Source organism: Cynocephalus volans, chromosome 11 (genome assembly GCF_027409185.1).
Source record: "Cynocephalus volans isolate mCynVol1 chromosome 11, mCynVol1.pri, whole genome shotgun sequence".
In the NCBI taxonomy this organism is placed as follows: domain Eukaryota; kingdom Metazoa; phylum Chordata; class Mammalia; order Dermoptera; family Cynocephalidae; genus Cynocephalus; species Cynocephalus volans.
In genome coordinates, this window is record NC_084470.1 from 115,807,891 (window position 1) to 116,096,248 (window position 288,358).

The 288,358-nt window shown below is 40.2% G+C and overlaps 2 protein-coding genes and 1 pseudogene across 4 annotated transcripts; 1 reads left to right on the forward strand and 2 right to left on the reverse strand.

Moving 5' to 3' along the window:
• Window positions 1-19,216: 19,216 nt before the first annotated feature.
• Window positions 19,217-32,294, reverse strand: LOC134390225 (actin-like; annotated as a pseudogene).
• Window positions 32,295-65,012: 32,718 nt separating this feature from the next.
• On the reverse strand, window positions 65,013-161,813 carry INTS7 (integrator complex subunit 7). Of its 2 annotated transcripts, none has more exons than XM_063113681.1 (20): window positions 161,627-161,813; window positions 148,383-148,512; window positions 147,421-147,567; window positions 141,812-141,949; window positions 138,937-138,983; window positions 135,081-135,280; window positions 134,510-134,632; window positions 110,912-111,029; window positions 101,866-102,000; window positions 100,196-100,293; window positions 96,881-97,120; window positions 95,212-95,349; window positions 93,944-94,150; window positions 87,295-87,489; window positions 86,643-86,746; window positions 85,368-85,436; window positions 78,729-78,861; window positions 71,562-71,660; window positions 69,904-70,089; window positions 65,013-66,678 (listed from the first exon to the last, which is right to left on the reverse strand). In XM_063113681.1, the coding sequence occupies exons 1-20, from the start codon at window positions 161,718-161,720 to the stop codon at window positions 66,391-66,393; spliced, it is 2,889 nt and encodes a 962-aa protein (XP_062969751.1). In that variant the 5' UTR covers window positions 161,721-161,813; the 3' UTR covers window positions 65,013-66,390. The 2 variants fall into 2 exon arrangements, with proteins under 2 accessions (XP_062969751.1, XP_062969752.1); XM_063113682.1 differs by lacking the exon at window positions 161,627-161,813 and adding an exon at window positions 151,531-151,608.
• A 363-nt stretch (window positions 161,814-162,176) lies between these two features.
• DTL (denticleless E3 ubiquitin protein ligase homolog) lies at window positions 162,177-209,886 on the forward strand. 2 transcript variants are annotated; one of them, XM_063115177.1, is made up of 15 exons: window positions 162,177-162,228; window positions 165,956-166,081; window positions 166,698-166,796; window positions 167,811-167,872; window positions 167,957-168,077; window positions 173,283-173,348; window positions 174,578-174,690; window positions 175,938-176,011; window positions 179,680-179,783; window positions 180,075-180,179; window positions 183,118-183,230; window positions 188,885-188,974; window positions 191,274-191,409; window positions 206,787-207,619; window positions 209,656-209,886. In XM_063115177.1, exons 1-15 carry the CDS (start codon window positions 162,177-162,179, stop codon window positions 209,752-209,754), a joined length of 2,193 nt encoding a protein of 730 aa, XP_062971247.1. In that variant the 3' UTR covers window positions 209,755-209,886. The 2 variants fall into 2 exon arrangements, with proteins under 2 accessions (XP_062971247.1, XP_062971248.1); XM_063115178.1 differs by lacking the exon at window positions 165,956-166,081.
• The last annotated feature ends 78,472 nt before the right edge of the window (window positions 209,887-288,358 follow it).

Consider the following 288,358-nt stretch of genomic DNA (forward strand, 5'->3'; position numbering starts at 1 on the left):
AGTGAATTACATTGATTAATTTTCCAATGCTAAACCAACCTCGCATTCCTGGGATAAACTATTGGTCACGACGAGTTATTCTTTTATACGGTTGTCACTGAACCAAATGGAGTTCATTTGCCTGCACTCAATGGAAGCCCCTTGCTGAAGCACCAGTCTTTACACTAGAGAAAAAAAAAAAGGTTTATTCACAAGGCAGCCATGTGAGAAGATAGGACATTTTGTATCCCAGATCCATCTCGCCCATAGTGGGAAGGATGGTATGTTTATGGGGAATTGGTCAGGGGTGGGGTGAGGATCAGCGCAGGTGTAAGCCATGTGCTTGCCTCCGCAGGTTCAGAAAATGGCAGCATCTGGAGACAGAGATTTTGGACATTCGCACAGGCTCAGAGAGGTCAGCCGGCTCGACCAGCCTAGCCAAGCTGACTCCAAGATCCTGAAAAACTCCTTTAGGCACACAACTCGTGACATCTGCACCAGAGGCCTTGTCTTAAAAGGCAGATAGGAAGAAACAGAATGAGACGTTAGTTATGAAATTTTACTGAAAGAATGAACAATTTTAAAAAGGGAATAAATTTTAACTGAAAGCCACCATTACGTTCTTGGATTTGATTTGCTAAAATTTTGGTCAGAATTGTTTAAATATGTTCATGAGGGACATGGCCTAAAGTGAAAGTGAGAAGAAATTTGAAGGAGAAAGAAATGAAAGCATGATAAGGAAGGAAGTCATCACAGGTGAGAGAACAACTAAGCAGAGGAGGGAAAATGTCAGAATATGTTGGAAACCCACCTATAGTTTAATTTTGTTGAATAACCAGATATAGCAAGTCCAGTGGTAGGAATGAGGCTGGAAAACTAGGGAGTACAATGCATCCTTAATTTGCGAGACAAATTAAAAAGCCACTGAGTGTTGCTGAGAGGCATAACCAGATGAGCAAGCCTGCAGCAGTGTGTGGTTTAAAGTGCCCCAAGCAGAACCTGGAAGGCGGTGGGGAGGCCCTTGCAGGTGTCTGCTTAGAGGTCACTAGAGCCTGAACCTTGGCATGGTGAGGGTGAGGTGAGGTGAGGAAGCAAAAGAAGGAGGAGGAGATCTAGCCCTTAGCCCTCGTGTTGCTCAGCTTAGATGTTAGATTAATCCTGAGGGAGAGGGAGCCATCTGATAGAGGCTGGGTAGCTGGAAAACAGCAGGGGCCTTAACACAAATAAGAAGGTTGATTGGAAGGGCAGAGCTGGGGAGAGGAGCACACTCTGGGCACCTGAAGAACATCAGCAGGGCTTTCCTCATCATCTGAGTTTGGAAACAACTACTGAAGTTAAATCTGAAAACGACTAATCCGCCACCAGTTCAGCTCTCTGTGTTCCTGCTGGATCCAGGCCTGGCTGAGTAGGCCCCAGAGAGTATGCAGTTACTAATGGTGGTCCAGAGCAGCAACCTCCAAAACCCAACCCAGGACTCCAAGAAACTAGTTTGTCTGCTGTCCGCTCTGGGAAGGGAGGAGGCTCAGCTCAATAGATGAAACATGGGAGAGGGGCCGGGGGGCTGGGGGAGCAGAACTGTGTTCACTCAGTAGGGGCTTGAGGCATCTCTCCTGGGTTTGTGGTCCCAGTGCAGGATCAGAGCAGAGGCTGATCAAAGGAATTCCCTGGAAGGAGCCATCACCAGGCTGGTGCTTATCCCATCACAGAGGTCAGAAGAGCAGAGCAGTCCTGGAGAAATGCACAGGTTGGACATTAATTCTTGACCCTTTGCTGCAGGCAAAGGAGAGGAGCTATGTTGTGAGCACACTGGGTGGCCACCCCACGAAGTCCTCCAGGGAGCTGCCTTCTAAATGTATTATCTCTGCAAGAGGATAACTTTCATTTCACCAGCAGAGGCAAGTATGTGGCTATTCCTTGGGGGCACAGAGAGCCTAGGGAGGGGTGAAAAAAAGGGCCGGGATGGACTGATGAGGATAGGTGAGAACACATCTGAGAAGCTGACCCGAAGAAGTGGGGATGGAGGTGTGCATGGGTTGACAGTAGCCACAAGAAGAGACTGCAGTACATAGATGTGTTCAGGACTCACTCTATGGCTCCATGTAACACCCTCTCACATTCCTTTCAGTGGTAGTCCACTAATTCTTCAATCTGCCTCCCCTTGATTATGAGCTGGACTGAGTGACTCTCTCCTATGGACAGGATATGACAGAAGTAAGAGTGTGTCACTTCCGAGACTAAGCCATGAGAGACATTATGGCTTCCATCTTGGTCACTCATTCGTAGATTGCTTGCTCTGGGGGAAGCCAGCTGCCCTGTCATGAGGAAAGGTACGTGTGACATGGAAATGAGGTGTTCTGCCAACAGCTGTGTGAGTTGAGCAATCATGGAAGTGGATCCTAAGCCCCAGCCAAGCTCTTAAATGACTGCAACCTCTGACAACATCCTGTCTGCACCTTCACAAGAGACCTTGAGCAGAGCCACGCAATTAAGCTGCTCTCATTCTTGACCTAAAAAAACTATGAGATAATACACTTTTATTGTTTTAAATCTCTAAGTTTTGGAGTAATCTGCTATGCAGCAATAGATGACTATTATACCTTCCAGTGGGTCTCAGTTCAGCTGTTTCAGGTCAATATAATTCAGTGACTCAGCATGGAAGGGCCCAGCAATTAAAGATTATTAAGACCAATCTTTGATTTTACATGTAGGACAAGGAGGCCTTCTCTGAATTGGGCTAGAGTGCTTTGCTTTGTTTAATTTTGTCTGCTTGAAGCAATGCTTTTGAACTTTGGCATAGAAGGTTGCATATTGGAGTATGAAAATTTATGTAAAGCACTGGAAAGGGAAAACATTATTCAGGTTTTAAACAGCAGTTTTTGCCTTGCCTACAATGGAGAATTTCAAGAGGTATAACTGAGCAAAAATGTAAAATGGGAAAAGGGACATATTGCTCTCTGGGGGTAAATCCATGGCGTATCTGTTTCTTTTAGCCTGGAGGCATCTCAGACAGAAGGATAGTTCTCAAAATTGACAGAAATACGCTTGGCTTTGCCAGGGAGTGGAGTTATCACCCACTTTCTTGCATCTTGAGCTTCTGTCCATTCTGATCCCAGAAAGGTGGCTCTGGCTTCACTAGTCTTGACATCCACTCTTGAAAAATGGTGAACAACCTGGCTTGATAGGAACAAATAAATTTGAAAGTAGGAGGCACTGCCTTAGAGAAGTGCCATCTGGACTCTAGATTCTGGGGTGACCATGGGTAAGTTGTCCCTGGACCAAACAGGGATTGCTGAATTAGATAAACCAGTCAGTCGGGCAGTCAGTGAACATATCTCAAAGGTTCTTGTGGGCACCTCTCTATCGGTACTATCAGGGGGTCCCTGACCCTGAGGAGACCTTTATTTATTCATTTATTTTATTTTTATTTAAAAAAAAAATGACCGGTGAGGGGATCTTAACCCTTGACTTGGTGTTGTCAGCACCACACTCTCCCAAGTGAGCCACGGGCCGGCCCTACTTATTTATTTATTTCTGTGGGCAGGTCAGTACGGGGATCCTTGATCTTGGTGTTAAGAGGCTGCACTCTAACCAACTGGGTTAACCGGCCAGGCCTCTGAGGAGACCTTTAAATGTTGCAATCAGAAGTGATTACCAACTGGGGCCGTGACTCTGGAAGTGCTGGGGAAGGACATAATTGCAGATATCTCATTTCCTCCCATCTGCTCCATTCCCCTTCCCCATCAGCTGACAATGCACAATACCATCACTTTGGCTCTTCTCCTGGGCTGGGGGTGGAGGGCTTATCCAGGACCTCACCTTCCACAGGAAGCTTTCCTTGCCCCCATCAGGTGTGATACCTCCACTTTCTGAATGCTCATTTTACTATATCTGTACCTTCATTATAGCACAGTAATGTCACATCACACTTTGTATTATCATGCTTTACTCCCTTGTAGTGCATACTGTGGTGCACCGCCCAGATCCCCACCCAGGCCCAAGGCACTCATTCCCCCAACTTCTAGGGGTGTTGCTTGCTGAAAGCTCAAGGCTGAGTCTTTTCCCAGGAATTTCCCTCCACAGAAGCGAGCTGTCTTGCCTAAGGCTGCTCTTGCAACCAGGAACAAGCCCACACCCAGTGACATTCCTTTAGGAACACAAATTCTACAGAGTGATCTCAGCCTCAGATTGCCCTGTGGGCTGAAGCTTTTGTTACGTTACAATTCAATTTTCCCCTCTGCCCAGTCCTGTTCCCCTCATTCCCACACAGGTGTTGTTATTGAGAACATTCCTTAATAAACCTCTTGCTCTCAATTCTCTATCTCAGACCCAGGGAACCCAACCTACAACACCCCCATTAGGCTGGGAGATCATAAAGGACCACCTGTCACGTCATATCCTTAGTTATGTACCTTCTCCTTTCACCCTACTTATCACCCTGGTACCCAGCATGGTGCTGAGGAAAGTAGACCTCAGACGAATTTCTAATAAGTGGAAAACAGGTGATGACCTGGACAGATTGCACAGACTTTCTATTCTCCTTTTCAAGGATGTACTCCCTTTACATCCAAAGTAAACACTGAATATCTTCTTATCCCTAATATGCAAAGTATTTACAGAGTACAGAGAGAGTACGAAATGCATACAGTCTAGGGAATAACTTTGTATAAAGCATTTCCTGCAGAAAATCACTTTTTAAAACCCAGAGAATGTTATTTGTTTTTTAACCTAGGAAGTGTGGCCCAGGCTCACTTTAATCTTCCTGTTTCAGGTAAGCATGCCTCTGGGGAGTCAGGAGAAGCAAAATATAAATCTGCGTTGCCTCAGCCACCTGGCAAAACTTTCACTGTTGATGGAGAACGTCAACAACCCATTCCAGTGACTCTGCGGGCATCCTCAAAAGATCTGTTTAACTAAAATCTTCCCTTGTTTAGCTCAGTGCTAATTTTAGCTAAGTGATTATTAGTGCCAGTGTCTTTAGCCTAATTGAGGCTGTATTTCTGCTCTAATGGGTCTCAGTTGACATTCCCAGCAAGAGGTTGTGAAGCTTTGGTTCCAGATTCCCCCAGTGGATTGGCATTTTGCCGCTCTCACAGGCCTTGTGCTCTGCTTGATTAGTCTTGCTGTTCTGGTGTTGTAGTTCCCCTTCCTAACCAACCCCCACTCCACCCCACCCCCGCCCCAACACCACCACTGGGGGATGCCAGAGGACACTTGTTCAAACTGGATTGTAGATTACACAAATCTAGGATGTTAGGTTCTTAGACTGGCTGTTAACTTTTATTTTTGTATCCCCAGGATTTAGCACAGTGTCTGGCTCAAAAGTGGTTGAATGAATGAATGAACAGACAAAAGGATTACAATCGCCCCTCAGGATCATAAAACCCCAAAGGCTGATCAGTCTGTCAAGCAAGTGATGCTTTTCTCATTCTTTGTGGACAAGAAGCATCAGCTAGCGATCCTTAATTCTTCCCTCAAAGCACAGAGACCTTCACAAATTTGTCTTTCTTTTCCTTTTTCCTTTTTAAATGCAAACACCACCACCTCCTTCATCGGACTGAATCACTCTGTTGGATTTGAGCCGCATCTCCACACTACTTGCTGATCACACTGAAGTCCTTTTCCCAGATGGGCCCTACCCCCACCTCTGGGATTTAGTTCCCATCCGAGACTTCCCAGGCAGGTCTGACATCTTCATCTCTAATCTGGGCACACTCTACCCAGGGGCTCAGCTGACGAAGGCCCCTCAGTGCTCTCTTTCCTAACCAAAGCTTCTTTTTTTTTGTCTTTTTCGTGACCGGCACTCAGCCAGTGAGTGCACCGGCCATTCCTGTAAGAACCCAAATGCCCCAAGGAATCACACCGAGGAATATAAGAACCCAAATGCCCCAAGGGATCACACCTTGATCACATAAGTCCTTCTCAGCCACACCCCATCATGGCGCTGGTTGCCCTTCTACTCTCCTTCCCTCCGGCGCGAATCGCACACCAATCAGCTCACCCCAAGCCCCATGCGGTATGCTAAGTAGGGAATTGTATTTTAAGCCAATCAGCCTTCCCTAGAAGCCCTATATATGTGTGTGTGTGCTGCCTAATAAACGAGCTCTCTCCGGTGGATCGTCAACTGGTGTCGACTCCTCCTTTCATTTGGTGCCGAAACCCGGGACGGAGCTTCTCTCGAGCAGCGAGAGCCACACTTTTCCGATCGCAGCGGCAACACCTTCCTAGTCGCCCCTCAGGGCTCCCTCGAGCTGTAACACTTTTCGAATAGCAGCGGCAGCACTTTCCAAGTCGCCCCTCAGGAACTCCATCCCGCCAGGACCGGCCTCCCTTCCACCGCTCACCATTGACAGTCCACCCTTGTCCATTCTTTCGGCGCTGGCTCCTTCCACTCACCACCGGCTCATCATTAGGTAAGCCCCCTTTCCTAAAGGGCACGAGCCCTTTTTCAGGATACCGCAGGGAGTCTAGCCGTGATCGTCCGGTAGCCCCTAACGCCCATACCCCACCCCACCACGGTCTTCACGACCACCATAAATTCCCAAACTATAACAGGTTCCAAAGCCCCGGTAAACTTTTACTTTCATTTTTGGAGGTTAAAAGCCCCATTCTGTTCTCTCCTTCACCCTCCTGTCCACCACTCTCTTCTCTCCACTTCCTGGGTCCGGGATCCGACCAGAAAATCCTGGCACTAGTTTCCTTCAGGAACCGGGCTTTTGCCCTAGAGAAGTGGAGGTCTGAGTGACGACCCACACCTCCCTTCTCTCCTCCTGGTTCGTACCTGAACCTGCCGGGACTGACGTGACCTACTGGGGACGCCCTCTAGGATCCCGCCTTTCCCAACTGGCTGAAGGATCTGTCCTATCACTAAATCTCTGTCCGATTTCTGTCTAAATTCCCATTAAGAGACCAGAATGGGCGTTTCCTCCTCCTCCCTAGGGGCTGAAAAACCTCACCAACCTTTCCCAAACTCCTTACCAAATTCTGCACACAAGCCTTATTATCCTTTAGATAATCTAAACACGTGGCCCCCTGAGGGCACACTAGATCCTAACATTCTACGAGACCTCTTTAACTACTGCCAGCGCCTAAAAAAATGGAAGGAGATCCCCTACATCGAGGCTTTTTGCCTCTTGGCTCAGAACCCCACCCTCTGCTCCTCCTGTGCTCCCTCTCAAGTCCTTTTAGCTTGTAAACCCTCTTCACAGTCACCCCTCGATTCTTCCACCTTCGACCCTGCTGATGAACCCCCACCCTACCGACCTCCCCCTCCCCCAGTGCCTCCGGCGTCCGCTCCTCCTCCCCCGTCATCCGCGTCACCTTCTGCACCTCCAGCGCCATCCACTCCCCCGTCTTTACTCTCACCTACTCCTGACCCACTAAACCCCCCTTTCACTCGTTCCCGAGGACCTCCCCCTGCCCCTTTAACAATCGCCCCATTACGTGAGGTAGCTGGGGCCGAAGGAGTAGTTAGGGTCCATGTTCCCTTTTCCCTAGCTGACCTTACAGAATTAGAAAAAAGACTGGGCTCTTTCTCTACCGACCCTACCACCTACATTAAAGAATTCCAATGGATCCTGCAGGCCTACAGCCTCACACATCATGACATCTTCATGCTCCTGGCCAATACCCTCCTCCCCGAGGAACGCCGCAGGGTCTGGGATACAGCCCAAACCCATGCCACTGACACCCATCGTACCAATCCGGATCACCCATCAGGCCCCCAAGCAGTCCCAGAACAGGAACCTAATTGGGATTATAACACAGCCCAGGGAATCCAGGCTCAAGACCGGTTTGCCTCTTGCTTAATAATTGGCCTCAAAAAATCAGCTCGCAAGGTCGTGAATTTCCAAAAAATTCAAGAAATTGTCCAAAAAAGGGGGGAAACTCCCTCCGAGTTCCTCAATAGATTAACTCAGGCCTTTCAACAATACACTAACTTAGACCTCAACTCAGAAGATGGCCGGCATGTCCTTATGACCTATTTCCTGGCCCAATCCTACCCCGACATTAAAACTAAACTTAAAACATTAGAGCAGGGTCCTGCAACCCCTCAGACCAAAATCCTGTCAGTGGCCTTCAAGGTTTTTCATAATCGGGAGGAGGAAAAAGAACGTCCAAAACAAAAGGCCGACCACGCCAACTTCCAGATGTTGGCCCAGCTTATCAAACCCCCCGGGTGCCCTCCCACAGCCTCCACCTCTAAGCCTCCACCTGGAGCCTGCTTTAAATGTGGAAAGGAAGGGCATTGGGCAAAGGCTTGCCCCACCCCCAGGCCACCCACCACTCCTTGTCCAAAATGCAAAAAGAAGGGACATTGGGGATCTGATTGCCCCCTTGCCCGAAGGGGTGAGGGACCAACTGCCCCATAGCCCCCCGAACCGCGGACACCACCTATGGTGGGCCTCGCTGAGGAGGACCGACGGAGCCTTGGGCCCTTCCGGACCATCTCTATAACAAAGCAAGAGCCCAGGGTATCCATGGTTGTGGACGGCCACCCAATACCTTCCCTCTGGACACTGGAGCCACCTTTTCAGTCTTAAGGGAATATAAAGGCCCCATCACCTCCAGCAGCTCTCCTATAGTCGGGGTAGGAGGTAAACAAATCTTTCCCCAAAAAACCCCTCTTTTAACCTGCTGCCTTCAAGGCACTCAATCCGTTTTCTCCCATTCCTTTCTAGTCATGCCACAATGCCCCGTCCCCTTGTTGGGTCGGGACATTCTATCATGGCTTCAAGTCTCCATTACTTTGCCCCTGTCCTCTTCCTCTTCCCCCATTTCCTTCCTCCTAGCGCTAGTTCAAGCCCAAGATCCTATTAATTCCACCCCTCCAAAAAAGTCCTTACCCATGCTAACACACCCTGTTAACCCCACAGTTTGGGACACTGCCAGCCCCGCTCTGGCCCAGTGTTCCCCTGTACACATAAAACTAAAAGACCCCTCCAAATATATTTGTCAGGCTCAGTATCCATTAACCACAACAGCCCTCCTCAGGTTAAGCCCCATCATTCAGGCAATACTCCCATACTCGCTGTAAAAAAACCTAATGGCGCCTTTCGTCTCGTCCAAGATCTCCGCCTTGTACCTATCAAAACAGTTGGACCCCACTGTACGAGGCTGGGCACCCTGTCTAAGAGCCCTAGCAGCGGGGCAGTTACTGCATAAGGAGGCATCCAAATTAACATTTGGGGCACCTCTCACCATTCTCTCACCACATCACCTCAAAGACCTCCTTACCTATAAGGCTCTCCAATCCCTTCCACCTTCCAGAATCCTAACCCTCCTATCCTCGTTTCTGGAAAATCCTGCCCTATCCTTCACTACCTGCCCACCCCTAAATCCGGCCACCCTACTGCCTATACCAGATTCCCCCAACACCCCTTTGCACAGCTGCGTAGAAAGCCTTCAGAATTTCATACCTTACCGCTCTTCCATCACTGAGGGACCCCTGTCTCACGCTGATCTCACATGGTTCATGGATGGGTCCTCATTCAGGGAAGGAAACACTCATTACGCAGGGTATGCCATAGTCTCCCTTGATTCGGTTATAGAGGCCCAACCTTTACCCAAGGGTACTACCAACCAGCAGGCTGAACTTATCGCTGCCATGCGAGCCTGCGTTCTAGCTTAAAGAAGAACTCTTAACTTATACACCGACTCCAAATATGTCTTTCATATACTTCTCTCTCATGCCACCATATAAAGAACGCAGTCTGCTTAACGCCAAGGGTATCACAATCACCAACTCAGCTTTAATCTCCACATTAATTGAGGCATCCCATTTACCTTGTGAATTAGGAGGCATTCATTGCAGAGCCCACCAGAGGGACGATTCCCCAACCACTCACGGGAATTGTAAGGCTGACCTCGCCACACGCACTGTGGCAGTGCACCCACAGACACAAAACCAACTTCCCATTCTTCCATATGGCTCCCAAGGTTCACAGACACCCTCTCAGCCTCAACCGCCTAATGATGATAAGTCCTCTCTCTTTCGCTTGCTCCATGAACTGTTTCACTCTAGCCCCCAAGCTTTATCCCAGTTTTTACAAGCCTTCTTCTCAATCACCCCATCTGACAAAGCCCTCTTGCAAATTTCCTCCTCATGCACAATCTGCCAGCGTACCAATCCTAACACCCCTCTCAAACCTGGGCCATACCCCTCCCACCAGGCCAGAGGTCTCACACCCGCGGCCGACTGGCAAGTCGATTTTACGCACATGCCTTCCGTCCGGCGCCTCAAATACCTCTTGGTGTTTGTTGATACCTTTTCAGGATGGGTAGAGGCATTCCCAACATCCAATAAAAAGGCCTCCACCATAGCCCAGACTCTCCTTTCCCAAATCATCCCACGATTTGGGATGTCCACTTCCATTCAATCTGACAATGGACCTGAATTTACCGCCCAGATAATACAAAAACTCTCCCAGTCACTCTCTCTCCCCTGGCACCTACATTGCCCTTACTGACCTCAGGCATCTGGAAAGGTAGAGAGAACCATACTAACTAAATTGTCTCTGGAATTACACCTTGATTGGGTCCATCTTCTACCTCTCGCTCTACTCAAGACCAGAGCTCTCCCAAAAAAGCCCTCCAATCTTTCCCCTTTTGAAGTCATGTATGGTAGGCCCCTCCTACCCCCGGGGATCACAGCAACTGAAGGACCTATACCACCCACCATGGCCTTACCCTTGCTCTCCCACCTTCGCACCAAATTATGGAGGTACCAGGACTGGCTACTTCCAGATCCGTCACTTTCCAAAAATAACCTTTACACTTCCCCGGAACCCAAAACCCCCCTAACCTCTAAGTGGGAAGGCCCATGTCCTGTCATCCTTTGCACTCCAACTGCTGCTAAACTTGCCCTGCCAGGTAATCATGTTAACCACACCGTCGCCCCACCAGGCTCTTTCTTCTGGTGCAATGGAACCCTCTCTACCTCCATCCTGCCTAATCTTACTGCCCCATGCCTTCTTGTCAACTCACTCTGTACACCAGTTCAGAACTGTTCCATCTTCTTCATCCCCCCTCAAGGCAAAAAAGGGCCGCCTTCCTCCCGATCATGGTTGGTATTTCCCTAACAACATCAGCGGAGCCGGCCTGTCGGGAGGAGCCTTAGGACACAGTTTATGGGCAGTCGAAGACATAAATGCTAAACTTGAAGGGGCTCTGACCTCCACTGCCGAATCTCTTTCCTCTCTACAGAGACAGATCACCTCTTTAGCTCAGGTCACCCTCCAAAACCGTAGAGCACTAGACCTCCTCACTGCAGAAAAAGGAGGTACTTGCATCTTCCTTAGGGAAGAATGCTGTTGTTATATCAATGAATCCGGTCTAGTAGAAACAAACATCATCAAACTCACCGACTTAGCTTCCAGCCTACGAACCACATCCAGTTCTAACCCCTTTTCTTCTTTTATCTTAAACCCTATCCTAACTTGGATTTGGCCCATTTTGGGACCTCTTCAAACCCAAGTGGGAAAAATCTCTAAGCAGGCCTTTAACCAGCTTTTGCTTAGAAACTACCAGCTTCTAGGTACCGATGACCCCCCCGCCTCATCTTGTGAGCGCCTCAGCCGATGCTGAAGAGACCCCACCTTACAGAGGAAACGCATTCCTAAACGTCCTTGCCACCGACGCCTGGCTGCTCCCTCCAGTCTCCAACTACAAACAATGGAACCAGTGCATATTCGACTTGTGGCTTCAAGGAACGTTTATGGACTTTTCCCCTTTTGAAATTACTTGTTTCTCCACCCTCCTTTGGGGTTTCATAATGGGTATTTATGCACCTTCCTCCCTTTGCCCCCCCCACAACGCCCCAGTTCAGCAGGAAGTAGCTCGATGACTTCAACGTCCCCTTTCCTAAAACAAGAAAAAGGGAGGAATGTAAGAACCCAAATACCCCAAGGGATCACACCCCGATCACATAAGCCCTTCTCGGCCACACCCCATCATGGCGCTGGTTGCCCTTCTCTTCCCTATTCTCCTTCCCGCCGGTGCGAATTACACACCAATCAGCTCCCCCCAAACCCCATGCGGTATGCTAAGTAGGGATTGTATTTTAAGCCAATCAGCTTTCCCCTTAAAGCCCTATATATGTGTGTGTGTGCTGCCTAATAAACGAGCTCTCTCCGGTGGATCGTCAACTGGTGTCGACTCTTCCTTTCACTTTCCTCCCTGGTATGAGGCAGAACCACTTCTGAATTTTTTCATGGCCAGCTCCAAAACAGAAAGGCAGGGCAAGATTAGAACAAGGACTACAGGAGTTATGAGCCAGGAACTATGGATGAAAATCAATATGTACATATTATAACATCACAGCAGGGGTCACAATTCAACCCACAACACTCCTCAGGTTTCTGAACTTTAGGTTTCGCAGCTTGTGCTGGCTGGAGACCAGAGGTAACCTCGCTACACATGGGTGACTTCCAATTCAAACCTGCTTATCTTCGATAATTTAGTCAGGAATGAGGGGGCTTTATAGGAAGGTCCTACTTGACTAATTGAAAAGCCAAATATTTTTATCTTTTTAAAAGGACCCAACAAATCTATGTTGAATTAGACTTTGATTCCAGAATCAGCCACCTCTTGAACTCTGAGTAACCCTGTAAAGCCCTGTGGACTCATTTCAAGATGAGCAGGCCTGAGCAAGCTACAAGGGTGCTTCAAAAAGTTCATGAAAAAATAGAATTAAAAGATAAGACGAATCTTTCCACTAACTTTTTGAAGTACCCTTGTATTAAGCAGGAGCTGAGAAACTGAACAGAAAGAACAAGAGAAAGGAAAAAATCAGGAGGGATTATGAACCCAAAGAGAAGGAGATGGTTGGGAAAAGAGGAAGAAAAAGAGGTCAGGGAGCAGTAAACCGTCTCAGGTTACCTCAGAAATTACACCTCCTCCCTAGAGACTGCAGTAACACATGCAAATGTGTTTTGAGAGGTTAAAAGTGTTACACTATTGTAAAGTGTTAATTTTTAAGGAAGAAACACCCAGGCATTGCACCCTTTGGAGACCGGGCACTGCTTGGCAGACTGCTACCTAGTCTTTCTTTCATCTAATTTTTAAGCCACAAATAAAATGTAACTCTTCCGTGAGTTGCCAACATCCATCTTCATTGCTTTAAGGAGGTTGCGCTTTTTAAAATTAGCAGGCGTAAAAAACTTCCAAGTCACATTAACCTCTGTGCTAACCTAACTGAGGGTGTCAGATTGGACTGCCTAGCATTCACCTGAGGTCCTGGCATAACTCTTATGGTGGAAAGCAAGAGGGTTGGAGCAAATGTCTCTGGTTCTCAGATCTCATTTCATGTGGTCTAAGACCCCTGCCAATTAACAATTAGCTGTGTTCCACTGCCTTCCAACCGGCGATTCTTAAATGCTATCCCCCCACCTAATGGGCTTCAAACTGACCCAAGAAAGCAAGTCTTCCCTTTAGTCCTTTGAGATGAACTATTTAAAAATCATTTTATTTATTTGTTTGTTTGTTTTATTTTCTCCCCAACACTCCTTCCCCCACTTTCATTTTAATGTACATCTAAGATCTACTTACTAATACCTTGCTCAGTGAATTATTACAGGTTAATCCAATTTGGAATTTATAAACAAAAATCAATGAACTATCAAATTTTTTCGAGGATTCTAATTTAGTATTCCACCAAGAAGTTTGTTCTGAGGCAAGTGTGGCCCTGCACAAAGAACCAGTGGAGCCTTGCCCACCCTGACATTGTCTAGAAAGGCGCTCTGTCACCAGTTTACCATCAGTATTATCGTGTGGGGTCGTGATCTCCAATTGCTGCCATTCTTGCTTTCAATTATGATTTATTGTTAATTTAGCTTCATCATTATCAAGTTAGTTGGGATTTATTTGAACCTTAGAGTGACTAGTAATACATATTTGCTTCAACTTTATTTTTAGCCTTTATTTTTTCAGTAATTATGACTAAAGATAATTATATATTACAATATGAAAATGAATCATTTATGCCTTGATTGCTAAAGAACATGTACACCTAATCCCCCAAATATTCTTTATATTGGCCCCTCAATCCTATCTTTGAGTTATTTTTCTACTTGTTAGAAAGGATGGGTGCTGTAGATTGGTTGCCCCCAACCTCATTGAGGCTTAATCCCCACTGCTAACTGCTGAGGGTGGGAAATTCTGTTATGGACATTGAAAGGTGTGGCTTTAAAGAGGCGATTAGATTGCAGGACCATGCCATAGTGAATGGATTAATAATGGTGGTCAGGGGTGTGGTTCTGAGGGCTTTAAAAGGAGAGGAAAGTCTCTTGCTTTCTCTGTCTCACCATTTTTGCAGTGTGACACTCTGCCATCACTGTCATCACCATCAAGGCTCTCAACAGGTATTCTCCCTGGACTTTGGACTTCCCAGCTTCAGAAACTGTAAGCAATAAATTTCATTTTCTTTATAAATTACCCAATCCCATGTATTTTATTATAAGCAACAGGAACTGACATAAAATGGGGTAGATTGATTGTGGGTTATTTTGCCTGGCTTAAAGTGGTCTGGAATAGAAAAAACAAGGTTGAAACCACTTTTTTTTAGACTCTATGAATAAACAACTGAATGTACAGCACACTTTGCAAATAGCTTGCAAGTGGAAATGCAAATTCATTTCCCTTGGTAGATGGCTGGGAAATAAATATCCATACTCACCTTTTCCCAAGCCCTACTCAGTTGCAGGCTCGCTGTGGTTGCAGTGGGAAGTGGCAGAGCAGTGATCAGGAATGGCGGAGAGGTGGGACTCTTTGGAGCAAAGGTTTCAGGGCAACTGCAAATATGAGCGTCAGAGTCACAGACAACACCGTGTTCTGCAAACAGTGGCCACAGCTCACGGCGATATGGTTCTCTTCAGGGCTGTGAGAACTGCAAGTCACACATCTACAAACGGCCTCATGCTCACAAAAGTCCAAAATGGCTTTGGAAGATTCCTTGCTTTGGGGTTTCATGGGGCATCCGAGTATTCAGAAGTCCCCCCAACCTGGGCCTGGGCTGACTTGAAGCACAATTTGGTCTCAAATGCTCTCTCCTCTGTAGACCCCAATGAATTTTGTTTGTATGTTTGTTATAGCATTATGTAGACTTTGTTTCTTTGGGGCAGGCCAAGGTTTAACCCATCTTTAGGAGGGAACTTGGCAGAGCACCAGCTGCAGAGTTGGGGGATCAGGGAGACTTGGTGTGAATCTTGGCTCCCCAATGCTGCCTACGTGACTTTTGGACAAGATACCCTCTGAGCCTCGAATACTTCATAGGATTGCTATGAGCATTGAAGGACTCTTTTAGGGCTCTCTCTGTTTTTCTAAGTATTGAAAACCCAACTCAAACAAGTTTATACACACACACACAAAATGGTTCCAGACATATTGCTAGTTTATATTATGACTTAATCCAGAGACTAAAATAAAATTGTCAGGTCCAGACAGATAGATAGAGAGATAGATATCTCACTCTCTCTCACTTCACACACACACAAAAATCAACTCTGCTTCTTTCTGTGAGTTGCTCTCATTTTCTCCTACTCCAAATGACCTTCCTCCATACAAGGGGTGGCAGTGGTTGCAAATAGTTTCAGCTTTATTTAATTTCTGCTTAGCAACCTGAGAAGGAAGGAGGGCTTCTCTTTCCTAGTATCCATATATACAAGCCCAGGGAAGGCTCTGATTGGCCAGACCTGGGTTGCATGCCGAGAAGGGTTTCGTGACTGGCAGTCCCATCAGAATCATTTATAGTGGGGAGAGGAGATTCCCCAGAGGAAAGGGTATGCATAAATGCTGTTACCAAAAATAAAAATTTGGGGGCAGGGGTGGACTTGGGCAGACAAAATAGTGACTATCTATTTAAATTGATGGGATGCCATATGTAAGGCCTAAATAGACAATAAACTGGGCCACCCGTATCTTCCTTCTTTTGGCAACTCCCCATCCTTCTGTTCTTAGAGCCTGCTGCCTCCTTCCTTAAATATCTTTGTCCCAGCCACACCCAAAGTCACTGCTGAGACTGCTGGGAAATTCCAGCCAAAGGGGCTGAAAGGACCCTGCCCCTCTGGACTCCCTGCAGGAGCAGGAGAGAAAGTGTGCCTTTGTTCTGGAACAGGAGGAAGATTCACAGGGAAATCAGAAAGCTGTAGTAGAAAAGAAAGGAAAGCAACCAATGGGAAGCCGTTATGAGGCCTGTTCTCTTACTGCTTGAGGAATTGTGAGCTGGGCACAGTAAGCAAGAGAGGTGTCAGTAGAATGACAGGCAGGATTTCTTTTCTTTCTCCTCCCCTTCCCCCACCTCTCTTCCTCCTCCCAACACTCTCCCTCCTACCCCTTCTCCCCGCAGCTGTTTTCACAGTATCAGATCCTTCCAGGCAATGTTCTTTCCCAGGAGAGAGGACAGAGGCTCAGCACCAGGAGGCCACCATCCAGAGCTAAGGTGTTTGAGCAGAAAGCAGTCATTTAACCCAGGCCCAGATAAGGCCCAGCTGGGGGCACACCAGGTTTCACTTCAGTAAGCTGCTCCATGGGGCTTTTCTTGCAGTCAGTGGCAGAGAGGACACCTTCAAGGGAGGGAGCTGTTGATAGACTAGGGCTCTTCTAAGCCCTCCTCAGCATGCCAAAAGTGTGGCCCTGGCAATGGATTCAGTGCCAGGAGGAACCTTATCCCTCAGGATCGGGAGATGTCAATACCCGGGCAAGGATGGTGCTGAGTCTTTGTTTTTGAGTTTTTCATTGAAAGCATATTCCAACAAGACTGGAGGTGCAGAGAAGAAAGCAATACAGTGTATATAGTTCTCTAAGTTCTTGACCACAGCTGGGAGCTAACTGGGGCAGGAGATTGGCCACAGGACAAAGTCAGCAAAGGACCCCCCCTTCTGTGTAGTTGTGACACAGAGGAAATAGGACAGGCTGTGGAATGAGGAAATCCAAATTTAAAGCCCGACGCAACTACTCACTCGCTGTGTGATCTTGGACAAGTTGCGTAGCCCCTCTGTGCCTCAGTTTTCTCATCTGAAAAAAATGAAGGCAATAATGCTTCACAGAGTTGTTGTCAGGAAGAAAGGAACGAATGTCTGTTAATGTGCCACTCCATTTCTCTGGATGTGCGTCCTTCCCCAGGAAGCTGAGAGCTCAGACTCTGGAATTTGAGAGTTGGGTTCAAACCTCCCTTCTGAAGTGCAAACAGAGATATTTAAGTATGAAGTGATAAGACATCAGGGATTTGCTTTGAAACGATACAGGAAGGGGAGAGCAGGTGGGGGGTGCTGCAGAAACAAGACTGGCCAACAGTGGTGGAAGCTAGGCGTTGTACTTGGGGGTTACTATACTAATCTGCCTACTTTGTATACACTACGGGCAGTGCTCGATTTGCATGGTCCAATGTGCATGGATTTCAGTTACTATGGTTTAGTTAAATAACACCCACCACCCCACAACAACAGTTCAAATTTCAGTTACCACAGCATATTAACTGGGTAATTGCACAAGGTACAGACTTTGCTGCAAGCCCTTCTGTCCACACATCACTGCATAAGTAACAGATGCACATTGTGACCAGTGGTCAGTTACATCGCTTCTTTCAAAGTCTGTCGGTTGGGGACTGGTCACTACCCATCTGTAGTTCAGTTCACACGCAAACAGGAAGCATGTATCGTGTTGCCTCCTTGTCTCCTTGTGATAAACCCACAGGACATTTTACAAAAATGGGTCATCAAAAGAAGGAATTGGCCAAAAAAAATGAAAATGCGCCAAAGAAATGAAAAGTGAACACTGGAAGTGAAACTGGAGCCAAATGTAAATGGAATTACAGAAGAAATCTCTAAGCCATGGCAACGTCGACACTGCCACCATTCAGGACTCTGTGTATTCAGCAAGAGGAACTCAGTGAAGGCAGCATGTAAATGAGGAAAGTGGTTTTGATGAGAACGATGAAGAGGTCCCAGCGGAAGTGACACTGGGAAAAACTCCACATTAGAGGCACTCTTGGAGATGTCTCACAACACTGAAAGTGTCAAGCATCAAATGTTGGAAGCTGACCCAAACTTAGGAGTATGGCATTTCACCAACGCATGGAAAAGATGCTTGCTCCACGTTACACATCCAGCAAGAAGGACTGTGCAAGCTACACCAGATAAGTTTTTTTTTTTTTTTTTTTTTTAAGGTGTGCATTTTTATGGAACTGGTTTCAAATCAGTGTGCAGGTCAGCCCTGGCTGCCTCCACACCTCGACCCAGTCCCAGGGAGACCAAGAGCTTTCACACATCTCAAATTGAGAGACAAAAAGGGGGGCCACAATGGCTCATCATTCAAAATAAAACAAAATTAAAAAGCATTAAGGCAAAGATTTAAAAAATTTGCATTATGTAATTTACACAAAAGCAATGCTGTCGCCTCCCCTGTGTGGACACAGGTGAGGACTGGGCCAATCTCCCTAGGGAGAAGTGGGGTGGCTTTGGGGAGGGCAAGGGACTTCCTGTAACAATGCATCTCACAATATTTGGAATGACTATTTAAAAAAAGAACAATGAGGGCCGGCCGGTAGCTCACTTGGGAGAGTACGGTGCTGATAACACCAAGGCCACGGGTTCGGATCCCTATATAGGGGTGGCTGGTCAGCTCACTTGGGAGAGTGTGGTGCTGATAACACCAAGGCCATGGGTTCGGATCCCTATATAGGGATGGCCGGTCAGCTCACTTGGGAGAGTGTGGTGCTGACAACACTAAGTCAAGGGTCGTCTTTTAAAAAAGAAAGAAAAGAAGAAAGAAAAGAAAGAAAGAAAGAAAGAAAGAAAGAAAGGAAGAAAGGAAGGAAGGAAGGAAGGAAGGAAGGAAGGAAGGAAGGAAGGAAGGAAGGAAGGAAGGAAGGAAGGAAGGAAGGAAAGGAAGGAAGGAAGGAAGGAAGGAAGGAAGGAAGGAAGGAAGGAAAGAAAGAAAGAAAGAAAGAAAGAAAGAAAGAAAGAAAGAAAGAAAGAAAGAAAGAAAGAAAGAAAGAAAGAAAGAAAGAAAGAAAGAAAGAAAGAAAGAAAGAAACAATGTACAAAGTCCTTGGCCACATTGTAAAACTTTGGGGATGCCCGCTCCAACCGACTGCTGTCACCTTCACCATGCCAGTTTCTAAATCCTGAGTCAAGCCAAAAAAAAAAAAACCCAATGAAACAAAACAAAAAGACAAATAAAGCCATGCCAATCTTACCTCGTTTTCCGTGCAAGTTAGGTTTTGTCAAGAAAGGGTGTAACTCAACTAAGTAACAGTCCCGCTAGAAGCATTTACAGTAGATGATGGAGCAGTGGACTCGTGGGACTCCTGCTTGCTGATCCGCATCTGCTGGAGGGTGGACAGTGAGGCCAGGATGGAGCAGACGATCCATGCAGAGTACTTGCACTCAGGGGGAACAATGATCTTGATCTTCATGGTGCTGGGTGCCAGGGCAGTGATCTCTTTCTGCATCCTGTCTGCGATGCCTGGGTACATGTGGTGCCACCAGACAACACCATGTTGGCCTACAGGTCCTTGCAGATGTCCACATCACACTTCATGATGGAGTTGAAGGTAGTTTCATGGATGCCACAGGATTCCATGCCCACAGGAAGGGAGGCTGGAAGAGAGCTTCAGGGCTTTGGCTTATTGCCGATGGTGATCCCCTGACCATCAGGCAGCTTGTAGCTTTTCTCCAGGGAGGAGCTGGAGGCTGCTGTGGCCATTTCCTACTTGAAGTCCAGGGCGACATAGCACAGCTTCTCCTTGACATCATGCACAATTTCCCATTTTGTGGCAGTGGTGGCAAAGCTGTAGCCATGTTCAGTGAGGATCTTCATGAAGTAGTTTGTCAGGTCCCAGACAGCTAGGACAAGACACAAGATGGCGTGGGGGAGGATGTACCCCTCGTAGATGGGCACAGTGTATGGCCAGAGGCATACAGGGACAGCACAGCCTGATGGCCACGTACATGGCTGGGGTACTGAAGGTCTCAAATATGATCTGGGTCATCTTCTCATGGGTAGTGTTGGGGTTCAGCAGGGCCTCAGTCAGCAGCATGGGGTGCTCCTCAGGGGCCACACGCAGCTCCTTATAGAAGGTATGGTGCCAGATCTTCTCCATGATGTCCCAGTTGGTGACAACAAGGTGCTCAATGGGGTACTTCAGGGTCAGGATCCCTCTCTTGCTCTGGGCCTCATCACTCATGTAGGAGTCCTTCCAGCCCATATCCACCATCAGGCCTTGGTGCTGCAGGCATCCACAATGGAAGGGAAGATGGCTCAGGGGCATTGCCTTGCACATGCTGGAGCCATTGTCGAGGACAAGCACAGCAATATCATCGTCCGTGGTGAGCTGGGTGGCAGGTGTGAACTGGCAGCGTTGGAGCAGAGAGGGTGAGGGGCCTGTGCTCACAGGGTAGATGTGGTCTCAGCTGTCTGGATCAATTTTTACAAATGATGGAGTTTGGATGTACTGTCCTCCCAGAACCCGTGGAAATTTGATCCCCAATGTGGCAGTGCTGGGAGCTGTTTGAGTCATGGGGGCAGATCCCTCATGAATGGATTAATGCTCTCCCTAGGTGGGGGGATTAATGAGTGAGTTGTCGCTCTATTAGTTCCCACGAGAGCTGGTTGTTTAAAAGACCCTGGCACCTTCTCTCTCTCTCTCTTGCTTCCTCTTGCCATGTGATCTTCTTGTACCTGCTGGCTGCCTGCTGCTTTCTGCCATGAGTAGAAGCAGCCTGAGGCCCATGCCAAATGCAGCTGTCCCAGAATTGTGAGCAAAATAAACCTCTCTTCTTTATAAATTACCCAGTCTCAGGTGTTCTGTTATAGCAACACAAAAACAGAGTAATATACGAAACATAAAACACTTTTATTTTCAATGTTTCTAATTACAGTGTACTGAATAAATATTGGCTTTACTATTTTTTTCGTTTTTCCATACCTTTACAACTGGCAGTAAGAGAATTTTTAACGTTTCAGCAACAAACTTTAAAGGCCGCAAAACAATAGTAATTTTCCCCACTTATCATTAAGACGGCTTTGACTGGTTTCAGGTTGTGTGGCCAGTTTACAGTCTTGCACTACTGTAGAAAGTGACGACGGCCAGTATTTGAAATTTTCAATACGAAATAGTTTTTCCCCCCAATCCCATACAACCACTTTCTTGTGAGAATTATGCCTCAGTTTCCTCATCTGTCAAGAGGAGATAATGATTGCACCATCTTTTACTTGGTGGTTGTAAAGATTTAACAGGTAGGTACCTGCCAAGTCTTCAGCAGTGAAGGACATAGATAAAACGCGTGATGAATGTTGGCTGCTATTATATTTAAAGATCTGAAACAGAAGGAGATAAAATACACTAAGTGGTCAGAAAGTATCAGTGTGTTGTCATAATAATCACCACAGCTAGTATCAGATGGCTCTCAGCTGTTCCTATTTGCATATGTCTTTAAAATGCTGCTTTGAGTATGACGCAGTGCCCGCTCCAGCACAGATCATTTTCTCTAGGAGCCTCCACTGTTGGATAAGTACATGTTGATGTCAATCAGTGTTTTGCAACCTTCTTTTTTCATTATCACCCTCTCCAAGGAGGCTTTTTAGACATTTTTCGCTAATCACTCTTCCTATGAAATTTTAATACCATAGCTATATCATATATCAGTTCATGTACTCTATGCATATTTGTGTTTTACACATAAAAGGAGTAAAATTCTCACCCAATCAACTTTTTCCCTCTTGGAAGGGTATGGCTGCCATTGAGAACCATAATGTAGATGAAAATTTAGCAGACATGCAGATTGTCTACCCAATGTCCTTACCGCTAAACTGTCATCTCCTCACCTCCTTCCCTACCCCACCTCACCCCCACCCCCAGACTGCTGCTTTCTCCTTTCTAAGAAGACTCTGATTTGTTTTTGTTGTTGTTCATCCACTGTCTTCCACATGGTCATGCACTTTGCTAAACCAATTAGGCAATCCCATTCCCTTTGCTAGTAATTTTGCAAGTGATTGATTAGGAATAGGTGTGTAACACAATTTTGGGAGATTCAGATCTGCCAGGTGGCTTTGGGGAAATGTTTTTTCATGAATAAAAAAAAAAAAAGACACACTGCAAGGAATGGCCTTTTTCCTACAGATGTTGTCAGGTCTTGATGTGTTGACAAACTCTAGTAGCTATCTTTTGCCCATCAGAAGAGTTAGCTTGAGAGCTGACGTGCTAAAGGGCAGAATGGATGGAAATAACCAGGGTTCTTGATGACACTGAGTTGCTGAATTAACCAACCCTGGAGCTGCCCACCTTGGGACTTCTTGTTACATGAAGTGATACTGTTTCCTCATTGTTTTTTTTTTTTTTTGGCTTACTGATAAAAGGATCACAAGTGGCATAAGAAACAAACAAACAAAAGAGCTATGAACGACAAAAGAATTTTGAACACATATATTAACAAAAAGCCAAAGCATTCACATAAACTGAGGACTGGTGTGTTTTAGAGGTAAAGACTGGAAACATGTTTTCTCCCGTTTCTGAATAACCTCACTCATGTTCATAGCTCCTGCATCCAGTCTCTGGACCACCTGGGTTTGAATCCTACTCACCTATAGACCAGCTAGATAGCCTTGGTAAGTTACTTTTTTTTCTGAGTGTCAGTTTCTTTTTTAGAAAAATTGAGACAGGAGTGTCTGTACTGGATTGTGAGAATTAAAAGAAATAATAGGAATAAAATGCTTAGAACAAATTTGACATGTGCATGGTGTTTAATAAATAGTAGTTTTATTTCTCTTCTGCTGAGGCTTCCAACACTGCCTCTTCAGTCCTGTCTGGTCCCAAATTTTCTTCGGATATTTTCACTTGGATGTTTCAATATTACTGCAAATCTAACTAATACCCTACCTCCCCTAAACTATCACTTCCCCTCCTGTGCTCTGGATCCCGATGAATGTTTGTGTTGTTCCCTTAGCCTAGAATGTACTTCTCTTTCTGTATCTTTCAAAGGTGCATCTGTCGTGGCTCAGTTCCTTGATCCCTCAGATGCTATAAATGACCTCCTCCTCTAATCTCCCATAGCACTTTGTATCTCTCATTTCACTTTTTAATTATGAGTAGATTACAACCCTGTCTTCCTCTCTAAAATGTAAGCTTCTTGCAGACTGAGACTGTAATGGACACTTACTGGAAGATGGCACAGCATCCAGTACTATCTACCAATGGTACTATCTACCATTCCCTGATAGTACCTCAGTTTTCCTTTTTTTTTTGTCTTTTTTGTGACCGGCACTCAGCTAGTGAGTGCACCGGCCATTCCTATATAGGATCCGAACCCGCAGCGGGAGTGTCGCTGCGCTCCCAGCGCCACACTCTCCCGAGTGCGCCATGGGCTCGGCCCATACCTCAGTTTTCACTCAGGTGTTTCCTCTCTGGTCTACTAGCTTTAGGAGAAACTGTCCCCATACCCCCAGCACCAGAGGCAAGTTTTTATTGTCTAGAGGTAACCCCATGCTGCTTGCCAGGGCAATAGGCTTATGCCTGGATTTCTGAACCAATCAATGAATGACATTTCTCTGGATACAGGGATTGGTTTCAGAGGGATCGTGTGACCCAATGTGGATCAGTGAAAAACAAAGTAATCTTTTCTAGGTGTTTCTGGGAAAGAAATGTCTTCTTTTGAAAACGAACCTTCTAAGAACTTTCCTCTATTTTGTAAATCCTCATATACAGAAGAACTGTTTTGGCACAATAAGGAAAGTCATCTTTTTTTTTTTTTTTTTTTTTAAAGATGACCGATAAGGGGATCTTAACCCTTGACTTGGTGTTATCAGCACCACGCTCACCCAGTGAGCAAACCGGCCATCCGTATATGGGATCCGAACCCGTGGCCTTGGTGTTATCAGAGCCGCACTCTCCCGAGTGAGCCACAGGCCGGCCCCAGGAAAGTCATCTTGAAGGTAAGACCAGTACACAGAGGAGATGCTCCAGCATACACTGAATCAATCCATCCCTGAAACCTGCACGACCTTTGAACTTCCATTTACAGGAGCCATAAGAATCACTTATTAAGTCGGAACCAAGTTTTCTCTAACTTGTAACGTGAAGAGTCCTAACGGACACACTCATAGTTGATCCTGTCTTCAACTTTGTATCCACCACACTATCTGACACATTGCAGGCATCTAACAAATGCTTCATGGGTTGGATGAACCCATAATGCCAGTCCTGTTCCTTTCTGGCTCTCTGGATCTTCCCTGAAGAGTCTCTCTGCTAGGTGTCTTCCCCACACAAATTGCCATCAGCTACTTTCCTTATTTGAGCTTGACGCTTCTGGTAGGCGCAGGTTCTCATTTTCAAAAACTGAAACAGAATTTCCTGAAGTGACAGAAATATTCATGTCCATCCAGTCCAGCTCTGTCTTGGAAATTCCTCAGCGAATACTGGCAAATCTTAACTCACCGACTCTCCTTTCTCTAGACTTTGGATTGCCAATGTTTTAGATTGCAATTGTAGTTATCGTTTCATGAAGTTTTAAACTTATTACTTCCTGGTGATAACTTTGGAACCATCCTAATCTAATCAAGAAACTGTCTACAAATCACATTTTAGGGTGGGATGTTGTTGTTAAGTATTCAGTCACCAAATATTTGAGTTGTAAAGTCCCATGCTATGGAATGATGTAATTTCTAAGAAGTTTCCTGTTATTTTCTTCATCTCTGGATATGGATTATTAAGATCTTTGTTGTCAATGAGTAATATTTATTTTTCTTTTTTCATTTTTTGTACAATTTTCAAGTATACAATATATTGTTATTAGGTGTAGTCTCTTGATGCACAATAGATCTCTTAAGCTTATTCTTCCTAACTGAAATTTATGTCCTTTGACCAACATCTCACTAACCTCTCTATCCCCAGCCTCTGATAGCCACCATTTTACTCTGTTTCTATGAGTTCAACTTTTTTACACTCTCTATATAAGTGAGATCATGGGGCATTTGTCTTTCTGTGCCTGTCTTATTTAATTTAACATAATGTCCTACAGGTCATCCATGTCATTGCAAATGGCAGGATTTCCTTATTTTAAAGGCTGAATAGTATTCTATTGTGTATATATATCATATTTTCTTTATCCAAGAGTAATATTTCTTGACTTGGATATCTTATCCTTTGTCTGATTTCCTCCTGCCCCCACCATTTATTGTTTTAAATGGCTATCCTTATCTTAGGCACAGCTAATGGGGCTGGAGATTGGCACTGACTCTAAGGCAGCCATCTGCAGGTGACTCAGGACCTAGGAAATGGCCTCTCATGAGAGTGTCACCCAAACACATTGCCCTGTATTGTGCTTGGCCAACCAATTAGATCAACTTTCAGAGATTCTGAATGTGAACGATAGATAGGGATACAGACTAAGGGATAAAAATATTAAGTTCAACCATATTAAATTTAAGTGTTCTGTTTATCAAAAGAACAGATAGAGAGTGAAAAGACAAGCCACAAAGTGAGAGAAATATTTTCAGCATTGTGTAAATGATCAATTGTTATGTAATATGATTCCTACAAATTAATATGAAAAAGACAACCCAATAGCTTTATCCAAAAGTTTTGAATATGCACAAAAGAGAAAATCCAAATGGCCAATAAACAATATGAAAAAATATTCAGCCTTACTAGCAATTGGAAAATGTAAATTAAGCCCCAAATATACACCAGTAGACATCCACAAGGTTGGCAAAATTAAAATACTTGAAGATAAAAAATACAGATGAGGCTATGAAACAAAGGAATACACATACGTGTCTGAAGAATAACTACTTTGAGTTTGGCATTTTGAGTAAAGTACTCTATGACTTATCAGTTGTACTCCTAAGAATATGCATCAGAGAAATCTATGCACATGTACACTAAGAAGTATGCACAAGATGGGCCGAGCCCGTGGCGCACTTGATAGAGTGCTGCACTGGGAGCGCGGCGACGCTCCCACCGCGGGTTCGGATCCTATATAGGACTGACCGGTGCACTCACTGGCTGAGTGCCGGTCACGAAAAAACGACAAAAAAAAAAAAAAAAAAAAGTATGCACAAGATTATTAATAGCATAATAGCAAAAAAATCAGAAACAACCCAAATATCTATCAGTGATAGAAGAGATAAATAAAGCATGGTATATTCTTAAAAGGTAATACTATTGAGCAATGAAAATGAATGACCAGTAGCTACATGCAACAATATGGTTAATCCAAGAGGGCAGGAAATGGTAAAAGTGTAAGGAAGAATTATGTCCATTGCTCTTCAAGGTTGATGGCTTTGCCTTCTGGGAGATTTTTCATGTATTATCCTCTCTTGCAACATTTGAAGTGAGATTTAGACTAAGCCTTCTTCAGAGCTGTGCAGATTTCACAGCCTGCTTCCTGCTCATGCTGGAGGAGGGGTCTGGGGAGGACCGATAGCCCACCTTAACTCACCCTGTCCTCTCACCAGGTTCTTGACAGGAAGGAATTCAAGGGCAGAGTCACGGTAGAAAGTAAGCACAGATTTAATAAAACAAATAAGAGACACCGATTTCACAGCAGTGAAAGTGCAGCCCAGCTCCAGAGATTAAGCAGGGCTCCCACCAAGTTTAATACAAAAGTAAGAAACACACACTTAAAATTTAGTACAGCGTGAAGGCTGGCTCAAGAGAGTGAGCAGCCACTTGCTGAAAGTTAAGTTAGATACAAAAGGAAGCAAACACACCTTAGCCAGCAATGTGCGGGTTGGCCCCAGGAAAATGAGCTACAACCACAGCAAGTTTAATACAAAAGGAAGAAAAACACATTTACAGACAAAGAGTCAGCTGGCTGCGGGGTGAAGGGCAGCCTGCTAAAGGCAAGGTTGATACAAAAAGAAAGAAATACACACCTCAGGCAGAGTGTGGGCTGACTTCAGAAGAGTGAGCAGCAGCCCTGCCTTCTCCCAGGATTCCACTTGTATAGTTTCACTACCTAATACATATTCATGGTATCTAATGAATACTAAATTAAAGGGGGGGATGTTACTCAGTTACGTAACACGGTCTTGCAGATGCAGTCTCCTTTTCGGGCATGCTCATTAGTCAAATCTTATTATACCCTACCAGACACATTCAAGAATATTCTGTGCTCTTTAGCTCCTCTAGTGAAAGGTCATGCAAAGGATAAGCTCCATTTTACTGAGCATGCTCAGCTATTAGGGTTATATAACCCCTCTCTACTGAGCATGTGCAGCACTAGATTTGCATAAGTCAGCCCCCTGAGGTCTCAATTTCCCAGAGCTGGTGCCAATAATAGATCCAATAGGCAACAGTTACTCTTCTCTAGGGGCTGGCCCAGAGGAGGGGCTTGAGATATTGGGGAGTGGCTTGAACCTCAGAGGAGTGTCCTGAAACCCAAACCCAGGGAAACTGAGCACCTCCTATCTCACTACTCATGCAGATGTGGAGCCCAACAGCTGCTTTAAGGCTTAAATACATATAGAGTTTTATTAAATTATAGAGGCTTATAATTTCTTTTATTTTAAATTATTTATTAATATTATTATTTTTTTACATCCTAAGATGTTGTTGCAGAGCAGTTGTGGTGGGGAGAAGAGAGGGGAAGGGGAAGTAAATAGGGTGGGAGGAGGATGAAGGAAGGGGGCATGGTAGAGGCCCGTGGCACCCCCTCATTTTGGCAGGGGAGAACAGGGGCCTTCCAGTGGTGGCTTGATTGTTGATGGGCTGGATGCAGATGTCAGGGGGTGTGGCTGAGGCCCTCGGCCCCCACTGCTTGCGGTCAAGGCCTGAGGCATTTCCTGCAGAGGCCTGGTGATTGTTGCTGGGCTGGTTGTGGATGTTGAGGGAGCATGGCTGAGGCCCTTGGCCCCCCGACTGCCCCAGCTCGGGAGCCCAGGGCACTTCCAGTGGCACCTTGGTGGTTGTCGCTGGGCTGGGTGTGGTCATCAGGGGATGTGGCTTGGGAGCCCAGAGGGTTTCTGGTCCTTCTAGGTTTTATAGGTGATGTTTGGTGTGTTTGACCTTTACTTGTTAATATCAAACTTTGTCTCTGCTGTGGGTATTTTGTTTTTTCTTTCAGTTCTGTGTTGGATTATTCACTGTTCTGACCACTTGAACTTTACACTGGAACTGATTTGTTGTCCTTTGCTTACTTCTAAAATGGAAGAACTTCCTGTGGGGACCAGCACTTGAGCTCTGTGGATGAGCTAAATTGCTTCATTGCTACTGATTCTCTGGGTAAGGCTTTTTGTGCAGTTCAGGTTTTAATTGTTGACCTTGTAAGCTGTTCTGGCTCTCATCAGGTCTGGTACACCTGGGTTGTGTGGAAACTCTGGTCTGGGTCTGAGTCTTTTCAGCAAACTGCACCCCTTGCAGTTCTATATTCCTGATCAGTCTACACTGAGTGGGCCTGTGCTGATAGGAGGAGAGATCAGCTGTCCATGCTGTGCCTCAGTGTTCCCCTAGTGGGCCCATCTCCCCCATTGACTGCACTCCAAATACTTCCCATGGGATGGACAATGTGCTAGTCCCTTGCTATGACTCTCCAGCCTCTGAGTGGCTCCTTTTTTCCATTGTCTGTGGCCCCTCACTCCTATGTGGGTCCACAGGAACCCTGGTAGTGGTTCTGCTGGCCTGGGGGCCACCAAGGCCCTCTTCTCCCCTGCCACCTCCAAGCAACTTCATACGAAGGGCATAGCAGTGGCTTTTGCCAGCTCTTGCTCCATGTGCTGACCAGGGCCAGCCTTGAAGTGGCCAGGGCTTGAAATGGTGGGAGTGATCCTTTCTTTCTCTCATCATGGCTTCTCCTGCCTTCATGAACTCCATAGGTCTCTATTTCTCTTCTCCTAAGCTATAGCAACCCCAGCTTGGCTGTCCTTGCTTTTTAATAGTTGTAAATTGGTTGATTTGTGGGAAAAGGTGATGCTGGGGACTGTCTATTCTGCCATCTTGAATGGATGCCGAGGCTTATCATTTCTTTGGGAATATAATTCCCTCAAAAACTGAGAAGGCTTCAGTCATTTCTGTGAACCCATCACCACTCCCAAAGTTCTTTCCTGGATATATGTAGAGTACACTAACATTTATAAAGCAAATGTATTTCACAGGGCCTAGTTTCCAAAGCCCTGTAGTTTCAGGTATAACCTAACTTTTTAAAATTACATATAGAAATGTTAAGCTTGCAAAAGACAGGAAACTTTCCCCAGGCTAAAGTCTCTGTTGTGGATACAAAATTGCAATACAGCAAAGTTGCTGGCTCTCAAGGACAGAGGTCCTTGGAGCAGGTTAACCTACTGATTGATATGTTAAGAAAGTTGCCTTATTGTTATGTAAAAATACTGAGGAAACTGCTGTAGGAAAACACAGTATTTGCTAAGAACAAGCTTTTGTTGGTGGATTGACTTAACCTTTTGCAAATTGCATTATGGACTGTCACTTTGTTATTTCACTGATGTTACCAGCTTCTATTGTTAAACTATACTTAACCATAACTCCACCTATGTTCTTTTTCTATAACTTTCTGACCTGGAGAATAAATACTAAGACAGAACCGCAGTTCAGTGTTAATTTCCCCAAAGAAGAATGCCTCTCTCTTGAGGGTTCCAGGAAATTAACCCCTTTGGGGTGTCTCACTGCTCAGAAGAAATGGGCTTTGAGTAATCCTTTTTACATCTCCGTTACCCACCGGAAGTGAGGTAACAAATCTGTGTGAGACAAAGCAACAGATATAGTTATTAAAACTGCTTTTTTCCTTTGTTTCCTTGATCAACATCTCTCTCATTTTAGTGGTGGCTACCTTGAGTCCATCTGAAATAACAGGTTTCAGTGCAAATCCTTGGGCTCTTAGTCTCATCTTTGCCACAAGCCTGGCTCTTAGTTTGGCTGAGAAGTTTCAATGTTCCTTTGAAAAATGCTTTGAACAACTGTAGTTGATTTCTTCTTGTTTTGGGTACAGAAACAATTGACTTTTCTAACTCTGTAAGTAAAGATCTATATTACCACATTTCTGGACACTCTCTGCAATCTGACCAATTTTTGTCTGCTCTCTTTCTTGTCATACCTTGCTAAAAAAAGCAGGAAAGAGCAGCTACCACAAATTACCAATGTGGTTTTATGCAACTGCTTACTCTAGTGGTCTGTCCTTCAAATTATTGCAGTTGATTGTCTTGACAAATGTTTTTTGCCTCAGCATAAAAAAGACACAGGCTTTCCAGTGCATAATATTTTCTTCCAACTGCTGAGACAATGCCACATATTTTAGGGTTTCTTTTAACACCAAAACAATACTTACAGTACCAATTCCTATATTAGTTAGGGTAAAGTTAGGTTGCTCTAACAAAGTGACTCATCAATATTCCATATCTTAAAGAAAACAGTAGTTTTGTTTTTTCTTATGTGACAGTCCAGTGGGAGCATTCCAGGAAATGGGTGGCTCTGTTCCACCTGATCATTCAGGGATTCAAGTTTCTTCCCTCTTTTTGCTCCTCCACCCTTTAGGCCTTGACGTTGTCTGCACGGTCAAGGTTGAGTCATTGCTGTGTCTGGGTCCCAGTATGTGGGCAGAGGCAAGAGACTGCAGAGGAGAGACACATCCAGCTCTTAAGATGTAGGCTTGGAGGTGGCACACAGCACTCGTTCCTTTGGAGGAAAATAAGCTGCTTGGCCATATTTAACTTCAAGGAAAGCTAGGATATGTGACTGGGATAAAAGGGAGAACAGATTTTGGTGGGCAATTAGAGCTATAGTCCCCCCAAATTTTCAATCTCAAGCCTTCAAGTTACTTTGCAGCTCTGAAAATGGAATTATGCTCAAGATAATTGACCATAAAGTCAGAGCTACATAGAAGACCAGAAATACAAGAGAAAGCTCTCCTGTTACATATATATATATATATTATATTTTAAAAAGCCGACCAATTTTGCAACATCTTTTTTTGATGATTAAGGCAATATATTTATCTGTTTTTTTAAAATTTCAGTGTTTGTTAATGTGTTCATTATCACATTGATTCAATGTGAAAAGGGGGACTGACTTAAAATTTTTTTCAGCATTATTAAGGTATAATTGACTAATAGATATTGTATATATTCAAGGTATACAATGTGATATTTTGATATACATATACATTGATATATTTCCACAACTAGGCTAATTAACATACCCATCACCTCATATAGGTACCTTGGTTTGTGTGTGTGGTAAGAATACTTAAGATCTATTCTCTTTACAAATTTCAAGTATACAATACACTATTAACTATAGCCACCAGGCTGTATATTAGATCTCCTGAACTTATTCATCTTATAGCCACAAGTTTCCACCCTTTGACTCACATCTCTCCATTTCTCCCATGTCTCAACCCTTGGTTACTACCCTTCCAGTCTCTGTTTCTATGAGTTGGAGGTTTTTTAGATTCCACATATAAGTGAGATCATGCAGCATTTGTCTTCCTGTGTCTGGCTAATTTCATTTGGTATCATTTCCTCCAGGTTCATCCACATTGTTGCAAATAGCAGGATTTCATCCTTTTAAAAGGCTGAATAATATTCCATCACTTTCACAACATCTTGCTGAACTAGTGGGGAACTGAGATATTAAACAATTTCTAGCAAGCCAGACATGGGAAAGGGAAATTAATTGTGCAGCGACTATTACTACTACTTTCAGGTATATACAATTTCATAGTTATGCTCTTTAATAAAAAAAAAGAGAGAGAGAGAGATAAAAACATAGCAAAGTGCCTGGTTTAAAGCAGGCACTTAAATGTCAGTTCCCCTCTGCTGTGATTTCCTTTCAGCGTATTTATTCCTCTCCAGGGGCTGTTCTGGCTCACCTAAAAGAAGGTGATGTGATCCAGGGTGGCGGAGGTTGCTGCTGCTGTCTGGAGAGCCCAGAAACTCCAGAGCAAAGGGAAGCGGCCACATAACATCCAAGGTTGCCTGCTAACGTGCAGGGCACCGCACCTGGGGAGTGGTACCCTGGACACCGTGAGGCGGTCACCACCTATACAACCCCCGCAGAGTTCTCACTCACAGGCCTCTCCTGGATGGCTCTCCTATTTTCACCTTTCTGTCCTCTGTGGCCTCATCCTATTGCCTCATGGCCACTCTCTCTGCCTCGTAGTGGAAAGAAATGCAGCCTGTGAGGGGAGCAAAGGCAGGTGTGCACAGCCTCCCAGGGAGCTCACCCAACGCACTGCACGTACCTGCTGCCTGACCGGCGGGGACACTGGTGATCCCGGCAGCCACTTCAGTTCTTGTTTCTTCTGTTCACAAGTCAGAAAGTGCAGGAATGTGATGTGATAGACTTTCCTAAGTTCAATTGAAACAATTAAATACATGTCTCTATTTCTGGCTGTTTGAGTAAATTCCTGTGTGGGTTGTCTAAGCCAAAGGTCACTCATGTTAATCTAAAGCCCTGTGTTGAACTATGTCCACTGTCAAGAGGTGGCCAGCCACAAGGAGAGGAGGGAAAAGGACAGGACAGGAAAGAAATTGCCATCTGAGAAATTCCCTGTGTTAGAATGAGTGCTAGGATTATTATTATTTTGAGCTCTGTAAAGCAAAAACAAACACAAACACAAAACACATGCACATACACCTATGAATTGACACCAATTGTATGTAAAGCCTTGTGCTAGGTATGAAAAGGAGAGTGGAGGAAGGCATTTGTTTTACAGACCTTCAGGTAGATAAGGAAAAAACGGAGAAGACGAATTTATCTAAAAGAAACATTAGTGAGGTAAAACATAGCATATTAAATAGGTCAGAGTGAAGGGACAGTGAATGAAATGAATCTGTGAAGTATATGAGTTTAACTACTCACTTATTCATTTAATCATTCATTCCACAGACATTTATTAAGTACTAAGTATGTGCCATCCACTGCAATAGCGACCAGAGACACAAAACCAAGCAGCGCACAGACTCTGCCCACTGGAATCTCCCAGCCAGAAGTGGGAGACAGGCACAAGTAAAAGCAGGAACATGTCGTTGGGGCCACTGTAGACATAGTTACAAGGTACAGAGTGAGGCCAACCAGGTGGGGAGTCGGTCTGTGGGCAGAGACCAAGAGGAGGCTACAAAAAGGGCTGGTGAGGGTGACAGTTCCGACCATCGGGTGTGTGGAGCACAGGTGCAGGGCTTCAGGTGGTAGAAGGCAGTGCTGGGGCAGCTGCCAAAGCCTTAAAAACCCAGATCCTAAAGGAACTGCTTCGGCATGTCATTAAAACCTGGAAAGCAACAATGTTATAGGAAAGGTGCCCACGGTTCTAGGGAGAATGTGATGATGGGGAACTACTGAATTCTCTAAACTGGTTTAATTGCTGCTGGCCAGCCTCTGCCCTCATCAAAGCTGGGGACACCTAACTGGCACAGGAACCACCTTGATGAAGCTAAGAGCATACTGTCCCACGAGACCTCCTTTTGGGAAATGTTACCCTGAAACTGCCACTCAGGTGCAGACAGAGAGGAGTTGGGAGGTCCTTGTAGGTGGGCTCTGTAGGTAGACAAACTTGAGTTGGAAGACTGGCTCCTTATTCAGTAGATGGACAAAACACTACTAATAGTAGGAAGTTATTGATTGCAAGTCATAGACACTGGAGCTAGCATAAGCAAAAAGAGTCAATATAAGATAAAGACATAATGTTGTGAGGTTGCTCGCACAGAGGAATCCAAGACCAACATTGGTATTACAGCTCTTTTTTAGTTAACAGCTCTTTTTGATGTTACAGCACTTTATTGCTTGCAAGCAAGGAAAGCTTGAGCATCAGGCTAGTGTCTCCCTGAATGAAGGAAAGGGGAGCCTTCTATAGCCAAAAACTTCCCACCCAAGTTCTCATTTAGGTCCTCTTATGCAAATGAGGGATGCAATTCGGATTGGTTGGCTATGAGACATAGCTCATTGGTCAGTTCTGGAGCCAAATTTGCATTTGGCCCTTAGGGCCGCGCAAAACTGCTGTTACCGTTCGTTAGCGCACGGGTGCAGGAAGCAAACTAGGTTATGGAAGCTAAAGTTAGCGATTAAGACAGCCAAGCATAAAATTTCTAAAACAGTTTCTCCAGCAGAAGAGGGCAGGTTTAACAATCAGAAAATGCTCAGGTTTCCCTGCTTCAATAGGACTGTCTCCTAATACTGAAGGGCAGGAAGGCGTCAGATCCCAGGAAGGACCAGAACCAGGGAAGTGGGTAGCTGCCCACTAGGAGCCAAGTGGTGCCACTCCCTGTCTCTCCTTCTCTCTGGGCATCTGCTTCCTCTCTCTCCCTCTCTCTCTCTGTCTCAGCAGAGCAGAATATGGCCACCCACAGTGCCCTTGTTTCCACATTACAGCTCTCACCCCATGGAAAGCCTGGATCTCTCTTTAAAAACAATTCTGGATGTGTCTCTTCTGGGGGAGGAACTCTGACTCAGCTAAAGACAAGAGAGAGGGTCCAAGTGGAACAGATGGCTGCCGGGAGCTGCCACTGTAGGCAAGGGACAGTCAGGAGGGCTCTCTTGACTTAGGCAGGCACCCCAAAAGATGTCAGCCATATTCTTCGTATCTTTGGACGCTGGACCTTGGAGGTAATAGTCACTGCTTTATCTGGTTATTGAACTGATTTCATGAGTTAATATGTGTAAACTACCAGATAGTAGGCCCTCAATAAATACAGATGATTATAATGATTACGCTAGTCAGTAAAGATACAATGCGATCTATTTTTAAGAAAGCCCAACTCGGGAAACTGGCATTCAGCCTTCTTTCCTTCCCCGAAGCTGTTCACATTTACACGGTGTGGGGCAAGGCCTCGCTTCCTCTGCCTTAGCCCCCATCCCTCTTATCTCTCCTCTTGTAGTTACCGACTCCCACCCCCACATCCCCCCACACTTTCTTTGCTATTACAAATCAATCATTTACTCTTTGGGCCCTTGCCACCCACACAGGTATTCATTTGTAAGGACTATATTCAGGGATGTTAAGTTTATATGGTGGTTATATGTCTGTCCTCTCAAACGCAAGCCTGTGGGCTGAGAGACTTTTGAGCACCCAGGACATTGCAATGCAATAGTTGTTGATGCACCATATTTTTAGAGGAAGGGCAATATTCATCAATTCATAAAAGGAATCTTAAGAGGCATTTTATTCTGGGTCACTGACTTTAGCCATGATATAATGTTTAAGCTTCCCAAATAAATGACCATGTATTTTATTTCTACTCCCACATAAGCCTACAGTCATACAACCTGCGATTTGGAAGGGCCTTGGTAGTTCTTCTAAGTGCAGGATCCCTCTCACCACGATCCCTGAGACATGGGTGTCTGGTCTCCGGTAGAACAGGGAGCTTGTGGCCTTCCTGGGAAAGTCATTCCAGTTTTATTCTCTCACCATTTAGAGAGTTCTCTATATGAAGAATCTCAGATCCGCCTCTATGTCACGGCCATTCAGTGCTTCACATTTTGTAGGATCAGAATTAATGCCCTTCACAATGGAGTGAGGGCCACGTTCATTATATCATGTCACCTCTAAGTCTTCTTCTCTTCAACACTAGTGTCCTTAAGTCCTTCTCTACAAGAAACAGTTTACAGACCCTTTGTCTCCCCCTTTGCACCGCGATGTGTTATGTTTCCCTTTGTGAACCTTTGAGTTCAGAATCCAGCACCGCACCTGACGCTCCAGCGTGGTCTGATTGGTGAGGGGCGTGAGAGCAGGACCTTCTTTATTCTTGATCTAGCTACTGTGATTTTACTAATGCTGTGTAAATTTGAACTAGTTTTTTCTTTTCTTTTCTTTTTGGTAGAACTATCACAGTTTCAGCTCATATAAAGGTTTTAAAATCTTCATATATTTTTCAAAATATGGAAATTAATTTTTCTTATTATACATGTAAAGGACACTTATTACGGAAAATTCAAGGGGGGGAAGCAAACAAGTAAAGATAAAGAAAAGAATAGTAACCATATTGCAACCTTACCTCTTAAAGATAAATATTGTTACATTTTGGTATATAGTCTTTCAGGCATTTTTTATGCATAACCACACACACTTTTACAAAAGTGGGATTAAATATCTGTGGGAGATTAAAGATGGCTACTAATTCTTTGCCACTCCTCTCCCTGAAGAGTTGGTTCTGTTTCCACCCCCTTGTATCTGGGCTAGGCCTGAGACTTGTTTTAACCAATAGAATGTAGTAGAAGCAACACTGGGTAACTTCCAACGCTAGGCCTTAAGAGATCTCAGTTTCTGCCTTTGTCTTTTGGAAGAGTCTTCTTGGAACCCAGCTGTTGGAGTGAGCAGGGCTAAAGCCACATTGGGACCTAAAACCACATCATCGGCTGTAGGCAAATTTTAAAAAGACACGTTTTTTTCTTGGCATGCATTTCTCTGAGTTCCCTCTTTTCTCATGTTTTTTTGATATTTTTGAACCTTGGTTACGGGTTAAGGTGACATTATTCACATAAATGTAAAGTTGTTTTCCAGCCAGTCTGAAGCTGCCAACTTGCAGACTTGCATGTACTATCCAGACCCTGAGAAACCAAAGAAGGCAGTAGTAAAGCTATGCCAATTCCACCCTCCAGCAAGACCCTGAGATAACAGCAAGGACGGGAGCAGAAACCAGTTGGAGCTTTGGTGAGACCTTGCTCCTGGCTCCTTGCATGGAGCCCCCAGGGCTCGCATTTCCCTTCTTCCTGCTTTTCATTTCTCATGTTCCATCCCCTGAACCCCCTCTTTAAAAACCCCTCAGTAAATCTAAGTCTTGGATATGGCTTTAGTCTGGCCTTTCTCCTTCAGGTTTACTAGAGAGATGGGTTAGCCTGACATCTCTCCTAAGGTCACCAGTATTCCTGAATAAAGCTGACTTCCATTTTCACCATTTGAATTTTTTTTTTTTTTAAAGATGACCAGTAAGGGGATCTTAACCCTTGACTTGGTGTTGTCAGCACCACACTCTCCCAAGTGAGCCAACCAGCCATCCCTATATAGGGATCCGAACCCATGGCCTTGGTGTTATCAGCACCACACTATCCCAAGTGAGCTGCGGGCTGGCCCTAACATTTGACTTTTGAATGGTTGCTTTAGAAGGGGGGCAGGCAGCAGGACCTGGGCCTGGTAATAAATTTTGGCTAGCCAAGCCCAGAGCTGAGTGGCCCGGTATCACAACCACCGTGTGAAGAAGCCTCAGCAGCCATGTAGAGAGGTGCACACAGAGGAGAGCCGAAGTCTGCGACTGAGAACACCAGCAGAGCTCCCAGATGGTGGCCACCACCAAACACCAACCATGTGAGTAATGTCCGTTAGGACCTTCCAGCTGTCCCAGAGCCCCAGTCAGTACCAAGTGATGCAGAACAATCCACAGAATCATGAGAAGTAATAAATTGTCATTTTAAGCCACTAAATTTTGGGGAGGTTTTTTACAACAATTGATAACCGAAACAACTATCCATAATAGCAGTGTATGTTTATACGGTGTTTAGTATGTGCTAGGCACAGTTGTAAGTTCTTTATTCATATTAATTCATATAACCCTTACAATAACCCTATGAGATAAGTACTATGATTATATGTTACTATCCCCATTTTACAGATGAGGAACCTGAGACACAGTGAAGTGGATAACTTGCCCAGGGTCACGTAGCAAGTTACGGGGCTGGGATTTGAACCTGGAAAAGTCAATTAGGATCCAATCTCTGCTCTAAACCACTACACCTTCTGCCTCTCCACTGCTTTCTCTCTTAAGATATCATGAGCAACTTTCAATTTCAATAGATATCAATCTACGACATCATACTTCAGAGTACATGTTGAAACCTGTGGAAATCTTGATTTGAGCATCCAAAGAATTAGCAATCCCTTGTAGTTTGGGGACTATCCTCATTGCTTATGTATCCTATTAACGTCTTCGAGATGTCGGTAAAATTTTTGAATAGCACAGAGCTCAGGAAGGAGCCCCCTTGGACCCACCTGAGGTCTCCTTCCAGAACAACATAATTTAGCAATACTCTTCAAGTATAGATTGTTTAAAAATCTGGGATGTTCTATTATCTTACCTGCTGTTTCCCAAATGCCAGCTGGGAGACAGGCCACAATCACTTGGGTTCTTAGAAAATAATACAGACCCTCTAGTAATAGAACCTCGAAAAGCAGGGCCCAGGAATCGTATTCTAAAAGCTCTGCATGTGATTCCGATGACAGCTAGGTTTGGGAATCATTGATCTAATCTCCATTTCTCCTTCTCCTTCATACTGAGGGCTCTGTCTAATTCTGTACCAAATTCCAAGTACACAAAGACTATGGGAATACTCTGATAATCGTTTGAGAAATGGCCTGGCTCTACTCTCAACCAGCTACGTGATTTCAACTCTGGACTTTTTTCATCTGTAAAAGGAGGCAGTTGGATCAGTGAGTGTGGTGGCTGCTGTGGTACTGTGATGTGCCCACACAACCCTTCTTCGAGAGCAAGCCACTCCTTCCCTAGCCTGTTGGAAATGATGGCTGCTGACAATTCACAGGTGGTCCAAGTTCATGTCTCCTCCAGGTCTGTAGCCTGTATCCACTGACTGGTTGATGCAGAAGTATAGACACCCAGCCCCTTGTCTCAAGTTGGACCAGCTCTGAAGAGCCATCCTGTGGGTTGATCAGAGACCTTTGCTGCACCTGCATCACAGTTCAATTCATCCCTCTGCCCATTTCTACTTTCTTCACTCCCCCATAGGTGGGGTCCCAAGGGCACTTGGTAACAAGGTCCTCAACAAACTTCCTGCACATGATCTCCATCTCAGTCTGTTTCCTGGGGAACCAACCATCACAGTGACTTTTTGCTCCTGACTTGGATGGGACTGGCAGCAAAGGCTCTCCTCTTAGGACCTTTACAAACATTGTGGGCTCTCTGTTGAGCTTGAAGAGCGTTCTCCTCTTCACCCTCCTCCCATCCATTCTCACTTGTTGAACAAACTTCTGCTGTATTCGTACTATGTGCCAGGCTCTGAGTTCTGCCTGGGTATTCAGAGACTTGCCTTTGTCTCCAATAGTGGAAAGAAAGCAAGCACGTAGGGGCTGAATGGCTCCTCTGTCTCTTTGTCATTTGTTAACACTCTGCTATTTCCCAAGCTGTGGGACTAGCCCATTTCTTGCTCTGAACATGACCCAATGGGCCTTTTTATTGCCCTGTCTATTGTTTGCAAGGCCCCTCTCTGTAGGGGGTTTAACCTTCCTGACACCATTCTTATGGGTTTGTGTCTGTCTTTGTATTCCCTTCTTAGCTTCCAGGTTCCTCCTTCCAGCTCTTGTAGCCAGGCTGCACAAAGGACAACATAAATGTTTCATTCATTTATGACACTAGTGTCTAATTCATGCTTACTGGGCTCCCTGTAGCAGAAAATTTAGGGAAAAGGGGGCTGGCCGGTTACCCAGTTGGTTAGAGTGTGGTGTTGTAACATCAAGACCAAGGGTTTGAATCTCCATACTGGCTGGCCACCAAAAAAAAAAAAAAAAAAAGGAAAAGAAAAGAAAATTTAGGGAAAAGGATCTTAAGGCCTTCCAGAAGAGCTGTGGCGGAAGTAAGGGATCAGAGTCAAGTTTTCAACCAATAACCCATCTAGGGCCTACTGACCTCAGGAAAAGCTGAAATAATTCAGCCATATTTGCTGCTGCCACCCTCTCTGTTGTCAACCCCAGTCCCTGGGGGCATTCTTTAATTCATTAATTCCATGGGGATATTCTGTGAGAGTCCTAGTTTGTCCTAGTCCTTTTTAATAATTGAGTGGCCTTGAGCAAGTTGCTCAGTCTCTCTAGGTCTCTAGAGCAGTTATCACCACTGATCGTCACCCTTTACAAAGTGTTTCCTCCTCGGTGGCAACTTTCTTTGGACTAGCAGTTGAGTGTTATAAGAAACTTGCTGTAGTGGCTATAACATTAAAGAAAATTGGTGAGAATGAGAAGAATGAATTTAAGGAACATTCCATTCAGTCCATGGGACACCAAGGTGGACAGCTGTTACTTTATCTGCCCAGCACCTCTTTCCCCTCTTCTGGGGCCAGAACTTCCTTTCTTGGGGGAACTGCCCCTTCCTTCCTCCATATGGTTCTGGGGATGCTGCTGATCAAAGTACCCCACCAAGTCCTTTCCTCTCAGGCCACAGAGGTGGGCATTTGACCCTGGATTAACCACATAATGTCCTACTCACCTGGCCACAGTGATTGGTCTGGGAATTCACTCAAGGACAAGTTTCTAAATAAAGACAGTAGGGAAAACTATCTTTTCTTTCTTGTCAAGGAGCTATATAAATGTGACCCCAGAGCTGCCACATGAGAAATCTGGGAGGATGAGGCCACCAGCCAGAGGGAACAAGAAATGAAACAGTGAGAGACAGAGATGCAAACAAGGAGAGAATATGTGTTTGTGGTGTCAAGTTTCCAGGTCTGACTATCTTGGCATTATCTGGCAACTATTCTTTTGATTCTTTTAGCTACCCCAGGATTTTTTACATAAGTCTCTCTCTCTCTCTCTTTTTAACCTAAGCCTGTTTGTTTTAGAATTTCTGTCACTTGCAACCAGAGTCTTGATGAACAGAAATGCTCTGACAGCTTTTCTCTCTACCATACACTTAAAAAAAAATTGTCCAAAATTTGAGGCTCTGTGTTTCTTTCTTTTTTTTTTTTTTGTCTTTTTCGTGAGGCTCTGTGTTTCTAAGAACTGAGTCTGTTCCTTGCTCAGGGTGTTGGATTGTTTTCTTGTCACCATGGTTACACTGGGAATTACCTTTCCTACAACCCCTTTCCCTGCACGGATTGCGGTTAGAGGTGTCTGAAAGTGAAGGGGCAGGAGATGCGGGGGCGGCGGTGAAGCAGCCACAATCGCCTCTGAAGGCCATTGTAGGTTAGAGGTGGTGAGAGACAGACAGAGAGATGCAGGCAGCTCCAGCCTGTCCTCACCTTTCCTGCTCTGTGACTGCCAGCCCTGCTGACCAACAGTGACCCCCACACCCACCACTGGGCGCTTTGTGTGAACTCCCCAAGGCAGAAGCCACAAAGAGTCCACATCCTTCCAAAGAAGGTCCCATGACGGCAGTCAGACCTGCCTTGCTTTCTGCAAACTCCACCTTGTTCACCCACGCCAGGGCCGGCCAGTGACTTTTGTGTGATCCTTCAACTCCCTTTCCTGCTCTTTACTTCCCCAGCCCCTCCCCTACTTGTGTAGTAACTAAGTTTTATAAGCGATTCTTTGTTCCACAATCCTCACAGTGGTTCTGCTTCCATGGTTCCAATGTGACTAATGCAGATGGTATGGGGTGGGCCCTGACAAAGCAGCTTCCGGCTTCCATGCTTTGCTTCCTGTGCCCACACCCACTCCTGTCTCCATTGGCCACCCCCATCACCGGCCACTATATCTCCTTCATCTTTTCTCATCTCCTTAGTGTGCCAGTGGGACGGTCTGACACTGTCCCCCTCACCTTAACCACCGTGCTATTTGCAGTCTCCAGCTACTCTTCTCTGTGACGTCTGCCCAGTTCACTTTCACACTATGTCCTGCTCTCCGCTCCCAGTCACAGGTCTGTGTCTGGCAGGCAGCCTGCCGATTTAACACAGGCTGGCACTTGGCTGAGGCAAATGCTGGACGTCCTGCCCAGAGCTTGCCACTCATGATTTCCAATTAGGAAATGCACTAGGGAAGGAAACAAATACTCTCAAAGAGAGCTCGATGGGCACGGTGTGTTGCCTGGAGTAGATGCCAAATAAATATTTTAATAAATAAATTAACATAATAAAAACTCTTTGAGTTGAAAATTATCAAGGAATGTTTAAAAAATCAACCTAGTGTTTTGTTAGCCCATTGAATGCTATATACATGAGTTTGAAATTTCTACTGGGAGCCGGCTCTGTTCTTGATGGGCTCAAAGTCCCTTTCAGCTCAGTGATGATGGCTCAAAAGCCACAGCTACTAATTCCAGCCCAGCCACTGCTCGATATGAGTCAGTTGGCCCCTCTGGGCTTTGGCTCGTCTATCTGGATCAATGAAGTAAACAGAGAAAGATTTTGAGATCATGGTCTTTTAGGCTTGGAAGCAAGCTTATGGGTTATCTCTCGTTGGGAAAGCTGACCCTTGTTTGTCTTCATCTGACCCCTCTGACTTCATTTGACCTGTCACTTAGTTGGGGCCCCATGGCCATATATCACTGTCCTATCTCTGCAGATAGATGCTGGGGATGGTGACTCAGGCCTCTGAGAGTTAGGGCAAGTGTATAACAGCAGAACTTTCTTCATGTAGATTTAGGCACTCTAAATTTTAAAAAGGACATTGTTGCCCAGGTTGACATGGAACACGAATAGGAGAGTACAGCAAGGTGAGGACTGGGAGAACTTGGGACATGCAAGAGGAAGAAGAATTTATTACAAAAGATGAAGCAGGCCGGCCCGTGGCTCACTCGGTAGAGTGCGGTGCTGATAACACCAAGGCCATGGGTTCGGATCCTATATAGGGATGGCCGGTTTGCTCACTGGCTGAGCGTGGTGCTGACAACACCAAGCCAAGGGTTGAGATCCCCTTACCGGTCATCTTTTAAAAAAAAAAAAAAAAAAAAGATGAAGCAGATAGTTACTGTTATCAGGCATCTAGTATGTGCTACACATGTCACATCTGTGTTAACATTTAATTCTCAAACTATAATGTTATCTCCAATTTACAAATGAGAGAAATTGAGGTTCAGTGTTCTCAAGTTATGTGCCTCAAATCGCACAATTGGTAAATGACAGATTTGGGATGCCACTTTGGAGTGACCCCAGTCTCTGTTCTCTTTCTATGCACAGTCTTGTACCCCTACACCCATCTCTCAGTCATGCTTGATTAAAGTCTTTTCCAGTTTCCTGATAAAGGAATTGAAACCCAATACATCAGATCATATATCATATTATATGAGTATATCATATCACATATCATACCATGTATATCATATCAGTGGCTGATGGGGTAAATTTATGATTAAACAATGCAATTCTTTTTCAGTCATGCAGATTTGGTTATTCTTACCTCCTCCTTTTGTTGTCTGTATATACTCCCCAGTTGCATAACCCTTCTGGATATTTGGGCTGGGTGGATTCTGCCAGGCCATGGAAATCAAGGCCATGCGTCTTGACCAAGTGAGCAGCAGTCTTTACTTGAGGTTGGTTTGACAAGGTTTATTTGGTTCTGCTACACATCACACCTGTCTCATATCTGTCCTCAGAAACTCCTGGAATGCAGGAGCAGGCCAGCAGAGCCCGAATTGCAGCCCAGAGAGGAAAAGGACTTGCTGTCGTCCGTTAGTGGCAAAGCTGGTACCTGAGACCAAGTTATCTGACTCCCATTTGCATGTTTCTTTCATATATGCATGATGTATTTTTACCTATGGCCAGTGCTGATTTCAAGAGCAGGGTTGGGGGCTTTAGGCAACCCCTCTTAATCTCCATCAGCACCCTATTCCCACATACATGCACTTCCTTCCTTGTCAAAAACAGCTGGTGTTTTCCCAGTTCAAGTAAAGTCCTATGCAAACAGAGCAATCTGGGTTCCCAAACCCATCCCTTCCCAACTAAATGAGCCCCCCATGTCCTTCCTATGTGGAAATTCTGGCACCACCAAACATGTGCCTATCTCTTCCATGAGACTGTCAGTTCCTTCCTGAGGGCAGGGAATAGCCCCACCGACACCTTCCTCTCTGATGCTCCCAGCAAGCGTATTGAGGGCTCTGCAGACTTGCAGTGAATATTTGTGGCTGTGCCTGTTGCTGTAGTGGCTGGCTATGCTCAGTCCAAATCAAGGACACTTGTCTGTTTGTAAATAGGTATGCCTTGCGTATCATTTCTAAAACAGGCATTTAGTTAAAAGATAAGATGGATTTGCATTTTTTATTGCTCATTCTCTTTGCTGCTGTACATCATGGACTCCCACCCTAGACTGGGTTCCTCATGCAGTTGCTACCCTAGAAGTGTTTGCTGAGTGAACCACAGAGTGCCTGAACACTGCTCCTTGTAGAACCTAATGAAAGGGGAACATGCCTTACCTGAAAAGGCGACTCGGCAGTCAGACTGTGCTATCACTTCACAGCGAGTGATCACATGATGCTTTTACTGCAGAACCGCACAGCATAAAACACAAAGGTCATCACTGGTCACCTCCATGCCTTCTGCTTGTCACATTTTAGTGACTTAGACTTCAGAACTGCAATGGACATCCACCGGATTATCTGTGCAGCTGCTCTTCTCTGGGGACAGTTCGATCTCCCTGTTCCTTCGACGCACATGTGTCACTAACACACCTTAGATGGTTCCAGGCAGCGATGGTTATGCTGTGACCTACCCAGAGTGGACTGATCAGCTTTCCTCTCTCAGGAATTTGGAAGTTTGGACAGAGTGACACAAAGAAAGGGGGTTGTCTGGGGAGGCAGGCCCGTTATGGTAGCCCCTGGAGGGGAATTTCACCACTCTCTGCTGCTGCAGACCCTAGGATAGGCCCTAGTAATTGCCCTTCCTGGGGCCACTACAACACAGAAAAACAGAGCCTGAAAATAACTAGACTCTATCAAAACACACACGACCTGATGGGATCTGAGAGCTTGCGAGTTCCCAGGAATAATATATAGAATTGGGAAGTGAATGACTCTGTTTCTCTGTTGCTCTCTGCTCTTCTGTGGTATCATCACAACTTGCATTTTTTATTTCATATTTCAGACATTTCTAGAAGCCCAAGAGTGGGCCTGTGGGGGCAAGAAGGTGCTTACTTGTCCCGACCCACGGGATATTCAACGCAGACCCTGGAGCGGGGAGTGGGAATTGGATGGGACAAGAGACGCGAGAAATGGAGACAAGACAGTATTCTGATCAAGTCTCGTTTATTAGCCAGAAGGTCACAGCTTATATAGCCAGCAGGAGGGAATCAGCAGATAAGGAAGTATGCAGATGTTTTCCGGGAAAAACCACAGGGCAAGTGGTTCCGGGGAAATGGAACATCTCTCAGCTATTTAAAGCAAAGCAGCAATAAAAGACCACGCATAGCCAAAGCAATGCTGAGCAAAAAAAATAAAGCTGGAGGCATAACACTACCTGACTTTAAGCTATACTACAAAGCTATAATAACCAAAACAGTATGGTACTGGCATTAAAACAGACACACTGACCAATGGAATAGAATAGAGAATCCAGAAATCAACCCACACACTTACTGCCATCTGATCTTTGACAAAGGCACCAAGCCTATTCACTGGGGAAGGGACTGCCTCTTCAGCAAGTGGTGCTGGGATAACTGGATATCCATATGCAGGAGAATGAAACTAGATCCATACCTCTCACCGTATACTAAAATCAACTCAAAATGGATTAAGGATTTAAATATACACCCTGAAACAATAAAACTTCTTAAAGAAAACATAGGAGAAACACTTCAGAAAATAGGACTGGGCACAGACTTCATGAATACGACCCCAAAAGCACGGGCAACCAAAGGAAAAATAAACAAATGGGATTATATCAAATTAAAAAGCTTCTGCACAGCAAAAGAAACAATTAACAGAGTTAAAAGACAACCAACAGAGTGGGAGAAAATATTTGCAAAATATACATCTGACAAAGGATTAATATCCAGAATATATAAGGAACTCAAACAACTTTACAAGAAGAAAACAAGCAACCCAATTAAAAAATGGGCAAAAGAGCTAAGTAGGCATTTCTCTAAGGAAGATATACAAATGGCCAACAGACATATGAAAAAATGCTCAACATCACTCAGCATCCGGGAAATGCAAATCAAAACCACACTGAGATACCATCTAACCCCAGTTAGGATGGCTAAAATCCAAAAGACCCTGAATGATAAATGCTGGCGAGGTTGCGGAGAAAAAGGAACTCTCATCCATTGTTGGTGGGACTGCAAAATGGTGCAGCCTCTATGGAAAATGGTATGGAGGTTCCTCAAACAATTGCAGATAGATCTACCATATGACCCAGCTATCCCACTGTTGGGAATATACCCAGAGGAATGGAAATCATCAAGTCGAAGGTATACCTGTTCCCCAATGTTCATCGCAGCACTCTTTACAATAGCCAAGAGTTGGAACCAGCCCAAATGTCCATCATCAGATGAGTGGATACGGAAAATGTGGTACATCTACACAATGGAATACTACTCAGCTATAAAAACGAATGAAATACTGCCATTTGCAACAACATGGATGGACCTTGAGAGAATTATATTAAGTGAAACAAGTCAGGCACAGAAAGAGAAATACCACATGTTCTCACTTATTGGTGGGAGCTAAAAATTAATATATAAATTCACACACACACACACACACACACACACAAAAACCGGGGGGGGGGGAGAAGATATAACAACCACAATTACTTGAAGATGATACGACAAGCAAACAGAAAGGACACTGTTGGGGGGGGGGAGGGAGAAGGGAGGGAGGTTTTGGTGATGGGGAGCAATAATCAGCCACAATGTATATCGACAAAATAAAATTAAAAAAATAAATAAATAAAATAATAATAATAAAAAAAAAAGAAAGAAAAGAAAAAAGAGGAGGGTAACTTGGTGTGGGGGTGTTGGGAGATTGGTTTTATACCCAGGGATTGATCAAATAAATAAATATATTAAGAAAAAATAAAAATAGAAATAAAGCAAAGCAGCGTGATCTACGCCTAGGGCTGTGCAAGCAGTAAGAAGGAGAAAAGGGCGGAAAGGTCACAGCATTTATATCTTTAGTGTCAGAGGGCTATTGGCAGGGCTTCATGACCCTGGGCAGGCTATGACCGGGCTCTTTGGCCCCAGACACTTACTCACCTCTGTATTTCTCTCAGGCTTCACCAATCCCTGAGCTCCATGGGCACTCAAGGAACTGATGTAGTTGAATTAAGTTTGGTTGACTAGACTGACAAAGTAGTGAATTTGCATGTTTCTGGGGTAAACAATATTAAAACTGTACTCAAATTTAATCACTTATCTTTCCTTGTATCTAGATAGCATGTTATGGTTTAGGCAACAGGTAGCCATCAGGTAAGGACTTGTGCTTTTAAAAAGGGGGAAAGAAGACGACAGGGAAATTCCCGTGATCATTTTCCATTTCCTCCTCATCTTGACCCCTTTCCCATCCCCCTCTTTAGTGCCCTTTCTCTGCCCTCAGCCTTCTTCACTACCTCATGTCCCCAACTCTGGGGCTGTGCCCTTTCTGGGACCCCACAGCAGACACTGAGCTGCGTCTCCACATGCAGTTGGGGAGGCTGCAGAGGGCAGCTAGGGGCTGCTTCTGGACACACCACGAGCAGACTCTCGCCAGGGGCCCGGCCGCCGTTCTGAGCTTTAGAACCAAACAAGGACATGCAGAGTTGAGAGTCTTCAGGAAGAGCCAAGAGCCAGCTGGGGTGAGAAACGCAGACCTAAGGTGGTAAACTTGGGGGACAACAGCACAACCCTAAGGAGACCTTTCCTAGAGTCTTTTAGTGGCTCTTTTGGGTTGAGTAGCCACCTTGTTGGAAGGGCTTTGCACAGTGATCTACTCATCACCACATTTGCCACTTGAAAACATTCATAAAGGCCTGCATGATGACTGATATGTTAAGAAAGTTGCTTTATTGTTATGTAAAAATACCGAGGAAACTGCTGTAGGAAAAGACAGTATTTGCTAAGAACAAGCTTTTGTTGGTGGATAGACTTAATCTTTTGCAAATTGCATTATGGAATATCACTTTGTTATTTCACTGATGTTACCAGCCTCTATTGTTAAACTATTCTTAGCCATAACTCCACCTATGTTCCTTTTCTGTAACTTTCCGGCCTGGAGAATAAATACTAAGACAGAAAAAAAAAAAAAAAGGCCTGGATGATGGTTTTGGTGAGATGGGGAAAGGGTCAGAGTCAAGACTGGGAGTCTCATGCTCAGAGTGGTCAGGGCTGTGCACTCCATAGTCAGATGCCCCCGGCCAGTGCCCGCTGTCCTGCCCTCTTGACTGCCTCGCCCCACTAAACAGCTGCAGAATGTTGTCAGAGATGTGGCAGCAGATGCCACTGAAGATGGTGAACACTCAAGTACCTTGGCTTCCCTGCTGGCATAATCTCAGAAAGCAGTTGGACAAAGGAGAGGGGGATGGCACCAAATTAAAAATTTTTTGTAAACCTGTATTTGCCTGTGTGCCATACTGAGCACTGTATACAGTGTAAAGGGGCCTTGCATTTTGGCAGCTTCCACTCATGTTTCAGGATTTTAGTGATAAGAAAATGCATTCTTACATTCTTTTCCCATGCTTGTAACACCTTGGAAAGTAAGCAGCTGAGGTGAATTTTTTTTCCTACTGTAGGCCTATTAAAAAATATTAAAACAAATCTTTTTATTATTTTCTTTACCTAAGTAATACATGTACTATTTAGAAAGAGCCACCTTAGTAATATTTTGATAGACCTCCCAGACTCTTACGTATGATCCTATACATGAAAATATACAGTTTTAAAAATATGAGATTATACTATAATCATACTGTTTTGTAACCTTTTTTTTTTAATGAAAAATATATCATGAACATATTTCTATGGCAGTCAACAGACGTACATCATCATCATTAATCTTAATCGCTGCATAATATTCTATTTAAGGAGTCAGTATGATTTGTTTGATCAATTTCTATTGTTAAAACTTTGGATTGTTTCCAATTTTTGCCTTAATAAACCACATTTGAGAAATGTCTTTTTATAATATCTCTGCTTTCCTCTCTGATAATTATTTCAGGAAATCTTCTCGGAAGTGTAATTTTTATATGATTTTCCACACATAGCCACTCTTCCATCTAGAAAAATTGTACCAATTTATATCCTGACCCCTGAGGGGTGGTACAAAAGTCTTTTAAAAATAATTTAAAGTTTGTTTTTATTAAATATCAAATACATAAAAGTAAAATTTCTAACACGTGATGGGCACACAGAATAATAAAACACCTGTGAACCCACCCCCTAGTTTGAGCTAGAACATCATACGCCCCCTCCAACCCCAGCCCTGACTTCCCCTTCCTCACAAGAATGCCCTTCCTGCCTGAATTGCATCTCCACCAGTCCCTCGCTTTTCTTTAATTTTACCACATATGCTTGTATCCCCTAACAATATATGACTTAGTTCTGTTTTTCCTTTATGTAAACAAAATTGTACTTATGTATTCTTTTATGACTTGTTTTTAAATAACATTTGTTAATGAAGTATACCACACATACAGAGAAGTGCATATAGTGTAAGTGTTCAGCTTGATGAATTTTCTGAGTGAACATACACCTAGATCAAGACCCAGAACATTACTAGCACCCCAAAAACTCCCCTCAGCCCATCCAAGTTACTATCTTCCTCTGAAAGGAACCGCTATTCTGACTTCCAACACCACAGATGAAATCAGAATGACTCACTTCATACGCTCAGCTTTATGATCATGCAGCAACTGCAATTCACTCACTTTTACCTCTGTATAGTGTTCTGTCATAGGAATGTATCATAGTTTATATATCTATGTTAAGGGACGCCCCAACCCCTACTGACCTTAACATATTCATTCTGCTTCTGTACAAGCCGCTTGCTAAAATAAATGGGGGAATAAACAGAGTAGCATGGCCATTGCCATTTTAGGCGGCTCTGCCATTTTAGCCTGAAAAGTCCCTGTGGGGAATCCAGGGTGGGGAGGGGCTACAGGGCTACCCACAAAATTAGCTTATGTATGGCTGGCTTGCTTGCATTGGCTAGATTGTGTCAGGTGCGAAAAATTCCCGCCTAGCTAAAAATAAAGGCTGCGAGAGGTTTCAACTCGGGGCTGCGCTCCTCGATTGGCCTGTGTAGCCCTGGCTGCCAGAAATAAACTCTTTTCCTTTTCCTATCACCCGGTTCACGTGGACAAATTTCTTTTACCCGTCGGACGTTGGCCATAACATCTATTCATCTATTGATGGATACTTGGGTCCTGTCCCTTCCTGTGTTTGCTATTACAAACAGGGATGTTCTCATATGTGTCTTCTTATGCCCAGATGCAAAGGTTTCTTTAGGAGAAACAAGGATTAAAATTGCAGGGTCATAGAATATATTGTTTGCTTTATAAGTAATGTCAAATATGAACTCACCGCTTACCACTAAAAAAAACCTTTACCAATTTGATAGGTAAAAATGAAATTTATTACTTAAGTTTGCATTTTTATTACATTATTTCATTATTATATATATATATATTTAGCTGTTTATTGGCCATTTGTATTTTTTCTTTTGTGGATTCTCTGTGTCCTTAGCCCATCTCTTCTGTTGAATTATTTATCTTTTTCCTAATGATTTTAAAAGACCTTTATACATTAAGGATATTGCTCTTTTATCTGCTATTAATGTTGCAAATACATTCTCTGGAATTTGTTCTTTTTATCTTACAGTTTGACTTATGGTGTTTTTGCCATTAAATTTTTTAAATTAAAATTTTTGTGCAATTAGAGCCACCATTATTTTTATTTACAGGTTCTGCTCTTTTTGCTATTGGAGCGATGCTTACACATACTTTTCCACTCCAATGATGATGTATTTGTGAAGGTGATTTTTTATTTTCCATAGACACAGAGCATCTTGGTGGTTTTCCCAAGCTGGTGACCAGAGGTAGCAACGGCTGGGTCAAGGTGTGACCAAGATGACATTTTTGCTCTGTAGATTTTAGAAACAAAAGTGGTGATGGATTGTCTCCATTATCCGGAGACCAGTTTTCATCACACGGAGAATGAAAAGTGAACTGAGCAGGTGCTAAGGCCAATTCTTTACTTCTTATGCAAAGGATGCAAAAGTAATGATGTTCCTTTCTAGAACCCAGCAGGTAGGCTGGGCTCATTACAAAAGGGAAATTTCACCAAAGTGAGAACACCTGAGGGACAAAGCTGGCCCTCCAAGAACCAAATGAACTCTCTAGCAATTGCCTGGCATGGGATCCCCTCCCACAGGGCTTGCTGATTGCTCAAGCTTTTACAATTCTCAAGCCCTGTTCCAAGGAGCTTTTGTGGTTTAAATCAATGTGCTTCTGGGAATAAGTGCCCTTTTTATTTCCTCGTTCACATTATTTGCTGTGCTCTCATACCACCACGACATAATATGCTTTGCACTGCAGTACAATAATGGTCCTTTCAGGAATCTCTAAGAGCTTTCTAATTAGGACCCACAACCTCATGACAGATGGAGAAACTGAAGCTCAGAGACAGGGATGAAAAAGCTTCACCTTGGTCACAAAGAAGTCAAGCCCAGATCTGGCTACCTCGGAGGCTGCAAGACACAGGCTGCACTGCTTATCTAGCAGTGACTGCAGAATTATTGGGATGCTCGAGTACATGGCAGGGAATGCTGGGCCCCTGGTAATACTGCTTAGGGTCACTGCTATGGAGCTGATGGCTGAGAACTAGCAATGTCCAGGAATTGGTTGGGCAACAGCTCCTGTGTTTATAATCAGTTCTCAGTGACCGGGTTTGTAGGACCAGAAACTTCATGAAGGCTAGGTCATCTGAAACTGAATTCTACATCAAATACTTAAACTTTATTGACTGCATACTATGTGCTGAACACCGGGCTGGACACCAGGAAGGCAAAGATGAACTCCCAATCCCTCCCTGGGGATGTTTACAGTCTAGAAGAGGAGAGAGATTTGTAGGCAGAAAGATATAAGAAGCCAAGTGCTTTAATAGAGAGCAGACAACAGCCAATATCAAACTGAATGGACAAAAATTGGAAGCTTTTCCTCTAAGATCTGGAACAAGACAAGAGTGCCCACTTTCCCCACTCTTATTCAACATAGTACTAGAAGTTCTAGCTAGTGCAATAGGCCAGAGAAAGCAATAAAGGGCATTCAAATCAGAAAGGAAGAAGTTACACTATCCCTATTTGCAGATGACATGATCCTATACATAGAAAACCCTGAAGACTCCACAAAAAAATTCCTAGAATAAATGAATTCAGTAAAGTTGCAGGATACAAAATCAACGCACAAGAATCAATAGAGTGCCTATGTGCCAATAACAAAATATCTGAAGACAAAATCAAGAAAGTGATCCTATTCACAGTGGCTACCAAAAACCTGAAATACCTAAGAGTTAATTTAACTAAGGAGGTGAAAGACCACTATAATGAAAACTATAAAACATTAGTGAAAGAACTGAAGAAGACACAAATAAATGGAAAGATATCCCATGTTCATGGTTGGAAGAATTAACATCATCAAAATGTCCATGTTCCCAAAGCAATCTACACATTCAATGCAATTCCTATCAAAATACTAATGACATTCTTCACAGAAAAAAAAACTCCAAATTTGTATGGAACCGCAAAGGACCCTGTATAGATAGCTAAAGCAATCTTGAACAAAAAGAACAAAGTTGGAAGCACATACTCCCTGACTTCAAAATATACTATTAAGCTATAGTAACCAAAACAGCATGGCACTAGCATAAAAACAGACAAATTGACCAATGGAATAGAATAGAGAGCCCCAAAATAAACCCACACATTTACAGACAACTGATTTTCAACAAAAGTGCCAAAAATATTCAGTGAGGAAAGGACAGCCTCTTCAACAAATGGTGCTGGGAAAACTAGATATCCACATGCAGAAGATTGAAACGAGACTCGTATCTCTCATCATGCACAAAAACCAACTCAAAATGGATTAAAGACCTAAATTTAAGACCTAAAACTTTGAAACTACTAGAAGAAAATATAGAGGAAACACTACATGAGATGGGAGTGGGTGGTGCTCTTTTGAGTGAGACTACAAAGTCACAGGCAGCTAAAGCAAAAATACACAAATGGGACTATATCAAACTAAAATGCTTCTTCTACACAGCAAGGGAGACTATCAACAAAGTGAAGAAAAATCTACAGACTGGGAGAAAGTGCAAACTACACATCAGGCAAGGAGCTAACATCCAGAATATAAGGAATTTAAACAACTCAACAGCAAAACCCACAAATAACCCAATTAAAAAATGGGCAAAGGACCTGAACAGACATTTCTCAAAAGAAAGCATACAAATGGCCAAGAGGAACATAAAAAAGTGCTCAACATCACTAATCATCAGGGAAATGCAAATTGAAAGCACACTGAGATATCATCTCACTCCAGTCAGCATGGCTATTATCAACAAGATAAAAATTAACAAATCTGGCGAGGACGAGGACACGGAGAAAAAGGCACTCTCCTACATTGGTGGGGGTGTAAATTGGTACAGCCACTGTGGGAAACAGTATGGAGGTTCTTCAGAAAACTAAAAATAGATCTGCCTTATGACTCAGCTATCCCACTACTGGGTTTAAATTCAAAGGAAATGAGGTCATTATACGAAAAAGACACCTGCACTCCCATGCTCATCACAGCACAATAGCCAAGAGATGGAATCATGTAAAAGTCCATCAACGGGTGAATGGATATAAAAAAACCTGTGGTATATATACACAATGGAACTCTACCCAGCTACAAAAAACAAACAAAAATTGATATCCTATCACCGACAGCAACATGGATGGAACTGGAAACCATCATGTGTCCGGGGCCAAAGAGCCCGGTCATAGCCTGCCCAGGGTCATGAAGCCCTGCCAATAGCCCTCTGACACTAAAGATATAAATGCTGTGACCTTTCCGCCCTTTTCTCCTTACTGCTTGCACAGCCCTAGGCGTAGATCACCGCTGCTTTGCTTTAGATAGCTGAGAAATGTTCCATTTCCTGGAAAGATTTGCCCTGTGATTTCTCCCAGAAAATATCTGCATACTTCCTTATCTGCTGATTCCCTCCTGCTGTCTATATAAGCTGTGACCTTCTGGCTAATAAACGAGACTTGATCAGAATACTGTCTTGTCTCCATTTCTTGCGTCTCTTGTCCCATCCAATTCCCACTCCCCCCTCCAGGGTCTGCGTTGAATATCCCGCGGGTCGGGACAATCATGTTAAGTGAAGTAAGTCAGGCAGAAAAAGACAAATACCACATGATCTCACTCATATGTGGAATCTAAAAAGAAAAAGTAGTTCTCATAGAAGTAGAAGGTAGAATAAAGGTTACTAGAGGCCTGGGTGAGGCAGGTTAGGGGAGTGGAAGGCAGGGCGTGGAGGAGGCAAAGTGGTGAACGAGTGGCTACAAAACTGTGCTGTCTACCCTAAGTGAGTCATTGTGCAGAATATGCAGGTATTGAAACAACATACTGTGGGCCAGCCCGTGGCTCACTCAGGAGAGTGTGGTGCTGACAACACCAAGCCAAGGGATAAGATCCCCTTATGGGTCATCTTTAAAAAAAAAAAAAAAGAAAAAAGAAACAACATACTGTACCCCACAAATATGTACAAGTAGACATTAAAATATTTTGAATTTAAAAAGAGAGAGAGAGTAGAATAGAAGGCTAGCATAGCGCCCTGCTCTGTGGGGCTTCCAGGGAATGCTTCCTGCAGGGGAGGATGTCCGACCTGGGTAGACACTAAGTGATGGGCTGGAGTGTGCTGCACGGAGCTGGGGGGAGAGGAACATCACGTGCTGCGAGCCAAGCCCGTACCAAGGCTCAGAGGTAGCGGGTTCAGGCAACAACGAGAAAGTCAGCATGTCCAGGTGGTCACGGTTATCCCACTCTTTGTCTATTTTTATAGCCAAAATATATCCCTTTCTATTATTCATATCTTATTTTTGGATGTTAAAGAGACGGATTTTGTATTTTTCTGTCTTTGTCTTATTGCTTTAATGCTCCACTTCTCCTCAGGGTTTTGTGGATTTCTCTGACTAGGGAACGATCAGGTAGTGGGAAATGCCCAAAAGAAAAGTACAAGGAGGGATATTTCACTGCATCGTAAGGACACAAGGGCAGCTCAGGGAACCTAGGGCAGGAACTCAGCTGGGCCTGTTTTTACCATCTATATAGCCGAAAACATGACCTTCGATGGCTCCCGAGGGTACCTGCACAGGTCCAGCCACCCAGATGCAGGTCCGGCAGTCCAAAGTTTGTTGCAGAAGCTCTCCATGAAATCACATGCGACTAGTGATGCGAGGGGAAGACGTGAGCCGGCAAGCAACTTCATGGGTGGCCAATATAGGAGCGAAAGCATCAGATTTGAGCTTTAGGAATCTGATTTGCAGCTGGCTCTGGAGTCAGGCTGGGTTTGAGTGGTGAGAAACCGAAGGCCACCCCCAGCTTCCTCTCCTTGTCTGTCTCTTCCCTGGTGCCGATTCCACCTTCCCCAGGGTTTTCCGGGCAGCGCTTTATATAGCTCCTGGGTCAATGAGAATACTAATGCGTGTCCTTCTCAAGTTTCCCCTCAGTGCGACTTGGCCACCTCAGCTCGACCTTGGCATCCACTGGACATTCACTTATCACCTTGACATATGGGACAACGTCTGAAGCTTCCTGAGAGCAGGGACTCTGTGTCTGCTGCATACACGCTTGGGTGCCTTCCACTTAATAGGCACTCAGTCCTTCCATGAGAAAGAAAAGCAGGGAGAGAGGAAGGGAAGGAGGGAGGAAGGACAAACACGGGAGAACCTGGCCAGCAAGTGCAACCCCCCCTAAGGAAAGAGACAGATATGCATTGTTTTCTTTCTTTTTTTTTTCAGTCACTGGTCCACCCCTCCTGCCTCACACCTCAGATCGGAGCCTCAGCTGCACTCTAGGGCCATGCTGCACATATGTGGCACCAGTGGGCCCTGCTCCTGCCTCCACACTGCCTGGAGCTCAGAGCTCCTGGAGGCCTGCATCTACACCTGTCTCCCAGGTGAACGTTGGTGTGCTCAGCAGGCAGATCAGTCACGGCTGCTCCAAGCAGGGATGAGAATCAGGGCCAGAGGCCAGAGAACAGCCCAGCAGATGGGGCCATGGGACAGTGGAGGGAGCTGTCTGCTCTCATCAACAGCACATGGTCACATCAGCCACCATTTGTCCACATTGACGCTAGCCCTGAGGGCCAGGCAGTCTGACTGCTTTACACGAGACTGAATGTGACTCAGACAATGGAGGAACACTGAGTTTTGGGCCTGGCTGAAGAATTAGAGTGTGAAGGGATGGACAGGTTTTCCAGAGGTGGAAGCGTCTTCAGGTGGAGGGAAAATATGAACGAAACCATGAAGGTGCAAACTGAGCTCATGGAACATCCAGGAAGCTTGTTTCACCACAGTCTGGGAAATTGAAGACGGTGTCGAGAGGTGAGGCTAGGCTGCTAGGCTGGTGTTTAGTTGTGGCGGGTCTTCAACGACAGACTGACGAATTTGGGCTCTACCGGGAACCCAGTGGGAACAGAAGTTTTTACCAGAAGTGTGAATTGGGCAGCGGTGGCAAGTAACGTTTACTCGAGGAGCCTGAGACCAGCAGCGAGGAAAACTGGCTGTGAAAGCAGTTTTCCAGCGAGACAGTGCGGCTGCGAACTGGGGTGGTGATAGTGGGAGCTCTGAAGGACAGCCCCCTTCCCCAAAAGTAGGACAGCTTCTCTCCCTGCCTGGACAGATCTTATATCAACATGCAGACACGCACACTCAGGAGGTGACAGAAGACAGCCTCTTCACCATCACTCTCTTAGCTGTCACCCCGGCCCCCACCCCGCTCCACTTCTCTGTGCACCCTTCTCCTGTTCCTCCATGTCATCATGGGTAGTACTCAGAGGCATTTGTTTGCTCTAAGCACAGTCACGTGGAGTTATTTATATCTATCTGCAGCTGCACTGCTCGAGTCCTCAGTCAGAGGGCACGTGTTTGGTGGGGAGCAGGGCCACACCCCATCTCCCAGGCAAAGCCCTCAGCTGGGGAGTCGGTAGCTGCAGCCTCCGTGAGATCTTGCTGATGGAACGGGGCTGGCAGGTCATAGAATTTAACCCTCTCCCTCCAGGGAGGCTCTTGGCAAATGCATCCCTGCAGTTGGACAGACCTCCTGTCCTATGGCCCTTCAGAAGTGCTCCCACATCCTGAATGCCTCCTTCCCTTAGTATATAATTATTTTCACAGTTCACTAAGTTCTTCCTGATACCTAGCCTAAACTTCTTACTGCATTTTTAAGTCTCCTTGCTTCATGTTCTGTGTTTGTGGGGGATGGCAAACTCTCCAAAACTTTGTCAGAAGGGAAAGAAGTATAAAGCATCCATGGACTCCTGGGGATTATGTCTAATAGATTTGATGGCACCAACTAACTTTGGACATAAGCCCATTTGTTTTGCAGTTGTCTATACAAGTTGCAGAAAGAGTGACAGAGGATTCTGGGTTGGCTCAGTGCACTGGCGACACTTTCATTTCTTCCTGTCACCCCCCCAACCCCCCAGCGCTCAAGGCTTTTGCTGACAAAGAAGGCAGAAGGATGGAAATACCCTCCTCCCAAGAGAAAAGAATAAGTTCCACTAGGCCATGATGGCCACTCTAGCACAGAGGAGCAAGGCAACCAACACTTGGTGGGCACCTGCCAAGTACCAGCCTTTGAGCATGTTATCACATTTAATCTTTGCAACTCTTCAACAGGGTAGTTATTAGCCCTGTTTCAAAGATGAAGAAGCCAAGGCTCAGAGAGACATTATGAGAAGAGACAAGACTCAGAAAATGGCCAGGCGGGGCCGATGTGGGGCATGGGACACCTGAGGGAGCTGTGTGTTCCCATTAGCAGGACGTGGTGACATTAGCCACCATTTGTCCACATTTCAGCTGACCCCGAGGGTCAGGCAGCTGACTGCACACAATACTGAATATGAGACCGGTCACAGAGGGATACAAAGCATCATGTTTGGTCGGAGGAATCCGGGTGAGGGTTTCTGCAGCATCTAGAGGGGCAGATGGATTGGCAGATGGGTTTCTCAATGTGAAATACTTGGGGTCCGAGAAGACTGCATTCTGACTGGAATTATTTCTCTTTGACCAAGGTTTTGCAGAAGTTTTTCCTCTCTCCTAAACACAGAGAATTGAAGCAGATTTAAGATCACAGTGAGTGGTTTAGGTTGGATATTTTTAAAACTTTAATGAACTGTTAGGATGGTTAAATACCAAAGGAGAGACACAGCTGCGTGAACTTTTCTGAAGGGACACGCAGGGAACTGCAGTGACTCTGACCTGGATAGTCCTGTCCAAACCCTTTTACTGGAGACTGTGATCAATACCACCTGAGGGAGGTCGGCCTCACCCAGCACCATCAAGGCCAGAGTGTTTCTCATCTTCCTCTCTCCCATGGTCCAGGTGAAGAAGAGGGAGTGGCATGGCCGTGAACCCAAGGAGCTTGTCCTCCATTGTATTCCCAGGGCCTGCTACACTGTGTGTTCAATAAACATTTGGTGAATGAATCAGTTACCTGTTCTCAAAATTGTTTGTGCCTGTTAAAAGAAAAACTTTAGAGCTGGCCAGTTAGCTCACTTGGTTAGAGTGCAGTGCTGAAAACACCAAGCACCAAGGTCAGAGGTTCGGATCCCCATACCAGCCGGCTGCCAACAAAAAAACCCAACCAACAAACAAAACTTTAGACAAAATTCATTTAACAGAGTTTAATTGAGCAAAGAATGATCCATGAATTGGGCAGCCCCCAGAACCACAGTAGGTTCAGAGAGACTCCACATGGTTAGATAATATTTATGGACAGAAAAAGGAAAGTGAAACACAGAAAATAGAAATGATATACAGTAACACTTGGATTGGCTACAGCTGGGCATTTGCCTTTTTCGTTTTGTTTTAAATGAATTATACATTTTATTAGAGGATGATAAATACGCAAAATATATAAAGCAGGAAGAAAGGATACAGAATGTTTGTTGATGGTGGTGGAGGCTTTAATTTTAAACAGGATGATCAGTGAAGGCTGGGTAAAAATTTGAATAAAGACCAGAACAAAGTAAAAAAGGAATGCTGCAATTCACTGGGGAAAGTTTTTTAGAGAGAATGGCTTGTGCAAAAGCCCTGAAGCAGGAGCATACCCATTATATTCAGAAATAGCATCCAGACCAGTGTAGATGAAGCAGAATGAATATGGGGAAGAGGGGTAGGTAATGAAGTTAAAAAGTGACCTTTGAGGCCAGCTCATGGCTCACTCGGTAGAGTGTGGTGCTGATAACACCAAGGCCACCGGTTCGGATCCTATATAGGGATGGCCGGTTTGCTCACTGGCTGAGCGTGGTGCTGACAACACCAAGCCAAGGGTTGAGATCCCCTTACTGGTCATCTTTTAAAAAAAAAAAAAAAAAGTGACCTTTGTAAGAACTTTAGCTTTTACTTCAAGCAAAACAAAGAACCAGAGGAACAGATTACGCACACAGAATTACATAATCTGATTTACATTTGAGCAGAATTTTTGTTTGCTGTATGAAAAACAGACTGTAGGGGAAACAAAGACTAGGACAAAAAGACCAGGAAATAGATGACTGTGGCTGAGAATAGGTTGGTAGTGAAATAAGTGGTGAGAAATGGTTCAATTCTGGATATATTCTGAAGCTAAAGAAGATAGGATTTGCTAAGAGATTCAATGTGGGGTGTGAAAAAAAGGAGACAATTATAGTCTGAGAAGCTAGAAGAATGGAGTAGAATGGCCCCTCCCCCTGCACTGGCTGCTGACTCCTGCGGCCCCTCCCCCTGCACTAGCTACTGATCCCCTGCGGTCCCTCCCCCTGCACCGGCTGCTGACCCCTGCGGCCCCTCCCCCTGCACCGGCTACTGACCCCTGCGGCCCCTCCCCCTGCACTGGCTACTGACCCCTGCGGCCCCTCCCCCTGCACTAGCTACTGACCCCTGCGGTCCCTCCCCCTGCACTGGCTGCTGACCCTTGCGGCCCCTCCCCCTGCACTGGCTACTGACCCCTGCGGCCCCTCCCCCTGCACTAGCCACTGATCCCCTGCGGCCCCTCCCCCTGCACTGGCTACTGACCCCTGTGGTCCCTCCCCCTGCACTGGCTACTGATCCTCTGCGGCCCCTCCCCCTGCACTGGCTGCTGACCCCTGTGGCCCCTCCTCCTGCACTAGCTGCTGATCCCCTATCCCCCAGCATCTCACTAAGTTGGAGAAGATAGGGAGAAGTAAGTTTTGATGTGAATGTCAGGAGTTTGGTTTGGAACATACTAGATTTAGGATTACTATCACACATCTCAGTAGGCAGTGGCACCTGTGAGTCTGGAGTATAGGGAATTGGCCTGTTTGCCTCATTTGAACCTCGCTGTAACAGCTGCCTGCCTGTGGTTGACTGAAACTTGGCTACTGTTACAAGAGTAGGTTACAGTCTGTTTACAGTTCACTATGTATAGAGAAACATTTAGGCCAAACTTAATTTGACATGTCCTTGCTGGCTGTGCCTTTGGCATAGAACCGGGAAATCTGAGTTCACAAACTCATGCTCTGACAAATGTTGCTGACTGAGCTGCAGTGCCCTGTGACATCAGCTGAGTTACCTGCAGTACTTAAGATGAAAGAAAGGTGCTTTCCTTTCATCAACCACAACTGGCCAGCCACTTGGGCATGGGGGGCAGGGAGAATTAATGCTTAGGACATACTCACAGGCCCTCTCCTGTATCAAGGGCCCCGCCCTCAAGGAGAGATTCCAGCTGTGCTCACTCCTTCAGAGTACAATTCTAGCCAGGGCTAATGTGCTTTTGAGTATCCCAGGGGTAACCACTGAGTAAGATAAATCTGACGTTGCTTAAGTGATTCCATGATTCCAATTATTTCTCTCCAGTGCCCTGGTACCTTGAAATGTGACACTGAGGGGTTAGGCTCATCCAGCAGCCATGCCAGAAGCAAGCAGTAGTTTTTGCAACATGAGATGATATTTCTTTTTGAGTGTAAGCTCCTGCTTCCTCGAGGTTAAATATTTACTTTATGCTTTAGGGACATACCTTTTTTCCAAATGCTCTTTTGTCCCTTTTGGGGTTGTCTCTAATTATGTCAAGAAGAGACTGAGAAGGAATGGACACGTGCATTCCAAGTGCTGCAAAAGGAGAAAATGCCAAATGATGGCCAGTTTTCCAATTACCTAAGATCCTCTCCTGACTGTTACATATGAGGGGATACTTGTAAGAATTTCAGAAATGGCACTACTTGTGTTTTGTCAAGTGCTTTTATAAAGCCCTCTCCACAGTCTCTAAAAATTGTTTTTCTTTTTCTGTCAAATGAGACTACAAGTTGTTTGAGGGCTCTCCCTCCCACCTTCGTTTCAAATCTCCCACCCCCAGCTGAGGCCTGGCAACCAGGAGAGTCCCTTCGCCACTCACATATCCATGGTAGTCCTCTCATCTACTTCTCCTGAACCCCCCTTATCTCAGGATGTCAGCTTTTGGTGTGGGGGGGTGTGGGGTGGGAAAGCAGGGTGGGGCACAAGCGTTGACTCAGCCGCTTTGCTGATCTCGCCGTCTGGGTGAGATGAGGTGGACAAAAGCATCATTAGCTCTGCTGCTTCAAGGGGGTGAAGGGAAATTTGAGGCAGCACCAGTTTTCACCTTCCATGGTCTTGGGAAACAACTAGACACTGGGATCTTCTCATAACTCCTTAGTCTAATTTAGCTGTTTTATTTGTCCTAATCCTTTATTTTAAACATTTCAACTTACCAGCATAAATAAGTTTCATCAAAACCCATAAATGAAATCTCCAGGAAAACCAAAGTTGAGTTAGAGACTATTTCTTCTCTGCATACTACCTGATTTTCTTTGAAACATCCTGACTTTTGTGGGTGTTTGAGATGTTCATTTTCCTGATTACTCTAAATCACTGGCATTACCTCACCTTTAAAATTTTAATTAAAAAAATTATCTGTAAACAATAATAAAAAATATTTTTAGTCTTAGTTTGCCAGCTAAGTAACACTATACTAAGGCTTGACCTGTAGACATGATCTGTGAGGAAGACATTCTCCAAATTTAGTTCACCAAGTCTCAATGTTTAATGACACTTAAATAATAAACAAAAGAGGACAATTACTTCATGCATAACAAACTTGCTGGGCAGGAGAGAATTGCTCTGGGAGAGATCAGAAACTAAATGGAAGGATAAAGGAAAGATACAGACTGAAAAGTGTTTTGTAACTGTAGTAGATTTGAAAAAAGCAAATTTACATTTAGCATTTTTCATTAGAATGTGGAAACCAAAGGCTCCAGGTCTTGGTATTGTTAAGAAGGAGAAAATCATGACTTTCACTGTTTAAATTCCAATTCAAAATCACATGGCTCACAGTACTTTAGACTGGGAGACACCACAGGATAATGAACTGGCTCTAGCAGAGTCAATAAAATACACAGCCTGTGGTGTTAAAGGTCTTGTGTTCTTGGGCAAGAAATGGAAAGGAAAACCATAACCTCCTGTTGGAGTGTGGTCGGTAGGAAACCAGACTTTTGGACTTCTCACTATACCCCATTGTACTTCTACTGTTTGTGTGACTGATAAAGGCTAACTCCAAGACAGCACTGCAAAAGAATAGGGTCTGGTTGAGCAACATAGTATTGTACTACCAAAAGCAAAGCAGACACACAAACGATAACAACCCTATTGTCATCTATATACCCTTCAGTGTGGAACCTTTAGTGCATCGAAGAATTCCAACACAGACTCCCTCATCTGGAAGCCTACTTAAGGGTTATCTAGGTCTTAAGCTAACAGTGAATCCTTGTTTCCCCATTTCTCACTCCCTGCACTAATTCTATCTACAGGCAGTAGCTACATAAGGCTATTTGAATTTAACTGAATTATAAAAGTAAATAAAAGATTCAGTTCCCCAGTTATACTAGCCATTGTTTAAGTACTCAATAGCTACATGTGTGGCCAGTGGCTGTACAGGATAGTGCAGGTTTAAAGCATTTTCATCATCACAGAAAGTTCCATCGGCCAGTGCTGCATATATTCCAACCAAGTGGTGGGTCATCTTATTCTCAATATTCTGCTGGCATATATTGCTGTGCAAAGATCAAGTGACCTCTCTAATGATCTACAAGTGAGTCTTAGTAGAATTTAAACTGACATCTATGGGACCCTAGTCTAAGGATCTCGTTTGGTTTGTTTGTTCTTCTCTAAACCATATCATAATGTGAAAACTGACTTACAGCCTCCAGTTGCAAATTACCTTGGTTGGTTTGAGCCAGAAAGGTCATGTCAGAAGATCTTAGTTTAAGCTGGAATACAACAGTACTTTAATTTCTAGAGTCAATATCCTATTGCTATCACTACTGAAGGCAATCAGCAGAAAGTATTTGACATAATTTACTTTGTACATTTGTCTTTAAATATTTGAATTAAATATCTATAAAACTATAGTAAATAGAAATTCCAATTTGTTATTTTATTACTCAATGTACCCAAATTGAATGAGAAAAGATAACTTAAATATGTGTTTAGTAGCTGAGAAAAAGTAAATTTTTATTTTGAAGAAATAAAATGCTAAGATTAAGCACTTATCTAATACTGAAAAATAATACTAGGGAAGATAATAATAATAATGATACTAGGGGCTGCTGGCCTGTTGCTCACTTGGGAGAGTGTGGTGCTGACAACACCATGTCAAGGGTTAAGATCCCCTTACCGGTCATCTTCTGGGAAAAAAAAAAAAAATGATAGTAATAACAAGAGCAGCAAACACTTACATATCTGCTTACTATGTGCCAGGCATGTTTTAAGTGCTTTACAGATATTAATTCTATATTAACTCACTTAGTCCTCACATCTACCCCTCATTTGTATTTCAGAAATGAGAAAATTGAAGCATAGAGAGATTAAGCAGCTTGTCCAAGGTCACAAAGTTAGGTGGAGCTAAGATTTGAACCTGCTTAGTGTCTCCAAAGGCTGTGCTCTCAGCCACCAGGCTATTAAGCACTGAAAAAAATTAGTCCTGTCTTCCTAGATTCCATCTGTCTTTATTATCCATACTTCTAAATTCAAAGAACACACTCACTTCATAATTAGTAATGCACATTTTTCTTTTCTGCATCTTTCCTTGAGTATTTTTCTTTTTATTCATTAGTGCAGTGTTGAAATTATGTGCAGTTTCCCCTTATACCAAATAAGAGTTTAACAGTTAATGCCAAAAATGTAGTAGGTATTATACCAAACATAAAATCAGACAGAATTTCAATCCTGGATGTAATGAACACACTGAAGTAAAATAGTCCTTTATACTTCATACAGTTATTTTTACATTACATTTTTTAATTAAAAAAATTTTTTAAAGAATGTAATTATATTTTTACACTATATTACTATTTAGATTTGTTTTTATTGTATAATTCCTTTCCAAGTTTGTGCCAGGAGCTCTGTAGTACACCATGTCAAAGAGTTCATAATTACAACTATCAAAAGCCTATATTTTAAGAACATAAAACTTGCGAAGGTCTCAGAGGGAATTGGTGGTTTACAAGACTTTGGAGAATTCAACCTTGAAACAGTACCCAAAACCTGAAATTCATATTGTAAAATTTCATCCTGAAAAAAAGCCACTTAATTAAAATATTAAAAAGGGTTAAAGGGGCATGAAAAATCAACTACAATGTATTTTGAGAAGTAAAATTAAAAAATAAATAAATAAAATATTAAAAAGATTTTTCTCAATTTAAGAAACTTTCTTTTTTGGCTTTATAGTCTTTTAGTAAATTGATAATAAAACTTGAGAATGGAGTCAAGAAATCTAGTTTAATTCCGTCATTTTATAGACAAAAAAACTAAGGTCTAGAGAGAGAAAGTGATGTGCCCCAGGTCGCAGAGCTAATTCAAAGTGGAACCTAGGCCGATTCAGCTCTTCCCACACAGGGTAAAAGGACAAGAGGTTCTGCACATGTCCTCCACACTGCTCTGGCAATTCTTCCTAAGGCATATCTTCCCAGATGCTGACACGACTGTGCAGATTATATACCGTGTACAACTGGGCTGCATTTAAAGGGATGCCATTCACAGTGGACACTGTAGATTTGTATGTTTTACAACAATGTTGTGGCTATTGGTGGTAGAAAGAACAGCCAATATGGTCGTGCTGGGGCAACAGCGCATGCAACCAAGTGATCTTGCAGCGACCCGAGTTGCCAATTGCTTCATACCCAGAGCCCACATGACAAGAAAAAAAAACCCCTCATTTTTTAAACTCCATCCCTTCTTTGAATCAATGTTGACTCTGAAGAGAAAAAGGCAAAACACAATTAAAGAATTTAAGAGATTTATTTAAAAAGGAAAAATCCAGGTAAGGTGCCCTGCTTCATCTCAGGAGCTGTATCCAGCCTAATTGCCTATATCATCAATATCTGCAATCCAATAATCCGCAATGTTTAGAAATCATTATCCTGAAGCACTAAATGATCCCAAATCAAGAAACAGTTAAACCATATCTAGTACACTATATTAAGACAAGAAAGTACATTATTATATTTTATAATGATTCTCTACCAGTATTGAAATAGAAAAAAAGAGGTTTTCTGGCTAACCAGAAAACTCTACTCCCTGAGCATCCCAACTAATTGAGGTTGTGTTAAAAAGAGACTGCTCTTTTTAGACAATCAAGGCTAACATTACATAACTTGTCAATTAGAAACCAAACCAAAGGAAAAGATCTCCCCCCTCTAATTTAAAATAGGAAGATATTAAATATGAGTGATTTTTGCACTTTTGGAAATAACCTAAAAAAAGGGCCAGCCTGTGGCTCGCTTGGGAGATCACGGTGCTGATAACACCAAGGCCATGGGTTCGGATCCCTATATAGGGATGGCCGGTTAGCTCACTTCGGTGAGCGTGGTGCTGACAACACCAAGTCAAGGGTTAAGATCCCCTTACCAGTCATCTTAAAAAAAAAAAAGAAAGAAAAAAAAAGAAATAACATAAAAAAATCCACATATTAGGAGAAAAACAACTTATTACTCTCCAATTTGTCTATGTAATTGCTAGCTGCTCTTTGGGTCAATTAAATACTAAAACAATAAATTAAGATTATTTTACCACAGGAAGAGATAGATAAGTGGCTGAAATAATAGAGCAGGATGTTTCAAACCTGCTAGACTACAGACTCTCATAATCTGGAAGGCTAGACACTGCAGGGGACACTTTCAATTCCATTTATGGAAGGACTCAGTTTCTACTACTGTGGATAAACTTTGCACCGACTGGTCAAAATTTCCCATTGCCTACCTCAGAATTCCAAGTCTCTGTCAGGCAGCAAATGATGTATTTTAGAAGAGAAGCAGTCGAATTTACTAATTCAATGATCTCAATATGTGGCTACTCTTAAAAGAAAAAGCTCAGCAACAGAAAACAATAATAACAAAACAATGGAAATGTTAAATATGAGATAAAGAACTTGGTTTAAGAACAAACAAGAAAAAAAATTTCTTTTGGCTAGGAACCCAATAATTTTTAAAACTAAATTTTTAAGGAAAAAAAAGCCCATTTTCCAGAATATTACATTAATCAATGAATAAACAGATTCCACATTCTAATTTTCATACTTAATCCATATGAAAAAGCAAACTATTTGTACCAACCAACTGGATCAATCCCTTCAAAGTCTGCAGCGCATTCCTCACATGGTTAGAACCGTGTGTAGGCATTTCGTTGTTGCTGCTGTTGTAATGGTTGCTGGGCTTGCTGCTGTTGCAGGCGAATTTGCTGGGAATAAGGGTCTTCCAGGGATTTTACAAATATGGTAGTTCGGGGACCAGTCTTCCATACGATCCCATTGGCATCTTTCACTGAAGATTCCACTGTAATGTTGTGTGTTCCAAGGATAGCAAAGTTCAACAGAAATTGAGTACTGAAGTAATCATTATGAGGCTCAACCCTCTGCTCCATCTCATTGGTCATATTGTCAATGGGTATCTGGAATGAAAGAATTATTAAACAAAAACAATAGCTAACATTTACTCCATGCTTACTATGTTCTAGGCCCTGCTCTAAAAGTTATTTAGTCTTTGTAAACAACAAAGAGGCAGGTACTACTCTCACCCTTGTTTTGCAGATGAGGAGGCTGAGGGAGAGAGGTTATGTAATTTCTCCATGGTCACAAGACTAACAAGTGGTGGGGCTGGAATCTGAACTCAGGCAGACTAACTCCAGAACCAACATTCTTAACTGTGAAGAGGTGCTGCCTCCTCGCTATCCTTGAGTAGAACGAGCTCCCAGAGCCTTCTTCAAGCCCTTAGCATGCTGGCCTTTCTTCCTTGTGTACTCCACCGGGTCTTCAAACCCCCACCTTTCTTTAGCCTGTGAAGAGAGATTCTGAAGAAACAGGATGAAACCACCTGTTTCAGGGAGTTTAAAATCTAAGAGACTAAAAAAGAACATAATACTAAGTAAATTTACGTTAGAGTTTTCTCCTACTCTGATTTTATTTTATTTAAAAGATGATGGGTAAGGATTTGAACCCTTGGCTTGGTGTTGTCAGCACCACGCTCTCCCAAGTGAGTGAACCGGCCATCCCTATATAGGGATCTGAACCCTTGGCCTTGGTGTTATCAACACCACACTCCTGCAAGTGAGCCACGGGCCGGCCCTTAGTCTGATTTTATATTACTCAAGTAATGTAGTGATTCCTTACTCCTTTAACAAATTAACTAACTTTAGAACTTGCTCATTGTTCACTTAATATTCAGAGTCTTCTTCAGATTGGTTGCATATGTTATAAAACACACATTTATGGACTCATTCATTTATTTAGCCAGACACTCATGCCTTTGTCCTTCAAAGAATAGAATCTTCTGGTGTACCCTTACCTATACCCAAGATGGAGCATGTCAAGAGAGAGACTCTGAGAATGCATATAAAGGCATACTTAACAGATATTTAACCAGACTGCTCTAGGCTTACATGTGTATTTCTGTGGTATAATTAATTAGAGGAGGATACTTCAAAAAAAATTCATGGAAAGATCCATATTATCTTTTAATTTTATTTTTCCATGAACTTTCTGAAGTGCCCTCATATAAATGTGCCCTGCAGCTTTGTGTCTCAATGTGCAGTTATCATGGGGTCAGTTTCCCAGAGACATTTACATCAATTAACAGACTGTTACATTAATGAACTGAAGGCACCAACCAATTTAAGATCTTAGAATTATTTACAGTATAGGTACTTTTTTTCACATTCCGCTTTTGTAGGGTTTTCACTTGTCTCAACAATTTGCCTACCAAAGAACTTCCTTTAAAAGATAAGAAACAGGCCTAGGTAACCTGATCAACCTGAACTGATGACTGCACTTTAAGTTGCAAATTCACTGAGTAACACTACAAAGCAATCATGTACTGCATGGCTTATGATATCAGCTTCCTGACTTTTTTTTTGGCGGTTTGGATCAGAACTTTTGACCTTGGTGTTACAACACTGTGCGCTAACCAAATGAGTAACTGGCCAGCCCAGCTTCCTGACTTTAATCAATGCCTCTTGAGAGGTAAGTTGACAAGCGGAAGACCAGTGCTCATAGGTTTGAATGTTTTTTTCTTAACAGTAGAAATTATTGGCCGGCCCGTGGCTCACTCGGGAGAGCGTGGTGCTGACAACACCAAGTCAAGGGTTAAGATCCCCTTACCGGTCATCTTAAAAAAAAAAAAAAACAGTAGAAATTATTATATATGAGGAACAAAGAGAATCACAGTTAACTGTTGTTGCAAATTCAAAGAGCAGAAGAGAGCTGCAGACAGGGACAAATTACATAAATTCTCATTAGAACCTTCTCTGATAGAACCTTCTGTGGTAGCAGAGGTTACCCAGTCACAACAGTTGTACTCTAACTGGTACTCTAAATACAGTAAATGATTTTCTTTATCATCATTCACCAGATACTGAGCGGCTACGTAAGACACCATGCCTTGTGTCATGGAAGTCAAAAGAGAGGAAGAGACAAGAACAAAATCTGAACCTTATCAGTGAGTGGACAGAGGGCCAAAGTAAGACATTACCAAAGTAAAGAAAGTAATGACAAAACAACAGAAATCGAAAAAAAAAAAAAAAAAAAAGAAAAAGAAAAAGAAAAAAGAAAGTAATGATATCTTAAATCAGAAGAACTTCCCTTGGCTTTTTAGCCTAAAACTAATGAAAAGAATGAAATGCTCTCTTTTTATATCTTTACTGATACCCCTTCCTTGCTATGGAACCTCAGTTCAAACATGCCACTACAAACCTGGACACAACCAATGTGGGGCACCTGAACAACTCTGCTCATACAGCTTTGGACTTGTTCCCTTGTTCCACTTACTGTGGCTGAAACACCAAGGAACTGGAAAGAGATGCCTGAAGAAAGAGACATTCCATATTTGGAACACTAATATTTCATGGGCACTGATTCTGGCTAACAAAATAAGCTTGATTTTAATTAATACGCACTCATGACTTCTCAAAGCAGCAAATCCCTAGGGTTACACCCTTAAGGAAAGATTTTATTTTATCTGACCACTGTATGTCAATTCTAAATACTTAAAAAAAAATACTAAAATAGAAAAAAAAAATAGATGTGCGCTTTTGGCGGTGGGGGTGGGGTGGGGTGTTAGGGAGATACTTATGCTCCACTCCTACGAGTCCCTCCATGTGGGGGGCCATTCATTAGATTAACAGCACTAGCCTACAGGAGAGGAGGTGAGTCTTACTGACTGGTACGTTTCAGGGCAAGAACCAGGCATGAGGGGTTAAGCACCTCCTCTTCCCCTCCTTTGGGAATCAGTTTGGACTCCTCCCTGCCATAAATTTTACAGGGGCAGGCTCTCATATGTACTGGCTGAGACTAGCTGGGAAAATTCAATTCAGAGGCACAAGGTTAGGAAGTCCTTGCTGCCAGGCACCTGGGTTAGGTTTTCCCACAGCTCTAACAGTAATAAAACTCACATTTTGATCTCTGTCTGCCTAGATGCTTTGTCTCTCTACTAACTGGTTCAGGCAAGAAAAAGAGAAGTGTTGTTTATCATCCTCCTCAAGCCCCAATATGTGCTTTTAATTTATGTGCATCTTGTTCTTTTGGAGGTGTAACTGCAGTCTGCTTAACCACGAAAAACACCGGAAAATTTCCATCAATGTGTTAAAATCTGCATCACAATTTTGCCTCTTTTTCTAAATTACCTTGTAATCTTGTCCGGATTTACTCTGTAACGTGGAAGAAACATTCAGACAGACAGACTGAATTTTGCGGAAGAGTCCTGGTTTAGATCCGTGCTGAACCACTCCCTCTACCTTTAGCGCCAGCTGCTGGTTATTCTGGACAGCGATAGGCTCTGCAGGGTTCCGGGGGGATGGTGACAGAGCAAGCTGGAATACCAACATTAAAATAAATGCCAACAACCAAGAGCAAGCATCCTTCCAACAAATATGTCTGTGCTTACCACTGATTTCACATGTGTATGCACCCCTCCACCTTCATGACCTGATAGATGGACCTTTCCATTCAAGCTTCCTTATCCCTAATTCCTCCTTTTAAATACCACTATGCTTTTCACCTGAAATCTCAGTTCTGTTTGATGATAACAGAGGATTAGAGAATAGTGAAGGCACTGTTCTCCCAGTTTTTGTGGAGGGGCATTTTTTGGACAATGAACCACTTCCAGTAGAAAAATGCACTTTGTAAATTTTCAGGTCCACCTGCTGTCTCTTTGGTCTAGGTAATTTTTTTTTTTTTTTTTTTAAAAAGATGACCGGTAAGGGGATCTTAACCCTTGACTTGGTGTTGTCAGCACCACACTCTCCCAAGTGAGCTCACCGGCCATCCCTACATAGGGATCCGAACCCGTGGCCTTGGTGTTATCAGCACCACACTCTCCCAAGTGAGCCACAGGCCGGCCCCCTGGTCTAGGTAATTTTAAACAGACTAAATTCAAATGCAAATGAACTTAAAATTCTAGGATTACTTATATAATGAAGTTCCCATGGTATAAAAAAGTCAACTTCCACAAATAAACCAAATGCCATTTTTAACCTCTCATTAGAATAGTTTTTCTTTAAAAATGTTATTAAAATCCCAAATATATTTCAATTACACAAAGCTCAAGTCTTGCTAAATGAATAGTTGGAAGAAACTTGGGTCTTTCTGATAATGTTGTTCAGCCATGAACTAATCAACCCTGGAGACATCCGGTCATGTCAGGTCGTTTTGAAATGGAATGCTGTTATCGAGCAATCAAAAGTATTTGAATGGATGCAAAAATTCAGTGAAGACATTAACTGATAAGGATTATCCAAGAAATCTCTCAGAAGTGGCAATTTCCCCTCCTCCCCAATAATTCCATTCTTTGAATCAAAAATATCTTTTGAATTTTGAGTGGCTTAAATATTTTAAAATACTAACTCTACCCACTGGCCACCTCCTCAGAACTTATTATTCAAAGGCAAAAGTGCTTTGGAGGTAGGACTGGTGATGTTTTACGGGACCTGATTCATTCTAGGTGGGTCTGAATAGGCTGATCAACATAGAATCAGCTCAAGATCCTTGTGGACTACAATGATAAAAACCACTAACTTATCCCTGGAGGTAGGAGACAAGGAACAGAGCTCCAGATATCCAAATGCATTTGACAATGACAGTTAAAATGGGAGAGGGGGTTTACTCCCAAAGCCTATTCCCTTTACCAAAGCATTTGATAAAGGGAGAAAAGGCTTACAACTAAAGGCGGTAAATTTTATCACAACCAAAGGTAAGATACTGAAGTGTAGCTATGTCCCACTTACTCTTCAGAAGATAGCTGGTTTTTTAACCTACATTAACCTTAGTATTCTTCCTATATTACCTTAATGCTAGTAGACTGCAGTTTCTGGAAAAAATATCTCTGAAATGAAAGAGGAACTTTCAGCAAATCAATGATGGCATTGCAGAGGCATGCTGTATGCTGGGGGGGAAGAAAGAAACTAAATCAAATAAAAATAAATTTTCAATTTTCATCAAATACATTCAGGAAAAAGTTTAAAACTACAAATGCTTATTACGAAAGTATACACCAAATCAGGAAACAGGTACAACATCCAGGAACTGTATATATCTACCAAATCATTCAAGTCAAAGGGTATAATTATACATTTTTACTTTATTTTGAAGTATATTCAATAAAAAAATAATAACAGAAAGGAGAAAATCCACATTCCTTAAGGCCAAGCAATAGGCAAATTTCACATTTCTACAGAGCTTACAGCTACCAGACAACATATTATTATATAATTATTTTAGCTACTAAAATATGCTTATACAGTAACTATGATATGGCAGGGTATGTTAGAGTATGGTAAAAAAGCCAGAGTAGTGCACAGGTATCCAAGGCCTGACACCAGATCCCATTCAGAACTCAGCTTTGAGCTGGCTCACTCTTTCATCCCATCTCCACTATGTGGCTTTTCTATCCCTATGGCCATGGGTCCCCAGAGAGTGAGCAATGGCGGAAACTTAACTAGAATCCAGATTAAAGATGACTATATAATCTACCTCTATGGAATTATTAAACCTTAACAAAATACCTTATTTCTAAAATCTATTTCGTAAAATTAACTGAGTTTTGAAAATCCCACAATAACTGCAGAGGAATAGAAACATTACTGTGAATCTTTGGAGTCTTAGTGAAAGGGGTCACAGAATCAGAATTTAAGAGTTCAAAGATACTTTAAAGATTATCCAGTCCAATCCTCAATTTTGCTGAGGACACAGGTCACACAGAAAGGTAATCAAACAGGCTGGGACTAGAACCTAGGTTGCCTAACTCTTCAGTGATTTTTTTCTATTTCACCAATGATTTCCAAACTTAATAGGAAAAAATTAAAGCATCATCAGAAGACTCATAACTTTGGGTGACCCAGAACTATTCCTGCTTGGTCTGCTATCCCCTCCTCAGTCTACTGCTGTCTCACCCTCCTCCCACCCCCACACAAGACACCACAGGGTGAAAACCACTGCACTGTACAGTTTGCTGCCTGCCCTTCTAAGCTCCTGCTTCCAAGCACGGTGCCACCTAGTTGACCATGCTATACAAAACATGGCTTCAAAAAGCTGGGCATTACAGCTAAAAACCAGGAAAATCCATTCCTTAATGGTTTCAGGCAGTTGAACATTTTGTGTCCAATAGACTCAGAGTACAATGCCAGGTCTATTACTGGAGAATAACCACAACACAGATTTAAAGACAATGGTTCTATTTCTTCAAGCTTAACTGCTAAAGCAGCACTATTCATCTTCCTGCAACAAGAAATCTGGGAAGCGTCTGCAGGAACATCCTACCTGCAGTGGAACCTTTGACGCCACAAGAGTGTATATGGAGAGAAACATCTTTAAACGGTGGACTTAGAGGACCACATGTGACTTCAGACTGTTTCTGGGCAGAAAGCCACCATGTTGCCTTTTAAAAGAATGGATGCATATTTTGTAATCCCCCATTGGGAAAGCCTGGACTGCCTCTGAGGTTACTAGCTCCACGGCACATCCGCACTGGTATGTTGGTAGCAGATTATTTTCAAAGTAACAGTCTGGAGATGTGAAATTACATATCGTGATTAGTAGTAAACCAGCAGGAGGACTAACTCTCTCTTATTTGCCAAATCCAACAGATACTTTTCAGTCTTTGTATTTTCCGACACTTCTGTGGTAACTGATAATGCTCTTCTTCCATAAAATTCCATTTAATGGTGCCTACACTCTACTTTTTGATTCTTCCTTTCTCGATCTTCTTTCCTAAGATCTTCTTTTCTTTGTTCCTTAAATGGTGATGTTATTCTCAGTCATCTTCTCTTCTCAATCTTTAACGTTCTTCATGGGCAATTCTCTGCTTCCATGACTATAAGAACCTCTATGCTCATGATGACCTTTCATGCATCCCAAGCCATCTCCTTCTTCCAACCCCAGACTTATTTATTTTCCAACTGCCCATAAGACAGCCACATGTCTGAAAAATGAAAAGTGAAACCTTCATAATCTTCTACCACCCCTGTTACACTGTCTGTCTCAGTAAAGGATCTTTCATATGTATCTGTTCTTCTCATTCCTACTGCCATTTTATTAATTTGGCCCTTACTTTGGATTACTACAAAAGTCTCATAACCACTCTTCTTTCCTCTAATTTCATGCCTTCCAAACCATTACTTGTTCTGCTTCTATAAAACAATAATATACAATCTTATATCTTAAGCACTTCTCTTCCCCACCCATTTAAAATTCCTAAAAAGCTCCCCAGTGCCTACAGGAGAAAGTCCAACTTCTTAAAACTGTGCTCAAAGCCTTTTGTCATCTGGCCTCTGTTTACCTCTCTAGTCTCATCTTTCTCTCACCTGTATGTCACACTGAAGCAAAACCAAACTTTTTCCAGAAGGCACCACGCTATTTCATGCCTCTGCTTTTGAACATGTTGTTCTCTGCCTGAGATTCCCGACCCTGCCTTATCTGTCTGGAAAACTCATATGCCAAGACATCTCTCTGAATTGCACCCACACCCTATCTTCCCTATCCTTTGACACAAATTGCTCATTTTCTTTTTTGTACTACATCTCAACCTAGTGTAGAACTCTATTACTGCATATATACCATATTGTGTTTATTTGTTTACAAATTCTTTCTTTAAGACTATGGAAAACCTGAGGGAAGACCTTGTGTCTTTGTCATTGTTCTGTTTCTAGAATCCAATAAATACTTGTTGAACTGAATTTGGGGGCTCAGGAAGTATCAAATCCATGAAATACAATTTGGAAAGGAAGAAAAAGGGAACTAACATTTACTAACCACTCACACGCCAGGCACTGTGCTAGGCAATATGCATTATTTTAAACTTCACAGTAATCCTATGAGGTATTATTTTCCATTTCATATTGTATAAGTCCATTTCAGCTGCTTATAACAAAATACACGGAACTGTATTTATAAAATACATGGAACTGTATTTATAAAGAAAACAAAATTTATTGCTTATGGTTTCTGAGGCTAAGTCCAAAGTCCAGGGAACACAGCTGGTTAAGGTCTTGGTGGTGGTGAAAGTGACAGCAGGGATCACACTGAGAAAACAGAGGAGTGGAGAGACAAACTCCTCTCTTCTTTTAAAGATCTGAGAACCACGCCCCTGACCACCATTTTTAATCCATTCACTACTACACAGTCCTACAATCTAATCACCTCTTCAGAGCTCCACCTTTCAATTACCATAATAGGATTTCCCACCCTCTTAACAGTCACAGTGGGGGCCATGTTTCTAATACATGAAACTTGGGGGACACAACTCAAGCCTTCAGTGAGTTTTGGGGGGATATAATTCAATCCACTACATTCCATCCCTCACCCCCGCAAACTCATGTCCTTTTCACATGCAAATACATTCATCTCATCCCCAAAGTATTAACTTGTTTTAACTCAAAAGTCCAAAGTTCAAAGTCCCATCTGTTAAATCAAAACAAGTACCTACTTCTAAGACACAATGGTGGGACAAGCATAGGGTAAATATTCCCATTCAGAAAGGGAGAAATAGGCCAATAGAAAGGGGTAACAGGTCCTAAACAAGTGTGACACCAAGCAGGGCCGGCATCAAACCTCAGAGCTGGCCAATCAGGTACTCTGAGTCCATGTTCCACATCCTCTGCACACTGGTGTGGGGTTGGGTCCCCAAGTCCTCAGGCAGTTCAACTTCTCTGGCTTTCTTGGTCCCAGGTGATGCTTTAGCTCTTGCAGGCCGGTGTTGCTCACTGGTAGATCCACAGGTTTGGGTCTTCATGGCAGTCCCATTCTCATGGCTCCAACAGGCATGGGACCAATGGGGTTTCTCTGCTGAAACTCTGACCCCATGTTTCTGCTCAGCATTGCCCTAGTGAAGACTCTATGTGGTGAATTCACACCGTGACAGATCTCTTCCTGGGTCCCCAGACTTTTCCATACATCCTTTGAAATCAGGGTGGATGCTCCCAAGCCTTCCCAGCTCATGCATTCTGTGAGGCCTGCAGACCTAACACTACATGGATGCCACCAAGGCTTCTGGCTTGTATTTTCCAAAGCTGCAGGCCCAGCAACACTATGGGCCAATTTAGCCACATCTGGAGCAGCCAAAGCAGCTGGGGTGCTGGTGCTGGAAGCAGCATCCTGCGGTGGTCCTGAGAAGTGAGCCCATGAAGGGCACCTGAGGTCTGTTCCTCAAGACCATTCTGCCTCTCTAGTCCTTTGGGCCTGAAATGGAAGGGCTGGCCCCAGAGGCTTCTGTGATGCCTTTAGGGCCTTTTCCCCCTTCTCTTGATAATCCCTTTCTTTTGTACTAATTTCTTAGCACAACTGTACTTTTCTTCTGAAAATACTCTCTGCTTCTCTACCACATGGCCACGCTGCAAATTTTCTAAATCTTTATGCTTTGCTTTCTTTTTAAATTCTGGCTTTACATCTTACCTTTTCTGTCATAACTCAGCATAAGCTGTTACAAGTAGTCATGCAGCGTCCTGAATGCTTTGCTGCTCAGAAATTTCTTCCACCAAATACTCTGGTTCACAACTCTTAATTTCTAACTTTCACAAAGTCCTAAGGCATGGACATAGTGCAGCCAAGTTCCTTGCCAGTTCACAGCAAGGCTGATCTTCATACCAGTTTCCGAAAAAATCCTTATTTCTGAGACCACCTTAGAATGGTCTTTACAGTCCATATTTCCATAAGCATTCCGATCACTACCACTTAACCAATCTCTAAAATATTCCAAACTTTCCCTGGTTTTCTTGTCTACTAAACTTTCACCAGCATCTAGGCTTTTTCTAGTCTGTTCCTCCAAATCCCTCCCGTCCCTTCTCAACACCCTGTTCCAAAGCTGTTTCCACATTTTCAAGTATTTGTTATAAGAAACATCCCACTTCTCGGGTACCAATTTTCTGTATTAGTCCATTTCTGTTGCTTATAAAAAAATACATGGAACTGGGTATTTTATAAAGAAAACAAAATTTACTGCTTACAGTTTCTGAGGCTGGGAAGTCCAAAGTCCAGAGAACACAGCTAGTAAAAGTCTTGGGGGTAGCAACAGTAATGGCAGGGATCACATTGCAAAAATGGAGGAAAAGAGAGAGAGCAGACAGACTCTCCTCTCTCTTCTAAAAGCCCTCAGAATGACGCCCCTGACCACCATTTTTAATCAATTTGCTATGGCATGGTCCTACAATCTAATACCCTCTTCAAGGCTCTACCTTTCAGTCACCATTAGGATTTCACACCCTCTTAACAGTCACAGTGGGGGCCAAGTTTCTATCACATAAAACTTGGGGGACACAATTCAAGCTTCAGTGAGTTTTAGGAGGACTCAATTCAATCCACTACAGACATAATAGGATGTTAAGTAATTTGTCAAAAGTCACAGAGCTACTAGTGGCAGAGCCAGATTTTGAACTTAGTTCTGAATGAACCTAGGTCTCTTTTCTCAGTATTGTCTCTCCTCCTGGGCAGAAACTTCCCACCCATTCTCTCCATTATATTCAGTGGATTCAACTTCATCAAAATGAACGTAAGGTTTGGATCCCCATTCCAGCTAGCTACCAAAAAAAAAAAAGAACTTACTGTTTGGGATCTATTTAATTTCTTAGGGTGGTGATTAGAGTAATATGAAAATAATCAGCCTTACACAGATGTGTGTATGATAGTATTCATAATATCCCTTAGCAATCAATCTCAGTGTCAAACAGCTGTGTCAATTCAATTCGGAAAACACTATTGACAATTTTATATGGAAAGCAGTATATCAAGGAGAGTACTCATCCTCAAATCTAATCTAACTCTTAAATAACACATCCTGCCAATTTCTTCTAAAACACTTGATAAAGGGTGAGAGTACGCAATGAGAAGAGCAGGAGCTAAGAGAGAGCTACAGAGAATTCCAGCATCTCATGTGTGGGCAAGAGAAGGGAAACTGTCCAAGGTGTAAAGTTCAAAGGCCGGGAATTATGGACTGAATGTGTGTTCTCCAAAAATTTATATGTTGAAGCCCTAACCCCAATGTGATGATGCTTGGAGGTGGGGTCCCCATGATGGGATTAGTATACTTAAGGAAGAAGGGATACCAGAGTGCTCTTTCTCTCCCTACCACGTAAGGACCCAGCTAGAAGGTGGCCATCAGAAAGCCAGGAAGAGAGGCTTCAGGATAAACCAAACCTGTAGACACCTTGATCTTGAACTTCAAGCTTCAAAAACCAGGAGAAATAAATGTCTGTTGGTTAAGCCACCCAGTCCTTGGTATTCTGTTATAACAGTCTGAGCAGAGACACTGGGGAATAGGCAGACAGGGAGAAGAAAATCTGGGTGAGAGTGTGTCAGTCTGTTCTGTGACTGGGAAGTCAGGAAAGAAGATTTAATAAAGAGTGAGTACTGAACAATGCAAAAGGTGGCAGAGACTCAGAAGGCTGAAGGTTGAAAAGTATACTAAAATATATTAATGTTATCACTTGGAAGGAATTGATTTTTACCAGTCAGACAAGCCCAGTTCTGTTTCAATTGGCCAGTGATTCTCAACCCTGGCAGCATGACAGAATCACCTAGGAGCTTTTAAAAATACTAATGCCTTGGCCTCAATTCCCGAGATTCACAGTTAATTGGTCTGTGGTGGGGTCTGGATATTGATGTATTTTATAAAAACCTCCCAAAGTGATTCTAATGTGTAACCAGGGTTGAGAACTACTGCCACTTCAGTTAAATTGTTAAAAAAAAAATAAAAAGAAAAGAAATTTTTATCTGCATCCTATAGAGCAGATTTTACATGTTAATGTGGCTATGTAGCAGCTAGAGATGTGCTAATTGCTTTCATGGATTATTTCACTTAATCCTCACCATGATGCTATGAGGTAGGTACTATATTAACACTGTCTTATAGATGAAAAAAACAGGTACAGAGAGGCTAACTTGTTGAGCTTACAGAATTAAGTGCCAGAAATGAATAAAAAAAACCACTTGCAAATAAAAACTCAATAAAGCAAATGCCACTTGCCATATAAGAAACAGGGGTATATTTCCGATTAAGTGATTCCACTTCGTCTAAGACATGATTATATACAGACATCATTCTTCTCTCATATTCACTATCAGCGTGGGCTCCTCCAGTAGATCCATATTCCTGGAAACTGAAGTAAAAATCAGTATCAATTAATCAACCAAAACAGTAACTATTTTAATGCCTAGATGTGCCAGGCCCTTTCCACACATTCTCATTTAATTTTTAAAATAATAAAGTTATTTCCATTTACAGATTGGGAAACTGAGGCTTGGAGAGGTGTAGTGGATTGAATTATGTCCCCCCAAAACACCCTGAAGCTTGAATTGTGTCCCACAAGTTTTATGTATTAGAAACTTAGCTCCCACTGTGACTGTTAAGAGAGTGGGAAATCCTATTATGGTAATTGGAAGGTAGAGCCTTAAAGAGGTGATTGGATTGTAGGATGATGCAGTAGTGAATGGATTAAAAATGGTGGTCAGGGGCGTGGTTCTGAGGGCTTTAAAAGAAGAGAGTCTGTCTCTCTCTTTCTGCTCTCTCTGCTTTCACCATCTTGTGACGTGAGACCACTGGGTCACTGTTGCCACCACCAGATGGACTTCGGACTTAGCCTCAGAAACTGTAAGTAGTAAATTTCATTTTCTTTACTAATTTTTACCCAGTTCCAAGTATTTTGTTATAAGCAACATAAATAGACTAATACAAGAGGTTAAGTAATTTACCTGCAGTCATATAACTATTAAGTAGTAAGCTGGAATTGAAACCCAGATCTGACTTCAAATTATGTAATCCTTAATCACTTTGGTTGTTAGGTAGTATGTAAGTGTTTAAACCTTGTCGCTGCCATGAGGCAAGGGACAGAAGACATCTGAAAGGTAACTATCAATAAAACCAGCAGATAAGTACCAAATTATCAATAAGGGTCTCTAAGTAATAGACCAGAATATGGAGGGAGCTGAGGAATGTCAGTTCAGAAGAATGAGGAATATCAGAAGACAATGGTCTCCAACAAATCACTAGGTAAGTAGGATGAATAAGATCTGGAGAGGTGGAAAGTACAGAGGCATTCACAGCTGGGGAGATGGCATGAATCTAAAGAGTGGAGATGCAATGTGCAGCAATGTGCAGGGGAGAGCCAGTATCCAGAGCATGCTGGGAAAAGTTTAACTTAGATTTCTTCCTTTTTCCACTATGCTTCAAACCCCCCAAAATTTCTGAAAATAATTCTAAGCAAGAAAAGAAAGCAAAGCTCTTGCATTCTAACTAAACTTCCAAAAATGCAATGTGGGTATTTAAATATGCTGGGCATAACACTGTTATTATTATTCCTATTATCCTTTTAATGCCTACTATGTGCAAGGCACTTCAGCTAATTACTTTATATAGGTTATTTCATTTAATTTTCTAATGGGAAATAGGCATCATTATCTACCCATAGTTTATGCACATGTGGCTCAGTGAGATGAAATATATTCATATAGCTAGGACTGAGCGATAAGGGATTCATGTTCACAATCACCTGGCTTCAAAGATCTCTGCTATATCTTAAGTTCCATTAAGACAAGAACTGAACTTCATTTATATAATGGACTTTAAAACAAACTAAACTACACAAATAATGCATAAAGAAATTTAAAGTCTTTTACAAAGTGACTTACTAATAAAACAATTCCATTTCTGGCTTTAGGCAACCACAGATTTGCTTTTTATCTCTATAAATGAAATTTATGTTTCCTAATATTTCATTTAGAGCCATACAATATACACTGTCTTGTGTATGGTGTGACACCATATACTTTCCATATACATTTTTTGTTTTTCCTATATATTTAGTTGTTTCAGCACAATCTGTTGAAAAGAATATCCTTTCCCATTGAATTACCTTGTGTCGAAAGTCAATTGGCCACATATGAGCATCTATTTCTGGACTCTTCATTCTGCCCATAAGCCAATATCATACTGTCTTAACTACTGTAAGTACTGTATTGTAAGTACTCTTAACTACCGTAAGTACTGTAAGTCTTGAAATCAGTAGTTAAGTCCTCTCTCTTTAGTTTTTCTCATCTATTCTAAAATATGGTGAATAACATGCACTGATTTTCAACTTAGCATTCCTGGTATAGACCCTACTAATACCTGAAGTATTATCCTTTTATATATTGTTGGTTTCAATTTGTTCATGTTTTATTTATTTATTTATTTATTTTAAAAGATGACCGGTAAGGGGATCTTAACCCTTGACTTGGTGTTGTCAGCACCACGCTTAGCCAGTGAGCGAACCGGCCATCTGTATATGGGATCCGAACCCGGGGCCTTGGTGTTATCAGCACCGCACTCTCCCGAGTGAGCCACGGGCCGGCCCTTGTTCATGTTTTATTAAAGATTTTTATGTCTATGTTCATAAAGAATATTTGAATTTATCCTGTTCACCTAAATTAGCAAATTTATTGGCACACGTTGCTATTATGCTTTTAATGTCTATAGGATTTGTATTGATACTCTTACTTCTTTTTTTTTTTTTTTTTTTTTGCCGTTTTCGTGACCGGCACTCAGCCAGTGAGTGCACCGACCATTCCTATATAGGATCCGAACCCGCGGCAGGAGCGTCGCCGCGCTCCCAGCGCCACACTCTACTGAGTGCACCACGGGCTCGGCCCTCTTACTTCTAATATTGGTAACCTGCATGGTTTATTCTCCTTGCTCACACAAGCTAGTTTCATCAATTTTATTGACCTTTTCAAAGAACCAGATTTTGGTTTCACGAACTTTCTCTGTTGGCTTCTTTCACAGCATTATGTTTTTGAGAGGCATCCATGGTTTCTGCATGTATTAATATGTTATTCACCTTTTTTGCTGAGTAGTATTCCACTGTATGGATAATACTACAATTTGTTTCTCCATTAGCCTGTTGAGAGACATTTGAATTTTTCCACTTTTTGTTAATACAAATAAAGCTGCTGTGAACATCTGCATAAGTCTGTGTGGAAGTCATTTCTCTTGGGTAAATAAGTAGGAGTAGAATTGCTGATCATATGGAAACTGCATGTCTAATTTTGTAAGACACTGCCAAACAGTTTTTCAAACTGGCTGAATCATTCTGCATTCCCAAGAATGTATAAATTCAAGCTTCTCCATATCCTTACCAACATTCGGTATTTTCAATTCTTTTTTTTTTTTTTTTGTGTGACTGGTAAGGGGATCGTAACCCTGGGCTTGGTGTCGCCCACACCACGCTCAGCCAGTGAGTGCACCGGCCATTCCTACATAGGATTCACACCCACGGCTGTGGCGCTCCCAGCGCCGCACTCTCCCGAGTGAGCCACAGGGTTGGCCCCAGTATTTTCAATTTTAATTTTTAATTTTTTTTTTTTTTTTGTCTTTTTTCGTGACCGGCACTCAGCCAGTGAGTGCACCGACCATTCCTATATAGGATCCGAACCCGCGGCGGGAGCGTGGCCGCGCTCCCAGCGCTGCACTCTCCCGAGTGCGCCACGGGCTCGGCCCTTAATTTTTAATTTTAGCTGTTCTAGTGGGTGTTAGTGAATATCTCATTGTGATTTTAATTAGCATTTCTTGGATGAACAATGATGTCAAGCATCTTTTCACGTTCCCTGTTGGACATCAGCATGTTGAGGTGTTTGTTCAAGTCTCTTGTCAATTTTTAAAAATTGGGTTGTCTTGAGTATACAGTGTTCTTAATATTCTGGATACAAATCTTTTGAAAGAATATGTTTGAGAATATTTCCTTCCTGTCTGTAACCTGTCTTTTCATTTTCTTAATGGCATCTTACAAAGAGAAAATGTGCCATAATCTGTCATTTGAGTCTGTTTTCTAACTGACTGAGTTTTCTCTTGGCTATTTGTCACATTTTCTGCTCCTACTTATGTCTACTAACTTTTGACCGATGCTACAATTGTGGATCTTACACTGCTTTTTTAAAAATTTTGTTGTCTTTAAAGAATGTTAAATTTTGTCTTGGTAGACATTGAGGTTACTTGTGCATAATTCTGATTCTTTCAAGCTTTACTTTAAGTTTTGTTAGGACAGGTCTAAAGTAATCTTTACTTTAGGGCCAGTTCAGCCCTACTACTAAAGTGGTGTGGCACTTCTGGTCTCTCTCCTGAATGTTCTGTGTGTTCAATAAGGTCACTTCAATTTGGGTGGTTGAAATTCAAACATTTCTCAGCCTGCATGAACTCAGTTAATTGTTCGGCTTCTGGCTTCCTGGTAATTATTCTTTTTCTAGTACTTGTTTCTTGCCCAGTCTTGTGCAGTTTCACTGTACATATGTGCAGCTTAGTATTCAGCCAAAAGATTCACAGCCAATGTAGATTTCTGGAGCTCTTTCTCAGGACAGCTTCCTTCCCTCCTGCCTTGTAAATTCCAACTTCTTCATGTTCTCTAAACCCTCATCTCTACCTCTTCAACTAAGTACCACTGTGTTCTGCTTTGGTTCCTCCTCCCTGACAGGCAGTTTAAAAAGGGCCTTCAGGTAGAGGGAAGCAGACTATTATAGAGCTTACTTCATCTGTGTCTCTTTTCTCAGGGATTATATTCCTGAGCTGCCTTTTGTCCAATGTCTAAAAACAGTTGATTCAAAAGTTTTATCCAGGTTTCTACTTGTTTACAGTACAATGGAAGTCCAATGCTAGTTAGTCTGTCATGGCCAGAAGCCACTTCCTTATTTTTCCAGGCAACAGAAATAAAGGTTAAATTTAAAGGAATCATGATAGAGCAAGTAAGAAGCTAGACTAGGTGAACATAATAGAAACCACCTCAAAATACATCTTGATAATTCCCAAAAGTTGGTATGAGGTAGATAATAACATTCATAGCTATAAACATCTACCTTTTCCTACTCTGAATTTATTGAACATACTGGTTCAGGCACTATGTTAGCTGCTGGAGACACAAAGTTGAATAAGACAAGGTCCCTTCTCCCAAAAAACCTTCTAGGTTATGAAAGAGATAGACAGATTTTTGTAAAAACATAGTGAAATAATCAATGTAGCTACACCTCCAGAGAATAATTCTGGGCATGCCTCACTCTCTTGAGGCTCTTTTTAGCAGCAGGTCCTTCTTTATTTGGAAGGTTCAGAAGTACACAATATCAAGAACAGAAGCTTCAGAAGAAATCCACTGCTGCAGCTGTACACTGAGAATGTGACCCAAAGCACTACCATTCAAGGTACAAGCTTTCCTTTCCAATTTTTCATCTCTATAAAGGGGAAAAGCTAGGGAAATGGGTTCGGGAGATTGATGGGGATGGAGAAGAGTGGAAAAAGATGGTAAGGAGGGAAGAGGTTGAGAGAGAGTAAGGGATCATGTTTGAACTGACTAGATAACGCCCTTCACCCCATGTGCCTAACTCTGTGTTAGAAAATCAATCAAGGAAAATCCTGATGTCTACTGTGTCAATCAACAGTACAATAATATTTGTAAAATGAGTAAATAAGAGGTAAAATGAGTATGCTATGATCAGAAATGGTGTGAACCTGAAAGTATCAGTTAACTGAAAAAGATTGTGAAAGACATGGAGGCTTAACAACACTTTTAAATTTAAAAGGGAGAAGCTTGTTTTTTTTTTTTTTTTTTAAAGGAATACTGCATGTCTAAGAGGAAGATGAACATAAATGAGAGTAGGAAAAACCCAGCTAAGTGGCCTCGTCTGAGAGTGACTAGCAGTTTAAAACAGATTGTGAAGACCTTGGTATTGCCCTGAAATAAAATGGTAAGTCAATGCTTTAGAGCAAAGAAATTTAAAATGCTTTGTTGATTACATTCTCTTTAGTAAGCCGATCTCAGGCCTTACTAGATTGAATTGGAGACAGTGAAAATGTATATTCCAAAACAGAGTATTATAATGGGGGGAAATCACTAATAAAAACAATTATTTTAAATAATTAATTAGTTACTGGGGGAGAGAAGAATTTTAATAAAGTAAAATCAGAAGTTTATATTGGTTTGGGAAACTAAAGAATAAAACTTTCAAGTTCAAGCTTAACTGTATTATTAAGTCAATTTTTCATAACAAAGTTTAGCTATACAAGAAATTGTTCACGTTCAAAGAATTCCTTCCCAGTTATTTTTCCAAGTCAATGTTTTGAAAACAGGAGGCAGGAGGTAAGCAAAGAATCATAAAATCTATGTTTTGTGAGCCGCACTCGGGAGAGTGCGGCGCTGGGAGCGCAACGATGCTCCCGCCGCGGTTTGGATCCTATATAGGAATGGCTGGCGCACTCACTGGCTGAGTGCCGGTCACGAAAAAAAAAAAAGCAAAAAAAAAAAAAAAAAAATCTATGTTTTGTCACCAGTTATGTGACACTGGGCAAATACTGAAAGAGTTCTTCCACTTGTTTTTTTTCTTCTATAACACCTCTTCTAAAACACTGTTGTGATGATTAGGTAAGGTAACATATTTGAAAGTATTTTGTAATGTAAACTATTATTAGAATTACCTAGGGTCGGCCCATGGCTCACTTGGGAGAGTATGGTGCTGATAACATCAAGGCCCTGGGTTCAGTTCCCTATATAGGGATGGCTGGTTAGTTCACTTGGGAGAGCGTGGTGCTGACAACACCAAGTCAAGGGTTAAGATTCCCTTACCGGTCATCTTAAAAAAGAAAAAGAATTACCTTGCTGATTCTGGATCCAAAATCAGTGCTTCTATTGCGTGAGATATTAGTAAACAGCTCTGCTGCTGTCTGAATTAATGTCAAGGTTATACATGAAATGAGAAATCTACTACAGATTTTATATTATCTGAATACGGAATGAGTCAAGATGAGGATGGTATTTTTAGTGAAGGCCATCATGTTATCAACTCAGTGGTTCATGGGGCACAAAGCTGACCATCAGCACCTGTGCCCAAGATGTGGTGATCACATCAATACCACTGACATGCCCACAGAGCCATTGTTACTGTTTTCTGGGACAGCACTGGTGGCTTTCTCTGCACCCCAGTTCAGCACACACAGGCAGGGTAGGGCTCTACTTTCTCCTTTTAAGGGCTATATACTGTCTATCATAATAGTGATTCTCAAAGTCTGTTCCAGGAAGGGTACTTCAGAGGCTGTCTATATGGAAAGGGGGAACCAAGCAACAGGCTCTATGATTTAATCACAGCAACTCTGTTTCTATGTCTTAGGTATGGGGGTTCTTCATAAGAGTTTGAAACAAACAAGCAAAAAAAAAAAAAAAAAAAAAAAGGTTTTCCTGATAAAAGTTAAGGGAAAAAACCACCAAAAATCCAATGATCTGTAGAGCCTTCACCCTACAGGTTCCTAAGTTGGGGCTCAAGGGGTCTGTCAACCCTTCTGAAATTGTGTGCAAATTTTGGGTGTGTGCACATATGCATTTTGCAGGGCAGAGGGTCCACAGCATTTATCAGGTTCAGGTTTCCATCAGCAAACCAAAATGCCAAGAACTGCTGATTGGTAAGTCCTACAACTTAAATATGGAGAACTCAGAGAGTGTTTAGGGAACAAAAGTGATGACTAAATTATTAAATAGATCATTAATAAAGGTACTGAGAACTAGGATTGCTGGCCACAAAGAAAAAAAGGTAAAGCGAAACAGAAAATATTTTCTGGTGGAAAAACGTCTTGTGTTGTCCGTTGTACCTAAAGTAGGCACAAGGTATGCCAACACTGGTGGAACGCAGACTCTGGATGCTCTTCCTGGAGACGGAGGAAGCCCACCATTGAGTTACCACCTTTTTTTTTAAAGCCTAGTTGAAGTTAGAACGTAAAATCACTCTGCTCATACTAGATTTCAAAGAGGAAGTTATTTTAGTAAGTTTGTAGGCTTATCTAACATATATTTTGTAGTTAAGCATAACTGAGGTATTTAGTCTATATTTAATAGAATCCTTTCAAAGAACAAGAAATTCTGGGGCAAGCTTAGGATACAGTTCTACATTCCTCAAAGTTGCTGAGTCAGCATCAAAAGATGCCTGATAAAGATCCCCATATCGGGAAGCAAGGCTTCGGAATTCTTCCATGGATTGTTTCATCTATAAAGAAGGAAGAATATTAATCACAACAAACAAACATGCTATCATTACTGTATAAACACCACAAAAATCAAAACATAAAAAAACTCATTCCAAAATAATAAAAATTCAAAGAATACTGAACTCTTTTCATTATTACTTTCATTGGCATAACTTTTGTTAAGAAAAACCAACAAATACAGCAAATGAAACTATAAATGTTTACAAGATTATAATAATTTATATATGGCATCTATAAACAAAAAACATTTGCACTTTAGCTTCAAGTTCCACTAAAATAATTAAGAGCTATAAACATTCCCAAGTTTCTTTAAAATGTATGTCCTTTCTCTTCATATAAACATGTAGTACCAGTTGAGATATCAATCACTGTTGTTCTAATAACACATCAGCTTATTTTTGGCAAGAGAGATGAATTAGTAAGCATTTGACTCTTAATGTCTAAATCACCACTGATTTTAAATTTCAGAACTTTTCATCTCACAACTAACTTCAAAAAATTCTAAAGTGTAATTAAAAACTGCACTGGAAATAAAGTTAAGACATGCCTGATTGGAGATGCGACCACACCTCTGAAGGTCATTTCCTAAAGTCATGGCAATTGTTGTGGCAATAGCAGGTGGGGGGCTTGTCTTTAGGCTATTGCAAGTACAGATAAGTTGAGAGAAGGCTTGTAGAAGGTCAATCCTGAGTTTTACAAATTCACATTGAAAACTTAAAGGATTCAGTGGTGTACTGGCAGCCTGGGGGAAAAAAAGAGATATTTAAGACAAAGTAAGTATAACAGCAAGATGGGGCAGTACCAAGTATTTGTCACAGTTTGTGCACAAGTGCAACAGGTTCTAACACTGAAATTATAAGGAGAATTATGTAATATTAGAAAGAAAAAGTTACTGTCATTAGCATCAGCTCTGAAAAACTGCATGTTCCATCAGTATTCCAAAGGTTCCTTACTTCCTACCTTCACAAAGACCTCACAACATGTGGGTTGGCTAGAACACCTTCAATAAGATACCATATAAGGGATGCTTCAGGACACTGCTATTCCTCCCAATCCCCTTATCACCTTCCTACTTTTCTAATCTGAAATTCCCATGACTGGAATCATTAACAGTATCTTTAAAAGTTGGGGGCAGGGAGGAAGAAAAGAAAGATAAGGACAGCAGAAATATGTTTCTAGACAGTCACTATTTTAAAAAGCACATTGCCTCAAAGCTGCCTTTTTCCATGGATAGCCCAGATTAATTTTATAAAGAACTTCTGAGTAGACACTTTAGAAAGCAGAGAAACCACAAAGAAAGAATAGGTTATAACACACAAATAAGTTTCAATGAGAATGGAAGGGTGTCAGGAGTAGGTATTGGGTAGCAAAGAGTACCATTAGCTAGTTAGAGAATGCAAATAATGGTAGGTCAAGCCAGCGTGGGCAGAGAACTAAGGCGACCTTCATCTTATTTGGCAAATGCCCTAGTGGAGAATGCAGCACTGTGTTTTCAACAAAAGGCACATACTAAAATATATGCTAATTTAACAATAAATAGAGGCATAGTGAAATTAGTTTTCCTCTTTGACATGACATGCTCAACGCATAGTGATGCTGTTTCTTAGATATTATCTCATACTTTTTTTTTTTTTTCCCCTTTGGTAGGAAAACCAGGCGTGTAATTTTCTGGTTCTAGAAGTCAGTTACATATTATCCATCCCGCCAAGTACCATGTGCTGACCTTAGTATAGTTCTCTCTACTATTAAGTATCAAATTATTGATAAGTTTATTACTTGGTAGCATTTACATCTTACTCTGCAAAACAGTAAACCATTCCCTATATCCTTTATAAGAACATATACTTGCTCTAGTATCCCACTAAACTGCAAAGGGCCTTGATGAAACATTTTATATAAGGCAGAGGTACTAACTGTACTCAGAATATTTAATCCTGTGGTTTTCAACCTTTGGGATGTTTTGTTCTAATCGTGCAACAGCACAGATTACGATATTAAAGAGATTATTTTTATTGTTTCTGATTTCTTAGATAAGATTTGATTTGCTCTTATGGGAAGATAAATTCCCCTGCTTCCTCTGCTCCTTAAGCTGCTATTTGCTATTTTTAATTTACTGCTCATCAGCAACTTTAGAAGGGACAGGGGTACAAGTAGGTGTATGCGATACTATTATATAAATACAGTACAGACCATCTTACCAGACAAAAAACATTGGCAATACTGTTCTAACAGGCATTATACAACTGAAAGAAAAGGAAGCTGTAGTTGGAATGAAAGAAATTTTCTGCTACTCGGATTTATTTCTCACTTAAAAGAAATACCTGATTGATGATATAAGATGATAACCTTGACAGTGATTATGCCACCATGTACTGTTGTTATACTGAAGGAGGCAATGTTAAACATAGCCCACATGTTCAAAAAGAACACACGAGAGATAGATTTGTCATAAAGGTCAAAGACTTTAAAAGGTAAAATCCATAAAAGATGAGAGATATATAATGAAATAAAATTTAGACTACAGATGTACGAATAATGCCAAATGAGAAATAAAGGCTATCATTTTTTTTACATTGGGGCTAAAGCTTAAACAGAGGTTTGGTCCTAGGGTCAGCAGGTAAAGCAAATATTGCATATAATAATCAAAATCACCCCTGAAAATTCCTCAGGAATCATTCCAGTTAGTTCAACACAGCCAGATAAAGGAACACCAAACTCGGGCTCTTTTAATGCTCACTCTAGGGCATGAACTAACTGAGAAGAACAGCTGGCAGAACTGCCCCTATTATTTTACTAAATTGCTATTTTTCTTCCTCGTTATTTGTTTTTCTTCTTCATGTGCTTTTTCTTTTTTCTTTTTTTGCTGAACAGAGTTAAATTTGTGTTAAGCATGGATATGATGCTACTTCCCTGAATTTCTGATGTGTAGTACATATCTCATTTTCTAAATGAAGCCAGCTAAAGAAACCAATATGGCTGAAAAGAAAGCTACTTGAGAAGCTCATTTAAAAAAGAAAAAAATATATATGTAGTAAAAAGCACATAAAATTTACTATCTCAACCATTTTTAAGTATACTTTTAGTAGTATTAAGTATATACACATTGTTGTACAAGAGATCTCCAGAACTTTTTCATTGCTGAACTGAAGCTGTATACTCCTCAAACTCCCCTTTTCCTTTTCCCCCAAGCCCCTGGCAACCACCATTCCACTTTCTGTTTCTACAAATGTGACTACTGTACATATCTCATATAAGTAGAATCATACAGTATTTGTCTTCTGTGACTGGCTTATTTCACTTAGCATAAGCTCAGTTTTTAAAAGATAAGCCTAAAGGAATGGTGAACTAGATTAAACCAGGCCTCCTGCTAAGAACTAGGAAAATAGAACAAAACATTAAAAACATCCGTTTGAAAGCACTGAAAAGGCAATAAAGACTTGTGGAGCCAAAACCATGGAAAGAAGGAAAACCCCAAAAGGTAAAACTGACATTCGGTGACATTTTCCCTCTTAAGACATATTCTAACTTGAAAATTGCTGCTAAGAGTCTGAGAAGCTGCTCAGACCTTTTGGTAGTTTCATAAGATTAGAGGTGGGGCTGTGGAAAAAAAAAAAAACACTTCAGGTTTTCTGCTGTAATTCTGAAGGGCTTTACCCTAGGAGCTAGAAGAACCCCCCAAATACACTGGCTCTTACAAGGACTGAAGCCTAGCTTTGAATCAGTTCAATCCTTGGCTGGATTAAGGTTATCTGCCCTTAGCCTGAATGCCTACCAAATGCAAAGAAAGATAATTTAAGGCTCTGGGTTATGTAATCACAATCATTTTTTTCACACAGAGTTTAAAACTCAATAAAAAATAACCAAGAGTACAAAAAAGACAAAATCCCCCAAACCAAAAGAAAAATAAAGGTCAAAGATACAAACCGCTACATATCCAGATAACAGAGATATCAGACATGAATTTTAAAATAACTATGAGTAATATGTTAAAGAAATTACATGACAAAATAGAGAACCCTGGCTGAGAACTGGAAAATATAAAATAATCAAATGGAAATTCTAAAACTGAAAAAACATAATAAATAAAATTAAGAACTCAATGAATGGGGGGTTTTATTGCAGATTAGACACAAAGGAAGAGAGCATTACTAAATTGGAAGATAGGTCAGAAGAAAACATTAAGAGGGAAGCATGAAGAGATAAAAAGATGGAAAATGCAGAAGAAAGTGTGAGATAAATGACATTTACCATATGTAAAAAGAACTTATGTAGTTACACTTGGAATCCCAAATAAGAGAGAAATGAAAAGAAGCAATATCTGAAGAGATAATGACCAAATGTTCCAAGACTGTTTAATCTAGCCATAGATTCAAGAAGCACTATGAACCCAAAAAGGCATTTCCACACACTACTGGTAGTAGTTTAAATTGGAAACCACCATGGGCAACTAATTGGCAATATCTACTAAAGCTAGACCTAAGCATGTCCTATGACAAAGCAGAAGGAAAAAAAGAATATTAAAATAATTTAAAAACAAAAGGGCAAGGAAATGGAAAACACAAGATTCAGAATAGGTGTAACCTTTGTGGGACAGGAAACCATACATAAAAATGGAGGAGCACACAAGAATTTTAAAGGCATTGATAATGTCTCATTTCCTAAACTGGGTGTTAGGTATTTGTTGTATTTTTTTTAATACTCTACATAATATATATGTAGGTATTATACCTATTCAATGTTTAACAACAACAACAACCCCCCCCCAAAAAAAACCCACCCCCACTGTAGACACAATGCCAAGCAGATTCTTCTGCTTCATGACCATGGTATCAACATCTTGTATAAACTCCTTTTGAAGGTGGGCAGAACCTGTAACTTGCTTCTAACTAATGGAAAAAGCAAAGGTGATGGGATTTTAATGATATAGTAGGTCCCTAATGAGTTGACTTTACACTAATCAAAACAGGAATTATTCTGGGTGACTTTGACCTAATCAGGTGAGCCCATTAAAAGAGGGTCTAGAGGGTGAGATTCTCTTACTGGGAAGCAAACTCCCACAAGTTCTAAAAGTGCAAGGAAATGAATTCTGTCAACAAGTACCTGAGCTTAGAAGAGGACCCTGAGTCTCTTTGAGACTCATATGAGACTGGCCCTGAGGTTTTGTGACACCATGAGCAGAGGACCCAGCTAAGCCATGCCTGGACTTCTGACCCATAGAAACTGTGAAATAATCAATGGGTGTTGTTTTAAGCCACTAGATTTGAGGTAACTTTTTATAAAGCACTAAACTTGTAGTAATTTTGTATAAAGTACAAAAAGCAAATACAAACACTTTTTTACAATTTTTATTCCTAAGAAGCAATACAACTCTATCATTAACCACTGTACTGGGAAATTAAACATCTAACATTGCTACAGAATCCCCATAAGCACAGAACTTTGAACTGTTTAGTTTGGCTGAAGCAGGTAAAAAGCTTGATCCACAGATCATGTACAATCTCAGGTATGGATCTTTCATGCCAGGAAGTAAAAGGGCAGTCCATGTACATATCCACTCAGTTAAAAAGACAAAAAGCTACTGTCAAATCCACACTTGCCAAACAGATCAAAAAACAAAAACACAAACAACAAAAAAACCCTTTTAAGTATAATACAATCAGAAATGGGGGAAGTTTCCAGTGACTAAGAATCATAGTCTTTTCCTCTAGACTACTCTCAAGCGGAAAATCATTTTCTGTTCTTTTTTTCTCAAAGTGTCTGGCACATAGTAAGTGCTTACAATCTGTGGAATAAGAATGCCATTTCAAAAGGAGAAAATTAGGGGCCCAATGACCTATCTAAGGTCAAACTATTATGTTAATGACAGAGCTGCAAAGTGCTTTCTTCCTATGTCAGAATTAAGTCCTTAATTACTTCCAAGACTCATTAAATACACATACCACACAAATCATTAAAAGAATATTAAATATTCAACAGAATTTTCATAAAATTAATTCCATCTGCCTCATTGTTTTGTGACCCTGTTTCACAGTTCTTAGCATTTACTGTACTGAATGATTAATAATTTTCTGCTCCACATAAACTAGAAAATGAAATAATTATATTGATCTGAGCCAATAATTGTACCTTTAAATTTTCTGAGGCATTCATTAGCCTCATATAGGCAACAACAATCTTTTCCCAGAATAATCAAGAGGAAAGAATCATGGTTGTCAATATTACCCTTTAAAATAGAAAGGAACCTGTATTCCTCTTTTAAAAAGCCATCAATCAATCCCAGCAAAAAACAAAAAAAAAATCATACTTTAAAAAATGTGTCCCACAATAGACTGAATATTGTCTCTTTTTTGATATCTGTTTATTCTTTGTTCTACTTTGAAGGATTTCTTTCAGGATGGCCTAGCACTAAAATTATTTTAGATGTTATATGTAAACAGGTACCAAAAGTTTCATGGCCTGATTGCAATATATACAATTTTTAAAGTTGTGTGACAATACTTAAAAAAACGTTTAATGTTGATTACATAACCTCTTTACTTCTGAGGGGAAAAAACCCTTGCATTAATATAGAAAATGCTCACTGTAGGGGATAGTTTCTTACTTAGAAATACAACTAATACAAGGAAAGATAAGGAATGTTAAGCTCTGCACTCTCTGCAAACCTTTTACATTCTTGGCAGAAAAGATGCAAACTGTAGCTGGCTGATTATGAATTTGGAGTAGGAGGATATTACAGAGGGGTAAAAAGTGAGACACTAGAATCCTTGATAATTTTTTCTTTATCTACAAAGCAAGAAACTCTACTTACTAAGTGAGTAGCTGCCAGGTATGAGATGAGGTGAGGGTTTTACAACTGACGGTGCTACTGATCCAGGTTGGGATTTTACTAATAGGAGTCTGGAGAGGGAGGATCCTCCCTCTATACCACTTATCTTTTCTGCATGGATTCAGCAATCCTCTTCACATGTGGTACCCAATACTTTACAAAAACAAAATAATACACTTTTGTCAATCTATGAAGGTTAAAAAGGGGGAAGGGTTAAGGTTTATTTCCATGACCTATTTATTACTTTGATATTGCCAAATATACACATTAGCAGGTTTCCCAAGGTAGTTAAAATAAGATAACTCAAAAAGAGAAGGGAAAGAATTCTCAAAGAAGTCATCACCACCAAGTGACAATTAAGAGGACTTACTGTTAAGGAAGCAATCCCTTTGTGGTAGAATTTTAAAGACTCAGCAATGCAAGAAAGTGCTGAACTATAATTCTCCTCTTGCAATCCAGTGAGACACTGTTCTGCATGTGAGAACTCCTTCAAACTATTCAGCCAGAAGTAGAAGTGTTCTGAGGCAACCTGAGTCAGCAAACTCTGATAAAGCTCTCTAGCCATGTCATGATTACCCTTAAAAAAAAAAAAAAAGAAAGAAAGAAAGAAAAGGAATAGAGGGACATATGATGAGACTCCTATATTTGAAAGAGTTGATGCAGCTACTAAAACACAAACCCCAACCTTGGATAAACATGAACAATCATTCTTCCTATTACATAATTCTTTGAAACACAGTCTAAATATTTCCTCAGAGAAATATGCTGAGCTACTTTTATGTAATGTAATGCCTCAAGTTTTACTTAAAGAGTTCCAAATACAAAAAGAAAAGGAATTAATATAACCCAAGTCTAGAATTTTAGTCCAAAATATAGAAAGTATAGATACTTATTCTATGTCACTCTGGATGAGGTATTCAGTGGGGTGAGGGAAACCCTGAGGGGGGCGGGTAACTGTTGGGGAGAGTGTGAATGCCACTTAATGCCTGGGGACCAGGGACGCTCAGTGTCCTACAATAGTTGGACACTTGGGATGGTTCGGTATAATGAAGAATTGTTTCTCCAGTCGTGCTCTTTCCCCACTTGAGATACAAAGTGAAACTGAGAACATGTGCTTCAGTCATCTAGATTAATGTTTCTCAAACTTTGTTCTCTAAGCTTATCCCCAAAGGACTGCTGTACTAACTATGGTCTATATTTTCTCTCAAACAAAATTAATAAAAACTGTTAGGCTTTCCATATGGCTGAGAAAAGTACAGCATACTAAAACTTTCCCCCGTTTCTAAAGAATGATAAGGTTGGGGAGAGAAAAGGAAAAAAGATGTGGTATGCTGACAAAGGAAGATAGAAATAAGAGGTGGGAGGTGGCCTTGGTTATGACAATATAGGGCAAAATTCAAGTGGCACCAAAAATGTACAGCCATAAACAGCTCAGATTTTAACTTCCTCATAACAATGATACATACCAACAACATATATACCAAAATTAGGTCCTTTTCTTCATCATCTTTCGAACCCATGACTAAAAAGTACTTGCATCTTCATTTTCAATTTTGACTGTGACTAATAATCACACAACCAAAGGTGCGTGACCTGACTTTTCCATCAACCCAGCTCAGTCACAAGGGTAATACATACCATTCTGGAAGCCTGTCTGGCAATACGGTATACAGTCCATCCATTGGAGACGCTTTCAAGCTGCTGCTTAATTACTGCCTTTACTTCAGCAGATAATGCTTTCTGACTGGCTACAAAAATCACAGTAGCCAAACTCACCTAACATTGAGCAAGAAGTAAGAAAATCAAGAAAATCATGTAATTTAATCCAATGTCATAGATAACCTACTAAAAGGGAGAAAAACTAATTAGAATCCATTGAAAAAGAACAAAATTTGTTTTCCACTCACATTTATTTTTTCATTTTGAAGTCATTAAATGATTTATTCCACTGACTCAGAGCATTGTTTATAATAGAAAATTATTAGAAACAATGCCCATAAATATGAATAAATTATATAATATATATTTATAATAACACAATGAGATACTATACATCAGTGAAATCGATATATTAGAGATACACTTATCAATACAGATTATTTTAAAAATAGACAAAAATAAGCAAAATGCAAAAGATTACATGTAGTAGTGTAACAACATTGACATAAAGTTGAAAATATGCAAAATGATACTGCATATTACTAGTTAGGGATATATATTTAGGCAGTTAAAAGTATAACATGCATGGGAATGATAAATATCAAATCCAGGATAGTGGTTACCTCTAGGAGAGGGGAGGAGATGCTATTAGGGAGGTACATGGGGACTTCAATTGTATTAATAATACTTTTTTCTTAAGCTATGTAATGGATGCAAGAGTTTTGACTGTATTGTTCCTTAGATTTTTAAAAAATATTATATTTCATAATTAAAAATTACCTTAAAAAGGGATAAAGAACATTAGTTCAAAATGCCACTTCAATTAAAAAATTAACTTGGCTAATCGCCTCTTAATATTCCAAAGCTGATACACATACACACAAAGATCCTTACATATTGTGGTAACTATATGATGTCATTCCCCTGACCACAGCCATTTGGTCATCAGGGTAACCTTTTCTGACAGCAAATGATGAGATGGGGTTAATCTTTTACACAGTGCCCTCTGGAGGATTAAACATAAAACAGGCTTGAATAAGTCATTTCATTACTCTTTCCCAAGGCCTACATTCAGATGAACGGAAACAATACGGAGCGGCCCCCTTACAGCTTTCATTTAATTTATGGTTTCTTTCTAAGCATCCACCTTTCCTAGCTCCAGGAGTCTACACAAACTTAAACTGGATCCTTAACAGCTAAGAAGGTCCTAGAATGGAAAATAGGAATTTGGGCTATAGTCATTATTACCATTAGAGTTTGAACTTACATTTTCTGAAGTACAAAACAATATTAGTTCATTATTTATTTGCTTTGTATAAGAAAGAAAAAAAATTCATTTTCATTTTGTCTGTAAATTAGGTCAAAGGCTTTGGCTACACTAGGCTGACATGACAGGGCTTAGTAAGAAAGCAGTTTTAGATCTAAACTACACATGGCTTTCTAAATCAAAAGTGAAAATAGTGAAAAGCTGATGGTGCCAATTCTATCTTGACTGCAGCATGCTCTCGGTCTTAGATAACTACTTTAACCTGCTGATTGCTTGTTTTGCTTTCAAGGTGAAGTCAAACAGTAGTGTTGACTTCTTAAAGTTATTCCCACTAGACCAGATCCCAGTCATCTGCAGCAGGTTCAAAAAGTAGCTCTTTACCAGAAGTTCTTGTTGTTTGTCTGTGGCTGACCGTCCGATCACCTTGTAGAGCTCCATGAGGTCACCAAGCATTCCATCACCCAGGACTGGCAGCTGCATGGCAATGGCTGCCAGGCAGTGGCACATCAGGACCCGGGCAGTGTCCTGAGCACTGTGCATCTGAGTCAGCAAGGCCTCAACCACTGACTGGCTGAGATGGGGTCTGCCTCTGGCCAACGTCACCATACAGTTTAGAGCAATCTGCACACCAGAGAGAAAATGCACTAGTTACATTCTGAAGGTAGTAAGTGAAGCTTTAAAGAACTTTGTAGAAGTTACTGGGAAAAATCAAGGGCCAGGTTTTCTGCAGGCATAACATTTTTCATAAAAAACACCTGATGGACTGAATCCTACATTACAATTTACAGTGTATGCCATGTTCAAAATAACAAGTCAGGACTATTAAAAAGAAAGGATAAAAATCATGAGGAATAATGCTAGGAGCCAAAAATATGCCAAACTAAATGTCACCATTATTGCACTTTCATTACTTTTCAAGAACTGCTTCTGAAGTATGGTTTGTAAACTACCTATGCCAAAATTTCCTGTAATGATAATAAAAATATAGATTCCTGGGTCCCATCCATCCCAAACTTAACGAATTAACTTTTTTTTTTTGGTGTTCGTGTTACTGAGTTTGCAGTTTTAAAAAGATGCCCCAGGTGATCTAAGCACACCGAAGTAGGAGGAGGCTTCTAATTTTCTATTTGATTTTTCAATTGAAATCTAAAAACCAATTGGCTTTAAAGCTTCTCCTACTCAGACCTAGTTAATGGCACCACTAACAACCCAGCCAACAAAATCAGAACCCAGAAATTCTCTCACTTTTACATAACAGATTCTTTTGTCAAATCTCTTAATATCCACCTTTAGCTCCTTTCCATTCTCACTACAACATAAATCTCTCCCTAATTCCAATCTCTTGAAAAGATGGGCCCATCAATCCTTCCGTTTACATTACAACCATATAGCTATCAGCTTGGTGTTAGGAACACATCATAAACTTTAGCGTCTGATAGACACAGAATTCAAGTTCAGCTTGCCCCTTATTAGACAGGTGGCTTTGAATAAGTTACTTTATCTCTCTGAGCTTTAACTTTATGATGAGCATAAGAGGGGACAAATTTCATTACAGGGTTATTGAAAGATTGAAAGAAATGTATATACAAGCCTTCAACAAAGTTTGGCATGTAACAGACACTCCCATAAATAACAATAATAATTACAAGAAAGGTTAGAGCATTTCTTTTTATTTATTTATTTATTTATTTATTTTTTAAAAAGATGACCGGTAAGGGGATCTTAACCCTTGACTTGGTGTTGTCAGCACCACACTCTCCCAGGTGAGCTAACCAGCCATCCCTATATAGGGATCTGAACTCTTGGTCTTGGTGTTATGAGCACCGCACGCTCCCAAGTGAGCCACAGGCCGGCCCTTAGAGCATTTCTAATACTTTAAAATTCTGGGCTGGCTGGTTAGCTCAGTTGGTTAGGGTGTGGCCTTAGGCCAAGGTCTGGGGTTGGATTCCCTGTACCAGCCAGCTGCAAAAAAAAAATTAATAAGTAAATTAAATAAAATTCTAATATCTCCTCACTACCTACAGAATCAAGTCCATGTTCCTACCATGAATTTTGATATGCTCTATGATCAAGCTGCAAACTATTTTTCCAATCTCATGTTATGTCATCTAGCCACAGTGAGCTACTCACCATTCTTTCAACATAACAGGTACATACATTTCTGCTTTCAAGTCTTTTATAACAGCGGTACAATCTTTCCCAAATCACTGAAATTCTATCCCATCTTTCAAGAATCAACTCATATGATATCTACTTGTTGAAGTCTTCCTTAATATTCTTAGCTGAAATTATTCCCAACTACGTCCTCTCATTAGAACTGTACTTTTTTTTGTATTACCAGGGAATTTATTAAGTTCTGCTTGGTATTTAGTCCCTTATATACATGGCAGTAACTTACTCTAGTTTGTAACCTCCTCTAACACAGGGACCTTTCCTGATCACCTATGTATGACCCACTGTGCTGAGTCCTATGTTTTATCAACACCTACAATCAACAGGAAAAAAAACTGGCTTTTGCTTCTTTTAAAAAATCTTTTAGGGCCGAGCCCGTGGCGCACTCGGTAGAGTGCTGCGCTGGGAGCGCGGCGACGCTCCCGCCGCGGGTTCGGATCCTATATGGGAATGACCGGTGCACTCACTGGCTGAGTGCCGGTCGCGAAAAAACGACAAAAAAAAAAAAAAAAAAAAAAAAAAATCTTTTAAAGGTAAATGCATTGTGGTTCCAAGGGGATTCTAGAGATCTCCCCTGAATGTGCTGCTAGACACATGTTGCCTCTTTCCTTTCTCAACCTCTTGATTTCCAGCTTTTATTTAATGGTATTACTACCTTTATTGTTCATCACTGTAAGCACATCACAGTTTTTCTTAACATGCTAAAATGAGTTATGATTTCCTTCAAACCACACCTTAGACATGCCAAAGTTCTTACATTTTCCAGTGTTTACCTAACAGCTTTTTACTTCTATTAACTATGTTTTTCTTTATTATTAATTTTGCACCATCATAAATTATATTTCATGTTTAACTCCAGTAAGAGTGATATCATTTCACATTCTGAAAATCTTAAACATCTCCAACTGAGGGTGAAAATTCTTTACAATAATTCTCCCCCTGGCTTATAAACTAGGCTTCTATACTTGGGAAACTTATACATCATGAGTTTGGCTGCAGTCATTTCATCAGCTTTTCTGTGGTCTTATCAGTGTTACCTCTGATTAAAACTTCTAAGAGTACAGGAGTTCTGCCTATTTAACTTTGCTTTATATTGTCTAGGCCCATCATATGTATTTATTACAAATTAATAAATAGTCAGCTGATGGCAAATGGGCCAAAGCTCAGATTTCATCTCTGTCTACGTTTTGGGACACTGTCAGTAAAAACGCTGTTTTCAAGTGATGATCAAGGTGATATGTTTGTTTAAGCCAGGGATTGACAAACTATTGCCCATAGGCCAAACCTAGCCCCTACCTGGTTTTTGTAAATAAATTTTTACTGGAACACAGATACCCTCTCCCCCCTCAAAATATTGTCCACAGCTGCTTTTGCCCAACAATGGCAGAACTGAGTAGCTGTGACAGAGAGTATATGGCCTGCAAAACTTAAGATATTTACCATCTGACCATTTACAGAAAGATTGCCAATCCCTAATTTAGGCAATGAAGATAGGCATTATATTAAAATAAGTGACGTTTTTACCTTTAATGTGGCTTGAGCACCTGGACTATCATCTTGACTACAAAGTACCAGAAGGGATTCCAGGCCAAAGACAGCATCTTGTTCTAGTGCCAAAAGATCTAAAAGAAAAACACTAAGTTTTAGGGTGGTCAAGTAGAGGAGATTACACACACACACACACACACACACACACACACACACACACACACACACACACACACACACACACACACACACACACACACACACACACACACACACACACACACACACACACACACACACACACACACACACACACACACTCGCGCGCGCGCGCACGTGCACACACACACACGAGTCTAAGATACAGGAAACACTTAAATGCATAAAGCTAACCTTCCTTGAAAAAACTACATGTGGCATTATTTCTGAAATTTAAAGGCTATCTTCAGACTTCATTATTTCTACCACTTTATTGAAAATTATAAAAATATAGAGATAAAATCAAGAGCTTAAGCTGCAAAGCTGTAAATGGAGCAAAACTGAAAGAGTGTCACCAGCTTAGCTAAGGAAAATACAAAGAACAGCAAACTATGCAATATGTGTTCATCTTCCTAATCACCCAGGACATACTAGTTTTCAGCTTCTAATGAAAGCTTAACTACGTTTAGGAAGTAATGAAGACCAAATATAATCTTACTAAGGTTTTAAGTCTGACCATAATGAATGAACCCACAGACAGCTCATGTAATAGCAGTACTACAGCATCTTTTCACTCCCATAGAACTGAAATCTCTCTGGAGGTTCTGTAAGTTCTGAATGCATTAGTTAACTGTATTTAGGTTAATATATGTCAGCTTTGAAAACATACAGCAGTATTTTATGTTACATGGTGGAAAATACTCTTTGCTAAGCCAAAAATAAAACAGGTTTAATTAGTCAAATCAGAATCAACGTACAACTTAAAGAAATGTTTCATGAGTTAGTGTGGAAGCTTGGCAAACAGTGTAAAGTCTAGTGGGATAAGAGGGACCGCTGAGTTTTTAATCCTTAATAAAGATCAAAATAAGCACTGAAAGAGATGTAATGTCCAAAATGCATTTCTTGTTCTTAAACACAGGCATGAAGTTTTTCAAGTCTTTAGGTCAAAATATGGTAGGAACACAATAAAATGTGTGAATTATTTTCTCTGCATGTCCTCTTTGATTAATGCAAATCAGTTTCATGCTGCATATACCTAGAGATAAATCCTGTGAAAATGTAATTCACATTGTTCTGTTAATTCACTTGCCTCTAGGTGCAACTATTTGTTATTTAAACCCCTTGATAAGTAAATTTTCTAGGTTTTTGCGCAAGTTTCATATAAATTGTATTTTCTAGGGTTTTTTATACTGAAGGGGTAGAGTCCTAGGCAATCACTATCCACAGCATCACACGTATACAGGTAAGGAGTGGGAAGAAATGGGTAATGCTCTATAAAACCTTTCAATTTCACAATTCTAATCCCAGGGTCCTCATATTTTTATTATTTTTCACAAGGACTAAGTAGCCTTTAAAGAAAGCTTGCTCTAAGAACACTTTGGAAGGAGGCAACTTGTAGACCAATGTACACAGGCTAAAAATAATAAGGGATTAAAACACCAAACACAGAATTTTGTCCAAGCTCCAATCCAAAGCTTATACATAATATCAGTTCTGATCAAACTTACCTTTTTCTTGACAAGAGACAGTTATATTAGTTAGGACTCTCACTCCATGAGCTGCAATGCCCCTGTTATTATGGTAACAGCACTCTTGGGCTAATTTGACTAAATCAGAGGATCTGGGGGAAGAACCCACATTTCCTAAACAAGCAGAGAAAAACAGTACAGACTGTAATTCATTCAAACAGTTCAAAAGCAGTTTAACTTATAGGTTTAATTTTCTTAGTTTTATGAGAAAATCTCTAATAATAAACTTTACCAAATTTTTCTACCTTGACCTCATCATCAATGCATGAGGGGTCTTCAAAAAGTTCACAAAAACATTTGTATTATCTTTTAATATCACTTTTTCATGAACTTTTTGAAGTACCATCTTATATTACGATTTCTCTTTCCCTTGCCAAGGTACTTAAAATAGGTGTGTGCCAACAGTTTTGTAATAACTAAGATATAAAATCAATACAGGACTTTCCTATAAAAATATTAATAAAAATTGATAAAGAAACCATACAAAAGCCAAAACAACTATAGACTGTATCTTGGGAGTTCAAATGGACTCCGATTAAAAATGGATGTCATTATAGGCTTCTAGTCAGATAAAACTATACCTTCAAGAGAAGAGAGGAAAGAAAAACAAAAATTTTAAGTCTGCTTTTATATACCTCAAACTGCTGGCACGTATATTTTTTTATTGAAAAATAATTGATTATACATATTTGTGGGGTAGGTTGAATAACACCACCTGTATACAATGTGTGATGATCAAATCAGGACAATCAGCATGTTTATTATTACAAACGTAATCATTCCTCTCCATTAACCAATTTCTCGCTAACCCCCCTGGCTCCCCGGCATACATTTATATCTCAAAATGTTTACAAAAGAATGATGATTTTAGAGCTGGAAAGGATTCAAGCATCATCTGATTCAACATCCTATTTTTACAGAAGAACTCAAAGTCCAAAGATTTTAAGTATCTTGTCAATAAGGTTATAAAACTTACCAGTTATGTCTTACTCTTGTGCTTTATACCCTAAGTTCTACGCTGTAGACTGCAGCAACTTTTTAAATTCACATTTGAAATTCTGTAATGTGAGACTTATGTTGTGAATATTTTAATCTATGATAGAGAAGCTCTCAGTTATAACTGAGTGAGCTTCAAGAATCAGGAAATTAAAGCTTGTTCAACTTCTTAGAAGAGTCTCTCATTCCTGTTTTTTTTTCCTCTTCTTACACTTTCAAGATTCCTGTCAACTTCAACACTGTCTCTCATACCAAGGGTGACCACATCTTTTGAGGTTGAGGAGGATACTATTAATAATTACAGCAGGCATAAACGAAGACTATATCAAGCAGTGGGAAACATATGGTCACCTTTGATCTCTGGTTTAATGTCGGGAGCCATATCTAACAGTAGCCGCCATTTTTAACAAATAACAGCCATTTTATGTAAGGCTTTCTCCTCCTCCTCAGAAAAGCCCGCGCTCGCCAAGCCAATACTCCTCCCACCTCCTCTTCTCATACCACGCCACTATCACCCCCCTGCCTTTCCGCCTGTCATAAGTTGCCACACTCTGTGACAGCCCGCCCCTTCTTCACTATGTATATAAGCAATCGCCTAACAATAAAATTTTGAGGCTTGATCAGAATTTTGTCTTGCCTCCATTCTGCGTGTCTCCTGTCCCTCCCTCTTTTCACCAGCTACAGGTAGTCCTCCTCGAGCCCGCGTTCTTATCTGTCCCGCAGGCCGGGACATTCTGGCGCCCAAACGTGGGGCCCGAGGCACGGAACAACGTTGCTGGCACCTACTCGGAAGACGCCTGGCCAGGCATACCCTGAGCTCCTGAGCTCGTTTCGAGCCCGTGGGTGATCAATCCTCGGGACAAGACTCGATTTTGATCGTCGCTGGGCTAGCCGCCCCAGCGGACATCGGACCGGTGAGTAGGTGATTATCATGGGACAGGAATTGAGCTCTCACGAGCTCTTCCTTAAGGGGCTTAAGGATTCCCTCAAGATGCGCAGAATTAAGGCTAAAAAGAAAGATCTCCGAAGTTTTTTCAATTTCTTAACTGATGTATGCCCCTGGTTTCCTCAAGAGGGCACCATTGATCATAAATACTGGAAACGGGTTGGTGACTGTCTCAATGATTACTATCGTACCTTTGGCCCCACCAAGGTCCCCGTGTCTACCTTTTCCTACTGGAATTTAATTAATGACATTTTACAAACCCATTCTCAGGACCCGGATATCAAAAACATAATACAAGTGGGGGAGACAGCCCTTGAGGACGGTTCTCGCCCCCCCCCTCAACTTGCCCCCCTGTCGTAATAGGCATGCCGGAGGGACTTAACAGCCATGATGCTGATCCCCCTGAAAAAACCCTTCAGACAATCTGCCCTGAAACTAACCCCTCTAAAAAGACTCGTAAAACAGCTCCAAAATTATACCCCTCCCTTACTTCCTTCGCCCCTCATAACGATCAACTCCCCCCCCAGGACCAAGAGACCTTAGATGAACAGGCAGCTCATTATCATGATAACGAGGATTCCTGGCAGCTTACTGCGCCAGTTCTTCATCCGCCGCCCTCCGCTCCCCACCAACCCCCCCCCTCATCCCCTCCCTCAACCACTTCCTCCCTTTGTGGGCCCCCTATGCCCTGTGCCTGAGAAACTCCTCCAAGACAACCCCCTACAACAAATAAATTCTTCCCTAACCCAACAAATTTCCTCCCTCAAATCCACGCTTCAACAAAAACGACAACACCTCCAATTAGTCAAAGAAATAAAAGCCCTTGGGCCGAGCCCGTGGCGCAATTGGTAGAGTGCTGTGCTGGGAGCGCGGCGACTCTCCCGCCGCGGGTTCGGATCCCATATAGGAACGGCCAGTTCGCTCACTGGCTGAATGCTGGTCACGAAAAAAGACAAAAAAAAAAAAAAAAGAAATAAAAGCCCTTGACCATGAACTTAGTTTGCTCCTTCTAAAAGATGCCACACCCAAAAAACGAAAGACACCCAGTCCACCAGTCTTAACTTTTCCCGTCACACGCAGCCACGCCCTCATAAATTCCAGTCAAGATAAGGGCGAAACCGAAGATCAAAATAATCCTGACACCCAAGACCCCCTCTCCACCGAGGAGGCCTCCGATACGGAGGAACCTGAGGTTGAAACCCTGAGTAACTTCCCCCAAGGACAAAAATATCGCAGACTCAATCTTAAACATCTTAAAGATTTAAAAGCTGCAGTTGGTTTATACGGACCCACTGCACCCTACACCCTAGCACTTCTCGAGGGCCTCAGTGATCGGTGGCTAACACCAAATGATTGGTTTTCCCTAGCTAGGGCCACCCTCTCCGGGGGCGACTTTGTTCTCTGGCGCACAGACTTTGTTGAAAACTGCCGGGAAACGGCACAGCGTAATACAGAGAATAAAACTTCTAAAACTTGGACTAGGGACAAGATGTTAGGGAGACCTCCTTATCAAACTAATGAAACTCAGGCTGCTTTTCCCCCAGGATTGTTGTCCCAAATTCAGGTCGCCGGCCTAAAAGCCTGGCGCCGACTCCCACCCAAAGGGTCCGCCACCACTTCCTTGGCTAAAGTTCGTCAAAAACCAGACGAACCATATTGTGATTTTATTAGCAGACTAACTGATGCAGCAGAACGATTGGTTGGGGAAGGTGAAAACGAAAGTGCCTTCATTAAACATCTAGCTTACGAAAATGCCAACCCCACCTGTCAGGAAGCTATCCGCCCACACCGCGGCGGTTCTCTTGCTGATTATATTAAGCTTTGCTCTGGGGTTGGGGCCTCCCACACCCTCAGCCTTGCTATTGGAGCTGCCCTAAAACCCCTTGTTGCCGCAACAACCAACAAGGGACAACAATCCAAGACTTGTTTTACATGCAAACAGCCCTCGGGTTTCAATTTCTCTGATTGCCTCCAGGGACCTTCACAAAATAATTACGTTGATGTCGGATTTGTCACCTTTTCCCATTGTCATACCATAACTAACATTTCCACCCCCATCTGCCCTTCTCCAGGACAGGTATTCATTTGTGGAGGCAACCTTGCCTACACCCTTCTCCCTACTAATTGGACAGGCCTCTGTGTTTCAGCGAGCCTTCTCCCTGACATTTCTATCATCCCCGGAGATGAGCCCGTCCCTCTTCCTAGCCTTGATTTTATAACAGGACGCCACCGGCGTGCTCTCCAAGTCAATCCCTTGCTTATAGGCTTGGGGATTACAACCGCTGTGGCCTCCGGCGGGGCGGGGATAGGGGTCGCTGTTGACACCTATAATAAGTTATCTCGTCAGTTAATTGATGATGTTCAAACCCTCTCTGGAACTGTTAATGATTTACAAGATCAAATTGATTCTTTAGCTGAGGTAGTTTTACAAAATCGCAGAGGGTTAGACCTATTAACTGCAGAACAGGGAGGGATCTGTTTAGCTTTACAGGAACGGTGCTGTTTCTATGCCAACAAGTCTGGCATTGTCCGAGACAAAATCAAGAAATTACAAGAAGACCTCATCAAGCGAAGAAAAGAATTGTTCGAAAACCCGCTCTGGACTGGACTTAATGGACTCCTCCCTTACCTCCTCCCTGTCTTGGGCCCCCTTCTTTGCCTCCTTTTACTTATAACCTTCGGTCCCTGGGCATTTCGCCATCTCACCAACCTAATTAAAAAACAGGTTGATGCTGTCCTTTCTAAACCTATCCAAATTCATTATCAACGGCTGGCATCAAAGGACGCGGGAGAAGACTACTAGGGCTCCTTCCCTACGGGGACGACATGATAACCAGAGGCATGTCTACCCTCTCCCTTTAGGGAGAACAGGGTATGAGCACCGGGGTGAGTGCAAAGCAAAGTATTGCAAGGGAAGGTCACAGAACTACGACCTCCTCTGGGTTTCCCTGTGAGCACGCCTGGCTTGCATAGGGGTTGGTATCTAATCTATCAAAAATCAATTTCGGCTCTGCCCCTCCCCCCAAAAGATACCAAGAGCCAATGATGGTGGATTCAAAAATCCACGGGGGAGCCAGGCCCCTACTCCCTCGCCCGGTTAATGCTCGCCTTCCCTTCTGTCTTTGAACAGAAAGGGAGGAGATGTCGGGAGCCATATCTAACAGTAGCCGCCATTTTTAACAAATAACAGCCATTTTATGTAAGGCTTTCTCCTCCTCCTCAGAAAAGCCCGCGCTCGCCAAGCCAATACTCCTCCCACCTCCTCTTCTCATACCACGCCACTATCACCCCCCTGCCTTTCCGCCTGTCATAAGTTGCCACACTCTGTGACAGCCTGCCCCTTCTTCACTATGTATATAAGCAATCGCCTAACAATAAAATTTTGAGGCTTGATCAGAATTTTGTCTTGCCTCCATTCTGCGTGTCTCCTGTCCCTCCCTCTTTTCACCAGCTACAGGTAGTCCTCCTCGAGCCCGCGTTCTTATCTGTCCCACAGGCCGGGACAGTTTAACATAAAAATACTAGCTTAAGTGAAAGCCTCAGTGTTTTTAAGATAGGCAAAACACTAGAACGAAACTATGGAAACTGTATTTCCTCTATTCTTTTCCTTACCCATGTGATATGGATAATGCAGACTTATCTACAGATTTACAAACATGTTCTATAACTTTGCAAGTTTTCTTTTTCTCCCCCGCCCCATCAAGATTCACCATAGAAAACTTGGAAAAAACGAAAATCCAAAGAAGAAGACAAAAATCATCCCAAAACCCACAAACCAGAATGACCTTGATGTTAACCTTCTGGAATATTTCTTTTGAAACTTTTTTTCCCCTTACACACACCAGTACAATTTAAAAATTCATATGTAATCAGGATATGTAGATACTGGCCAATGTCCTGCTTTTAAAATAAAACATTTTTGAGCATTTTTCTAGGATAACTTTTTTAGAGATAAAATTATTAGTTTTAACTTAATTTTTGTTTAATTAGAAGTAATTTTCTAAAATAAATTCACACGGTTCAAAAGATGCATACAACAAATAGTAGAAAAAGGTAAAAGGTTAGTGAGAAAAGTCTCCCTCATCCACCCAATGTTATGTTTCTTATATATTATTCCACAGTCTATAAATTTGCAAGCATATTTATTCCTTTCTTTTTCCTTTTTTACACATTGTTCTGCTCCTTGCTTTACTTCCCTTTAAATATTACATTATGGAGATTGTTCCATGACATATATTCTTTTTATGAATTGTACTGGTTTTTTTAGAAAATGTATTCTTTAAAAAATTGTAACCATAGTTAATTGTACATATCTGTGGGGTACAGAGTTGAATATCATTACTTGTTTGCACTGATTTCTATTGCAGTGGTGTAGCAAAATTTCTTTAATGAGTTCCCTATTGATAGACCTTTTTATGCTACTACATCCTCTACTGTTGGACAATATTTTGTTATTACACAGAATGATTCTATGAATAATCTTGGATATACATATTTTTCAATGTGTGAATATATATGTAGAATAAATTCCTAGAAGTGAGATTTCTGGGTCATCTGTAATTTAATGAATATTTCCAAATCACCTATGCATATGTTTAATGATTTACATCTGCACCAGCAATGAATTGAGAGTGTGGCTCTTTACCCACGCCCTTGTCAACACGGCATGTTATCAAACTTCTGAATCTTTACCAATCTGATACATCAAAATTATTTCAGTGTTGTTTTAATTTGCATTTCTCTTAGATATGTGTGATTCTAAACATCTTATATGCTTAAGAGCCTTTCATTAGTGATAATTTTCTGGTTTATTAAAAAAAATCAATAAAATATAAACGTTTATTATTAACTATGGAAATAATCTAACTTTGGAAAAATCCTTGGCTTTTAATTTTTATGAACATTACCTACTGTGGTTATTTAAGCCTTTTGCTTAATTCCATATAAAAACTACAATTTAACAAACTTCAATGAAAAGAAAAACAAATATCTAGCTTGAGAAGTACTTGAATACTGAACCTAACAATGCTTATAAAAAAGGAAAAGAAAGCCATCGTGCATCTAGGTCAGTTTGGTATTAAAAAAAGAATGCCGAGTCAGAACCCTTGGATTCAGGCCTGGGCTCAGGCACTTCATAAGAATGACTTTGGACATATCACTGAACTTTTGTGAGCCTTGGTTTCAATACTTAAAATTCCCTTGCATGTGCTCCACTTGAAAGGCTACTTATAATGGTAAGGCTCTTGTAAATTGTAAAATATGATTAAGACTTCAACGACCGCAGTTCTTTCAAAGTGTGATGTCAGTCAAGGATGTTAAAGACAAACTAAGAAACTGAAACTGGCTGATTTATGCAGAAAAAGAATTCACTGAAAGCATACTGGATATATGATAAATTATTTATAAAGAAAGCTGTAATAATCTCTCCCATCTCTTGTAGGCATGCCCCTTTGCCATGTGATTTTCTAATTCTCTGCATCAAGAAGTGTTTATTTCTCTACCTATCTGGGCTTGGCCACATGACCTGTTCTGGCCAAGAAGGTATTAGAAAACATGGTGCAAACTAACAGTTGAAAAGTGCTGTGTTCTGGTGGCTTGCTTTCTTTTTGCTGCAGCTAGCATCCTGAGAACATGATGTAAACAAGCCCAAGCTAGCCCACTGAGAGCCACATGGAAAACTAGGGTGCTGTAGCTGAAAGCCTTTCAACTTCTAGCCTGTGAATGAGGCCATCTTAGATCATCTAGTCCCGGTCAAGGTTCCGGACAATTGGGTGAGACCAGTCAAAATTGCTGATTCACAGAATTAGAGCAAAGAAAACAGTCATGGATTTAAGCCACTAAGTTTTGGGGAGATTTGTTATGTAGCAATAGATAACTGATACAGAGTATCTCACAGAATTACTGGAAAAGGCTGGAAAACTAAGGTCAGAAAACAGACAGGAAAAAGGTGAGGCCAGGAGGTAACCAAGATTACAGCCCCCCAAAAAACCACGTATGGAATTATTCCAGTGAAGACACTGCAGCCATTGTTACAATAACTGACATCATAGCTTACACTGCTATCACAGGTACCAGACAGGGCAAACATACACTGCTACAGTGTATTCGAGAAACTGGACGTTGCTATGGTCACTGCTACATCACCAGAATGGATGCTCCCCACTTCTTGTTACTAGCTCACAATTCAGTCTTGGCATGGAAATGATTAGCTGAGTCTAGGCCACGTGAGTGTACCTTAGCTAGAAGGGAGGCGTGGCAATAGAATAGCAGGTCTTTTCAGCTTCCTATCCAGACTTATATGGCAGGGAATTCCCTTTACCCAGTAAATTCATATGCTAGGCAGCCATAAAAAACATAAATAATGTACATTATAGTTCTTTAATTCAATTCATCCTAACTGACTAGAAAAAGAAGCAATAGAGATTCCACAGAACTTGCATTAAAACAAAACAACAAAAAACTTTAGCCTCAGTCTGTTAGGTAAGCAAGTACCTCAATAGGCATTAATGAAGGCATTTTGGAGTTAAATATCGAAATAGGCAACTAGGAAAGCATTATGGACCTGGGGCAAAGTTTTATTTTAATCATTTTCCAGAGAGATAATAAACACCTAAAAGGAAGCATATGACATTTGCTTTTAAAATTCACTACCACTTGGCCTTTGAAATGTACTTAACTTCAAAGGGCACTCTGAGTCAGAGATATATACAAAAGTAAACCAGCTATTTTAAGCATCCTCAAAAATATTGTTTCACTCATACATATGGGATACTTCAAAAAGTTTGTGGAAAGATTCCTATTACCTTTCAATTCTATTTTTCCATGAACTTTTTGAAGTATCCTTGTACTGTAATCCAATAAAGGGCAAATCTAGAAAAATAATATTCTTAAGATCAAGGGTGCAAAATTTTATTATCATAGGCATTAGTTAAAAAATCATTTCCAAATAAATCACTAGCATATAAGGAATATGAGACTGAAACCTTCCCTGATTTTAAAGCTTTATAGAGAAAACAATTTGAAACAAACATGGATAAAGGAAATAGCATATAATCCATATAGCATCTCCTTTCTCTTCTTTACCTGGAGCTATGTTGAAGTAATGTTTGATGGCGATGGTCCCTGACAGTGTGGAAAGGACAGACAACATCCCTAGTTTTAAGCTGTCATAAGGAGTCTGAAGGGCACATTCACAGAGCTCCTGAAATGCACAAAAGAAATGATCAAAGAAGTTAAAACATCAATATACTTCTAAACTGTTGACTTTATTTACATTTTCTAGTTTTTAGAAAAATTATATGTTTAGGTGTTTTTTCCATATTAAAAAACTTAAACTGCCAAACGTCTTAGGAGCCCAAGGAGACATGATAACTAAGTGTAATGTGGTTTCCTGGAATAGAAAATGGACACTTATTAAAAACAAAAGCAATCTGAATAAAGTATAAAATTGGGCTAATAATAATAATGTATCAATACTGGTTCACTTATAACAAATGTACCATACTAACATAAAAATGGCAATAATAGGGGAAATTGGGTATAAGGCATGTGGGAACTCTCTATACTATCTTCTCAATTTTTCTGTAAATGTAAACCTGTCCTAAAACCTCCACCATACTTTGCTTACCTAAAAGATATAAATATTATTTCATATACGTGTATTCAAAAAAAAAAGAGTGTGTGGCATTCTATCTAGTTTATAAGTGAGTAGAACTACCCTCCTCCCATTTCTGGTCATTTGCTCTTAACTAAAGTATTGTGAAGTATTATCAAAAACAAGATGCCAGTTTTTCTTTCAATGCAGTTAACTATGAATATACACCCATAGTACTGTGACTCTTGCCTCATCCTGTATCACATGACTGCAAGTAACAGAAATAGTCAAATAAATGTCTTTTTTTTTCTTTTGGCAGCTGGCCAGCACAGGGATTGAACCTGGGATGCTGGTGTTATTAGCATGAGGCTCTAATCAACTGAGCTAACCTGCCAACATGGTCTTGTTAAATTAAACAAATACCCATTCTCTCGCAAAGTTTCAGAAAATAAGCAAAACTTAAAGTCTAGGGGAAAAATTAAAAATAAAATTTCAGGAAAGATTAAATTAAACAATAAATTTAATATGACCCCAATAAAAATATCAACAAAAATTTGAGGGGGATTTAGATAATCTGATTCTAAACATCACATGGAAAAATAAAAATCAGAAAATATTTGGAAAAATTCTGACAAGGAATACATTCAAATACATATTAGAATTTTATATATGATATTGGCATTTCAAATCAGGAGAACCATTCAATAAGCACTGCAAGAGCAACTGGTCAAGAGCCGGCCTGTGGCTCACTTGGGAGAGTGTGGTGCTGATAACACCAAGGCCAAGGGTTTGGATCCCTATATAGGGATGGCTGGTTAGCTCACTGGGAGAGCATGGTGCTGACAACACCAAGTCAAGGGTTAAGATCCCCTTACTGGTCATCTTTAAAAAAAAAAAGAAAAAGAAAAACTGGTCAGTCATCTGAGTAAAATAAAACTAGATTCCTGTTTCTTTTTTTATAGCAAATAAAAACCGAAACTGTAAAAAGTGATGTTAACATGGAAAAACAAAAAATAAAAAGATAAATGACAGAACTGGAAAAAAAATTCACATCATGTAATATTAAGGGCCAGTAATCCTAACATATAAAAATTTTTTACTAATAGATATGGAAAAACCCAATAAAAAAATGGTAGTTTACAGAAATAATTTATACAGAAGCCTTTTAAACAGGATACTCCCAAGTTTTGTGTTAGAAACTTAGCCCCCACTGTGACTGTTAAAAGGGTTGGAAATTCTATTACAGTAATTGAAAGGTGGAGCCTTGAAGAGGTGATTGGATTGTAGGACCGTGCAGTAGTGAATGGATCAAAAATGGTGGTCATGGATGTGGTTCTGAGGCCTTTAAAAGAAGAGGAGAGTTTGTTTCTCTCTCTCTCTGCCCTCTCTCTGCTCTCTCTGTTTCCACTATCTTACAATGTGAGAACCCTGGTTTATTGTTGCCACCACCAGAGGGACTTTGGACTTCCACCCTCAGAAACTGTAAGCAATAAATGTCATTTTTATTTATAAATCACCCAGTTCCAAGTATTTTGTTATAAGCAACACAAAATGGACTAATACAGAAAATTGGTACCAGAAGTGGGGTTAGTCCATTTTTCCATTGCTTGTAACAAAGTACCTGAAACTGGTACTGCAGAAGACCTGTGGGAAGAGATGGAAGACTTACATTTCACTCAATGTATACCTTTGAACTCTAGGAATTTTTTATTCTGTGCATATATAATTTTTCAATTGTAACAAAAACCTAGTTAATAACAAAAATAGCAGCAGCAAAATTATCATAGAAGGAATGGAAACAGAATGGAAACCTACTGAAAGATGTAGTAGGTTGCTGGTAAGGAAAGGGAAGACAGTTTAGGTAATACAAACAAGAACTCTGGCAATTAAGCCAGAATATAAAGTGTATATTTGTGGTCAAAGAGGATACATGTTTAAAAGGCATGGAGGTTAAGAGAGATATAGAGGATTAGGTCAGATTATAGATGGCCTTGAGAGTTACGCAGAGTAATTTAAACTTGATGGAAAATAAAGGAAGCCATAGAAAGGAATAATGACATCTGAATTGTTAGGGAAGATTGTTCTGGCAATTACAAATTAACAAAGAGAGTTGAGAGTTAAGGAGGCCAACCTATAGCCTATGGCAGTAATGCAGACAGGTGGTGACAATGGCCTAACTAAAGCATAGTAGTAGCAATGAAGAGTAGAGGATGAGTATGAGAGATGTTTTGAAAGAGATTATATGTGAGGGAATGAACAGGAAGGATTCAATGATTATTACGAACTTTCAAACCTGGTGACCAGATAACATTGATTCCATTTACGAAGACTGAGAATTTATGGGAACAAGCTAATTTTAGAGGAAGGACAGAAAATAAAAGGAGACATGAAGTCCGTTAAGAATTATCCACTAATGATTTCAGCACAGTAGCAGGATACAAAATCAACACACAAAAATCAGTAGCATTTCTTTTCTCCAATAGTGAACATGCAGAAGGAGAAATCAAGAAAGCCTGCCCATTTACAATAGCCACCAAAAAAATAAAATACTTAGGAATTGAGTTAACCAAGGAGGTGAAAAATCTCTATAATGAGAACTACAAACCACTGCTGAGAGAAATTAGAGAGGATACAAGAAGATGGAAAGATATTCCATGCTCTTGGATTGGAAGAATCAACATAGTGAAAATGTCCATACTACCCAAAGTGATATACAAATTCAATGCAATCCCCATCAAAATTCCAAAGACATTTTTCTCAGAAATGGAAAAAACTATTCAGACATTTATATGGAACAATAAAAGACCACGAATAGCCAAAGCAATGCTCAGCAAAAAAAATAAAGCTGGAGGCATAACACTACCTGACTTTAAGCTATACTACAAAGCTATAATAACCAAAACAGTATGGTACTGGCATAAAAACAGACACACTGACCAATGGAATAGAATAGAGAATCCGGAAATCAACCCACACACTTACTGCCACCTGATCTTTGACAAAGGCACCAAGCCTATTCACTGGGGAAGGGACTGCCTCTTCAGCAAGTGGTGCTGGGATAACTGGATATCGATATGCAGGAGAATGAAACTAGATCCATACCTCTCACCGTATACTAAAATCAACTCAAAATGGATTAAGGATTTAAATATACACCCTGAGACAATAAAACTTCTTAAAGAAAACATAGGGGAAACACTTCAGGAAATAGGACTGGGCACAGACTTCATGAATACGACCCCAAAAGCACGGGCAACCAAAGGAAAAATAAACAAATGGGATTATATCAAACTAAAAAGCTTCTGCACAGCAAAAGAAACAATTAAAAGAGTTAAAAGACAACCAACAGAGTGGGAGAAAATATTTGCAAAATATACATCTGACAAAGGATTAATATCCAGAATATATAAGGAACTCAAACAACTTTACAAGAAGAAAACAAGCAACCCAATTAAAAAATGGGCAAAAGAGCTAAGTAGGCATTTCTCTAAGGAAGATATCCAAATGGCCAACAGACATATGAAAAAATGCTCAACATCACTCAGCATCCGGGAAATGCAAATCAAAACCACATTGAGATACCATCTAACCCCAGTTAGGATGGCTAAAATCCAAAAGACTATGAACGATAAATGCTGGCGAGGCTGCGGAGAAAAAGGAACTCTCATACATTGTTGGTGGGACTGCAAAATGGTGCAGCCTCTATGGAAAATGGTATGGAGGTTCCTTAAACAATTGCAGATAGATCTACCATACGACCCAGCTATCCCACTCTTGGGAATATACCCAGAGGAATGGAAATCATCAAGTCGAAGGTATACCTGCTCCCCAATGTTCATCGCAGCACTCTTTACAATAGCCAAGAGTTGGAACCAGCCCAAATGCCCATCATCAGATGAGTGGATACGGAAAATGTGGTACATCTACACAATGGAATACTACTCAGCTATAAAAACGAATGAAATACTGCCATTTGCAACAACATGGATGGACCTTGAGAGAATTATATTAAGTGAAACAAGTCAGGCACAGAAAGAGAAATACCACATGTTCTCACTTATTGGTGGGAGCTAAAAATTAATATATAAATTCACACACACACATACACACATACACACACAAACCGGGGGGGGGGAAGAAGATATAACAACCACAATTATTTGAAGTTGATACAACAAACAAACAGAAAGGACATGGTTGGGGGGGAGGGGGGGAGGGAGAAGGGAGGGAGGTTTTGGTGATGGGGAGCATTAATCAGCTACAATGTATATCGACAAAATAAAATTAAAAAAAATAAATAAATAAAATAAAATAAAATAAAATAAAAAAAAAAAAAAAAAAAGAATTATCCACTAGATATTTGGAATCTAATATGTAGTAGAGTTTTAATTGGAAGACTCACATCAGAATTCTGGCTCTGCCACTTATAATCTTTGTGACCTGAGCCCAATTACTAAAATCTTCTAAGTCTCAACTTCTTTGTCTATAAAATAGGGGTAACTATTTATAAAGTACTGTTGGTTTTCACATAAAACGTCTCTGGAAAAATATATAAAAAATTAGACATCAGTTACCACTGGGCAAAGGAGCTATGTAGATGGCCTAACAGTAGGTAGGAGATATTTCCCTATACCTGCATATCCTTTTGTAACTTTGGAATTTTGGCCACATGAATGTACTGGCATTAAAAAACCTAAAAGTTAAAAATAAAATATGAGTGGGGGGGCCGGCCCGTGGCTCACTCGGTAGAGTGCGGTGCTGATAACACCAAGGCTGCGGGTTCGGATCCTATATAGGGATGGCTGGTTTGCTCACTGGCTGAGCGTGGTGCTGACAACACCAAGCCAAGGGTTGAGATCCCCTTACAGGTCATCCTTTAAAAAAAAATAAATAAATAAATATGAGTGGGGTGACATCTACTGTCTGTAAGATTAAATAGCTACTGAAATTCAAAGCACTTTGCAACCCATTCGAGCTACTATGCTAGAGAGCAATGCAGAAGCTCAGGTAAAAGAACTAGATTGTTTGAGGCTCTATACTGGCATTAAGGGAGGCCATCAGAATGACAGAGAATAAATGGAAGAAAGCAGAGGGCCAAGCATTCACCTCTGAGGAAAACAGTTTAGGGAATGGAAAGAATGAGGACAATTAAGTACCAAAGAAGCCAAGAGAAGGGATAGGTTGACAGTGCCAAACGTAGTAAAAAGCAAAGATGATAAAGGCAGACAAAGCCCCTAGATTTAGCATTGAGAACATTGGTAAGTCAGTGCAAAATGATAGAGAAACAGACCTAAATGCAAGTGTATAAAAGAAAGAGTAGGGGATGAAGAAATAAAAACAGATATAGACGTTTCTGAAGTTCAAATGAAAGCGTTTTTGAAAAAGTGATTATTAGTTAATACTATAGTTTTTGTCTGTTTATTCAAAACTTAGGCCATTTAGATTTACTCACTTTTTATTGTCTAAATTGTCCTGACTTGTACTGTTAATTAACTTGTGCTTAAGACTAATATTCTCAATTAATAGCCTCAGAAGTTAGGGACTATGTTCTGTATTTATATGCACTCCAAACATTTACAATGTTATCTTCTACTCTTTGTTTCTCTTCAAAACGTATAAATCTTTCGCCTTTTACAATGTTATCTTCTGATTTCTGTCATGTAGCACATTTTTGGGTACCTAAAACGGTCTCGGTAAATATATACCAATTTAAAGGTTCATTGATTTACATCAGTAAGCTTAACAGAACAAATTACAAAATTCCCCAGCAATGGCACATCATATTTCAATGATAAAATCTGGTCAACGTTTCTGTTTCAAGGACATTACCTATTACAGAATTATTCTTACCAGGACCATAGACCATTTCTTTGAATGAGAGCTATGTAGAGCTATGGCTGGGTTCTGGAGCTCACAGACCCCTTGAGCCCATTCACAAACCCTTCACATGCAGGTCTATGAGCTAGGTAACCAGCAAAAAGGTCCTTGGAGACTTGGCTGAAGTAGGAATAGTCTTTATTCAGCACACACACGTTTAAGAATTAAACAGTACAAAAGAGAACCTCAGAAATTCAACTGCTACTGGTAAAGTCCAAAGAAAAACTTTGCAGATGCCAGTAGAGTAAACATGCTCTATTTTTAGATATGAGCTCTGTGCCAGCTTCTGCTTCACAAACTCAAGAACACACAATAGTAACAAAACTAAAGAGATACACTGGTGTACATGTGCACTAACTCTACCCACATACAACTTGTTTACAAGAAATGTGCGGCTTGACCCCCAACCAGACCCGAGCTGAGGGAGCCTGACTAAATTATCCTATTTTCCCTACAGTGTCCCTGTTCTCACTCACCACCACTGCCTTCCTTGCTGACTAACTGGTCTGAATTTCCTTGTCTATGCTGGTTTAATTCACTGCTCAACCAGAGGTCTTGGCCTGAATTACTATTTTCTGGGTCAGTCCCCAAATAGGGGCTTCTCCTCTACCACAGAATGGAACTGCCCACCAGGGATGTGCTCCAGAAGAGCATGGTAAAAAGTTTATAATCTTTAATGTTAAAAAAAAGGGACATACACCTCTAAATTATCTATGTCTCCTATGTACTAACTATAAAGAAAAAGATTATTAAAGAATTAATTCTCAGGCTTATTATCGGTAAGGCACAAGTCAGAATCCCTCAGGAGAGATTATGCCAAAATTAAAAAATGATGTCTTTGAGAGTATCCAGGACAAATAATCTTTTGTACTGTAACAGACAGGTTGCATAAACCAAATATCCTCTTGAGATAAGACCATATCAGAACATTGTAAATTATTAATATATATAAATAGCACCCAAGATGGATATTTATGTTAACAAGGCAACAAAAAGTCCAAAGGAAATATAAATGCATTAAAAAATATTTCTATTCCTATGAAATTATTCTGGTTTTGATTACCTTAATAATAATACACTATATTTGGGCCTTGATTTAGGCCTTTCCTTCCTTCAGAGTTTTAGAACACTCAGGGTGAAAGCTTTTCATTTAAACCAGGGATATTTTGATTCCACATGGAAATTATAATACCGACCAAGAAACCATTTGGAATGGATCTTGAAATACGAAAACTCAAAATCAGTCAGCAATGAAAAGACTGGCTGAGAGGAAGGAAGGAAGGAAGAAAGGAAGGAAGGGAGGAAAGAAGGAAGGAGCAAAGGAGGAAAAGAAGGAAGCCCTAGAAAAATGATTACTCTTGGTAATGAGAGTAAAATTAAAATTCAAAATCAACACATACATAAAGTTTAAGTCATTAGAACTGTTTTCCCCTGGTGTAGCTGTATTTCATATTTCTAAAAATATATCTAGGCTTTAAAAAATGATTAAATATTTGACTATATCCATTTAATTAAAATTAATGTTCTCAGGTTTCAGCCACAATGCAGAACACTTCTTTCTGGGAGAAACAAACATTAAAAAATACATTTGTTCAATAAAAAATAACCAAAGATAAAATCCACAAGACAAATCAGAACAAAAAAACTCAAGAATGTGGAATAACTGTAAGCTGTGAGATCAACAAAATAATTACACTTAGGTAACCATTAATGTGGTTGTGAAGCTCAATGCAAATATTATGAAAACATTTATTACAAAAAAGAAACTTCATAGTGTAAAAAAGGATGATTGGAAATTAAATTCCAGATTATTTTAATAAGATATGGGGGTGGGGGTGAGGATGAAGGGGAGTAAAAAAGTGGAGAATTTAAGTCTGATAAAATTTGCAACATTTCAACCACCATACATTCTTAATATTAATAGAGATACACAGGTTCCTGTATTTATGTATGAGGGCACTTCATAAAGTTCGTGAAAAAATAGAATTGAAAGAAAATACGAATCTTGCCATGAACTTTTTGAAGTATTCATGAATACTGAATATAGAGGTAAGTAAAGCAAAAATAATATGTTTAATTACCATTTTAAAATCTTTTAATTCACTAGGGGAAAAAAGGAACAAAGGAAACCACTAAAATAGCAAAGGAAAGCAATGAAACAAAGGAAACAAAAAGAAAGTATTATAAATAGCATAAAATAAGACATAATAAGTAAAAAAATCTATTATACCAATAAATGTAAATAAATTATATTACATATTAAAAAGATTGGGATGAAGTCAAATGAGGTAAATCTAACTATAACTCTTTGTAAGAATCATACCAAAATGACAGAGGAAGGTTAAGGATAATAAAATTAGCAAAGAGTTGATAGATACATGCAAAGAATAATAAACAAGTGGCAATATTAACAACACATAAAGAATTTGAGGCCAAAGCTTTAAATAGGACAGAGGATTCTTTTATATTAATGAAAATTCTACCTATAAAATAAGATAGCACTAAGATTTTTAAATCAAAACAGCTAATGTTATGATATGAATGTCTGTGTCCCCCCAAATTCATATGTTGTAATCCTAACACCCAAGGTGATGGCATTTAGGAGGTGAGGTCTTTGAGAAATGACTAAATCATGAATGGGATTAGTGCCCTTATAAAAGAAGCCTCAGGGAGAGCAGCTGGTTCTTTTATCATGTGGAGACACAGCACTTAAGCCAGAACATGGGCCCTCTCATGACAATGAATCCACTGGTGCCATGATTTTGGACTTCCCAGCCTCCAGAAATGTGAATAGATTTCTGTTGTTTTCAAGCTACCTAGTTTATGGCATTTTGTTATAGCAGCCCAAATAAACTAAGACAGACATAAATTGAAGTGAGTAGAGACTATATCAAAATTTCACAAATCCAGAAGAGAAAAAAAATAAGTTTTTAGTTTTTAGAATACCTCAGTAATATCAATTAAGTAGAATCAATATAGCTTATAGACAACATACATTCTTTACAAATCACATGAGCTATTGATAAAAAGTGATCCTACACAACACCACAAAGAAACTTTAAAATTAGAAATTGAGGGCTTGGGAGATCCAATCAAGATGGCAGAATAGATGGTCCTCAGCGTCACTCTCTCCCACAAATCAACCAAATTTACAACTATAAAAATGTAACATCAGCCAAGCCGGGGCCACTGGAGCTCAGGGGAAGAGGAGGAGAGACCTACGGAGTTCATGAAGGTGGGAGAAACTACGATGAAAGAAAGAAAAAGCAGCTGCGGCAGCTTTAAGGCTTGAGCTGATAAGGCATGGAGCAGGAACCGGCAGAAGCCACAGCTATGCCCTTCAGATGGAGATGCTTGGAGGCAGCAGGAGAGAAGAGGGCCTTGGTGGCCCCCAGGACAGCAAGACCACTAATAGGGTTCCCATGGACCCACATAGGAGTGAGGATCCAGAACAACTGAAAAAAGGGAGCCATTCAGAGGCCGGTGAGTTATCGCAAGGGATCGGCACAGGGCCCATCCCATGGGAAGTGTTTGCAGCACGGGTGGTGGGGGAGATGTGTCCACCAGGGGAACACTGGGACACAGCAAGGACAGCCGACCTGCCCCCCAATCAGCATAGGACCACTCAGAGGAGACTGGTCAGGAATGCAGAATTGCATGGGGTGCAGTTTGATGAAAGACTCAGGCCCAGATCAGAGATTCTACAGAACACAGATCCACCGAGTCACTGGAGAGCCGGAAGTTCCTATAAGGTCAACCATTAAACCCTGAGCTGCACAAAAAGCCTTCCCTAGGGAAACAGCAGCAAAGTAGCAATTTAAACAACCACACAGCTCAAGTACTCGTTTCCACAGGAAGTTCCCCTGTGTTAGAAGTAAAGGACAAAAAACTAGTTCCGGCCCAGGCACACCACCAGCACCTTGGGGCCTGCTTGGGAACTGCAGGCTTGGATCTGGGGACTGGACCCCACTCCCACTTCCAGACAAACTGCACCAATGCCTCAGGGCCAGCCAGGGGACCTGAAGCATGGAGAAGGGAACTGGAGCCACCTCCCACAACCAGGCACACCACGCCAGCACCTTGGGGCCTGCCCAGGGACCCAAGGCAAGGAGAGGGGACCGGACCTCTCTCCCACAACCAGGCAAAACATGCCAGCACCTTGGAGCCCACCCAGGGACCCAGAGCATGGAGAAGGGAACTGGACCTCTGTTCCACAACCAGGCACAACATGCCAGCACCTCGGAGCCCATTCAAGGACCCGGGACAAGGAGAAACGGAATGGTCCTCTCTCCCACAACCAGGCATACTGAGCGCCTTGGGGCCAACCCAGGGACCTGGGGTATGGAGTCAGGGACTGGTCCTCTCTCCCACAACCAGGCATACTGAGCGCCTTGGGCCCCACCCAGGGACCTGGGGTATGGAGTCGGGGACCGGACCACCCTCCCACAACCAGGTACAACATGCCAGCACCTCGGGGACCTGGGACATGGAGAAGGGGACCGGACCCCTCTCCCACAACCAGGCACATGGCGTCAGCGCCTTGGGGCCTGCCCATGGACCAGAGGCATAGAGAAGGAGACCAAACACACCCCACAACCAGGCATACTGCCAGTGCCAAGGAACATGCCAAAAAAAACACCGCCATGTGGGTGGCCCACCACAGCCACCACAATAACCACGGCTGCTGCAAAAGCAGCTAGATGCCACAGCCACCACGCAGATGGTCCACCAACCACTGGAGTGCATTCAGAGTCACCAGCAGAGACAAAGAAAAGAAGAGGATGTCTCTTTCCACAAAACCCATTTCAGAGTGACAGAAGAAGCATCTGCTCTATGATAATATTGGGGGACCTGATCACATCAGTCAGCATTGGACAGATCATCTAGGCAATAAGTTAACAGAGAAATCATTATTCTTTCAGAAGGAGAGAAGAAATCTAGGGTTATCAGTGGTCGGAGGGGGGAGGGAGAGGGGGATGGGGAGAGGTTGGACAAGGGGCATAAAGAATAATTATGATGTGTAACAATATATATACTAGTAATAATGATTTAATCAACATATCTCAATGTTCAACCCCCAAAATATGTATAATCGATTTTGATTCGATAAATAAAATAAATTAAAAAAAAAAAAAAAAAGAAATTGAGGGTTTGGAGAGTAATGTCACCAAGATGGTGGAAGAGACAATCCCAGGGTCACTCCCTCCCCAAAAGAGATCAATTTAAAAATATTAAAATACAAAAACTGACATCTTGTAATCACTGGAACTTGGGGGAAGAGGCAGAGAGACCTGCTGAGTCTGTGAAAGTGTGGAAAGCCATGGTGATTGAGAGGAAGGAATCCTCCATCAGACCAAGCCCTAGCTGTTTCCAGGCCAGCATGGCATAGTGCATGAAGCAACTACCTGGCAATGACAAATTGTAGTCAAATTATCCAAACCGAAGACAAGAAAGAATACTGAAAGCAGCGAGAAAAGAAACACTTAACATTCAATGGAGGCCCAACAAGGCTCTCAACAGATTTCTCAGTAAAAACACTACAGGCCAGGACAGAGTGGGATGATATATTCAAAGTGCTGAAGGAAAAAGACTGTCAACCAAGAATTCTGTATCCAGAAAAACTAACCTTCAAATTTATAGGAGAAATAAGTTTCCCAGACAAATAAAAGCTAAGGGAATTCATCGACACAGGGCCTGCCTTACAAGAAATGCTAAAAGGAGTTCTTCAAGATGAAAGAACATAATGATAAAGTTTAACAAGAAACATTTGGAGGTGCAAAGCTCACTAGTACAGTAAGTACAGAGATAATCTCAGAATATGCCAATGTTGTAAGTGTAGTAAATAAATCACTTATATTCTTACTACGAAGACTAAAGGACAAACCCAAAAAGATAATAACAAAAAGTTGAAATCATACCATCTATCCCCTCTGACCACAACAGAATACAACTAGAAATCAGTAATAGAAGGGACACTGAAAACTGTACAAATATGTGAAAATTAAAACAACATGCTCTTAAATAATGAATGGGTCAAAGAAGAAATTTAAAAGGAAATTAAAAAATTCCTAGAGATAAATGAAAATGAAAACATAAGATAATCTATGGGATAAAGCAAAAGCAGTTCTAAGAGGAGAGTTTATAGAAATGAATGCCTATATCAAAAAAGACTTCAAATAAACAACCTAACTTTACATCTCAAGGAACTACAAAATCAAGAACAAATCAAACCTAAATCAGAAGAAGGAGAAATAACAAAGCTCAGAGAAGAAATAAATGAATCAGAGATTAAAAAAAAAAAATACAAAAGATCGATGAAACAGAGTTGTTTTTTGAAAAGATAAACAAAATTGCTAAACCTTTAGCAGTACTAAGAAAAGAAGACTCAAATAAATAAAATCAGAAATGAAATGGACATTTTATCGCTGCTACCAGAGAAATACAAAGGATCACAAGAGACTATTACAAACAACTAGATGCTAACAAACTGGAAAACCTAGAAGAAATGGATAAATTCCTGGACACATACAATTTACCAAGGTGGAATCATGAAGAATTAAAATACCTAAACAGACCAAGAATGAGTAATGAGATTAAAGAATAAAAAGTAACCCAACAAAAAAAACCCCACCAGGACCAGACAGCTTCACTGCTGAAATCTTCCAAACATTTACAGAAATAATTCCAATTCTCCTCAAATTCTTCCAAAAAACTGAAGAGGAAGGAATACTTCCAAATCCATTCTATAAGGCCAGCATTACCCTCATACCAAAAGTGGAAAAGACACAACAAAAAAAGAAAACTACAGACCAATATCCCCAATAAACAGAGATGCAAAAATCTTCAACAATGCTAGCAAATGAAATCCAACAACACACTAAAAAGATCATTCACCATGATCAAGTGGGATTCATCCCACAGATGTAAGGGTAGTTCAACATATGCAGATCAGTGAATATGATACGTACATCAACATAATGAAGAAAAAAAATATCATTTCAATAGATGCAGAAAAAGCATTTGATAAAATTCAATACTGCTTCATGATAAAAAAACACTCAACAAATTAGATACAGAAGGAATGTACCTCAACACAATAATGGCCATATACAATGTAACTATAGCTAATATCACACAGAGTGAACAAAAAAATCAAAGGCATTTTCTCTAAGATCTGGAACAAGACAAGAATGCTCACTTTTTCCACTCTTATTCAACGTAGTACTGGAAGTTGTGGCCTGCACAATGAGGCAAGAAAAAGTAGTAAAGGGGATTTAAATCAGAAAGAGAAAGTTGAACTATCCCTGTTTGCAGATGACATAATAACATACATAAAGAATCCTAAAGACTCCACCAAAAAATTACTAGAATTAATAAATGAATTCAATAAAGTTGCAGGATACAAAATCAACACACAAGAATCAATAGAGTTCTTATACACCAATAATGAAATATCTGAAAACAAAATCAAGAAAGTGATCCCATTCACAGTAGCTAACAAAAAAATGAAATACCTAGAAGTAAATTTAATCAAGGAGGTGAAAGACCACTATGATGAAAACTATAAAACATTGGTGAAAGAAATTGAAGCCACAAATAAATGGAAAGTTATCCTATGTTCATGGTAGGAAGAATTAACATCATCAAAATGTCCATATTACCCAAAGCACTCTATACATTCAATGTAATCTCTATCAAAATACCAATGACATTCTTCACAGAAATAAAAAAAAATCTTAAAATTTGCATGGGGGCCGACCCCATGGCGCACTCAGGAGAGTGCGGCGCTGGGAGCGCAGCGACGCTCCCGCCGCGGGTTCGGATCCTATATAGGAATGGCTGGTGCACTCACTGGCTGAGTACCAGTCACGAAAAAGACAAAAAAAAAAAAAAAAAAAAAAAGCATGGAATCACAAAAGACTCTGGATAGCCAAAGAAATCTTAAACAAAAAGAACAAAGTTGGAAACATCACACTATGTGACTTCAAAATATATTATAAAGCTATAGTAACCAAAACAGCATGACACTGGCATAAAAACAGACAAATTGACCAACAAAACAGAAAAGAGAGCCTAGAAATAAACCCATACATTTACAGCCAACTGATTTTCAACAAAGTTACCAAAAATATTAACATGGAAAGGATATCTCTTCAATAAATGGTGCTAGGGAAATTAGATATCCACATACAGAAGACTGAAATTAACCCCCTGTCTCTCACCATACACAAAACTCAACTCAAAATGGATCAAAGATCCAAAACTATTTGAAGAAAAGATAGGGGAGACACTACCCTAAATGGGGCATGGGCAGCACTTTTTTCAGCAAGACTACAAAGGCACAGGCAACTACAGCAAAATTACAAGAATGGGACTACATCAAACTAAACAGCTTCTGTACAGCATGGGACACTGTCAACAAAGTCAAGTGACAACCTACAGAATGGAAGTGTTTGCTGACTACACATCAGACAGGGGATAATACCCACAATATATAAAAACAAGTCAACAGCAAAATAACAGACCCATACCTCTCACCATTACCAAAATAAACTCAAAAGGGATTAAAGACTTAATATGCATCCTGAAACTATAAAATTCCTAAAAGAAAACATAGGGGAAACCGTTTAGGAAGTAGGACTGGGCAAAGACTTTATGAATACGACCCCAAAATCATAGGCAACAGAAGGAAAAATAAGCAAATGGGATCATATCAAACTAAAAACATTCTGCACAGCAAAAGAAACAATCAACAGAGTGAAAAGACAACCTACAGAGTTGGAGAAAATATTTGCAAACCATGCATCTAATAAAAGATTAATAACCAGAATATACTAGGAACTCAAACAACTTAACAGTAAAAAAACAAACAACCTGGGCCGGCCCCGTGGCGCACTCGGGAGAGTGCAGCGCTTGGGAGCACAGCGGTGCTCCCGCCGCGGGTTCAGATCCTATATAGAAATGGCCGGTGCGCTCACTGGCTGAGCGTGGTGCGGGCAACACCAAGCCAAGGGTTGCAATCCCCTTACCGGTCACAAACAGACAAAAAAACCAACCAACAAAAAAAAAAACAAACAACCTGATTAAAAAATGGGCAAAGGAGCTGAATAGGCATTTCTCAAAGGAAGATACATGAACAGCCAACAGAAACATGAAAAAATGTTCAACATCACTAAGCATCAGGGAAATGCAAATCAAAACCACTTTGAGATATCATCTCACCCCAGTTAGACTGGCTACTGTCAAAAAGAGAATAACAAATGCTGGCGAGGATGTGGAGAAAGGGGAACCCTCCTGCACTTTACAGTCCCATTGGTGGGACTGTAAATTGGTGCAGCCATTACAGAAACCGTATGGAGGCTCCTCAAACAACTATAGACAGAACTACCATGTGATCCAGCAATCTAACTGCTGGTTATATACCTAAAGGAATGGAAATCATCATGTTGAAGGGATACCTGTACTCCCATGTTTATTTCAGTTCTATTTACAATAGCCAAGGGTTGGAACCAACCTAAATGTCCATCGTCAGATGACTGGCTAAGGAAAATATGGTATATTTTCACAATGAAATACTATTCTGCCATAAAAAAGAATGAAATACTGTCATTCACAGCAACACGGATGAACTGAGAAAATTATGTGAAGTGAAATAAGCCAGGCAGAGAAAGAGAAATACCACATGTCCTCACTTATAAGTGGGAGCTAAAACAAACAAAAACAAATATAAAAAAAGAAAGATACAATAATCACAATAATATGTTGAACTTTCAGGGGCCGGCCCGTGGCTCACTCGGTAGAGTGCGGTGCTGATAATATGTTGAACTTTCAAAAGAAGAGAACAGAACTGAGGTTATCAGAGGTTGGAAAGGGGGAGGAAAATTGGGGTAAGGGAGGAATTGATAAAGGGCCACGAAAATTAATTACATTATATAATATTGAATATACTAATTATACTGGTTTGAATATCACATATTGCACACAGGTATTGATATTCAATGCCGTACACCACAGATACGTACAATCAATTATGTTCCAATAAAAAATAAAAATTTAAAAAAACCCCCAAACCAAAAAATAACCCAATTAAAAATGGACAAAGGTCCTGAACAGACATTTCTCAAAAGATGAAACACAAATGGCCCACAGGCACATGAAAAAATACTCAATATCACTAAACATCATGGAAATGCAAATTAAAACCACAATGAGATATCATCTTACTTCAGTTAGAATGGCTATTATCAACAAGACAGAATATAGCAAATGATGGCAAGGATATGGAGAAAGGGAACTCTCCTGCATTGTTGGTGGGAATGTAAACTGGTACAGCCATTGTGGAAAACAGTACGGAGGTTCCTCAGAGAATTAAAAATAGATTTACCTTATGACCCAGAAATCCCACTACTGCACATACACCCAAAGGAAATGAAATCAGTATTTCGAAGAGATACTTGCACTCCCATGTTCACTGCAACACTATTAACAACAGCCAAGAGATAGAATCAACTTAAATACCCATAAATAGATAAATGGATTAAAATAAAACTGTGGTATATATATATATATAATGGGATACTATTCAGCTATTTATTAAAAGAAAATACTGTCATTTGCAGCATCATGAATGGAACTGGAGATCATTATGTTAAGTAAGTCAGGCACAGAAAGATAAGTATCATGTGATATCACTCATATGTCGGATCTAAAGAAAACAAAAGTGGTTCTCATAGAAGTAGAGAGTAGAACAATGGTTACCAGAGGCCAAGAGGGGAGAACAGGGGGAGGGGAAGTGGTAGATTAATGAGTACAAAGCTATGCCATCTAAGTGAATCAATGTACAGTATATGCTTATATTGAAACAACATACTATACCCCACAAATATGTACAAATAAATATTTAAAAAATGTTTTAAAGAAAGAAAAATAATAAAATTAGGAATTGATAACAAAAGGTCAGCAACAACAAAAATTTCATCAACAAATATAAAAAGCTAATCACTTCAAAAATAAAAAACATTTAAACTAATTCCATGGTCAAAGAGGAAATTAAAATTCCCCTAATGGAAATTTAAAAAACAAAATTATTTACAATAACATTAAAAACCATCAAATACTTAGGAATAAATCTAACAAAATATGTACAAGATTTGTAAGACTGAAAATTAAAATCCACTGATGAGAAACTAAAGACCTAAATAAATGGAGAGATATATACCATGTTAATGGATCAGAAAACTCAATATTATTAAGATGTTAATTCTTCCCAAATTGATTTTTAGATGCAAAGACCTATCAAAATACCAGCAGGCTTTTTTTGTAGAAATTGACAAATTGATTCTAAATTTTACATAGAAAGGCAAAGAACCTAGAATAGCCAAATCAATTTTGAAAAAGCAATACCATGGTAGAGAACTTACATTATCTGATTCCAAGAGTTACCACAATGCTACAGTAATCAAGGCAGGAAGCTGCTGGTTTAATGATAAGACAATAAAGACCAATGGAACAAAGTAGAATCCATAACAGACCTTCACAGATATGGTCAAGTGATTTGCAATAAATATGCTAAACTCATTCAATGGAGAAAGGAAAGTCTTTCCCACAAATGATGCTGGAACAATTGGCTATTCATTTTTTTTTTTTTTTAAATAAGATGACTGGTAAGGGGATCTTAACCCTTGACTTGGTGTTGTCAGCACCATGCTCTCCGAAGTGAGCTAACCAGCCATCCCTATATAGGGATCCGAACCCGTGGCCTTGGTATTATTAGCACCGCACTCTCCCAAGTGAGCCAAGGGCCGTCCCTAACAATTGGCTATTCAATTGCTCCTTGATGCCTACCTTGTACCATATACAAAAGTCAACTCAAAATGGATCTCACATAGCTAAGTATAAAACAAACTATAAAACTTGTAGAGGAAAAAGAAGAAAATCTTTGTGACCTTGGGTTTGCAAAGATTTCTTAGATTAAAACATGACCCATAAAAGAACAAAAACTAGGGCCGGCCCGTGGCTCACTCGGGAGAGTGTGGTGCTGATAACACCAAGGCCACGGGTTCGGATCCTATATAGGGATGGCTGGTTAGCTCACTTGGGAGAGCCTGGTGCTGACAATACCAAGTCAAGGGTTAAGATCCCCTTACCGGTCATCTTTTAAAAAAAAAAAAGAACAAAAACTGATAAACTGAATTTCATCAAAAATAAAAACTTCTACTCTTTTAAAGACATTGTATTAAAGACATATTGGGAGGAAATATTGGCAAAACACATATCTGATAAAGAATTCGTATAAAGAATACATAAAGAAAGAACTCAATAACAAGAAGACAGACAACCTAATAAAAAATGAATAAAAGAACCGGCACTTTGCCAAAGAGGAGATATAAATGACAAATAAATAAGTCTATAAGATGCTCAACATCATTAGTCATTAGAGAAATGCATATTAAAACCATGATGAAATACTAGTACACACTTAGAAGAAAGGCTTACAAAATCATACACTACAAACTGCTGGGAAGGATACAGGGCTAGAACTCTTACACATTGCTGGTGGATATGTAAAATGGTAAAGCCATTTTGGAAAACAATTTGGCAACTTCTTACAAAGTCAAGCATATGCTTACCACACAACCTAGCAATTCCACTACTAGGTATTTACCCAAGAGATGTCATACAAAGACGTATATGACAGCAGCTTTATTCATAACAGCCAAAAAATGAAAAGAACTCAAATGACCATAAACTTTTGAATGGACAATCTGTTGTATGTCCATATATTGTAATACTACTCAGCTATAAAAAGGAATGAACTACTGCTACAAGTAACAACATGGATGAATATCAAAAGCATTATGCTAAGTGAAAAAAGCCATACCCAAAAGGTATGATTCCATTTATATTCTGGAAAGGCAAAATTATATGCACAGAAATCAGTTCAGTGGTTGTCAGGGGTTGGGGGAAGGACTGGATACAGAGGGGCCTACAGGAACCTTATGGAGTGATGAAAATGTTTTCTCAATTGTAGTGGCAGTTACACGACTGTGTACATTTGTAAAGATCATCAAACTGTATACCTAGAAAGGTTTCCAAAAATCAATTACACAAAAATAAATCTTACTTTAAAAAAAATGCATTTCAAACTAATGGCACTAAGAACACTACAAGAAATAATTAATGGAATGCAGCTAATCTATACCAAGAGAAAAATTAATAGCCTTAAACGCTTTCATTATTAAACAAGAGGAATAAAAAATAAATGTACCTAGCACTTGAATAAGATAAAAAAGCCAAGTTTCTGGCAAGTCTAATCAAGAAAAAGGGGATGCACACAAAAACGTGCAATATTAAGAAAAAAAAAGATATATCAAATACAAAGATACTATAAAGGTTCTTTATACTGATATTAATGAACTTGAGAAATGAATAAAATGGAAAACAAATGATCAAAACTGATTCAAGAAGCAGTAGAAAATTGATAGGGCAATAACCATGTAGTAATTGGAAACATTTTCAAAACACTATCCCTGGAAAAAGTTCCAGATTCACATGGATTTATGAAACTTTTTAAAATATACCTTTGGAAAACATAAAATTTGTTATAGTTCTTAAAAATTCCAGAGCACAGAAAGAGAAAGCTTGCAATTCATTTTAAGACAGCATACCTCCAACCCTACAATCTGTCAAAGTATATAAAAAGGAAAATTACAGAATAACCTTACCTTTAATGTAGAGTTTTAGACCTGTACTTAAAAAAGCATTTATTTGTATGTGCCAGACACCACGCATATATTGGTTCATTAAAATATCTTTTAGCGACCTAGCAATACTCTATTTCACTAGTTTATGTGTGTTTGTTTCCTCAAACCTTTGTCTTTGCCTCCCTCATTCTCACCCACAACTAATGACCGTATTTCCTAATTAACTAAAAAAAATAAAAACAATCACAAAAGATGTTCTGTAAGTTTTTACCATAATGCCTACCCACTCACCTACATTAGTCCCATCACTACTCTCTACGTGAACTAGATAAAGCTTATCCAGCTGTACACTGGATCACTTCCAGTGTCACCTACTCAAGGATACTGCTCTTGCAACTTTTCCCCCCTCTACCAGGTTATTTCCATCAATGTAAATGTATTAAATTCCTCCCAGGCTACAACAAACAGCAAACAAACAACATGCCCTTTAGCAGTTCCACCTCTCCTCTCTTCTACCTTTAGAGCAGCACTCCTTTTAATGAGTTGTCTACATTGACTGTCGAGTCTCTCACCTGTTTTTCTCCAGAATCTACTCTGATCAGTCTTTTACCCACTAGGCTCCAATAAAACTACTCTCTGAAAGTCATCGATGACTTCATGTTGCTAAATGCAAAGGTTAACTATCAGTCCTCATCTTGGAGAACACAGTTGATGAAGGGCTTCTCCCTATAAAACAATACTATCCTTATCTATCACTGGCCACTCCTTATCAGGCTCCATTGCTGTTTTTTTCTCATTTCGTCATCCCCTAAACTTTCTCTAGCCATATGCTCTCCCTAATTCCAGACTCATATATCCTTAACATCTCCATTTGGATATCTGAGACCTTAAATTTTATATGCTCAGCTGTGAACTCTTGATCTTCTCTTCAAGAAATAAGCCTCTCAGAGTCTTGCCTTCCAGGTAAATGGTAGTTCCATTTGTTAAAGGCAAAAACCTTAGAGCCACCTTCCTTTCTCTTATACTGTACATACAATATGCCAGCAAATCCGTCAGCTCTGTCTTTAAAATATATCCAGAATATTATCATTTCTCATTATCACTCCCACTACCACCCTGGTTCAGGTAACCACAGTATTTTCTAATTGGATTAATTACAACTGCCTCCTAAATGTTATCCCTGCCTCTGCCCTTGGGCCACTACAATCTAGTCTCAATACAGCTAAGCCAGAGATAGTCATTTGGAACTTAAGTCAGATAATGTCTATTGCTCAAAATCTTCCAATGGCAATCCATCACATGCAGAGTAAAAGATGAAGTCCTTACAAAGGACTCAAAGGCCCTAAATGGCTGATCCCCCCTCCAACCACCTAACAGCACCTCCTACTAATCTCCCCTTACAGTCACACTGACCTCAGACTCATGGATGCTCTCACCTCAGGGCCTTTTTGTTATTCTCTCTGCTGGTAATGCCATTCCTACAGAGGCCCACGAAATTTCCATTCCCTCCTTTCAGTCCTTGTTCAAATGTAAAGTTCTTAGTGAGATCTTCCCTGATCACCCTATTTAAAACTCCAGTCTCCATCTGCCACACTTACAAATACTCCTTCCTGACTTTAACTTTCTCTACAGCATTTATCACTATCTGACCTCTCTGCCTAGCAGACACAAACGCAAATCTTCTCTAGAAGTACACACTTTCATTCTGGGCCCCAAAGAATTCCCACACATTACTTTTCCAAGAAAAATGAGTAGCTCAAAGTAAGACAGCCAGATATTCAAGGAAAAAGGGTACTGTAATAGAGACCCAATAGAAACAGACAGCAGAGACAGATCTGCAAAGACTTTGGAGAAGCTGAAGAGATAATTATTGAACTAAAACATACATAAGGAAAAATTAGACAGAACACAGTACAAAGAGATGAAAAGTAAGATAGGAAACATGGAAGAGCAAAGAAATGATTATCACAAATGTCAAAATAAGTATTTTCACTTGGGTAGGTATAAAGATCTTATCAGGAAGGACCATGACAGAGGAGGACAGAGGAGAGTTCTATGGTCCTACAATGTTCTATTTCTAGCTGAATGGTGGCTATGTGGGTTTTTACTTAAAATTATTACTTAAATGATTAAATATACATTTTACACATTTTTTTGTATGTTTAATCTACCTCACAATAAGAAAAAAATGAGAAGGAATAACATAGTGCTCCTCACTGATTTTCTAAATAACTGGGCTTTGTTCCATGTACAAATTCCCTAAAATGACTAAAATGGCTGGGCATATTCTCTTCTTTCAAAGACAGTACTGTTTAGTAGAAAAAGCACTAAACAAGGGATAAGAGGACAGAAGCTCTCAATTAAATTCTTAATTAAGATCTCTTAAGAAGCTCTCTTAAGCATATTAAGTCTCTCTGAACTGCTTATCTATTAAATGCGGATATTAACAACTGCCTTTATCTCTTGGGATATTTGTGACTATCAAATCAATTATATTAAAACATGTTTAAAAAAATTACAAACAAAATAACAAATTAAACACAGCAGCTTAGTTTTTATAATCTGAAATTAAAAGATTTTTGTTATATTGGAGCTGTAATGATGCCAAGAGATAAAAATAAAATCCATAAAGATAAAGGTCAAATTCTAACAACTTTCCACTCTAGATAGCATTATTTAGAAAATGGTGTATATGTTATCGGTAATGAGTAAACAAACAGGGTTCTGTTCTGAGAAAAAATAAATATAAAACATTAATTTAACCTAAGAAATGGTATAAAAGATGTCACATTAAAAGTTTAGAGAATGGGCTGGCCAGTTAGCTAAGCTGTTTAGACTACGGTGCTGATAACACCAAGGTTCAGGGTTCGATCCCCATACTGGCCAGCCACCCAAGGGAAAAAATTATCTAGAGAGTGAGATCTGCTCTTGTGTTTACAAAAGAAAACTTAAGAATGTCTTTCGTTCTCCATGAAAAGGAGAAATATACTTTGCCAAGCTACCCATCCAGCACCTTATCCGCAACAAATCACAGTCAGGATCTAAATTGTTCTCCCTAGGCTGGTTAGCTCAGTTGGTTAGAACATGGTGCTGATTAACACCAAGGTCCAGGGTCCAATCCCCATACTGGCCAGCCACCAAAAATCCAAACAAACAAACAAAAAAGTAAATTGTTCTCCCTAAATTGATTAAATGAAACAGGAATAAAACAAAGAATTTAACTGGGCTTCTCAATCAGCCTCAGTGCTAGTATGGGAAAATTAAGAAGAAACTGAGAGGCAAGTGTCATTCACCGAAACAAACTTAAACATTAAAGGATAGAAGTTTTATGTATTTATTTTGCCACTTAAAATGTTTAACTACTTAGAATATGATAAAGATGGAACATGAAGGAAAAAAAAAGAATATGACAAAGAGGATACAGAAATGTAATACAAAACAATTCACTCTATCACAGTGTTATATAATTTCTCCATATAAAATGTTAATGTTCAAAGTTCTGCATACCTGAATGTTCTCCCTACTCCAAGTATGTGGTGTTTTTTTGGCAAGTAATTTTAGATCTTGAGTAGCAAGTCTCTTTACTGCTTTCCTGGGATCATTCTTCAAATACTGCAACAGAAGCTGAATCTATAAAGGAAATAAGTCACTCCATGTGCAATACTGTCAAGAAGGGATGCACTGTAGTTTAGTGAAACTTTTAGATTTGAGACAGGAATCATGTCCATTTACAGCTCCGACACTATGCCCATGTTCGGGCCTCTTTTTCCTTGTGTGTAAAATGCTATCATTTATCTTGTAAGGTTCTAGCATGGGAGCTGGCATTTAACAGACACTCAATACTTCCTTTTCTTTACTGCCAACTTCACACCCTGCCATGTACACCCCCAACACGGACTCCCAAGAATCAGTACTATAAATATAGAGAAGAAGCCAGCAAAAGGAAATTAAACTGATCTTTATCAGAGAAAAGGACCTTAATGTTATCAAAACTTAGGGGTTACATCCTTATTTTAATTATGTATTTAATATGTAAGTTTACTGAAGAATAGGCAATTTATTAAAAAACTGAAATTACCTGCTTAGGTGTATCAACCAAAGATGAAGCTGCAAGTAGAGTGAAAGTGTGCAAAGAAACAATCACCATTTTGGTGGAAGGATAGGATGTAACTAACTGTTGTAAAAGCTGACGAGCACTGGAAGCCAGGATTGCATCATGGTGCATGTGCTGCAGAATGGGAATCAACTTCAGCTTCAAGTCTACTGGTGTCGCTAAACCTAGACACAAAAAGAATTCTCAGAGATTCCTGATCATCACTCTTAATATTTCAGATTTAAACGGTCTGATTCAATTAGCAAAATGTCCATTTAAAAACAAATAGCATACTATTATGTTCATAACATTAAAGATAATTATACTAGAACTAATCAATAAATTCAATAGTTTTTCCCCAAAAGTGTTTATTTTAATATTAACTTTTCAGTGATTTTCAATGATTGTAGGAAATGCCTTTAAAAGGCATGGTAGAATGCAAAGTCATATTTGCTGCCTATTTCTTTTCATATCACACACATCACACACATACATGTATACATATACATATACCCATATTCAATGGCTACGATTTGATTATATTTACAATTTTAATTATTTCCTTCAACAATTAATCGAGATCAGGATATAAGGAGACTGTGTGTAGAATAGTTCTGAAGTTCGCTGAACTTTGTATAGCAATCTTTCCGTACTGGAACTCCACAAAGATTAATCCCAATGCATCTTTTCCTGTAACAATGGAGCTAAACGAACAACCAAAAATATCTTTTCTTCTAAGCATGGCTTTGTAGTGATACAGAGCAAAACTTTCTCAATCATAATGTACTCGACTCATGCCAAAAAGCTAACTTATACTCTATAAATTACTGGTTTTCCCATTGTGAAATAACTGTTGGTATGAATGTAAGATAGCACTTCAACATCCAATGGTGGCTTACATCAAAAACTCCCTTGTGATTTGTCCTCTATTCGGGTGCGGCTAAAGTGGAGAGCCCCAGAAGGAGACAGGAGGGAGAAGAATGAGGTCACAATATTTATTCCCTGGTTCCGCTCTGCAGGGTCACATGCTCATGTTGTTATTATTTTGATCTTCACGGTACTGAATGGATTTGACATTGCTGACCATTCTATCTTTGAAACTCTCTCCCAATGGCTTCTACTTTTTCACTCTTTTCCTGGTTTTTGCCCTTTTACTCTAGTTGTTCTTTATCTCCTTTAATCTCTAACTACACTTTAATTTCTGTATTCACTTGGGTTGGTAACAAATTCTCTTCTCATCCTATGTACTTTCCCTGAGTGAGCTGATATAAGCCCATGGTTTCCATTATAAGCTAATTGCTAAAGACTGCCATCCACCCTATCTTCCCACCCCAGAACTTCAGATGCATATAGCCCATTAACTCCTGGTCATCTCAACTAGGATGTCTCAGAAGCATTTTGTACTTAATAGCAACCAAAAAGAACTTCTGATCTTCCCCCTGAAATTTCCCCTCCAAAAATTTTCCCATCTCAGTAAATGACAACTCCATCATTACAGTTCCTCAGACCTCAGAGTCTTTCTTAGTTTCCTTCTTTCTCTCACATCCTGTTTCCAAATTTATTAGCAAATCTTGTTGGTTCCATCTTCAAAGTATAACCCCAATCTGACTATATCTTTCCACCTCTATTGTTATCATGCTAATCCATTTCCACTATCCATCTCTTGACTGAATTACCGCAGACGTTTCCTAAGTATTCTCTCTGTTTAGGCTTTTCCCCATTGCAGACCCCTATCTCATATCTCTCTCTCCTTCACTGCAAGTCTATTCTGAACCCAGTAGTCAGAGGAATTCTTTGTGTTTGCAGACATCTTTACTGAAGACTTAGGGGAACTCAGAGATTCTACTTTGCAGAAACATAAGGAGCTTAAAATTAAAGATAAGGATACTCTGTTCCTAAAACTCCTCTGCCATTTCTGTATTTTGGGCTCCAATCTTCCTCCACCTTTCCCCGACCCACACACCCTGTGTTTTCCTCCCCCTCTCTCTTCTCCTAATTATTTAAGTTATTTTATTTTTTCTTTTTTTAAGATAAAACTTAAAGAACTATAAGTAATGAATCTTAAGTATACAGGCTAATAAATTTCTAAACATGTATATACCCATATAACCATGACTCAAAATACACAGAATACTCAACACTCCAGGAGGATCACCTGTATAGCTTACATTAACTCCCTTGCTATTTGCCCTCTGTTTGGGTTTAACCAATGGAGAGCCCCAGCAGGAGATGTAAGGGAGAAGAATGAGGTGAGAGTATTTATTCCCTGGTTCCATCTCTGCAGGGTCACGTCATGCTTACTAAAGGTCAGTTTTTCAAAGTGACTCCTCTTGACATGATTCCAAGTTTCTGGTAACTACTCCTTCCCCTAGACCCTGGAAGGGTAGTAAAATCTGTTACTAGGCTCAAGGACTATACTCCCTATAGTTACCCTGCCCACAATTTTGTGAATGATTCCTCTTTTTAAACCCTCCTTGAATTATCCTAATTCAAATATCCCATCTGTTTCTTGCTGAGATTTTGTCTGATACAGCAGACATTCAATAAAAACCCGTTCAATGAATAAGTAATGCTTCCTTCTTTTTTTTTTTTTGATCGGTAAGGGGATCACAACCCTTGGCTTGGTGTCGTCCACACCACGCTCAATCAGTGAGCGCACCGGCCATCCCTATATAGGATCCGAACCTGTGGCCTCCACACTATCAGCACAGCACTCTCCCAGGTGAGCCACGGGGCCGGCCCAGTAATGCTTCCTTCTAAGGTCACAAGATAGTCCTTTCTCCAGGAAAGACCTTTTCCAGTAATGGAAGAAAAAAATGACAAAGAAATAAAGGAGAACAGGACAAAGCTCAATCACTGTATCCTGGCCTTGAATTAAGTGATTTTTATTATTTATGCAAGTGAGCAAGTTTTCTTTAATTTTAAGTTGAAAGGCAATTTAAAATATTATATAAAATATTATTACTCTAAGATAACCATGCCCTAGAAAGGCACAATAGTACAGTGGTTAAAAGCATGATCCTTAAACCAAACTGCCACTTATCAGCTCTGTGACTCTGGACAAATAACTGTGCTTTATTGTGGTTCCATCTCCTTTTCTGTAAAATCGACATAACAGTATTACCTACCCAAGGCTGCCAAGGTGCACAATTCAAAAGAATGCTACTTATAAGAATACAAAGAAAGTGGTGTTCTCTAGAGTCTTGTAATGCTGTAGCTCAAGAGCTCCCCTTTATGAATGTTATGAGGATAAACGGGGTTAATACACACAAGGCATGATAGAAAAGATGAAATTGGAAAACTAGGGCTTTGTAGGCCATGGTAAGGAATTTGGATTTAATTATACTTGCAACTGGAAGACAATGGAGTGTCAGTGGCATAGAGAGCCCCAGGGCTTCTAATTACACTGCTTTCCCCCAGATCAGAATGTTCTTCCCCTAAGTGCATGGCACATCCCTTCTCCCTCCTTCAGCCCTCACTCAAATACCACGTCATCAGGCCTCCTCTGATCAACATATACAAAATATAAAAGTCCCTTCTCCCACCCTGCCATCTATTCTTGAGATCCTCTATCATTTTTATCTTTTTTCTCCACAGCACCAGATATGTCATATTTGTATTTGTCTATTGCCCACCCCCACCTCCCATTCCAACTAAAACAAGGACTTGACTTTGTTGACTCCTGTATCCTAAGCACTTGGAACAGTCTTGGCATATAGAAGACACTTGATAAATATTATTTGAACAGATAGTGACTAGTAAGCACTTAATAAATGTTGGCAACTATTATTAATATAAATCTCATTAAGTCACTTCATAAGACTAAATGAAGCACACATACCTTGAATCATTTCACTGATTTTGTTACAGATTCCTACAGCAAAATCCCTTTGGAAAGAGAGAACAGCAAAAATGTTAAAACCAAAAAATTAAATTTGTTTAAGTTTTCTAAGGACTTAGTAGAAATAAAAAACAATTAGCACAGGAGAAATGCAATACTGCAAATTATAACCAATATTCCAAAGGTCAGGTGCTTGGCAGGGGGCGGGGTAAGAAACACAACTGAAACAAAAATTCCAACCACCAAATGGGCTTATGTCAACAATGTTCTAAAGCAGCTCACTCAAGCCATTATCACAATACCATTTCATTTGTCAGTAACACTAACTAGCACCTGAAATTACTTAGTGTTTACATAACAATGGGGCCTGATATTTTTCACCCCTGTGTTCCTGGTACTTTAATGTATTCAATAAATATTTCTTCATTAACTATATAAAAACTTTTTACAACAACTCAAAATTTAAAAATCTGTTATATAGGCCAATAAACTGCAAACTAGAAGCCTGCAGATTTTTTTTGTCTAATAATACTTTTTAAAATTCTAATGTCAACACTTACATATGGTGAGACTAAACAGAATAATCTAATTTTCCAGCTTCTCTCCCGCCAAATAATCAGACCTGGTAACAGTGGGCATACACTCCTGCACTATAACAATCAGCTGGGGCCACAGGGCAGCTTTCACTCTTCAGTTCACCACAGTCACAAAAAGACACCACTCTCACTGACAACGCTCCCATGGCCCTGTGACCCAGGGGACTAGTTCTTTAAAAACATAAAACCTTAATCTTATGGTAGTAGACAGGGGAAGAACAGGATTAAATAAATTCTCAGGATCTATTTGTTTAAGATCCAACAGTGATAAATTACAGCTATTAAGACAAAAACCCATCAGTATTGGTTGAGATATGTGATCTCAAGACTTAACATTATTTCAGGAGGAAGAGGTAAACACTGACTTCAAACATGTATATTGCACCAATTTCACACTCTGACATATTTAAATAGGTCCTTCAGGCTTTCCCATTGGACTAATTTGTTATTTTTTAATATCACAAATTACAAGCGTGTCATATTAAAGCATGGTATATTAAAAACTGTTTGTACATAAACTACTAATTTAGATGTTTATTGGTCATCAGTTCCATAAGTGAAGAATCTTGCCATTTCTATGTTACTCAATCCTAATCATTTTCCACGACTGATCAGAAATTCCACATCTGAAATAAAATCAGCTCCTCATAATAACACAAGAGAAAAATGGAACTAAAAATAATTCTCATTATACAATTTAATCACTAAATTACAAATGAATGACCCAAATTTAGAAACTAATTTTGAAAACTATTTTTGGAACCACAAGAGGTACATATTTTATCTGACAGACTATGAAGCACTGACACCTCAACAGTGGTAATTAGAAAACTATACATTAGGTATAACTCCTATTCAATACTAGTAATTTTTAAAAGTTCTTTCAATATCAATGACTCTCTCAATAAGAAAAAAAAATGCCTATTTTTAAAAGCACAAAGAGGAACTATATTTACTCAGATATTTCTCCTCCTCAATTACTCCCACATCTATTAATTTTGAGCGGTGAAATTAAAAATTACATGCTTTCTATTCACTACTCTTTTTCCAATGAGTAATGGTGGAATTCTGAAGATTTGATAAGAACAGCTAAAGAGAAGAATATGCATATAGTTAGAATGTGAAGAAAGTTGGCTATTACCTATTTCAGGCCTTATCCAATTCAGCAGAAACTCTTATTGGAAATGTTATTTTTATGTTAAAAAAAAAAATCATCTGATTATAAAAGCAAAACTTATTTATGGCAGGACATACAGAAATGTATAAAAAAAAATAAAAATAATATACCATCGTACCATCCAGAGACAACACTTTGATCCTGCTAGTCTTTTATTTATTCTATAAATGCAAATATTTGATTTTTTTAATACCAGCAATATCACACAAGCTACTATGTAACCTGCTTCCAAATATGTTTCTAAAAGATATTGTTAAAAGCTGATAGAGTTCTATTGTATGATCATATCATAATTTATCTAAGGGCATTGGTTGGAATTTAGGTTGCCTCTAATTTCTTTTGCTGTTACAAGTTACATTACAACTAGTATCCTTGCAAATAAGTGTCAGTACACCTTGCTGATTCCTTAGGAGAAGTTCTTAGAAGTCGATTTTCTGGGTCACAGAGATGCACATATTATCATACATATTTCATACATATTAACAAAATGCCCTCCAGAAGGAAATGCTACTTTTCATATCAATCAATCAATCAATTGGATAATATATTTTTACAGAGTGTAAACAAGCAGTCAAACACAGTAATAAAACCATAGTCAACATTTCATCCAAATAAAAAAAATTTTGTAAGATAATAGTGTGGGACACGACATGACAAATAGGTTTAAAAATGGTTTTAATTCAAGTTACTCTTTTTGCCAAACTGTATAACAGCTCTAACACAAAACAGATTCGAAGACAATTAACAAAATGGCAATTTAGTATGATGATGTGTATCTTTGGGGAAAGCTCCTCAGTGGAAAAAACTTCTGTTACCTAATAAAGCCTTCCCTAACTATTCTAATCCATCTATTATGATCCTGTCCTGGAAACTCATTTCATTTACAATTAATGCCAAAATTTATACTTAAGTTTTCTATTTTATGAAAAACTATTTTTTAAAAACTTTTTTTACACCAAGTCTTGTTTCCCCGACATGGTGTAAACCCTCTTCGAAAATACATCTTGCTGTTTACATTTTTCTGTATCCCTTAGTGTTTATATACATTGATCCTTCCAAGACTTTTCTTGGGAAGCCAGATTACTAAAAGGCCTATGCTTACTTTGACTGTGCAGAGAAGTTTGCAGCAGCAAAAACAGCAGCTTCAACTTCTACATTATCATGTGAATCCAAACTCTGACGAATACTATGATGAGCATTCTTCCTCTCAGGAATTATTGATGCCAGACTTCCCAACATCCTACAAAAACAGAGAAACCCAAGAATTGGAAATACAGTAAACTCAAGATCAGGAATGGAAGAGGCAAGGCAAAGCTAGGTTACCAAAACTGAAGTTTGTAAGTAATTCCATAAATCTCAGGTTAATAAAGCATAACTTTAGGAATCAGGGACTCATATTCTAAACACTTGTACATACTTCAATATGTCAGAAAAATTAAAAAGGCTTATCTAACACAAGCAAAATTTTAAAAAATCATCTTGAAGTACATCCCAGGCACCAAACACAGCCCAGAAAAGAAATTTTTGAATTATTAAAGCATCGAAATATCCACTTTCAATACTGCATAAAGAAGTCCATTTTAGCAAAGTAATAAGAATACAACATTTTTGGTATTAAGCAAATCTACAAAGTAAAAACAGTAAAACTTTCCAGTCTTTTTTTCCACATCAGTAAATATTGATATGATGGTTTTCATATCTGTACTCAACATAAGAACAGAGGTAGATGACGCCCACTGGGGTTCATACCAGAATGTGCAATGATGAGGAAGGCAAAGTTTGTAAAACACAGTCCACTTTATAATGAAGTTATAAATTTTGAAAAGGAAAAAAAACCTGTCATTTGTAATATAAACTACAGAAAGTAAAGCTTTAAAATCACTTCAGCAGAAAGGCATGGATTTTAGAAAGCTAAGAAACACTGCAATAAACAAAACCTACAATGTTCCTATGATAACAACCTCCTTCAAAGTCAACATCCTAAGTAAACTTCCAACTTGACGTGTCATCACCTGATTATTTTATGGAGCTATAACTGAATGGACGTTAGTAGTAGAGTTCTTATAAACAAGATACTAAAATGGACTAAATTTGTAATTTATATTCAATTTGAAAAGTCTTAAAATTAGATATTTTTCAAAAGAAATAACAAATGGCTATTAATCTAATCTTTTATACCAGAAAAGACTGGGCTAATATTGACACATTTTGATTAGCAGTTTGTTACTATGTAATATAAAAGGGCAAAAAAGCATAATCTCATTGGTCACTATTTTCTGAAAACATATCTGATAATATTATAATTCATAGCACTATATTTCAAATACTGAGTAGCTTCTAGCTTCTTCCATTCGTTGTTTTAATTTTTAACTCTAAATAGGTTAAAAAATAGAACATCTTTAAAATATTTTTCCCTATCCTTGATCCCCTTTTCTTAAAGTTTAAATCATTCTGACTCTAAAAATAGCGTAGTGTTCGAAAGGCATCACTTTTGCTTTTCTTCATGGATTTCTACTTTCTCCCCATTAAAACAAACTGCATAGAACCATCTACTCAGTGGTTACTCAGAGTACTTATCATTAATCAGCTCCTAACTTTTCTTTGCAGAGTCTGTTTTCCTCTTTAACAGTATCCTTCTTCTTAGTGCTATTATAATGCTTCTCAATGAAAAAGTCACATTCCTACAAAATTATTGAGTTCCTTTCTGTATCAAGTCTTCTTTATAAAACATAGTATTATGGTCAAAACATTTCACAATAGAGGGAATGAAAATACAATCACTTACATGCCCAATACCTTTTCAAAGATACATTTTAATAGCCAGACTGTATGTACACTTCTATGCTGAAATATGCCAAAACGTTTTAATGCAATATTTTTGCATTTTTACCTATAGGAAATGAGTCTCTTAAGGCAGGTATTATTTTTCTCACTTTACATCAAGGAAAGTGATTTATTACATGTCAGCTCATTAGAACGTGAGTCGGAACTTGAACGAATCTCGTACACATACCAGGTAAACTTCTCTTCAGTTGACTAAGCCACCACTCCCCAAAGCGGGGCAGTTCAAAAAACTGACATAATTTTTTTAATTAGAAAAGTAATTACTTAAATTATTTTTCCCTTTTTTAAGGCAGAACATTTTGAGAACCTTGTAGTACAAAGTGAAAGAATATATATAGCATTTAGTGGCTATAAGATAAGTACACGCATGGCTCAGTCACTTCATTTCCCACTGTCAGCATCTGGGGTGGTTTTGACAGTTACACAGTTTGAAACTGTTTTTATTCTGAAGTATGTATCACTTAATTTAAGGACAACCCCCCACCCCCAAAACTATAAGGAACAATGATGCTGAAATATAACTTAATGAAGAGTAAAAAAGTGGAAGTAATTCTGTTCATAGCTTGCAGGCCCTGAAAGATGCATGTCTGTTTTTCATGTGATTTGTAAAACACACATCTAAGAAAGGACTGATATCCAGGATATATAAAAAGTTCCTTAATTCTACACTAAAAAAGCAAATAACATAATAAAATCTAAACAATTTAACAAAAGATGTGCAAAAGATTTCAATGCTTTCCAAAAGAAAGATACACGAATGGCCAAAAGGCACATAAAAAAGTAATCACTACCATCAGAGAAATGCAAATCAAAACCACTACAGGCCCATTAGAATGGCTAAAATTTAAAAGACTTACAACACCAAAACTTGGCAAAGCTGTGAAGCAAGCAGAACTCTCATACATTGTTGATGGGAATATAAAACGGTAATATAATTTTGGAAAAAGGCCTGGCAGTTCTCATAAAACCAAATCCAGCAATTTTACTCCTAGGTATGTATTCATCAGAAAGGAAAGCATGTTCACAAAAAGTCTTATATAAGAACATCCACAGCAGCTTTATTTATAAGAGCCACAAACTGGACGCAGTGCAGGTACTCAACAGGAGACTAGGTTAATAAGCTACGTTACAGTCATACGATGGAAAACTACTCAGCAATAAAAAGGAACAAATTATTAAAATACAACATGGATTAATCTCAAAAACATGTTGAGTGAAAGAAGTCTTACACAAAAGGATACCTACTGTATGATTTCATTTACATGAAGTTTGAAAACCGACACAAACTAATCTACAATGGGAAAAAAATCAAAACAGTGGTTGCCTCTGGGGAGGTGGGTGCAGGAACTGACTAGAAAGGGGTATAAAGGAACTTTCTGTAGTGAGGTAAGATCTATATATTGATAGGGGTTGGAGTTACATGAGGCATTTATCAGTACTCAGTGAATGTACACTTAAGATTTGAGCATTTCATTATAAGTAAATTTTACATTAGGCCAGCCACTAAAAAAACAAAAAAACAGACAACCTTGTAAACAACTGAACTCTAGCTAATGTTATGCATGCTGACATATTCAGGGGAAAATAAACTGTCTGCAATTTACTATGAAATGCATTTAAAAAAATTGTATCGATGAATGGATAGACGTATGGATAGATATGTGATAAGCAAGTTTAGTAAAAGATCAATGTAGAATCTAGATGATGGGTATTCAAGTGTTTACTGTAAAATTCTTTCATCTTTGCTCTATGCTGAAAATTTTTCATAATAAAATACTGGAAAAAGTTTTAAACTTCATTTTAATATACCTAGCACCATGCCAAACAGGTCATTTTAACATGTGTTTGTTGACAAATCATACTTTTTCTTACATAATTAAAGTAGTAAATTATATAGTGTTTGTCACTTGTTTAATGGCAAAAATTAAAAATTTTCTTTATAACCTTTTAAAAGATTTTATTTAAAAAACTTTATAATATTAAATAATATACTAAATTTAAAAATATTGTGTTGCTACTGTCTAGAAAATTAGTTTTGGGTTGTTATAAATACACCTTTATTTTTGGTCTTTGATTTTTACTTTACAAAACTATTTGATCACCCCTTACTCCCAACCGCTTCCAGCTTTTATTTCTCTTCCTAATTGAGTAACTCCTCCAAGAATGTTTACAAAACAGGTCCACGTATGGCAAACCTCTAAGTCCTTGTGTGCCTAAGAACCTTTTTATTGTACTACTCTTTTAAATGACAACTGGACTAGATATAAAATTCTAAGCTCAAATTTCTTTTCACTTAATATGTTTTGCATCAAGTGTTACTGTTGAAAACTCTAATTTCAATTTGGTCTTTTTTCCTGTTTTTGGAGGCTGTCTAGAAATCACTGGTTTTATCAATAACAACAGCTTTTAAAGGAAGAATTGAGGCAAGGCTCAATTGCCACGACTTAGAGAAGGGCAAGCATACAAAATAAATGGAATATTAAAATACTAATCTACAATTCTTTTCAAAATATTCAGACTAGCTCTAAATTATTTAAAAATTTCACTCCACCAGTTAAATTCTATTATTCTTCTTTACTGTCTTCTGATAAACATAAATAACCTATGCTTGTAGAAAACAATTCAAACAATACAAAATCACATGGAAAAGTCTCTTGCAATTCATAACCCAATGACCTCTGCCAAAAATAATCACTGTTAACAGTGTATGTTCCTAGATTTTTTTCTGGGCCTATATAAACACATATATTAGTATTAACGGACAAACATGAGTTAATAAAATACATACGATTTGACTACTTTTTTTTTTAACTTAATATCTCTTTCTATGTTAGTACATATAGACTTACTTCACTCTTTAAAAGTTAAACACAAATAACTATTCCAAAATTAATAAAATGCATAATTTCTCCCTAATTCTTCATTTTACAAAAATGATACTATGATCATCCACATACATATGTTCACCAACTTTTAAAAATGATTTATTGAAAAAATTCAATAGGTTAATTTGCTGAATTTAAACTGTTCCATTGAACATGGTTTTTAAAAGATAAAAATCAATTAACTGACTTTAAAATATCACATACTGCTCACGATTTAATCGCTCACAAGACAGAGGAATGACAAAAGCACTTAATTCTGAACAAGAAGGAAAAACTGATTCTACAATGTGGAAAAAACGCAAGTGACATACTGGACTTCCTGGTTGAAAAGAGAATTGTATGGTCAGGGTAAATCAGAAATGATACCTATAATTTAGGGAAGTGAATTTCAAAAAATTTTAAAAAGACCAAAACACATGTAGTTCCATAGACAGCAGAGCCTAAAAGAGAATACAGTTCGAGACAGATATAAGGCATAAAAAATGAAATTCTAACAAAATATATTTTTTAAAAAAATGCCAAGAAAGAAAAGGAAAGGCTAAAGAAACTACAGTGGTTATATCCGGTGTTCTCCAATGGGTTCGAATGCAAATTAGCAGATACAAAATGATCACATAACCAAAGATGAATATAGAAAACTGACAGGAAACAACGAAAACAGGTCAGGAAGGCAAAAGTTCAAAATGAGCTGAGAATGAGTTATACTGAGATTCATCAAGTTATTTGATCAGAACGCCTACCTACATAGAAAAATGTTTCAAACACAAGTTAGGCAACAATCTGCAATCAAAAGTGATATGTATGTTAACTGAAAAGAATTTATAGATTGGGATAGTTACCATATTTTTGCATTGAGTCTTAGTCAAAAATACCAAAAACAAATCCTTAAAATCCAAAATGACAAAAGTAAACATATTGCTTTTTTGAACATAATTACAGCTTAAACCATCTATGATGAATCATTATTAGCAACACAGTATACCGGAGTGTGATGGCTCTTGCCACAGGATCATTACTGTGAATCACAGAGAAAATTCTCTTTACAAATTCATCCACATTTAGAATCTTCTCCAAATGCTTCTCACTTTGTTGGGTAACTTTAAGAACACATAGTCTCAGGAAATTGTTTCTAGAAAAACCAGAGATAAAATAAATTAGGTCACTTCAGAAAGTAATATTTAGGAACAAAGCAACAGTAACGACATTAAATTTTAGAAACAGGCAAATGTTTTTCAATCTTATCATTATTTGTCTCACCACTATGAGAGGTACCTAAAGTTTGTACTTTACGTGGATACTAAACTAAGCATAGCAGTTAGCTATGCCTGCAGTCCTGCTGCAAGACACCAAAATGGCAGTGACACAAGGAGAAGCCCCGGGGCTGAACTCAATCTCAATCACTTTATAACTGGTGCCAGAAGGTCAGGTGGTCCTCCTCCTCTCTTGGGCTACTTCTACAACTTCTTTTCTCCTTCAAGTCTTATTTATTGTATGTATAAGCACATGAGTGCATGCAGAATGGCAGAAAGAATGGAGAGGGAATGGTGGGGAGAGAAAAAAGCAAATGGGTATTTTATTCAGTGCTTATATATTTCAGATACTTCATAGACATACTTCTCTTATAAAATAAGTTAAATCAGCAACTTCTCAAAACAATCTGTACAAAGCCACTGATTTTTCTGAAATATACAGTAGTATATTAAGGCTGTCTTAATTTGATTTACCCTGTTCCCCAAACAGATTAAGTCTCTGAATTATACTCTTCATTTTTGCTTAAGACATCATTAAATCTAATGTGAAAGTGCTACACACTGTCATGTGTGTTCACTAAAATGGTAACTAACCATGTGAAAGTTCTGAAAGGCAAAAAGAAAAAGATCGCAACATAAAACAAAGAAATATGAACAAAGTGCTTTAGGACACTGAGACTTTAACGAGACTTACCCAACCCTGAAAACATCAGCTAACTTTAAGAAAGCAGAATTGATGAGAATAGGGAATGGATACTTCTGAAAAAGTCTGGGAAAGCGAACAACTGCTTCACACTGTTCACCAAGTTTGCCAGATCTGAGTCCTATGAGAAGCACAGAGAGGGGAGAATAGCTTGCAAATTTGTGACTACAAGGCAAAAATAAGCAAATACCAATTTAATTACACAGTAAAGCAAAAATTAATCACTCTTAATAATTAGGTAAAGTAAACTGTTTAACTCACTACCTTTTTCAACATAAAATGGTATGTAAAATAGTAACTTGGCAAACTGCCATTTTTAGATGCATTATAGTAAAAAAGAAACAATTTTAAAAGGTTAAGAGTTGATTAAGAATATTCAGGGTCATAAAATAAATCTCAGCAAATCTAAAAGGATTGAAATCATATAATTTATGTTCTCTGACCACACAGATTTAAACTAGAAATCAATTAGAGAAAAATATCAAAACAACATACGTCTAAATAACCCATAGGTAAAACAAGAAATCAGAAGGATAATTAGAAAACTGTTTTAAACTGAACGAAAATGAAAGCACAATCTGTTGGATGCAGCTAGAGTAGTGCTTCATTTATAACATTCAATGCTTATGTCAGGAAAGAAGCCTCAAATCAGTGCTCTAACAGAGGTGCCACCATAATTCAATGTGGAAAGGATAGTCTTTTTAACATCTGATTCTGGAAAAACTAGACATCCATAATAAGCAAAAAAAATAAATCTCAACCTTTAACGTGTACCATATACAAAAATTAACTCAAAATGAGCCACAGACCTAAATGTAAGAGCTAAAATTATAAACCATGTAGAGGAAAACATAGGGGAAATTTTCATGAACTTGGGTTAGGCAAAGAATACTTAAAGCAGAAAACATAAAATAAAAAAGTGATGAGTTAAACTCCATCAAAATTAACAACTTCTGTTCAAAAGATACTGTCAAGAAAAACAAAAGACAAGCCACATACTGAAAGAAAATATTTATAAAACACATGTTTGATAAAGGACTTCCTCATAGTTGTTATAACTCAGTAAGACAACCCAGTTTTCTAAATGGGCAAGAACTGAAGTGAAACTTTATTAGGGAGGAAATATGATGGCAAATACAAGCATATGAACAGACACTAAACATTGCTAGTCAGAGAAATACAAATTAAAAACTGCAATATCACTACACATCCGCTAGAATGGCAAAAAATTTTAAAAGACCGACAATATCAAATGCTAATAATGAAGATATGGAGTAACTATAACTCTCATACACTGCTGGCGGGAATGCAAAACTGTACAGTTCTTTGGAAAACACTCTGGCCCTTTTTTAAGAGAGGTAAACAGATACTATTCACTCAGGAATCCTACTTCTAGATATTTATCCAAGTGAAATGAAAACATATGTTCATACAAAGCTCTGTACAGAAGTGCTTACAGCAGCTTTTATTCATAATAGCACCAAAATGGAAACAACCCAAATGTTCAACTGGTAAATAAACACACTGTGATATATCCATACAATGAACTACTACTCAACAATACAAAATGAACTAATTACTGATTCACATAACAACATAGGTGGATCTCTGTTATAAAGCTTTGAAATGATTCCAACACTTACAATAGTTTGCTATGTGAGTGATATGTTTTGCTCTGATAAGATCATGGAGTGTAATCCCCTTCCCAGAGAGAATGTTAGGTTATACTTTATCATAACACATGTGGGTTACTGGCCTCATCTACTGGACTCCAGAATATATACAAACCCAAGATTTTGACAGACTAAGAGCTCAGGAGGTGGCAGGGCTACTCCCTGCCAGCCTTTGAGCTACCCTCCAAATCCTTTCCAGCCAACATCCGCACTGCTTGCCAGTGAAAGGAACCTTTCATGTGTGTCATAGTGGAGCTCCACTGTGTTGGTCAATCGTCCCTCCAGAGAACCTTTCACAGAAGGGTATGCTTTGAATTTTGATGAGACTTTACATCCACAGAGACCAGCTTTCATCCTAACTGAGCAATGAGACTTTAATAATTGGACCCTAAATGAAATTGCAACTCACTATGTGATTAATGGACCTAGTCTGTTGAGTGTGTTCCTGTGAGATGTGTTCTTATTATTCTCCTCCTCTTTAAACATTATGAACAAGGAAAAAAAAATCTTTGTATGGCAATAAATCGTGTGGTCTGTGAATCATACTTTGATCATCTCCATATTTTAACCATGTAAAATACTCTCAAAATCATTCTGCCAAGGGAAAGAAGCCAGGCCCATAAGACTATACACTTACCGCATGATTCTATTTTATTGACATTCTGGGAAAGGCAAAGCTATAGGGACAAAAAACAGATTAGTGGTTGCCAGGGGCTAGAGAAAAATGACTGACTGCAAAGGGGCAGAGGAAAAGTTTTTAGGGTGAAGAAAATGTTCTATGTCTTCATTGTGGTCATGGTTTCATGACAGCATACATTTGGTGAATTCTGTCATATACAAATTAACCTCAATAAATCTGATTTTAAAATCAAACAAAAAAGAGTTAATGCTCAATGCTTTAAAAAACTAAGAATGAATAACTTAATAAGGATTTAATAGCATCAGCTTCAAATGCCTCCTTCTTTTAGTATTTTACCATTCATAAAATGCTGATTATATCTACATAAGAAATAAGTATCCCAGAATGCTACCGACAGACCAGGCTTGGCTTGCTTTCTCGTACTAAACAATGACTTGAAAGTCCAAAAGTTGGTGCAAGAATTGGAAGGTTTATTCAGATTACAGGTACTCAACTAAATGTCTAACCAAGCAAACAAAGAGAAAAGAGGAGTAGTGGGGTCCAGTTTATCCTGGTCCCAATTGGCAGGGCCAACCTATTCCACTGACACAGTAATTGACAAAAGCAGTTCTCCACTCTGTTGTTGGCACAAAGAAGAAAAATACCACCTAGATTTAAATCAGAGAAACAAAGCATAGGCAGGAGCCCTCCGGGTGCGCCTATACAGAACAGCAGAAGAGAAAATTAGAGAAACATAAAGAAGAAAAGGGAAGGAAAAAGGGAGCATAAAAGAGAATAAAGCACTGTCTTGTCAGAATTCAGGCCAGGGGCTCAAGGAGAAACTTACCAGCAGCAGAGACATGGAGCAAAATAGCCCCAGTGGCTACTTGCCTCTTGCAGCTAGAGTCTCCTCTGGTGCCCAAGGCTTTCCAATTTTCGCTGGTACAGATATTAGATCAGCACACGTGATACATAGGGAAAATCCCAGAGCTATTCCTGGCACCCAGAGTCCCCTTACTTCCTGGCTTGTACCGTATTATGCTCTCGGGTCATAGAAATGAACAATGCACCCAATAGTAAAGCAAGCAATGCTTTATTACTTATGTATAAAGGGGGTAGCTACAGTAAAGCTAGCCCCTCGAAGAGAGCTGTTCAGGGTCTTTTGTAGGGAAAGGAGTAAGCTACAGGCCAGCGTCACCGGAAGTGGTCCATTCTGTTCTTCCTGGTTGTGTCATGGGTGCTTGCTCACTTATGGCTTTGGTCCTTGAGCCTGCTCAGTAGGTTCAAGATGGTGATGGTGTTCATTATCGTCACCCTAGGAAGGTCATTGTAGCAGTCATCTTGAAGCTTTGTGTGCATGCATGCGGGAATTCCTAAAGGGGCCTTGAGGTTAATCTGTAACTTAATTTTTACAAATACAGTAAACAAGCCTTGGGGAGGGGTTTTGCAACTCAGTGAATATCCTTTCCCCTCTTATCTTAGTCTGTTTTATCAGGGTGGGCCAGGGGGTAATCATTTGCCCTGGGGGTCTCATGACTGAGGGGAGAAAAGTAATAAAGTTCTCTGCAGGGAAAATGGTGTCATTTTGGTTTACAGGTCTAGCCTTACTCTGTTTCAATCAAGAGTATCTGTTCAGCAACCCTTCCCTACCTTAAAAAATGACAGAGGAAATCTGAAGCCTTTTTCCTAGTTGCCACAATGTTTCAATACAAAAGACAACCACAAAGTAAAACCGAGTAAGCAATTTCTACAGTTTACTAGTGGGTAATGTTCTGTAAACGCTGGTACTGGAACACATTTCCTCATAGGAAAAAAATAGCACTATCTGCACTCACAGTACTCCAGGACCTAATAACCTCTTACAATAAAAGTTTCTATGCGAAAGGTAAGTCAAATTTCTAATTGAGATACATAGAATATATCCCTCCTTCAGCCTGCTCCCTTCTTCCTGCCCTTCACCCACCACAGACACAAAAAGAACTGCCACTGAAGCTCTGTCTTCTTCCCACCAAACACACAGTTCCAAGAGGCATATTCTATGTGACTAAGCAGTGCTCATGTACCTTAAAAGCTTTTCTAAAGGCCTGACATAAAAAAGGGGTTAAAGGAAACAGGGCAGCGAAGGACACAAGGGAAGGGGAGAAGAGGAAGGGCAAGGCTGAGGATGGAAGTGAGAGGAACAAAGGAACAGATGTGTGTGTTTATGTATGTGTACTAGGGGCAGATATTGTTGAGAAAATTCACAGTAATTTTTCCCTTCTCTTCACACTGGCAGTGGTCGAGTTATATGCAAACGATAGTAAATTTCTGTTTGTAATGAATTAACCTTGCCTGGTAAAAAAGGCAAAGGAGGAAGCAGCTCATGTTGAGGTAGGCACCTTGACAGAATAGGATCATGTTTTCACCTTCCCTTGCAAAAGAGAACCACAGACCATACTGACTTATTTAAACATGCTTATTTAAAAATGTACGAAAGATAATTTTGAATGCATCCAGAGAATGTTTTGATTACCCTAATGTGGCCAAATTTTTTTCCTCTAAGATAAAGTAGACCCTTATTTCTCTATAACAGGTTGATAGGGTAAATGAGCTAAAGAATAGTAAATCTCCTGCTTATTTTCTGATGTAAGAACATCAGGAGAGAAGTGGGAAGCCAGGCTGGCTTTGTAGGACAGAAGCTAAGGCGAAAAGAAGGGAGAAGTGCTTTAAAGGTCTATTGTTGAGCAACAATTCTAGGCTGGGACAGTATAGTACACATCCTGCTTGCTCTAGGCCAATTGAGACTCCAGATAAGCCAAACACTGGAAAACAGGAGCCAAGCACAATCAGACCGTGGACTTAAGAGGGATTATTCACTTTAATTCTGTTGCTTGCTACAACAGACCTGAGAAAGAATGTCCTGACCATATATGAGTATATGACCACTGATCATAAGAATGCTACTTTAAGATCAGAGATAAGATTAAGGAAGAAGGATGTGATTATCATTTCTACATTTTACTTTTTATTCTCTCACCAGAGAGACAGATCTCTTTGCCTTTTCAGTGTCTGGAGTTAAATAGTACTTAACTCAGTGGCAACATGCAGGTAGACTAGGCAGAACTAAAATAGGCTGTCTGTAAATTACCTATTCTTTCAAAATTCATTTGGGAGCAGTAAAACCATTTATTATTCGAAATTTATTTTGCACTTAAAATGTGCAGAGCACTTTGCTAGGCTAGTGATTTTCAGCTCTGGTTCTGCATCAGAAACATTTGTAAAGCTTTTCAGAAATACCTATGCTAGGGTTCCACTCCAAACCTACCAAATCTCTGGGGCAGAGCCCCAGGCATCCTGTTTATCTGCTTTGAGAAGGTAGGCACCTGAATCCTCAAGCTAACTGTTGCCACTTGGTAATTTATTTGACTGCCCTGCCCATACTGATTATACCCAAGTTACAAAACTAGTAGGCTACTGAATCTGGCTTTCAAAATGGTCTTCTCTGACAGGCACAATGTTTTTTAAAGGTTTTGAATTCATCGAGTTTTAAAAATGAGATTTCACGTAAGACCCAGGATTTCTATCTTTTTTAAAAAATTAAAAGATCTGAAATGTCACTGAAGAAGGTGGTAGTGTCTTCATCAAAGAAATGTAGTAGTATCACAGAAACATTGCAGTATGGCAGGTCTGTGTTGAAGGTTGGTTTGGGTTTGATATTTTCATGACAACAGCCACATACCCTGTTGTATGATTTTCTCTAGCAATTTTTGGCTGCATTTGGACACCAGTAGAATGGAACCTCGGATGAGAATTTAAAGTGAGGCAGGACAGAATAGGGACACACCCCAGGGAGGCTGCTCATAAATATTCAGACTGGATCAGCACTAGCTGCCTCCTTGTCTTGCAGTTAGTGAACCCATAATGAGCTAATGACAGCTTAACCACCCTACTAATCAGCACCTGGAACTTTATGGCTTACAAAAACCAAAGTGCCTGAGCACTAAGAGGAACAAAATGGCAGACGATTGCTATACAATCTTCCACCCATGATGCTAGACCTGAAAGGACAAAGTTAGGGGAAAAGTGACCCCACTGCATGTGACCAAAAACTTCAGAAACTCAGGGACACACGACAGGAAGCTGATGCAACCTTGCACCAGCCTATTAGGCCTTAATTACCCTAGATCCTCCCCCACAGCTGAATATTCCTCCTCTTAGGACAGAGAAACACCCCTGTCCCAGAACAGCATATAAACCCTCCCCCTAAGAATCCAGGGTGCTCCTCACTTGGGATGCCTGCGCACCCTTCTGCATGTACTTTCACTCTGTAATAAAATACCCATTGTTTGAGTGTTTCCACTGTCTGTCCCTCTTCCTTTCCTTTTGCCATAAGGGTGCTCTCTGCTACGTGGGCTCCTCTCAGTCGCACAAAAGACTTCTCTTTACTCTTTGACCAATAACCTGGAACTAACATCCAGTAACAAAAGTACTGATAAGAAGGTTAAAGAAATTAATCAAATGAGGGAGCATGAATCCTAAGTTGGATAAAGAAGTAAAACCAGGTAGGGGAAAGTAGAGAGGTTTGAATGAAAATAAAGAGTAGTCAATATAGCACTTAATCATAATGATGATAGTGACGTATATTAAATGCTTATTCTGCACCAGTCTACTTAGCACTTTACATTTATTAAAGTCTCTCTATAACTACAGAAATTGGGGACTATTATTTCCACATTTTAAAGATCAGGAAACAGGAAACAGTTAAGCAACTAGCCTAAGAAACAACAGTTAATAAATGGCAGACCTAGGATTCAAATCCTGGCAATCTGGCTCCAGAGCCTCTGGTCCTAACTGTTATGCTAAAATGCATCTGCAGCAAGCAAGACCTAGAAAGATACAGATTAAGATTAAAGAATGGGACATTTGAATTAATGATTCCAGAGTGGTGGAATTCTGAGACATGACAAATTCCAGGAAATTCAGGAGAAATAACATAAATTACGGTAAACTTGGGGTTTGCGATATACATTAATCAAGTTTTTAAAAAAGCACAAATTTCCAGGTAGAATGTATTAGCAGTTAGCTACAAGCAACAGAAGCTAATTCTGACTGATTAGGCAGAAAGTGAGTTCTTTAAAAGCCTAATAAACATTTTTAAGACTGAACTTCTAGGAACATCAAATATCACACTGCCAAACTGATTAGATGAGGAAACCTGGTGTTGCTAGGAAATACCAGATGCTACAATTAGCCCTGCTGTCACCTAGGAATATTGTAGCCATTGCTGCTGCTACCAAACGTTAGGAACACTGCAGCCACTGCTGCTGCCAGGGCAGGGAACTATAGGTGTACTCTTCAACTACTTCCTTTTTGCATCTCTAACTCCTAAGTTAGAGAGCCTGAAGGAGATGTGTGTGGCAGAGCCTAGATAAGACCCTGAACTCTTGCAAGGGAAACTAGGAAGCGAGTTTTGGCTTCACCCTGGTGAGACAGGGTTAATGATGTAGGACATTCTTCAAACACAGGAAGTGTTCAAAAGATGCTAAGCAACCACAATCATCACTAACATCCACCAAAAAGACCACCACTAATGAAGGATTACCATAGAAGTGCAATCTAGGAAAACTTGTTATACACATTTGCTTTAGCTAAGGGTTGAGAATGATTCAAACACATACATGAGTCTGAGCCATAACACATATACATCTTAAAGTCTATTCATTAATAAAAAGGTGTGGGGGGGGAGTGTTTACAAATACAAACACAAGTATTCACCACACATTATAAGATAACCTAACAACCTTCAGCTTAATAAATTGATAATGGCAAAGCCTTAATTTATATTTGAAAAGCAGATAGGAAATCAACTGAAATGATTAACTCAGCTAATGATGCATTAATAACAAAGCATCTTCCCCAAATTTCAGAAATTGTCCATAAATGTACTTGGTGAGATGTATGCAATACTGTACAGTATGCAATAGAATACTGATTTAGAATCCTAAACACATGAATTTTAGTTTATGAATACCAAATTTTAGTAATATTTAATAACTCACTTTGTAAGTTACAAGATAGCAGATCTCAGCCATACATAAAAATGAGTCTGTGAATTTCGTTAAGAACTGAAGAAGGGCCTTAAGTTTCTGGATCAGTTCATAGACCACGATGGGATCATCTACCAGGCTTGAGAATTAGTGCCTTCTAATGCTGGTTTTTATGGGGCTATCAATTGCTAAGAGTTAACCTCAATTCTAAATGATTTTGTAGGTCAATTTCTCGACATTGTCAGACTAAGTTTGGTCTAGTAGTGGAGATTCTCACGAGAAAGAATTCGACTCAATATGGTCACATGTCCACTCCTGAACCAGTCAGTTATGGCATGGAATCACTTACCTGGCTGCTGAGTCTTTTCTCTTTAGGAGGGGCTATATAGATACTTCCTAAAAGGCCTCATATTTGTTTATCATAACACCAACTACATACACTGTTTCAGTCCGTTTTGTGTTGCTATAACAGAAATACCTGAGACTGGGTAATTTATAAAGGACAGAGGCTTATTTGGCTTATGATTCTGGGACAGTTGCATCTGGCACGGGCCTCTGGCTGCTTCTACTCATGGTGGAAACTGGCAGGCGGCCAGTAGGTACAAGCAGATCACATGGCAAGAGGAAGCAAGAGAGAAGCAAGAGAGAGGAAGCAAGAGAGAGAGAGAAGGTGCCAGGGTCTTTTTAAGCAACGAGCTCTCACAGGAACTAATAGAGCGAGAACTCACTCATTATTCCCCCTTCCCCCAGGGAGAGCATTAATCCATTCATGAGGGATCCGTCCCCATGACTCAATCAGTTTCCAACACTGCCACATTGAGATCAAATTTCCACATGAGTTTTGGAGGGGACGACACACCCAAACTCCATCATACACCAATAGGGAAAGTATAATAGCAATCTGCAGTCTTTTTCACAGTCTGCAAATTTAGATGTTTTGGAACACAGGTGAGGTGATGGCATTAATAAATGGTATTAATAGTTGCCCCGATTCATTTCATTTTTCTATTCCATAATTTTTCATTAAGCACACCATTAGGCTTTTCGCACAGCATTAAGTTCACCAGCATCTCTAGTGGCAACTCCACGCTCTACATTTCCTTCCTTCACATTGCACCAGATGCAAGAAAGGGAATGAGTGTCATGACTCTCTTCCCCATTGCTTTCCCCTCATCCTTTCCAGGGCCAGCCCTGCAGAAAGCAGACAGGCTGAGTGATGTCATTTGAGAGAGATTCCTCTTCCCCCACGGTGAAGGAGAATCTTACTTAAGTTTTTTCAAATTATCAAGACAACTTTCCATTAGCCGATCTACAAATATTTACATTAGTGAAAAAGTTACACTAATTAATTTATGTGAGATGTGTCCTTTATAATGCCAATTGTGTATACTAATGATTACCTACATCATGAAATGTGTCAGATAAATGTTTTATTTGACTATAACACTTTGCTTGTACAGGCTCAGTCTTCAAAGAAGCTCAGTCAGCATGACTATCAGCTTATAACTTTCAATGTCTTCCCATAGCACTTTCATGTCTTCTCACAGCATTCTGCGTAAAATCCAAATTCTTGTCATGACCAACAAGGCCATGATCTAATGCTGTCTGTCTCCTCACATTTGCATATGAGCTCCTTAAAACTGTGTTGTTACTAATATAGCCCCAAGTCTGAGCACAATGCCTGACACAATGTAGGTGGTCACTAAATATCTGTTGAATGAATGAATGAATCATATGAATGATTATTTTCATGTGTTACTAACTACATACTTAAGGAATGGAATTGAGTCAGCTTCAAAATAGCATCCATTTATTCCTACAGAGATCAGAAACAATTAGTTTATTGCCATACTTGCTCAAAAGGCTCCAAAAAAGTGCAACAGGTTATAAATATATAGAAGGTTATAGAAAGCAGCATTTCCCTAGTTTGTTTCTAAGGACACCAGTGCCACAAGATATTTCCTTAAAATGGAGTTCAAGGGTTACATCTTATATGTAACTGCCTACTCAACATCTCCATTTGGATGTCTAAGAGACATCTCAAATTTATCATGTCCCAAACTGAACTGATTTTCACCCTCTCAATAAATGGAATACATCCTTCCAGTACCCCAGACCAAAAACCTCTAAGTTTTCTTGCTCACTCGCTCATACATTCTCATCCAATCTATTAGCAAATCTTGTTGATTCTACCTTCAAAATATATCCAGAATCTCAGCACTTCACACAGCTTTATTGTTGCCAACCTGGTCCAAGCCACTATTTTCATTTTCTTCCCCTGGATTATTACAACTGCCTCCTCACTGGTCTCCCTACTTCCACCCTGGCCCTCCCTCTCATTCAGTCTATTCTCAACAATGTAGCCACACTCTGAACCCTTTCAAAGGTAAATCAGATGTTGTCATACCTCTGCTGAAAATCCTCCATGAATTTCTCACTCAGAATTAAAGTCAGTCTTTTCAATGGCTTGCACTGCTCTACATGAACTGGCCTCTGGTTATTTTTCTATCCTCACTGCCTATCACTCTTTTTCAGATTTAGCACGTAAACCATGCTTCTGCCTCAGGGCTTCTGCACTTGTTCCTCCACTTGATCAGTGGGCCCTTCATGACTGTCCTTTATAAAATGACAAACCCATTCAACCCTACATCAGTTTTCTCCAGTTCCCTTCACTTGTTTCATTTTTCTTAATAATATGTATCATTATCTGTCTTAATACATGCTTATTGCATTTGTTTATCCCTTTCATCTGTGTTAAAACATAAGCTCTATGAGGGCTGGAGCTCTACTCTGTTTCATTACTACTGCTGTATCCCTAGCACAAAGACTAAGGAAATAAGTCACATGTTTCAGTGGGGGGTGGGGGGAGGGAACTCCTATGAAAATACTTCACAAATAGTATTCCTTGGAGCACACTTTGGTAAACCCTGATCTAAAAGTTTTGGAACTAAAAGAAAGTTGGAACTTGTAGCCTTCTGACTCTATGATCTTTGGCTCAAAAAAACGGAAGTACTTTCTTTAACAGGTAAAAGATGAAATGATTCAATATTTAAAATACTAAACTACAATATATTCTACTGACACTGGCTATTTCTATAACCTAATTTCCTAACAGCTTCAAAAGATAGTATGCTGAGGTGAAAAAGAACAAGAATTTTGTTCTTGTCCTATAAAAATTATCTTTCTGAGTCTAAGACTCATTTGTGAAATACTCACCCAGGGCACTGCTGGGAGGATCGAACATGATCACTTACTTTCTGTACAGGACTGATGCCTGGTTTGGGGTTAAACACTCAATAGGCATCCATTTATTTCTTACAGATATGAGATAGTTCCATTTCAACTTTTCTTTAAGAAGGAAAAATTATATCAGTTTTTTTTTTTTTACAATTGCACATATTAAGGAATTAAACAATTCTAAATTTCTCATTTCTTTAGTTCTCCATCCTGATCCCTGTTTTACAACCACTATCATATTGTTGGCATGGTACAAGCTCAGCTGGACCACAGTGATAGAAAATGTCTTGGGCGGGGGAGGTGGGGACAGAAAATGTCTTTAGAACTGGCCAGGGATATTAGATATTATCTGGACCTGAAACTCTCACTGGGGAATAAGTAAGGAATTTATCAGAATGGGGAGAAAAAGATTACGTGTTTTAAAAAACACACTTAATATTATAATTTTATATTTTAGAGGAGAAAAGACCTATAGCTTTGGTAAGAGAAAGAAAACCTCAACATCTTGGCTGGTGGGGATGCACTAAAAATACTGACTCAACCAAGGGAATATCCCACTGGGGTGTTGTGACATTTTCATGTGGATCAAATGGAGGTAAAAGTTTTTTTTAAAAGTCTAAGAAACTCTTATCTAGACCAACCCATTAAAAATGTGTTAAAAAAAAAAAACCCAAGAAAACAAAAAAATGAATCACCAAAGTCAATAGATATATCCAAGTCAGAGAACTGGGAAGAGGCTCAAAGTGGACTTAAAGGAATATACTTCTGATACATTATACACTGGCCAAGGTTAATCAAGAATTAAGAGTATACCAGCTGACAAAATGTTTCCCCATATAATAAAAATCTTTGAAGTTCGCTAAAACAAAGGTTTCATAATTACATTCAAGTTCTTTATTGACAAATTTGGAAAGGCATATCTCTTCAGCATTTAATAGATGCTCCTTTTGCATATCATTATATCACTTAATATTTACAGCAATCTTGCCAGCTCAGTGATACTGGACCCACTTTGCAGACAATAAACCGGGCCTAGGTAAAGTTAGGTGACTTGTCAATGATCACAAAATTAGCAGAATTGGAATTCCACTCTGCCTAACCCTAAAGCTCCTTCTACGACACCAAGCTGCCCCCTGTAAAGAAACAAAAGTCCTGGAACTCGTCTGCAGGGAATGAGCAAGAGCGATGCTTTTCGGATGGTCTTGGCCGTATTTAACCTGCCTTGTAAACCGCATGCAACAGAGCTACGGAATCAAATGACTCGCTATAAAGTCGGTGCAAGATTATTATTCAGCGCTTTTGATGAAGACCTGGTCTCAATCGTGCGTACCGAAAAATAATCTCACAATTTCAGTTCCGTGTTTTGAGACTAATCACCTGCACTGGTTGGAAAATCGGGAGGCTGTGCCTTCACGTGGTCAAAACTGGCCCCTCAACCAGAACTCGCTACTTGGTCAGCTGGTGCAAATCCAATCCGGCAATCCGGCAATTCTGCAATTTTTCTGCAATTTTCCTGCAATCTCCCCACGCAGCCAAACCTTCGTCCCAGCAAAAGGACAGGAGATCCCTGGCCAATGAAGCTAAGCGCATGCGCCTTCCCGGCTCTCCTGCGGCTACCACCACCTGGTGGCGCCGCTTATCCCCACACCGTCCTCCCGCTCAGCCCGCTCTCCCGAATACCTTTGTCCAATTCCATAAGGGCAGAGTTAGCATCCAGTTCTTGTTCGCCATAGCCGGCATCTGCCAGGAAAGACTTAGTTGAGTTTGACGCCATGACCCGGATAGTTATTCCACCAGCCTAGTCAGAAAGATTGCAAACTCTATCCCAGTACCGCCATCTTCTCCCGCCGCGCCTTCTCGCGGATTTTTCCTCCGCGCTCGGTCAAACCGTGTTACGCATGCGCCCTGGCCACCCAGTGGTTCGCTCGTGCCTCTGCGCCCGCCCGCGCAGGCGCTCAGGAAGCTCCGTAGCTCTTGGTTCCCGCGGCTGGGAGAAAAGGAGGCGGGGATCCAAAGAGGGAAGTGACTCTGAGACGTCCGGACGCCGCGGCGGCAGCCAATCAGAGAGCGTGACGTCAGTTTGGCGCGGAGTTTGGCGGCCGGGGCTTACAGTGGCGGGAGTTGGAGGCAATAAGGAGTCCAGAGGTGAGGGGAGCAAACTAGGATTCCTGCCTAATTTGGGGGCATTTCCACGGCTTTTCCCTCAGCTGAGCCTTTTCCTCCGGCCCAGATGCTCTTCAATTCGGTGCTCCGCCAGCCCCAGCTCGGCGTCCTGAGAAATGGTGAGTAACGGCCCTAACCGCTGCTCGTTGCTGGCGGGATTCACCTCCTCGAAGCACACACCACCCCGCACCGGGGCCGAATCCAGTTCTGGTTCCCAGCCTCCGAGTTCTCCCAGGCAAGAGTGAATTAGTGTTAACAAGCGCTACTGAAGAAAGCTGTACTTTCATTCCGTCAGGACACTTTTAATCGTAATCGGACTTTTAAAATCGGAATGTAGGCCGAAGTCAGAAGGACGTTGAATTAACTGGCCTCCGAGGCCCCTTACGGCCTATATCTGTATTGCGCGTTAACTTGAAAATGCATGCATTTGTGTGCGCGTGTGTGTGTTTCTCTCAACAGCTACGTGAGATCGTCAAGACTTTATTCACTGATTATTTCACTTGTTTGTTGTACAATCTTAGTGAGCGCTACTGTTTCCTATGATACACGAGTGAAAATGACCCTGTGTTCCGGAACTCAGTTAAGCAGAGAAGACAGGACATCTGCTTCTAGCAGGGTCAACGTCTTTTTTTTTTTTTCCTCTCCCCATTACTACACGGTCACAAAAATTCAACCTTACAGAGTGAAAGATGCTTATAACCACACCCCCCAGAGAAGATCACTGTTAATACGCTGAATGAAGTGTATTATTCCAGACGTTTTTCTGTGCCAGAAATAATATCTATTATTTTCAGAAATGGGATAAAAATGTTTTGTTTTTCACTTTAACGATATAAATTGGATATATTCCCATGTTAGTATGTAGAAATCCAACTTATTTTCTACCGTTCTTTAGGTTTCTTATGTTAAAACATTGACAATAAGATATTTGAGCTTAACTTTGGGCGTCATCAACCTGAAACTTTTGGGTAAGTTTCTGATATGGGAGTTAACTGCCAAGACTAACCTAAGACAGATACGAAATCTCACTCGTTTATAGGTCGACTATACCCAGAGGTCCTCCTTCCCCTTGAAACCGTGTGGAAAACAAAAAGAATCTGAAAAGGGAACTTTTGTATTTAAGGAATAAATCTAGGAAAAGGATGTTGAAATGGAGATTCTCTCAGTTTCCTGCTACCAATCTAAAACTTTATACCATCCTTCCTACTTCCCTCTTAGATAATCTTTGTAATTATATTCTAAGTGTCCTTTCTGTTTCTTCTAGGACCTTGCCTGAGTGACTTCTCTGTCCCCTGTGTCATGAGTGGCAGTACTGCACAGTGGTTTCTGTCTTTGGAGTTAAACTGCCTGAGTTTTAATTACAGCTCCACTCCTTACTATTTGTGTGACCTGGGGCAAGCCATGTTGTGAATATTGACATTTTAAAATAAGAATGTTGCATCACTCTTTTTTAAATTATCTAATGGAATATAAATACTATAGTAACTTGATAATATCATCCACTTAAGAAAAAATAGGAACTCTTTAACTGCTAGAAATTCTACATAGTGAATTCTTTTTCCTCTTGAACTTAGTTACATTTTATTTTCTTCCATGGAATTTATCCTAATGTAATTTTATGCTTGAAAAGTTCTTTTACTGATCATTCTATCGTACCCTTCTGTGTCAAAAAATATATTTGTTGCTGTTTTCTGTGATTGTAAGTCTCCAAGTGTGAAAACTTTCTTCTGGATTGAATTATCATTTCAATTATTAGTAGTATGCAATTGATAAAAACAATATAGATTGCTAATTTTAATAAATAATTATTAAGTAAAAAGTAAAATTTTATTGAAATTACGTCTTTTCAAGAGATGGATTTGGGTGTGTTTATGGTGCTTTTATTAAAGGAATTATCCAGTTGTCTTTTAATTGGAGTCTCAGAAGATTTTTGCTTTTATTTAAAAATATTTAATTGATACCCAGAAGTTTTTATACTTTGGGTCAATGCAAGATGTAAGATTGGATCATGGTAATGGCTTTTCTTTGGTAAAGTGGAAGAAGGCAGTGATGAAGGGGCAAGGGGAGAGGAGCGCCTTAACCTTCTCAGGCAGATCAGTTTTAGAAATGCATATATATGGAAGTCAAGTAAATGGAAATTGATTCTTTCAAAACTCTAATGTCCTTGTGAACTGCTTGGAAAATCTGCATGTAACCCCGGGGCCTTAAGTTGTACGTTGAGGAAAGAATAGGCTTTTCCAAATGAGTGTTGTGGGGGAAGCATTACAAGTTCATGTTTAGGAAACAGGTTCGCGTTCATAGCACAATAAGGATCCAAAAGTAGCTTAAGATCACTGAAGTGTGTGTTGTGGGGATTGCAGAAACAGGGGTAGGCACAGACCACTTGCTAAGCCACTTGAGGCTGTTTGTCCACATTTGGATATTAGCTGTAGACAATGAGGCAGAGTTGAGTTACTGTTCAGTTGTAAAAAATTAGGTTTTCTAGACTATATCATCTTCAGTTCCACCAAATTGTTCAAGATTGCCTTTTGTGTGTTGTAGTCATTAGACTTTTTAAAAAATCCCAACCACAAGTGAACGTTTATATAACCTTAAAACACAGGCTTTTGTTTTGTTTTTAAATTTATTCTGTAGATGGATATTTGTGAATTCAACATAATTAATTATTGCATTTTTCTTTTAGTGGTCTTTAACAGCTTGTTTACAATGATACCTTACATTGGAATTATGAGGTAATGCCCCCAGTAGTAATTACTAAATCTGGATTAAATTTCTTTGCCTCTTTTCAATTGATTCCTTCAGGTTGTTTCTATGAACATCCAAAACTAGATTGACCTGAGGTTACATTAGGCTAAGATTTCTTCTCCAAACAGTACTTTTGATGAAAAATGAGAATTGAACATACCCTAAAATGTGAGTTTGTTAATTATTTAGACAGCTCTCAACAGATTATAAACTCATTGTTTCCTCCCCCAATGCTTAATGGACATTTGGTTTTCAGTAATTATTTGTTGAATGACTGTATCTTTATATATTTGAAATGTGTTAACCTACATATCAATATGATAAAAACAAATCTCTGAAGGTGGCTTACTATTTAGGACCATGGTGCACATTAGATCTCTGACTCAAGCAGAATAAACTTTCCTTCTCTGCCATCCTGAATTTCTTGATGTCTGTTCTAAATTCAATAAAAATTTACTCATCTTTTAAGACATCCTTTAAAAAAAAAGAGGAAGTAAAATTAGTATTTACTTAGTGAGTACGTTACTGTTTATAGTAGGCTCATTGACATACATTATTTCCTTTAATTCCTTGACCACTGGATTATATATGGTATTGCTAGAAACTTGAGAGTTTCTAGTAATGTTGATTTAGAGGCTCCAAAAACAAAATTCTAATTGAAGGGAATGGCAGTTTTAATGGTAATGCTTTTGTGGTTGTCTTTTCGATGGAAGAAAGTCTAAGATCTTTTTTAATGTGCAAAGTCCACTTGCTTCTTCCAATATTAATGTATTAATGAGAGTCTTCCTTTAAGATGGTAAGCCTAAAACTATACCTCACCAGAAATTAGGAGTGCTCTTTCATTTTTTCCTTAGGAACCATTAAGAAAATATCAGAAACTATATTCTAGAGGACTGTAGATAGTAAATAGATCTATATTAAATACATAAAGCTTTTTAAGAACAAATATGGTACTTCAAAAAATTCATGGAAAGATTCATATTGTCTTTTAGTTCTGTTTTTCCACAAACATTTTGAAGTACTTCTGTATTTACCTCTGCATTTGTTAAAAGTGCTGAAATATGCTATGTTGGAATTCTATAAGGAACTGTCTTGTTTTAGGGTGGTCTTCGCAGTACCCTCTACAGTCCCTTCTAACTGGTTATCAATGCAGCTTTAATGATGAGCACACTTCTTACGGAGAAACAGGAGTCCCAGTTCCTCCTTTTGGATGCACCTTCTCTTCTGGTAAGAGTATCTAGGCTAGGCTTGGATAGAAATGATTTCACTTTTACAGGGAAAATATACTAGAGAGTCTCCCTTTTGAAGAAAAGTAAGTTAGGTAGATGTTAGAGTTTTTCTAATAACTGTTCTCTCCTGATATATGAAATAGACTTTTCTATTTATAATTAGCATAATTACATATTTCTTCTAAAGCCTAGGACTGTTAGAGCACCATCTTCTTTGAACTAATATAAGGAAAGGGTTGTAAAGGTTCAGCCACTATGAAAACTGTTTTGCCCAGTATATACCCCTTTTGGTCTGGTTGAATATATCTCTTTTTGTGATTCATTAGGGAATATATGAAGAAACAGAAGTACTTGTTCCTATAATAGTTAATAGTTGAAGAGAGGAAAGGTTAAAAGTTGTGAAAAGGAAATTTAAAACTAATAGACTCGGCTTGCTGGTGGCCTATATCTTCATATGCCTTTACTTGCCATTGACCGGTACCATTCTCGTTTTGTTAAACTTGATTTAGCTCTTCTTTAAATAAGAGATTATCTGAAAATAATTCTGGTGGTTTTGAATTAGCTTAAAAATTTTTGTTACTCTTTATATATTTTATTCTTTATTTCTTACTTAGTCACCAATATGGAGCATATACTAGCAGTTGCCAATGAAGAAGGCTTCGTTAGATTATATAACACAGAATCACAAACTTACAGAAAGAAGTGCTTCAAAGGTAAGTCTAGACCTACAATTTTTGTTTTAACATTTTTAATTCATAAAGCCTCAAGTAAGTTATTATTTGAATACATTCCCAATTATATTCTTTTGATTAAGTCTGTTTAGGGACCAGGCGAAGAGTAAATGGTAGACTGCCTGTCTCAGTAGCTGTTAATTATGGCAATATCTTTACTAAAAGTTAAGAAAATACATTTTAGGATTAAAAACAATTCTTTTAAAGAGCTAAATCTTTTACACTTCATGTGGTTGGGGAAGCATTGCTTTAAAATATTTATATTGATTGAGCATCTTCCATTTATAAAGCAAAGTTCTACTGACCTTAAGAAGCTGATAATTTAGAACCAGTAAGTCAAGTGTCGAAATAACTAAACTAAAACAAAGACTGTAAATGATGTAGATGTAAAAAGAAAACACCACAGGTGTCAAAGAGAGAGCTGTCATGCAATAAAGAAGTTCAGGAAAATTTTTCACGAAGGATGCAGCATTAGAGTTAGACTATGGTATTAAGACCAAGGGATAGATGGAAGAAGGCACTTTAGGTAGAGTTTTAGCAAAACCCTAGGGATAGGAAAGCATAGGATATAATTCAGAAATAGGGAGTGATCCAGTTTGGTTGGAATAAAATGTATGGAAAATAGAGATAAGCCTTGCAACAGAGATAAAAGCCAAAGCATGCAAGACCTTCAGTGTCAGACTGAAGTATTTTAGACTCCATTCAGAGAGCATCATGATTTTTGAACTGGAGAATGTTTCATTAAGATTCCATTTTAGGAAATATATTACTAATCAACTCATGGAAAGGAATTTCACATCAGATGGTAGTTTTCATATGTGGTAATGAAGGGAATGTGTAATGTCTATGAGTCCACAAATTCTCTTTGGCCTGTTGACCACAAGGTGCTGACCGCTGATTCCTTCACTACAGCTTTTAAGGCATTTAAACTGCTATTGATATAGCTACCACAGAATACAGTCTAGACATTTCATTTTTGCCATTTTCTTTGTTTAGAATGGATGGCCCACTGGAATGCTGTTTTTGACCTGGCTTGGGTCCCTGGTGAACTTAAACTTGTAAGTGACTTTCATTTTATTGGGATCTGGTTAAATACTGGTAAAAGGTTGCTTTATTAAATTGTGCTACCTTATTTTTGAAAGGTTACAGCAGCAGGTGATCAAACAGCCAAATTTTGGGATGTAAAAGCTGGTGAGTTGATTGGAACATGCAAAGGTCATCAATGCAGCCTCAAGTCAGTTGCCTTTTCCAAGTTTGAGAAAGGTAAGTTTGTGCTTATCCTCTCTCCTCTCCTTAATCTCCTTATTGGTGGGGAAACAAGAAGTTATAATCATTTCCATCCTTTCCCTCATCAAAGTTGCTGTTTTACCTACATAGATGATTGAGATTTTAATATGACTGAAAACTTTAATGAAATTAAGTTGGTTTAGGCCCATTCTTGTGGACATTATCTCCAGCTTGTTCCTGAAAGTCAAGAGTCTTCAGGTAATTTTTTTCTATAATCTTGCAGATAAGGTGAAAATTTATAAACAGCCACAATAACTCTGTTCAACTTTGATTGAAATCAAAACCTTGTACTGGGGCACTCATTAACTTTTTGTAAAATAGAGTTACTTTAACTCAACTTGTAAAATTTAAATGGAGTATGAGGCTAGGATGAGAAACCTGATAAACTGGACACGATTTTCTACCTAAAAATTTACCATGTAATTTGTTTAAATGACCTAATTTCCTAGTATGCTTCCAACTATTATTTACTCACAATTGATTTTCCTATATTTTATTGTTACGATGGAGAAGGAAGACTTAAAGAGTAATATAACACAGAACAATACTACAGCAGCTAGGGAAAAACTTAACAGAGGTTTCTGAATAAGCTCTGCATTTCTGGTTTTTTGTCATCTCATTAGGTAATTTTTTTTTTTTTTTAGAAATAGGCCAAAAAACATTTATCTCAAAGAAGTGTCTAAATTTGACTTTAATCTCAGAATAATAGAGGCAAACATTACAATCTCCTTTATCATTAAAAAAATATTCTATTTTAAAAAGGAATATTTTTATTTATTTGAGCACTCAGGAATATTGAGTTGTTAAACTGGTTTGGACTTTTAAAAAGTCAGCTTTAATCTACTGTACTTGCTGTTGAGACTGGAACCCCAAAAAAGAAATATGTGGCATGATTTTTGATCTCTGCATAACTTTTCATTAATATATCTTTATATAAGTTTAGGTATGCTTGTGTTTTAGTTTACTGCATTCCTGCTTCAGAATTCACTCTGACTTTATAAAAATAATTTAAGATCATGAAAATGTACCTAACTAAAGGGTAATGGAAAAGGGAAACACCATATCTTTTGATCCCTTTGCTTAATTTTTAAAACTCTGTGCATGTGAATCAATCTATGCCAGTGTGGTCTAGTAAAAGCACTGATTTAGAAATCGGGGCAGGTGGATTTTATAATCGTCCTCAGCGGTCCATAGGTGCTTTAATGTGAATTAGTCTGGTTGGACACTGTCCCCAAGGCCCCATGGTTTGGTTGATGAAACAGACTAGGTGTTAGCTCCACTCACTTCTTCAGCCATATGCCTTAAAGAAGGGCATACCTTTACAACTATACATACTATACATAGAAGCCCCGTGTTTTAAAAATTTTAAAAACAGGTCCATTTAAATGTTTAATGTTTTTTTGTTGCTTTTTGTTTTTGGTTTTTTGTAGTTTGCATGGTAGAAAAGATCATTGGTCCAGTTCTTTTAGCCCTGCACGGGCAAGATACAAATAATCCTAATTGAATGTAGTATTACTAATGGAATTTACCTTCCCTACATATCTACTACCTCAAAACAAGGAAAATTGATTTATAGATATGTGTTTTGTGTGGCAAGTACGAAGGTGCTAGAACTTTTTTTATTATTTTATTTTATTTTTCTTTACTGATTCAAAATTGATTATACATATTTTGGGGGTTCAACATTGAGATATGTTGATCAAATCAATATTACTAGCGTATATATTGTTACAAATCATAATTATTCTTTATGCCCTTTGTCCAATCTCTCCTCATCCCCCTCTCCTTCCCCCCTCCCACCTCTAATTACCATAGATTTCTTCTCTCCTTCAAAGAATAATGGTTACTCTGTTGATTTGTTACCTAGATGATCTGTCCAATGCTGAGAGGTGTGATCAGGTCCCCCAATATTATCATAGAGCAGATGCTTCTGTTATTCTGAAATGGGCTTTGTGGAGAGAGATGTCTTCTTTTCTTTATCTCTGCTGATGACTCCTTGTGTCAGTGCACTCCAGTGGTTGGCGGACCTTCTGCGTGGTGGTTGTGGTGTCTGGCCGCTTTTGTAGCAGCCATGGTTATGGTGGTGGCTGTGGTGGGCCACCCACATGGAAGTGATGTTTTTGGCATGCTCCTTGGCGCTGGCAGTGTGCCTGGTTGTGGGGTGTGTCTGGTCCCTGGCTCCAGGTGGGCCCTGAGGTGCTGGCGTGGTACCCCTGGTTGTGGGAGGGGGGCTCTGCTCCCCTTCTCCATGGCTTGGGTCCCTGGGCGGGCCCCAAGGCGCTGCCGCGGTGTGCCTGGATGTGGGAGTGGGGTCCAGTCCCAGCTCCAAGCCTCCACTTCCCAGGCAGGCCCCAAGGCGCTAGTAGTGTACCTGGGCAAGAACTAATTTGTTGTCCTTTGCTTACTTCTAAAATGGGGGAACTTCCTGTGGGACCAGTACTTGAGCTGTGTTGTTGAACTAAATTGCTGCTTTGCTGCTGCTTCCCTCGGGAAGCCTTTTTGTGCAGCTCAGGGTTTATGGTTGACCTTATAGGTACTTCCAGCTCTCCAGAGACCCAGTGGATCAGGGTTGTGTAGAAACTCTGATCTGGGCCTGAGTTTTTTCATCAAACTGCACCACACGCAATTCTGCATTCCCAGCCAGTCTCCTCTGAGTGGTCCTGCGCTGATTGGGGGGCGGATCAGTTGTCCTTGCTGTGTCCCAGTGTTCTCCCAGTGGGTCCGTCTCCCCCACTGCCCATGCTCCAAACACTTCCTATGGAACAGGCCCTGCGCTGGTCCCTTGCGTTGACTCACCAGCCTCTGAATGGCTCCCTTTTTTCAGTTGTTCTGGCTCCTCACTCCTGCGTGGGTCCACGGGAACCCTGTTAGTGGTCTTGCTGTCCTGGGGACTGCCAAGGCCCTCTTCTCCCCTGCCACCTCCAAGCAACTCCATCTGAAGGGCACAGCTGCGGCTTCTGCCGTCTCCTGCTCCAGAAGGTGCTAGAACTTCTAATGGACAATTAAAATTGATTATAAATTTATTTCTATTTTCTCTCGTACAAACTTACCTATATTTGCACCTTCTTTCTCATTCTTCATTCTCTAGTTTAAAGCCAATCCTTCCTCCTAGTCCTGGTTCTCGAGACCCTGACTGCAAATTAGTCACCTTCACAGGTTTTTTAAAATATCAATTACATAGGAATCTATGGAGGTGGGCCAGGTACCCTTTTTTTTAAAGTTCCTCACAAAGTTGTGCAACTATCACCATCGTCTAAGTTTAGAACATTTTTATCAGCCCAAGAAGAAACTTAAATCCATTAGCAGTACCCCACCCTGTACAACCGCTATACTACTTTGTGTCTCTGTAGATTTGCCTATTCTACATACTCATGTTAATAAAATGATACACTACATGGTCTTCTGCGACTGGCTTCTTTTACCTAGCATAATGTTCAATCTTATTTTTCTCTCTCTTCAAATTGGATGATTTCTGTTAATCTCTCTTCAAGTTCAGTGACTTTCTCTGTTCTCTTCATTCTGCTCTTAAGCCTATCCTGTGAATTTTTATCATTTCAGATATCATTTTCAGTTTTAAAATTTCCATTTGTTTGCTTCATATGAATTCTGTTTCTCTACTGAGATTTAGTGTCTTTTCATTGATCACAAGTGTAAATTTCTTCACTGGACATAGTTATATATATACATATATATACATATATATATACATATGTATATATACATATATATACATATATATGTATATATATATATATAAAACCTTTTCTGATCAATCAAAACCTGGTTTGTCTTGGGGTTGGCTTCCATTGATTTCTTTTCCCTTGAGAATAACTCATTTTCCTGGCTCTTTGTATGTCAAATAATTTAAGATTATATCCTGGACATTGTGAATGGTATGTTGGATTCTGGATTGTGTTAATATTGCTTAGAAAAGAGTTAATGTTTTTGTCTCAATAAGCATTTAACTCGTTTAGACTCAAATTTCAGACTTTCACATGTGCAGGAGGGCAGTGGGTCATACCTTTATTCAATTCTTTAGTTTAATCCTCAGTTGCAAGCTGCTTTCAGTTTTCTCTTGTAGATATGGTTCAGGGGTCATCCTGAGACTTGGACTTAGTTTAAACACAGAATCAGGGTTCCTTTTCTCTGGCTCACTCTCTGTCTGGAATCCCCCACCCCCTCACTCTCTGACAGTTCTTGTTGACTCTGCTCTCCTTTTCCTGGTTCCTCTGGGTTTAAAGATGGTAGGTTTTTCTATGGCATTTTAGCTATTGGGTACTAATTGCTGCAACTGTGGCTGCCCTCAAGGTAAAACCACACACACAACACAACAAAACAAAACAAAAAACCACTAATTTACCCAGCAATCACTTGATTCAGGTGTTGACTCCTCTCCAAAAATTGCATGTTTTTGTTCAGTTTTCATAGAGTCCTCAGGTTGTTGTTTTTTTATTTTGTCCAGTTTATAGCTAATGCAGGTGGATCAGTTTAAGTGCTCATTCTTCCATAGAGGAAGCAGAGGTTTTTGGCTTAATTTTAAAGAATAAAACATTACAGATAAATTGAAGTTCTTCTATATTCCCTTCTCCAGTCCCATTGCTCTCCTTCCATCTCCAGAGGCAACCCCGTTCACAAATTTCTTATGGATCTGGTCCATGTTTTTATACTGAGACAATACAGCTTAAAGGTTTGGAGTATAGGCCCTGGATTCATACTGCCAAGAACACCTTTACCAGTTACTTATTCTCTCTGTGCCTTAGTTTTCTCATTTGTAAAATGAGGAGAATAATACCTACCTAATAAGGTTGATAAGAAGGATTGAGATAATTTGTATAAAACAGGATACTATCTAGTACTTAGGATAGTAAGCACTCATTTTTGGCTATTGCTTGTTTACCATTATTCTTACTATAACTTTGCTATATATTTTATGTTGTTTTAAGAAAATTTACACAGAGGGATTACTCTGTAATGTTTTTGTTCAGAATAAGCATCTTGAGCCCTTTGTAATCCCTTCCCTTCACAGTTATTTTCCCTATTTGTTGTTGAGTCATATATTTTAGTTTTTAATCTCCAGTGCCAAATACAGTACATAGCACATAATACTCTAGGGAATTTAATTTGAAATGTATGTGTGATAGATAGGTTTTGTTAACCTCTTGATAAACTATTTCCCTGCAGCTGTATTCTGTACAGGTGGAAGAGATGGCAACATTATGGTCTGGGACACCAGGTGCAACAAAAAAGGTAGTCTAGTTTTGTTTTAATTTTGACAGATATGGTATGACCCTATACTTATTTTGAACGAAAGTGTTAGTAATTTCATCTGATTACCGCCAGAGGGCACAGGTGTTCATCATTCCCCATTTCTGCTCACAATTCCAATTCTCAGGATCTTCGTGATTGGTCCAAGTATTATACTTACATGTTTACCTCATATTGTCTTCTGAATTTTAATTCCATTTATCTAAATTATTGATGGGATTAAAATTATTAATACATAGGCTCACTGGTAAATGTTATCTTTTATTTTAGTTTAATTTTTTAATTTTAAATAATTAGATTAAATTAAATATAAGCTCATGCTGCCCCACAATTCCATTAAGCAGAAAGTGATGATCATATCCCTGTTTATTATTAATTTATTTATTAAAAAAAAATTTTAAATAGACTTTATTTTGTAGAGCAGTTTTAAGTTAACAGCAAAATTGAGTAGAAAGTACAGAGAGTTCCCATATACCTCCCTGCCCCCCCCCAACCTTCCCCCCATCAACATCCTGCACCCGAGTGGTACGTTTGTTATAACCTATACTGACACATCTTTATCACCCAGAGTTTACATAGGGCTCACTCTTGGTCTTGTACATTTTATGGATATTGACAAATGTATAATTACATGTATTTGCCATTGTAGTATCATACAGAATAGTTTTACCACCCTAAAAATCCTCTATGCTTTGCTTATTCATCCCTTACTCCCCACTAACCCCTGGCAACTACTGATTGTTTTACTGTCTCCATGGTTTTGCCTTTTCCAGAATGTCATGTAGTTGGATTCATACAGTATGTAGACTTTTCACATTGGCTCCTTTCACTTCATAATATGAATTTAAGTTTCCTCTGTGTCTTTTTATGGCTTTGTCAAGCTCTTTTCCTTTTATCACTGAATAATATGAGTATTCCATTGTCCGGAGGTATCACAGTTTATTTATCCATTCACCTGCTGAAGGACATCTTGGTTGCTTCCAAGTTTTGGCAGTTATAAATAAAGCTGCTATATACATCTTTGTGCTTACTTCCTTTTTTATACATTAATATCTTACCACAGGAGATATAGTGCAGCTGGCTCTGCTAGTTTCTAATTTCACTAATCTGACCAAAAATTACTTAAGTTTGAGGTCTTACGTATAAATATTACATTCAGCATGAAGTCAGAGTTCTGAAGCCTAAATCATTTTCCTTGGAATATCTTTCAGATGGGTTTTATAGGCAAGTGAATCAAATCAGTGGAGCTCACAATACTTCAGACAAGCAGACCCCTTCAAAACCCAAGAAGAAACAGAACTCAAAAGGACTTGCTCCTTCTGTGGTAAGGTTTTATAGGTGTATACATGTGTGTAGCTACTAAGTAGGATAAAATTTCATTTTAGGGAATTAGTTTGGCATAAAATGGGAGCTGTGGATTATATGAATGAGAATCTTCATTTTCTTTTGATATCAATGGTTTATTGCTTATTCAGTACCTACAGTAGTGGTTCTCAAACTCTGGTGTGCATCATAGTTACCTGGAGAACATGTTAAAAATTCAGCTTCCTGAGCCTCATCCCTAGCAAACTCCATACATACACATGCTTACAGTGTAAGGTGATTCATTAGGAAAAGGGCAGGTAGAGTAGTTTGAAGAAGCATATTAAGTACTATGACAGTTTTCTATGGGAAGGGAATCCCTGTTTTTTTATAATACGAACTACAGAAAGATGTGTTTTTGGTATTTTTTTAAACATTTGGCAAAATATTAAATATATTGAGAAACACTTGGGTACAACATAGTACCACTCTAGTAACTTATTGTCAAAGCTCAAACAAGGCCCATAATCTTTTTTCTTAAAAAAAAAAATTGCCATCGATCTCACTTTCATTTTTTTATTTTCTAATATTCCTGGTTTGTAGGATCTAACTTAATATTTTGGGGGAAGTGTGATTGCTAAAACATTAGGACTTAAAACTGCATACCATGAGAGGACACAGGCGTGAACAGAAACAGACAGTTGTCTGGGGAGGCCAGATGAAGTTAAAATGAATAGTATTTCAGACATTTAATCAGGTTCTGAGCTAAGAGAACTTTTTAGGCAATAGCAATTAGGAAATAAAACTGCGTTGAGCTCCTTTAACTTTTTCAGAGCGTGTAATAATCTTTAATCCATAATTCTTTAGATATCCATATATTATAATTTGGGTAGACAGCAACATTTTATAGATGAAATTGGCACAGAAAAGTTAAATGAGTTTCCTAAGGATACACAGCTTAGTAATGCTGATTGTAAGTAGACCCAGTAGGCTCAGATAAGTGAAATCTTCTAGTTACTTGTTTGTTTCTTGAGTACAAGTCAAAGTGTTAACATTATATGCTATAACTTAATGATGTTTAGGTCTTTTCCTTGGTAAAATTACTTTTTGGTCAGCATAGGCATCTGATTAGGATTATTGGAAAGGGAAGATTCAGTTTAATTCAGAGTTTGGGGGGAAAAGTCATTTTTAGCACCTTCTTTTGATGGTGGAGACTGTAATACCCAAGGTACAATTTCCTTCTTTTCTTTTTCTTTCTTGGGCTATTAGGATTTCCAGCAGAGTGTTACTGTGGTCCTCTTTCAGGATGAAAATATATTAGTCTCAGCAGGAGCTGTGGATGGGTAAGAGTCTTTATTTCTTGATTCTTTTGATGAGGTCCTCTTTCATGAACTGTGATGGGGAAGTCACCTTGTCCCATTATATTGAAAGTGCTTTTAACTTTCGACATAGTATCCCAGCTGAGAAGAAGAACTACAGATCACACTGCAAAAATATCTAGTTAAGACTCTTGTCCAAATAATTTAATGAGATAATACGTGTATCCCACTTAGCAACCTGTCTAGCACATAGGAACAGTGTTGGCTGCTGCTGCTGCTATTACAGAGGAGAAGTTGGATGAGCAGCTTGCTTGCCTTATGCAGTATGAGGGTACTTCAAAAAGTTTGTGGAAAGGGCCAGCCCATGGCTCACTTGGGAGAGCGTGGTGCTGACAGTGCCAAGTCAAGGGTTGAGATCCCCTTACCGGTCATCTTTAAGGAAAAAAAAAAAAAGGTTTGTGGAAAAATAGAATTAAAAGATATTATGAGCTCCAGGCTCCATGTAGTCAGCTCTGGGAGGCCTGCGTCCCTCCACAGCAGCCTCTGTAGCCCTGTGAACTGCACATATGGGGAGCTCTACAGGGAGGACCCAGGACATGGGAAACTGTGAAATGTGAGTTTTATCTAATATCTGCAGCACCAGAGAGTTCCTAAAGCAGCAAATTGAAGAAACACTGTGCCTACTTGGGATGATGAGTTATCAGCTTGAAGTGAGTAAAAGCTTGTAAGAAACTGCTGCAATCACAGCTGAAACCTGAGGCTGAGAGTCAAGGCATGAGAAATGTCTGGTACAGTCCACCTCTTGCAGCACTCAGATCTGCTTGTGTACTACACGAAGTACAATCTGTCACTGAGCTTGCAGGGTGATAGTCAGCGATGATCTTGATAAAAGTCTCCTCCATCAAGGTTAATGGAAAAAGCTAAAGTCTCCACTGCTGGAACTGGTATGCTGGTATGTTGGGTCTCCTGGTACGAGTGTCAGCTCATACCAATAGCCCTCAAAAATACTTTCCCTTATGTCCAGTTACTCTGGTACAAGTCCCTTTAGGGAAGGATTAGGGGAGTGATGACATTGCAAGTATATGAGATCTTCAAAAAGTTGATGGGACTTCCATTCAAGATGGCAGAATAGACAGTGCCCAGCATCACTCTCTCCCACAAATCAACCAATTTACAACTATAAAAAAGCAATGACAGCCAAGCTGGGGCTGCTGGAATTCAGGGGAAGAGGAGGAAAGACCTACAGAGTGTATGAAGGTGGGAGAAGCCACAATGAAAGAAAGAAAAAACCACTCCGACTGTTTCGAATCCCGGCCACTTCCAGCCTGGAGCTGCTGAGTACATGGAGCAGGAGCTGGCAAAAGCTGCAGCTGTGCCCTTCAGATGAAGTTGCTTGGAGGTGGCAGGGGAGAAGAGGGCCTTGATGGCCCCCAGGACAGCAAGATCACTAATAGGGTTCCCATGGACCCACACAGGAGCAAGGAGCCACAACTGAAAAAAAGGAGCCACTCAGAGGCCAGTGAGTCATCACATGGGACCATAGCACGGCCCATCCCATGGGAAGTGTTTGCAGCATGGGCGGTGGGGGAGACGGGCCCACTGGTAGAACACCAGGGCACAGCAAGGACAGCTAATCTGCCCCCCAGTCAGCATAGGACCACTCAGAGGAGACTAGTCAGGAATATAGAATTGCATGGGGTACAGTTTGATGAAAAGACTCAGGCCCAGACCAGAGTTTCTACACAATCCAGGTGCACCAGATCTCTTGAGAGCCCAAAGTACCTATAAAGTCAACCATTAAAACCTGAACTGCACAAAAAAACCTTCCCTAGGGAATCAACAGCAAAGCAGCAATTTAGTTCAACCACACAGCTCAAGTACTGGTCCCCACAGGAAGTTCCCTCATTTTAGAAGTAAGCCAAGGACAAAAAATTAGTTTCAGCACAGAGTTTAAGTGTTGGGAGCAGCAAATAATCCAACACAGAACTGAAAGAAAAAACAAAGTCCCCCAACCAGAGACAAAGTTTGATATTAACTAGTAAAGATCTCATTTCACCAAAGAGCATCTATAACACTTAGAAGGACTGGAAGTCCAATGGGCTACCAAGCCAGAAAGAGTGGAGGGCTGGGGCCTCAGACATGCACACCGACGTCAGCAACCAGTCCTGAGGGAGGGCCCTTGGGCCTCGGCCACACCCCCTGACACACAACCACTCCAGCAATGACCACTGAACTGCTGCAGGAAGAGCCCTGGGCTCTTCTGAGTCCGGGCAGTGTGGGGAGGCCAAGGGTCTCAGCCACACCATGCCCCCGCCACACCTGCATCCAGCCCAGCAACGACCTCCAAGCTTCAGCAAGAAGGGCCCCGGGTTTCCAAGCTTGGGTGGTCGGGGGGCGAGGGCTTTTGCCACACTCCCCTGACAACTGCACCCAGCTCAGCAATGACCAAGCCACCACTGGAATCCCCCCAGTCTCCCCTGTGGGAATGAGGGGGGTGCCACAGGCCTCAATCCCACCCCTCCTTGTTCTTTCTTCCATCACATTTCCTTCCCTTTTCTCCTGTCCCCCTCCCTCCCAACTGCTCTGCAGCAACATCATAGAATGTAAAAAAAATATTAATAAAAAAACTATGAAGTTTTCCATGAACTTTTTGAGGTACCTTTGGATAATTTAGTCACTGATTTTTTTTTTTTGGTGGCTGGCCAGTAAGGGAACCTGTGACCTTGGTGTTACCAGCATTATGCTCTAACCAAATGAGCTAACTGGCCAGCCACTGGGCATGAAATTGGCATTTCTGGGAGTAATCTAACTGGATTGATAGTAAGGCCTAATGACTTTCACATACCTTCCACCCATGATTGGTCTGAGTTTTTGGCTTCCAAATAAGTCTGTGAGCTTGTTGATTGGTTGCTTTATAGAATATAAATTCTTTGCATATAGGGACTCTATTTTTAAGCACCCTTCTTTGCATCCCTCCCTTCAAAAATTTTAATTTAAAAAGATGATGGCTTGCTAAACTAGGATTTTCGTTGTGCCCTCTGGGCATTAAAACCTTATGTGGACCAAATCCTCAGGCAGGAATGAAGGATTATCTAAAGGTTATTAGTTATGCTTGTTAATGGCTGTGAAAGCTTGCTCTGTTCATTTCCAAGTATACTGCCATTTTATACCAAGCTTGTGTTTTCAAGTTGCCTGCAAACTAGAAATAGAGGATTAAGACAAGTATCTTAATAGATGAAATGAAAAAACACTTTTCTCTATTTCCCAGGAAAATTTGTTTAGACTAGATTTCTTAAGGAGTTATGTATAACCATAGAGACAGAGCTTTCCACTTATGATGTCAAAAGATATATGTAGATATTAAAGGCTTAGGAAGTGTTTTTTCTGAAAACAATGGAACAATGACTATCAGCGCTCAACCTTCATCTTCCTTTTCCGCTCCCTTGGAGTAAACTCCAATAACCCATCCCTGGGTCATATCACATCTGTTTCCGTTCTGCCAGTATTGTAAGTCTGACGTTGAAGACAGCAGTATGAGATAGTTTAATTTATTTCCCAGTGAGATATCCTTACTGTGCCTCATTAATGTGGCAAAAGAGTTAGATTAAAAGTGATTTCACGTTCAAAGTAATTGAAGTTTAGGTTTTGGGAGAAGGTTTTTCTACAAAATAACTATTTGCCTTGGTTTCTAGGATAATCAAAGTATGGGATTTGCGCAAAAATTACACTGCTTATCGACAAGAACCCATAGCATCCAAGTCTTTCCTGTACCCAGGTAGCAGCACACGAAAACTAGGTAAGCCATTTCATAGACTATAGAACTTATTGGGGAGATGTGAATTTTTGTTAAAACCTTTTTTTTTAAATATCAGACTAATTTTCAGCAACATAGACTTGGGAAACTCTCATGTGGTTGTATCTTTTTGAAGTTCAAAAGATAAAAAATAAGAATATTTTTGATTTTTATATATTTTGAGGACAAAGAATTCTGATGATTATTCTTGTGGTATGATTTTTGCCTCAACATTTTAGCTTTAGGTCTACTCACCATCATCAGGACATGCTTACTAAAGTTTCCTTTTTCCAGGATACTCAAGTCTGGTTTTGGATTCTACTGGATCTACTTTATTTGCCAATTGCACAGATGACAATATCTACATGTTCAATATGACTGGATTAAAGACTTCTCCAGGTAAGATATTAGTCATTCAAATTCTTTTACCAGGAAACTAATATGGGCTTTTTTGTTAATGATAACTTAATGTTTTTCTCCTAAATAAAGTTTATTAAGCCATATGAGGACTTTGGTACCTTAGATTAGTTCTAGTGGTGTTTTCATAGTATACTTTCCTTGTGATGATTTTCATAAGTAAATAATCCTATTCTTTATTGTGACTTTATTTTAATAGTGAGTTCTAAAATTGTGCCCCTTGGCCTATATTTAGAATTATCTCAATTTTTGATTTAATAAGCTGTGGGGTAGAGAAAGCTGTTCTGCTCAGCTTTTGTCATCCTTGGGGTCTATTAAAATTAGGGGGCTGAATATTTTTCAGACCCCCTAAAATATTTCCATCCTCCCTTAGCCTTCTCCTTAATGTTGGACAGAGACCATTTTATCTGTTGAGGTGTTTTCTCACTCATTTTTCCCTTAAGAATGTAAAAACAGAATCTGATACTTTAAAAACTAATAAATAAATTATATTTTTAAAAAGAAACCCAAGTTTCTCAAGCATGCATTAAGAGAGTTATTTGGGTTACATTATTTTTAGGAACATTATCAATTACTTAAGCAAGGAACATATTAGTAGCCTGCTTTCTCAAATATAGCTCTATCAAAAACACTGAATTTTGAATTCCATAACCAGTCCCAGAGCTACCCAGTTTCCACTAAAGTAAGATGTGCTGATAAAGAAATCTCAAAATACGAAGGAGAGGAAGGGTCTTTGAAAAGTTCATGGAAAGATTTGTATAATCTGTTTATTCCATTTTTCCATGAACTTGTTGAAGTACCCTTGTGGTATAAAACCTAGCTCATTTTAGCTGGGATCTTATAAAAGTTTCCAAAGATTGTCCCAGGCAATCTTATTAGAACTTTGATATCTGTGGCAACATCACATTTGGCATTCCAATGCCTTGTATTAGGTCTCATGTTTTCTAAAGCGAGAGCAAGAGTATTTGGAAAAGAGAAGAGGTTTATAACTTCTGCTGTTTTTCTTAGTAGAATCAGAATTTGGAAAACTGCTTGATTTAGTTAGTCATATAAAGAGACTTCAAAGTCTTTCCCCAAAAGACAGAGTCCAGTTCTGATTATATTACTAGATGAGCAAGAAGTCTTTTGATATAATTGTTGCTATAGTATGCACAAAAGAGGCATTGAGTTTAGTTTGTCCCTCTGCCATCAAACACTTTGCTGATAACTTAGTAACCTTTTTCTGTACTCCTAAAATGATGTGATTTACTCTCATAGATAGATAGTACATTGATTGATTGCTTGAATGATTTGTTCCTTAGAAACTGAATGACAGCCAAGTGTGTATGTGTGTAACATCTGGTAATTACTAGTCTTTTTCAAAACTTCAGAAAGGTTCCTGTACTCAGTACTTCATCTCCCATACTTTTTATTCACATTATTATATTATGCAAAGTAATATTCATAAGGTTGACTCTGAAGTACTTTAAGAGCTCAGATCATCAAAGACAGACTAAATTGAGCTAATTAACACCAGTATATGTTTTAGAAGGATTTTTAGCAAGTTTTGGAAAACTTACAATGTATTTCATACCAGCCTTTCTTAAACCAGCAGAGGGCAATAAATACTTACAGGTATAATGAGAAATTCTGTCTATAGATTTCCATTAATAGTTTAGAGTTAAGGAAGATGAACAATTACAGTTTTAGAGCAGTGTTCAGAATAAAGGAATCTGTTTATTTTGTGGGGATTTATTTATCATAGCAGGTTTATAATATGTGTACTTGAATTGATTCATATCCAGCTTCACTTTCACAGTAAAAGTGTCTAATATGGGGAGTGTTTGATACATAGGTTTTTTCTTTAGAAGCTATAAATACAAAGTTATTTTCCAGTTTCATTCTTGAAAAAGGAATTTCTGGAAGCACTTATGGAACGCTTTTAAGTCCCTTACTAATACTTTTCTCCCTCTGTTAAAAGTTGGAGTGTGATTATTTTTTTCCTGCCTAAATGTATCCTTAAATTCTCCAATAACTGAGATTTATTCTTCTTCGCAGTGTTCTGATGACAGAGGCTTCAGGTTTTGGCCTGAAGATAGGAGAACCTGTCGACAGCACATTGTGCTAGATTAGGTTACTTCCTCTTTGCTATGGAGAGTAAGAAGTCTAAACCTGAAAGCTAAAGCTAACCTAACGTCTTGCAAATGAGCATATAGTTTACCCCACTAGCTACTTCCATCATTCAGCATATCTAAAGTACTGATTAAAAATATTCCCACATCCCAGATAAGATATCAGTAAGTCTTAGCCAGAATCTGAATAATTCATTTCACTGATTTTTACCTATTCATGGGACAAGTGTTTGAGGATCTGCTCTGTTCAAAACACTGTAAGGTCTAGTGAGGAAAGAATAAGACATGAAATTTATCCTCAGGCTTTGAAGTCTAAGGGGAAGTAATACCAATGTATTATGCAATTTAAAAAGCCCTATCCTGAGGTGGAGAAAGGGTCTAATGAAGGCATTTTACTACAAGATTGGACATTGCCTGCACTCTTTTCTTTTGAGAATATTTTTCGCCATATTTTTCTCACTTGGTATGGCCAACACCTGAGAAGCTATGGCCATAAAAGTGTCATGTAATCTGTGACAGAGTAAGATTTTGATTATATTAAGAGCAAAGAAGCAATCTTTACTAAATATCTGATGTAGTAAAAGTTAATATTTGGCTGACACCCTACCAAGTATTTAGGCTGAGTTCATGAGATTGGATCTAACATAAAGCCTCTTTCTAGGATTCCCTTTTATTGAGCAAATAAAGCTTGACCATCTGTTTCAACAATCAATACAGTGATAAAACTTGATAGAATATGTATGTTGTCTGCTTTCATCTGAACACTGGAAATAATAAGAAACAAGTAATTTGTTTTTTTCCTCTGGCAGTGGCTATCTTCAATGGACACCAGAACTCTACCTTTTATGTAAAATCCAGTCTTAGTCCAGATGACCAGTTTTTAGTCAGCGGCTCAAGTGATGAAGCAGCGTACATCTGGAAAGTAAGTTGCCAAACTTCCCCCACAAATGTGAACTGAAATATTCTTGCAACTATTTCTTCTGTCCAATATGAGGTAAGTTTAATGAAAAAAATATTAACTTTTACTACATCAGATATTAGTAAAGGTTGCTTCTTAGCTCTTAATATAATCAAAAGCTTGCTCTGTCACAGAATATATGACACTTTTATGGCCATAGCTTGTCAGAAATTGACAATCTGTATCCTCTGTTGCACAGGTTATCAGGAAATTGAGAGGTCAGAATGGTGGTAAGAATCTTAACTACTTTGTCCTCCTTTCTGGAAAACATGATGTACTGCCTTTCTGCCCTGTGTGTTTTACTCTCGTTCACAATATCGTATCTTGATCCCTAGGATCCTGCGCTCTAGTCACCCATAAAGTTTTGTGCAAAACAGTCACTCAGAAATATTTGTATCATAATTGTATTCTTTATTCTCTCTTCTTACAAGTAGCCAATCTTCAGGCTACTAAAATACATAGATGTAGTTGTTTTATCATTCTTTAAATGTATTTAATAGCATTTAATTTTTTTTATCTTACAGATTTCCCATTGCTATCTGTTAAGCAATTTTATAATCTTTTTAAATAACAGTAAGTCTAAAGTGACTACTGTGAGCTAAGAAATTTAAAGCTATTCAATTGAAATGTTTGTTACACCACAATTAGCACTTGGTGACTACCAAAAAATGTCTCTAGAGAATAATTAATTACGAAAATGTTCTGAGAATTTAGAGAAAGAAAATGATTAAGGTATTGTTTACCTAGGGCTAAAAATTTGTTGTCTGCTAGATTTCCCTGAAATTTCATACATGTCTTTGACATTGGTGAATTGAATAATCAAAGGTCACATATTTTGTTTAGATTCATAATGTCTAAAACTTCATGGGTCCATAGTTTCAAATCCCCTCTCAAGAGAAAGTTATATCATTCTTAGTCCTGCCAACCTGTAAGAAGTCATATCATTAATATTGTCTTAGGGCAGTGGTGCAGCCTGTTCAGTATGAAGTGTAATTCTTCAGCTTAATTTCATCCAGTCCTGGGGGAGGTATGAAAAAGTGATTTCTGTGTACCTAGAGTTGCAAAAATGCAACACTACCTTATTCAAAAGTTTTAGTAATGATATCCTAAAAGATCACAAGATGGAGATATTGTTCTACTCAAGGTGTTTTATGTTGGTCCTGCCTCTTTCCCCATACACATTTCTTTTATTTGTTGTATTTTTAAATGAAAATTTGTTTTTGTTTCAAGTATAAAGTACATACTTGAGACCTCATCTTGTGATAAGAGTTTTTACTTACCTTCCTCTCTGTAAAATTCTTCTTACTTGCGCTTTAAACTTTAATAATGAGTATCAATAGCATAATGCTTCTGTCTTATATTTTAAATTCTGAACATCAAATTTGGTCTTATCTTCTTATTTTGCTTTCTTTTTGCTTTCCCTTTTTCCTTCTCTCACTGTCTTCCCTACACTCCTTTCTCCACTTTGGCTCCTAACTTAAGTAAAGGATTTTATCCCTACCATAAGTCTGCATCTTTTTAAGTTTCTTTCTTCTTAAAAAAAAAAAAAAAAACTTAAATTTTAGGCACACCAGAAAGCGTAATAAAAGATTATGCAAAAAATACTTATGTACTGATTATTTTAAAATCATTTTTGATCAGTTTTTCATTGCTATACGTATACATAACTATGTTTATAATTATATGTTGTGTGTGTGTAGTTTTCTATATACATATATGTTTATACTCTGCATATAGTTTTCTTGCAAATTCTTAAAGTTCTTCTAGCACTCTTTAGTACAAAGGCCTTTTTAAAATTTTGTTTCGAGGAATGAAGATTGAAGGGATACATTCTCCTTTTAAATACACACACTAAAGATACTTGGCTATTCTTTGTAACCCATTTTCAGTCATCCAGACAGTGGCCACTACATACATGGATGACCCTTTCTGAATTCCTAGGCTGGATCACATGTCAGTGCTGAATGACGTGGTTCTGACGTGATGTTCTGCGTGTCCACACGTAACTCAGTGTACAGGCTCTGATACTTGAGATCCTGGCAAACTTGCTGCTTCTAAGATTGAAAATGCCTAGTGAGGTGGCTCAGTTTCTCTTTTCTGCGATAAAGGAGGGTGGAGGGGTAGTTTAAAAGAGATTTCATGCAAGCTGAGTATCCAAGCTGTTAGGTTGTCTTATAACTCTGCTGTGTTTTCAAAAGGTGTGAATTTAAATGAACTTAAATGACTGTTGGAATTTTTTTCTATGCTAAAAAGCTAATAGGTACAACAAAACAGAGTGAAAGAAGGGAGTTTTATATCTTAAGATAGAAGAAAATGGCCTTTTAAGATTTTCACTACTGCCCAGCAACAGGGAGATGTAATATATTTAAACTCAGATACTAAGGCCCGAGACTTAAAAATAAAAAGATTTAATATCATACTTTTTCTTTTTAATTCCTACCCATTGTCCCACCCCCACCCCTACTGCTACCCCTTCTTCCTTGGTTTGTTTCTGATATGGTCACTAAATAGTATTGAAGTGGTTATAAATAAACTGATTTGGCATAGTCATTCTACTGCTGACTGGCGAAACATTGAGCCTGACACTTTAGGAAGTGTAAATGATCCCATGGCAGAAGTAAAGATTAGATTTGGTTTCCAACTAGGCAGAGTAAGGAGATTTTGTAAGGAAAAGTGCTGATCTTTTTTGCATGTTTAACTACATAAAATGCTTTATGAGGTCTGTAGGTTAAAGCCATTTACTTCTACAGGTACCTTTAATTTTGGGATTTCTTATACCTTGAATTAAAGACTTTATTCTACAAAACATAAAATATATAAGAGAGAACAGTTTTCTTTGTTTGACCATTCCCAAGATGCATAGATGTAAATGTTTCTTGGACTTAATAGTCTCCTTCCTACTTAAAAGGAAGGCTTTTAAAAAACAAAATCATGTAATTATGGTAATGTTTTTATAATGAAGTGACAATAAATAAAAATGTATTTGAATGAAAATGAAAGATTTAAAAGCCACCTGAATTTTATTAGAGGAAACTAATGTTCTTTGAGGTAGTCACCAGGTACTATACCCCAGGATAGTCCTAATCAAAGCACTCATTACTAAAGTTAATAAAAACTTGTTAGATGTTAGTTTCTCATTTCAGCTCACAACATATTTCCCCTACTTTTTTTTATTGAGATAGAGTTTATATAACATAAAATTCACCATTTCAGTCATTTAAAAATGTACACTTATGGTTTTTAGTATAATCATAATGTTGTGTGACTACCTAATTCCTAAACATTCATCACACCAGAAAGGAGCCCTGTATCCTTTAACTATCACTCTTTATTCACCCTCACTCCAGTCCCCAACAACTGCCAGCCTACATTCATTCTGTCTCTATGGATTTGCCTATTCTGGACATTTCATATAAATGGAGTTCTACAATATGGGTCATTTTGTGTCTGACTTCTTTCACTTGGCATAATGTTATCAAGGTTCATCCATGTTGTGGCATGTATCAGTACTTCCTTCCTTTTACAGTTGTATAATATTCCATTGTATGGATAGAACACATTTTGTTTATCCATTCATCAGTTGATGGACATTTGAGTTGTTTCTACTTCTTGAATTTATGAATAAAGCTGCTATGAAATTTTGTATATAAGTTTTTGTTTGAACATATGTTTTCAATTCTCCCGAGGGTATATACTTAAGAGTAGAATTGCTGCGTTGTGTGATACTTAACTCTGTGTTTAACTTTTTGAGGAACCCCCACCACCACTTTTAATGCTATGTAAAGTGTCAGGCTTATGGTATTCATTTTTAAATGCTGACTTTTATTGTCATTATTGTTATGTCCTTATTATCAAATGGTAAAAAGTTTTTCCAATGGGTCTCTTTTTTTTTCTCTGAGATCCTGTAGATAAATGCAAAAATGTATATATATTCTATTGGTGAGTATTTGGTTTTTCTTGAAAATTGTTTTAATCCTTTGCATACATATTTAGGTTCTCTTAGGTATTATAATACAAAAACTGAGGAAGGGGCAGTGTCATGAAATAAAAAGCTAGTGGCAATAAGCAGGGTAAACCAATGGAGGAGAATAATGTGTTCCTACCAGGGATGCTCAAAAGGACATGAGGATTTCCTTTCCCTTTAACTTGTTGCTATGCTACCAGACATATTTGGGCCTTGGGTAGAGAAGAACTTAATGGACTGAGGCCATCCCAAATTGAGGAGGAAGGAGAATTTTTGTGACTACTAAAATAGAGAATATCTGAAAAGGCTTTTCAAAAATATATTACCTTGTGAAAGGATAAATTATTGTCTCTGTGGCATTGCAGAAGTAGGCAGTAAGTGAGATCCTTGAAGATAAAGAAAAAACTTCCTTTTCCATTAGACTTTAACTCGGTAAGGCAAATTAGATTCTTCTCTGTCTTCTTTTGCTTTTTGAATCGTTGCATATGTGCCATTTAACCCAAGAGAATAGTAATAATTGAGTTGGATAACCTTATGAATCAGTGTGTCAGATCTCTTAACTATAATCTGAGGAATCTATTAAGTTTAGTCATTCTCACAAATATTCTTTCCAGAGACACCTCCACTTTCTTCATACAAATGAGCCATGATTCAGAGCATCAGGAAAATGAAAAGAGAATAACTTCTCTCAGCCCCAGCCTCTTTGCTCTTTTCAAACCTATGTGCTAATAATAGTTATGTAAGTTTGTACTCCTTATTGTGCTGATTAATTCTTATGGCCCGTGAAAGGGATTGACTTCTCTTGAATGAATCAGTTGTACGATGCTGTCAAATGCATATCACTGGTGTTATCTAATGATGGGAAAATATGATTCTTTAGTCATGTGCAGTACAACACGTGACCCTTTTTTATGCATTAAAACATTAAAATGTGGTGAGACATTTAAATTCAAAATTTATTTAAGCCAATTAACTGAAATAAAATTTTGGAAGAAAAAATTTTTTTCTCAAAGGATACCAAAGTGCCATGTAAAATACAGCTTTTACCCCTTTAAAATGAAGGTTACCTAACTCAAAATGAGTATAATATACTTTGGATTTTGGTAAAAGTCTGAGAGTCTTCTTTTGGAAGGAAGATTATGTCCTCTTGTCCGAGGAGAGCTGGTAGCATGTTTCAGGTTCCTTTAGGATTCAGTTAATTTAGTGTTCCTGGAAATAGCTGACTAGAGAAGATATGAAAATGTCTAGGCTATGTAAAAACAGAACTAAGTTGTCCACTTAAAGTGCACTACCTAGCAACTAAACTTCATCTTTCCAGAAAATTTACCAGCTAAGGGGTGAGGGACAATGCCAATCTTGAAATTTAGCCAAAATATGTATAGCTAGGTAGTCCTGATTTGAAAAAAGAACTGTCTTGGTATCTAAGCTCATATTATTTATTTATTTTGGCTGTTTTCATTGTGTTTTCTCAGATCAGTGACAGAAATACTTCATTGCCCATTGGAACTCTTTTTTTCTGAAATAGAACAAGGCAGGCCTAGGGGCCTTTGGTAACAACCCTAAAGCTCTAAGGCACAGTTATGGAGATTCAAAGGCTCTATCTGGGAAACAACACTGCTCTGCTGACTTGTGTGTTTCTTTTCTATTGGACTAGGTCTCCACACCCTGGCATCCTCCTACTGTGCTCCTGGGTCATTCTCAAGAGGTCACTTCTGTGTGCTGGTGTCCATCCGACTTCACAAAGGTTTGTAAACAAATCTCTGGTTGGTTTAAAAAGTAAATCACAGGTTTATAGGTTTTCCCAAGGTTTGTTTGAGAGTGGTAGGGACTTTAGGGACTTTAATGTTTAAATAGGGATTTAAAAGATCTAGAGGTTGTCAGCATTACTCACACACATTCTGTTTTTCTCTCTCAGTAGAGAAACTGTATTACACACTAAGGAATAAGGGTCAATTTCTGGTTCCCTAGAGTTATTTCTTTGCTAAATATAGAATTGAGTTTTTAACTTAATTAAAACCTTTTAAAGAATCAAACGTGAGAAAATCTACAGTGAGAACTAGTCTTTTTCACTTTCTTATTATCAATGTGGTGTATGAAAAGTAACATCTTGACTGTTCTTCACAGTCCAATTTGGGTTTTCACATATGACTAACAAAATTGTTACTGTAAAGTCTTAATATGTTAGATTTTCTATGGCTAAACCACATAAGAAGTAGGTCTGAAATGTTTTAGACCCCCTGGAAAGAAGAAATATGCCCGCCTTTTAATTTTTTCTTACAGTGAATATACTACGTGATACTTAAACAAAAAAACCTAAAAGGTAGAAACATAAACTCCATGTTTATATAGAAATTTCTTATAATAGTCCAAATTCCACTCATTTTCCTAACCTCTGGTCTTTGGGTTATTCTGGGTTCTACAGGAAATCTCACTTCTGTGGAGGTCTCCCCTCTCACATACTGTGTGACGTTTTGAGATTTTGTTGCTTGTTATTCCCATCTGTTTTTTATCTTTCAGAAACTTCTCATGGTCTGGTGTATTGTAGCATCCCTGATAGTTTTCTAGTACTGCTGTGGAATTCTCTTTATTTTAATATTCCTGTTACCATTTTTGTGGCCAACTTCATGGAAGACTTTTTTCTTTTTTAATCATTACCTTAATCGCCCATAATTACACCCTAATGACATTTTTTTCCTCTGAGATTGCATGTAATTTCCAGTGAAATATCTGTGTATCTCGACCATCATATATTATTCTTATTTCCTGTGAGAAAAGACTCAAAGAAAATGGCAGGACTGTTTATTGTATTAATGTAGTGTCCACCTTTTTAAAAGTCTCTTTAAAATAATTTTGTCCCATGCTGAGAAATGGGGAGTTAGAATGTGGGTTTTTGTTGTTTTTAAAAGGTCTAACTTTTGGAATAGGAGAAACCTGGGTTTAAATTCTAGCTCTGCCATTTAATTGTGGTGACTTTGAGCAGATAACTTTATTCCCATTTTGGAGGTAAGATTATTTGAGTACAAGGCTTTTTATATTGTGAGAATTAAATATGGTGAAGAATGTAAATTACCATACATACAGTAGGTGCTCTGTAAATAGTAACTATTGTTAATAGACTATACAGTGACTGTGGGATTCCAAGCATTTCTCGTCGAGCAGTTAAAATATGTGTATCTTCTTTTGGCCTCCCAGTAAGGAAAGGAAAAAACTGTCAGTCCCTTGGGGGCCAAGACTTGAGAGAACGTGTATTCTTTTTTCCTCTCTCTTTAGTGACTGAAATAGAGAAATTATATAAACAAATGCTGGGGAACAGCTTTGGTACCAGTGGCCATTTGCCACAAGCTCTTCAAGCTGGACTTTCTCTGCCATAAAAGGCTTGGGACCAAGATCAGGAATGGTCAGATATTTTTAAAGGGGCAAAGGTTATTTTTAACTTATTTTGGCCTGGTGAACTTGTTGTTTTCCCAGATTGCTCCTTTACCTATCTGAAAAAGAACCTCAAAGGAATAGTTTTATTCTACTTGTCACAGCCTACTACTAAGTCTGATCTTGGAAATGATCCCGTTATTTTAGCAATAGGGCAGAACATGCAAATCCAGAAGGAAGTCATAGGAATTGAATGTTGGTGACATACACTGACTGATCATTGAACATAAAGAGTAAAAAAGGTATCTTAATTATATATTTTGTAGTTATATAGAAAGTGATAAAGTTATTGACTTGCCCAGTTTCTTGAGACAACAAAATAAAATGAGCCTGGTGTTACAGCAGAGCTTTAGGTTAGATAAAAAATGACTGGTAAGGAAATAATTATCATCAGAATGTATATAAACAAGAAACTAGAGAGACAGCTTTTTTGGAAATCTGGAATGATTCCTGAAAGCAAGGAATGGAAGTATATGATCTTCCAGATATTATTTTCTGTATCCTGTTATATCAGACAAAATAATTCTCCAGTCATGAACCCTTAAGACAGATCTATTTTTTACTTTGTTGTGAATCTTTGCTTGAAACTTCTTAACTCCCTTACTGATTCTCCTTAGATTGCTACCTGCTCTGATGACAATACACTAAAAATCTGGCGCTTGAATAGAGGCTTGGAGGAGAAACCAGGAGGAGATAAACTTTCAATAGTGGGTTGGGCCTCTCAGAAGAAAAAAGAGGCAAGAGCTGGTCTAGGTAAGGATATCTTGCATTTTCTAAGTTTTTTATGGTTTGACTGGTTTAGTCCTCCAGTACCTAGTGGTATGTTAGATTTGATCTTGTTTTGGTATGTTTTTTAAAAAAAGCACCATCTTCTTGGTATTCATTCTTTTTAATAAACATTTTCCAAGCAGTCTATGCTTATCATCTACACAAGGCACTACAATACAATGGTGGATTTATTCAACAAATATTTATTGAACACCTACCGTGCTGGACACTGTTCTTCATTGCTGGGGATTCAGCAATGAACAACAGAATAAAGAAATCCCAAAGGTATAAATAAAGCTTACATATTACTATGAGAGGTAATAAACAATATGAAAAAGTAAAATATTTACTATGTCGAATAACACTAAGTGCTTAGGAAAAATGGAAAACAGGGAAGGGAAAATATAGCAAGTATGCTGTTAAATTGTGTTAGGTGGCCTCAATGAAAGGATGACATTTGAATAAAGAAAGTGAAGTAGTGAGCCATGTGGATATTTTGGAGAAGAATATTCTAGGCTGACAAAATAGCAACTACAGAGACCCAGAAGCAGGAGTAGGCCTGGCATGTTTTCTCTTCCTTAAAGAGGCTAACTATAGCCCCTATGGCTGGAGCAGGCAAAGGAAAGGGAAGGGAAAAGTTGTAGAAAATGAAGTTCTTTAGGACTTTGCTGACAGACAAAAAGCCACCACAGGGTTTTGACTAGAGGATTATTATGATCTGACTTTTAACTTCATCATTCTTGCTCTGGTGTTGAGAATAAATTGTAAGTTGATCATGGTAAAAGCAGGAAGCTAATTTTAAAAGCCATTGAAATAATCCAGGAAGTGATGATGGTGACTGGGACCATCACCAGTGGTAGCGGAAGATATGATAATAGTGGTAGCAGAAGATATGATAAGTAGTCATCAAATTCTGGATATATTTACAAGGTAAAGCCAACAGAATATGCTGAAGGATCAGACGTGGGATTTAAGGGAGAGTTATCAAGGATAACTTCAGAGTTTTTGCTTGAGAAGTTGGAAGGATGGAGTTTCATTAAACTAAATAGGAATCATTGCAGGAGGAGTAGGTTTAGGAGGGAGCAGCTAGAATTCTGTTTGGATAGGTTGTTTAATATGATTATAAGACATCTATCTTTTCTTATTTTATTTTATCTTATTTTGTCAATATACAATGTGGTTGATTATTGTGGCCAATTACCGAAACCTTCCTCCCCCCTCCCTCTCCCCCCTCCCCCTCAACAATGTCCTTTCTGTATGCTTGTCATATCAACTTCAAGGAATTGTAGTTTTTATGTCTTCTCCCCCCCCCCCGGTGTGTGTGTGTGTGTGTGTGTGTGAATTTATTTATTTATTTTTAGCTCCCACCAATAAGTGAGAACATGTGGTATTTCTCTTTCTGTGCCTGACTTGTTTCACTTAATATAATTCTCTCAAGGTCCATCCATGTTGCTGCAAATGGCAGTATTTCATTCGTTTTTATAGCTGAGTAGTATTCCATTGTGTAGATGTACCACATTTTCCGTATCCACTCATCTGATGATGGGCATTTGGGCTGGTTCCAACTCTTGGCTGTTGTAAAGAGTGCTGCGATGAACATTAGGGAACAGGTATACCTTCGACTTGATGATTTCCATTCCTCTGGGTATATTCCCAGCAGTGGGAAGATAGCTGGGTCGTATGGTAGATCTATCTGCAATTGTCTGAGGAACTTCCAAACCATTTTCCACAGAGGCTGCACCATTTTGCAGTCCCACCAACAGTGTATGAGAGTTCCTTTTTCTCCGCAACCTCGCCAGCATTTATCATTCAGAGTCTTTTGGATTTTAGCCATCCTAACTGGGGTGAGATGGTATCTCAGTGTGGTTTTGATTTGCATTTCCCGGATGCTGAGTGATGTTGAGCATTTTTTCATATGTCTGTTGGCCATTTGTTTATCTTCCTTGGAGAAATGCCTACTTAGCTCTTCTGCCCATTTTTTAATTGGGTTGCTTGTTTTCTTCTTGTAAAGTTGTTTGAGTTCCTTGTATATTCTGGATATTAATCCTTTGTCAGATGTATATTTTGCAAATATTTTCTCCCACTCTGTTGGTTGTCTTTTAACTCTGTTAATTGTTTCTTTTGCTGTGCAGAAGCTCTTTAGTTTGATATAATCCCATTTCTTTATTTTTCCTTTGGTTTCCCGTGCTTTTGGGGTCATATTCATGAAGTCTTTGCCCAGTCCTACTTCCTGAAGTGTTTCTCCTATGTTTTCTTTAAGAAGTTTTATTGTTTCAGGGTGTATATTTAATTCTTTAATCCATTTTGAGTTGACTTTAGTGTATGCTGAAAGGTATGGGTCTAGTTTCATTCTTCTGCATATTGATATCCAGTTCTCCCAGCACCATTTACTAAAGAGGCAGTCTCTTCGCTAGTGTATGGGCTTGGTGCCTTTGTCAAAGATCAGATGGCTGTGGGTGTGTGGGTTGACTTCTGGATTCTCTATTCCATTGATCAGTGTGTCTGTTTTTATGCCAGTACCATACTGTTTTGGTTATTATACCTTTGTAGTATAGTTTAAAGTCAGGTAGTATTATGCCTCCAGCTTTATTTTTTTTGCTCAGCATTGCCTTGGCTATGCGTGGTCTTTTATTATTCCATATAAATGTCTGGATAGCTCTTTCATTTCTGAGAAAAATGTTGCTGGAATTTTGATGGGGATTGCATTGAATTTGTATATCACTTTGGGTAGTATGGACATTTTCACTATGTTGATTCTTCCAATCCAAGAGCATGGGATATCTTTCCATCTTCTTGTATCCTCTCTAATTTCTCTCAGCAGTGGTTTGTAGTTCTCATTATAGAGATTTTTCACCTCCTTGGTTAGCTCAATTCCTAAGTATTTTATTTTTTTGGTGACTATTGTAAATGGGCAAGCTGTCTTGATTTCTCTTTCTGCATGTTCACTATTGGAGAATAGAAATGCTACTGATTTTTGTGTGTTGATTTTGTATCCTGCTACTGTGCTGAAATCATTTATCAACTCCAAGAGTTTTTTTGTAGAGGCTTTAGGCTGTTCGATATATAGGATCATGTCATCTGCAAACAGAGACAGTTTGACTTCATCTTTTCCAATCTGGATGCCCTTTATTTCCTTCTCTTCTCTGATTGCTCTGGCTAGTACTTCCAACACTATGTTGAATAGGAGTGGTGAGAGTGGGCATCCTTGTCTAGCTCCTGTTCTAAAAGGAAAAGCTTTCAGTTTTTCCCCATACAGGATGATATTGGCAATGGGTTTATCATATATGGCTTTAATTATGTTGAGATACTTTCCATCTATACCTAACTTCTAGAGGGACTTTGTCAGGAATGAATGTTGAATTTTATCAAATGCTTTTTCAGCATCTATAGAGATGATCATATGGTCCTTGTGTTTGATTTTATTAATATGGTGTATCACATTTATTGATTTGCGTATGTTGAACCAACCTTGCATCCCTGGGATGAATCCCACTTGATCGTGGTGAATAATTTTATGTATGTGTTGCTGTATTCTGTTTGCTAGTATTTTAGTGAGGATTTTTGCATCTATATTCATCAAGGATATCGGCCTTTTTTGGTTATATCTTTACCTGGTTTTGGTATCAGGATGATGTTTGTTTCATAGAATGAGTTTGGGAGATTTGCATCTGTTTCAATCTTTTGGAATAGTTTGTAAAGAATCGGTGTCAACTCCTCTTTGAATGTTTGGTAAAATTCTGCTGTGAATCCATCTGGTCCTGGGCTTTTCTTTGTTGAGAGCCTTCTGATAACAGCTTCAATCTCCTTTATTGTTATTGGTCTGTTCAGATTTTCTACGTCTTTATGGCTCAGTTTTGGGAGCTTGTGTGTGTCCAGAAATTTATCCATTTCCTCCAGATTTTCAAATTTGTTGGCGTATAGTTGTTTATAGTAGTCTCGAATGATTCCTTGTATTTCAGATGAATCAGTTGTAATATCACCTTTTTCATTTCTAATTTTTCTTGTTTGAATCTTCTCTCTTTTTTTTTATTACCCATGCTAATGGTCTGTGAATTTTATTTATCTTTTCAAAAGACCAACTTTTTGATTCATTGATCTTTTGTATTGTTCTTTGGGTTTCAATTTCATTCAGTTCTGCTCTGATCTTAATGATTTTTTTTCCATCTGCTAATTTTAGGTTTGGATTGTTCGTGTTTTTCTAGTTCTTTAAGGTGAAGTGTTAGGTTGTTCACTTGCCATCTTTCCATTCTTCTGAAGTGAGCATTTAATGCAATAAATTTCCCCCTTACTACTGCTTTTGCAGTATCCCACAGATTTTGGTATGATGTATCATTATTTTCATTAGTTTCAATAAATTTTTTGATTTCCTGCTTGATTTCTTCTTGGACCCATATGTCGTTAAGTAGAATGCTGTTTAATTTCCATGTGTTTGTATAGTTACCAGAATTTCATTTGTTATTGATTTCTAAATTTAATCCATTGTGGTCTGAGAAGATACATGGGATAATTCCAATTTTTTTGAATTTGTTGAGACTTGATTTGTGACCTAATATGTGATCTATCCTGGAGAATGATCCATGTGCTGATGAGAAGAATGAATACTCTGAGGTTGTTGGATAGAATGTTCTGTAGATACCTGCTAAGTCCAATTGGTCTAGAGTATTGTTTAGATCTTTTGTTTCTCTGCTGATTCTTTGCCTAGATGATCTGTCCAATATTGACAGTGGGGTGTTCAGGTCCCCTGCTATTATGGTATTAGTATCTATTTCCTTCTTTAGGTCTAATAGAGTTTGTTTTATAAATCTGGCTGCTCCAACATTGGGTGCGTATATATTTATGATTGTTATGTCTTCTTGATGGATCAATCCGTTTATTGTTACGTAGTGTCCCTCATTGTCTCATTGTATGGTTTTTAGTTTAAAGTCTATTTTATCAGATATAAGAATAGCTACTCCAGCTTGTTTTTCTTTTCTGTTTGCCTGGTAAATCTTTTTCCATCCTTTCACTCTTAGTCTATGTGAGTCTTTATGGGTGAGGTGGGTCTCTTGAAGGCAGAATATAGTTGGGTCCTCCTCTTTAATCCAGTTAGCCAATCTGTGTCTTTTGATTGGGGAATTTAAGCCTTTTACATCAAGAGTTGTTATTGAAAAGTGTCGATTTATTCCTAGCATTTTACTGATTATTGTTTGGTTGTCTTAGTTGTCTTTTGTTCCTTGCTTTCTGATTTACTGTTTGTTTTCTGTATTTGTTGGTTCCTTGTGTTGTAGATAGCCTTTTTCTTTGTTTGTTTTCTCTTCATGAATGCCATTTTTATTATACTAGTGGGTTTTGATTTTTCTTGGGTTTTTATGGCAGTGGTAGTTATTTTTCAGGAACCAAACCCAGTACTCCCTTGAGAATTTCTTATAAGGGTGGTCGTGTGGTGGTGAACTCTCATAGTTTTTGTTTGTCTGAGAAATACACTATTTGCCCTTCATTTAGGAAGGATAGCCTTGCAGGTAGAGTATTCTTGGCTGGTAATCTCTGTCTTTTAGTATTTTGAATATATCATCCCGTTCCTTTCTGGCTTTTAGGGTTTGTGATGAAAAGTCTGATGTTAGTCTGATTGGGGCTCCCTTATAGGTGATTTGATGCTTCTCTCTTGCAGCTTTTAAGATTCTCTCTTTGTCTTTGAGTTTTGCCAATTTGACTATAACATGTCTTGGAGAAGACCTTTTTGGGTTGAATACGTTTGGAGATCGTTGAGCTTCCTGGATCTGAAGATCTGTGATTTTTCCTATACCTGGGAAGTTTTCTGCCACTATTTTGTTGAATATGTTTTCAGTGCAATCTCCTTTCTCCTCCCCTTCTGGAATACCCATGACTCAGATATTTGAGCGCTTAAGGTTGTCTGATATCTCTCTCAGATTTTCTTCAATGCCTTTGATTCTTTTTTCTTTTTTCTTTTTTTTTTTTTTTTTTTTTTGTCTGCCTGTGTTATTTCAAACAGCCCATCTTCAAGTTCAGAGGTTCTCTCTTCAACTTCTGCAAGTCTGCTGGTTAAACTCTCTGTTGTGTTTTTTATTTTACTGTATAACTTCTTCAGTTTGGCAAGTTCTGTTACATTTTTTTTCCAGCTCATTGATTTCCTTGTACATCTCTTCTTTCAGGTCCTGTATACTTTTCCTCGTTTCATCATGTTGTCTAGCTGAGTTTTCTTGTATCTCATTCAGTTTCCTTAGAATTATCACTCGAAATTCCTTGTCAGTGATTTCAAGGGCTTCTTGTTCTATAGGATCTAGAGCTTGAGAGTTATTACCCTTTGGTGGTGTACTTTCTTGATTTTTTGTATTTCTGGTATCTTTTCTTTGATGTTTATTCATTGTGGCAGGGAGTTTCACAGTCCACAGGTTTGACACTATTGTCTGACTAAGATGTTGCTGGGGTTGCCAATTTGGTATGGCTACCTCAGTGACTGCTCAGTTGGCCACTAGTGCCTTGCGTGTGTGGTTGCCTCGGGTCTTGGGCCTCTCTGGGGAGCCACCTCTCTGGTCAGCTTGGACTCGGCTGGGCTGCTGGGTCACGAGGTGGTATTGCAGGGTGTGTGGTGTCTGCCGAGTTTCCACCTCCCCTGCTGGACGTCTCCCTGTTCTGTGGGCACTGGGCCAGGCTGCTGGGATGCGCGGAGTTATTAGACATCTAGATGGAGATGTTAGGGAGGCAGTTAGATGTTTAACTCTGCAATTCAAGGCTGGAGTTGTAAATTTGGGATTTGATATCATGTAGGTGAAGATAGCTATAGACAGAAAAGAGAATAGGTCTGGGGTCTGACCCTTGGGGCATCCCAGTGTTTAGAGGCTGGGGAGGTGACAAATACCATTAAAGGCTACTGAGCAGGCACAACCAGAAAAGTAAGAGAAAAACTAGGAGAATTATGTCCTGGAAGCCAAGTAAATAAAGGAAAAGAGGGATGAATTTGACCAGATGTTTCTGCCATACCAAATAAGATTAGGCCTAAAAACTGACCTTTGGATTTGATAATGTGGGGGTTATTTGACAACTATAATGAGAGCAGTTTTAGTGGAGTGATGGTGGCCTGATTGGTGTCATTCAGGAGGGTGGGAGAAAAGAACTTGGAGACTGTAAGTATAGACAGCTCTTTCAAGGAATATTACTATAAAGGAAAGAAAAAAGTGATGTAACCGGAGAAAGAAGCTGTGTTGGAGTTTGTGGGTTGTTTTGTTGTTTTATTCTCTCTTTTTTTTTAATAGAACATATCATTTTATATGTGATTGGAAGGATCCTATAGAAAGAGGGAAAATTGATTCAGGGAAATTTACTGGAGCAATGTCCTCCAGTAAGCACGTAGGGATACCATCTGATACACAGTAGAAGAGTAGGCTTTTGCCAGGAACGTGGATAATTTATCCATAGTAATTGGAGAGAAGGCAGAATATATAAGTACAGTGCAGGTAGGTGGAGAGATGGGATGGTCGGAACTTCTGGAAGTTTCCTTCTGTTCTGTTGGTTTCATTTTCTCAGTGAAATAGAAATCAGGGTCATCAACTGAGAATAAGGATGAGGGAAGAGGTGGTAGAGATTTGAGAAGACATAAAGTCTGAAATAGTCATCTAGAGAATAGAGTAAATGAACCAGGGAAATATGATTGTTGGGCAGTAAGAATCAACTTAAAGCTAGCAGTCATTAATTGAAAGTTAGTGCTCAGCATATTTGTGTGTTTGCTCTGCAGGCACAGGTACACTGTAGGTAGAGTTGGATTTAAGCGAGGATATTGTTTAGCAAAGCAAGTAAGGGGAAATGAGCAAAAAAGTTGAGGGTAGATGCAAGAGAATGATTGTGCTTGACTATAGGATTTAACCTGGGTAAGGAGGGAAATGAGGACATAGTGGGGCTGAGGGATAGTATAAAAGTGGCACTATCAATGGACTGAGTGCCCCCTGGGAATGAAAGATCCTTGAAATTGGAGTACTAAAGGGAGCTGGGAATATAGGTGGTGAGCAGAGTGGAATGATTGAAATTGAGATAATGGAAGATTTTCAGGTATTGGTAATAAGATCAAGGAATAAGTGGTTTAGGTGAGTGAAGGGACAAGATTATTTTAATTTTAGAAGGAGGTCCAGAAACTAAGAAACCAGAATTTTGTAATCACCACACACAAATTCACAGAGATAATGTTGAAGAGAGTAACAGTTAACCAAGAGCAAAAATCTTAAAGCACTGAGCAAGTCCAAGGGGATCCTTATGTGCAATAGATATATATAAATAAGCTTGAAATTCAAGCTTAAAGATTCATTTTACTTTAGCCCTCAAGATTTAAGGTAATTGGGGGATTGAAGGTGAAACAGGGAGAATATATGCTCATTTTTCTAATGACTTATTTAGTCACTTCTCTGATGCAGAACTAGTCTACTTTCTGTGAAGTCTTTGATGATGATGCCTGATTTGTTTTTTGTTTTTGCTTTCTTTTAAAATTTTTAATTTTTATCTTATTAGTGTTATAGTTTAATAAGTCAACTAGTTCTACAGGGATGAATAAGATAAACAGCAGTCCCCAGACTTTCTGCCTCACAATTTCCCTTTCCCAGAGGCAACCACTTTCAAATCCTGTAGCTGATTCTTTGATGTGTGTGTCTATACTTCTAAATAATATTGTGTATTTCTATTTCTTTTTTTCTTTCTTTTTTTTTTTTTTTTTTTTTTTTGCCATTTTCAGCTTTATCTATTGACTCCTTTCCTTTGTGAGATGAAGGTTTAGCTCTCTTTCCTGTGTCTCACTGCTACCAAACCTGACGTTCCTCATCCTCCTAATACAGGGTCATGATTTTGGTTAGATCAGGATACAGTTCAGTGATTTTTTAGTAGATTCAGAGTTGTGCAGTCATCAACAATCTAATTCTAGAATATTTCAACACTCAAAATGAGGATTTCAATTTCTCTGTATCCTTGCCAGCACTTGGTATCGTTCATCTTTTTGATTATACCCATCTTAGTGGGTGTGAATTGGTATCCCATTGTGGTTTTAATTTGTATTTTCCTATTGACCAGTGAAATTGAGCATCTTTTTATGTGCTTATTGGCCATTTCTATATTTTCTTTGGTGAAATGTCTGTGCAAATCTTTTGCCTGTATTTTAATTGGGTTATTTGTCTTTTATTGTTGAGTTATAAGCATTTTTTATATGTTCTGGATATAAGTCCCTTGTCATATAATGGTTTGCAAATATTTTCTCTTACTCTGTGGGTTTTTTCTCTTTTTCTTTATGATGTCCCTTGACACGTAACTTTCTATTCTTTTAAAGTCCAATTTATCTATTTTTTCTTTTGTCACTTGTGCTTCTGATGTCATATTAAAGAAACCATTGCCTATCTCAAGGTCACAAAGATTTTCTACAATGTTTTCTTCTAGAGGGTTTTTAGTTTTAGGTCTATGTCCCGTTTGAGTATTTTATGTGTGTATGGTGTGACGTAGGGATCCAAATTTATTCTGCATGTGGATATCCAGTTTTTTCAGCATCATTTGTTAAAAAAACTATTCTTCACCGCATTGAATTGTCTTGGCACCCTTGCCAAAAATCAGTTGACTATAAATGTGAGAGTTTATTTCAGGACTGTCAATTCTACTGTGTTGATCTGTATGTCTGTTCTTATGCTGGTAGCACATTGTCTTGGTTACCATTGCTTGGTAGTAGGTTTGAAATCTGGAAGTCTGAGTTGTTCAGTTTTCCTTTTCTTTGACTATTCTGTGTTTCTTTTCACAGATTTTAGGGTCAGCTTGTCAATTTCTGCAAAATAGCCAGCTGGGGTTTTGCTAAATGTTGCATTGACTCTATAGACCAACCAGTTTGGGGAGTATTGACATTTAACTGTGTTAAGTCTCCTGATGCATGACCTTGGGATGTCTTTCTGCTGCCTGTCTTTAGATGTACTTTTCTCTCTCTAACTGTAGAAAATGTAAAAGAGAAGAATCATACAAGGAAAAAAGTCATCAGCATTTCCTCCGCTTACATATGATTTTAATTTTTAATTAACACAGTTATTTTTTGAGATTTTTTTCCCCTTTATGCATAGGTTCTTTTTAGTAGAGCCATAGTTCTGCTGTATATATGCAGCATCTTCAAAAAAATTTAAAGAAAGATTTGTATTATCTTTTAATTCCATTTTTCCATGAACTTTTTGAAGTACCCCCATACATTTTGATTTCTTGGGGCTTTTTTCACTGAATGTGATTTTTTAAGCACTTTCTATGTGATTTTTTTTTTTTTTGCAACACTATTTAAAATAGTCTACTGAGTTTACCTAACTGTTCTATCGTAGTTAGACATTTTGTTTCCAATATTTTGTCAAAAGTTGGTTTCTCCCCACCCCCAAAATTTAGGGTCCCCTCTTTCATTAAAATAGATTCCTGGAGGTAGAATAATGGCTATAACCATTTTTTTAAAATGGTGATGAAAAGTATCTTGTTTTTAATGAAGTGTTTTTAGTGTGTCATTAATTATTCTTAATTTTAGAAGCTACGTCACCAAAAAGTTATACATATTGACTAAATTTAGACCATAATAATAACAATAACATTTAGCCATTATTAAGTCTTGGCACAGCTGTTCTAAGTGACTGTCAAGGAGGTTAGACTTGCCTGAGATCACATACATACGAAGTTGTAGTAGAACCAGAGTTTAAACCTCGGCAGGCTGATTCTAGGGCATATGTTCAGAACCACTCTACAGTACTGCTCCTTTAGAACCTAACATGTCAAAGCAAAGTTCAAGTTAAGACAACACTGGGAGTTATACCTGGATCTCTCCATTTCTGGGTAATGCTTGGGTTACTCTGAAGAGCACTTCAGAGCAATAACTAGACATGGATGCCAAAGGCTGGCACTCTGGCCATTCAACCCTTTAAGCCAGCTTTCAGCAACAGATTGGCTGCTGCTAACTACATTGCCATTTTGAAAATTATGTTCCTCTGCATTCCCAAACTTCTTCTTGCCACTCCAACCCTTATTGCTGTCTTGGGCTGCATTTCTTCTGTTCTGGCCATTTTAACACACTAACTGGAAGGCTTTAAATGCCAAGGCACAGCCCTCTTTTCCCTCTGCCCTACTTTTCCCAGCCAGCACCTGCTCCATCGCTTACTATTCTTTCACAGTGGTTCAGCCAGAGATCTCATAGCACTGTTGAAGCCAATGGTTCTGAATCTAAGCTGTACAACAGAAACACTCATGGAGCTTTTTATAAGTTGTGCGTCCCCAATGATTAATTCAATAGGTCTGGGATTGAGGCCAAGTGGCTGTATTTTCATAAAGATACAGGTAAGTCTGTTATGCAGCCAGGATTGAGAACCTCTGGTCTAGGTATTATTAAGTGACTTAAGATGATTATCCTTATCTGAAAGAGAAGAAAACCTTACTTGTTCTATCTCAGGTGCTTGCTGCAGTCTTACAAATCAACAAGATAACTATAGATTAAGTTTCCTGATACCTAGAATTTTATCCTTATCCTTCTCAGCAGTAATGAAATCTAACAAAGTTTGTTAAATAATTTCTTTAAATAAATAATTTAAAATAAATAATAATTAAATAATTTCTTGCTGGGCACTACAGGAGTATTGGGCCTAAAAATGAGTAAATCATCATCACCTGTCCTCTAGGCTTACTGTCTAGTCTAGGAGACAGATACAAAAACTATGGTACATTGTAAACATTTCTCCTATGTATAAACAAAGGGCTCTGAGAACCCACTTCCTCTGAGAGAGAGGAGCTCTGTAGGAGAGGTGGAAAAAAGTTTGTGAATGCTTCACAATGGAGTTAACATTGTCATCAGAGCTTGAAACATGAGAAGAATTTTTGCCTGGCAAAGAAAGGGCAGACTTGGCAAGAAAACCACATGAACAAAGACAGAGATGTGACAGAGCACAGCCTACTCAGGAAGCAGCATGTAGTCTACTGTTACAGGATCCTAAAGTAGCATAGAACATGATATAACTGAAAGGGGACGGGAAGTCCAGATGGCAAACCTTCATATAGAAAGAAGCTGCAAATTGATTATTAGTAAGCTCTCTATAATTCTTCAAAAGAACAGACTTTCAGGAAGCCTTTGGGTCACTAATCCAGTCTATGCTACCATGTCATCAGATCTCATACACTGCTTAGGGTCAGTAAGGGTTGATCCGCTGAAGTACATGAAGTACTAAATGGCATGTCATATTTAAATTTGTAGGTCAATATAGTGACGTACTATGCAGCTGCTAAAAAGAATGTAATGCCTCTATGTGTACTTATATGAAAAGATAGAGAAAAGGGCAAAAGAGCAAGCTGCAGAACATGTACATATATAGGATAATCCATTAGTTTTTTTTTTTAAGGTATAATATATATAAGGCTTTGTATGTGCTAAAAGGCGTATAGAAAATTGTGGAATGCACAGGAACATAGGAGTGAAATGAGAAGGCTAAAGAGTCTTTTCACTTTCTGTACTATCTGAAATTTTTTACCATAAACTTTCATTACTTTTATAATCTAGTTACTATTTTTAAAAAAAAGATTTAAATTTGACCTAGAGTTTTGTTAACCTTCAAAATTAACAAAATCTTCTCTTTGAGCCCTGTGGCCCACTCCCTCCTTCATCATAACATCCTGAAGGAAGTAAAAATGCCCCAGCTTCCCAACACATCAGATTTCCACTGACCTTTAGTAAACACTTCCAGAGCATGCCATGCAAGTATCAGAAACTTAGATACCTGATTTGTCCCTGGCCCAGCTCTTCTCCCCAATTCTGCCTTAGAATCAGCATTTTGTGAGACCCATACTGTTTTAAGACTTTCTGCCTTAAGTGTACACTTCAACCCACTTCAATGGAACAAATGACTGTGACAGCAGTGCAGTGACTGCTGATGTGCACTGAGGAGTACAGAAAGTGAAAACTTCCATTTCTCCTGAAATAACTGTAATCAAGCTCTAAAGCATGAGTGTAAGAACTATAACCAGAGTCTCCATAGTCAAGTCCCTGTTACTGAGTCCTTTGCATAGCACATTATGACAAAATGGGGTTTTCCAGTAATGATCTTTATTGAAGGAGCAGTATCACTTGGCTGGTTCTAAAGATATGGTTGATGAGAAAAGTTTAGGCAAAAGTCAATTTGTAGAATTTCTCTGTCTCAAGGCATGATTGTTTGAGTAGTGAAAAGCACAGGGTAAAAAGGACAGGATAATTAACTGACTAAAGTCAGGGCTTGTACATCTTTATTCCTGCTAAAAGAGATTGCATTTTTATATCAGCCTATCCTAAGTTCAGTTACATATAAATGCAATTCAGTAATTAAACTGAATTAAATATCAGAGTTACTACTCATTGTGACTGAGAAAATTAGATGTTCTTGTTATTTGAAGACAGGAGCACTATTTCAGAGATCTAAAAAGCTCAGAAGGAAAATGAGAAAATATAATGTTGACCTTGGTGGGGCATGAGGGGGAAGGAGCATGAAGTTTATATGAATTTGCCTGAAGTACTTGCTGTTGTGTGTAGACAAAGGGACAAGGACACATAGAGATGAGTCCTGCCCACTAAGTTTGATTCGCTTTACAGAGAGCAAGCATTGAGATTCTGAAAGGCTTTTTTGGCATGTGGAAGATAGTAGTCATTTGTCAATTAATGTGGGAAGCCGTGTGAGTTCTGATAACCTTAACAAGTAATTGATCTTTGGAGATAAAAACTATCTCCACTTAACAGATAGAGAAACGGAATCCAAGGAGATGAAGGATTGTGCCCCAGTCACATAGTAAGTGATTATGCCAGATTTTAGACCTGTGCGTTCCTGTTTGAGAGCCCCAGTTAGTGCCTTTCTGCCCTAGCATCGCTCAAGAATATGTACAGGAATGCTAGTGGCAGTTTATGAAACTGAAATGTCGTTAACAACCTATCTTACTGTTGTAATCCTCTGTTGAGGGTTTGTTAAATATGTTGTGGAACACCTATACCTTAGAATACTTTGTAGTTAAAAATGTTCATGTAAATCTGTATTAATGTTGTAAATGTTCATGATATGTTAAGAAGGAGGATATCCTGATTCAAAAATGGGCAAAGGTCCCAAATGGACATTTCTCAAAAGAGGACATACAAGTGGCCAACAGGTCTATGAAAAAATGCTCAACATCACTAATCGTCAGGGAAATGCAAATTAAAACCACAATGAGGTATATCCCTCATACCTGTTAGAATGGTTTTTGTCAAAAAGACAAAAGGTGTCAAGTGCTGGTAAGGATATGGAAAAATGAAACTTTTGTACACTGTTGGTTGGTGGGAATGTAAATTAGTACAGCCATTATGGAAAACAGTATGGAGGTTTCTCAAAAAATGAAAAGTAGAACTACCATATGATACAGCAATTTCAATTCTAGGTATATATCTAAAGAAATGATTTCAGTATGTGGAAGAGATAGGTATCTGCACTCTCATGTTCATTGCATCATATTCACAATAGCAAAGATATGGAATCAGCCTTTGTCCATCAGTGGATGAATGGATAAAGAAAATGTGGTTTATATACACACTGTAATATTTTTCAGACTTAAAAAATAAGGAAATCTTTTCATTTGCAACAACATGGGTGAACCTGGAGGACATTATACTAAGTTTGCCAGGCACAGAAAGACAAGTACTACATGATCTCATTTAAAGAAGTTGCATGGTGGTTAAGAAGGGATTGGGGGGGGGGGGTCACGAGAGATGTTAGTCAAAGGGTATACAGTTTCAGTTATAAAGAAGGAATAAGTTCTGGAGTCTGTTGTACAGCATAGTGACTAGTTAATAATTACTGTAAACTTGAAAATTGTTGAGAGTACATTTTAAATGTTCTCACTCCAAAAATTTAAGTATGCAAGATGATGGATATGTTATATAGCTTGATTTAATTATTCCGCAATGTATACATATATCAAAACATCATGTTGTACACCATAAGTATATAAAAAATAGATAAATTTCATTGATTAAAAAAAGGTTACTAAATAGTATATACATTATGTTCTCATTTTTGTATATAAAAAATTTGAGGTGTATAATATATGTCACATGCACAAATATAGAAAAATGCTAAAAGTGTTTACCTGGTTGCTTTTAAATTTCTTTGTTTTTTTGGTATTTTCTAGATTTTTACAAGTATATGTTTTATAACAGGGTAGTTGGGAGGCTGGTAGTTAGGAAAGAGGAAGGAAAATCCTAAAAGGATATGGTAGGAAGCAAACGATTTATGTAACCTATTTACTGGCAAATTGAACATTGGATGATTAAGTTAGCTATAATTTTCCTTGATGAAAATTTAGGGACTTTGCATGGCTTTCACTTCTGATTTTCCTCTTTTCTTTTTCAGTAACAGTAATGAGTAGCCAGAGTACTCCTGCCAAAGCCCCCAGAGTAAGGAGCAGTCCATCCATTTCCTCCCCATCTTCTGCAGCTTGTGCTCCAAGCTGTGCTGGAGACCTCCCTCTTCCTTCAAATACTCCCACATTCTCTATTAAAACCCCTCCTGCCAAGGCCCGGTCTCCTATCAACAGAAGAGGCTCTGCTTCCTCTGTCTCTCCCAAGCCACCCTCATCGTTCAAGATGTCACTTAGAAACTGGGTGACCCGAACACCTTCCTCCTCACCACCCATCACTCCACCTGCTTCTGAGGCCAAGATCACATCTCCAAGAAAAGCCCTCATTCCTGTGAGCCAGAAGTCATCCCAAGCCGAGGCTTCCTCTGAGTCTAGAAATAGAGTAAAGAGGAGGCTAGACTCAAGCTGTCTGGAGAGTGTGAAACAAAAGTGTGTGAAGAGTTGCAACTGTGTGACTGAGCTTGACGGCCAAGTTGAAAATCTTCATTTGGATCTCTGCTGCCTTGCTGGTAACCAGGAAGACCTTGGTAAGGACTCTCTAGGCCCTACCAAGTCAAGCAAGATTGAAGGAGCTAGTACGAGTACCTCAGAGCCTCCTTCTCCTGTCAGTCCTTATGCTTCAGAAAGCTGTGGAACGCTACCTCTCCCTTTGCGACCTTGTGGAGAAGGGTCTGAAGTGGTAGGCAAAGAGAATAGCTCCCCAGAGAATAAAAACTGGTTGTTGGCCATGGCAGCCAAACGGAAGGCTGAGAATTTGTCCCCACGAAGTCCATCATCCCAGACACCCAATTCTAGGAGACAGAGTGGAAAGACGTCACCAGCCCCGGTAAGTCAGAGGTGGTGGGAAGATACATTTCTTGACTTGAAGGGGGCCAGTGGGAAGATACATTATCTAACTTGAAGGGAGCCAGGCAAAGATCTCTTCTCAAGTCAGAATGCTTGGGGAAATAAGTCAATCTGTTTATTCCTAGGGTTGCCAAATTTAGCACATAAAAATACAGAACAAATTTTGCATGGGACATATTTAATACTAAAAAATTTTATGCTAAAAAGTTATTTGTTGTTTGTCTGAAATTCAAATGTAACTGGGTGTCCTCTATTTTATCTGGCAACCTATTTACTCCTATTTAAATCCCTCCTGTCAAGGTTCATACTCCTCCTCCTGTTGCCTCATTCACTAAAGCCTTCCTTGTGTTCTAGGATATCAGTTCAAAAATATCTCCCCTCTCCTGTTAGACAGTATGCTATTCTCTTTATAGATAAAGCTGTTGTTCATTGGAAGGTTGCCAACATCCCTAAGTAGATTTCCAGTTTGTAATTACACTTTGCAATTATTTAAGTTTACAGTGAAACTTATATACTTACAAAGCAATTTAAGTGCAGAATCCTTACAGATTTTTATGACTTCTCCTCGATCTTTTATAGTCATCTTTCCCACACCAATGTTTTTGGTACCTATATCTACTCGTTTAAACGTTCAGTGTTGTTTCATTTATCTTTTTAGCACTCATATTTCATTGGTTGACAAAATATTTAAATTAGATAATGTCAATAACAGATATTGCTGGCAGAAATAGGTTCGTGAACCTGGAAAAGCATATAACTCATTATAATAGTGGAGGCAGAAGTATCTGCGAGCATTGGGTGAATTATGGGCACTGGTTAGAGGGAATAAAAAGCTTCTGAGGTTAAGGGGAGGTGGGTTAAGGAAGTTTTCTTTTTTTTTTTTTTTTTTTTTTTTTTTAAAGATGACCGGTAAGGGGATCTTAACCCTTGACTTGGTGTTGTCAGCACCACGCTCAGCCAGTGAGCGAACCGGCCATCCGTATATGGGATCCGAACCCGGGGCCTTGGTGTTATCAGCACCGCACTCTCCCGAGTGAGCCACGGGCCGGCCCATGGGAAGTTTTCACTGTAGTTCATAATAGTTCTTGTTCTGAGTTAAGGAGAAGGTGGTAAGATGATAGAAATTCAATCCAGGAATCATGATCAGCAACATCTTCCCTTTTAAAGGGCAGAAGGTGGATAACCTTAGGGCAGTTCTGGTTTAATAAGTGTTCATATCCCCCCCCTTACTGTCATGAAGTCTATCCCATTTTAGGAATTTTAGGAAAAATACACTAGAAATATTTTAAAGACTGCTTCGTACACAAACTCCAACCAAGACCTTGCTACAGAAAATGGAAAAAAAAAAAAAAATATATATATATATATATATATATATGTATTTCTTTATATATAATATATATAAAGTCTCCTTTCTTCTCTCAAAATTATGGCTGCCCTTTGCCCCTAGCTAAAATTTCTATTTTTTTTCCAGGGGAGCTGGTCTCAGCTGTGTGGAGGAAAGTAATTTCAATGAAAAACTGTTTTCACTAATATTTAAATCTTAAAGGTTTTAAAAATCGTGTGCTAGTCTTATAATTTCTTTGAAGCTAAAGTTTCTATAAAAGAATTTTTCTTTATCTAGATGATAATATAGACCTTCAGAAGAGGATAGAAGCTGCTATTTGAATACCTATCTCATTTTAAATTGGGGAGGCTGATTTACCAATTTTTTCAAAAAGGATGGTAATTGTAACCTTGTTGGTTCTACTTTTAGGAGGCTTAACCGATAAACACTTTCTGTTCACGTGAAAAGTCTATGCCTGCCTTCCTTATACCGTCTATTAAATTTTTATTATATTCAGTAAAAATCAGCCGAAAGAGACATTGCCATCAAAAGTATTGGGACTGAAAGCTGGCTGACTAATCAAATTTCTAGGCATCCTAACTTAAGGTACCCCTTAGTGGTAACTTGCTGAGGTAACAGCTGAACTTTTTCTTAGGAAATCTCTGAAATCTAAACTTTTCTTCTTCTAGGTCACCATTACTCCCAGCTCCATGAGGAAAATCTGTACATACTTCCATAGAAAGTCACAAGATGACTTCTGTAGTCCTGAACACTCAACAGAATTGTAGATTCTTGTCTGTAATTAACTAAACGTTGGTCCACTAAAACAAGATGAAAAATACAAGAGTAACTATATAAACTCTGGTCTTTAAGAAACCTACCATCTTTTCATTTTTAGAGAAAATTCTTTCAACTCTGAAATGCACCTAGCCTGGTTCTACTACCATAGTGTATACGCAGCTTCCTCAGGATGAATCTGTGTTTAAATTTCATAAAGTAAATTTGTCACTGTAGCATTTTGAGTGAATAGTCTTCACTTTTTAAATTATGCATCTTCTCTGCAATAACGACATCCCAGCTCATGGAGGCAAAAAACGAAACATGTCTCTGGTTACCCTGAAACTTTCTGTACACAATGGAAAGTATTTGCCAGCCACAGCACGGGGCCTATCTGTGAAGGCCAACTGCGGACGAAATCCTCTGCTGAAGACCCCTGGATCTGTTCTGCCTCAGACAAGTATAACTTTATTTGAAATAGATCATCTTTTCACTACGCTTTTGTGTTGTTTTTTTTAAGTATATGTAAAAGTGTGATGTTCAGATAAGTACATTTATATCAGTTTAGTGTTAAAATACATTCTCTTGAGTTAAAGTCATCTTTAGTTTAAGTGCAGTGATAAAATGTCAACTGTTTGGAGAAACTAGAACAACAAAAATAGAAAGCTATATTTGTCTTTTTTCCCCCAAATATATCTCCCACATGAGATTTAAGGTCCCCATATTTTTACCAAGCAATTTACTGTGTTACCAAACCAACACCACTTTCTATAGTAGGTTATGATTTTTGTCATTTAGTAGAGGAAGATATTTTATAAAATCAATAGTCATACACTGAAGCTGGGGTTTGAATCGGGTACAGTCTTCAGTTCTATAGGGCTGCAACTTTTTAAAAAATGTCATCAGATTTTAAGAAAAAATAATGATTTTATTGATATTTTTATAAAAGATAGCTCTGAACTGAAAATCCAGAACCTGAAAAATAAATCTTAGCTTTCTCATGTACATTAAAGGCAATAACCTTCTAGAATAGCCCTGAGCGAAAAAGTCATGGAATTTTCTCTAGATATTTAATAGAGAGTGTATAGACTGACTTTAAATTAATAATGTGCAAAAGATCTTAAACATCCTTCCCTTAATCAACAATTATGTATCAGTCATCTTGAAATATACCATTTTTTCTATTATTCCCCTTTGTAACCTTATGGAAAAGAAGCTTTATATGCATGGAAGGGAGTCAGTCCCTTTCCAGTGACGAAACTTGATTCCTTTTATCCATATCTCTATTATGGGTATGTCTCTATCTCTATTATTGTATCCATATCTCTATTACTACATAGTCTTTATTCCTATTTTTTGTCATGATTTTAAAATCTATTCTTAATGAAAACTCTTTAATTCCTTTGAACTTATATTATGCTTGTAACAACCAGAACTGCATAGGTCAATTAAGGATAGGTTCTCCATGGTTTTATCCAAAGAGAAAAACAAAAAGGGAAGCCGTAGAATTGCTCTCATCGAAACCAAGCACACCATCGCCTTAACTGAATATTTAGGAAATCTGCTAATATTTGGTATTTGATTTTTGAGTGTTGGGCTGTGGGGAGGTGTTATTTTTGACCAATACTTGCCAATAACCCTATCTCTCTCGCTTCGAAAGCCAGTGGGGGGAAAACTCTGTGAAAAAGAAAAGTGTCAATAAAGTAGGTGATTTTGTATGTATCCCTGAACATCTCCTGGCAGCACTACCGAATGAAATTGGGGTAAATGCGGCTTTCAGAAACTGTGCCAAGAGTCTACTGGGTGTAATATGTCCCACTTGGAAAACTAGTACTTCAACTGGATGCCAAAGGTCAAATGTAATGAGATAATAATTATCTCTCCTTGTGTCAGTGTCAAACTTTGAGCTGATCCTGAATAATAAAGCATTTTATCTTATCTGATGTCCTTTTCTGAGCTTTTTGCATTAACCTAGAAGCAGTCTACACAAAAGAACTATAGTAGTAATCAAGAATCTCTTCTACTTGTTCATTGAATAAAATTTGTTTATTCCCAAGGATATAATCTAGTTCAAACTGAAAGAAGTTTTAATAAAATACATCTTGCTTGGTCAGACCTTGAGCATTTAAGATGGCTTGGATTACTTGATGAAGGAGGGTGGGGTGATGTAGTTCTTTCTCTAAACAAGTAATTCCAGCCCAAACTTTTCCATTTGAATACATTCCAGCCACTGTTGCTACAGTGCTTGTGGCTGTTTCAACACAGGCCCTTAATTTACTTTTGTGAGGGTTGACTAATTAGTCCCTTAAAATGTCTCTTTTAATCTGGGCTGCACATTTTAACTGATGATGAATTAAGACCATGTGTAGCTACCCTTGGGAGATCACCCTCCCACCCACCCCCAAACCCTAATATTTCAGGACATTCTGTATATGAGGCATTTTTTTAAAACTTTGTGCAATATGGATGACTGGAGACAAAATTTTTAAGTGAGTGGAGGTGTGTGTTGCCTTTACCCCAAACTTGAAAGTAGCTTATGACCATGTTCTTATGTACACAGGGTCTTCAAAAAGTTCATGGAAAGATTTGTGTTTTTTTTTTTTTTTAAAGACGATCGGTAAGGGGATCTCAACCCTTGGCTTGGTGTTGTCAGCACCACGCTCAGCCAGTGAGCAAACCAGCCATCCCTATATAGGATCCGAACCCATGGCCTTGGTGTTATCAGCACCTCACTCTACCGAGTGAGCCACGGGCCGGCCCTGATTTGTGTTATTTTTTAATTGTATTTTTCAGTGAACTTTTTAAAGTACACTTGTAGGTCACGTGTCAGTTCAACAAATGCTTTTTGAGAGGCTATCATAGCAGACATACTGCTGCTCTTCTGTTTTTCTCCGTTTTTCTGCTTTTCCTAGTACCAAGAGGGTCGGACTTCCTTACACACTGCTCTTAAAGCAAAGGCCAAGTAGTCTCACAATCAGTTCCACAACTAGGTAGTGGGTGCAACATTTTACAAATATGTATCAGAAGAGAGACTGGGTGAGAATATTGTACTAGAAAAACTGAGTTAATGTCCTTATGGGAATTCAGCACAGGTGGTTTCTGCTTCCTACGACTACAGGCCCAGCTGAGATTTTGCTTGTCAGTAGATCTCACTGCTTCTCTCTCACACAGGTCTTCACAGGGAATTCTTTGCCTGCCCTAGGTTTGGATCATACCACATTATGGATTAACCAGTTACTCATTAAATTTGGGGGGGGATTATGGAAAAGATGCATTATACATCAGCTCTTTAGATACTGGTTAGAAGTTATAGGCAGGCGGAACATTTTCTTGGATTTGAGATGAATTTAATGCTTTACTAGATCTGATGCCAGGAATGCAAGCCTAACTGGTTATAAGGTTACCATTTTGTTGTCTAAAGAGGTAGAAAAACCTGTTTTATTTCTGAGCTATGTTTGAGTGCATGGTAAAAAGTATATAGGGGCTGTTAAGGAATGATGTCAGGTAAATTTAGCCTTCAGAAACATTCACCTGAGCATATTAAGCAGCTTGTTCAGATTGGTAGGCCTGCAGCAAGTATGTATATACAACACAAATGAGAGAGATTATATTATTTAAGAATAGGTTTGTTTGATCCCAGAAACTCATCCCTCCCACTTCCCTGCTAAGACAGGAAAGAGGTTTTCAAGGATATATAACCAGGTTCTTTATTTTGAATTTCAAAGGTTTAGTATTCCATTTCTCTTTAATTTCCTTGCCACATGCCCCCTTCTGTTTTGACATTCTAAATAATTTTGCATTCAAGCCATTTTGTGGAATATGAATAGCTCATTTCAAAATGCCTTTGATTGGAAGGCATTCAGTTCTGCCAACATTTATTTATTCACTACCTGGGTGCCAAGCCCTCTGTGTGAGACACCTGGTCTGCAGCAAGTGCTTCCCTTATTTTCGGTTGCCAAAGGAGTCATTTTACCTGTGGCACTTTAGTAGGCTAAAGTCAGCATTTCAGAGAAAGAGGCAAAGATCGGATTTCTAAGTCCTTTGAGTGAAGTTGTTTTGTGAACAGCTACTTTGTAGCAAGTGCTGACTAGATGCCGACTTTTCCCTCCAGGAACTTAATTCATCAGTTGCTTAGAGCACCTTTAATTTTCCAAAGTAAAATGCTTTTCTCATACGTGCTTTTATTATATTCTTTACAGCATTATAAATGATTATTGAAAACATGATCTCTAGAGCCAATCTGCCTAGCTTTGAATCCAAGCCCTAGCTGTGTGATCTTGGGCAAGTCACTTAACCTCTCTGTGAATCAGTTTCCTGTCTGTGAACTACGATTGTGTGGCTATTACATGTACAGCTCTTAGAACAGTGCCTGGCACATAATAGCTAATGTTTGTTGGACAGTTACTGTTAGCCATTATTCTCATAAAGTAGAGAAGGTAGGGATTATTATTCATGTTTGATAAACGGACATAAAAGTTTACCTTGTTCCTGTTCCTTTCCCATATAGCTGTAGTCTACAAAAGTATGGGAACTAAATCAAAATCACCTGGGTATTTTTTAAAATTTAAAATTGTATGGGCCTCCCAGTCCTAGCACTTTCGAAAGGAACAAGTAGCCCTGTGGGAAAAAAGTCTCCAGTTCCCAGGTGTTTAAGATTCATGACTTTGTCCCATCGGGTACGCATGAAAATTACAGAGACTATTTCATATGTGGCCTGTGGCCACTGTTGAAAGAGGCTGTAATCTGCAAATCTGTATCCTGGACTCTTAGGCAAACCAAAGCCTTTGCTCACACAAAGTCCACCCTCCCATTTCCTGACCACTGCCCCCAGCTCTGCTACATTGTTTAACGTGTGGTCACCTTTAGAGGAAGCTGCAGCTGCTGGTCTTCAGAGCCAACTCTAGATCACTTGTTATGCTATTGTGCTCCTCGGCCAGTGAGCAGGCACATAAAATAAGAGGTAAAGTTCAAAATAGGCCACTCTGCTGTGTTAGTAGCTCTGATTTTGTAGGATACGAAAGAAGATTCAAACATTTTATTTGAGTATTGTGTAGAGTCTACATTCTTTGCTCTCACTTGATGAGATTTTCCCCTGGGCTCCTCTTTTTGATGCCTAATACTTGTTGCCATTGTCACGTCAGTGCCAAAATACCAACTGTGAAAGTTCGTTTGACATTTTGGTGGACAAACCCAACATGGCTTCAGTTGGCATCTGAGCATCAAATTTATGCTGCCACTGATGCTTTTCAGGACCCTGGTTTTCAATTAACAGGAAGTTACAGAATGTGGCATGCTCTTATTAGGTGCTGGCATCTGCTCCTCTGCAAATAGATAGTACTGCTATTTTGGATCCTCTTTGTGGGTTTGTGCCAAAGTTATCAATTCAAATAAAGATGTTAAGGAGTGATTTTTTTTTCTATTAATAGCCTTGTTCACTTTTAAAGTCAGTGTCTAAAAGTAATTATACAAATCAGCCCTTTCCTCTAGCTGTTATGTATTACCAGATGATATATGTTATAGAAACAAAAAACTTACTTGATAATCGTTCAGCACAATCTTAATTTCTCTTCCACCTTTTTCCCATCCCCTGTTATATACTCAAATACAATTTTCCAAGAATTATTTGAAAAGCATAACAGGAGGGTTTATTAAATGTAACTGTGAAATAACTTACTAGTGGTTTAGGAACTGAAAAACTAAAATGTAAAACCCAGTGGGCATTGTTGCCTCTATAATTCAACCTACCCATTAATGTCAAGTTGGAAATGCTGCTTCTTCAAAAGCCTTCTTTGATTTAGAGAGCTGTATATGGGAGTAAGAGACTCAGAGTGTTACCAGACTCAAGGGGTCCGTCTCTCAATGAGTGTAAGTGAATTAATGCAACTGAGACCAGAAGTCTGGATAGGAAGGTTTATTATAACAAGTAATGGAGTACGCTGGGGATAATTCCCAAAGTGGTGTCTCCCCGGACAAAGGAAAGGGGGTAGCCTGTATAGACTAAGTTCCCAGCCAACTCCTTGCCCAAGTCCTCATTTAGGTCCTCTTATGCAAATGAAGGATGCAAACATGTTCAGTTTGGATTGGAGGACTATGGAACATGGTTCATTGGTCACTTCCTGAAGCCTAGTTTGCATTTGGGCCCAGAAAGGAGCCGTCAAAACTTGTCTGTGGCCAGGAGTTTCATGGTTGCTTTTTGGAGCATGCTGTTCCCTTGATCTGGCTATTCTAAAAAACAAGTTTAGGCATAAACATTTGTGAGCGATAGATAATGCTAGCTGCTTGTGTTGGAGTGAACAAAACTGAAGCCATGTTGGGACCTAAACCTGGCTGTGGAGTGGGGGAAGATTTATAAAAGGACAGTTTTTTTCTTTCTGCTCTTTTTTCCCATCCCCTGACTTTCTTATCTCGCTTGCTAAGTAGGAAAACAAGGCTGAGAAGCTAATTACTTCTTTGCAAAGCTAACAGTTCTTTCTTTGAGACTTGTAGAGTTTTGAGAAATGATCAAGGCCAAATGACTGAAGCTGGCCTTGGGCACCAGCCAAGTACACCAGAGCAAATCAAAACCTTGCAGGGTCCTGAGATAACAGCGAAGATGAGAACAGAAACCAGATGAGGCCTTGGCAAGACCTTGTACCTGACCCATAGACACGGGCCCCTCATAACTCACATCTCCTGCTCTCCTGCTTTTCACCTCCCACATTCCATTCCCTCAAGCCTAACTTTAAAAACCCCTCAGTAAGTGTAAATCTTTGAGATGGGACAGCCTACCATCTCCTTCAGCTGAATACACCTGCTTTTCTAACACCAACCATTTGACTTCTGAGTTTTTTCTTTCCTTTTCAAGGGGGTGGGCAGCCGGACCTGAGTCCGGTAACACTTGGGCACAAGGCCTTTCATTCCACTGGCTCAGATTCTCCTTCCCTATGTTGATAACAAGAGTCCAAAAATCAATGTCTTTATAAAGAGGTCAACTAGAAGTCAAGTTGAAACGAACATTAGTAACTTGAGGGTGGTAATGATAAACACTTCTCGGTTCCCTAATTCAGTAATGAGGTATTGGCCTTTAAGTGCTTCACCTGTAATTAAGTATCTGGCTTTGGAAAATTATCTCCTAAAACCAAGAAATGTTAAGTGACAAAGTCTGTAGCCAAACTCTCCTGTGCAATAAGTTGCACAAAGAGAGAATACTGTTTAAAGCAGCTTGTTAATTTGAGTTATTCCGTGGTGTCTTCTTGCCTTCCTGTTTACTTTGACAGCATTTCTAATACCATTTGCTTCTTCTTTGTCAGGTCATTTTGGCCACTGAACTTAGTTGAGTAATGTATGAAGCCAGGGTTGTGGATGTGATTCCCAAGTGGGCCAGTTCATTTTACTCTGTGTGTTTTGTGACCACAGGCAGCATCATGCATTTCTACCTAGCCAGCCACCCCACAAGGAGGGGTGGACAGAGTGTTTGAGCTCAGTATAAACACTGGATACAAACACAATATGTATCCTCACTACATAACTGCAAGGCATTCTGAATGCTACCTGTCTGTCCTCGTCTCCCTGCTTGAACCAAATTTATAAATCTCTTATAATCAAAGTTTTAGATTGTTTCATGTAATGCATACAAATAGTCCTATAAATGGGTATAATTATTATCCCCATTTTTTACAGATAAGGAAACTAGAACACAAAGTAAATAACTTGCCAAGGGCACATGGTCAACAAGCGGCAGCTTGTGGATTTGGTCTGATTCAAAAGCCCACAGTCCTAATTCCTATCCTATAATACCTCCCAGAAAGAGGCCTGCCCCTGGCCCTCTATCAATCAAATATGTGCTTTCCATTTTGTGTCCATTCAAAAGAGAACTCTTAAAATGTTCCAAATACATTTCCTACTTCAGTAATGTATGAACAAACATTGCTCCAAGGAAACGATTCTTAACTACAGGAGGAATATGCAGGGCTATAAGCTGGAATAACATGTTATAGGAGCACAAGAAGAAAATGGATGAACCCAAGTGAAAGAAAAACAGGAACAAAAGTGCGGAAGTTAAAATTCTTTAGAAAAGAAAAAGTAGAGAAAAGGCTTGCCCACAAAAATGAGGGCCGAGAGTGAAGATGAAGACACACATGTCCTACGTCCCAACAGTCCCACCCCTGTACTCTAGAGAAGCTCATGTGCACTGGTCATTTTGTGCACATGAGCTTCTCTAGAGTTCATCCTTATACACAGGTATAAGGATGCTCATAGCAGCATTGTTTATACTAGTCAAAAGCTGGAAACAACCCAAATGTTCATCCACAGTAGAATGGATACACTGAGATGAAAAAGAATGAACTAGCCACACGACAGTGTGAGTGAATATTAAAATGTGGAGTGAAAGAAGCAGCAAAAGAATGCACAGGGTATGGTTCCATTCAGATCAGTGTTAACAGAAGACAGGCAATACTAAACTATACTGAGGGACTCATACAAGGGAGGTAAAGGGCAAACCAAAGGTGTGATTATTATAATAAAGCAATGGTTTCCTCTGGAAGGTCATGCTTGGGAAGTAACTTCCGAGGTTATGGCAAGTTTCTGTCTCTTGCCCTAATTGGTGATTATGTGAGTGCTTGCTCCATAATTATATCTTGCACTTACGTTTTATGCATTTTTCTAGATATGTTTTATGATTCTCAATGTCTTTAAAAGTTTTTTTAAAAAGGAATGAAGGTCAGATGGTTCTCTAAAGAAGATAGTCAAGAGGTGTGCATGGGGGAGTTCTAGATCAACTCAATAATAATAATTATTCAAAGGGAATAAGCTACTTGAGCCTGTAGAATCTTCTTGATACTTTCTAAGGAAAAAGGAGAATCCCCTGTTCTCTCAAAGCAGAAGGATGAACTAAGTTGCCTCTACATATACTGTCAGGACTCAGTATGTTCATTCAGTTTAAAAGAAAAGAACTATGCCTTCAGCAAACCATGCTATGGCTCAAATATGGGGTTTGGGATTTTCATGACAGATTGAGCCCAAAGTCAGCAGGGAGAACCACCAGAGGGAGAGTCCTGCAGTATCACCAACACTGCAGCATTTGGTGGCACTATGGTAAGGGCTCTGATGCAGACATGATCTGGGGGCCTTGGGAGCACATCAAATGGGCCTGGCATCCCGGGAATCTCCATACAGAAGCTGACTCTGAACTGAGCCCTAGAGAAGAACAAACTGTACAGATGGACAAATGAAAGATCATCCTAGCAAAGGAAATAGCAAGATAGCATGAACAAAGTTTCCAGGACACAAGAAAAAGTGAGAAGAATAGTTCAAGTGGAGTTTATTGAGGAGACAGTCCAGGGGGAACGTGGAGCGTGGTGGCTCTCAAACTTCAGCAACATCCCACCAGTGTGTGATTCAGGAGGTTTGAGGTGAGGCCTGAAAATCTGCATCTCTAACAAGTTCCCAGGCCATGTGATACTGCTGGTCTGGGAGCCACACTTTGAGAACCATTAGTGTGGAGAAAGGCCAACATTTAGAGGTGATTAGAGAAAGGACAGCTGACAGAATAGTCTGAGAAGGAGCCACTTTAGGGAGAGTCTGGGACAGAGAGTTCCCGCCAGTGAAACTGAATAAAGTCAGGCAGAATGAAGACTAAATAATGTCAATTGCACTTGACAGTTTAGAAGGTGAGATGGGAGCCAGGTGGTGGCATCCAGGAGCAAATGGGAGATAGCAGCATCTGCTGACCCTGAGGACAAGGGGTGGGCCAGGAGATGGGGCAGGTCAGGTTCTCATTAGGATGAGAAGGTGGAAGGAGTGAGTGTGGAAATGTGGGTGTTCACAGATAACTGGGGCTGCACAGCCCTGAGGCATGAGACGCCTGCAAAAGCCCAGACAGAGTTAATAGTGAAGTCCTGGTAACAGGATGACTGCCCTGCCAGGCAGCGGGAGTGGGAGGCCAGGTCATGTCCCTACACAGCCCCGCCTGGTCCCCACTCCAGTACCCAGGGGGTTGGGGGGGGCTTGCAAGACCCAGCCAAAGGAAGGAGCTGAGACCTCCTGAGTCAGGGCAGCGTCCTATTTCTGTACATTCAGGCTGCTGAGTAATGGCTCCAAAGGCAGCGGCGGCAGCTCACAGGGCGCAAGGGGAAAGTGAGAAGTAGGGCTTGGCGCCTTATTTTAGGAACTGTCGTCAAAGGCCCGCCCTCCGGTTCTGTGTACCTGACGCTTGGCAACAGCTCTCACCGTGAGCCAGCAGACCAGCCTGCAGGCACTGGCCACGGTGCCCAGAGGGGCAGGCCCTACGAGGAAGAGAGCCCCGTGGCTTCCCCAAAGACAGCGAATTCTGAGTCCTTAGTTCTTGAAGGACAGTTGCCCAGCCAGTCCAATTGGTCATCCTAACTGGGCTAGTGTCTCAGCCTGAAGTCCCTTAGAAGCAAGTCCTGTTTTCTCTCCCTGTTTTTAAAAATTACCATGAAATGATGATTAACATGCAGTATGTGTAAGAAACACTGCTTCAAACCTGAGGTGTCAAGGTGTGTAGTTGAACTAAAGTGTACTTTCAGCTGGTTTCCAAAGGCAGGGATGCCACCCACACTCTCCCAGCCAGTCCCCTGTGTGTCTCCAGTGACACACTTGTGTTACTCTACTGGCTATGGCTAGGGCTCAGTCCAATGTGGAAACAGAGTGACACTGGTTGTCACATATCCACAAAGGTCACACTGTGACCCCACGAGCACAGTGCTCTGGAAACTTGAGCTAAGTGGCCCTGAGAACCTTTGGGACAAGACTTTGGGTTAATCTCTGCTCATCATAGATTTGAAGACTCTGCCCTGGGGACACTCATGGCTCTTAAAGAGTAGGTCTGGTTGCCTTAAACCTCCAATCTTCCTTAGATCCATTCAGGTCCCCCAAGGCTGGACTCTAGGTAAGTCCCCATTAATACCTTAAACATAGGTCTGTGGAGCCCCCAGTGTCCACCAATGGTCTTACCATATTTCCCTTTCATAAAAAGTAAATCCTGTTAATTCCTTGGGATTTCTTCATAGGAATTCAACTTCTCTCTTCTTGTATTAAGTATCCTTATGAAATAGAGGAATTGGAATTCAATGGGTTTGAGTGGTTTGCACTGAATTGTCATAGAACTTTACAGCACAGCAGTGATTAGAGTGCCATGGAGTCTCTGCCGCTGTCGGGTGGCCCACCTACTTGCCTCTAGTTTGTGCCAGTCCTGAACCATTGATAGCCACAGACATGGGCCCCTTCTCCGTAACAGCCTGGACATCACTGCACTGGGCAGTAATCATCATTACCTGGGGGCACTTTCTGACACATACCTCTATGTGATATCCCCAACTGGGTGGAATTCTATATAGGTCAAAGATTGTTGTCCTGCAGTCAGAGCTTCTGATGTTTTTCTTTGTCATTGACCCATTAAGAGGGTTTCAGAATCAGCCGTAGGCAGAGAGACCACCTAAGCATAGAAAAGCCCAGACCTTTGTTCTGAGTTCCATTAGTTTCCTGTTGCTACAACTGGGATTTATTTATCATATTAAATGCAATAGCATTGGGAGCATAGGTTTCTACACTTGTCCTGTGAAAAGCTCAAGGATTTCTTAACCATTTTGGTGTTACCCACATTTTTGAGAACCTTTGAAATCTAGGATACATACCCCAGAAAAATTCACAAGATACTTATACAAAATGTCACTTATAAGAGTGTGGGGAGAGGCTGCAAGTTTGTAGACACTATGAAGCCCATTGATGGACCCCAGGGGCTCCACAGATCTATGCTTAAGAATGCCTTAAGCTACTCTAGGCCAGTTCAGCTCAAGCACAATGCTAATGGTTCCTGGGTTTGGTCCCTATGTGGTTGAGTTAACTTTGCACACAGGAGCTCTTATCTTAGACAACAGAATCTCAAAAGTTCAAACCTGAAAGGAGGTTTAGTGTGTGCTCAGTTCAACCTCTTCCTTTCACAGATTAAACAGGAAAAAAAGAAGCACAGAGAATATTGGTCATTTATTTGAGGTCACATAGATAATCAGTGTAGGGCCAGGACTAGAACCCAAGTCACACCACATAATGCAAAGCAAATGGTCTTTTAATGGTGAATCAGGAATATCAACTGTATATATGAAGGAAAGCACACGATTATAATGTTATCCCTATTTTTAAAAATATTAGGTGGTATGAGAACCCTTTCCGCCGCGCCCCATCATGGCGCTGGCTACCCTTCTCTTCCGCCTTCTCCTTCCCGCCGGCGCCACAATACCTTCCTGTCGGCGCGAATCGCAGGCCAATCAGCACAGGCTCCCTGCTCCTGGCCCCTTAGCAACGCAATCCATCCAATCCCCAAACGCCCCGTGTCCTCAGCAAACCTATCAGCTCTCTTCTAACCCTATAAAAGCAGATGTGCCCACTGAATAAAAAACCTTCTCTGGCGAGCTGCTTTGCGTGTGTGTCTCATCCTTTAACTGGTGCTGAATTTTATTCCTTTCAAAAAACATGAACCAAGATAAGCAGCCAATATTTACTGAGTGCCTATCATACATTTATTCACTTATCAAAAAAACCATTTTCTGTCCAGGCGCTGTGCTAGGTACATTTATCGTAAGGATAAAACCTTCCTTAACACATTATTAACAAAAACAAGCAAAGAAAAATACACACATACATAATTCGGTGCCAGCATCCTCTTTAATGGCAATATATTTCTCTCACTACATATAGATATCAATTCAGATGCTGTCCACACTCAGTGATCCCACTGGCCACAGCTTTGAGGTCTCTGCATGTCATAAGTTGAGTTGGAAGGGGACAATTTCAAGGTCCTCTCCCATCTGTGACCTCTTCAATTCCAGACTTGTCTTGGGTCAGTAGGTGACTCTGAGATTGAACAACTCTAAAATTTTGGGTAAATACTAGGATCAAACAACTCAGCAAGGGAGCCAGGATCCCATGCTAAACACAGACAGAACTAACTCTATTTTGTGCATGGGGCAAGCTCCAGGCTGACCCTACTCTGTGGACCCCACCACCTTGCTTCTTCTCCTTGTCCTTAATCTTTGATATTCTTTGATTTGCATGTAGACTTTCTCTCTTCCTGACCTCAACTGCACCTGGATCTATCTCCTAAGAGAGCAGGGATCACTTTTTGGCCAGGAGGACAATGGTCTGCTCCTTCTACTACTGTGACTGTGAGTCCTACCTAGATATGGACTTAAACTTTAAATTGGGTGATCTTGCACTAAGCCAGGGTCACATCAGACCAGGCCAGCCATCCTGAACCCTCCTTAATTTGGAGACACATTCCTTCCTTGGGGATTAGGATGGGAAAAGGATTATTATAGAACACTAACTATGTGTTAGGCACTATGCTAAATACATGAGTAATCTCACTTAATCTTTGCAACAGTGCGGCAAGGAGGTGCCTTTATTATCCCCATCTTAAAGACCAGGAAACTGAAGCTTAGAGAAGTTGAGTAACTTCCCCAAAGCTTTTACGTGGTGAAGACAGAACTGAACTCAGGTGGTCTGTCCCACCATGCCCCTTCTGAGAGCCATGGGGCAAGCAGTCTCTAGTTGCGGCCCCTGGAAGTTTTGCTCTGGCCTGCAGCTTGCCCAGAGAGAGCCATTGTTTGGCATCTGTATTATTCATTTGGACATGGATGATATTGCAGGTTATGCTACCTTTTCATATGTGTGTTGCTTATTATTTTTTTAAGTCCATTTTGAGCTCCTTCAGGACAGGAACCATGTTCCACCATAGCACTGCACACATGAGAAGCAAATGGCTCAGTAAGTATTTATCCTTTGCGGCTCAAAATTGCCCGAAGACTGTGGCTGGCTGGTTAGCTCAGTTGGTTAGAGTGGAGTGCTGGTAACATAGCTGCCAACAAACAAACGAACAAACAAACAATCAAACAAAGATTGCCTGGGGACAGAGATATTGAGCATAGAAAATCAGAACTGGATCTTAAAGATCTTCTTGAATTCAGAGTCTCATTTTACAATTGAGAAAACCAAGTCCCACAAAGTGAAATTAGAGCCTTTTGTGCTCAACCCTTTCTGCAAGGCACAGCCTTCCCAGACTATTGCCTTCCCAGGGACCAGTGCTGGAACTCCCTGCTTGTCATCCAATACATGTTAAGACCTTGGGATCCGATGACTGCAAAAGAATTAAAATCTGATCTCATTTCAGACCAATCATAGACTAATAGTTAGAAATGAGAGAACCTTAGAAATCATCTTGTTTGACACTCAGGTTGGAGATGAAGTAACAGGCCTAGAGATGGCAAGTCGCCTCCCAGTCCTTGTCAGTTGGCCAGTGGCCTTTCATTTAAGTGCTGGTCCCCCTGGCCAGAGGGAGCAGAGGCATACAGGAAGCATGAGTTGGCCTCTCTGTGGTTGGGGTATGTATGTCAGGATGGGAGTGGGGGTGATGGGCTCTGTCTGAGGCCAGCCTACTCGAGGAAGAGTGTCCACTCTTTTGCAGAGCTGTCAGTGACTCACCCTTGTGCTCGCCACCTCTCCTTTGTCCCTCCTGCAGTGGAAGTCACAGCTGAAGCCTGTACCTGTACCCAAGCTGGAACCTGATGCTAACTCTCCTTTCTCCTCCTCCACCAGCCAGCCCTTCCCTTTCCAGCACCAACTTTGGCTCAGCAACCAAGTTGGGAATGTCACACATTCACACATTATAACATGGCCACCCTGCTTCTCCTCCTCAGGCAAAAAGCCCGGAGCTAAGGAAAATAAGTGTCTCCATGCTATTTTGCTCCACACAGAAGCCAAGGGCCAGAGGAAAGAGAAGCCCCACTACTTCTGAGGGGCAGCATTGGCACCAAAGTACCACGTAAGTCAGAAGCATTAAAGAAGCCTGTTTTGTCCTCACTAGAACTTAACAGGGACCTTCTTCGGGGTGTCAGTCCTGTCCCTCCCATGCACTCCCAAGCACAGTGTGGATCAAGAAGCAAGCACAGTCTTCAGTTCTGAAGACTGAAGTGGATTGTTCCTGACAAGCCTGCAGACACAGCAAACAGCTGAGGGGAACTGCGCTCTGCACGGAGAATCTGTCAGGCTAACAAAGGGCCAGCTCTCCCAGCGCAGGAAGTTTGGAAGGTGAACTGCAGGGAAACTCATTTAGTGAGGACAGAGGAACCACCCTCTTCCCGTTTCCCACTGGGTGTGCTTCCACAGAAGAGCCACGTAGCTGGCTCATCCCTGTCTACCTGGCCTCCTAGAAGTGGGGAGAAATTGTCATCTCTACAGTCTGGCTAAATCTCACCCCAAGATGAACCAAATGATCTGCTTCCTTCTTGCCTGCACCCAGGCAACAAAACACTACTGGAGGAAGTCTAACCCTCAGGCAGATGAGTTCCTCTGTCATTCAAGATCACCAACCCCACAGGGGAATGAAGGAAGGGTACCTGCAAATTTTACTACCTTTCTCTGGTCAGCTCACACTCCTATCAACAATGACCATTTCAAACCTCCTGCATCTCCTGAGACCTCTGATGCTCCCCTCTCCCTCCACAGATGTCATCGTCATTGAGTTCTTCCTCTGTGTTACCAAGTGTTCAAACCTACCTGCCCCTGCACCATCCTTCTTGCTTCCTGTTAAATGGAAGATTTTCCCTTCCTACTGTCTAGTCAAGACCAATTTCACACTTGTGTTTTAGGTTCCCTCCTCTCCCATCTGTTCTTGAACCTTAACTCTAAATTATCTAGTCTCTCTCTCTCGTGTATTCTGTCACCCCCTCTCTATTGGATCCATCTCATGGTTATTTAAAGAAAATCATATCCCTCTAATTGAAAAAAAAGAATCATAAACATGCATCCCGTCTATCTATGACCTTCTTGCTCTCTTCTGCTACACACTCTAATTCCTCAAATAGTTTTTATGCTCCCTAGTTCCACTTTCTCACCTCCCATTCGCCCCTCAACCCCCTCCAAACTGACTTTTGCATTCTTTTTGCTTAATTTCTCCATCTTTGGCCACTTCTGCTCAGTCTCCTTTGCAGGCTCATTCTTCTCTACCTAGTCATTAATTGTTGCAGTTCAAGGCAAGGAATTCTCAAGTCTGTCTATGCTAAAGTGCTCTTAATTACCGTACTGTACTACCCCATTAAAGGGTTTAAATTGGCAATATATTACAAACATCTCCCTGTATCTGCAAAATTATTTTAATGGGTGCATATTATGGATGTACCATAACTTATTTACTCAATTTCCTATTATTGGTCATGTAGGTGTTTCTAATATTTTTAATTTATGTATAAATAACACTATGACAAAATCCGTATATAATCTTTTTGCATGCGACTAGATGAATGATGCTAATATTAATTACTACGGTCAAGTCAATGATAAATTACTATGGGGAAATAGGATATTTGGGATGTCCTCTTAGCCTTTTGAGGTCAACAACTTGCAACCACACTACTTACAACTACAAAGCAACCACATGGCAACATTGTCCAGGATGGAATCTGAGGCAAGAGAAACTACTCATTTGGTCTAGGGTGATGTATCTAATATTTCCTGTTCTTCTGAGCTCTCAACATGTGAGGTACCACCACAGACTGGCAAGGCGTCCTGACCAAGACACTGCTCCCTCTGGAAGTCATAGGCCATTTGCCTCATTCCCACCCTTTGGCAAAAGAGTCAGTCCTAACGGAGCCATATGAAACTTAAATGACTGCAGAAGACTCTGAGGATGTGGACTGGCTGAAGAAGTTTCCAAGCCTTGAGACCAGTCCTGGAACTGATCTATCAGGCCTGGTCTTGGAAGGCCACAGTGTCTGTAATCAGCACAGGCCTACTCAGTGGAGACTGGTCAGGAATATAGAACTGCAGCAGGTGCAGTTTGCTGGAAAAACTTAGGCCCAGACCCGAGTTTCCACACAACCCAGGTGTACCAGACCTCATGAGACCCAGAAGTACACAGAAGGTCAACTATTAACCTGAGCTGTGCAAAAAGCCTTCCCCAGGGAATCAGCAGCAGAGCAGCGATTTAGCTAAACCACAGGGCTCAAGTGCTGGTCCCCACAGGAAGTTCCCCCATTTTAGAAGTAAGCAAAAGACAACAAATTAGTTCTAGTGCAGAGTTTAAGTGTCCGAGGTAGCTAATAATCCAACCCAGAAGCAAAAGAAAACACAGAACACCCACAGATCAGAGACAAAGTTCTGATATTAACCAGTAAAGGTCTAATACCACCAAAGAACACCTATAAAACCTAAAAGAGCTGGAAACCTGCAGGCTCCCAAACCAGGGCGGGGGTATCCAAGGGCCTTAGCCACCCCTCCCTCCATGTCCACATCCAGCCTGGTGATGACTGGCCTGCTGTCAGAAACCCCACAGGCTCAGGAGCTGGGTTGCAGGCAGCCTGCAAGCCTCAGCCAGGACCTCCCACCCTCCACAACCAGGTCAGTGAAGGAGCTGGTCATAGGCCAGCCCCATCCCCACCTCCTCTTCCATTTCCCTACCCCCTCCCACCTGTCACCTCTCCCACTCTCTACAACAACATCTTTGAATGTAAAAAAAAAAAAAAAAAAAAAAATTAAAAAAAAATTTAAAATATAATAAATAAATAAATAAATAACTGAAACACTGAATCAAAGATATGAAACAACTATTTCCAGACATTGGACAAGAGGCAGTACAGGACTGTGATCCTTAAGGGAAGGAAAGCAGATGAGGTGAGCCCACAGTCGCAGGCAATCTTCAGGCTCCAGTACCAGAAAGGAGAAGCCAAACAGAGCCCAGTGGTCTTGCTGAGTCGAGGAGACAGAGACTAGATTTGGGGAAGCCGAGTCAGCTAGAATTTCCTAGATAAAATGCCAAAGAGGAGGGAACAACAGGGAGAAAGAGCTTTATATAAAAAGTTGAAGACCAGTCTGTGCACGCATAGAGTGAGCCTACACATGGCCAGGCCAAAGAACAACTGCTGGGGAAAGGACAATTACTAAGGAGCTGTCAGCCACAACATTCTTAGAGCTCATGTCAGGCTGGGAATCATTCAAGTTCTGACCATCCAGAATAGAGAGACATGTGACTGCTTGTATTTTCCAAAGATGGCTCAATTGCTCCAATCTCACATACTCTTCTACATTGTGACCTTGCTATTCCCACATCAAGAAGTGGAGTTTAATTCTTTTCCCTTTGATCGGAGGGCTATTACTACGTCTACCAATTCAATACAGTAGTGATGCTGTATTGACTATGAGGCTAGATTGGGAAAGGCAATGCAGCTTCCAGACACCCATGTCATCTACCACCTCCCCCTCAGCTCACACCTGTGAGCCACATGAGTGGTCCCTTATGATCAACTGATAAGAGGAGGAAAAAGCCAGGCTTGGTTCATGGATGGGTCAAGTTACAAGTGGACGGTGTCACATTATGGCCCATTTCAGGGAAGCCCCAAAAGATAGTGGTTAGGGGAAATCTTCCCAATAGACAGAGCTTCTATGCCTCTGTCATTTACTGATGAGGAAAGAGAAATCAATGAGGTAAAAAATATACAGAGATTCATAGGTAGTGGTGAATAGCTTGTCTGTATTGGTCAGGGGCCTGGAAGATGAAAGATTAAATGATCAGGGACACGGAGGTATGTAAAGACACACAGTTATGAAGTGTGAAGGTCTTTGTACCGTATGTTAATGTCCACCAGAAAGCATCTGCCACCAGGCAGTCAAGCAGACAGAAAGACTCAGCTAGTTGATGTCAGATAGTCATTGGGCAGCAGCTGGCTTCCACTCAAAAGACTGGTCTAGCTATTGCCGCTGCAAATGTCTAACCTGCCAGGAACAGAAACTGTTCCTTGGTCCCCAGTACAGCACCATCCACTGAGAAGACGAGCCAGCACTTGATGGCAAGTTGATTACATTGGACCTTTATCACCCTGAAAGAGATAACACTTTATCTTGACTGGGATTATAACATAGTCCATAAACTCAAAGTGGATGTAAAATGTAAAGTTACAAAGAATTATAAAACTTTTAGAAAAAAACAGAGGAGAAAATCTTGGGACTCTAGACAAAGAGTTCTTAGAATTGACACCAAAAGCATGATCTGTAAAAGGAAAACCTGATACATTTTATCTCATCAAAATTCAAAACTTGCTCTGTGAAAGACTCTGTGAAAATGATGAAAAGACAAGCTGGAAGAGGATGTCATCAAGGTGGTAGAATAGGCAGTCCCCAGTGTCACTCTCACCTGCACAACTGACCAACTTACAACTATGAAAAATCAAAGACTGCCAACCTGGGGCCACTGAATTGGGGGAAGAGGAGGAGAGACCACAGAGTTTGTGAAGGCAGGAGGAGCCATGGTGAGAGGAAGAGACAGCTCAAGCTCCTGAGGCATCAGGGCCGGCCCTGTGAGCAGCCAGAAGAAGCTGCAGCCCACAGAGCAGGAGCCAGCAAAATCCACAACTGAGCCCTTTGTGTAAAGTTGCCTGGAGTCTGCTGGGGGGAAGAGGGCCTTGGTGCTCACCATACCAGCCCCCAGGCCAGTGAGACCACGGACAGGGTTCCCACAGACCCAAATAGGAGTGAGGGGCCACAGAAGAAAGGAACTACCCAGAGGCCAGTGAGTCATCACAAAGCACCCATGCACAGTCCATCTCACTGGAAGTGTTTGGAGTGCGGGAGGGAGGCTGGCCTGCTGGGAGAACACTGGGGTGCTGGGCAGGCAGCTGATCTGCCTTCTGATCGCCACAAGCCCTTTCAGGGCAGACTGGTCAGGGCAATAGAACTGCAGGGCGTTCAGTTCACTGGAAAGACTCAACAATTAAAATTTGGTCTGTGCATAAAGCCTTCCCCAGAGAATCAGCAGCAAACAGCAATTTAGTGCAACCACAGAGCTCAAGTGCTGGTCCCTACAGGAAGATCTCCAAATTTTGGAATTAATCAAAATGACAGATCAGAGACAAAACTCTGATATTAATCCGTAAAGGTCTAACACCATGAAAGAATACCTATAAAACCTAGAAGAGGTAGCAGTCTCCTCAAATGCCCAGGCCTCAATGTAAAGACACAAAGACTGAGAAAGAATAGAGAAATATGACCCCAACAAAGAAAACAAATGAAGCACCAGCAACGGACCCAGAAGAACAGTGGGTTTATGACATGTCTGACAGAGAATTCAGAATAATTCTGTGTAATAGATTGAATTATGTTCCCTCAAAACTCACTGAAGCTTGAATTGTGTCCCCCAAGTTTTTTATTGTTAGAAACTTGGCCCCCACTGTGACTGTTAAGAGGGTGGGAAATCCTATTATGGTAATTGAAAGGTGGAGCCTTGAAGAGGGGATTGGATTGTAGGACTGTGCAGTAGTGAATGGATTAAACGTGGTGGTCAGGGGTGTGGTTCTGAGGGCTTTAAAAGAAGAGAGAGGAGAATCTCTCTCTCTCTCCCTCCCCCCCTGCTCTCTCTGCTTCCACCATCTTGCAATGTGAGACCCCTGGGTCATTTGTTGCTACCAGCAGACGGATGTTGAACTTCCTAGCCTCAGAAACTGTATGTAATAAATTTTGTTTTCTTTATAAATCACCCAGTTTCAAGTATTTTGTTATAGGCAACAAAAATGGACTAATACACCTTCTTAAGAATGTTGCGGGAGTCACAAGAAAATACTGATAGAAAATTAAATTATATCTGGAAAACAACCCAGGAACAGATTGAGAAACTTTGACAATGGAATTGAATCAATTAAAAATAAAAAAAAAAAGGAATTCTAAAAATAAAGACTACCTTTTCTGAACTGAAAAACTCAATAGAAAGTTCCAACAGCAGAGGAAAGAATCAGTGAGCTCAAAGACAGAACATATGAAATTATCAAATCAGAGGAGAAAAAAGAAAAAAGAGAAAGAAAAAATGAAACAGAAATATAGCAAATATGGGGCTCCCTCAAACGAAATTACCTCTGCATAATTGGCATACCCAAAGGAGAGGAAAAAGGAAGAGATGTAGAAAGCATATTCAAGAAAATAATAGTGGAAAATTTCCCAGGTATGGAGAAAGATGACAGCATCCAAGTACAGGAAGCTCAGAGGTCACCAACCAAATCCAATCCAAGGAGGAACACTCCAAGGCACGTCATAATCAAATTATCAAAATCCAAAGACAAAGGAAGAATACTGAAAGCAGGAAGAGAAAAGAAACACATAGCATTCAAAGGAGCCCTAATATGTCTCTCACTGAATTTCTCAGTAGAAACCCTTCAGGCCAGAAGAGAATGGGATGATAAATTGAGGGTGCTGAAGGAAAAGGACTGCCAGACAAAAACTCTCTATCTAGCTAAACTAACCTTCAAATATGAGGGAAAAATAAAGTCTTTCCCAGACAAGCAAAAACTAAGGAAATTCATCAACACTAGACTCGTGTTACAAGAAATGCTAAAGGGAGCTTTTCAATCTAAAAGAAGATGCTAAGGAGCAGCAAGAAAACATATGAAGGTACATAATTCATTAGTAAAGTAAGTTTATAGACAACCTCAGAATACTCCAGTGTCATAAGGGTGGTGAATAAACTATTCCATCCTTAGTAAGGAGACTAAAGGACCAACCTAACAAGACACTAATGTACTGCAGCTGTACAAGAGGCAGGCAGTGTTAAAAATGTAACTGGAAACAACAAATTGTCAAAAAGTGGAGGATGACACCGAAGAGTAGAGTTGGCTTTGGTTTCTTCTTTTTTCTTAGATACCAAAGTTAAGTTGTTATTAGTCCGAAATAATCTGTTATAGGTATAACACGTTTGTTGTCAGCCTCATGGTAACCATAACACAAATACTCATAAGAGACATACTAAAAACTAATAGGGAGAAATCAAAATATACTGCTAGAGAAAACTACTGCATCACAAAGGAAGGCAATAAGATCAGGAAAAAAGGAAGAAAGGATCAACAAAACAACCAGAAAAAAAGGAACAAGATGGCAGTATCAAGTCCCTACATATGAATAATAACTCTAAACGTAAATGGATTAAGTGCCCCAATTAAAAGACACAGACTAGCTCAATGGATCATAAAACAAGAACCAACAATATGCTGCTTACAAGAAACTCATTTCAACTACAAAGACACACTCTATGTGAAAATGAAGGGATGGAAAGAGATATTTCATGCAAATGGAAACCAGAAAAGAGCAGGAGTGACTATACTTATATCAGATAAAATAGACTTCAAGCCAAGGAAAGTAAGAAAAGATAAGGAAGGTATATTAGTCAAGGTTCTCCAGAGAGACAGAATCAATAGGATATGTTATAATTATATGAGAGGGATTTATTAGGGGAATTAGCTCATGTTACTATGAAGAAAAATCCCACAATAGGCCGTTTATAAACTGGATGCCAGTAGCATGGCTCAGTCCTGGAACCCAAAAGCTGAAGAGTCTCATAGCTCACACAACTATGAAGAAAAGTCCCATGATAGGCCTTCTATAAACTGGATGCCAGTAGCGTGGCTCAGTCCAAGTCCAAAGGCCTCAGAACCAGGGAAGCTGATGGTGTCCTTGGTGTAAGTTCTGGAACCCAAAAGCTAAAGAGTCTTGAGCTCTGATGTCCACAGACAGGAAAGAAGAGTGTATCTCAGCTCCAGTGGATTGAGAGAGAGCTTCACCTCTTTCCTCTGTCTTTTGTTCTCTCTGGACCCCCAGTGGATTGGATGGTTCCCACCCACACTGAGGATGGGTCTTTCACACCCAGACCACTCAGACTCTCATACTAATCTCTGCTGGAAACACCCTCATGGACACACCTGAAAAGATTGCTTTACCAGGTTTCTCAGCATTCCTTCATCTAAACAAGTTGACATCTAGAATTAACCTTCACAGAAGGTCATTATATAAGGATAAAGGGGTCAATTCAATGAGAGGACATAACAATTCTAAATATATATGCACCCAACTCCAGAGCACCCAGTTATATAAACCAATTACTATTAGACCTAATGGGAGAAATAGACTCCAACCTAATAATAGTCAGGGACTTTAACACCCCACTTTCAGCAAAGGACAGGTCATCCAGATACAAAATTAACCAGAAAACATCAGAATTAATCTCTTCTCTAGGCTGGTTGGACCTAACAGACATATATTGAACATTTCATCCAACAGCTTCAAAATACACATTTTTCTCAGCAGCACATGAAACATTTTCTAGAATAGATGGTATGTTAGATCACATAACAAATCTCAACAAATTTTAAAATATCGAAATTATATCAACTATCCTGTCCAACTGCAATGAAATAACACTAGAAATCCACAGCAAAAGAGACACTAGAAACCATACAAATGCATGGAAATTAAACAACATGCTCCTAAACAATGAACAGGTCAAAGAAGAAATCAAAAAGGAAATTAAAAAATTCCTTGAGACAAATGAAAATGAAAACATAATATACCAGAACCTATGGGATACAGTAAAAGCAGTTCTAAGAGTGAAGTTTATAGAAATAAACGGCTACATTGAAAAGGAAGAAAGACTTCCAATAAACAACCTAGCATTATACCTCACAGAATTAGAAAAATAAGAACAAACCAAACCCAAAATCAGAAGGGGAGAAATAACAAAGATCATAGCAGAAATTAAGAATTAGAGATTAAAAAAACAATATAAAATATCAATGAAATGAAGAGTTTGTTTTTCAAAAAGATAAACTTGGTAAATCTATAGCTAGACTAAGGAATCAAAAAAGGGAGAAGACTCAAATAAATAAAATCAGAAATGAGAAAGGTGACATTACAACTGATACCATACAAATACAAAGGATCAGGAGAGACTACTATGAACAGCTATATGCAAACAAACAGGAAAACCTAGAAAAAATGGAAAAATTCCTGGACACATACAACTTGCCAAGGTTGAATCACGCAGAACTAGGAAACCTAAACAGACCAACAACAAGTAATGAGATCAAGGCAGTAATAAAAAGTCTCCCAGCAAAGAAAACCCCAGGACCAGAGGGCTTCACTGCTGAGTTCTACCAAACATTTAAAGAAAAGCTACTACCAGTTCTTCCCACACTCTTCCAAAACATTGAAGAGGAGGGAATGCTTCCAAACTCTTTATAAGACCCAACGTTAACCTCATACCCAAACCAGAAAAAGACACAACAAAAAAGAAAACTACACACCAATATCCTTAATGCACACAGAAGTGAAGGTCCTCAATAACTTACTAGCAAACAGAGTCTCACAACACATTAAAAAGATCAGTCCCCATAATCAAGTGGGTTCATCCCAGGGATGCAAGGAGGTTTCAACATATGCACGTCAATAAGTGTGATACTTCACATCAACAGAATGGAGGAAAAAAAACATGATCATTTCAATAGATGCAGAAAAAGCATTTGATAAAATCCAACACTCCTTCATGATAAAAACACTCAAGAAATCAGGTATAGAAGGAATGTACCTCAACACAATATAGGCCATAAATGACAAATCCACAGCTAATATTGGACAAAAATTGGAGGCTTTTCCTCGAAGATCTGGACCGAGATAAGAATCCCACTTTCCCCGCTCTCATTCAACATAGTACTGGGAGTTCGAGCCAGCACAATAAGGCAACAGAAAGCAATAAAGGGCATCCAAATTGGAAAGGAGGAAGTCAAACTATTGCTATTTATAGATGACACAACCATATACAGAGAAAACCCTAAAGACCCCACCAAAAAATTACTAGAACTAATAAATGAATTCAGTATAGTGGCAGGATACAAAATCAATACACAAAAATCAATAGCCTTCCTATTTGCCAATAGTGAAATAACCAAAGAAAAAAATCAAGAAAGTAATTCCATTCACAATAGCTACAAAGAAAAAAAGAAAGAAAAAAAGAAATACCTAGGAGTAAATTTAACCAAAGAGGTGAAAGACGGCTACAATAGAAACTATAAAACATTGGTGAAAAAAACTGAAAAATATACAAATAAATGGGAAGATATCCCACGTTCTTGAGTAGGAAGAGGTAACTTCATCAAAATGTCCATATTACCCAAAGCAATCTACACATTCAATACAATCCCTATCAAAATACCAATGGCATTCTTCACACAAATAGAAAAAATGGTCTTATAATTTGTATGGAACCACAAAAGACCCCCTATAGCTAAAGCAATCTTGAGCAAAGTTAGAGGTGTCACATTCCCTGCCTTCAAAATAGACTATAAACCTTTAGTAACCAAAACAGCATGGTAGTGGCTTAAAAATAGACAAGTAGACCAATGAAACAGATAGCCCAGAAATAAACCCATGCACTTACAGCCAACTGATTTTCAACAAAGATGCCAAGAATATATAGAGGGGAAAGGACAGCCTCTTCAATAAAACTGGACATTCACATACAGAATATTAAAACTAGACCCATATCTCTCACCATACATAAAAATCAACTCAAAATAGATTAAAGACCTAAATTTAAGACCCCAAACTATGAAACTACTAGAAGTAAACACAGGAGAAACACCATATGAGATGGAAGTGGGCAGCACTTTATTGTGTGAGACTACAAAGGCACAGGTAACTAAAGCAAAAATACACAAATGAGACTCACATCAAACTGAAAAGCTTTTGCACAGCAAGAGACACTATCAACAAAGTGAAAAGAAAACCTACAGAATGGGATAAAATGTTGGCAAACTATGCATAGGCAAGGGGCTAATATCCAAAATATATAAGGAACTCAAACAATTCAACAGCAAAAAACCCTGAAATAACCCAATTTAAAAATGGGTAAGAGACCTGAGAAGACATTTCTCAAAAGAAGACATACAGGGCCAGCCCGTGGCTCACTCGGGAGAGTGTGGTGCTGATAACACCAAGGCCACAGGTTTGGATCCCTATATAGGGATGGCCAATTAGCTCACTTGGGAGAGCGTGGTGCTGACAACACCAAGTCAAGGGTTAAGATCCCCTTACCGGTATCTTTTTTTTTTTTTTTTTAAAGACATACAAATGGTCAACAAGCACATGAAAAAATGCTCAACATTATTAATCATGAGGGAAATGCAAATTAAAACCACAATGAAATATCACCTCACCCCATTTAGAATGGCTGTTATCAACAGGACAGAAAATAACAAATGCTAGCAAAGATAAGGAGAAAAGGGAACTCTACTGCCTTGGTAGTGGGAATGTAAATTAGTACAGCCACTGTGGGAAACAGCATGGAGTTTCCTCAGGAACTAAAAATAGATCTACCTGATGACCCAGCTATCCCACTACTGGGTATATACCCAAAGAACGAAATCAATATATTAAAAAGACACCTGCACTCCCATGTTCATTGCCAGCACTATTCACAATAGCCAAGAGATGAAATTAATCTAAATGTCCATCAGCAGATGAATGGATTAAAAAAACTGTGGCATATAAACACAATGGGATACTATTCAGCTATAAAAAGAAATGATATCCTATCATTTGCAGCAACATAGATGGAACTGGAAACCATCAGGTTAAGTAAGTCAGGCACAGAAAGTCAAATATTGCCTGATCTCCTTCAGATGTGGAATACATACATATTTTTGAAAAGTGATTCCCGTAGAGAGTAGAATGATGGATACCAGAGGCCAGGAGTGGAGAGGGGTAGGGGGAAGAGAGGTGGTGGACTAATGGGTACAAAACTATGCTGTCTACCCAGAATGAATCATTGTGCAGTATATGCATGTGCTGAAAGAACACACCATCCCCCACAAATACGTACAAGTAAACGTTACAATAAAAAAAAATTTTATAAAGATTTTAAAAAGACAAGCTACAACTGGGAGAAAATATTTGCAAAACACATATCTGACAAAGGACTAATATCTGAAATATATAAAGACCTTTTAAAAGTCAACAGTAAAAAAAATCCAATTTGAAAATGGGCAAAAGATAGTGGTAACACTGAGTTCAAAGGTTTGGACCCACTTACCAGCAAGCAGCCAAAAGCAAAAACATAAAAAGGGCAAAAGACATGAACAGACATTTCACTGAAGAGGATGTACAGATGGCAAATAAGCACACGAAGAGATGTTCAATATCCCTAGCCATTAGAAAAATGCAAAGTACAGCCAGAATGAGATACCAGTGCACACTGAAATATAAAGTACTGATGATATCAAATGCAGGGGGGAATCTGGAAAAACTGGATCAGTCACGTATCACTGGTGGGAATGTAAAATGGCACAGCCACTCTGGAAAACGGTTTCGCAGTTTTTAATAAAACCAAATGTGTAATTACCATATAACCTAGCAAGTACACCCTTGGTCATTTATTCCAGAGAAATAAGGACTTATGTTCACACAACAACCTGTACACAAATGTTTACAGAAGCTGTACTCATCACAGCCCCCGAACGGGAAACAGCCCAGGTGTCCTTCAATGGGCAAACGGCTAAACAACTGTGGTGCGTTCATGCTCAGCAATAAGAAGGAACGGACTATTGACGGAGGCAACAAGCTGGGTGGATCTTCAGGGAATTATGCTGAGTGAAAAAAAAGCCAACTGCTAAAGGTTATGTAGTGTATGGTTCCATTTATAGGACATTTTTGAAATGACAAAATTTTAGAAATGGAGAACAGATTAGTGGTTGTCAAGGAATGGGGGAGGGGAGGAAGAGATGAGTATGACTGTGAAAGGCCGTCACAGGGGTCCTTGTACAGGGAATGGAACAGTTCTGTACCCTGACTGTGCTGGTGGATATACAAACCTACACGTGGGATACAATTGGATAGAACTACACACACACACACACACACACACACACACACAGAAATGGATACAAATAAAATTGTGGCAATCTGAATAAGTCTGGATGATTGTTATCAATGTCCATATCCTGTTTGTGACATTAGTTTCATTTAAAAGCAACATATTTCTCGTTGATATTTCAGATTTGGATTTGCCTTTAGCAAATCAGAGGCTTAGCCATCACCAGTATCCAAGCATTTGCTCCACGGATGTGAGGCTGCATATAACATTGCCTTGGACCAAGAGCCTCACTTTTCAGCAAAGAATGTATAGAAGTGGGCACACGATCATGATATCCACTAGTCCTGTCACATACCCAAAAGCTGCAGGCCTGATAGAATGGTGGGTTGGCTGCTTAAAGACGCAGCTCAGATGCCAACTCGGAGTTGATAGCCTGCAAAGTTGAGGTATTGTCTTCCAGGATGTGGTATCATCCTAAGTCAACAACCATTATATGATACTGCGTTCCCCAGTAGGCAGAATAAATAGGTCCAGAAACCAAGTGGTGGAGCCATCTACCACAACTCCAGTGACCTCCTTGAGGAGTCTGTGCTTCCTTTCTCTGCAGCTTTGGGCCCTGGAAGGCCTGGTTCCCAAAGGGAGAATGCTTCTACTAGGAGGAGGTTCCAGGAAACTTAAAGCTGTGGCTGCTGCCTGGTCACTTGGTCATGAGGCTCCTCATGCCAAAAGACCAGCAGATAAGGACAAGAGTCACCATACAGGCTGAGGTCATCGACCCTGATCATCAGGAGATAAGGCTGTGTTATGTGGTGGAAGCAGGGAAGACTATGTTTGGCACTCATGTAACACACCAAGGCATCTCCTGACACTCCCCCTCCTAATTATAAAGGTAAATGGAAAAGCATAGCAGCCTTGATTTAAGAAGGTCCTCGTGGCCCGTGGCTCAGACCTGAGGGATGAAGGTCTGGGTCATCCCACCGGGTTAGGCCCCTAGGAAGAGCAAATGTGCTAGCCAGGGGTGAGGGGACTTTAGACTGGGTAGTAGAGGAGAAAGATGATGAGAACTGATGTGGCCTCAAGACCAGTGCAGCAGTAGGCACGGGGGTGGGCCTCTTCATTCCACTGACTGTCTTTAAGTTTCCCAAGGAAACAGATCAACCAGAATCCTGAAGAAGCTGTTCCCAGGGGGAATGAACTTATTATAAGAAGCAAGTTCATTTGAATGGTGCAAGAGGTGGTTTGTGGTTTGTAGTGGACGCTGTGATGGATCCTCTAGGTGCCCCCTTTAGGACTAAGAAACTCACTCCTTCAGCACCCAGGAGTGTTGGCCATTGATGGGTCACAGCTGTGTCCCTCGCTGGGCAATGCTGTCAGCTGAAGGGGCTTCCTTGACTCAATACTACACCCCCTTGCTGAGGGCAGCTCTCATACAAAGACTGGTCCATGTGGGGCTACAAAGCCCTGGCCAGTGCCTCAGTTTGAGATAACTCTGTCTAAGAAGCATCTCGAAGTTTATTTGTTCACAACCAAACTCTTAAAGTCCTCCCTAAACCTAACCCCATTTCAGTAAATGCCAGTTCCATTCTTCTAGTTGTTCTGTCCAAAACCTCAGCGTCTTCCTTGTCTCCTCTCGTTCTTTGATTCCCCACACTGAATGTACCAGCAAATCTTGTGGACTTTACTTTTGTATCCACGATCTGACCGCTTCTCAGCACCGCCACTGCCAACCCTCAGGTCCAGATCCCTATAAACTCTCACTTGGAACACACTAGAGCCTCCCAGCTGGCCTCCCTGCTTCTGCAGTGCCCCCTCCCATCTATTTCATGCAAGCAGCCAAAGTGGCCCTGTTAAGAGCTAAGTTTGATCATGTCACTCCTCTAATGAATTCCTCTGCTGGCTTCTCATCACACTCAGACTACAAGCTAAAGCTTTTACAAGAGCCTACAAAGCCCTACATGACCTCATCCTCTGCCACCCTTCTCCCCACTCCCTGCTCCGACCTTTAGCCTCCCAGCTGTCCTCAAGCACATCAACGATGCTCCTGCCACATGGCCTTTGTGCTTGCCTTTCCTTCTGCCTGGAAAGATTTTTCTCCCAGATGGCCACATGCTGCACTCCTGACTTCCTTTGGGGGTCTGCTCATATATCACCTTATCAAAGAGGTATTTCCTGACCATTTCACATGTAATAGCAACCTCCACTCCCACTTTATCACCACCCATGCCCCTTATACTTCTTGCTCTGCTTTAACACTTACCACCTGCCATAATTTCTTGGTTTATTGTCTATCTCCCTCCACTAGAATGTAGTCTGTATGAGGACAGGGACTTTGCGTTTTTATTTATTGCACTATACAAAGGGTCATCAAAAAGTTTATGGAAAATACATGTTATGAAAAAACTATGCAAGGATTTAAAAAAATTTTGGCACCAAAAAAAACTTGTACTAACTTGTTAGGACATATCTGAATAGAATCTATTCTGAGACACTAAGAAGGATAAGACATCAGTTTGAAAACAGCCCCTATCAGAGCAACATGAATTCTACTAAAATTGAAGCAAGAAAAACCATCAAATTTATGGTGACGTGTGGGTAGAAAAATGATGAAGTCATTAATGTTTTATGAAAAATTTATAGGGACAATGCCCTAAAGATATCAGCAGTTTACAAATGGATAACTCATTTTAAGAAGGTATGAAACAATGTTGAAGATGGTGACGTGTGGGTAGAAAAATGATGAAGTCATTAATGTTTTATGAAAAATTTACAGGGACAATGCCCTAAAGATATCAGCAGTTTACAAATGGATAACTCATTTTAAGAAGGTATGAAACAATGTTGAAGATGAAGTCCACAGTGACCGACCACCCACATCAATTTGCAAGGAAAAAATTAATCTTGTTTGTACCCTAATTGAAGAGGACCGATGATTAACACCAGAAACAATAGCCAGCACCATAGACATCTCAATTAATTCAGCTTACACAATTCTGACTGAGAAGTTAAAGTTAAGCCAGCCTTCTGCTTGGTAGATGTCCAAACTGTCATGCCCAGGTCAGCCACAGACAAGAGCAGAGATTTCAATGGAAATTTTAAACAAGTGGGTTCAGTATCCTGAAGCACTTCTTCAAAGAACTGTAACAGGAGATGAAACATGGCTTTACCAGTATGATCCCGAAGACAGAGCACAATCAAAGCCATGGCTACCAAGAGGTGGAAGTGGTCCAGTCAAAGCAAAAGTGTTGGTCAAGAACAAAGACCATGGCAACAGTTTTTTGGGATGCTCAAGGTGTTTCGCTTGTTGACTTTCTGGAGGGCCAAAGAATGATAACAGCTGCTTATTATGAGAGTGTTTTGAGAAAGTTAGCCAAAGCTTTTGCAGAAAACACCTGGGAAAGTTTTACCAGAGAGTCCTTCTTTACCACAGCAACGCTCCTGTTCATTCCTCTCATCAAACAAGGGCAATCCGTGAGAGTTTTGATGGGAAATCATTAGATATCCACTTTACAGTCCATATTTGGCACTTTGTGACTTATTTTTGTTTCCTAACCTTAAAAAACCTTTAAAGGGCACCCATTTTTCTTCAGTTAATAATGTAAAAAAAAAAACTGCATTGACATGGTCAAATTCCCGAGACCCTCAGTTCTTTAAGGATGGACTAAGTGGCTGGTATCATTGCTTACAAAAGTGTCTTGAACTTGAAGGTGCTTACGTTGAGAAATACGGTTTATATCTTTTATTTTTATCTTTTAAGTCCATTTTTCCACAGACTTTTTGAAGTCTCCTTGTATCTCCAGTTCCTATAACAGTGCTCGGCATGTAGGAGATACTCAAATGGCTACATCCTGAAATGCAGATGCACCAAAACAATCACAGAAACACCCATAGATAGGAAAAGAAACAGCACAGCCAGACACAGCCATTGGAAGGGGCACGTTTACTGACCCAATGAACTCCCTAAGGGAAAATGCCTCCTCATTTGTGAATTCACTGCCCTGAACCATCATGATTGCAACAGGGCTCAAAGATGCAGGAAGAAGGGAGAGAACTGAGCCTGAGGGAATGGACTGATGACAGAGCCAATTTATCCATTAGGCAGAGCTCATGATGCCTTCAGGGGCCCACAAAAATATTTTAATTGTAATTTATTTTGGAATCAGAAGAAAAATAAGTGTAAGAATAGTGAATATATGAGAATAAATCCAGCTTCGATTATATTCATATTTATGCCAATGCAGTCATAAAATACAATTTTAAGTATTTTTTTTTATGGTGAAAGCAACCCAGGAAGACAAAAGAGATCCATGAAACTTATCATTTGGCCCTGCCTGACACAGCTCAACTTTAAGGCTCTGGCTAACATCAAGGGCCAGTCAGGACAGGGAGATGGGCGGCGACTAATGTTCAGCATATTTCTCATTTATTTGTCACCCCATCTCAGGTTTTTGGCCCCATGTAATAAAAGGGGAAACTGAAGCTCTGAGAAGTTAAATGATTTGGCCAGGGCCACAGATACGGTAAATGGCCTTGCTAAGATTTGAGCATAGGACATCAGCGATCAAGCCACTGATCACCTTACTGCACTGCATCTGCCACATGGCGTCCACAAGTCACAGGCACAGAGGTGCAGTTAGATATTTCCCTCAGATCTGCCCCTGCCTGCCAAAGGCAGCCCCACACTGAGGCCTGCCCCCTGAGTCACCCCAGCTCCACCCTGCCCTTTACGAGCCCGAATTTCCCCTGTCTACCTCATCCGCAATGCCAAGCCCCTGCCCCACCCCTAGCTCCAGGTCTTAATCATGAAACTTTGGGGAAATAGGTTAGGTGGTAACACCCCACCCTATGAATAGGCAGGTCTGGCTGCCCCCTCCTGCCTGTGGGTCCTTCCGGAGAACATTAACTTGGTCCTGAGGAAGAAAAGAGCAGCTTGGGAAGGACTTGTCCTTATAATTCCCACCACAGGCTGGGTGCCAAGTCCTCTCTCCTTGTGCTAATGAAAAGTTCTGCAAAGACTCTGAGGGCCTCAGCACAAGCCCAGGGTTATTTAAGTTCTTTCCCGAGCCCTAAGCAAAACTTCTCTTACTCTCTAAGATTTCCTTGTCAATTTCCCCTCCATCTCCTGCGCCTATTCAGTGAACCCTCAACTAGGTTGGGCAGTATTCAATATCCAGGAGGAGAGCTAGAAAGCCGTGTTAACGGACTTGGGAACAGAGAGCTTAGCTGAGTTCTGGCTCTGGAGATACCTAATTTATATAACCTCTTCAAATATAACTAACACCTTGCTAAACACAAAGAGAGAGAGAACAAAAGGCTCCTAAAGTGCATAGTACAGAATGTGGAACAGAGTTGTGCCAGTACATGTTAGTGATGCTTTGTGCCTAGTGTGCCTTCTACTCTAATTTGCTTGGTTTTGTCGTGTTCTATGCTGGGTTCCTCATTAATTCATTAATGCAGTAATTTATTACACATTTACTGAACACCTATTATGTGCACTATGTAAACATTAGAGGCACAAAGTTGAACATAAGAAATCTTTGCCTTTGAGGATCATGTGCTCTGGTGGAGATTGAAGACAAGTGAGCAGTCAGCTACCAAGTAATGTGTTCAATGTAATGTGAATATATGTGCTCAACTCTGGATTTCAGTCAGTGGTGTTGCCATCAGGGAACTATAAAAGTCAGGTGGCAGAGGAGCATTTAGCCTTCAAAGATGATTAACAACATGAAACCGAAGCATGCTACAAGACAGGCCAGGATAGATAAAAATAGGACCCCGTGACCGAGCATTTGGACATTTCCTACAGTAGAAGGTGTAAACCTAGCTGTTCCTGGCTATTCCTCCTGAGAGAGAAACCACTAGGGATTTAGCCCTAGGGATTTAGCCCTAGGAGTTTTTTAAAACGAAAGTAGATTGTTTTTTTTTTATCAGGGCTGGCTTTATTAGCAGATGGAGTAGGTTGCCACCTACATGTGTGTTTTGAGAGAAAAGAGGGGATGCTTTAGCCACATGCCAAAATGCCTCCTTACATCACTGTTCCTGAAAGTCCATTAGAGTCAGTTCTTAGGGACTCTTTTAGCCCAGAGAGTCTCTGTTTAAAGGCACATAGTCCAGCGGGGGATGAGCCTTTGCTCTGCTGTCCCCTGCTTACATTGCTTTTTTCCACATATTCAAATTCTGTCATTCAGGGCCCAGAACACTTCCTCAATGATTTTGTTCCAGACTGGTCTGCCCTATTCTTTGGGCTCTTTATTGCTGGTACAAGTATTTGATCCAGCAGCTATGATCTTGTGTGGGTTCTTGATTGGATTCTGCGTGTGTGTGTGTGTGTGTGTGTGTGTGTGTATCCTCTCTTCCTAATTAGTTTCTCAACTAACTATTGTTGCATAACAAACCATCTCAAAACTTAGTGACTTAAAATAACCATTTATTTGCTCATGACTGGGCTGGGATCTGGGCTGGAATCAGTTGGGTGGTTCTTCTGCTGGTTGGTTTGATGTTTCTCATGCAGCTTCAATCATCTAGAGGCCCAGGTGGGATACCAGGGTCCAAGAGGGCTTCATTCACCTGTCTGATAGCTCATTTTAGGAGGTTAGAACAGGTAGGGACTGGCCGACCCCTCTTTCCACCTGGGGGTCTAATTTTCTAGGGCCTCTCCACATGGCCTCTCTCTCCAGCAGGTTAGCTTGGATTTCTTTACCACATGATGGTTAAATTCCAAAAGAGAGCACTTCAAGTAGGGCCCAATGGACAAGTACTTATCTACTTATTTCACATTTGTTAATATCTCATTAGACAAAAAAGTTATTCAACAAACTCCAAAGTCAATGTGATAAAGGACCTCAAAAGGGTATGACAGTGGGAAATGTGGTTTATTGGGGACCCCCAATGTTTACTGTGGTTTATAAACACTTAGGGTAAAGATTGGATCTTCTATTTTTTGGAAACATTCACATTTACTAGCATTGTCTAGAGTATTTTGGTAGGTACTCAATAAACATTTGTTGACTGAATAAATGGACAGAGAGTACAGTTAACTGAGAATAAAGCTCTGTAGGATGAGTGTTGCAGACAAGAGCTGAAGGTTGTTCCATGAAGAAAACAGAAGCCTGAGAAGAAAGGTAGTTAAACATCAAAAACAAATGGGTAGATGTTAGGGAATTTAACTAATGTCCTCCCCATTACTTTCAAGACAAGAACAATCCAAGAAATAAATATCATAAGAAATCAGAGTATGCTCAGCTCAGCACTGTATCGGCCCTCATAAAGGATACAGAAGAACATAGGGCCAGTGAGGTCATTTAGGAAACCAGAAATAACGAAAGGAAAACTTAAATATTACAAGGACTAATAGCATCCTTAACACAGTGCATAGTACATAATGGACACTCAAAAAATGTTCTGGAAAGAGGGAACATGCAGTGGTCAGGAAATGAAAGATAGGTTAATTCAGGGGTCAACAAACTATAAACCACAGGAAAACCTGGCCCTTCATCTGTTTTTTAAAATTGAGTTTTGTTGGAACACAGCCATGCCCATTTGTTTACATATTGTCTATGGCCACTTTTCTACTATAGCAGCAGAGTTAAGGAGGTGCAAAAAAAGAACGTAAGGCCTGCAAAGTCTAACGCATTTGAGGATAAGGACTTGGACATCATTGGGAGCCTACCGCAGACTTTAACCTCCATGAGGGCAGAAAATCTATCTATTCCACTTGTATCCCCAGTGCTTGGAACATGGAAAGCACTCAATAACTGTTGATCAATTGACTGCTTTTTGTCTGTGTGATTCATGCAGGTCAGGCAAAGAGGGCTGGCTCCAGGGCCCCCCAGAAGACACACTGCTATCTATTCATCAAACGGACAAGAGCACCTCATCGTGGCAGTGGAAAGTGTCTCCCCCTGTCAGTCTCTCACCAATTGCAGACTCCTTCTCCAGCAACACCATTTTTGGCCTGAGGATGTTGAAGACAGGGGCAGTCACAGTTCTTCAGGGCAGGGACCATGTCATTCATCTGTGTATTCCCTATCACAGAGCATGGGACAATTTCAGTACTCAACGCACATATGTTGAGCAGGCCAGGATGGAACAGGAGTCCATTTGGGGCAGAAAAGCTGATAGCAAGGTTTCCAGTAGGGCTCTGGGTCAGGATGAGAGGCCTACAGGCCAGTCAGGGTTGCTCCATGTGACCACAGGTTTTTGAGGCAGACAATGCTATATTATTCAGGCCACCAGACAGCCAGGTGACTTTGAATTTGGTGAATCAACAGGAAGTCAGCAGACAAGGCAGTGCCAACATGGACAGCAAGAGAGGGGTCAGGGGCCCTGTGGGTTCAAGAAACCAGGTGTTGGTGGAAGTCGAAGTTGAAGGGGTGCATCAGGAACCTGCAGGAGACAGGAGCGAGCTTACCTAGCGGCGGCTTCCTGCACCATGGCCTGGGTACTTATACTGTCCTCTGTAGTGGGCATCAACTCAGCCTAGCCAGAGGCTCCTAGACAATGGTGCCCATGTCACGTGGGAGCCTCTGGTCGGAACTCTAAAACCAAAGGTGGGATGGGGACAGTCAATTCAACAAGCAACAGTCGGAGCAGATACAAAACTGAATATGACAGTCGCCACCCTCGGGAAGCTCACAGTCGCTATAGAGCAACAGGTAGGCACCACACAACTAACTCTTACACATGGTGGTAAATTAAAACAAGGGCTACTAAACTAAAAGCTCTTTAAAAAAAAAGGTCTCATTTATTCTTTCCAATAATCCTATGTGGTAGACGTTATTTTGTCCATTTTATGGATAAGAAATATGAGGCTCAGAGAGGAAAGGTAACTTGCCCAAGGTCACACAGCTGTTAGGTGGTAGATCCAGGTTACAAACTCAGATTTCTCTTAAAGTTCATACTTCTAAACTTTACTCCATAAAAACTGAAGCTGTTTTTCTCTATTGTCGAGCACAATGCCAGGTATGTAGTAGGCATTCAGTAAGTGCTTGTTAAGTGCATGACTCCTTTGAAGTAGGTTTAATTCTTCTTCTCCTATACTCTGTACTTGTTTCTATTATAGCTCTATTTTAGTACTGCCCGTGGTAAAATAGGTATATTGCACTCATTCCAAACAGGATAGTTTTGTGTTTCTGAGGTTGCTTAACTACCAAACTGTAAACTCCTGAGAGACAGGGACTATATCCTACCAACTTTTTAGCTTAGCACACTCTAAGTGTTCAATAAATAAGCTATAGTTAACCTGGTAGTGTTGTGCTTGACAGACTAAGAGGGGACAAAGAAAATCTGGGCTGGAATGGTTAGGACTATTTTATTCTTTCCAATATAAGTATAGTGCCTGGAGCATTAGAAGTGCTCATAAACCATGGCTGAGTGAATGAACAAGTGAGTGAATCCTGCATTTCCCAGTTCTAATCATAGCAGTAGAATCCTAGCCACTCTGGGTAGTTCTAGAGTCAGTAAAGATGTTGTATTACATTCTGGAGACCCTCCAAGTCCAAGGAATTTCTCAAACTAAACAGAATACCCCTGTCTTCAGAGAAACTATGTATCAGTTCCAAGTAGTTGTACCACAATCATAAACACAACCACAAAGGAATGGAAGCAAACCACCAAAACATTGTGAGTGGAAGGCCTAACTCCTCTCAACCAGTCAAGAGCATTTCTAAACACACACAAAAGGGATTACACCTGCTCCGGATCCTGCCAAAAGAATAGAAAGCACCCAAGAAAGTCAGACTGGCACCAAGCGAGAACCCAGCAGGGCTGAGCAGGAAGCTTACTGGGGGAGGAGAGATGTCAGGATTAGTATTGTGGGAGGATGACCTAATTCCACGGTGTTCAGGAAATATTATTGCATGATCCAATGAGTTGCAAAACTCAGGCACATCATATAATTTTAACCAGAGATAATAACAATGACTTTTATTGAGTGGTTACTAAGTACTGGCTCTATGCTCAGCACTGTTTACACATTAGCTCCTGTAATCCTTGCAGCAGCCCTATGGAACTGCTAAGACTAGGGAGGGTGATTGAATCATGGGAGTCATCCAGGTAGGCAAGAGAAAAAGTAAGGCAAGCACCAAAGCTGAGGACGGGATGTTCAGATGCTGACAGATGAGTGTCTGCCCCACCTCTAATTATCTAAGCCAGTGATTCCCAAACTCATCAGAGTAAACTGGGAAAGGTTTCAAAAGACAGCTTTCTGAGTCCGCCTCAGACTCACTGAATGAGAATTTCTAAGGACAAGACCCCAAAATATATATGTTTGTCTATATATTTTCAATCTCTATTAAAAAAAAAAATCACTCTGCATTCAAACTGGTGCATATTCCACATATATATGGGCCTTAGTACAAACACTGAAACACCCAGGACCGCAGGGTGTTCTCAAAACACTGGTGCGTTCCCAAACTGCTTTCGTGTAATCCCAGCTCTACCTGATCCCAGAGAGTTCAAACATTCTTCGGGCCTGTGCAGATGGTGTTTTTCTGGACTATACTCAGTCCTGAAATTTGAGTTAGTACCCAAATTCCTTGGATTAACTTGACACCCTTGGCATTTTGTGCTGCCACAGGGGCATGTCCTCCCACCCCAGCCATTTGCAACCAGCCAAAGCAGTGCCAGAGGCCTGTTAGTGAGGATGGGGGAGGGCACACTTTGGACTCAGGGCACCAGCAATGAGAGCATCACACAGTAAGAGGAGGTACTGCAAGACATGGCCCCATCACAGGCTTGATATCTACTCCCTGTTAGGAGAAGAGCGAGTCCCTCAGCAATCCTGAGCCCACAGAGGAGAGGGCACAAGCGAGGTGGAGAGTGAGGGGTGTGGGCATGAATATAGATCCAGGACCATCTCATCATGCTCCCAGGTTCTGCATCCTGCTCATGGATCTTCCTTCTCCAGCATCGAGAACCATCTCCACCAAGCCCTGTCTCTGCTCTTTACCACAGCCAAACACCTCTGCTCATTCTTGGCAAGCTTCCACCACCCACAGACAAAAATAGACCAGCTGACCTCCACAGGCACTTCGCTTTCGCTGATGAGAAACAAACGCCCTTTTGGTTTACTTTCTCTTCAAAAGTCCAGGAAGCCTCTTGACAGAAGACACTGGGAAGGTTTAGCGAAGGCCAAGGGTTTAAGTTTTGAAACCTAAACCATTTGACAGGCCCTGCAAAGGTGATGAAAGCCAAGAAACTTATGGTCAGGTTGAAACTCTTGCACTTTGTGTCCTGTTCACTAAATGTGGTAAGACATTTATCGGGGTCCCGTAGATGCAGAAAAATTCCACTACAGTGAAGCAGGTTTGTGCTCCATGTAAGCAAGAGCTTTCTAATAGAGCTGTCCATCCAGGGAAGAGTGCCCTGAGAGGTGTCAGAGCATTGCTATCGGTTGTGAATCTGATTATCGGTCAGCCATGCCATGGGTGTGAGGGTCGAGCAAGATGACCTTTGAGATAGCTTCCAAGCCCCAATTCCATGACTCTGATCATGACCATGAACTCTGAAGTCTTGACTGGGCACATTTTCTGCATGGGGCTTGTGGTATAGTGTAGAACAGTGAACTCAGAAAAGACCTATTCAAGAATCAGAACTAGTCATGTTCTTTTTTTGTTTTGTTTTGTTTTGTTTTTTTAAAAAAGATGACCAGTAAGGGGATCTTAACCCTTGACTTGCTGTTGTCAGCACCACGCTCTCCCAAGTGAGCTAACCGGCCATCCCTATATAGGGATCCAAACCCGTGGCCTTGGTGTTATCAGCACCGCACTCTCCCAAGTGAGCCATGGGCCGGCCCTAGAACTAGTCATGTTCTAAGGAATATTCCTGAAAAGTCTTGAGGCCGTGATGACTGCCAAAATATACCCTAGGAATATTTCTGGATGTTTCAATCACTGAGAATCTAGGAAGCATCACCTCTGCTAAACTGATTAGTGTCTGCTAATCAGCTCTCCTTTTTAACATAGTCTTTACTCATCACCAAAAGCCCCTAGAATGTTATGCCTTCCTGATGGACACATTACAGTTTATTTTAGATGTAGCTTAGGCTCCCAAATCTCTATGACTAACTCAGATCTTTCTTCTTATTAGATTGTTCCAATCAGCTGGATATTTCAGATTTGTATATCCAATTGCCTAACTGAAAACATCCAAAACTGTTTTTCTGCTGCCAACCCTGCTCCTTCCACAATCCCGTCCATTTCAATTAATGGCAATTCTATCCTTCCTATACCTTGGGCCAAAAACCTTGGAGTCATCTGTAACTTTCTCATTCACACCCTGTAGCCAGTCCATCAGAAAAACCTGTTGTCTCTACTTTCAAAATATGTGTAGAATATGACCACTTCTCACTACCTCCACTGCTACCACCTGGTCTAAGCCATGATCATCTCTCGCCAAGATGACTGAAACAACCTTCCAGTTCGTCTCTTTGCTTCCATCTTTCAGTCTTTCTCAGCACAGGAACCAGAGAAGAGTGACAGGAATGTTCAATATGATGACTGCTGTGGTGGTTACGTGGTTCTACATAACTTGTCAAAACTCATCAAATGTTATGCTTAAAATTTTATTATATGTAAATGTTATTGCAATAAAGCTGATTAAAAATGTAAATCATGTCACTTCTTTGATCAAAACCATCAAAAATTGTTTCCCATTTCATTCAGAGTAGAACCCAAAGTTCTTACAGTGGCCTTCAGGGTCCTATGTGATCTGTTGCCACACGTGAACTCTCTGGCCTCGTCTCCTCACACTTTCCTTTTCTTTTCATGCACTCAGCTCTGACCACACTGGCTTCCTCACTGTTCTTCTGGCACACTAGGAATTCTCCCACCTCGTCATCTTATATATGCTGTTTCCTCTGTCTGGAACACCCTCATCCTACTTATCCACTTGGATTGCTCCCTCTTCTCCTTCAAATATTTTTCAATAGTCATCTTCATAGTGAAGCCTCCCTAGACCATCCTATTTACACAGAAAGCCTTTTAATTGCAGTGTTAAGACCATTTACATTTAGTGTAATTATTGATGCAGTTGGGTTTAAGTCCACTATACTGCTATTTATTTTCCATTTATCCAATCTCTTCTCTGTTCCCTTTACCTCTTTTCCTGCTTTCTTTTGTAAAAAAAGAAAAAAAAAATTGTCCATTTTATTTTCTCTGTCAGATCTTTAGCTATTTCACATGTTTTTTTGTTTGTTTGTTTTAGAGGTTGCTATAGAAATTATAATGTGCATTCATAACTTATTACAGGTATATCCTGAAACATGATTATACAACTTCATGTATAAGGTAAGAAACTTACAACAATATATTTATATTTACTCCCTTGCTGGCCTTTGTGCTGTGGTTGAAATACCTATTATTATTTGTACATATGTTACAAACCCCACAAATTGTTGTTAATTTTTAGTTGTGGTTGAAATACCTATTATTATTTGTACATATGTTACAAACCCCACAAATTGTTGTTAATTTTTAGTTAAAGTCAATTGTATGGACTCATGCATTCTTTTTTTATTCAATGACTTATAATCTATCACTGTTATTATTTTTTTGATTTTCAAATTGTCCCAGATTTGGCCAATGGGAATCCATTTGGTTATTGCCTGTGTCCTTTTGGTATGTCCCCATCATTCTGTGAGCACTTTGTTACTTCTGGTAATAGGCTCCACGTTCATCTTATATCTACCCTTGCCCTGAAATCAGCTATTTCTCTAAAGAGGCTTGATTCCTTTTTGTGGAAGGTGCTATTCACAAGGCAGGATCTGGGTCCTCATTGTGCTCATTGCTACTTGGGTATCATTCAGTCATTCATTGCTTCTAGGCTCCTGTCCTCTCAGTGAACAGAACTAGGAAATATACATACATACATACACACACACACACACACAGTCACATAAACACACACATGCAAATCTATATCTATTTCTATATCTACTAAAAACCGTGAGTTCTCACCAATGCCTCCAATTCCAATCCAACATCACAGGGTTTATTTTAGCCTTTCTCTTTCCATATTTGTAACTCTCTTCACTAACAGTGAGAGAATTAACTTTTGTTACCCTCAGTATATTTATGGATTTGCTCAATTCTCTTGTATGTAACCAATGTCCTGGCCACTCTAGGGCCAGTGCTTGATCCTGCTGTCCCCCCGATTCCCGCCAGTAACATCAGGGCTGGATCCTTGCCACCTAATCCTTGCCGGACATGCTGGAGCCAAAACCCAGACCTTGATGAATGGCTCAATAGCCCTGGCGTTGAAGCAGAAGGTATGGCAGGATTGATCCAAGGCTGATAATCTGTAAAGTAGATGTGACAGGAATATGAGGGAGCTTGGATGCTGAGAATGCCAGAGGATATGCCATGGGTTGCAGGCAGGAACTAGAAGGAAAATCTGCCAGGAGATACACTGAACTGGTAGAAAATGGAGGGGTGGAAGTACTGGAGATCTTGATAAAATCAAAGAATAGGTATGGAAGGGATTAAGCTATCTGGAGGACCCAGTCATTTCCAAATAGCTGGCCAAATGTCTGATTATATCTAGACATGAACTGGGCTACAGTGAGACCTGATTCCATTGGAACTTTTATTGTCAAATGGGTCACATCCGGAGAATTGCCATTAAGCAGACATTTTTCCAAACAGGGATTACAGGTGCTTCCCCTCCAGTAAATTAAACCCCTAATAGCAGAAGTAAAGGAAGCACATGTACACTCACACACAGACTGAATATAATGCTGGCCCCCAATCAAAAACCATCAGGAAGTCAGACTTCAAGGCAAGCCCTCTGTCCTGAAACGACTCTTTCATGATCAGATATCACAGGTATCAGAGAGAAAAGGCAGAGACGAAGCTTTTGCACGTTCCTGAACCCAGGAACCAGGGGGTCCTGAGAGACTAACTGGAAATTAGATGAATTCATATACGAATGAGTGAATAAACAAACCTGAGCTGGGCTTTGCAGACTGAGTAGGCTCTCTGTATGTGAGAGGAAGGAGTGGGATTCACATAGGAAGCAACTCAAATTGAGGATCCAGAGAAAGCCACAAGCATGCCAGAACCATGTGACGGAAGAGTGGATGCATCTGCTGTCCTGGAGGTGACGTAGATCAGGGCCACACACAGTCACGTCTCCAGCCAAAACCACATGCTTGGTGCCACTTGGCAATGCAGCTGTGTGTCAGCTTCCTGCTTCATCCCCTATGGTGGCTATTCAAAAGCTTCTCTCTCAGCAGACAGCCTTTCAGGCTTAGATGATAAACGTCATGATTATCAGTCAGGATCACATCCTGGGCACAGGTGGTGAAGGTCAACCTTGGATCTCATGAATATGCATAATAAATAGAAAAAAGAAAAGACTATTGGTCAGGAACTTCCTCAACCTCCTGTCTCAGCCCCTACAAATCACTGCCTTTATACCTACTCACAACTCCTTTCCTCCCCAGTCACACAAGAGACATCCTATTCAAGGCTAGTTCCCCAAACCTCACTCATGCTGTCTTCCCTTCTCCCCCACAAAGACATTGTTATCCCAGCAGTCACCCTCAACTCCTTTCAGGCTCTTGACCAAAAACCACAAACAGGCAGTCTTCTGTTTCATCATGAGCACATTAGACATCAGTCCTATACCCTTTAGCTATTGCTTAATGCTATGGATTGAATGTCTCCTCCAAAATTCAGGTGTTGCAATGTGATTGTATTAAGATGTGGGGCCTTTAAGAATTGATCAGGCCATGAGGGCTCTTCCCTTGTGAACAGGATTATGTGCCCTTTATAAAGGGGCTTGAGGGAAGGAGTTGGCTCACTCTTGCTCTTTCACTTTCTGCCATGTGAGGACACAGCAAGAAGACCCGCATCAGATGCCAGCACCTTGATTTTGGACTGCCCAGCCTGCAGAACTGTGAGAAATAAATGTCTGTTTTTTATAAATTACCCAGTCTGTGGTTTTCTGTTACAGCAGCACAAAACAGACTAAAACACCTTTTCATTCTTTTTCCTTTAACAGCAAAGCTTATTTTTTGTTAAATATTATTTACATTTTTCTCTAATTGTAAAAGTGATACATATTCATTAAAGAATATATAGAAAACAAAGAACGGGCCGGCTTGTGGCTCACTCGGGAGAGTGCGGTGCTGATAACACCAAGGCCCCGGGTTCGGATCCCATATACAGATGGCCGGTTCGCTCACTGGGTGAGCGTGGTGCTGACCACACCAAGTCAAGGGTTAAGATCCCCTTACCGGTCATCTTTTTAAAAAAGAAAAAAAAAAGAAAAAAAAAGAAAACAAAGAACACTGTACACGAAAAACATTTTATAACCCTGCCACTCATTTTTGGGTATTTCCTTCCAAAGGTATTTTGTTTCCATGTGTATCTATCTATGCTCAACATTTAATAGCTAGCATTTTACTGAGCACTTTTTGTGTGCCAGGCTCACCACAACCCAGTGAGAGACTAACCCACAGTTGCACATGCAACCCATGGCAAAGTCTGAATTCGATCCTAGGAAGTCTGGCTCCAGAGCATATGCTCTTAACTCAGCTCTTTACGCATCTAATTTACACCAGAATTGGAATCATATAATACAGGTAGAGTTTTTAATCCCACTTTTCACTTGGTGTTATGTGAATGTTTTTCAGTGTCACAAAATACATTTTGAAAATGTGATTTCTAAGGCATAGCCAAGATTTATTTATTTATTTATCGTTTTTTAAATTTTAACTTCTCAAGATACATTGTATTTGATTTTCATGGCCAAGATTTTTGATAGGATAGTTTGTCCTGTTGCATTCAGTCACCAACCCCCTGGCTTTTTTCCTCACTCCTCACCACTCAACAACAAACAAAATTACCCCATAAGGGTCATAAGGTGACCTCTTTGATGCTAACTCCAATGGACGCTTTATAACCCCTCTCTTGTTTGACTCCTCAGCACTATTTGACACGATTGTCCTCTCCTTCCTTCAGTTATTTGGTCAATAAATATTTATTGAGCACCAATTATGCACCAGGCATGGCATTAGGTATCAGAAACTTCCTCCTCTGTTGATTTTCAGGACACATTCTTTGGTTACCCCCTCTTTCCCTGGCCATGTTTCCTTAGTCTCAAAGTTGCTGGTTCTCAGCCCACACTTTAAGTGTGGGACCTCCCACAGCCCCACGTTTGAGTTTTCATCTATGTTTCTCAGCCCTGGCTGTGCCTTAGAATTACTGGCAATACATGCCTGCAGATTCTGATTCAGAGTGGGGCCCTGGCTTCAACATGTTGAAGATGCTCTGTGTACTCCACGCAACCATTGCTGTTCCTCCTGTGTTGCCCATCTCAGGGAATGACATACCTCTCCATATGTTATTTAAGCTAAAAACTTTGCCTTCTCCCTCACTTCCAATCAGTCACTATATCCCATTGATTCTATCACCTTATTAGTTTTTAAATCGTTCTACATCTCTCTGTCTCCATTATCACGACCTGCGTTCAAGCCATCCTCATTCTTACCTGGACTACTAACACGCCCACCTGATCGATCTGGCCTCCAATCTTGCCTCACTCCAATCTTTTTGTTGCTGTTGTTGTTCCACATTGAAAATGACTTTGCTGGGTTTTTTCCTGATTATATAAATAATATAAGATCAATATAAAAATTTTTTAAAATTGTAAAAATAAGAGGAGAAAGAAATGATCACCTGAAATCCCACCACCTTGAGAAACTCTCAGTCCTCCATTAACATTTTGGTGATCGTCCTTTCATGCCATTTTATGTGGATAAATCACATGAGAAAAGGGTCTAAATTTTGTTCATCATTGGGAATTAGATGCCACAGGGTGGCTCTGAGGAGGAACAATTTTAAGTAGGAAAAAAGAGGGTCTGGAAAGAGTATATATATATAATTGTAAACACATGAGATAATATCATAATGCTGTTTTGTTTTTAATTAAGGGCAACTTTTGTTTAAATAATCTTTTTCCTTACCGTCCTTTCTCTCTCTTTCTCTACTTCCTACATGCTCACCTGCACCCCAGGTAATCTGTGCTAATAACTTGGTATATATACTTTCATACCTTTTCTTCATGTTCATGTAATCACGTATTCTGTTTGGCTCCCCATAGCAGTGACCCAACTACAGAGGCTTAATCTCTTAAGGGTTTATTTTTGTATGTATGAGTCCAGGGCTGGTATGGTGGCTCCACAAAGTGATCAGGGAGCCAGTTTCCTTCGAACTGTCTGCCTGGCAATCTTTCACACGGTCTTATCTTCAAAGTCATAAAATGACTGTGAAACCATCAGCCATCACATTCTTATTTAAGATAAGAAAAAGGGAAGACCAGGGGCAAAAAGAGCTTCATCAAACACTCCATCCAAAACTTCCACTTATATCTCATTGACCACTCCTATCTGCAAGAAGAGTTGAGAAATGTACTATTTCATTTGGTCACATTGCTACCCCCCAATAATGGAGGCTCTCTCAGTAAGGAAGAAAGAGAATGGATTTAGGTAGGTTCCTACACACACACAAGGTTTTAGGGTTGTTGTTCTGCTGTTGGTTCAGAGTACATATACACCTTTGCATATAACTTTTCCCACTTAATTACTTTTCATGGGAATCCCTCCAAGTTAATTAGTATAGATATTTTTAAATGGCTACATAATTGCCTATGGTATGTGCACATTATAATTTGTTCAATCATTCTTCTAATAACGGGCATTCCCTTGGTTTTCAGTGTTTTGCCAACTACAATGTAGCAACAAACACCTTTGTACATGTATCCTTCGTACCAGTGCTTTTATTTCTAGTGGGATTACTGGGTTGAAAGGCACATGTATTAAAATTTTATAATCTTTGCCTGATTGCCAAAAAGTTTGTCAAAATTCATACTTCACCCAGCAATATATGAATACCTGCTTCCTCTTCATTCTTGCCAATAGCAGGTGTTTTCATTCTTAATTTTTACCAATGTGAACGGTGTTAAAGTGATATTACATTATTACTTTAATTTCCTTGATTGATAGTAATATTGAGCATCTTTTAAACATATTTATTGGACATTTGGATTTTCTCTTCTATTTATTCCTACCATTCATATGAATTCCATATTCATTCAAACCATTTATCAATTTCTTCTACTAGGTTTATCTTTTCTAATCAATTTTTGAGAATTCTTTGTATATTATGGATATTAATCATCAATTAACATAGTACAGTTAGTATACTAGTATACCATATAAAAGCTTTATTGGCTATTCTTTGCCTACAGAATAAAGTCCAAGTTCAACAAAGTGAGGCAGGTTGACTGGGCAGGAGATTGTGTTTACGTGCCTTTGATAAGAACAGTTAGGCAACTCCCTTTTCTCCATTATCCATTTACATCCATTGATTTACACAGAGATTGAACAGTACAGCCTATGAGAAAAAAGTCCGACCCTTTTTTTTTTTTTTCTTTTTTGTCTGACCGGCCGCACCGCGCTCAGCCAGTGAGCACACCGGCCATCCTTATATAGGATCCGAACCTGCGGCGGGAGCACCGCTGCGCTCCCAGCGCCGCACTCTCCCGAGTGCGCCACGGGGTCGGCCCCGACCCTTGTTACTGGTTGGATTTCAGTCCTCTGATGCACTGGGGTGGCCTTGAAGGAGGCATGATTATAAATAGTTGGGGCCCTGAGAACTAAATCATAGAGCAAAAGGAATCTGGCCCCTTGAGTCAAAACTGGCACTGGAGCCAGAACATCCAAGGGTAATGGTGTTCTGGGTTCACTGTTGAAGCCAACACTTGAACTTGTCTCGCCTAGCCACTTTAGCAGCATGCGTGGCTCCTGGAAGAAAAGGGGTGCCTTGGTCCATTTGGGGTGCTGCTATAATAAAATACCATGGATTGGGTAATTCATAAACAATAGAAATTTCTTACAATTCTAGAGGCTAGGAAGTCCAAGGTCAAGGTGCCAGCAGGTTTGGTGTCTGATAAGGGCTTGCTCTCTACTTCCAAAATGGTGCCTTTCTGCTGTGTCTTCATATGGCAGGAGGCCCAAATGCTGTGTCCTCACATGGTGGAAGGGCAGAAAAGTCTAAGCAGTTCTCTGAAGCCTCTTAGACAAGGGCATTAATCTCATTCACAGGGTGGAGCCCTCATGACTTAATCACTTCCCGAAATGCCCCACCTCTTAATACTATTGCTTTGGGGATTAAGTTTCAACATGAATGTTCCAGGGACACAAACATTCAAACCATAGCAGGGGGCTTATGTGGAAGTTTAAAGCGCTGCTACTTTGGAGCCAAGTACTCTTGCCGTGAAACTCTTAATGGAACTGTATTCAATGCATTTTCCTTCACACTTGTCTAGAGCAGTGGCAGTAATTTCTGGTCTTTAGATGCACCAGTAATGTTTTAATTTCAGCATTCTAAATGTAGATGTCTAGGTATTTGTGCCAATGATAGGAAAAATGTTCCAGCCTGTGTTGGCACCCTGCTGGGACTGCAGAATTCTAGCCTGGCTAGACATAGTAGCAAGTGATAACCTAGATTGGTTCATCAAAATATAGAAGTACTCCCCTAAATATTTGGTGGAAAAGACCCAGAAAATAACTTTGATTTCCTATAAGGATATTTACTTCCTTTAGTCAAGCCAGTGCGAGTTGGAACTTGTGAGAACTGGGTGTTGATGGCTAATGGGATGGCAACTATACACATCTGTGAAGCCCAAAACCTTTGGCATCCATTTTCACTGTACACATAATGGCCCTTGCCACCTCTCCAGCCTCATCTGTAATTTTCTCTGTCCCAAAATCTAAGTTTTGAATACGTTAAGCCAGCAGTAAATCCCTCCAAGCACCATACTTTCTTTGTCTGCTATAACTTGGCAGGTGCTAATCTGTCTTCCTAAAACATTCAACCCCTCAGCTGCATTATCTACTGGCTAACTCCTGTCAGTCACTGCCTCCTTCAGGAAGCCCTCCTTGATTCCTCCAATCTGGGCTGATGTCCTTCCTCATGCTCTCCTAACATTCTGTGTGCCCCCGCACCACACTGCTCTACCAGACTGTGCTCTAGTTTCCTCAGCATTGCATGCAGTGCCTGACACATAACAGACACTCAGTAATGCTTGCTAAATGAGCGAATGAACAAATGCAAATATAAGTGTCCACATGTGCTTGATGCCATGCTCATTTCTTCTGAGAGAAATAAAGGACACATTCCTTGCCCTCAAGTAATGGATAATTCAGCTGAGAGGACAAGATTGTGGTTATTGTTTGTTTTTTTCTTCCAACAAACTACTAAATAATTATATGCATACAAAATTAAACAAGAAATTATATAATATACCCCGTAAGAGCAATGAGAGGTGGGAGAAGGGGATATAATAGAGCTGTATACATCAGCAAAAGAGAGAATACCCTGTTTTGCTAGGGGACATCTCCCATATCCAAAAATAACCCCTGAACATGTATCAGATATTGAATATGTGAAGCTCAGTATGCCAGTCATGGGAGCCACAAAGAGGGGAAATTGATGGCTTTGGGGGCTTATTATCTACTTGGAACTACTGCAGACTGTTTGGAAGTAGACAGGGCATACACAATTAAACAGGTAACAGACAAATGAGTATTGTGCCTGGAGTGACAGGACGGGATAGCCACATAGAAATAAAGCAAATCAGTGTTCATTTATTAAAATAGCAAAGATTAAAATAGAGATGCTGTGCAGCCTTGGCAGGGGTGTGGTGAAGCGAGTACTGCTGGACACTCTCAGTGGGATGGTGAATTGGTACATATTTTCTTGAGGGCAATTTGGCACCATATATGAAGACTTTTAGAAATGTTCCAACTCTGACCCAATAGTTCTATTAATTTATATTAAGGAAATAATCAGAGACATGAACACTTATGTACAGGATATTAATAGCAGTGTTATTTTTAATGAAAAAAAAATTTTTAAAGCCAAAATGTTGAACAATAGAGAATTGGTTAAATAGCTTATGATTCATTCATATGATGTACATTATGCAGCCATCAAAATCCATATTTTTCTGAGAATTTTAGCATTATGGGAAATTTTTCATGTTGTAACAGTAAGTGAAAAACTGCACAAAACTATAGACACATTACTTATATTTTATGACTGCAAAAACCCTAGATGTTAGCAGTGGTGGAATTATAGATAGTTCTTTTTTCTTTATCATTTTCTTTATTTTTCTAAATTTCCTATAACAAGTATGTATTATTTTATAGTTACAAAAAATTAAAATTTTTAATGAAAGAAAATTGATAGGGCAAGGTAGTTTGTTCTCAAAACAAGATGAGCACATGGCAGTAAGCTCACAGTCATGCAGAACGTCGGGAATCGCACCCATTCTTGGGTTTTCATGCTGTACAGCTATAGATAGCCTTGCTCTCTACAACCTCTGCAGTGTTTGAGGGAGTGCATGGGAAGCAAAGCAAAAAAAAAAAAAAAAAAAGAATTTGAGAGCGAGACCAATATTTCTTTTTGTTTTTTGTATTCAAATATTTTATGCAAAGTTTCTGGGTGGGGCAACTTGGAGGCCACAGGAGTCAGCATCCCATTCCCTGTGTCCTGTGAATCTTTTCTTTTCCTTAGTGTATTACCCTCAAATAATACTTGATGAGGAAAAGGTAGGGAAGAGCAAAGGAGCGCTTTGCTGGAGCAACGTGAGCCTTAGAGGGTTTGTAAGGCAAGCGGAGAAAGGCTCCTCACACCAGAGTTCTAATCATCCTTGTAATCATGTACCTAAAAGTCTTCAATGACCATTCAGGAACATTTGATCTGCCCCAGACACAGTGAGGTCAACAGTGTCTCAGTCCTTTTGACCTGGTGGAGGGGTGAGACTGAGGTAGGTTTTGAATGATCAGAGAAGAGGCAGGCTCAGATGTCTACCAAGATATGATTAGACCGAGTAGGAAGTCAACCCAGTTAATAAATATGCCTCAAGCAGATGATCAATGAATGTTTGACATGCAAAAACTAGCTTCCATTTGTATCACCTTTTCTCTCCAGTTCATCAAGAGCTTTTATACTCACGATTTTATTTGATCTTAACCACAACCCTTTAAGAGAGGCACTAGTCTCCCCATTTTGCAGATGAGATCATTGAGGCTCAACAAGATTAAAGGATTTGCCTGAGGTCTCTCTCAGTTAATAAGAGCTGGAGTGGGAACTCAGACTTCTGATTCCTCTGATTCCTCTTTCTTGATTGAAACATTTAAGCCCCGGCAGACGCATTCTCATACAAGAACACTCACAAATAATAATACTGAAAAGTGAGTAGAAAAATGAAATCTGTCTATCTACTGGAAGTTTTATTCATGTGATTTTAGCTAGTATTTCCCCTTTGGGGATTATTTTTCATTTCTCAGCCCATATCACGGATGCTAAGAAGACTCACGTTAGGCGGGGCCAAGGCACTGCCTCTGAGCCTTAGTCAGGTTTAATTCTCAATCCAACCCTGTGAAGTGAGTGAATGTCTCCATTTTATAACTAAGGATGCTGTGGGATCAGAGGGATCAAGCAACTTATTCAAGGATCCATGACTAATCTGTATCCCAGGCAGGACCTGAACCCAGGCCTTTTTGGCAGCAGAACTCAAGCACTTTCCAACAAACCACTCAATCTCAGGCAGTAGGCCCTCAGCAAACACCCTCAGCTTGCTCTGACCCATCAGACGAGATCTGACAAACTTGAATGTTTAAGAACTGGACCACCACAGCAGATTGGGTTAGTGCAGATGGAGACATGTTTGTAGGTCAAACATAAGACAAAGAAAGCACCCCTTTTGTCAGTCAAGCAGATTTGAAATACCCTCTTCTAGAAAACCTCCCTGGCCTTGCCTGAATCTGCTTAGCTTTAGAACATCATATCTACCTCACTTTTCCTAGCTTAATCTCCAAATGCTTTTCCCTTGAGGTGTTTACTACACAGTCACAGAAGTATCATCAGTCCATCCACATGGCACCTGCCAGTGCATTTGCAGGAGAGGAACCTATCTCAGGTTTTTGGCCCACAGAAGGCAGGGTGCTGGGCTGCCAAAATCACTGTGGACGTGGCTCAAATCAGCCCTGAATCCTCTGTACCCACTCCTCTCTCACTACCACCCTTTCCAGGGGGAAGACCTGAGTCACCTTCTCGGCCTTTAAGAAGGTCAACGCTTGACTGAAACAGCAGCAGGGCTTCCTTTCTCCAAGAAAAAAAGAGGAGATGTTTCAGCCCCAGGTCAAAAAAAAAGAGTTCATGTTTTAGAGTTTTCTCCTTCCAACCTCTTTTATCACCAGCCCTCTGAACTTTCAGCTGGACTCACCCGCCTTTGCTCACGTGCGCTCATGTGTGCGCCCTTCGTCCCTGAGTCCACTTGCTATCTCCCAGTCTTCCTCAGTCTGGAGCATGGCTGAGGACTACGATCTGTAAAGATCATGCTCAAGGAGGGAAGTCAAGGCCTGACTTTATCACCACATTTCTTGTTGCCTAGCATTTGTGTATTTTCAACATGCTGTGTGTTTACCCAGCCTCTTCTATCACATTGGAACCACAGAGTGTTAGGAATGGGAAGATCTTAAGAGCCCTCTAGTTCCTGCAGCACCTCTGTACCTGTTCTCAAACATCGCTAGGATCTTTGGCATTTGACCCAGAACTACCCCCTGCCTTATAGCAGCAGTTCCTAGAGGAGCTGCTGCTGCTTTTTCTTTGTATCTCTGCCTGGTTGTCTCCAAAGCTGAGGCAAGGCTCTCCAAAGTCAGTGTTCAGTGTGGCCAACCAGGGAAGCCGGATCTTCTAGCTCCAGTCATCCTCAAGGGACCTTGTAGTTTTGCCAACAGACTTACAGGTACGGGCTTGGCTGCTTTACCTCGCTTCTGTGGTGCCAAGGAATGGCAGGCATGACTACTCTGAGGCTGGGGCCAAACCACTCATGCTGACTCTGGTCCCTGTCCCCTCTGCCACCACCCAAGCCCAGGGCCCTCCCATTCCTGAACTAAACTGCCTCTGTTCTTGTGAGCATGGGAAGAGGGACTGCAGTCTAGAGACTCTTCTATATCCCTTTCTGGACAAGTCTTGCCCCCACACATCCTAGCCTGGGAATCTCAGCATGGTATTTGTGCTCCCTAATGGTTTGGGTTGGCAGCAGTAATCAAGCCCTACTGAGGATTAATGAGCTTCCCGGGCCTGTTGGGTGACTCTGCCTTGGGAAACCATCCAATCCAGAGCTAGGTCTATCCCCATAGCACAGTATGCTTTGCTATGAGTCAGAGCTTACAAATGCTGAAATTACCACCACCGTGTTCCCAGGGATGACACATTCTCTCAGATGCTATCACTATAGATTTTCTTCCACAGTAAGCCTTATAACTGGTCTGCAAGTCAGCTTAAATTTTGGGTGACTTTCTTTTTGTGTCAGTTCTCAATTACTCCTGTTAGGGAAAGCAGCAGTGGCTTGTATAATCCGAAGAGACAGATTCTCTAAAAATAATTTGTTTGTTTCTGAAATGTGTTAGGTGATTTATTTGTTTTAAGAAGAGCATTTACCTTCCTAATGATACTTAATTTAGGATAACGAGAGAAAGAAATGGCATTCCATTATCCCATATTAGTTAGACAGGCAGCTCTGGAGTTGGGGGAAAGAAAGGTGGACCAATGGGGCAGGGCTATAAAGCAATGTGCTCAACGTCCATGGTGGCTGGAGATGCCCACTCTCAGTTCTGCATGTCTGGGGGATTGCACAGGCTTGGGGGATTTGCAGCCAGGGGTATGCTCATGCATCCTGCCATCTTCCCACTGATGTGAAGAGGCCTGCTGTCTTGGGAGTAACAGAAGAACAAGTCAGGCAAAGAAGTGCTTCTTGTGTCCAGGAATTTGGGAGCTGCACCCTAAAATAGGAAAGGATTTGATGTTCCTCTTTCAGCAAGTGTGGGAAGACCCCCTTGAGAGAGGAGTAGGCTGTCGGGAGCCCACGGATGGCCACCTTCCTACTGTCCTTTCTAGGATCTTAGAACTCTAAGCTCTCAATACCAGGACACAAGAACGAGCAGAGAATGGAGCAAGGCAGGGGGATAGAGCATGAACTGTTCAGGATTTAGACTCAGAATAGAAAGATTGCCTCTTTTTGGCCAGGTTATTTAATTGCTCTGACTCTCCATGTACTCATCTAAAAAAAGTAAAACATCACCAACAGTAATAAGAGTAGTTACTTTACAGAAGAGTGGCTGCTGTGGTCTGAATATCTGTGTCTCCTCAAAATTCATATCTTGAAATCCTAACCCCTCAGGTGATGGTATTAGGGGGTGGGACCTTTGGGGAGGTGCCCTAATGAATAGGATAAATTATAAAAATATCAAATAAGCCCCAAAGAGCTCATTGATCCCTTCCAGCGTGTGAGGACACAACTAGAAATTGCCAGCTATGGACTAGAAAGCCCTCACCAGACACTGAATCTGCCAGCATCTTAATCTTAGATTTCCCAGCCTCCAGAATGAGAGAAAGAAATTTCTGCTATTTATAAGCTGCCCATCCTCTCATATTTTGTTATAGCAGCCCTAATGGACTAAGACAGTGGCAGCTAAATAATATTTATGAAAGTATTTGGGAAGCTGTAATGTCCTGTGCAACTGTTAGTTATTACTATAAACATGACTGTCTCAGTGAGACCCCATGTACAGTCCTAGAACTGGAACTCAAAGGACATGACTTCCCTATGGCGAGCCACCTTACAGTCTGAAGGACTATGTTCTCAGTACTGAAGGGGTATATTCAGGTGTGTTCTTAATCATTCCTTTTCTGATTCTGACGTAGGTGGAGATAGCATAAGAACCCAGAGTTAAGACTGACTGCCTTACTGAATGTAATCCTATCTCATTTTCCTGACATTTGGTTGAGTTTGTTAATAATTCTAGATCTCGGCTCTTCAGATATCAGCCTCTTCAGAAATGCTTGGCAGTAGAATTGCAGTAGAATTGCCATCTACCTTGGACGCTAGGTTGGACTCTGTCCAGACTCTCAATAAGGAGCCACTTCCAAGCACTCTGTCCAGCTCCCGTATCTAAGATCCTTTCTTCAAAGGACGGGTAGAAGGTGGAGAGATGGGGGAGGCAGGGAGTGGCAGAGAGCAGTGGTGTGTGTGTGTGTAATCACCACTGCTAATCAGCTTTCCTATTTGGCTATCTTCTCCCACAGAGGAAAAAAAGAATCATGACTGAAGCTTTCAGATACCCTAAGTTTTCCTTTCCTGATCTGCACCCTCATTCCTGTCTCTCAATTTATCCCCTTCTTTCTTTATCTTAAACCACAGGGCCTCTGATATCAAATGGCAGACTCTTTTAGAGGAAAATGGGATGTGTAGTCTGGGACCAGACAGGTAACCTGCAGGCTCTCGTTGTTGCTGAGGAAAAGGAGCAACTGATCTCAAATGGCCTGCTCTGGTTTAAGGTTGGGTGTGGATATCCCCAAGTCTTCACAGACGTGTGTTCCTAACCTATCCCATCCCAATGGAACCTTAGTCCTCATTCTATGTGTAGTCATTAGTTATGTCTTCGTCCATTTGGCTGCTATAAAAACTACCACAGATTGGGTGGCTTAAAAACAACAGAAATTTATTTCTCACAGTTCTGGAAAGTCCAAGATCAAGATGCCAGCAGAATCAATGTCTGGTGAGGCCTGCCTCCTGATTCATAGATGGCCATCCTCAAGTGGCAGAAAGGGCAAGCGTCTCTTTTATGAGGGCACTAATCCCACTGATGAGGGCTCCAGCATCATGACCTAATCACCTCCCAAAGACCCCACCTCTAATACCATCACACTGGGGATTAGGTTTCAACACACGGCTTTAGGGGACAAAAAAAAATCAGACCACAGCAAGCTACAATTAGGCCTTCACCTCAGGATCCTCACTTATCCTTCAGCTACCTGCCTGCCATCTCCCACACCTCCCAGTGCGTCTTACCCTTCATGGTAACTGGGGACCTTTCAAATTATCTTTAGTGAACACAGTATTTCTAAAAATAGAATTCTTAAGTAATAAGGATTTAGTAAATTAGGAATCTTTAAAAGGTTCATATCCTGTCTTTGGTCAAGTTCCCTAGAGGCAGACAGAGCCTGATGCGAGGATTGTTTTGCAGGTGACTTTTAGGAGGAGCATTCTAGCAAAATCTGAAAGGGAGGGAGAGGAGCAGGATAGAGAAGGGGAAGAAGCTAAGCAGGAATGTGGCTTCAGGAGAAACCTGATCCTTCTGGGCTCTAGAGCATAAATAGCACCTAAGAGTTTGTCCTGCATCGAGGCAAGAAGTGGGTACTTTTGTATCCCCCACACTGTCCGTCGTGACTGTAGGCTGTGGAGGGGTGTCATTCCCAGGCACGGGGGGAGGTGGCTCCAGTTGTCCAAGGTCTGACTTGATAGCACCCGTAGCCGCTGGAGGAAGGACACCCCTGACTGTAAAAAGGATCTCAGGGGCACCAACAGCCTCCACTACATACTGGAATGGCTCTTTTATTCCAGTCCTGGAATTCTGCCATGTTAAAATAATTCTAAGTATAGAAAAAAGCAAAAATATTTATTGCAGTGTTATGATAAAACATTTTAAAAAGCAAAAATCTAAGGTGTTGATGGTATAGGAATAAGTAAATTATATGATGGTATAATTAAATAAATACATTATGTGCTTGTATGACAGTCTTTGCCCCACAGAGTCTGGTCCATGTCTGTGTCCTGATTTCTGCTGGTACCTCTCTCCCTGCTTGCTCGCTATACTCTAGCCAAACTGGTCCCCGTGCCATTCTTCCGGTACACCAGGTTTGCTACTAGGGCTCTTGCATGTACTGTTTCCTCTGCCTGGAACACTCTGCTCCCAGATCTGTACTTGGCAGCTCCTACAAATCACATGCCATCCATTCAGAGAGGACTTCCCTGAACACTCCTCTTAAATAGCTGCCCTAGTCACTCTCTGCCTTAGGTTTACTGTCCCCCCAAAACTCAATCCTCACTGTAACTGTTGAGGATGGGAAATCCTATGATGGTAATGGAAAGGTGGGGCCTTGAAGAGGTGACTGGCTTGTAGGACCATGCCATAGGGAACGGATTAAAAATGGTGGTCATGGGCGTGGTTTGGGGGGTTTTAAATGGAGAGTGAATGAAGAGTTTAGTGTCTCTCTCTGCTTCCACCATCTCACAGTGTGATACCCTATGTCACTGAAGCCACCACCAAGGAATATGTTCACAAGATGTGTTCCCTGGACTTTGGATTTCCCAGTCTCAGAAAATATAAGCAATAAATTTTGTTTTCTTACAATTTATCCAGTTTCAGGTATTTTGTTATAAGCAACAGAAATGGACAAATACACTCTCTAACACAGCACCCTGTTTTACAGCACCCGTTGCTCTATGGTTTGCTCATTTATTTGTTTACTTATCTTTTACCTGTCTTTTCGCTACTGGAATAAAGCTCTGTGAGAGTGACCTTATCTGTTTTTTTCACTGCTTTATCCTATGCCTGGGGCATAGGAGGTACTCAGTAGATGGCTGTTTGATAAGTGAATGAGTGAGTACACAGCTTTAATTAATGTTTACAAAAAATTGTGTAATGAAATGGAAAAATGACCAAAATATACTGTTAAGTGAAAAGATCATGATGCAAAGTGTTATATAATTGATCTGTGTGGAGAGAACTGCTCCTGGCCATGATGAACGATCAAGGACTCCAGGGATTTACTCTCTTACTTTCAACAACTAAAAATCTGGACAAACTATATGACACAGTGGTTTCAGACCTTAAGCAATAGTTAGCACAGGATTGTGTCCCTGAGAGAATCGTAAAAAGCCAAGGTGAGTCCTATGATTGCTTTCAGCTCACTGGCTGGAGGTGGTTTCCAGGCTGCTGTGTGCGGACGGGGAACCTGAACAGAGCCTGGTGGCTTCACTGAATTGAGAATGTGCAGTTCAGGGGAGCTGTGATGACTAAAATTTGAGAGGCAGAACATCAGAGAGGAGGGACCTGCCCTGACAAGATCTTCGAAGATTTATAGATTGTGTCTTTCACTGAGTACAGATGCTCCTCGACTTACGAGGGTTATGTCCTGATAAACCCACCATAAGTGGGAAATATCATAAGTCAAAAAATTGTAAGTTGAGCTATCATAAGTCGGAGACTGTCTGTACTGATCTGTGCATGTGTGAGAGAAAATGAGGTGAAACACACGCACAACAATGAAAAACAAGAGCACCCAAAACTCTTGAAGTTCGCAGAATAATGTGCCCATTAGGAACAGTGGAAAGACTTCGTAATACATGCAGCATTAAGTAGAGTTCTCAGAAGAGTATCATCATATTCATTGGGCTAAATTAGCCCTAGACCAACTGTTGCTCTGGACCCACCCTACAAAAGTTTAGAAACAAGCCTCAGAGGAATCACACTGACTCTAAGTAACTTAACTGCATGCCAGAAACAAAGTACAGCACTATTTAAAGGGTTATAGCAAAATCCAGGACCCATCAATGTAAAATTTACAATATCTAGCAACCATTCAAAGCTTGCCAAGCATAAGTCGAAATAGGAGAAATTACTTATAACCAGGAAATAAAATCAGCTAGTAGAAATAGACCCAGAAATGACTGAGATGATGAAATTAGCAGAAAAGAACATTAAAACAGCCATTATAAACATGCTCCATGTGCTGAGGAAGATACAGGAAAAGATGAACACAATGAAGGGAGAAATAAAAGATACAAAAAGGATCCAAATGAAACTTCTGGAGTTAAAAAAATACAATATTCAAGGGCCGGCCTGTGGCTCCCTTGGGAGAGTGCGGTGCTGATAACACCAAGGCCAAGGGTTCAGATCCCCTTACTGGTCATCTTAAAAAAAAAATACAAGATCCAAAATTAAAAATATACTGCATGGGATTAAGAGCAAATCAGATAGTGCAAAAGAGAAGATCAATGAGTTGAAGACACAGCAATAGACACTGTCTGAAGACAAAAACGAGAGAGAGAGAGAGAGAGAGAGAGAGGGAGAGAGAAAGAGGGAGAGAGCGCGCTTCAGTAACCTATGTGACAATATCAAGAAATGCAACATACCTGTAATTTGAGTTCCAGAAGAGGAGTGGGGATACAAAAAATTTCTGATTAAAATAATGGCTGAAATTTTCCCCAAATTGATGAAAACTGTAAGCTCACAAATACAAGAAGCTCAATAAAATCCAAGCAGAATAAATGTAAAGAAAACCACCTCAAGGCACATAATATCAAATTTCTGAAAACCAGTGATAAAAAACTAAAATCTTAAAAGTGGTCAAGGAAAAAGACATTCTGTCCAGAGGAACAAAGGTACGAGTGCATACTTCTTGTCAGACACTTTGGAAGTCAGAGGATCGTGGAGAAACATCTTTACTGTATGGAAAATAAAGGGCCCAGCCCGTGGCACACTCGGGAGAGTGCAGCGCTGGGAGAGCAGCGACACTCCCGCCGCGGGTTCGGATCCTATATAGGAATGGCCAGTGCACTCACTGGCTGAGTACCGGTCACGAAAAAGACAAAATAAATAATAAATAAATAAATAAAAACTGACAACCTAGAATTCTATACCCTATAAAATTATCTCTCAGAAACAATAGCAAAATAAAGACTTTTTTAGACAAAGCAAAGCTGAAATACCTGCCAGTAGAACTACACTAGAAGAAACATTAAAGGGCCTTATAATGTCAAGATGACAGGTTCAGAACCCATACCGGCCAGCCACAAAAAAAAAAAAAAAAAAAGAAAAGAAAAGAAAAGAAATGTTAAAGGAAGTGCTTTAGGCAGAGAAAAAATGATACTGGATGGAAATTTGGAGCTACACAAAGGAATAAAGAGCACCAGAAACAAAAAATGGTAGGTAAATCTAAAAGAATTTTTTCTTGCTTTTAAATCTTTTTAAAAGATCATTGACTAATGAAATGATAATTACAGTGTATCTTGGGTTTATAGCATACGTAGAACTAAAACGTATGACAGCAGTAGCACAAACGATGGAAGGGGGGACATGAGGTATACTGCTGTAAGGTTATTTCACCATATATGAAATAATATAAAATCGTTTGAAGGTAGACCATGATTAGTTAAAAATGTAAACCAGAGAGAGCAACCACCAAAAAAAAAAAAAAAAAACTTTTAGAAAGAGATACAGCTAATAAGCCAATAGAGGAGATAAAATAGAATCATTAAAATGCGTAAGTAATCCAAAAGAAGACAAAAACCAATGAGACCCACAGAAAACAAACAGCTTAAACCTTCCAACCAACACAGGTGACTGATCCATGTCCCAGCCTCCTGACCGAGAAGAACAGGCTGCCTGGCTCGCCAGGGGTGCGCTCTTATGTGGAAAGGGAGCTGTGTGTGAATCACGGCTCCAAGACACTCCCCTGGACAACCTTCCTGAACATTATCATAAAGGACACTGCTAGGGAAACCACACTTGGACCTCCATTTGTCACCCAGACAGTCATTCGTTTGGTTCATTTGTGAGGCAGACAGCAGCAATGAGCGCCGCTTGTGTGGAGAGAAGCACCGTGTGCCAGGACAGGATAGGAGGGCCCAAGACCACACCCGTCCTCCCAGCGGTGTCTTCTACCCTCACAGGCACTGGGGAGGTGGGGTTTTCTAGCCCACCATGAAATGTACATTGAATGGAGGAAAGGGCCAATCCCACGAGCATGTTAGCATGGACTAATTACATTAACTGTGCTATACCTTGGAACCACTAGCCCTGGGAGAAAAAAAACCGTGGAACAGTAAGTTTTCCACATTATTGAAGTGAATCCAGCAATGATGGGCAAGAAAGTTGTAGCAGGAAGAAGGAATTATGCCCTGGAGACTAACTCCCCTGTTTCAGTTTTGCTCTTGGGATAATCCTGTTGAGTCTCGTAGGATAGAAGTGTGGTTGCTCTGAATCTTTTTCTGAGTTGGAGGCAAGTCTTTGACTATACAGTTGGTTATGACACATTTAAAATAATTATTATAAGACTCAAAATGACACCAGAGTCAGCAGTAATTTCACCCCCAGGCAGCATCTCCAACAACCGTAGAGTGCACTAGTTTTTGGTCCTTCTACATTGCTGTGTGGAAAAAACCTGTTCTTTGGCCCCTAAAGCCTTCTCTTAAATACTCCTGAGACAAAGTTCTCATGTGCCTAGTCAACACAGACATTTTTTGTTTGTTTAGGGCAGGGGGTGGTGGTGCTGGCTGCATGTTATACTATTCCTTCCTCTTTCTAGAAGAAAGTTTGCATCCCTCTCTATACTTATGGTATGAATAACTTGACTCGGAAATCTGGCATACACTGAATCCTCAGTTGTAGCAAAAAATGGTCTTTATGCATTAACAAATATTCGGCAGTGCCCTGTGAATGGATCCACAGGAGCAGTAAATGGGAAATTTACCATTCAGCCCCAGGAAATTCAACTCAATTCAATCCAGGCTGACTAAACACCTGCCACATCCAAGGCCCTGAGCCTGAATAGGTCACACACAGTGGGCTTCTGTCCCCAGCAGAAGCTCTTCAGCTTGAGCTGTACCACTGGGCTGAGGCAGGACCAGTTAAAAGTGAGGAAATCATACATGCACATCAGAGACGTTTTCTTTTTCTTCCTTTGGGAAGAGTTCTTGGGAGTTCTTTGCCAGGAAGTTGGTCACTTCCCGCCCACATGAAGAGGTTTCCGAAAGTTAATAAATAGCTTCTCTTGCCACATGGAATCGGCTGAAGGTGCCCCCACATGCCAGAAGGCAGGCCTCAGGAGAGCTCTTTCCAGTATCAGGAAAGGTGAGTGTGTCAGGGAGCTGGAGATAGGAAGCAGCAGCTGCAACACTTCAGGGGGCCTGAGGGCTGAGGGCAAAGGGCAAAAGGACCCAGAAAAGTAGCAAGTATGCTGGAGAAACTGCCAGAAGAAATGTGCCAGCATGCGGTGAAGCACAGGAGAGAAAAGAGTATAGTGAATGATGAGTAAGAGTAAGAAAATGTATGTGTAAGGATCTGCAGAAGTAACAACAAAGACTGCCGGCAATGTCAGCTGCTGGTCAGTGAGTCACGCAGTGTGAGCCACTTGCAGGAAGGGGAAGAAAATGACAACTGACAGGGCTGAAGGATGTGACACTCACCAGGTCGTGCTAGATTAAAGAATTCCCCAAGTGTAGGCTCTGATACTACGTTCAAATTTGTGTTACACATGCATTGTTTTTCTGTAACTTTAATGTGTCCTAAATTATATTGGTGATTTATTCATGGGAGTGGTTATTATGAAACACATCCTTTTTTGCGAAAGGTAACCCAGGCAACCCCTACCTTGGGCCTATTCTTTATGCCTTTATTGTTCAAAATTGAGGTCCTTGTAGCAGCAGCATTGGCACCACCTGGAAGCATGTTAGAAACACAGAATCTCAGGCCCCACCCCAACCCTACTAAATAGGATCCGAGGTGATTAATATGTGCATTAAAGTTTGAGAACTGTGTTTTGTCCAGCTGTGACTGTCCTCACTAGATGAAGAGTTTTCAGGAATGAGGAGATGTGGCCACCCAGAGCCCACATCCACACAAGTGGCCCTCTTTGGTCCCACCTGCAGGGTCTTTGTGGCCTTGCCCCAGGCCCATCCTCCCAGGGCTGACCCTCAGTGCCCCTGTGAGATCTCTGGGTCTGAGAGGTGAGCTGGAGCAGCTATTTGAGGGAACGTAAGCAGAGGTTGGGCCCAGGCTGGAGTGTCTATGGGCTTGCATGTGAGATCTCTCGGGCAGAGCCAGGAGCAGGAACAGAAGGAGCATGTTCGCTCGAGCACAGGGGGTGAAGCACCGTGTGCCTGTGCACAGTAGGGACCGTGAGGGAGGGGCAGCACTGACCAATCAGTGATCATCCCTCATGAGGCATCGTGTTTTGTGATTTCAGCATGTGTTACTACTCTAGTGTTCCTTGTAGCCTAAACGTTTACATACCTGTTCCCTAAAATTCTGTGCTGGCCAGAAGGAGGGTGTGGAGTAGGGGTTATCCTAGTCCTCTTGGGCTGCCATAGCAAAATACCAGAGGCTGGGTGGTTTAAACAACAGAAATTTATTTCTTACTGTTGTGGAGGCTGAGAATTTTGAGATCAAGGTGTCGGCAAGGTAGGTTTTATTCGGAGTCCTCTTTTGACTTGTAGGCATCTGCCATTCCTCTGTGAGCTCACATGACCTCTTCTTTGGGCACACATGCAGAGGCCAGGGAGAGCTCTCAGGTGTCTCTTCTCATAAGGACACTATTCCCACCAAGAGGGTCCTACCCTCATGACCTCATCTAACCCTAACTTCCAAAGACCCCCATCTCAAAATACCATCACATAGGGAGATAGGGCTTCAATATATGAATTCGGGGGCAGACACAATCATTCAGTCTACAACAGTGGTGAAGACCCTCAGGCTCTAGAGTCAAACTACCTTGATTCAAATCCTGACTTTACCCCTTACTAGTTCTGTGACCTTGAACAGCTTACTCTGTGCTTGTCTGTGCTTTCATTTCCTCGCCTGTAGGAGAAGGAATATTAACAATGCCTACCTTGCAGGTTTCTTTGAGGATTAAGGGTGGCAATGTTTATAAAGTGTTCAGAACAGTGTTGACATATATCAGCCAACACTAGCTATTATCACTATTATCATGATATAGTTCATGAGCCTCTACTCATGAACTATTTTTCTCTATGTATTATATATAAAAAGTGTTATAAAGTCATATGTTGGAGAAATACTACAGCAAACAACGGGGAAGTTTTTAAAAAGGATTTCAGCAGGGAGGGTCTGCCTCCAGTGTTTTACTTTCTCTGCAGATGGGCCTGTGAAAGACACCCAGACAAAGTTGGCCGTTTCCTTTCTTGGTTCCTTACCTCCTTTTGTCTGGCTGGAATTTTATGTGCTTGGCACATTCTGACTTTTAACTTAGGGGAAAAGGATGAAGTTACATATACAACTATATAATATTATTATAGTTCTTGGTTCCACCTCAGTTCTTTTTCAGAGGCAGAGAATGGATAAATAAAAGCAGATATCTAATAAATATAGCACTCAGTTATACATTCAACTCCATTTGAATCCCAAGTACAATTTCAATTTCTTAAAAAATGCCTACCTTTATTCCATGGTTAATTTTAAACATTTTATTCTTTATCTTGTGGCATATGACAGTTATCGACAACACTTACCCTTCAATTAGGCTAAAATAGCTTAGCCCATTTTCCACCATAAGTTTGTGCTCTCACATTTTCCATTTTCGACGTTCTAACCTTATTTTCATGCTTGGTCTCATACACAGACTGTAAATATTTTCATTGTGGTAAAATACACATACCATAACATTTACCATCTTAACCATTTTTAAGCCTACAGTTTGAAACAAACTATATTTTTATTGTTAATGCTTGTTTGATGGGCTTACTGCATTTAACTTGTGGACTATATAAATGATATATACATATCTATTTTAAAAAAAAAAGAAAAGAAAAAGTCCTCAGATTTCTGGTAACCATACCCAGAGGAAGGCTGTGGAAATTTTTCGTTGCTTCTTTTTTTTTTTTATGGTTTAGCCTTGTTCAACGGGAAAAGGTTTAGTTTTCTAAGAAAATCCTCATAGTCTGGATAATGATAATTGCTTTCATATACCTCTCCAGACAGCTGATAATACATTCTGTTTCTCTGATACCTTATTTTTTGTATAAAAAGATAAACATCTCTTTGGTTCTCTCAGCCTTCTGGTGGGGCAAGAAGTAGCAGAGACAAATGCTATTTCCATTTGGCCAAGAAGGGATCCAGGCAAAGGAGGCAGCAACCTGGAGAGGCCGAGGGCGTGCTGGGAGGGGAAGCCGAGAAGCCCAGGGCTTGGCTCCTCAGGAGCTTTTCTCCTGGTCTCCTCTTGAAAGCTCTGAGCTCAGCTCAGCTAGTCACTGTGATTCATACAGCTCTGTCTGGGAAGTACCTACAGGCTAATCAGGAAGGTAAGGTACACGTATATAAATATACTTAAAAATAGTTCAAGGCTACTCTTAAGCATATCAGCAAATGAACGATACACATAGTAAAAGCAGAAATCCGATGGGTTGGAGGGTTAGAGAAAGCATGGGACAAGTAGGATTCCTGATGCACCTTGAAAGACGGAAATATTGTTGGAGAAGTAGAGGAAGAATTAAGGCCCTGCCACTAGAGAGAAAGTATATAAGCAGAGGAGGAAATGAACATAGCACGTTGGGAAAAACTGTATCTCTCAAACCATCTTACTGTTCATCTTCATCATCTTCTAACTTTCAGTTGGTTAGATTGGTTTTGCCATTTTGCTGCCTCCTCAAATGCCTATGACAACCTCCTACATTTACCTTTCTGTGTTTCTGTGGATGAGAAACCTTTTTGGGCATTGGCTTCTGGAGAGCAGAGGTCATGATTGTGATGTGCAATGTGTCTGGGTAAATTGCAAGAAGTTACTCCTCGTGCCCAAGGTTAGACTTCTCTCGTGGCAAGAGATCCCTGGGAGTAGTATTCAGCAGTGATCATATCTTCAGGCACTTCTGGCTGCCTGTGACTAGATGACTTCAGGGATGGGGGTCTCCCCTATCACTGACTTTGAGTTTCTCCAGAAAGAGATCACAGTGGGGTTTCCTTGATTATGGTATTCAACAGCAACACTGACCAGTCTGGCCTCCATCTGGACCCTGAAGGCATCGATCAACTTTGTAGTCGCTCCTAAGCCTCTGAGGTCTCAACAATTCATCTGGTTACTCAATTTATACTGGCCATGTGGTTTAGCAAAGAAGAAAGGACTTCTGGGCAGAATGCCATTAGGAAGATTGTCCCCCAGGAAACAGCACACCCCTTTATTTATGGTCTTTTCCTTTTCCCCCATTAAATCAGATTTTGCTTTCTCCCACTACTGAGGTGAAAGAGACAAAGGCTTGTGTTTAATATGCTAAAGCAGTAGCTCACACTCAAATTGCTGTTATCTCTGCAAAAAGCCCTCTTTCAGTCCTTTAGCTATTTACTTTCGCTGTGTAGGTTACATTTACCTATTTTTTGCTGCAAGTTTTATATAGAGTAATCACAAGGAGAGGGAAGCAGTTCTATACTATTATTTCTTTTTCTAACCAGTCATCCCACTGAATTTTTGTTAAAAAAAAAAGTTCTACCTGGATATGAAAAAATTCCACGTAAAGGAATTGCAAATAAGCATAAGATATGGATAAAGAATAATTATAGTTTATCTTATTTTTTACCTTATTTTCTAAGACATGATAAAATCACTGACATATACAAGTATTTAAAAAAAAACCCGACTATATGCCTTCAATTTCTTTTGGTTTCTTCATCTGTAAAATGAAAGGCCTGTTCTGAATAATTTACTTTTAAATTTCTTTCTAGTTTATTTATTTTTTTTAATTTTTTAATTTTTAAATTTTTTTTATTATTTTTTTTAAATTTTATTTTGTCGATATACATTGTAGCTGATTATTGCTCCCCATCACCAAAATCTCCCTCCCTTCTCCCTCCCCCCCTCCCCCCAACAATGTCCGTTCTGTTTGCTTGTCGTATCAACTTCAAATAATTGTGGTTGTTATATCTTCTCCCCCCCCCGTTTTTTTGTATGTGTGTGTGCGTGTGTGTGTGTGAATTTATATATTAATTTTTAGCTCCCACCAATAAGTGAGAACATGTGGTATTTCTCTTTCTGTGCCTGACTTGTTTCACTTAATATAACTCTCTCAAGGTCCATCCATGTTGTTGCAAATGGCAGTATTTCATTCGTTTTTATAGCTGAGTAGTATTCCATTGTGTAGATGTACCACATTTTCCGTATCCACTCATCTGATGATGGGCATTTGGGCTGGTTCCAACTCTTGGCTATTGTAAAGAGTGCTGCGATAAACATTGGGGAATCTTTCTAGTTTAATATTCTATGGTTCCACAGGAAAACTGGGAGCTGTTATTGTAGGAAATTCAAGATGGTAACATCATACAAAAAGAAGATTAGAAGGAGAAACAGAAATTTGGCTTGGAGTAGATTGGTGACCACTGTTTAAGACCCTTCCCTGTCCGGTTCTAACAATGCTCAGTATCAGCATGAATGGAAGTAAGAGTCAGCAGTTGTTCCATATCTACCTGGAGTTTAAAATTTGCAGCCAAGGTGGCAAATGCAAATGCCTCCAGGGTTTTCAGGCCTTTATGTTTATGTGTGTGGAATGGTGGAGTGGGAATCTGAGGGGAGCCACAGTCCATAGAAGAGCACCTGTCCCTTCCCTAAAATAAAATATGTAAAAAAATAAATATAAAACACTGTGGTGGCCAAAACACCCAGACAAATATGTGGCTATATTTGGCCCACAGGATACTAGTTTCCCACCCTTAAATTCTTTTTATTTAATTAAAAAAAATTTTTTTGGGTGACTGCCTGGTAAGGGGATCCAAACCTTTGACTCTGGTGTTATAACACTATGCTCTAACCAACTGAGCTAACCAGCCAGCCTCCACCGTTAAAATCTAATCCTGCCAGACAGAATCTGAGGTCCAGAGAGGGGCAGTAATTTGCCCAAGATCACACAGCTATTTAGTAGTGTAGCAAGGCTGACAAGCCACATTTCTTGCTTTCCAAGTCAGTGTTCTTCCATCTGATTGTCTTCTAGCTCAGATCTGCTCCAGCCAAGCAAGCCTGCTGATTGTCCAAACACCGAATAGGTTGTGGCTTTGCTGCCCTTATCTGAAAATTGTTTATAACAATACCTGCTTCATAAAGGTAAAAGTAGATTGCTATGGGTTTGAATATGTCCCCCAGAAATTCATGTGTTGAAAACTTGATCCCCAACGCCACAGTGTTGGGAGGTGGGCCTAATGGGAGGTGTTTAGGTCCCGAGGACAGAGCCCTCATGAATGGATTAAATGCTTTCATTTAAAGGGCTTGTGGGCCGAGCCCGTGGCGCACTCGGGAGAGTGCTGCGCTGGGAGCCGGGTGACGCTCCCACCGCGGGTTCGGATCCTATATGGGATATGGCCGGTACACTCACTGGCTGAGTGCCGGTCACGAAAAAGACAAAAAAATAATAATAAAATAAAAAAAATAAAGGGCTTGTGAAAGTGACCCACCCCCTGCTTTTGTCCAGGTGTGCACAAACTTGTCTCTCTTGTTGTTCTACCTTCCATCGTGTGAGGACTTCGGTTCTTCCCTTCTGGAGGCTGCAGCAGGAGGGTCCTGACCAGATGCCAGCGCCTTGATCTTGAACTCCCCAGACTCCAGAACTGTGAGAAAGTAAATGTCTATTCCTTGTAAATTACCCAATCGCAGATATTCTGTTATAGCAGCACAAAACAGACTAAGGCACAGATCTATATTAAAGTCACTTTTAAAAAGTGTTGGTATGGGGGAGGGGGGGGCTGGAAAAATAAATAAATAAATAAATAATAAAAGTGTTGGTATGTTATTAAGTCATTATTAAATCACAAACATTTTAGAACAGTGCCATCCAGCAGCCACATAGGTAAATTTAAATGATTAAATGGTCTAGTAGCCACATTTTAAAAAGTAACACCAATACATCAAAAATATTATTTCAACTTGTAATAAATATAAAAAATTATTAATAAGATATTTACATTCTTTTTTCATACCAGTCTTCAAAATCTGGTATTTTATACTTATAGCACTTCTTAATTCTGACAGACACATTTCAAGTGCTTAATAGCCACATGTGGCCAGTGGCTGCCATATTGGACAATGTAGCTCTAGAGGGTTCCTTGTTTCATTCTCACCCTGCTCACAGCCAACCAGGGAAGGAAGAAAATCCCTAGAGCCTTGTCCCTTTTGAGCCTCTTATTGCTGGTTAATTAAATCTCTAAGCAACGGCTGAGTCACTTGCAACTGCGGAAGACAGTTTAAGCAATCTGTCTCAAAGCCAAGAACATAGCTCCCCACGTATAAGGCAAGTCCTTTGGGCTAGATGTTTTGAAGGAGAAAGAGTCTGCCCTGAAATAGATGCCCCTGTGTGGGAGGCAAGGAGATAAGTCATTGCCAAGGGCATGGAGGAAAGCAGAGAAAAGAAATGGGTCTTGTTGGGGTCACTGTTTCCCTCCAGAGCCCCTGTGAAGGAAGGTCTGCAGTGCTTTCCACACTCAGTCCTCACAGCCTCTCCATGAGTCAGGTGCTATATTGTTTCATTTTATAGAGGAGGAAACCAAGGAACAGAAAGGTCATGTACTTGCCTGAGGTCATATGGCTAATAATCAGCAGAGCTAGTGCTCAACCCCCGGGGGCTGATGGACTTCAAGTATCTTAACCACGGGACTATATTAGGACGTTCCCACACCATCCCCAAATACCATAAAGAGCTCGTGGACTTGTGCATAAAATGTGCATGAGTGTTTGGTGTTTTCATGCAATGTTTTGTTGTCTGCATGACTGAAGGGTCTATTTTCAGGCAAATTTTGATCTAAAACAGTATCATGGCTTCCCAATAAAGTGGCTGTTTCTTAATCTTTCTCTTTGATATTCCTTTTCACCCACCCACTATTTTTGGTTGATTCCTGGGAGCAAAACTATAGGGGAAAATGGGAGACTCAGGTAACAAAGAAGTAAGAGGTGAATGGTGGCCGTCGGCAGGGCTGGCTATCCGAACAGGAGTGGGCATGCCAGTGGCATCGGATTTGGGGTGGGAGAGGAGAGAAGTGTCAAAAATTTTGTTTGTGTCAAATTATCCTATCAAACTCAGTCCTGTGGTTAGTGAGTCATTCCCACTAAGTAATTCATTTCCCCAGAGGAGAGGTGTTTACTCCAGAAGACCCTGCTAAAATGAAGCAGGGCTAATCCAGAGGCCGGATGGAGCAGCAGCTAAGCCTACGGTCTCTGGTGCCGAATTGCCTGTGTTTGGTGCTCTGGCCTGCCACTGTCCAGCTGTGGCAGTTTGGACAGTTTATGGAAATTTCTGCACCTCAGAATCTTCATTTAAAAACTGGTTATAAAAATAGTTTAACCTGATAGAGTTTTCAGGAGGATTAAATGAGATGATGAACATAAAGTGCCTGGACAGCCAGCATTCAATAATCCACTAGTGCACATAGCATAAATGACTAGCTCAGGCTCCCTAACCACAATTTCACATGGAATCATCTGAAGGGTTCATTAAAATACAAGGGCCCAGGCTTTGCACTGAATGGGAAACCCTGGTGGCTGAGCAGACTTATTTTCCCAAGAGGGGGAGGGGTTACAAACAAGTCACAATTGTCCCCTGCCTTGGCTGGCACTGGTGCACCAGAATATTAAGTTCTTATCCATGTGGTGCCAAAAATACCGAGAGGCCGAGCAATGTAGTGGGAAAGGCATGGGCTTCGGAGTCAGACTGAGCCACTTGCTGGCTAACCTTAGGGGAAGGCACTTCATCTCTCTGAGCCTCTGTTTCCCCATCTCTGTAGTAGAAGTCATTATAGCTTTCTTTTTTTTTTTTTTGTCGTTTTTTCGTGACCGGCACTCAGCCAGTGAGTGCACCGGTCAGTCCTATATAGGATCCGAACCCGCGGCGGGAGCGTCGCCGCGCTCCCAGCGCAGCACTCTAGCAAGTGCGCCACGGGCTCGGCCCCATTATAGCTTTCTTTAAGCTTGTGGTGTGAATTCATTTAGACCCAGCAGCACCCAGTGGTAAACCAATGTGGTCAGGATAGAGTGCTCACTTCATTCAACACCGAGGCCCTCTGAGAAGATGGGAAATGCAGCAACTGAGCAGTTGAGCCATGCAGCTGGCATTGAATGGAACTGAATTTTCTGCAGAAAAATTGGTGGGTATGTCACTGAAGATTGGTACCGGCTCAGAGATACCAGGAGTGGGGTAGTAATAGGCAGTTAGCAGGAGTCCATTGGCTTCTTCCTTGTTAAAAAAATAAACTCTTGTCCATTTCTAGGAGTTGGGAATTTTCATATGAGCTTAAAGCGTATTCCCTCCCTGACAGTGGAACAAAAACATCCCACCTAGGCTGAACTGCTTTGAAAAGGGAGCTGAGCCCTGTAATTGTTGGTAATAGTGGTGTTCCCGCCCACCGTACCAGGGCAAGAGTTTCTTTGACATCTCCCTCCGTTCGCTCCCTGATTTATAGTCTTGTGATGGAATGATCTAATTCTTAGCATTCACAGCCAAGCCAGAAGAGGTTCTGAGACCTAGTCTACAGTGATGACAGATACAGTGATTCTCCCCTCCCTAATTCCCATATTGCACCCCCAACACCCAGCAGTAGTCTCCCATCTGTAGAAGTGACGAGAAAGCCCTCATATCTCCCCTGCTGCTCTTGGTGTCACCTACCTCAGTATATGGCCAGGCTTTCTTTACCAAGATCTATCTAGCCACAAGACATTTTAATAGAGGATATTAGGAATGGGGCAGGGTGGGGGAGCCTTGGAAGTCACTCTAGATTGGATGCTGCTGCCTGTCCCCTGCAACCTCATTGAGGCTTAATCCCCACTGTTAACTGTTGAGGGTGGAAAATCCTATTATGGTAATTGAAAGGCGGGGCCTTGAAGAGGTGATTAGATTCTAGGACCACGCCTAGTGAATGGAATAATAATGGTGGTCAGGGACATGGATCCGAAGGCTTTAAAAGGAGAGTGAATGAGGAAGTTAGTATTCCTCTCTTCTCTGCCATTTTCTGCCATATGAGATCCCTGGGAATCCTTGGTTGCCACCAAGACCTTCACTAAATGTGTTCCCTAGACTGTGGACTTCCCAGCCTCAGAAACTGTAAGCAATAAATTTTGTTTTCTTTATAAATTACCCAGTTCCACGTGTTTTGTTATAGGCAACAGAAATGGACTAATACAGAAGTCAAACTTAGCTTTTCTTTGCTGTTGTCTCTTTATGGTTCACATTATGACTTGTTTTTGAGCTCTTATTGACATTTTGCCTTTATTCTGTCCATTGCTGCCTCCTGCCCTGTTTCTAGGAGCACACACACCCTGCCTCTCTCTTGGGTGTGCAAGAAGGTAATTCCTCACCAGTCTCCTTCCCCTTTACATCTGCAGGACTTAGCACTGTACCTGGCCCCAAGATGCTCCTCAGCTATGACTGTTGACCATGTGGAGCAGATTGTTATTACACTGGCGGTGAGGCTCACTTAGAGAAGAGTAGGTCTGTTATGGTTTCTCTGAAAGGTGGCTCTGTTCATCTCTGGCTTGACTGGGCAGAGGGCAATCAAGGGATGGTGAGAGGACAGAAACCAAAAGCGTCCTAGTTCCCCCGCAGGCAATGGGAAATACTTGGGATTTGGAACCTGAAACCGAAACGTTCACTTACTAACTGCTTGAACATTGGATCATTTACCTAAGCCCTCTGAACCTCGGTTTGTTTATTTGTTTGTTTCCTGGAAAATGTAATATGATTTTCCCTTCCTTCTCACAATCAAAGATGTTGTCACAATTAAAGAAATAAGGTTTTTGGAAATGCTCTATAAAGAAGTATATGAATAACAGCTATTATTTTTTGTAAAGTGGTTTTCCTGGTGGGTTCGAAGTGTTGTAGTTCAAATTTATTAGGCAGTGACTATGTGCTGGGCACCATGCTAGGGGTTTCAAGGAGGACACACTCAAGATGTGAAGAGTGCTGTTAACGTAGCTCAGAGAAGGGGCCATTCACAAATAGCACCCAGCCTAGGGCTGTCCTAGGTGTCTCTGTTACTAAAGCAGCCTTTCATCCTTTAGAGTTTGGAGCTGTAAGTAACAAAGAAGTCATCCTCATTTGGCTTTGGGACACCCCCAGGCCAGTCTGTGAATGGCTTCCTTCTTTGGGCTGTCCCCATTTGTACCCAATGATGCTGGCCACCAACTCTAGGAATATTGAGAGATAACCAAATATAATGTCTGCCGAAGCTACATACGGGTCAAGGAGACTGTGTGACTTCAAGGATCAGTGTCCATTCTAATAGCAAGTATTGTAGAAGGAAAAAATAATAGTGTTAGAGGCAAGAGAGCAACACCTGGGGTCCAAGGCAGGAGCCAAGGACAACCACCCCTTCCACCCAGGAAGCAGGCAAGAGAGCACACTGAAAACACCCATTCATGTGGTGTGGCCCACCACAGCCACTGCCACAGTCATGGCTGCCACAAGAGCAGCTTGACACTATAGCAGTAGCCACAGCCACTGTGCAGGCAGCCCACCAGACACTCAATTGCATTAATACAAGGAGAGTCACCAGCGGAGACTGGAAAAAGAAGAGAAAGTCTCTCTGCTCAAAGCCAACTCCAGAGTAATAGAAGCAACTACTCTACCAGATGACCAGACACCACTGTAGAGATACCAGAAATACGAAAACCCAAGAAAATATGACACCACCAAAAGAATACAGTAATTCTCAAAAACTAGACCCTATAGGGCAGGAAACCCTTGAAATGACTGAAAATGAATTCTGATCAACAGTCTTAGGGAAACTCACTGAGCTACAAGAAGACTCAATTAGACAACATAATGAAATGAGGAAAAAAATCCCAGAATATGAAAGAAGAACTTTACAAAGAGATTAATGCCTTAAAAAAGAATGTAGCAGAACTCATGGAACTGAAAGATTCACTCAACAAAATAAAAAACACAACCAGTAGCTTAAGCAGCAGGCCAGAACAAGCAGAAGAAAGAATACCTGATCTTGAAGATAGTCTTTCAAAATAACCCAGGCAGACCAAAAAAAGGAAAAAGTATTTTAAAAAAGGAAAATCTAAGAGAGCCACAGACAACCTTAAGTGCACAAACATTTGAATCATGGGTGTTCCAGAAGGGGAGGAGAAAGAAAAAGGTGTGGAAAACCTATTCAATGAAGTACAAATGGAAAACTTCCCGGGTACAGGGAGAGACATGGACCTTCAGATCCATGAGGCGCAAAAATCTGCAGAGATTCAACCCAAAAAGATCTCCCAAGACATATTATGGTCAACTGGCAAAGCTCAAAGACAAAGAGAGAATCTTGAAAGAAGCAAGAGAAAAATGTCAAGTCACCTGTAAGGGAGTCCCTATCAGACTAACAGCAGACTTCTCAACGGAAACTCTACATGCCAGAAAAACATGGGATGATATATTCAAAATACTAAAAGAAAAAAACCAAGAATACTATAACCAGCAAGGCTATCCTTCAGAAAGGAGGGAAAAATAGTGTATTTTCCAGACAAACAAAAACTGTGGGAATTCATCAGCACACAAACAGCCCTGCAAGAAATCCTCAAGGAAGTCCTGCATCTGGAATCTGAAAAGTGATAATCACTACCACAAATACACAAGAAAGGACAAAACCCACCAGTAGAACAAAAATGCAAATGAGCAAGAGTAAGAAACTAAATTGTACCACCACAAAAAACCATAATGACAGTATAATAATGCCCCTGCTTTATTTCTGATTTTTGTAATTTTGTAATTTTGGTCTTCTCTCTTTCTTGGTCAGTCTAGATAAAGGTTTGCAAATTTTGTTGATCCTTTTAAAGAATCAGCTTTTGGTTTTGTTGTTTTTCTTTATTTTTTTAAATTCCGTATCTCAGATATATCTGTTGTAATCTTTATTTCTTTCTTATATTTGCTTTTGGTTTAGTTGCTCTTCTTTTTCTATTTTCTTAAGGTAGAAGTTTACATTACTGATTTGAGATGTTTCTTGTTTCTAATACAGGTGGTGTTCACAAGTGTAAATTTTCCTCTGATTTTTATCTCAAAGTACTCTCCAATTTCCCTGTGATTTTTCTTTTTACTCATTGTTTATTTAGGTTCATATTGTTTAATTTCCACACATTTGTGAATTTTCTAAATTTCCTTCTGTTATTGTGGTCAGAGAACATATTTTCTATTATTTTCTATGATCTTTGTCTTTTTAAATATATTATGACTTGTTTGTGCCCCCCTCCCAAAAAATAGTGTTAGCTAAAACTTGCTTTTACCAATAGGCCAGGCACACTTCTGAGTGATTTACATATATTAACTTATTTAATCTTACAAGAACCTCACCAGATAATTCGTATTTTTATCCTCATTTTATAGATGAGGGCACTGAAGCACAGAAGATGTAAGTAACTTGCCCCAAGCTTTCACATTTGAGTGGGAGAGCCATGATTTGAACCCAGGCAGCCTTACACCATAGAAAACTGTTGCCAACCTTGAGAGCAGCCCCTAGGACAGCCCATGGACTCTGCCCTGAGGAGGGGAAGCATGTTCTGAATGACCTCTCATGGGTCACCACCTCTTCCCCAACTTGCCCTCCGGGGATACCAGGACATTAGCAGTTATCCAAGGGTTGAGGAGGAAGGAGGAGACTTTTCACTGTTAAATAAAATTTATAGGATGCCACTGGTTTGGACTGAGCTCCTGCTCTGGGCCAATAGACCATGACAAAATGGAGTTACTCATTAATAGATCTGCAACATAACTAGCGCCACTTTAGACAAGCCCAAGTACAAAATGGCGCCGCCCATCTCCTCCCCTCCCCTACCCGCTTCCCTTTAAGAGAAACCTCCTGACTTAAACAGAAACCCCTTTTGCTTCTGCAAGGACACAGTTCTCCACCCTGATCCATATTAGCATAATGACCCTCCTTGATGGTATCACCCAGCTCTTGGTGCCAACATACCAATATAATCTCTACCACCCCCACACCTGGTGCTGCCCCCTTTCCAGGGAAGCCCTGGGCTGCCTGCTACTTTGAGCACAGCCCAGCAGATTTTCTTTCTTTAATAAAGCTTGAACGGTACCTGGCATCTTGGCTCACTTTCTTTCACTCATGCTGAAGTTTCACACCACCAAGCCAAAACTAAGTTGTTTATCTGACCTTCCAAGAAATCAAGAGAGAGACAGAGATAATAACTAAATTCCCAAACAGGCCAATTTTATTTGGCTTGATAAGGAAGTCCCCTCTGCTATAACCTTTATAAGAAAAGTAACTTTGAAATGACCAATTCGCTTTTTGTTCTGTGTTTCTGCCACCTTCAGCCCTTTTTTGTCTATAAAGCCAAACTCCTCTGCTCAGCTCATCAGAACACTCATACTATTTTATAGAATGAAGTGTTGCCTGATTCTAGAATTGCAGATAAAAGCCAATTAAGATCTTTAAACTAAATTTGTTGTAATTTTATCTTTTGACACCACTCTATTTCATTATACTTCTTGTTAAAGGACAGCTTTTAAAAAACAAAAGATAACTCATGACTCTCCTGGATTAAGATCATGACTCTCCTCATGTTAAGGATTTTTAAAACTTATTAACGGGAGGACTAGGTGGATGTTACAACAGGTTCAAAGGAATCCAAAGTACAGACACATTTATAGATCAGGAGTATTGAAAAGAATTTGCAAATAAATGCAAAACTGGTTTTTCTGTGGTGGAGGGAGGTGGGTATTTTCCCTCCACTGGACAGAATCATTTGCATGTCTGTAGATACAAATTATTTTGCATTACTGTCATTTTTTTTTTTTTACTATTTACCGAGTTGTAATATAGACCAAAGGCAATGCAAGGCTAGAATCAGATAATTCTAAAGGGTGTGCTGTAAACAATGCAGTTTTCCATTGGAGACACCCAGTAATTCTTTTTTTTTTTTTTTTGTACTTATTTCAAAATTCCTTATATTCTATATTGCTAGAATCTTTCTCACATGCTTATATCATTGTATTATTTGAGTAATTAATATATGTTAACTGTATTTTTTTTAAAAAGAGCACAAACTCAACACTCCCTTTATTCTCTAACCTTTTTCTTGTTTCTAGGACCTTTTTCTTTTCCTCATTCCACTGATATTAAATGTATTTAATTTATATTTTGATTTAATAATTCTGATATGTGAAGTATTTGTAATCTGATTCTTCTGTTTATTGTTTCTGTTGACTCTCACTCATGGTGCTTTGTTTCCTTATGTATTTTGTGATTTGTTTTTAAAAACTATGAGTTTCTATTGTGGGGAACCACTCACAGCCCCAGAGTTGATATAAAAAAAAGCCTTCTTGGAGCTTCCTTTATCCTACTAATAGCAGCAACTTCTGGGAAATAGGCTGCTATAAATTCCTGTAGGTCTACTCCCAGAAGGGAGAATGTGAATAAAACTTACCCCAAATATTTTCTCTGGGGAAGTTTTATGGCCCTGAAGTGGACAGAAAAGCAACTCGTAACTATATAGACTATAATTATTACAAACTTCCTTATCTCCCTTTTGTTCTCCTGAAAACCCACTTAGCTTTCCAAATAGTCATTTGCTTTCTTTAAGCGCCTTGCTCCCCTCCCCTTACCTACGGTAGGATACAAGCCCCAGATTCTACCCTCTCCTCTTGAGCTGCTCATCACCAAGTTCTTTCATGTGTATGTGTGCTGTGTGCGTAAACAAACTCGGCTTTTCTGTTGTGAATTTGTCATTTGTTGGTTTAATTCACAGGCCCCAGTTGCTAAACACAAGAGGGTAGAGGAAAAGTTTTTCTTCCTTTAAAGTATATATTGAATCTTTACCTGTTGGATGTTTTGAGACCTGACTGAGGGTGGTGTGTTCATCCAGAGAAGATTTACATTTGCTGCTTCTAGGCAATTAGAATAATATATATCCAGGGCCAATTCAAATGAGATTCTTAACTTGAGACTTTTCAGAATACACAAGTAGAGTGAATTTGGACTGTAAGAACCCAGATGCCCCAAGGGATCACACCGAGGAATGTAAGAACCCAAATGCCCCAAGGGATCACACCCTGATCACATAAGTCCTTCTCGGCCACACCCCATCATGGCGCTGGTTGCCCTCTAAGCAGGGATTGTATTTTAAGCCAATCAGCCTTCCCTTGAAGCCCTATATATATGTGTGTGTGCCGCCTAATAAACGAGCTCTCTCTGGTGGATCGTCAACTGGTGTCGACTCGTCCTTTCATGGACCTCAGACCTGAGTTGAGGGCCGCTTATGGTTACACATATCTCAAGGAGACTTTTTTTGCTTTTTCCCCCTCTCAAACTGTGAGCCAAGACAAGTAAATTCCTTTCTTAAATCCCTTTTTGGGGTCTCCACTCCCACCATAGTTCAGCCCTTCAGAAGTCCTGGCTTTGCGCTGGGGTCTTTAATCTGATCTTTCAGCTTCTGTGGACTCTGTAGTCACTGGAAATTGATAGGTTCCCCCTCAGGGTGCCCCTGGCTTTAACAAAATTCACTTACTTCTCTAAATTTGGGTTATTGTTTTGGTCGTTTGACCTTTTAGCTCTTCCTTGTCCGTGTGTGTGCTTGTGCGCCAGCATGCCAACTCAGCAAAGCATTTGGTTTTAAAATTTTTTTTCAAGTATTTTTAGGTATTTGTAGTGGCAGGAATTTTCGGAATATTTGGTCTTATTCTTTCTGGAAATAGAAGATATTTGTTGTTTCTAAAGTAGTAATATACGGTAATAAAATGAGTTCATTAATGTGCCAGACATTGTACTATACACAGGTGAACAAAATTCTGCCCTTGGCCTCAGGGCAATAGGCCCGGTTTAATTTCCTTCATGAAATCAGAACTAGATTATATTTGGGCTCTGCCTCTTACCACCTGTATTAACTTAAATGCATTTCTTAACCTCTAAAAAGGAGATGGATACCATATGGACAGTGGTGAAGATTAAGTGCACTAACCCATGGATATCAGTTAGGATGATTTCTGATGCAAGTAACAGAACTCCAAACTTAGTGTAGGTTAAGCAATAAGAAATTATCATATCACATGCTAGGAAGTCCAGAAGTATCCCAGGCTTCCGGGGAGACTATTAGGATTCTTGGCTCTGCCTTCCTCTAGATGTTGACATTCATTCTTAGGCTGATAAGAAGATAACTACAGCACTGTCAGGAATCTCATCTGGACACAATACCCAGAAACCTCCCCCTACCCTCCAAGACTTCCGTCATGCATCCTTGGCCAGAGTTGTGTTACATGACCTTTCCTAAACCAGTCCTTGGCAAGGCAAATAAAAATCTCATGATTGGCTTAGACAAATTAATACTTACCTTTGGAATTGGAGA

Excerpts from the sequence above, each read along its gene's own strand:
- INTS7 (XM_063113681.1), bottom strand. The coding sequence starts at position 161,720 with ATGGCGTCAAACTCAACTAAGTCTTTCCTGGCAGATGCCGGCTATGGC. Across the intron at positions 148,513-161,626 it reads CCTTATGGAATTGGACAAAG|GACTCAGATCTGGCAAACTT; the intron begins GTATTCGGGAGA and ends TGCTTCTCATAG. Across the intron at positions 86,747-87,294 it reads GTGGTCGCATCTCCAATCAG|ATGAAACAATCCATGGAAGA; the intron begins GCATGTCTTAAC and ends CCTTCTTTATAG.
- DTL (XM_063115177.1), top strand. The coding sequence starts at position 162,177 with ATGCTCTTCAATTCGGTGCTCCGCCAGCCCCAGCTCGGCGTCCTGAGA. Across the intron at positions 179,784-180,074 it reads TAGCAGCACACGAAAACTAG|GATACTCAAGTCTGGTTTTG; the intron begins GTAAGCCATTTC and ends TCCTTTTTCCAG. Across the intron at positions 207,620-209,655 it reads GAAAGACGTCACCAGCCCCG|GTCACCATTACTCCCAGCTC; the intron begins GTAAGTCAGAGG and ends TTCTTCTTCTAG.